This window comes from Rana temporaria, chromosome 3, assembly GCF_905171775.1.
Source record: "Rana temporaria chromosome 3, aRanTem1.1, whole genome shotgun sequence".
Taxonomy (NCBI): domain Eukaryota; kingdom Metazoa; phylum Chordata; class Amphibia; order Anura; family Ranidae; genus Rana; species Rana temporaria.
In genome coordinates, this window is record NC_053491.1 from 431,013,703 (window position 1) to 431,233,938 (window position 220,236).

The window sequence follows — 220,236 nt, forward strand, 5'->3', positions numbered from 1 at the left end:
ATACAGATGTAACGAGAACCATACTGTATCTGCATGTCTCTTTATCTCTCCCCCCGCTCCGTGTATTGTTCTCATTATATCTGCATGTCTCTTTTTTTCCCGCCCCCCCCCCCCGCTCTTTGTATGGTTCTCATTACATCTGTATGTCTCTTTCTCTCCGGCCCCCCCCCCCCCCCCCCGCTCTGTGTATGCTTCCTCGTCACTTCCGTCACAAATTGTGATGGGTTCACTGAATGGTAGTGTCGTGAATCCCCTGGAACGCAACGCATATGGCGTTGGAACGCATTGCGCATGCGCAGTTCGACGCCACGTGACTTAGGCTGCATTCTGCAATAGGGAGCAAACGGTGACACTACACCTGCATAGTGCCTGTAAAGAGCCTCTCCTCTCACTCCAACATGAAAGCCCTTGCCCATTGAAAGGACTCTGATGTGATTGGGGGACCTCTGATGTGAAGGGAGGACTCTGATGTGAGGGAGGACTCTGATGTGATGGGGGGACCTCTGATGTGATGGAGGACTCTGATGTGAAAGGAGGACTCTGATGTGATGGAGGACTCTGATGTGATGGAGGACTCTGATGTGATGGGGGGACCACTGATGTGAAGGGAGGACTCTGATGTGATGGGGGGACCACTGATGTGAAGGGAGGACTCTGATGTGATGGAGGACTCTGATGTGATGGGGGGACCACTGATGTGAAGGGAGGACTCTGATGTGATGGGGGGACCACTGATGTGAAGGGAGGACTCTGATGTGATGGAGGACTCTGATGTGATGTGGGGACCACTGATGTGAAGGGAGGACTCTGATGTGATGGAGGACTCTGATGTGATGGGGGGACCACTGATGTGAAGGGAGGACTCTGATGTGATGGAGGACTCTGATGTGATGGGGGGACCACTGATGTGAAGGGAGGACTCTGATGTGATGGGGGGACCACTGATGTGAAGGGAGGACTCTGATGTGATGGAGGACTCTGATGTGATGTGGGGACCACTGATGTGAAGTAAATTTCCTCAAGGTGGCTGTACTTGTATGCATCACCTCAGGCTCAGGTTTTCCTGACAACTTTTTTTTTTAGACTGCGGTGATTTGAGATTTTTCTTACTTTTAAAGGATGCCTCAAAGAAACAAAGGTTGATAAAACTGTACTAATGAATGCAGATCTGTATAAATGTGTGTCTTTTTTATCTGCTGGGAGTTCAGCTTTAATGATCTTAACACTGATTACAATGTGTCAGCTGTTTATATATCATTTTGCTTAGTATCATGCTACTGCTTGTAGGATTCATTTATGGATTTCCCCCTCCTCTTTTTCCTCTGGTAGCGTGCACGCCTCTCTTCCCTTCTCGCTCCTCTATCTCTTTGTATCCTGAGAGTGACCTCACTAATACACCCCCTAACTCAGCCACTTCCCCTACACTACACACAACTACTCGGCACTGTGCAGGGAGAAGAGTTCAGTCATTGCTGCTGGGAATCCTACAAAGGCTGAACGCTGGGAGATAGACAGTTCTAAAAGGAAACTAAGCAGAACAGAGACCCTGAACCTTCACAGAGGGGTACATAGAGAACCTGAATCTACAGAGGGGGGTACATAGAGACCCTGAACCTACACAGGGGGGTACATAGAGACCCTGAACCTACACAGGGGGGTACATAGAGACCCTGAACCTACACAGGGGGGTACATAGAGACCCTGAACCTACACAGGGGGGTACATAGAGACCCTGAACCTTCACAGGGAGGTACATAGAGAACCTCTGAACCTTCACAGGGGGGTACATAGAGACCCTGAACCTACACAGGGGGGTACCTAGAGACCCTGTACCTACACAGGGGGGTACATAGAGACCCTCTGAACCTTCACAGGGGGGTACATAGAGAACCTGAACCTTCACAGGGGGGTACATAGAGACCCTGAACCTTCACAGGGGGGTACGGACAATAGACCTGGTGACCGGAGGGACGGTTGCTGAAATGTGACAGATGAGGAAGGAAGATGGAGTAATAGACTGTAGGTACAGGAACATATGCACAGTCACTACGAAACCATATAGAGTAGAAGTAGTTTAAAGTTATTAACAGAAGTCTATAAATAACCGAGAAGAGTGGACGGTATCAAGTGAAAGCTCATTGAATACAGTGAGTCTCTACACCTCGGAGTGGACACAGAAGAGTGACCAACAATGGAATACTGGATAAGAATTGGACTTACTACGGCGATGATGATTGTGATATCAGGTAATATGTGTGTGTGATTGTACTGATGATATCTGTATTCATGTGATGACCCTCTGAAAAGGTCCATGTTCTGGTCTCGCAAGTGTGGCTTTCTATATTATACATCTCGTGGTTGGTCTCTGGTGGTGGTGGGACTGCCACCACCTTTATTTACCACTAAGTTTACTCTTAAAGGGGTTGTAAAGGTAAACAATTTCCTAAATTGCTTCCTTTACCTTAGTGTAGTCCTCCTTCACTTACCTCATCCTTCCATTTTGTTTTTATATGTCCTTATTTCTTCTGAGAAATCCTCACATCCTGTTCTTCTGTCTGTAACTACACACAGTAATACAAGGCTTTCTCCCTGGTGTGGAGAAAGCCTCTTGAGGGGGCGAGCAGGAGGGTCAGGACGCCCTCTACTTTGCTGATAGAGAAAGGTGCTGTGTGTTAGTGGGCGTCCTGACACTCCTGCTCGCCCCCTCAAGAAGCTTTCTCCACACCAGGGAGAAAGTGTCGCATTACTGTGTGTAGTTACAGACAGAAGAACAGGAAGTGAGGATTTCTCAGAAGAAATAAAGACATTTAAAAGCAAAATGGAAGGATGAGGTAAGTGAAGGAGGACTGCACCAAGGTAAAGGAAGCTATTTAGGGAAGAAAAATTACCTTTACAACCCTTTTAATACGTTTGCTGTCAATGTTACTGTTGCTGTTGGTATAAGTATTATTGGTAGCACTATTAAAGCCATTATTAATCCCACTGGTACTGATACAGCTAATACCACCAGAGAGATACTGCTATTGGCTGGATCACGTAGCATTCTAATCTCCATCAGGTACCCACAGACATTGTTCATTATCAACTATCAGGGGAACATTCTCATCTCCATCAGTTACCCACAGACATCGTTTACCATCAGCTATCAGGGGAACATTCCTTTCTCCATCAGTTACCCACAGACATCGTTTACCATCAGCTATCAGGGGAACATTCCTTTCTCCATCAGGTACCCACAGACATCGTTTACCATCAGCTATCAGGGGAACATTCTCATCTCCATCAGATACCTGGATACCTTATTGGCTATCAGGGGAACATTCCTTTCTCCATCAGGTACCCACAGACATTGTTTACCATCAGCTATCACGGTAACAGTCTCCTCTCCATCAGGTACCCACAGACATTGTTTACCATCAGCAATCAGGGGAACATTCCTTTCTCCATCAGGTACCCACAGACATTGTTCATCATAAACTATCAGGGGAACATTCTCATCTCCATCAGATACCTGCAGATCTTATTGGCTATCAGCTATCAGAAGAACAATCTCTTGTCCTTCAGGTACCCACAGACTTTGGTGGCTATCAGGGGAACATTCTCCTCTCCATCAGGTACCCACAGACGTTGGTGGCTATCAGGGGAACATTCCTTTCTCCATCAGGTACCCACAGACATTGTTTACCATCAGCTATCGGGGGAACATTCCTTCCTCCATCAGGTACCCGCAGACATTGTTTACCATCAGCAATCAGGGGAACATTCCTTTCTCCATCAGGTACCCACATACATTGTTTACCATCAGCTATCAGGGGAACATTCCTTTCTCCATCAGGTACCCACAGACATTGTTTACCATCAGCTATCAGGGGAACATTCCTTCCTCCATCAGGCACCCACAGACATTGTTTACCATCAGCTATCAGGGGAACATTCCTTTCTCCATCAGGTACCCACAGACATTGTTTACCATCAGCAATCAGGGGAACATTCCTTTCTCCATCAGGTACCCTGCAGACATTGTTCATCATAAACTATCAGGAGAACATTCTCATCTCCATCAGATACCTGCAGATCTTATTGGCTATCAGCTATCAGAGGAACAATCTCTCGTCCTTCAGGTACCCACAGACTTTGGTGGCTATCAGGGGAACATTCTCCTCTCCATCAGGTACCCACAGACATTGTTTACCATCAGCAATTGGGGGAACATTCTCCTCTCCATCAGGTACCCACAGACTTTGGTGGCTATCAGGGGAACATTCCTTTCTCCATCAGGTACCTGCAGACATTGTTTACCATCAGCAATCAGGGGAACATTCTCATCTCCATCAGGTACCCACAGACTTTGGTGGCTATCAGGGGAACATTCTCATCTCCATCAGATACCTGGATACCTTATTGGCTATCAGGGGAACAATCTCTTCTCCTTCAGGTACCCACAGACTTTGGTGGCTATCAGGGGAAAATCCCTTTCTCCATCAGATACTTGCAGACCTTATTGGCTATCAGGGGAACAATCTCTTCTCCATCAGATACCTGCAGACTTTGGTGGCTATCAGGGGAACATTCCTTTCTCCATCAGGTACCCACAGACATTGTTTACTATCAGCTTCTCAGGGGAACATTCCTTTCTCCATCAGGCACCCGCAGACGTGTTTGGCCATTACCTATCAGGGGAACATTTTCTTCCCTTTCTGGTCCCCTCAGACCTTACTGGCCATCAGCTGTCAAGGGAACATTCTCATCTCCATCAGATACCCGCAGACCTTACTGGCCAATAGCTATCAGGGGAACATTCTCATCTCCATCAGGCTCTCACAGACATTGTTCACTATCAGCTATTAGGCCACTTTTACACGGAGGCTCTTCTAAACTACCAGTAAAAACACTGAGCGCTTTTGAAGAGCTTTTCAGTCTCTTTTGAAGAGCTTTCCATTCATTTCAATGGAGAGGGGAGTTTTTCAAAGCCCTGCCAGCACACTGCCCCAGTGTGAAAGCATTGATTGAATTTAATGGAAATACATTTTCGTGCGCTTTTTAGGCACTGTTTTTAGCATGAAAGCACCTGAAAAGCGCCTCATTGTGAAAGTGGTCTAAGGGGAATATTCTCATCTCCATTAGATACCCACAGACCTTATTGGCCATCAGCAATTAGACCCCTTTTACACAAGGCACTTTTCAGGCGCTTTAACGCTAAAAAAAAGCACCTGAAAAGCTCACGAAAACATATTTCCATTAAAATCAATGAATGCTTTCACACTGGGGCAGTGCAATGCCAGGGCTGTGAAAAAATGCCCCTCTCCATTGAAATTAATGGAAAGCTCCTGAAAAGCTCTTCAAAAGCACTCAGTGTTTTACTGGTAGTTTAAAAGCATTCTCATCTCCATCAGATACCCACAGACATTGTTCACCATCAGTTTTCGGGGGGAAATTTTTAATCCCAATAAGGTACCCACAGACATTGTTGGCCATCAGCTATCAGGAGAACATTCATATGTCCATCAGGTACCCACAGACATTGTTGGCCATCGACTATCTGGGGAACATTCTCATCTCCATCAGGTACTCGCAGACATTATTGGCCATCAGCTATCAGGGGAACATTCGTATCTCCATCAGGTACCCGCAGACATTATTGGCCATTAGCTATCAGGGGAACATTCTCATCTCTATCGGGTACCCGCAGACATTATTGGCCATTAACTATCCGGGGAACAATCTCATCTCCATCAGGTACCCGCAGACATTATTGGCCATTAGCTATCAGGGGAACAATCTCATCTCTATCAGGTACCCATAGACATTACTGGCCATCAGCTATCAGGGGAATACTCTCATATCCTTTAGGTACCCGCAGACATTTTTGGGCATCAGCTATAAAAAGAACATTCCCATTACATCAGGTACTTGCAGACATTAGTGACTATCATCTATCAGGGGGAAAATCTGACAGATTATTTGGTCCAACCTTGACACTACTCTTCTGAAAGCCAAAAGACTAAACAAACACTTGGCTAAGAGAACTGTTCATTTTTTGACAATGAACCAGCAGATATGGGCATCAGGTTGGTCAGGTCATGCCTACCTGTCCAGCTGTCCTCCAGTGCCTATGAGGCTCTTCACTTAAATTACATTGTCCATGCCACTTGTGTCACAAGTGTGAATGAGGGATAATGTTTCACTTAAGCCAGCCCAAAATCTGACATGCTGGTTGTACCCAAGTCAATCAATAGATCGACTTTGGTACATTCAGCCTGCCCATAGACGTTCAAATTTCGTCCGGATTAGCAGGATCTGGCCGAGACCGTCTATGGGCAGGCTGAATGTACCCAGGTCAATCCATCGATTAATTTGGGTACAACCAGTGTGTCAGATTTTCGGCATGCAAGTATTGCCAGCAGCAATCCAGCCAATTGCCAGCAGAAAATGTCACCATCTATGGCCTGCCTAATACAGCTACTACTTCTCTCCCTTCTACTCCTGTCACTTTTATGTTTTATCAGTGCTGCTAACAATTTGTTGATTGTAAATAAACTCCTGGGTACACATTGTAAAGGATATCCAGCAAATCAACATGAACATAAACCGGTATTTGAAGGAGCATAAGTAATCCAAGGCTTTATTGGCCAGCATTTTATTGGAACGCAGCCCACATATGGCTTGTGGTATCCAAGTACCGATACTATTGCTACTGGTAAATTGAATACAAATGATTACAGCTGCCACCCAGGCTGTATTTCTTAGAGACTAGGTGCAGGTACTCCCTATTGCTATTAATGTTATCTATTTATAGTATGTCGGTATATTAAGAAGCATTTACAGACCAGAGAATGAGGACATAGGTCAGGGTGTTTGCTGGGCCATGGCCAGTTAAACAAATCCCAAGTCTGTCATATTGATATAATTCAGTTTTAAAATATGTACTGCAGGCTGATTTCCTACATTTCTGATTTAAATGATTTATATCAAGTTATTTTAAACTTAATCTGTTAAGTGACTCAACCCCTCGTCGCTATAAACAAGGAAATCTCCTGATGCTTGTGTCTTTATTTAGCCTCTGCAACGCTGGCATGTCTGAGTGTGGTGAGATTGGTTTCAAAGGCATGCTTTGTGGCTGCGTGGCATCGATGATGTGTAGACTCGGGTTTCTGGTACCGAGTGCTGGCAGTATTTATGTATATCCCAGATTCATACAGCCCCAATACATAGCTCCCAACTCTCCCGGATTTCGAGGGACTGTCCATGATTTGGAGCAATGTCCCTCTGTCCCTCTTTCCTCCTCATTTGTCCCTCATTGTGATCTGATCTATATAGATGTACTAGCTGAATACCCGGCGTTGCCCGGTCTTCCTATCTTAACCTTTTGGGGAGGAAAATCATAGTAATATAAATATACCCATGTTTTATATAAGGGTGTAGGTAAGGGTTAATGTAACTGTCATATATTTTTATTTGGCATATAAGTAATATGTGTACCAGGTATTATTAAAATATCTCCAGGCATACAGAAGTTATGTGGGAACATACATTTCCCATTGATTTGCATGGGACTTTAAACAAAAACCCTGACCCTCACAAATGGGGGTAGTTAAGGGATAAATTAACTATCCTATAGTTTAAGTGAACATATAAGTAACATGTGACCAAGTGTTATGGAAATATCTACAGCCGTTTGGAAGTTATGAAGTAACATGTATTTCCCATAGAGTTGAATGGGACTTTAAAGAAAAACCCCGACCATGGCAAATGGGGGTGGGTAAGGGTTAAACCACCTATCCTATGTTTGTTGCTGACATATAAGTAACATGTGTGCCAAGTTTCATGTTAATATCTTTAGCCGTTTGGACGTGATGCTGGAACATACACACACACGTTGAGTTTTATATATATAGATATAAAATGCACTTTTTATCTATCAAAAAGCGCTAAACCTTTCATCTGATTTCTAAATTGCTGCATTTGTAAATTCCAAAAGCCAATATAAAGGAATAGTAGTGGTAAAAAAAGCGTTTTTGGGTTTAAACAATTTAGTTTTTTTGGACAATTCTCCTTTAACCACTTCTTGAGCCCTGGAAGAATTTACCCCCTTCCTGACCAAAGCACTTTTTGCGATTCGGCACTGTGTCGCTTTAACTGATAATTGCGCGGTCGTTCGATGTGGCTCCCAAACAAAATTAATGTCCCTTTTTCCCACAAATATAGCTTTCTTTTGGTGGTATTTGATCACCTCTGTGGTTTTTATTTTTTGCGCTATAAACAAACAAACAGTTTTGAAATAAAAGCAATATTTTTTACTTTTGTTATAATAAATATCCTCAAAGAATATATAAAAAAATTATTTATTTCTCAGTTTAGGCCGATACGTCTTCTTCTACATATTTTTGGTAAAAAAAAATTGCAATAAGCAGATATTGATTGGTTTGCGCAAAAGATAGCATCTACAAAATAGTTGGGTATAGTTTTATGGCATTTTTATTAATATTTTTTTTACTAGTAATGGCGGGGATCTGTGCTTTCTGCTGTGATTGCGACATTATGGCGGACACATCGTACATTTTTTACACTATTTTGGGACCATTTTCATTTATACAGCGATCAGTGCTATAAAAATGCACTGTATACTGTGTAAATGACATTGGCAGGGAAGGGATTAACCACTAGGGGGTGAGGATGGGGTTAAGTGTGTCCTAGGGAGTGATTCTAACTGTTTTCGTTTTCCTATGGGAATGGAGCCTACATATGGCCGGGATTCCGGGCCAAAGCTCTCATGGCAGTTTTCCTGCCAGGAAAACCGGCCGTGTGTAGGGGGAAAAAGCTGCCGAGAAGGTTCTCTGCTTTCCCCTCGGTTTTCCCGGCTGACTTTTTACTGCCGGGAAAACCAATCGTGTGTACGGGGCATCAGGCTCTAATCACGTGCTTAAAAAAAAAAAAACATTGAAATCCATGCGTCCGGCGCCCTGCATGTCAATTAGGGGCCGGCGCATGGATTAGGGGGACGTGCCCCTGCACCCTTATTGGAGCATCCACCACTGGTAAGGACAGATGATTCATGTAGCATTTACTTCCTGGAATCCATCTGCCCTTAGCTCAGGCATGCATGCATAAGAGTGTGCTTAGCTGAGAATGTCCCTCTTCCCCTCCTGCAGATGAAAAAAAATTCCATGATGACTTCTGGGATGTGTGAGTCTGTGAGATCATTTTGGCCTAGGCCAGAAATAAACAAAGTAACTGAAGAAATACAAGTGAATATAATATACCTTCTTTCCTATATACTAATGCCAGCAGCTTAAGGATGAAAAAAATGTTACTGTCAATTGAGAGAATTTAGTTGTGCTTTAATATGGTGAGTCATCAGCTAACCATTTAATTCAACTCTTGGGTTGTGGGAGAAAACCAAAAGGAACTGGAGATTGTCCAACAAATCACAGGGAGAATTTTTCATACAGATAAAGTAGCTTTGCTGCTTATGGCATCCAATCAGTAATTTCCACCCGTATATCTGAGCTATAAACTCATAGGTGGGATCAGATGCTGGGGGTAACTGCAAATAAAGCTCCTGCCATTATGGTAGTTTAGAACCATCTAACTAATTTTATGTAGGTGATTCCTAACCACCTAACTGCAATGTGTACCCAGAGGATTATATCCGATGTTCTCCGGGGGTTACTCTGCTTGGTAAAATTATTTTTATTGTGCTGATAATTCTCTCCAGCCAAAACCACACTCCCCATTCCCAATACCTCTATTCCCTACCCTTCTGTTACCCCCCCCCCCCCCCCCCCCCCATATCGAGACTCTTTTGATTTTTTTGTCCTTACTAAACTGGTTTCACTATGGCACCTGATGTCACTTCCCCCTGTGACGAAACACATTAATATTATTATTATTATTATACAGGATTTATATAACGCCAACAGTTTGCGCAGCGCTTTACAACATGAGGGCAGATAGTAAAGTTATAATACAATTCAATACGGGAGGAAACAGAGGGCCATGGGCGTCCGCTCCATAGGGCAAGTGGGGTCATTTGACCGCCCCCCCCCCTGAAATTGCCAGGGAGAGCCAGAAGCAGGGCCGAACTGGCCCTGGGGACGATTTAAGCGGTGACTGCAGTGCTCCCCTTCCCAGTGGCAGTTCGTCCATAGAGGGCGCTGGAGCGCCGCCCCCTCTGGCTCTCACCGCCACTGAGTGAAATAACATAGATTCATGCATTGCACGAATCTATGTTATTTTCGCCGCTGACGCTGTTATTCAGATGGTCGGCGCTCAATGTCCGGCCATCTGAATAACGCCAGCTGGTTGGCTGTACGGAAATGTCTATCAAAGCCAACAGCTCTGATAGGCTTTCCCAATACAGCCCTCGGGTCCCGGAAGCTTATTCTCGGAGCGCACAGACTGTACGCCCCTTGAATAAGATGACAGGCGTCTCAGCCAATCAGGTTGGCCGGTTCTGGCTACCGGTAACCTGATTGGCTGAGACGCCTGTCAGTCATCGAGTGCGGGAGAAGACATCGTGGGACGTGGATGCCTAAAACCAGTAAAGGTAAGTGCCGGGCGGGGGGGGGGAAGCAATTTACAGGGCACAGTGGGGACAATTGGCACAGCGGCGACCATTAAAGGGCACAGTGGCTGTGTTTAATGGCATGGCACAGTGGTGACAATGTATGGCACAGTGGTGACAATGGATGGCACAGTGGTGACAATGGATGGCACAGTGGCTGCGTTTAATGGCATGGCACAGTGGTGACAATGGATGGCACAGTGGTGACAATGGATGGCACAGTGGCTGCGTTTAATGGCATGGCACAGTGGTGACAATGTATGGCACAGTGGCTGCGTTTAATGGCATGGCACAGTGGTGACAATGTATGGCACAGTGGTGACAATGGATGGCACAGTGGCTGCATTTAATGGCATGGCACAGTGGTGACAATGTATGGCACAGTGGCTGCGTTTAATGGCATGGCACAGTGGTGACAATGGATGGCACAGTGACTGCGTTTAATGGCATGGCACAGTGGTGACAATGTATGGCACAGTGGCTGCGTTTAATGGCATGGCACAGTGGTGACAATGGATGGCACAGTGACTGCGTTTAATGGCATGGCACAGTGGTGCAAATTGATGGCACAGTGACTGCATTTGATGGCATGGCACAGTGACTGCGTTTAATGGCATGGCACAGTGGTGCGAATTGATGGCACAGTGACTGCATTTGATGGCATGGTACAGTGACTGCGTTTAATGGCATGGCACAGTGGTGCGAATTGATGGCACAGTGGCTGCATTTGATGGCATGGCACAGTGGTGCAAATTGATGGCACAGTGGCTGCATTTGATGGCATGGCACAGTGGTGCAAATTGATGGCACAGTGGCTGCGTTTGATGGCATGTAACAGTGGCTGCGTTTGATGGCATGTAACAGTGGCTGCGTTTGGGCACAGTGAGACTGCAATTTTTTTTTCTTTGCGCCCCCCCAAAAATGTTGAGCACCAGCCGCCACTGGCCCTTCCCTCTAATTAAGAGTGCCTGTCCCTCTTCTGGAATCAAATCCATTTGTCCCTCATTCCGAAAGGTTCCTCTTTTAGACCCGAAATAAATATACTGTCAATATAGTGTAGTGTTTCAGTCAAGGGAAAGGGGTGCTGTATAATGTAAAGGGGTCCAGTGATGCAGGGTGCTGTGTAATGTGAAGGGGTCCAGTGATGCAGGGTGCTGTGTAATGTAAAGGGGTCCAGTGATGCAGGGTGCTGTGTAATGTAAAGGGGTCCAGTGATGCAGGGTGCTGTGTAATGTAAAGGGGGCCAGAGCTGTGGGGTGCTGTGTAATGTAAAGGGGTCCAGAGGTGCAGTTGTGGAGAGGGGGTACACAGTAGTGACAAAGAGATATTGAAAGATGCAAGGGACACGGGGTGTTTTTACATTTTAACGTGGGGGGGGGGGCGCTTTTAACCCCCGTTAGCGGTGGAAGTAAGGGTAAAATGTGACTGTGTATCGCCGCTGCTGAAGCGCCCCCCTCTGAAAAAATTTCAGCAGATGCCCATGCAGAGGGCCCTAATCTAGGAACGTAATACACTGGCATCATCAAGCCCTGCGTTGGGCAGTAGGACTTTATGGTGGCATTTTCTATTTTCTGAGCTTTTATGTGCCTTTAAAGAAATCTTTTTGAGCTTTCCTAATGCAAAGTGGAGAGGAGCTGTTGTGCCGTATTGTGAGCAAAGAAATGGTTGGTGATCTCACTAATCCTATATGGGCATGGCTTGACCTTCTGAATTCTGAAGTCCAACAATCTGGCAAATCTTTGTTGCTTTTGGTGGTGAAAAGGGTGTCACAGAGGAGTCTCACTTTTGGAGCTGTGACAAGGTTCTATGCCCTGGAGGAGTTTGCACTTTATTGGACTTTATTTTTGGATGTTTTTCCATTAAAAGTGTGATGAAGTTTAGCTTTTTGGTGTAAGCGCTGCTTGTATTTCTGTGGTTGCACAATACAATATTACTGTCATTACCCTCATGCAATCTATTCTAATATAACGTTCATATGACTGTATTGTCTACTTGCTCTTTTTACAATTGCTTAATTGTGCAACCTCTGTACTTTCTGAACATTTTCAGTAAAAACAAATGAACAAGAACTGTACTTATCTCTTTGATCATAGGAGTGCACTTACTTTTGCTCTCCTGTGATCCAGAGTCAGCTAATAGCAGGCCAGTGGCAGCTGGTGCTCAAAATTTTTGGGGGTGCAAACTGAAAAAAACATCAAGCCCATCAAACGCAGCCACTGTACCCATAAATTGCTGCCACTGTGTCATCAAACGTAGCTACTGTACCCATCAATTGCTGCCAGTGTGCCCATCAATTGCCGCCACTGTACCCATAAATTGCCGCCACTGTGCCATCAAACGTAGCTACTGTACCCATCAACTGCTGCCAGTGTGCCCATCAATTGCCGCCGCTGTGCCCATCAAACGCACCCTTTGTACCCATAAATTGCTGCTACTGTGTCATCAAACGTAGCTACTGTACCCATCAATTGCTGCCAGTGTGCCCATCAATTGCCGCCACTGTACCCATAAATTGCCGCCACTGTGCCATCAAACGTAGCCACTGTACCCATCAACTGCTGCCAGTGTGCCCATCAATTGCCGCCGCTGTGCCCATCAACTGCCGCCACTGTGCCCATCAATTGCTGTCCGTGTACCCCATTATTTGATGCCAGCGTGCCTCATCAATTGCTGCCAGTGTGCCCCATCAATTGCCGCCACTGTACCCATAAATTGATGCCACTGTGCCATCAAACGTAGCTACTGTACCCATCAACTGCTGCCAGTCTGCCCATCAATTGCTGCCGCTGTGCCCATCAATTGCTGTCAGTGTGCCCCATTATTTGATGCCAGCGTGCCTCATCAATTGCTGCCAGTGTGCCCCATCAATTTCTGCTACTGTGCCCCATCAATTTCTGCCAGTGTGCCCCGATGGGGCACTTACCTGTCTCGGCGCTGTACTCCATGCTTCGAGTCCTCATGTCTTCTCCCGTCCTCTTCCTGTCCTCTGCTATGAGCGCCTGATGCTTTAGCCAGTCAGGTGACAAGGTAACCAGACCCGAGCACCTGATTGGCTGAAAGAGGGGTCAGTGTTAGGGAAGCGATTTATTCGTTTTCCTAACACAACACTGTGTAAACAGCGAACGCACAGCATTGCGTCCGCTGTTTACCAATTTGGAAGCCTACAGCTCTAATCAGGATGCCTATTAGAGCCGACGGCTCTAATCAGGCGCTTCCAAAAAAAACACTTGCAATGCATGAATCCATCTATTGGTGATTGACAGATGCAGGAGAAAGGGGGCGGCGCTCCTGCACCCTTTATGGACGCTGTAACAGGCTATTGCCGGCTATTAGCTGACATCACAGAGCCACTCCAGGATCTGGAAGGATCCTGACAAGGATCCTGACAACCCTCCCCAGCTCAATGCTCACTGACAGTGTCTGCTATCTGCTCGAATGCAGACTGAGGTCTGAGCGATCAGTTCTTGGTCTTAGAGAGGACATGGGACAGCTGCAGCATCACACCAATGCTGCAGCATGGAGGCGAGAATGTGTGCTTTTTTTTTAAATCCCACACCTTTGCTTTAAGTTTCATTAAGTTGAGAAACAATTGTTTAATATAGACATAGTAATGTAGACACTAATAGTTTTTCATGGATAGGAAATATTGTATTATTGGTCAGTTTATTGGTGTTGACCTAGCTAGGAGACTGTTGATTGGCTCATTAACACCACTGTGTACTGTATCGTGTAAGTCAAAAACCCAGTCATATGATGATATCCCAGCAAAGTCCTGGCTTGTGTCTCAATTGCTGCTGGCGCCACTGGACCAAAAGTGTAAAATCAGCAAAATTACGAAAGCTTGATGAGACACAAACTGTAGCTTCCGGATGCACTGTATTATAAATATTTAAAGGACTAAATATTTTATCCATGATGTTTCATAACTTGGCAGAAGTGTGTAACAAAGTTGCAGTTTGTGCCTCCTTTACTTATATTGGTTTTTATCATTACTGTATGACCCTAAGGGCCTTTTAACACTGGAGGTTGAAAAACAGGCGGCTGAGTCCACCGGCTGCCCAGCAGAATATGTAAGTAAACATGAGCGCTTAGAGGTTTCTTTTTGGGCACCGAAAATAATAGGATATGTCCAGGAATGTACTGTATGTAGTAATAGATCTTTCTTGGACCAGAAAATGGAAAGTATTTTTTGTTTGTATTTCTTTAAACTAAAGTGACACTAAACTGATATCTTAACTCTCCAAAAATAATCCATCCAAATCCACTACTTAATGACCCAAAGTCTATTTCCATGTAATTGTTTCTTATGCTTCGTACACACGGCCGGACTTTGCGAGGAAAAAAAGTCTGACTGGCTTTTTTTCTCGGAAAGTCTGGCCGTGTGTAGCCTCCATCTTACTTTTTTTGTCGGAAGTCCGACGACCTTAGATAGAGAACCAGTTCTTTCTTTCCGTCGGACTTCCAAAGGACTCAAGGCGGACATTTGCATGGTCAAAAGTCTGACCGTGTGTACGAGGCATTACTGTGTTTTTCAAGCTCCTTGTAATGTCTGTGAGCCCCTCTCCTTTTCCCATCCCTCACTTTAATATGTTTGGAATGAGCAGCGCACGTGACTTGTGGTCATGTGCACTGCTCTATGCACCCTACAAATCCCATATGCCTCGTACACTCGTACGGGATTTCCGGCGGGAAAAGTTCCCAAGGGGAAAGCCAAGAACCTGCTCGGTTCAGTCTTTCCCCTACACACGGACAGTTTTCCCGACAGGAAAACTGCGATGGAGCTTTGGCCGGGAATCCCGGCAGTGTGTAAGCTCCAGTTTTAGAGAACTGGTTGTCTTTTTTTGTCCGGCGGTTTTTGGGCAGTTTTCCCGTCTGAAAAACTGCGAGGAGCATACACACGCCTGGGATTCCCGACCAAAAGCTCTCCTCACAGTTTTCCCGTCGGGAAAACTGATCGTGTGTATGAGGCAACAGTTCATAATCCATCTTGGGAGAGAGGATGGCTACATTCCTACACAGAGTGGGACCGTGGAAAACCACATAGCCACCCTCTAACAGGAAGTCATAGCAGCAGAAAAAGAAATTCGGAGATTTGGAAAGGCTGAAAGAAATAGAAGATACTTTTTTGTGTTATGCTACGTACACACGATCGGAAATTCCCACAACAAAACCATGGATTTTTGGATGGAATGTTGGCTCAAACTTGTGGTGCATACACACGGACACAATAATGTTGTCGGAAATTCCGAACGTCAAGGACGCGGTCACGTACAACACTACGACGAGCCGAGAAAAATGATTCTGAGCATGCGTCAAATTGATTCCGAGCATGTGTAGGATTTTTGTGCGTCGGAATTGCATACAGACGTTCGGAATTTCCAACAAGAACTTTTTGTTGTCGGAAAATTTGAGAACCAGCTCTCAAATTTTTGTTGTTGGAAATTCCGACAGCAAATGTCCGATGGAGTCTACACACGGTCGGAATTTCCGACAAAAAGCTCACATCGAACATTTGTTGTCGGAAATTCAGACCGTGTGTATGCGGCATTAGGCATTGTTCACATGGGCCATATGCATTCCTGCCCTGTGTGAGGGCCATTCTTGTATACCCGAATTGCGTTCCATGCATCCCCATGCAGACAGTCCTATAACAGTGAATTGTGATGTGAAATCCATGCCGTAGCATTGCCCCAAACACTCATTGGCGCTAGAACAGCCTTTCTCAATCAGGTTTTCTTTATCACTGTTCCATGGAATCCTAGGGTTCCTCCAGAGGTTGCTACCGTGTTTCCCCGAAAATAAGACACCGTCTTATATTTATTTTTCCTCCAGAAATCACACTATGGCTTATTTTCGGGGGACGTCTTATTTTTTTTACCGGCAAGTATGGTACAACAGTATGGAGCCGACCTTACCGTATTTATGGGGCTGCCGACACCTCTCCGGTCACTTAGAGATACCGTGGAGCAGATAAGAAGGGCTGCACGACTTCTTTACAGCTCCTGAGCTCCGCACCAGTACAGTACGCCTATCACGTCTTGTTTTCCCGCCCGCCCGCGCCGCTACGCATACGACACGCCATCGCTACGTCTTATTTTTGGGGATTCGACACGCCATCACTACGTCTTATTTTCGGGGGGATGTCTTATATTTCGATCTTGCGTCGAAATCCCGCTACGGCTTATTTTCGGAGTACGTCTTATTTTCGGGGAAACACGGTAGTGGTTCTTTGGCCAATGACCAATTTCTGGAACCACATTTCTGAACCAGGGTTCCATGGTATTTCAGGGCTCCTTCAGAAGTTTCTTGGGGTTATTTGGTCAGTGAGCAAATTCTAGAACAGCCTTTCTCAATTAGGGTTCCTCCAAAGGTTGCTAGGATTTCTTTGCTCAGTGAGCAATTTCTGCCTCTCAGACATGACACCAATGACCCTTTCAGCTATCTTTAAGGGGGTATTCCTCCTACTGACGACCATTAATGTAAGGAGCATTCTTCCCACTGACTACCGTAATATTGTATCATGAGCTGTAGATAGAGTAATTATTGACAGGGGTTCCCCGAGACCTGAACATTACTTACTGGTTCCTCTAGGTTAGAAAAGATTGAGAAAGATCACTCTAGAACAGTGTTTCTCAACCTTTTTTTTAGTTAAGGCACCCTTTAAAATTTTTCACAGTGCTGAGGCACCCCATTCTACGATGTAAAAAAACAAAACTGAGGCCTCGTACACACAACCGTTTTCCTCGACAGAATCCATCAAGAAACTTGGTGGCAGAGCTTTTTTGCCGAGGAAAACGGTCGTGTGCATGTTTTTCATCAAGAAAACTGTCGAGGAACTCAATGAGAAAAAAAGAGAACAAGTTCTCTTTTTCCTCGTCGGGAGTCTCAGTTTCCTCGTCGTGTTCCTCGTCGGGCTGGTTTTCGACGAGAAACACGTTGGTGTGTATTAGGGTTGTCCCGATACCACTTTTTTAGGACTGAGTACAAGTACCGATACTTTTTTTCAAGTAGTCGCCGATACCGAATACCGATACTTTTTTTTAAATGTCATGTGACCGTTTTCAAACCACAATACAGACCAAGGATATTTTCTTTAGAATTATGAAGAACTGGTACATCATGGTGTGGGGCTGTTTTTTAGCATACTGTACTGGAAAACTACATATCATTGAAGGAGTGATCACTGCCAGTGCCACCTATCAGTGCAGCTCATCGGTGCCAGTGCCCAAAAGTGCAGCTAGCCAGTGCCACCTATCAGTGCAGATCAGTGCCCATTAGTGCATCAGTGCAGCTTATTAGTGCATCTCATCAGTGCCACCCAATCAATGCCAGTGCCACCTATCAGTGCCATCCATTTATGAGTGCCATTCAATCAATGCCAGTGCCACCTATCAGTGCCATCCATTTATGAGTGCCATTCAATCAATGCCAGTGCCACCTATCAGTGCCATCCAATGGCACTGATAGGTGGCACTGGCATTGATTGGATGGCACTGATAGGTGGCACTGGCATTGATTGGATGGCACTCATAAATGTGGCACTGATGAGATGCACTAATAAGCTGCCTCCCTGCACTGATATAGCACCCCCCCCCCCACCAAAAAAAAAAAGTTAACCACTTCAGGTTCGTTGCAGCCAGTACTGTACCCACACTTCTTCTGCACAATTAAACATTATCTCATCTGTATGACAGTGACTTCCCCTGCGCTCATGGCTTACTTGCTTTTTACTGTACTTTTCCTGTCGATTAAGTTTGAATTAAGTTTGGGCCTATATTATGATGGGGGCCTGGAGCTGCAGCTCCATCAGCCCCACAGTTAATCCGGCCCTGCCTCTATGCACCGCTCGATGTCACACAAAAAAAAAAAAAAAAAAAAAGTATTCTATTTTGGTATCGGGAGTATTTGCACGAGTACGAGTACTAGCGCAAATACTCGGTATCGGTCCCGATACCGATACTGGTATCGGGACAACCCTAGTGTGTATGCTTAGGAACCGGCACATGCTCAGAAGGGTGACGCCAGTGGAATCAAACTTCCCCTTTATAGTGCCGTCGTACGTGTTTTACGTCACCGCGTTTGAGAATGACGAGATTTTGTCTTGACAGTGTGTATGCAAAAAAAGCTTGTCAAGTTTCTCGACCAGCCTAACAAGGAACTCGTCGAGGAAAACGATGTTTCATTTACGACGAGTTCCTTCGGGAAGGGGCAAACAAGGATGTTATGTAGGCACCCGAAGTCCTCCTTATCAACCAATGACATCATTGGGGCCCTTTCACACGGGCTGTCCGATCAGGTCCGCCTGTCAGTTTTTCAGGCGGACCTGATTGGACTCTCTATTCACCCCTATGGAGCAGGGGATGTCAGCGGTGACAGGTCCATTGACAACCGCCGCTATCTAATCCTGCCTGCAAAATCCAGACGCATGTGGTCCTATTTTTCATCTGTCTGGCGGATCTGCTCAGATATGATCAGATAAAAATATACAGAAGTGATCCCCCGCTGGGCAAGCGGATTCTGTCCAATGGAGGTGCCCATGTGAAAGGGGCCTTAGGGCACCAGCAGCTGGAAGGTTGTAATGGTGCACAATGAAAACCTGTAGCTTTGTATAACTAAAAGGCAGGTTTGATCCACCTGCTGACTTGTATACAATTTTTGGGCAATTTATAGTTATTTTGCCAATGCACCCATCAAGGCACCCTGGTTGAAAAAGGCTGCTCTAGAATAATAAAACCTCTCCAAAAATGCACAGAAAGCTGAAACAACAATTATAATTGTAGCAAGGTCCCCGGTCTCCTTCAGTCTAATGAGAACCTCCAGGGCCAGAGCTGACATCCTTCTTTATATGGTGGGTTGTGAGGCATAGTGGGTACAAAGCAGTTCATTGGGCGCCAGACACTTCTTGAATGCAAAAGAGATTTTATTTCTCTTAACAGAACTTTGGAAGAGAGAGTTAGGGGCCAGGGTACCCTTAGGTAGTTGCAAGATTAATTGGCAGACTCCGAGACTTCAACAGGAGAACAGCCATGCAGGGAAAGGCATCCAGCAAGACACTACATCTGCATGTGTAGGAATGCTGTCTCCTATGGCAACAGTCCTTAGTTTCCAACACAAAGTGTAATGCCACGTACACACGATTGGTTCATCCGATGAAAAGGGACCGATGGATTTTTTCATCAGATATCTGATGAAGCTGACTTTCATCAGTCTTGCCTACACACCATCAGTTAAAAATCCGATCGTGTCCAACACGGTGAAGTAAAACACAATGACGTGCAGAGAACAAATAAGTTCAATTCTTCGGAGCATGCGTTGACTTGATTCTGAGCATGTATGGATTTTTGACCGATGGATTTCTCCACGATCGTTTTTTTCTATCGGTTTTTTAACCATCAGATAATTTTAAAACAGGTTCTATTTTTTTTCACCCAAGGGAAAAAAACGATGGGGCCCACACACGATCGGTTCGTCCGATGAAAACGGTCCATCGGACTGTTTTCATCAGACGAACCAATCGTGTGTACAGGGCATAACAGTTCCTTCACTTCCACTACAATCACTTCTTGTAGTTCTTCACCCCACTGAGCTCCCGGTCTCTCACTAGACTAGATGATTCACTGCCACTGAATCCCTTGAGCTCCTCCAATCTTCACGGTAGTATCTTCCTCAAGCGTCACCCGCCGCCACTCTGCTGGGTCCCTAGATTGGCACTCAAGGTATTAATAAAGCTTTACCCTACTGGCCCGCACGGTCCCTGGATTAAAAACACAAGGCTGCTCTGCAAGCGTCACCTCCACTGGCTGGGTGCCACCCACTGAAGTTTCCAGATTCTTCCATGTCCCCGGTTGGTGAGAATACTGCTCCGGTACTTACTTTAGTTACTCACTGTGGTCCCTGGTAATAAGGTGGATGGTCCCTTAGTGGCGACAACTTCCCCTCTACCTCCGACCATGACAGGTTCTCCGGCCAGCAGAACCTTCACTTCTGGTTGGACTGCAAGCCGCAATCCCAACTCTGCGCTGCTCTATCTTGCTTCTGGATAGGCCCTCAGACAGCCTAGCAGCCAGATGTGCCCGGAATAGGCCCAAACTCCGGCCTAGCAGCCCGGACAATACAACACACGTCCACCCAGACAGCCGTCCAGGTGGCACAGAACAGTGATCACCTGACTCCAAATATATAGGTTCTCCCAGCAGGCCAAGGGATTTAAAAAAACTCTGCCCATTGGCTGGGATACCCCATATACCCATAATCTGACCTTGCATTGCCCTTCTCATATCTAATGCCACCAGATACCCGGCTACCTAGCGGCAAAAGAGAGAAGTGCAGCAATTAAAGACTTAGAGTGAAATCAATTGATCCTCAACAATTAGCCAACCTGGCAGTTAAATTTAGGAGCAACCCTGCCTAAACACCAGGGTGCTACATAATAAACAGACTGTCCATAGCAGCCTTCTGCATAGTTAAGTTCCTTAAATATTATTTGGTTTTAATATAGTATTGATGGCACTGTTGAAGTAACACCTGTAGCACTGTGATTACTGTCTTATTGAAAAAAAACGATTAGATTTGTTTGTTTTGGGCTCCCTTACAGCTACCAATAAATTTGTAGTGCATTTGTGGGAGGGTGCAGCATGGTGCGGCGACAGTAACTCACAGACAGTTTAGCAATAGAAATACCTTGTATTGTAGTCAAAGTTTAACCACTTAAGGACCCCCTACCGACGATATACGTCGGCAGAATGGCACGGCTGGGCACATCCACGTACATGTACGTGGCTCTTTAAGCCCAGCCGTGGGGTCGCGCACGCCGCGGGCGCGTGCATGCGACCCGGTCCGAAGCTCCGTGACTGTGGCCGCAGGACTCGTGGACCCGATCGCCGTGGAGTCCCGCAAACGGTCCCCGGAGCTGAAGAACGGGGAAAGCTGTGTGTAAACACAGCTTCCCTGTTCTTCACTGTGGCGCTGTCATCGATCGTGTGTTCCCTTTTATAGGGAATCACAATCGATGACGTCACAGTGACCCAGGGACCCATAGAAGAACTATGTTCATTTTGACTTCCTCTCGCCTTACATTGCTGCTGAGGTTGAGCGCCACCAGCAGTGGAGAAAATAGACTGCACCTGCCTACATATTGACCTCCTTGACTGAATACCAATTATTGGAGTGTTTTTGATAGACTTGCATATTAAAAAGTTTTGGGTAACGCTAAAGAAATCGTATTGAGATTATACAAGCATAATATACCGTGTATGGCAAGTTTAGGAGGGCATTTCACTTACTTTGGAGAGATCTCGTCTCACTTCTTGCTGTGTTTTTAGGGGCACAGATGGGAAAAAACTCACAGGGTTCTAAAGCATTCTTTACTTTATTCAAAGTTTTGGCTTTAGATAAACTTTAAAGAGAATATTTGGCTTTGCACATTCAGGACAACGTATCAGGTTCTCTTGACAGGCCACCCCCTACCTACTGATACTAACCTTTTGCTCCTTTGTCTGTTAAAGCCATGGGTATTATTCTTGTGTAAGCTCTATGTGAGAGATTGCACAGGGCAAATTACTTACTCCACTCCCCTACTGTACTTGACGGACCTGGCGACTGGATGCTCAGACCTCAGCATTGCATACTAAAAGTAAAGCTGGCAGGGGCGGACTGACAACTCATGGGGCCCCCGGGCAATAGAAGATTATGGGGCCCCCGGGCTTACAGATGGCCACCAGGCCAGGAGGCAGTGCAGAGGTGGGGCAGCTAAAATCTCAGGATGTTCACATCAAAAGCATGTCGATTTTGGACATATCAGGGACGGATGTAAAAAAAACACAGATTTTCACATACTGTCCCTGGTTTTAATGAGCCTGGCAACCCTGATGGGGCCCTTGGGCAGTGCCTGAGTCCCTCAATGGTCAGTCCGCCCCTGAAAGCTGGCCATAGCTGGATCAAAATTCGTCCGCTTTAGCAGGGACTGACCGGATCCCGATTAATCTTTGGCCATTCTCGAACATGACTGCTGGTAAATTTTTGTTCGATCAGAGCATGCAGACAACCGGGTCCAGCACTAATCAGTGTGTTCTGACAGCAGAGGAGCCCCACTGTCAGAATACTTTAGCACAGTGGAGAGGATTCCTCCATCCACCTTGATTGTTTATTTTCGATCAGCCCATCTATGGCCAGTTTAAAGAGGAAGTAAACCCTCTCTTAAAAAAAAAACCTGCAAGACAGTGGCATACTGAGCTAGTATGCATACCTGAGAACGTCGCCGCCATGATACCCGCAAAGACTTCTGGGTATCGCTGCTCCGGCGCTGTGACTGGCCGGAACAGCGGTGACGTCACTCCCGCCCTGTCACGTCAGTGACGGCATGATCCCTTTCACTATCGGCACGCTCAGTGCACCTGCGCCGTTGTCTCCTTAACCAAATATCTCCTTAACCATGTAGGTTTGGGAGATATTTCTTGCACCTACAGGTAAGACTCAATCTAGGCGTACCTGTAGGTCAAAGTGGTCTGTTAAGCCGCGTACACACGATCGGTTTGTCCGCTGAAAACTGACCGATGGACTGTTTTCATTGGACAAACCGATCGTGTGTGGGCCCCATTGGTTTATCTCCATCGGTGTAAAAAAAAACGATAGAAAAATCCAATTGTCTGTATGGAACTCCATCGGTCGAAAATCCATGCATGCTCAGAATCAAGTCGACGCATGCTTGGAAGCATTGAACGTCTTTTTTTCGGGTCGTCGTAGTGTTGTTTGTCACCACGTTTTGGCACAATCAGATTTTTGACTGATAGTGTTTAGGCAAGACTGATGAAAGTCAGCTTCATCGGATATTCGACGAAAAAATCCATCGAATTAGATTTCATCAGATATCCGATCGTGTGTACACGGCTTAAGGGTTTACAACCACTTTAAGGAGGTTAGATGTTCACCATACTCCGAATTTTCTGTTTTTTTCTGACCGTTTTAGCAGCAACAGTTTTGCTGAAGGGATAAGTGGATTGGGGAGGGGGGGTTGTGACCTGTAAAGAGACTCTGGGCCAAATCCTCAAAAGGGATACGCAGGCGGAACTGCTGTTCAGCCTGCGTATCCCTGTGCCTATCTTTGGAACTGATCCTCAGAATCAGTTTTCCAAAGATAGGCAGAAGATCCGACATCTGTAAGACACTTACACTGTCGGATCTTAGGATGCAGTACCGCATCCGCCGCTGGGGGCATTTCGAGTCGAAATGCCGCTTTGCGTATGCCGCGTTTTTTTTGAAATTTCAAATTTTATTTTTCGCCGCATAACTTTTTTTTTTCCCGACGCAACTTTATTGTCCCGTCGCAATCCACAAAGCCCGACGTAACGTAATTTTGCGCGCTGCCCGTCGGGAAAAATGACGTCACACGCATGCGCAGAACGTCCGGCGCGGGAGCGCGCCTCATTTAAATTGTCATCGCCCCCTGGATGAGAAGACCGCCTTGCGACGGAGGCACTTAAGTTACACAGCCGAAAATTTCTAGGTAAGTGCTTTGTGGATCGGGCACTTAGGTAGAAATTTTCCGCCAGTGTAACTTAACTGCTAAAAGTTAAGTTAGGCAGGTTTTTTGAGGATTTGCCCCTCTGTTATTTTCTCTGATTGGGTAAAGTGGCAGATTTCCTTATATACTGGGATCATTAATGGATTGATATGGTGACTACCTATGTCATCTGACTCTCAAAACCCCCCATCCATAGGCGTGCGCACAGGGTGTGCCGGATGTGCCTAGGCACACCCTAATCACCCCATTGGCATTAGCATTATTGCTCTGTGTGCCAGTGGGAAGGTGGGAGAGATCTCCCACTTAGCGACTCTGTCTTAAGGGGAAGTGTGTAAGCATTTCTCTCTCTCTGAATCTGCAGGCAAGGAGATCATGTACCAGCGGGTCAGAGTGCCGCAAGGAAGACTGTGTGTGTGCATACATACATGTGTTTGAGCTTTGGTGTGCACACCCTAATGCAATAGGCTGCGCACACCTATGCCCCCATGCATCATCCCGGTAATTCCAATAGCAGGGTGCACGCACACATACAGAAGATCTTTAGGTGGATTCAGAAAGACTTAGGCCGGCGTATCAGTAGATACGCCGGCCTAGGTCTGAATCTGCGCCGACGCAAATTTAAGCGTATTCTGGTAACCAGATACGCTTAAATTAGGCTAAGATACGAGAGGTGTAAGTGTCTTACACCGTCGTATCTTAAAATGTAATTTTTAGGCTGGTGGTGCTTCCATTGCGTTCGGCGTAGAATATGTAAATCACTAGATACGCCGATTCACGAACGTACGCCCGGCCGACGCAGTACACATACGCCGTTTACGTAAGGCATTTTCAGGCGTATAGTTATTCCATCAAATAGCTGGACTAGTAATGTTAAGTATGGCCGTCGTTCCCGCGTCGAAATTTGAAAATCGTCGTTTGCGTAAGTCGTCCGTGAATAGGGCTGGACGTAATTTACGTCCGCGTCGAAACCAATACGTCCGTGCAGCGTACTTAGCCGCAATGCACACTGGGATATGTACACGGACGGCGAATGCGCCGTTCTTAAAAAACTTCAATCACGTCAGGTCACACTTCATATACATAAAACACGCCCCCCACATCCTCATTTGAATTAGGCGCGCTTACGCCGGTCCCATTTACGCTACGCCGCCGTAACTTAGCAGGCAAGTACTTTGTGAATACAGTACTTGCCTTGCTAACTTACGGCGGCGTAGTGTAAATACAATACACTACGCCGCCGCAAAGATGCGGCGGGCTTTCTGAATCTAGCTGCTTGTCTCTGTCCATATAGGTCAGGCACAGCACAGCTTTTCACAATAAAGAAAGTTCCAACTGTGAACAATGTAATTTCCCCAAATAGTTTAGAAATACAGAGTTAGGTCAGTACAGCTTCATTTTAGAGAAGTATCATTCAATGTCTGTACTAGTCTGACACTGATATGACCTTTGATTGGAAAATATATTATCTCAATATCTTTCTGAATAAAGCAGAAGTAGCTGATATTATTATTTTTTTCATGGAAAGTTTGTTTTAAGTCACGTAGTCAGACACATATAATGATTACGTCCCATATTATCATAATGGCATGCTAATTAGGTTTATAACATTTTGAGAATTTTCAATTTTTTATCAGCAAGAGAACAGTTTTGGCAATATTACTTACATAATGGGTATAACATGAAGAGGAAGGGCGAGTTGGCCAATGTATGGTATCTTTTGTTTTGAGGAAGGAGACTTTATTACGTCATCTGTGTTCAGTTTGCAAAATTACGTACTTTCAGTTTGAATAATCTGTAGGACTGGGAAGTGAAAAAATCATCTCCTAATTTATAACTTTGAGATTATATAACCAACTCAAATCAGCTACCGTAATTTAATAATTAAAGCACTGATACGTTTTGGGTAAGTTCAAACCATTAAGCCTCGTACACACGACCAGTTTTCCCGTCGGGAAAACTGCCATGACAGCATTTGGCTGGGAAAACTGTCCGTGAGTATGCGCCATCGCAGTTTTCCCGACAGGAAAACCGCCGCGAATTGCAGTGGGAAAAATTAGAACATATTTTCTTTTTTCCCGCCGGGATTCCTGGCAGTTTTTAACCCGGAAGTTTTCCTATGGGGAAAGCCTGCGGGGGAGCATACACACTGCCGGGTTTCCCGGCCAAAGCTCTCATGGCACTTTTGGCTTAATGGTTTAAACTTGCCCAAAACGTCCGTGTGTCGGGGGAAAAAGCTGCAGAGCCGCTTCTCAGGTTTCCCCTCGGGTTTCCCGATCGTGTATATGAGGCATTAGGCTCCATTCACACCTTAGTGCTCTGCAGTCACAGCTCATTTTTTTTTAGCTTTTTTTTTTTTTGGAGCATTTTTGGAGCGGCACCATTCCTTTTAATGAGCCTCCCACCACTCCAAAAACACTCCAAAGAAGCTCATGTACTTTGAGCTTGCCATTTTTTCCATGATTGTAGAGTGATTTGTCACTTGACAATTGCGGCAAAATCGCCCCACGCTTGGGGTACCATTTAGAAGTAATGGCATTGCAAATGCGTTTTGTGTGTGGCCATGATTCCGGAATCAAGGACAGAATCAAAGCAATTCTGTCCACGATCCGGGTCGTTCAGGTTTAATCTGAGCCTAATGCCGCGTACACATGATCGGACATTCCGACATCAAAACCATGGATTTTTTGTCCGACAGAATGTTGGCTTTAAACTTGTCTTGCATACACACGGTCACACAAATCTTGTCGGAAATTCCGAACGTCAAGATCGCGGTCACGTACAACTCTACGATGAAGTTCAATGACTCTGAGCATGTGTCAAATCGATTACAAAAATGCCCAGGATTTTTGTGCGTCAGAATTGCCTAGGGACGATCGGAATTTCCGACAAGAACTTTTGTTGTTTTGTAAGCTAAGAAAATATTCCAATACAAAGTTCCCTTGCAAAGCTATTTGCCTTTAGTAAGTTGACCCCTTGAGTCAAGCTGGAACACCACCTAAAAGTGAAGGAACTTTGCCTATCAGGTCATTTAGTCATGACAGAAAGGTTGAGAAGACTGCTGTATACTGTACATCTTCATAACTCTTCATGTCTTACCCCTCATGACAGATTCTCTTTAATTTATTCTGACACTCAGGAGGAGCTAATTTATAAGAATTTATTTTAGGTTTAGTAGTTTTGAAATGTAATGATGACAACTGTAACGTTCTAAGTGAAGCATCACCTCAACATGAAATATTATACTGTGAAAATAAAAAACAAAAGAAAAATCATGGTGGGACTTTATATGAGGCGGCGACCTGGTAAGGTCTAGTGCCTCCATCCCTATCTAGTTAAGAGGGATGGGACGGGTAGTGGGAATAAATTAATAAAATTAATAACTTTAAATGAATACAAATTCAACAATTTTTTTTACCTGAAACACACAATTTGATTATTTCCACTTAAAATTTAATTTAATTTTTTTTTGTTAAAAACTGAGAAAAATCCTCCAGTTATACAACACATGTTAGAATATTTGAAAACTTTCAAATGTATTTAATTGGTTATTTTTTGTAATAAAAAGCAAGGAACTTACATTATTTATTTCAATTTTTTAAGATCCAATGGTAAAATTGGCAAAATTTAATAATCAGATTGAAACATTAATGAGTACTATAACATTCGGCATCATCCATGGCGCTCTATGATCATGGCTTCCTTCTACTTCTCTACCACAGCATTTGGAATAGAAGTGGTGTCAATGTAGTTACAAGTCTCGGGTTCACGGAAGCAACACCATAGTAGAGCTAGATGCCATGTGATTTAGAAATTCTGATGTTTTGTCTTTGCTAGCCATAGAGAAACCGGTTTTCTACTGGGGAATTTACCCAAAGCCAATACTTCAGTTATGGTTTCATATTGGTGCTTTCGATCTCTAGTATCTAAGACTCAAGGGCCCCATCAGCATGCTCTCTTTGCTAGAATTACCAGTTCTGTAGGGGGTACTATTACTGGTTTCTTTAAGCTTCCTCCATGGTTCTCCTCCTATTGATCTCCTGCCTGCCTGTCAATATTAGAAAATTGGCACATACTGAAAGTAGAGTGACCACATTTCCATACTTACTTTCAGGGACACCTTCATTCCTAAAAATCAGCTTGTGCTGTAACGAATCACAGCACAGTGATTGGACACAAGAGGCGGGATTTATGATTTCTCCAATCACAAGCAGGGGGTGGGGACTGTGCTCCTCCAGGCATTCCCGGCCAGGACAAGTACTGTCAGTGAGTAAAGCGGTGATGTGGCAGCCTTTTTTGGGGGTATTCGTTTGGCTTGGGGGGATGGCTGTGTCAGTTTCATTCCGGGACACTGTATTGTCCTGGAATGAAGGTGCCCGTGGCAGACCTGCAAAATGCGGGACTGTCCCGGGCAATCCGGGACACGTGGTCACCCTAACTGAAAGAGATAATCATTTGATCAGTAGCAACAGCAGCAACAGTAGGAGATGGGTGGGGGACATTAGCTTAGAGATTCCAAATACAGATCAGACACTAGTCTGGTCTGGTAAAGACCTTGAGCTACACAAGTTAATTGAGGAATGGAAACAACATTAATAGTGGCTGAGACAGAAATAGTTGACTATTCTTATTATGGGATCATCAAAAGAAAAAAACTACAAAGCATGGAGCAACATGTGGTCCCCTCCAGGGAAATTTAATATAAAACAGATAGTTTCTCTAGAACTTACATTCAAAATCTGTTCTGTAAACTTAACCCGAAAAGTAGGAACAAACTCAATAGCCAGCTAAAAACTACTAAACCTAAAATAAAGTCTTATAAATTAGCTCCTCCTGAGTGTCAGAATAAATTAAAGAGGGGGTTCACCCTAAATTTTTTTTTTTTTTTATCTAGCATTAAATCAAGCATAGTAGCGCGAGCTACAGTATGCCTTTATTTTATTTTTTGGCCCCGTACTCAGTTTAATCCCGTAGTGAAGTTTCAGGCTTCACTCGGGGAATGGGCGTTCCTATGCATAGGGAAGATGATTGACGGCCGGCTATGGCGCGTCACGCTTCTCTGGAAATAGCCGAAATAGGACTTGGCTCTTCACGGCGCCTGCGCCTAGTCTGTGCGCAGGCGCCGTATAGCGCCGTGAAGAGCCGAGACCTACTCCGGCTATTTCCGGAGAAGCGTGACGCGCCATAGCCGGCCGTCAATCATCTTCCCTCTCCATAGGAACGCCCATTCCCGCGGGGAATCTGAAACTTCACTATGGCATTAAACAGTGAGTACGGTGCCAAAAAAATAAATAAAGGTATACTGTAGCTCGCGCTACTATGCTTGATTTAATGGTAGATTGTTGTTATTAAGGGTGAACCACCGCTTTAAAGAGAATCTGCCATGGGGGGTAAGACATGAAGAGTTATGAAGATGTATACAGCAGTCTTCTTAACCTTTCTGTCATGACCAAATGGCCTGATAGGCAAAGTTCCTTCACTTTTAGGTGGTGTTCCAGCTTGACTGAAGGGGTCAACTTACTAAAGGCAAATAGCTTTGCAAGGGAACTTTGTAATGGAATATTTTCTTAGCTTAGTGAATGTGGTGAAAATTCACTTTGCAAAGAATACCCAATATGCAAGAAAAATGCTAAAACATTTATTTTTTCTTGCACCTGGTTGGATGATAAAAATCAGCAGAGTTTCACATCATTCACTAAGCTAAGTGAAAATTCCATAGGACTTTTTCTGATGGACTTAGATTAAGAGCAGGTTCTCTATTTTTCCTGGCACGTGTCAGGCGTGGGGCCAACAGAGGTGACACAATCACGCAAGCCAGCTGTCACAGAGCACAAGAAGAGAAATGGATGCTTTTATTACAGTGGATTATGATCATGCTGGTTTTGTACATTTCACTTTGTGAATATTTATTTACTACACTATGAGAGTTTTTTCTATACATCTTTGATTTTTGTGGATGTCTTCCAAACGAGGTGTACGGTAGAGTTACTTTGCAGATTTGTCAGCTGCAATGCGAATCTCCCATTCCACCACATTCCAAAGGTGCTCTATTGGATGAGATCTGGTGACTGTGGAGGCCATTGGAGTGCAGTGACCTCATGCATATCTTGGTTGTAACGAGTGCTTATTTGAGTTACTGTTGCCTTTCTATCATCTTAAACCAGTCTGCCCATTCTCCTCTGACCTCTGACATCAACAAGGCATTTTTGTCCACACGACTGTCGCTCACTGGATATTTTGTCTTTTTTGGACCATTTCCTGTAAAGCCTAGAGATGGTTGTGCGTGAAAATCCCAGTAGATCAGCAGTTTTTGAAATACTCAGACCAGCCCATCTGGCACCAACAAGTCACTTAACCTACCTAGCGGTATTCCCGAGTCTGGCTCGGGGTGGAATTTCAGCACCAATAGCGGTAACCCCGAGCCAGACTCAGTATCGCATCGCAGGATACAGGCAGGGAGTTACTTACCTTGTCCCTGGATCCTGCGATGTCTCCCCGCTGTGTGATCGAGCTGTGTCTCCTCGCTCGATTCACAGTGCCCGTGTGCCACCAAGTTCCGTTCCCTGCGACGTTACGACGCACGGGGCGGAATTCGGCGCCAAATTCACAAAACGTTAAAACACAATACACATACATCTTGCAGATTACAGTACTTTATAAAATAATTACCCCCCTTTGTCCCTAGTGGTCTGTCCAGTGTCCTGCATGTAGTTTTATATTATAAAAACTGTTCTTTCTGCTTGGAAACTGGAGATTGTCCATAGCAACCAAAAAGTGTCCCTTTATGTCAAAAATGGTTTTAGAGCAGCTAGAAAACAGCGATAATAAATTAGAATCACTTGCAGAATTGAGTGATAGCGATTTGTGGGGAAATTCGTCATCAAACACTAAATCTAATAACAGCGACAATTCTGCAACTGAGCAAATTTCAGTGTTTTTGATTTGATTACATTATTGAATAATTTGTATTATTATTATTATATTATTATTTGTTATAATTATTTATAGTTATTTATTATATTATAATTTATGATTTTGTGTTTCAAACGTTATCATACCCGGGATATCTACTAGACTCTTGTTTGGACAAAATTAAGTGAGTTATTCCTAAGAATTATAGGCCTACAATGTAAAACGCCAAATTTCCATGCAAAATAATTGTACCGCTTTCAGCACCTAAAATCTGAATGAATCATACTGCCAGGGAGGTTAAATCCCCTTTCTTCGCCATTCTAATTCTCGCTTTGAACTTCAGCAAGTCGTCTTCACCATATCTAGATGCCTAAATTCATTGAGTTGTTGCCATGTGATTGTCCGATTAGCAATTTGTGTTACCAACCAATTGAACAGGTGTACCTAATAAAGTGGCCGGTGAGTGTATACACTCCTTGTGGTTGACTGTTTATATACATTTTTAGGGTCATTTTTGATATCGGATGAACTTTTTCACATTAAATGTTTTGGTGGCGATTTGATTTACACCTTTTATAGGATTTGATGTTTGCACTCATTAATGTGTAGCACCCTCTACTGTAGGTAGGTGCTAGAATAGGATTTTTGGTAGGAAAACTGTCAGTGAAGGTAAATTTAGGCATGCCTATGCTTCAGGCTAGGCCTGCTTGTTTTGATCTGGGGCAGGGAGTGGTTGGCGTAGCAGTGGGCGTGACCACTCGTGACCACTGGGCGCCTCCCCTGCTTCCAGGGAGAATGATCTGGAAGAGGGGCAAGGCACAAGACTGGAGTGACAGGGAGCTCATGTGAGGAGCCCTGACCAATCCCCACTTGGTATTGCCAGGGCAGGCCTCCCATATAAGCTCAGGTCCCAGCCCACTGGGGAGGAGTTGATGACCAGGAGACATGAGGAATGGAGTATTAGGCAGCAGCAGGAGACCTTCACATCTGGGGGGGTGCTGATTTTTTCATTTTTAGCAATACAGCACTGCACTGCTTTAACTGACAATAATAGTTATTTCCACAAATAGAGCATTATTTTTGTGGTATTTGATCACATCTGTGTTTTATTGTTTTCACTATAAAGAAAGAAAAAAAAAAAGAAAGTTACCGCTCCAGGTGGATTGTGTTAGGATGATCAGTATGGTCTCAGGAAATCAAGGGTGCTGGCAATGCACAAGGCAACAAATGGAAAAAGAAAATATGGACAGCCGCACTCCAAAAACCCTTGATGGTTGTCTTTATTTAAAAAAGGAAAAACGCACTACAAGTCACAGCACACTACACGGGAGTAAAACCTCTGACGCGTTTCGCACTATAAATTAGTGCTTAATCCTAGCTTAGAAGAAAGCAAGACCGACAATTTTGAAAAAAAAAAAACATTTACTTTCTGCTCTAAAACACATGCAATAAAAAAAAAACTTGGAAGTGCAGTCGCTGTAAATCTGAGGGGAAGATCTGAAATGAGGGGAAGCGCTGCTGATTTTATCATCCAATCATGTGCAAGCTAAAATGCTGTTTTTTATTTTCCTTGCATGTCCCCCTCAGATCTACAGCGACTGCACTTCCAAGTGCACTTGTAGTTGTAGCTTGCACTTGTAGTGCAAAGTGGATCTGCCTTTTGGAAATGACCCCCAATATGTATTCTGCTACATATTTTTGGTAAAAAAAATCCAATAATATTGATTGGTTTGCGCAAAAGTTATAGGGTCTACAAACTATGGCATATATCAGTGGTGGCGAACCTTGGCACCCCAGATGTTTTGGAACTACATTTCCCATGATGCTCAACTACACTGCAGAGTGCATGAGCATCATGGGAAATGTAATTCCAAAACATCTGGAGTGCCAAGGTTTGCCATCACTGGCATATATACTGAAATTTTTATTAATTTACTTATTTTCCCGCAATCAGCGACTTATATCGGGACTGCAATATTGTGGCGGACATTCGGACACTGAAGCCCTGTACACGCGATCGGTCCATCCGATGAGAACGGTCTGAAGGACCGTTTTCATCGGTTAACCGATGAAACTGACTGATGGGCAGTCGTGCCTACACACCATCGGTTGAAAAACCGATCATGTCAGAACGCGGTGACGTAAAACACAATGTCGTGCTGAAAAAAAATGAAGTTCAATGCTTCCAAGCATGCTTTGACTTGATTCTGAGCATGCGTGGATTTTTAACCGATGCTTGTGCCTACTAACGATCAGTTTTTAACCTACTAAAAATATGAACTGTCACTGTACTAATGACACTGGCTGGGAAGGGATTAAACATCTAGGGCGATAAAGGGTTAAATGTGTGCCTAAACCGTGTACTATGTGTGATGCTTTTACTAGGGGAAGTAATTTATTCCCTGCTTTGCGGGGGAAAGAAAATCCATTACTTCCCCACTGTTTACATAGGCAAATCCCTGTCCTGTGTGTTCCCGACGATCGGCGGGTGTCGGCGGTCATCTATTGGCGGGCACGCTCTGATGGGCATCTGTTATGTATAATCACAGCAAAGCCGGGCACGCACACACCCTACCTGGAAGTGCCAGATCACGTACATAGTACGTGATCTGGCGCAGGAGAGACACCTTGCCGCTGTTATATGAAAGTTTCCAGTAGAGGACAGGAAGGCCCCACACTGCCAGGAATTTTGAAATAAATTGTGGTCTTCATTGGCCTAGAATGAGGCATATCATTCTATTTTATCATCTGTAATATATGTTTGGTCCAAAATATTGCTATGTTAAAGGGGAGCTTGACAGTGTTTGTAGTGCTATGCTTTTGCAATAAAGTAAAAGACCCGTATGCAGATCTACTAAGTTTTTTTTAAAATAGTTTAAACATGATAAGATATGAAATTGAAGTTGGACAATTAAATCTTTCATTTTAAAAGCCCAAAACTGAAAGCTTTTACACACTGAGATGCATTAACTAATGTCAGGTAAGAAGCATTGTGCCAAGCATTAATGTACGCTGCGTTAAGGCAGCCAAAATGTATTTTTAATGAGTTGCCAAACTCACTTCAACACCGTCAAAAATGATAAAATCCTTTTTCCAACACATCACACTGCATGTGAGTGCACTGGGGTTCCACTTTAATAATTGGGCTGCATATGGAACTACTTTTAGTGGAAATGTGGAAATTGTATAAAAAAATGATTTTGATGAATTGTTGGACTAATTATATATTCGGTCCTTACTAATTTAATCTTTCTTTTTTTTTTTATATATTCCAAAAGCTTTATCTTCCGCTGGTAAGTGACTTTTATAGACAACACATACAAACATTTCCACAGTCAAGGGTATATACAATGTATATGGCTGTTCATTTATGTTGTGCAGTTTATTACATGTAAAATGTTCAGTTTCTATTAATTGAAACATTGGCTGAGAAAGTATGGAGGCTACCAATGCTCCAATGTTTCTTGGCTGCTATGCTGAGCTGATAGCTACAGCATTTTCTCTTGGCACAAAGCAGAAGGAGCTTTGACTTCACTCTGATGTTCTAGATCTGCAGGATTGTTCCTGTTTGTGTCTTAGGCCGGGTTCACACTATACTACACAACAGTAGTACGACTTTCATCCTACTTTGCTCTACGACATCGATCCTACATTGGTCCTACATCCATCCGACTTTCATGAACAGGATACTACTTTGATCCGACTTTGTGATAGTCTGACTTGTTCTTTGACCAATCAAAACAATCACAGAGTGAGATAAATTCCTTTTACTGCTGCGCTAATCACCATGTTGGATGTCAAAAGTTGGAAGGTAAGGACAAGGGTCCTACTTTGATCTGACTTCAATGATATTCAATAGGCTGAAGTAGGATCAAAGTCGGACCAAAGTAGTACAGGGAGCATTTTCAAAGTCGGACCGACTTGTGTCGGACTAGTTAAGACAGGTCTCATAAGGAAACATTGATTTTCAACTTTCATATGCCTCTTCCACGTTTTTCCTACAATATTAACTATAGAGATTTTAAGAATAGCCACTAGAGGGCAATCCCAGTAGAAATGTGAATTGTGATCAACAAAAACAATGCCATGTATCAAAACTGGATGAGGTTTTTGTTTCTCAATATATAATATAGTAAGATCTGTGAAACAACTGCCACTACAGTGTTAGTGCAATAGGCAATCAACAGAGAGCACTATGTATAAAAATTGTATTGCGCACAAAAAAAAACAATTATCAAAATGCATATTTTAAATCAATTAGTGGGATCACAGATTTTAATGAGAATTTAAAATCTCAGCTAGGGATCGACCAATATCGTTTTTTCGATATGATACCGATATTTCGGCCACCTCTCCTGCCGATAGCCGATATTTTTTGCCAATATTTTGTACATTAAAAAAAAAAAAAGTTTTTTTATCACTGTTATTGCTGTCACAAGGAATGTAAACATCCTTTGTGACAGTAATAGACATGTGAGAGGTACTTTTTATGGAAAGATCTGGGGTCTATAAGACTGCGCTTCAAAGTATTCAAAGTGTAAAACTGGCGCCTATAAGATGCCAGTAATCCGGGAAGTGATGTCATGACATTGCTTTCGGATTACTAGATCCGGGACCCGAACGAAGCACCGGCTTTGTTCAGGTCTTCGGGGAGCCGGCGGACATTGCTCGGGTCTCCTAGTGGGATGGGAGAGCCTGGGCGAGTGGCGGAAGGCGGTGGGAGGGGGGAACATTCCCTTCCGCTGCTTGTAATAACAGCCGAGTAGCTGCTGAGCCGCATCAGTTGTAAATACAATAAAGCTGACCATCCGCTCTAAAGAACCCCGGTAAATCCCTTGAAGCAATATTGGTCAGTTTTTTTACACTAAAAAGTGAATATCGTCCGCTGATAATCGGTCGATCCCTAATCTCAGCCCATTCACATGTAAATGTAAATGTAGATGTAGATAAAACAATAAAGAGAGCAATATCCTCAGGAGATCCAGAGCCTGTGCAGAGAGCTAGTTGCAGTTTAGATATTAACATTGGCGAACTATCATGTGTAAAGCCCGCACTGGCACACTGAAGCTCAATGAGTGACAGGAGAACAGAACAAATGCAGTCAGAAGAGGATAAGCCTGGAGGCATACAAGAAGGAAAGGGGGTCGAGCCAGCAACGCATTTCAAAGCAGTCAAGCCCCTTTCTCAAGCTTTATTGTACGACGTAGTTCCATCTGCTGATGACTGCATCACTAGAGCACCCCTGCCAGCCAAATCCAAGTCCTGGCCTTAGAAAAGAACAAAACCTTAATCTTTGCCAATTCAAGGGACCCAAATCTAATTTTTAATTCCAACTGGTTATTCCTGGCATTTCAATACAAATACAAGTGAAATTTTGAACATTTACAAACACTTTCCACTTGCATGCCAGTTTTTCCTCTCACAGCACCTTGATTTTTTAAATGGATTCATAATTAGATTACCTGATTTTAAATAATTGTCTCGAGTTCTGTTTTAAAGTAAACCTGTCATAAGTGAAATTTCTGCTCTTCCCCTGAAAAGCTGCCTGGATGTCATGCTTTCCGGTGTTAGTGAGATTTAAGTCATTGATGTAGAACAAGTATAGAATGTAGCGTGATTTAGTAACATTACTTTCTTCTCTACTTACTTCTCTATCTAGAAACAGCTACTATAAAACCAAACCGTAAGTACTTTGTAATCTAAATGATTTACTACACTTGAACAAAATTTTCCTACATGTGAATGTAGCAAAGTCCCATGAGGCCTAATGGTAACCTCCAGAGTTAGGGACAGCTGACATCCTTCTGTGTAGAGTGGGTTACAAGGCATGGTGGGTGTAATGCAAGATGAAATGGTGGGCGCCAGACACTTTTTGAATGCAAAGAGATTTATTGTCTCTTGAACAGAACTGTGGGAGAGAGGGTTAGGGCCAGGACACCCTTAAGTAGATGCAATGATAATTAGCAGACTTTGAGACTTCTAAAGGAAGACAGCTATATATGTGAGGGCTTCCAGCCGGACACCAATTCTGTATAGGTAGGACCGTTGTCTCCTATGGCAACATTCTTATAGTAGTTACTAACAGTAGTATATTCAACTATTGGCAACACAAACCTGTTTACTCCACAATCACTCACTGTGGATCTTCACACAACGAACTCCCAGTCTAGACTTCGGATCCAATAGCCACTGGATCCCTTGAACTCTTCCACTTTAGCACTCAGTATCTTCCTCAAGCGTCACCCCCGCTTCCCTGCTGGGTCCCTGGCTTGGCACTTACAGATACTTAAGGGTCAGACCTGCTGACCCGCTAGGTCTCTGGCTTGGCACCCTGGCTTAGTGCAAAGCTCAACCAGCTGTCCTCACCCTAGATGATATATGGCATTTGGCAGGGCTTAAAACAGAAGTCAAGAACTATATCCCTTGTAGCAAAGTGAAATCAGTTTTTAAGAGGTGCACAGAAAATGGTTTTCATGCCAATGAAGGTAAATGCAGTCAATTTATGGAGTTTGTTGTTAGAGTAAGGTGACCACATGTTCAAAATAAAATCCAGGGACACCCCAAAGGCCATGAGTCGGGAGTAATTGTGGCAAGCATAGTGTGCGGTACCAGAAGGGTTTGATCACATTTTGCCAAAGAGTGGGATGGGCTTAAATGGGTTTTGTTAAATAAAACTTTCTACTCTGCTCTAGCGTGCTGGAGTCTAGTGTGCCTAATTCACAGAGTACTGGGGTCATATGTGTGTAATGCACAGAAAGCAGGGGTAGGGTGCAGAGTGCAGTGATCTGGAGTAAATAATGCACTGTAGGGCCAAAACAGGCTTTTGCCAGAATAGTTAAAATGTTAATGCAACTTCATTGGCAGTGAAGAGATGAGATGTGCATCATGGTGTCTGCTCTTTGACAAAAGTGAACAGAATGATTTTCCAGGGACACACCCATGTTTCATGGGCTGGGGTAGAGGAGATCGTAGCATGCCAGTGCCACGCCAGATGGTAGGTGTGGTCCAATTGTGCTAACAGTGGGAAGGGTTTAAAGGAGTATGGTTGACTAAAGCCCGAGCCTACTCTTCTCTGTGTCCATTGCATAACTGGAGTGCTGGGGTCTGGTAGGTGGATTGGTCAGGTATGAGTAGGTACATGGACAGGTTAGGTATGAGGGGGTAAGTAGAAAGGAGGGATTGGGGTACAAAGGAGCAATGGAGAGAGATTGAGCTATAGTAGAAAGATAGAGGGAGGACTGGGGGTTGTAATACAGGGACAGAGGGAGGACTGAGGTGCAATAGAGAGGCTTGATAGGCGGGGAAGATCTGTACAATCAAGGAAGCTCCTAATGAAACAGAGAAGGGTTACTTAGTTCACTGACATCAGAACAGTCATGTTTCCCCTGCCTGACTGTCAAATGCCGTCCTGTCTAGGTAATGTTCCTGCTCCTCAAGATAAAAAAATATATAATTGGGTGAACTCCCGCTTTAATACTTTTTTTTTTCAACGTACAGTAAAACCTTGGATTGAGAGTAACTTTGTTTGAGAGCGTTTTGCAAGACAAGAAATATATTTTCATAAATTATGACTAGAAATACAAGTAGCATCATGTCACAACTGAGTATAAAAGAGAAGAGAGGCGCCTCTAAGTGTGGCAATATGGTTACATTTAATGGAGGTGCAACATTTAGCAATTCAAATTCTCCCAATTCATCATCCTCTGCACCGCCATCAATGTCCTCCCTTCCACGCTGCACTCCACAAGCTCTTAAAGCCTCGCTTTCAGATCGCTCTAGTGCAGGGTAGTCTTCCCGGTCACGATTGCAGATGGACATCGGCAGGGCTTTTTTTCAGGGGGAACTTGGTGGAACTCAGTTCCACCACCTCTGACTCAGACCTTTGTAGGGGTGGGCCTGCTCTGCACAATCACTTGTAAACACAGAAGTCCAGTTTATGTGTTTACAAGTGACAGCTCTGTGTGTAACCCCCCTGAACTCTGCACTCTGTACATAATGCAATCCTGGTATTTAATGCCCCTTTAAGACCCTCCTACAGTTTGTAAAATTTGACTGACCACACCCACTATTTGATGTGATTTGGAGGGTGTGTGTGGGTGGAAGGTTTTTTGGGGGGGTCGTGGTTGAGTTCCAGCACCTATTGTTTGAGAAAAAAAGCCCTGGACATCGGTGAGAGCCAGCGGTACGGAGGACGGTCTATGTGGACAGCTTTACCACGGATTCCGTCATACTTAGATGTGCCTTTTAATCATCAACCATGTGAGTTTCTAAATGTTGGACCTTCATTAACCACTTAAGACCCGGACCTTTAGGCAGCTAAAGGACCCGGACAGTTTTTGCGATTCGGCACTGCATCGCTTCAACTGAAAATTGCGCGGTCGTGCGACGTGGCTCCCAAACAAAATTAGCGTCCTTTTTTTCCCACAAATAGAGCTTTCTTTTGGTGGTATTTGATAACCTCTGCGGTTTTTATTTTTTGCGCTATAAACAAAAATAGAGCGACAATTTTGAAAAAATTAAATATTTTTTACTTTTTGCTATAATAAATATCCCCCAAAAATATGTGTTTCTAATTGTAGGGGGGTGTGGCTGTAGGTGTGACGTCATCGATTGTGTTTCTCTATAAAAGGGATCACACGATCGATCAATCACAACGCTACAGTGAAGAACTGGGAAACTGTGTTTACATACAGCTCTCCCCGTTCTTTAGCTCCGGGGACCGATCGCGGGACTCCAGCGGCGATCGGGGTCCGCGAGTCCCGCGGTCGCGGTCACGGAGCTTCGGACCGGGTCGCGGGAGCGTGCCGGCGGCGCGCGACCCCGCGGCTGGGCTTAAAGAGCCACGTACATGTACGTGGATGTGCCCAGCCGTGCCATTCTGCCGATGTATATTGGTGTGAATGGGTCCTTAAGTGGTTAAATGTAACCATATTATTACACTTAGAGGCGCCTCTCTTCTCTTTTATACTCTGTAGCTCCTGTTGGATTTTGCTTCTAATCCCCTTTTGGAGGCTGCCATTTGTGGATGGACATTTTATGGTTACACAACCTTTGCTATAATCTTTTTATATAGACTATAAACTGAAAGACCTATGAATAAATGGTTGTGGAAAGAATCATCTGGGTTTCCATTATTTCTTATGGGGAAATTCACTTTGATATACAAGTGCTTTGGATTACAAGCATGTTTCTGGAACAGTGGTTACACTGGCCTGCAGAGAGATTGTGATAGCAGCCCTGTGAGTAGCAGCCCTGTAAGGGGGTTTCTGCTCACCAAACCTTCCACTCACATCAGAGTTCCCAGAATTCCCCCTTAAATTTGGGTTCCCAAAGCCCCCCTTACATCAGAGTTCAAAGACCACCCCTTACATCTTACCTTAGTGTACTCACTCACTTGGAGGCAGGACAGAGAAGGGAGGGAGGGTGGAGACTTCAGTCACAGACATTGGATGGTGAGCTTGCACACCCGAGGATGAAGGTTCGGGCATTGAAGCCTTTTATCCATGATGTTTCTGCCGGTTGCTAAGCTTCAAACTTCCAGCCCACACATAGCTTTTCCTGAGGCATAGAACGCTGGGGATTAGAGTGTGGGTGGGCAGACAGAGGGGTAGGGGTGGGAGGAGGAGTAGCAGACCAAGCACTTTCTCCTCTCCTGTCCGTGTATGGGGGTTGAGCCAGTGTGCATACCTATGTTTGTGATACTTGGTAACTTGGGGAGTCACCGTCCATTCTGAATATTGTGTCCGGGTCTCAGGTGGCCTGAAACCTGGACACACAATTCAAAACCAGAACTGTCCGGGTGAATCCCGGATGGGTGGCAACCCTACCTGTGAGTATTATGCGTTTGTGAAGTGCTGGCTATGCTAGGGTTTTTTTTTATGTGATATAGTAATCTTAATTCTTCTCTCTTAAACAGTTACCTTTAACAAACACGGTAAGTACTTTCTAATCTAACTGATTTCCTACATTTGAACAAAGAAACAGGCATGCAGGCTCAACAGTGATGCCCAAAATACCCATAGACATTACCTGCACTTCCCTGACTTTGGTGCTAAGCTCCATCCACTGTCCTCACCTTGCCAAGTGTGGTGTCCTTATTAGTCAATAGGACACATTGATAATACTGGATGGCATTTGGCAGGGCTTAAAGTGTTAAATATAAACTGCTAAATACCTTTTCTCATCAGCAGTATATAGCAGGCTTGTGACTTCTATCAGTTCCTAGTAAGCCTTGTAGGTGGGTTTTCATGCTCCTCTGATCCTCTGTCTGGACAGTGTTGATTGGCCCTGTGCTGATCACATGCACCCTCCCAAGAAAAAAACTCTCTAGCAATGCACGCCAAACTGAGTATGTGGAGCCTGGTTCTGTAAAAATCAGGTTAGACAGTGGAAGAAGGGGAGGATCAAAGGACACAAAAAAAAAAAAAAATCTCAAAATGCATATTTTAAACCAAAACCATAAATATTATGGCACGGAAGAAGTCATATTTGACAAAACGGGTGGAGCTACGTGGTGATGTCATTGTATCACCGGAAATGGCGATGCAATGGCTCTGTTTGGCGGACAAATGAGTTCCTTTTTTGCGTAATAGCTCCATCATATGTGTACGGGCATTTGTATTATAATAAAAGCTTTAATAAGGATTTCACACTATGTGGAGTGTTTGCTTTGTCGTTCTTTTCTGAGAGTCGGGTGGATGTCAATCGGAAGAGGACGTTTGGATGCGAGCCAACAGTAATGGCGGGGGCTGGGTGAATTTCCATTTCACACTCTCGCCATGACTTCTCTTTAGTTAGAGAGTCATGTAATGCTGGTACGCCTGAATCCCTACCTTTGGAAGTGGCGGTTTAGTTACACGGATCACTGGAAGCAGTGCTGGTGGGGGAACACACTATTTATCTGGAATTTGAGTTCACATTGTGGACTTCTCTTTTCACGTGCACTTAATACTTCATAAATTGGATGTTTAATTTTATATATTTATATTCTCTTGTACTCATATGTAATAACTACGGTAGCTATCTAATGGTATTTATGGTTTTGGTTTAACACAAGAATTTTGATGATTGGTTTTTAATTAGAGCAACACAATTTTTATATGCTTGATTTATGATAAACATCTCATAGTGTGGTTGTAGCTTTTTCACTTTTTGAACACACGCACATTTTTTTTTTTTTTTTTTTTATAACAAAGAACACTGGGCCAGATTCACAGAAGAGATACGACAGCGTATCTCCTGATAAGCCGTCGTATCTCTGTGATCCGCCCGTCCTAACTATGCGGCTGATTCATAGAATCAGTTACGCATAGATAGCCCTAAGATCCGACAGGTGTAATTGACTTACACCATTGGATCTTATGATGCAACTCTAGGCCGGCCGCTAGGTGGCGATTCCATTGCGGTCGGCGTAGAATATGCAAATGACTAGTTACGGCGATCCACGAAGATCCGCGCGTTCGACGCAATCTCGTACGTCGTCGCTAGTCAGTTTTTTCCGTCGCAAAGTTACACCTGCTTTAACATGGCTTATCTTTAGAACGGCCATGTTAAAGTATGGCCGTCGTTCCCGTGTCAAATTTCAATTTTTTTTTTTTTTTGCGTAAGACATCCGGGAATACGAAACGCCGTAACGCACGTCGCAGTTCAAAAAAACGTTGGGGCGCCGTAATTACGCGCAAAGCACGTCGGGAAATTTTAACACGGAGCATGCGCAGAACTTTCGGCGTGGGAACGCGCCTAATTTAAATGGTGCCCACCCCATTTACAGGTAAGAGCATTGTGAATCAGGCACTTACGCTGTAAACCTGCGGCGGTGTAACGTAAATCAGATACGTTACGCCGCGGGGGAGCAACGTAAATGTACCTGAATCTGGCCCACTATACTTTATAATTAGTCCATATATTGAACCTTGATAAAGAACAGGGAAAACATCCAATATATGAAGGTGGTTTAAAAATCATCAAATATCCTATGAATCACCAACTGCAGCTCATTGATTAAAATCTTGCGAAGAATCCAGCTGATACAGAAGATAAGAGCAGATACAGGGTGCAAGAGGGTGTTAGTGGTATCAGAAACTTTAATGAGAATTTAAAATCTCAGCTAGGGATCGACCAATATCTTTTTTCGATATGATACCGATATTTCGGCCACCTCTCCTGCTGATAGCCGATATTTTTTGCCAATATTTTGTACATTAAAAAAAAAGTTTTTGATCACTGTTATTGCTGTCACAAGGAATGTAAACATCCTTTGTGACAGTAATAGACATGTGAGAGGTACTCTTTATGGAGAGATCTGGGGTCTATAAGACTGCACTTTAAAGTATTCAAAACGTCAAGATCAGCGTTTTTGAAAACTTGTGTTTTAAAACTGTAAATGTAGATGTAGATAAAACAATGAAGAAAGCAATAGCCTCGTGAGATCCAGAGCCTGTGCAGAGAGCTAGTTGCAGTTTAGATATTAACATCGGCGAAAGGGGGTCGAGCCAGCAACGCGTTTCAAAGCAGTCAAGCCCCTTTCTCAAGCCTTATTGTACGACGTGGTTCCATCTGCTGATGACTGCATCACTAGAGCACCCCTGCCAGCCAAATCCAAGCCTTGGCCTTAGTAAAGAACAAAACCTTATTTTTTGCCAATTCAAGGGACCCAAATCTAATTTTGTATTCCAACTGGTTACTCCTGGCATTTCAATACAAATACAAGTGACATTTTGAACATTTAGAAACACTTTCCACTTGCATCCCAGTTGTTCCTTTCACATTACCTTGATTTTTTTAATTAATTAATAATTAGATTACCTGATTTTAAATAATTGTCTGGAGTTCTGTTTTAAAGTAAACCTGTCATAAGGGAAATTTCTGCTCTTTCCCTGAAAAGCTGCCTGGATGTCATGCTTTCTGGTGTTAGTGAGATTTAAGTCATTGATGAAGAACAAGTATAGAATGTAGCGTGATTTATTAACATTACTTTCTTCTATCTAGAAACAGCTACTATAAAACCAGACCGTAAGTACTTTGTAATCTAAATGATTTACTACACTTAAATTTTTTTTTCCTCGATTGGAAAGTCGCAAAGTGCCATGAGGCCTAATGGTAACCTCCAGAGTTAGGGACAGCTGACATCCTTCTGTGTAGAGTGGGTTACAAGGCATGGTGGGTGTAATGCAAGATGAAATGGTGGGCGCCAGACACTTTTTGAATGCAAAGAGATTTATTGTCTCTTGAACAGAACTGTGGGAGAGAGGGTTAGGGCCAGGACACCCTTAAAGCGGATGTGCCACTAAAACAATATATTAAAAGCTAGCAGCTACAAATACTGCAGCTGCTGACTTTTAATATAAGGACACTTACCTGTCCTGGAGTCCAGCGGTGATCGCAGCAGAGGATGAGCCGATCGCTCGTCACCCTGCTGCTCCCCCCTCCATCCACGGTGAGGGAACCAGGAAGTGAAGCGCTGCGGCTTCACTGCCCGGTTCCCTACGGCGCATGCGCGAGTCGCGCTGCGCCCGCCGATTGGCTCACACGCTGTGTGCTGGGAGCCGAGTGTTCCCAGCACACAACGGGCGACAGACGGGATGTGACGGAATGCCCGTCTTTCGCCCGTAGCGTGTGGCCGGAAGTGGGTGCAAATACCTGTCTTTAGACAGGTGTCTGCACCCCCCTCCCCCCTGAAAGGTGTCAAATGTGACACCGGAGGGGGGGAGGGTTCCGATCAGCGGGACTCCACTTTAGGGTGGAGGACCGCTTTAAGTAGATGCAATGATAATTAGCAGACTCTGAGACTTCTATAGGAAGATAGCTATACATGTGAGGGCCTCCAGCCGGACACCACTTCTGTATAGGTAGGACCGTTGTCTCCTATGGCAACATTCTTGTAGTAGTTACTAACGGTAGTATATTTAACTATTGGCAACACAAACAGTTCTGTTTACTCCACAATCACTCACTGTGGATCTTCACTCAATGAACTCCCAGTCTAGACTTCGAATCCAATGGCCACTGGATCCATTGAACTCTTCCAATTTAGCACTCAGTATCTTCCTCAAGCGTCACCCCCGCTTCCCTGCTGGTTTCCTGGCTTGGCACTTACAGATACTCAAAGGTCACACCTGCTGACCCGCTAGGTCCCTGGCTTGGCACCCTGGCTTAGTGCAAAGCTTAACCAGCTGTCCTCACCCTAGATGATATATGGCATTTGGCCAGAAGTCAAGAACTATATCCCTTGTAGCAAAGTGAAATCAGTTTTTAAGAGGTGCACAGAAAATGGTTTTCATGCCAATGAAGGTAAATGCAGACAATTTATGGAGTTTGTTGTTAGAGTAAGGTGACCACATGTTCAAAATAAAATCCAGGGACACCCCAAAGGTCATGAGTCGGGAGTAATTGTGGCAAGCATAGTGTGCAGTACCAGAAGGGTTTGATCAAATTTTGCCAAAGAGTGGGATGGGCTTAAAGGGGTTTTGTTAAATAAAACTTTCTACTCTGCTCTAGCGTGCTGGAGTCTAGTGTGCCTAATTCACAGAGTACTGGGGTCATATGTGTGTAATGCACAGAAAGCAGGGGTAGGGTGCAGAGTGCAGTGATCTGGAGTAAATAATGCACTGTAGGGCCAAAACAGGCTTTTGCCAGAATAGTTAAGATTTTAATGCAACTTCATTGGCAGTGAAGAGATGAGATGTGCATCATGGTGTCTGCTCTTTGACAAAAGTGAACAGAATGATTTTCCAGGGACACACCCATGTTTCATGGGCTGGGGTAGAGGAGATCGTAGCATGCCAGTGCCACGCCAGATGGTAGGTGTGGTCCAATTGTGCTAACAGTGGGAAGGGTTTAAAGGAGTATGGTTGACTAAAGCCCGAGCCTACTCTTCTCTGTGTCCATTGCATAACTAGAGTGCTGGGGTCTGGTAGGTGGATTGGTCAGGTATGAGTAGCTACATGGACAGGTTAGGTATGAGGGGGTAAGTAGAAAGGAGGGATTGGGGTACACAGGAGCAATGGAGGGAGATTGAGCTATAGTAGACAGATAGAGGGAGGACTGGGGGTTGTAATACAGGGACAGAGGGAGGACTGAGGTGCAATAGAGAGGCTTGATAGGCGGGGAAGATCTGTACAATCAAGGAAGCTCCTAACGAAACAGAGAAGGGTTACTTAGTTCACTGACATCAGAACAGTCATGTTTCCCCTGCCTGACTGTCAAATGCCGTCCTGTCTAGGTAATGTTCCTGCTCCTCAGTCCTCCCTCCATTCTTCCCTCCTGGCAGAGAGGTCACTAGGGTTGCAAACACTCAGAATGGAGTTATTACTATTAAAAATCAGAACGCCACTTTAGTTATAATTTAAAGCATTTTTCAAATGTGACTTTTGCCTTTCACATACTGCTTACACGTTTTTATTATAAAATGACTTTTAGAGATTTGTAGAGTAGGCACTAGGGCATGGGTGCTCAACCTGTGGCTCTCCAGCTGCAATTCCCATGAGGCATTGCAAGCCGCTGACAGGTACAAGCATGTCTCCCAAAGGCTGAGGCATTATGGGAATTGTAGTTTTGCAACAGCTGGAGAGCCACAGGTTGAGCACCCATGCACTAGGGGAAGCCAAATTGTAATAATCTTAAAAAATGTATTGCAGCTTGATAAGATTTTTGTTTCTGAAAATGTTCTCCCCGTGTTAATGGTTTACCTTATAATTTATTTTTATTTTTTCTGAAGAATTGTCTCTTTGCAAACTGTCTGACTACAGAATAATAAATAGGAATTGGTCTAGGGGAGGATTTTTAAAAAACATTCTTTGGCTCCCCCAATAGACATGGCTGCCATTGGCAAATTGCCTGGCTGGCTAGCTAGTTTGCCAACTCTGCATCAGTACACATAGGACCAAGGACTAGAAAACGAGGGAGAACTGTCACCCGATTCTGCTTCGGTCCTAGGCGTTCTTACCCAGAAGGAGTAGACTGTAAACACATAAAAATGTCCCAGCAATGCAAATGACAACATTAGTATGAGGACAATCTCAAAAGTAACCCTTTAATTGAAATCCACACTTAAAATTAATTATTAGGATTCCAGACAGTGTTACTTAAAGCGGAGGTTTTTTTTAACATTAGATTGAGGCTCGTTTTGTCTAGGGGAATCGGGTGTTTTTTTTACAATCGAAGCCGTACTTACCGTTTTAGAGATTCATCTTCTCTGCCGCTTCCGGGTATGGGCTGCGGGACTGGGCGTTCCTATTAAATTGACAGGCTTACAACGGTTGCATACATCGCGTCACGATTTTCCGAAAGTAGCCGAACGTCGGTGCGCAGGCGCCGTATAGAGCGGCACCGACGTTCGGCTTCTTTCGTCTACTCGTGATGCGATGTATGCGACCGTTGGAAGCCTGTCAATCAAATAGGAACGCCCAGTCCCGAAGACCATACCCAGAAGCGGCAGAGAAGATCGCTCTAAAAAACGGTAAGTACTGCTTTGTTTTTAAAAAAGACTAGCCGATTCCCCTAGACAAAATGAGCATCAATCTAATGTTAAAAAAAAAAATCAGGTGAACTCCAGCTTTAATACTTTATTTTTTTTCAACGTACAGCAAAACCTTGGATTGAGAGTAACTTGGTTTGAGAGCATTTTGCAAGACAAGCAAAACATTTTCATTAATTTTGACTTGATATACAATCGATGTCTTGATATATAAGTAGCATTATGTCACAACTGAGTATAAAAGAGAAGAGAGGCGCCTCTAAATGTGGCAATATGGTTACATTTAATGGAGATACAACATTTAGCAACTCACATCCTCCCACCATCAACGTCATCCCTTCCACGCTGCGCTCCACAAGCTCTTCAAGTTTTGCTTTCAGATCGCTCTACTGCAGGGTAGTCTTCCCGGTCACGATTGCAGATGGACAGCGGTGAGAGTCGACAGTACGGAGGGCGGTCTATGTGGACAGCTTTACCCCGGATGCCTGCATACTTAGATGTGCCTCTTTTAATCATCAACCATGTGAGTTGCTAAATGTTGGACCTTCATTAAATGTAACCATGTTGCTACACTTAGAGGCACCTCTTTTCTCTTTTACACTCTGTAGCTCCTGCTGGATTTTGCTTCTAATCCCCTTGTGGAGGCTTCCATTTGTAAATGGACACTATGGTTACACAACCTCATATAATCTTTTTATAGGGACAATAAACGGAAGGATTTATGAATAAATGGTTGTGGAACGAATCATTTGAGTTTCCATTTTTTCTTATGGGGAAATTTGCTTTGATATACAAGTGCTTTGGATTACAAGCGTGTTTCTGGAACAAATTATGCTCACAATCCAAGGTTTCACTTACATCTTTCTTGCCATGGAGAAAACACACACCCTGATCTCCCTTATGTTACAAACCCCTCTAAGCTGTCCATATACCTATAGATTTCCTTTAGCCAGGCTGCAAACTGAATGAAAGAAATCCAACAGATTTTTTCATCCACACTAACAACATGGATGGAGGAATCCCAGCTGCTGGGCTATTGTATTCTGATAGCCAGAGCCACCAGCTGTCAGAATACCTGAACAGTGCCTGCATCTGATTGAATGTAGTCACTGTTCAGCTGACAACTTTTCCTCAGGCTCCTAAGGTCGATGCAATAACCAACTTTTGTCAAATGAGATGGTGATGGCCGGGTCATACACTGCATGCTCACATTTCAGCTGAACCAGCAGGCTAAAATTCATACAGTGTATGACCACAACTTTAGTCTGATAGCTGATTTGCAGTTGATCTAGAAAGATAAAAAATACTGCCCAGTGGTTTTCAAACTTCCAAGTGACTTCCAAGTGACTGCAACCAGCTCCAGTGTTTTCTCCAGGCTATAAGCAGGCCCTTGGCATCCTCACATACAAGGCAGGGCTAGTACTCCTACATTGTACATAGGAGAGGCAATACTGCAACCGCGGCCGGGAGTGCCTTAGAGAGGATGATGCAGAGGGCTGATTGTCTGTATGGAGGGAGCCTGCTGGGAGCAGGAATAAGATAAGTATGCACTCAGTGGTTGTGATACTTGGTTACTTGGGGAGCCACAGTCCATTCTGAATATTGTGTCCGGGTCTCAGGTGGCCTGAAACCTGGACACACAATTCAAAACTCGAACTGTCCGGGTGAATCTCGGATGGGTGGCAACCCTACCTGTGAGTATTAAGCTTTTGTGGAGTGCTGACTATGCTAGGAGTTTTTTTTTTATGTGATATAGTAATCTTAACTTCTTCTCTCTTGAACAGAGAACATTACAGGCAAAAACAGTAAGTACTTTCTAATCTGTATTTTTAAATTTGAACAAAGTTTTCCTATATTTGAACAAAGTAACAGGCATGCAGGCTCAACAGTGATGCCCAACATACCCATAGACATTACCTGCCCTTCCCTGACTTTGGTGCTAAGCTCCACCCACTGTCCTCACCTTGTCAAGTGTGGTGTCCTTATTAGTCAATAGGGCACACTGATAAGACTGGGTGGCATTTGGCAGGGCTTAAAGTGTTACTAAACCCAGGACCCGGCATTCACTATATCTAAGGTCTCTCACAGTACACAGAACATGCAATTATTTTAGTAAATATAAACTGCTAAATACCTTTTCTCATCAGCAGTATATAGCAATCTTGTGACTTCTATCAGTCCCTAGTAAACCTTGTAGGTGGGTTTTCATGCTTCTCTGATCCTCTGTCTGGACAGTGCTGATTGGCCCTGTGCACTCTACCAAGACAAAAAAACTCTCTAGCAATACACACCAAACTGAGCATGTGCAGCCTGTAAATATCAGGTAATTATTTTTTGAGACAGTGGAAGAAGAGGAGGATCAGAAAGACAGGATCAAACAGCCTTTATACACAATGCAAAGGATTAACCCTTTAGGTTCCACAGTGAGTATAACAAGCATGCTTTACTGCATATACAGACTGATTTTACTGTTGTGGGCTTATTAACACTTTAAAACAAAAGTGAAGATCTAGGGGCCAGATTCACGTAGACTAGCGGCGGCGTAACGTATCGTAGATACGTTACACCGCCGCAAGTTTTCATCGCAAGTGCCTGATTCACAAAGCACTTGTGATGAAAACTACGCCGGCGGCGTCCGGCGTAAACCCGCGTAATTTAAATGGGCGTGTGCCATTTAAATTAGGCGCGCTCCCGCGCTGGACCTACTGCGCATGCTCCGTTTCGGAATTCCCGCCGTGCTTTGCTCGCAGTGACGTCATTTTTTCGAACGGCGACGCGCGTAGCGTAATTCCGTATTGTCCATAGCAACCAAAAGTGTCCCTTTATGTCAAAAATGGTTTTAGAGCAGTTAGAAAACAGCGATAATAAATTATAATCACTTGCAGAATTGTGCGATAGCGATTTGTGGGGAAATTCGTCATAAAAAAATAAAAGTAATGACAGCGACAATTCTGCAACTGAGCAAATTTCAGTGATTTTGAGTTGATTACATTATTGAATAATTTTTATTATAATTATATTATTATTTGTTATAATTATTTATAATTATTTATTATATTATAATTTATCATTTTGTTTTTAAAAAAAAATCATACCCGGGATGCCTACTAGACTCTTGTTTGGTCAGATTTAAATTAGTTATTCCTAAGAATTACAGGCCTACAGTATAAAACGCCAAATTTCCTTGCAAAATAATTGTAACGCTTTTGGTACGTAATTCCAGACAGAATCATACCGCCAGGGAGGTTAAAGTAGAACTATAGGCAACACTTTTTTTTCCATTTTGGATAGAGTAAGGGAGAGTTGTGGTCCCTGTCAGTTTATTTTTTACCATCCCTGTCCCATTGCATAGATTTCCCTTCACTTCCTGCCCCCATAGCCAAACAGGAAGTGAGAGGAAATCTATGCAAATTAAGGGAATCCCATGCCCCCCCTCCAGGCCCTCAGAACTAGTGTCCCTACTCGAAAAATTCTTAAAGTCTTAAATAGGAAGGGGTGGGTCAAATTTAAATTAGGGGGTGCATGAGTTTAGTCAGGCCTAGGGCAGCACAAAACCTAAAAACACCACTGATGTTCCCTTCGTTGTCCCCTCCAATGTCCTCTCCGATGTTTCCTCCAATGTCCTCTCTGATGTTCCTTCCACTGTCCTCTCCAATGTCCCCTCCGATGTCCTCTCCAATGTCCCTTCCATTGTCCCCTCCAATGTCCTCTCTGATGTTCCCTTTGTTGTCCCCTCCACTGTCCCCTCCAATGTCCTCTCTAATGTCCCTTCCATTGTCCCCTCCAATGTCCTCTCCAATGTCCTCTCTGATCTTCCCTTCAATGTCCTCTCTGATTTTCCCCCCAATGTCCTCTCCAATGTCCCCTCCGATGTCCTTTCCAATGTCCTCTCTGATGTTCCCTTAGTTGTCCCCTCCGTTGTCCTCTCCAATGTCCCCTCCGATGTCCTCTCCAATGTCCTCTCTGATGTTCCCTTAGTTGTCCTCTCCAATGTCCCCTCCGATTTCCTCTCCAATGTCCCTTCCATTGTCCCCTCTGATGTTCCCTTCAATGTTCCCTTCAATGTCCTCTTTGATGTTCCCTTCAATGTTCCCTTCAATGTCCTCTTTGATGTCCCCTACAATGTCCCCTCCAATGTTCTCTCCAATGTCCTCTCCGATGCCCCCTCCAATGTCCTCTCCGATGCCCCCTCCAATGTCCTCTCCGATGCCCCCTCCAATGTCCTCTCCGATGCCCCCTCCAATGTCCCCTCCGATGCTCCCTCCAATGTCCTCTTCAATGTCCTCTCCGATGCCCCCTCCATTGTCCTCTCCAATGCCCCCTCCAATGTCCTCTCCGATGTCCCCTCCAATGTCCTCTCCGATGTCCCCTCCAATGTGGCCCGTCAGTTTATTTTTTACCATCCCTGTCCCATTGCATAGATTTCCCTTCACTTCCTGCCCCCATAGCCAAACAGGAAGTGAGAGGAAATCTATGCAAATTAAGGGAATCCAATGCCCCACCTCCAGGCCCTCAGAACTAGTGTCCCCACTCAAAAATTCTTAAAAGTCTTAAATAGTAAGGGGTGGGTCAAATTTAAATTAGGGGGTGCATGAGTTTAGTCAGGCCTAGGGCAGCACAAAACCTAAATACACCACTGCTTCCATCATCCAATCATGTGCAAGAAAAAATGTAATTACATTTTTTCTTGCATGTGATTGGGTATTTTTTGCAAATTAAAGCTTTAACTCATTCACTAAGCTCTGGAACAACTGAGCTTTTCAAAATGCATAGTCTATTTGCCTTTAGTAAATCAACCCCATAGTGTATTTTCAATGAATACCTATTTTGAGCTATCATTGCTATGTTTATATTTCTACATCCTTGCTCTTACGTATTTGTATTGTAATAAATGTATATATATATATGGGATGCTACAGGCAAGGAAGGATGAGCCATTTATACTCTATACCAGGGAGTCTCCCCGAAATCTCGGTGGAATACAGTCTGATGAGGAGTGGCAATAAGCTGACATTTTCATGTGTAGAGACTCTATCCTGTTACACTTATGGAGAAAAAAAAAAAAACATGTAAAATATGCCGGAGATGCTGATGGGAGAGAATGGGATACATGCACACATAGTGGGATTGCCCCTTCCCCACCACATCTGGATATTCTGGACCAATATATTCTCCATATACATTGATATTTATGGAGACTTTAGCTACCTCCCTGGTATTGCTGTATTTAAAAAAAAATAAAAAAAATACTCCACTATTTTATTTGCACAGCCAGACAACTTCCTATTTTTGGAAGTCCACTTCAATACCCCCTTCACCGATGTAGACAAGAACAATTAATTGTCCAATGGAATGTTTGGATCCACTTTTCCAGAAATCCAACTCTAGTCTACCACTCCCCCTCTGACCTACTGTATACACATATGTCTCAGTTTTTTTCACAGTTTTTGGATTTATTACATTGTTTGAATGTTTCTTGGGCCATTCACAACCTTACCTACTCCTTTTCCCTGCCATCCTTCTTACCCTACTTATAATTTCCTCAATAGACAGTGTAATTTTGTGAGCTGTATATACAGCATATGTATAGTTATAGTGTGTATAGTGTATATATAGAATATAGACATAGTTTATATCCCCCCTCTATGATTATACAGTGGAACCTCGGATTGCGAGTAACGCGGTTAACGAGCGTTTCGCAATACGAGCACTGTATTTTGAAAAATCCTAACTCGGTTTGCGAGTGTTGTCTCGCAAAACGACCAGGATTCAGGCCAAATCGGTGTGCAGTACCACGTTTGGCCTGAGGTGGGGGCGCCAGAGCCGAACGGCGCCAATCGTAGCCGGAACCATTCGGAAATGCTCGGAAAGACTCAGAAATACTCAGTTCCCGAGGTTTGCCAAGGTCAGCCGAGCTGTCCTCTGGCCTTTCCGGCTGTTTCCGGGGCTCTTCAGTGCCCCCACCTCTGGTCACATGCGAAGAAGAAGAGTAACCGCTCGGATAAAACCACAGAACCTTCTCACTGGATCCAAACCATGGGTGCCGGCAATGCAATGATATGCAAAATAGAAGAGAAAAACTAGGACAGCCGCACTCCAAAAACGTTCCTTTTAATAAAACTGGTCACAAAAATTACATACCACAGCAAAAAATAGAACAGAAGCTGACACGTTTCACACTGGGGTTCAGTGCTTAATCATAGCTTGATTAAGCACTGAACTACAGTGTGAAACGCGTCCGCTTCTGTTCTATTTTTTGCTGTGGCATGTAGTTTTTGTGGCCAGTTTTATTAAAAGGAACGTTTTTGGAGTGCGGCTGTCCTAGTTTTTCTCTTCTATTTTGCTCTGGCCATATGCGGTATTGCATGCCATTGAAGTCAATGCGGAACAAATTATTTTAGTTTCCATTGACTTCAATGAGGAAACTCGCTTTGATATTACTTTGGAATACGAGCATTCTCCTGGAACAGATTATGCGCGTAATCCGAGGTTCCACTGTATCTCCCAATTAGTGTCTTGTTTTGTTGGAGACTGTTAACAATTTTATTGTTGGCTAGGACAGGACAACTCATCTCATATCCTTCTCAATTAGACACTGTTCCTACATATCTTTATTGTATGAATATAATGTGTATATATATATATATATATATATATATATATACTGTAATTATTGGCGTATAACACTCACTTTTTTACCCTGAAAATAGAGGATAAACTGTGCCTGTGTGTTATACGCAGGGGGCTGTGGAAAGTTTTTTTCCTGAAACTTCCCTTTTAAAGTTAGGGTGTGTGTTATACGCCTGTGCATGTTATACGCCGATAAATACCCAACACAATGATTCTGCCTGATTGACAACTGTTGAGAATATTAGCAATACAGTTTGTACATTGTTCCCAATGGTTCAATTCATATTGACAGCAATTGTTTAGCACTTCAGGAGAGAAATCAAAGCATGAGTATGTACAAGGCAGGCCCCATGTGCATACACAATTACAAACTAACTTAGAAACACGGCTTTTAACACATTAATACAGGTTGATATGATATTACAGTAACATATTGATAAAATTGTATTTAGTACATAAGCTGATTAATAAGTTTGAAGCAATTTTTACATACCGTATATACTCGAGTATAAGCCGACGCGAATATAAGCCGAGGCACCTAATTTTACCACAAAAGACTGGGAAAACGTATTGACTCGAGTATAAGCCTAGGGTGTCCATCTGCATGCCTCACTGTGCCTCACTTTGCCTCACTATGTCCATGTGTCACTGTGTCCATGCCTCACCGTGCCCATGCCTCACTGCATCCATGCCTCACTGCGTCCATGCCTCACTGTGCCCATGCCTCACTGTGCCCATGCCTCACTGTGCCCATGCCTCACTGTGTCCATGACTAGACTGACGTTTAACATGGGAGTCTATGGAAGGGGTGCCCGGCTTTGAAAAATCGGTGCTCCTCAGCCGTAGGTCCCCCAGACAACAAACACACTTGCACACTTGTAGAGGAGAGATTAAGCTACATGTGTGCCAAGTTCCGAGTCCAGGGGACCTACGACCGGCCGGTACCGGGTCCCCAAATCACCAGAGAAATGACTGTTTTACTTGGGAGTCTATGGAAGGGGTGCCCAGCTTTGAAAAATCAGTGCTCCCCGGCCGTAGGTCCCCCAGACAACAAACTTTGCAAACTTGTAGAGGAAGAGTGAGGCTACAAGTGTGCCAAGTTTAGGGTCCAGGGGACCCACGACTGGCCAGTACCGGGTCCCCAAATTCCGGGAGATCAGGCGCAAAAAGGTGACTCGAGTAAAAGCCGAGGGGGCATTTTCAGCACAAAAAAAGTGCTCAAAAGCTTGGCTTATACTCGAGTATATATGGTAGTTACATTGGTCCAACTCGAACCAATGTAAGTATGTGTAACGGAACCCCAAATGGGACAGGGGTTAAATCCGTTCACGATATTCCATTCCACCCAAGACAGCTTATCGACACTACAACCAACAGGACCTGATCCATCCCATTTCCCAGAATAAGACGAGACACAGCTCTGTGCTTTCTGGTTTCAAAATGAAGACAACTTTAATGGTTAGCTTTCAGTCTTATATACAGTTTAAGCATGAAAGGAACAATCAAACTCTCCACCCACACCCTGGGGGGGCTTCAATACACCTTCAGATGGCTAATTGCTAAACATTCTAGACATGTCGGCGCTGGCCTATAATTATCATGATCTAATCACTCCATCTGAGCAGTCACATTCCTTCATTAACAGAATTCAAACCAAACACCATCACACAATGATTTCTTCTCAATCCACATCTTTAGACAGACGTTCTGTCTCTGCATACAGCTTGACAGAAAGGTATTCACACCTCTGAGCATCAATAGGCTTTAAGCAGTGTTATCAAACAATGAAAGGTCTTCCAGAAGCCTGACTCAATTAACAACTCGCTAGCCAGGGCTAATCAAAGAAATGAGTCACTATTGACTGGTTGGGTCACAATTAACCAACAACTTGCAATATCTCAAGATCCTGCAATATGAACTATCAGTGATGTCCCCTGTCCTGTAATTGAGGATATAATTTCTCAGTCACCCTATGGCCCTATCGGACATAAGGTGACCCTAGACATAAGACTCCTTGGTGACGCCGGTACAGGAGTACTCCTCATCCTTACAAAGTCTCTGTTTGTCCCGGGTCATTCCGTTACAGTATGTATATTTAATACCTGTGGAATTCCTCTAGAACATGGGTCTTCAAACTACGGCCCTCCAGTTGTTCAGGAACTGCAATTCCCATCATGCCTAGTCATGTCTGTGAATGTCAGTGTGTTACAATGCCTCATGGGATGTGTAGTTCTACAACAGCTGGAGGGCCGTAGTTTGAGGATCCCTGCTCTAGAAGCTGGAAATATCTTTAATAGCCACTGTTACTCCAGTGTTTTCTGCTAGCTTCTGGGCCCAATGTTGAGCGGTTGCACTGGTGCATACTGAACACAGGAGGTTCCTTGCTTGACACAGGCACCATAATTGTACGAGGTGAAGATTGTGACATCACCGCTTCATCTTTTTATCTTGTCCAATCAGAGAGCACTTTGCGATCAATGAGAAAATGCAAAGGGTTCCTTGAATGGTGCCCATGTCAAGTAAGGAACCTCCTGTGTTCGCAATGCATCTGGGCAGCCACTCGGCACACAGGATCGGGAAGCTATCGGAGATCACTGTAGTTGTGGTGCCTATTACAGTGATTTCCAGCTTTCACAGGGATCCCACAGTTATGGCACTTACATTGATCCAGCTTGGACCAATATAAGTAACTATGTAAACATTTTCATACCTGGAATTCTTCTTTAAAGTGTATGTAAACCCCATCAATGAATGTCTTATATTTTCTCCGTCTTGGTCTGTTAAACATATTATTGAAAGTGTTTTGTAAAATCTGTTCTCTAAGTGCAAAACATACTGTTGATGCTACCAGAAATCCAGTGAGATTCTAACTTACTGTACTGAGCCAACACCACGGAACCATGGAACACCTTCCCACCTATGTTAAAGAAATGAAGATAGGGGGAAATTTTCTGTAGTCCAAATTAGGAATGACTAGCCAAGTGTGACAACAATTCTCCATCATAAATATGGTACAGTAAGTGACATCAAAAAGCATGTCACTAGTCCAGTGGCAAAGAGAAATGGCTTTGTTGGACTGGTTATACAGTGGGGAGGATGCCCGTTGGAGCAATAAATGGAGTTAGCATTGCTGCTTATTTCTTACGCCTAGACAAAATGAGAAATAAACCTTCGCAATGCAGGTGGGGGGGGGGGGGGGGGTTGGTAATGCCTTGTGAATTTTTAGAGATGACTATAGTTCAGCTTTAAAGTTTCCCTAAAGTTCACTAAAATAATTATATATTCCATTTAATGGCAGCATTTGCCTCCAGTGTCGCTGCTTGTCCACCACAAATGGATCTGTTTAGAACACAAACTTTATGACGCTTTTCGTATTGTATCAAAGCGTTTTAAAATATTTCTGATGGAAGGAAGGATGAACTGTCATATAACCTTGACTAAATTTAAAGATGAACATTTTGATGATTAGATAAGGGACTGGAGATACTGCTCGGTGTCAGTCTTCTTTTTTTTTTTTTTTTTTTTTTTTTTTTTTTTAATGTTTAATTTCTCTTTATTGTTTTCCGTTTTCTTTTTATACAAAAAAAGTGTATTAAATTACAAGTAGATGATACACATTATCAATACACCATATACATGAATAAAGCAATCGTATAATTTATAAATCAGCTAGATTCATATGTTCCCTCCCTCCCCCCTCCCCTCCCCCCCCTTCCACCCCCCCATTAACATTATAGGATTTTAAAGGAGAAGAAAAAAAGAAAAAAAATGAAAAAGAAAGGAAAAGGAGAGGAAAACCTAGTAGGAGGTATCCTCGTCCGGGCTGTCGAGTGATCCAAACACAGGAGAGTAGATTAAGAGGAGGTCAGGAGAAAGAAAGCCCGAGGGGTATTGCCAGTAAGCAAGCCAAAAGTATTGGAGAGTGGGGAGACCTTGCTTTTCCTCAACAACAGTCCACAGCTATAAAGAAGTTTTGGCACCCAATGGGGAAAAAGGATTTTCCAACCCCCTGTACCGATTATCTATCCAAGGGGAATCCCATTTCTCTTAGCCACGGCCCCCACACTCTTCTAAATCTACCATAGTTTCCCTGCTTAATAAAGGCCACCCTTTCACACCATATCAGAGCGTTGATTGTTTCAACCCAGTTTTCAACAGATGGCGGGGCATGCGCTTGCCATCTCTGAGCTATCAGCTTCCGAGCTTGGAATAAACACCTAAGTACACTTTCCATAGCTCCTGGAGGAATTCTATGGTCTTCCATACCTCCTAACAAGCAGGTTATAGCCTCCGGCTCTAAGGAAGTTTTAAAAATTTTGTTAATCCTGTTTATCACTTCTGTCCAGTATCTAAAAAGCTTCGGGCATCTCCAGAACATATGAATAAGATCCCCAGATGTCTTGCACCTGGGGCATTCATCACTCTGGTTCCAACCTAGAAAAAACATTTTTTTAGGGGTATGGTAAACCCGGTGCAATAGAAATAAATGGGACAATCTCTGTGCTGGAGCGATTGACACCAATGTCCCTCTATATAAAATATCGTTCCATTGCTCCGAGGTTAGCAACCCAATATCTTTTTCCCATCTTTCTCGGCTCTTAGACGCCCCACTTTGGCTTATAGATTTAGTGCCGAGTTGGTCATATAGTACCGAGATTTGGCCTTTCGTGATATTCGTTTGAATTGTCTTAAGAAGCGCAGGAATATGTGTCCTAATCATTGGGTAAGCCTTAAACTGGGTCTGGAGGGCATGTCTGATCTGTAAATAACTAAAAAAAGTTTTGTTTGGTACATCATATTCTTCTCTCAGTTTCGAAAACGTTTTAATAAGGTTGCCCTCATACATATGTAGAAGCCGTGTTATTCCTTGACTCTCCCAAATTCTGGGAATTTCTAAATCTTTAAGTTCCATTAAGTTCTTATTGTGCGAAAGGGGAGCAAACTCAGTTATCCCAATATAGCCCAACAAAGCTTTCGTAGTCCGCCACACTTTGTTAATTAGCCTTATAGTCGGGCATTGGTAGACAAATGAGTTTGCCTCCAGGGCTTCTATTAGAATTTTATGTGGGGCCCTTAATAGCATTAACCTAAAGCAGTTATTACCAAAATTTAGGTTGCCACAGCCCGCTAATTGCTGTAACTGAGCCGCCAGGAAATATGATCTTGGATGTGGAACCGCCATCCCCCCTTCCTTCACCGGGAGCTGCATCGTCTGCAATCTGATTCTGGACTGGCCTCCCTTCCACATTAACTCCCTAAATAATGTTTCAAATCGTTTAAACCATATTTGGTTTAACCAGATTGGAGAGTTGTGTAGCACATATAGTATCTGGGGGAGCCAGATCATTTTTATCAGGTTGCATCTCCCAGCTACAGAGAGGGGGAGCCGGTTCCAAATGTCTTTTTTTAATTTCAGTTTTAACAATAGTGGAGCTATATTGTTACTGGTGTACTCCTTAGCCTCGCTAGTAATCCAAACCCCTAAATACTTCAGTTTTGATGTAATTCTCAGCTGGGGTATCTCGGCAGTTGTCTGTTCCCCTATTGGATCTATTGGAAGTAGAGCCGATTTATCCCAGTTGACAATTAGTCCCGAAAACCTTCCAAATTCCTTTACCATACGGACCACTGGAGCCAGCGATCTATCCACATCTCCTAAGAAAAACAAGACATCGTCCGCATAGAGCGATATCCTGTCTTCCTCCGCGCCCCTTCTAAACCCCAGTATATCTTTGTTTAGTCTAGCTTTAATAGCAAGAGGTTCCATTGCCAATGCAAACAAGAGTGGGGAGAGGGGACAACCCTGTCTCGTTCCTCTTTCAAGTTTGAATATATCTGAGGCTTCACCGTTTATTTTTATTTTTGCTCTTGGTTCGTTATATAAGAGTTTAACCCACTTGGTAAATATTGGACCAAATCCAAAACTTTCCAATACCTTCCATAGGTATGGCCATTCGATGCTGTCAAACGCTTTGGCAGCATCCAAAGCCAACAAAGCTCTAGGCCTATCGATGTCAGTGGGAATCTGGATATTTAGGAAAGCTCTTCTGATGTTTATGCTAGTTGACCTGTTCGGGATGAACCCTGATTGGTCAGAATGGATAAGGCTCTCAATGCACCCTTTTAAACGGTTTGCCAGTACCTTGGCAAGGATTTTTGCATCTGTACAGAGCAATGAAATTGGGCGATAAGAGGAAGGGTCTAATTTATCTTTTCCCTCCTTATGGATTACCACAACCGTTGCCTCCATCATAGAGGACGGTAGCTGTCCCTCCAGAAACGCGCTTTCCAATGTCTGAAGCAGTTCTGGTAGCAAAATTGCACCATACCGCTTATAGATCTCTATTGGGAGACCGTCAGGGCCAGGCGATTTATGGTTAGACATCCCCTCCATCACCAGCCGGAGTTCCTCCAATGTAACAGGGGACTCCAATTTCTCCCTATCGTCGTCTGACAGAGTTGGAACCGGAGTTCCACAAAAAAAGGACTCCATACCTTCACTTCCTCCCTTGGATTTGTAAAGAGATTTATAAAAATCATAGAATACATGTCCTATCTCCCTACTCTCAGTACGAATATCTCCTGCAGGGGCCCTGATTGCTACAATATTAGAAGAGGAAGAGTTGGCCTGTATCAGCATGGACAACACTCGTCCAACTTTCTCCCCTTCCCCAAATTGGGTTTGTCTCTGGAATATTTGATGATTCTGTGCTTTCCTCATAGTCGCCATTCTATAAACCTCTTGCTTGTCCAGCCACTCTTTTTGGGTGTTTAGAGACGGGGCATCGATATATCGTTGTTCGGCCACCATCGCTTCACTCCTTAGATCCTCCTCCCATGCCCTGGACTCTCTGCGCACTCTAGCCACACTCTGAATCAACAAGCCCCTTAAGTAGGCCTTCAGCGAGTCCCAGACCACTCCAGACTTTGCCGAGCCTGAGTTTATTTGCACGTATTCCTTCAGGCTATTGAGAAGTACCTGTGGTTCGCCCAGCAACTCAAGCCAGCATGGGTTAATTTTCCATTCTCTTGGAGAAGTTCTCACGTTTGTCCTAATAACTAACTCCAAAGGTGAGTGGTCCGAGACCCCCCTTGGCCCATACTCTACCTTCTCAACCAAATCCATTACCAACTCATTGCCCAAGGCCAAATCGATTCTCGACAGGGTAGAATAGGATCTAGAAAAACAAGAGTACTGTCGGATATCAGGATGGCGAGTGCGCCAGATGTCCAATAGTCCTGTCTCGTCTAGGAATTGGGTCAATCGGCTCACTTGTTCTAGCTTTGGTTCGTGTGTCAGAGGGAATCTATCATAGGCTCTATCTAGAACTTCGTTATAGTCGCCTACCGCAATCAGGGGGATATCGTTTTTATCAAGCATAAATTCGACCAGCCTCTGAAGGATGTCAAATTTAAAGGGGGGGGGGATATAAATGTTGGCTAGTACAAATGGCCTGTTCCCGATAGAGCAGGCCAAAAATATGTACCGACCTTGATCGTCGATCCAGCTTTTCTCACAGGTAAATGGCACATCCTTTCCCACCATTATGCTCACCCCCCTCGAATAAGAGGAGTGAACTGAATGATAGCGAAATGGAAATTTCCGTGAGCCCAACTGGGCCATTGTATCTTTAGTAAGATGTGTCTCCTGTAGGCAAAGTATCCCCGGCCCCCTCCCGTCCATTGACGCTAGTACCAAGGCTTTCTTAATGGGGTCCCCCAGTCCACGTACGTTCCATGATCTAACCCTCAATGCCATAGACTGTAGAGAAGCGAGCAATTATAGAGAGTAGCAAAAGTAGCAAAAGTAGAGATAGTAGATAGAGAGCCACCCCTTCTGGTCTCCCCCTCCCCTCTCTCTCTCCCGCCCTCCCCCCCCCCCTCCAGACAGCCATGCAGGCTACAACTCCTCCTTTTTCCTGTATTAATTAAGATAACTCCCTTTCTCAAAACACCCTCCCAGCTTCCTCCCCCCCAGCCCCCCCTCCCTCTCCCCCAAACCCCCCTCCCTCTCCCCTCCCCCCCCTGCCCACCTGGGCTCCCCCGTGGGGCTACACCTGTGGCCTCTCCTCTCCCATCTTCCCACAACCATACTCTCATTCTTACACTCATACGTCTCTTGCCCTCTATTGAGGTGCAAAGATCTCCACCCTCCCCCCCATCAATTAAATCAAAATCAGATTATGGCTAAGTGTAGCACCTCAAATCAAGTAGAACTTTTAAGAATGCAGAAAAACAAACCTAAATAGAACTTAAATAGAATATAAAAGTGTCAATTGATACATAGTGCCCCCCCCCCCCCCAAGCCAAAAAAAAAAAAGGGAGGGAAAAACCCCCCTTCGTTGATAAATACTAAGTGCAGTTCATCTTATAATGCAAGTTTTCTTGTGCTGATTTTCCTTGTGAAAACAACCTAAGACAAAAAGTGAAGGACAGGTAAGTCCAAATACATGTGCGTCTAATAAGTAAAAAGTAATTAAAATCAATGTAAACTACCCCCCTCAAAAAAAAAAAAAAAAAAAAAAAGGGGGGGGAAGAAGAAGAGGGGCAAAAAAAAGACCCCATATTAAGTAATAAGTGCAATTCATCGTGTAGTGAAATTTATCTGATGCTAAATTTTCTTGTGAAAATGATCTAAAATAGGAAAAAAAAAGAAAAAAAAAAAAAAAAAAAAAATTGATCTAAAAAAAAAAAAAAAAAAAAAAAAAAAAAAAAAAAAAAAAAAAAAAAAAGGGTATCTATATGGACTTTCTGTGCACCTAACAAGTGAAAAATTATTAAAGTCAATATAGAGTCTCCCCTCCCGAAGGGAAGGAAGGACGGCTCTCCCCCCAAAAAAAAAAAAAAAAAAAAAGGGGGGGGGGGAGAGAGGAGGATAAACAGCTATGTAAGTGACTATAGATCCTTGGAGTTTGCTTCCAGCCACTTTATCCCCTCTGCCGGGGAATTAAAGAAAAAGGTCCTGCCCAGGGCTGTAACCCGTAGGCGGGCTGGGTACTGTAAGGCATATACCACCTTGTGCTGTTGTAAGGTGCGCTTTATTGGTATAAATTCGGCCCTGCGCTTTTGTAGGTCAGGAGAAAAATCGGGGTAAAATGAAATTCTAGCTCCCTTATACATGATATCTCCCATTCCCCTAGCTCTTTGGAGGAGAGTGACTTTATCACCATAGTAAAAAAACTTGAAAAGTAATGGTCTAGGCCGCTCTCCTTCCTGCGGGGGTTTAAAGGGCACACGGTGCGCCCTCTCAATAGAGAAAAAAGACGAGAAAGTAGCAGGGCCAAAAATCTCCTTAAGCCAGCCGTCCATGAAGGCTACAGTATTGGGCCCCTCGCTCCGTTCTGGTAAACCGATCACCCGGACATTATTCCTTCGGAGCCTATTCTCAATTTCATCCATTTTTGCTGCTTGTTGTTTCGTTTTCTCCTGTAGGCCTCTGAGTTCATTTTCAAATGGATATAAAGTATCTTCAACTGTACTCACTCGTTCTTCAAGGGTAGTAACCCTTTCAACAGTTTTACGCATGTCTTGATGTATTGAGACAAGCTCTTCTCTCAGAGTTTTTAGCTGGTTATCAAAGCCCACCATAAACTCTTTACAGTCATTGACTGCCCGCAGCACGTCTTTCAATGTTGGCTCTTCTGCTAGCCCCGGGGCGGGTGGGGTAGTAGTGTCCAATACTCCTTGTCCAGCTAGTGCAGACACAGTCGCATGAACCCCCCCCCCCCAGACCCTTTAATAGTATTCATAGTGTTCGGGCCTTTGATTGCATTTGAATTTATGGGGTTGGACGGTTTAGAGACTGCTGCCCCCAGACTTTTCCTAGCCCCTGATGGTGCTGCAGAGCTCTTGGACTGTGTTGCTGGGGGTGATGGTGATGGGCCTCTTTTAGTAGGTGATTGAGGTATAGCCTGAGAAGGATGAAAAAAGCGCTCCAGCTTAGCTGCTGCAGCCTGGCTACCCTTATCCTTTCCCTTAGCGGACCGTGTGGTCGGGGCACCCTCTATATGTTGCTGATCCTCAGCCCCACGTTTACTAGTCATAGTGAACATATTGGGGAAGAGGAAAGAGGAGAAAATATAAAATGGAGTGACCCCCTAACAAAAAAAAAGGGGGGGGGGTGACAAGACTTCTAGGAGCCCCTATTGGCCAGCAGTTGTAGTCCTTAATAAACACAGTCTGTTATTACCACAGGGATTAAAAGCCGATCTGTCAATCCCCCTCTTTAAAGCTAATTTAAGCAACACACTGTGAAAATATGCAATTTTGTTATGTGCGTTTTTTTTTTTTTTCTGCCCTGTACCACCCAAAAAGGAGGGGGGGGGGACGGTCTCCAAACTTGCAATCCTCCTTAGCTTTGGCTATTCAGGCTTTTTGAAGGGGAAAAAATCCACATCCCCCTTCTTGCAGAAAACAGAGAGTTAATGGGAGGGATGCACCCAAAATCAGCAAAACTTCTAGTACATGAAACACCAGTAGACCCAGGGAGCCACAAGGAAGCCTCAAGTTCTTATCCCTGCATGCCGCAACAGCAACTGTTGTCTTACCAGTACCCCCGCATGTGGTGTGACAGTCCTCTGTAGGCTCCGGTGGCGGCTCTGGCGTCGACAGCCGTTCTCCTCCGTTCTCCTCCGGTTCAGCTCCCCGGCTTCTGGTCTGTACAGTGAGGAGACTCGCTCGTTCTACAGGGGCCCGTAGTCTCGCGAGATCTCGGAAGTCAGGTGGTGTCGGGCAGCTCTGCCTACCTGACACTCCTCCGTGTAGTGTAGTGAACCGGCTCCGTCCAGGCAAGAACACGCAGCCAGGGAACACAGCTGCAAACACACTCCGGCTACTCCAGGCTCCAGCTGGGCATCAGAAGCTAAGGTGAGAGATGGCCTTAAAGCTGCGGCTTTCAGGGATAGGGATCCGTTTTTAACGATAGGGCATCGGCATGGTTTTCACAGAGGGGAGGGGGAGAGTGGAAGTCCATATACGCTCACATCTCTACTCTCACTCTCACTCTAGCTCTCACTCCCTCCTGCATCCGTCGGTGTCATCTCTAGTTTAGTTTTGGTTTGGCTTCAAGCCTACAACTTATCTCTGTCTAGCATGTATGGAAAGGAAATGTTGTTAAGAACTAGATCAAGTCCATAGATTGATGAGCTTGCCCCACGAGTTTCCTGTTGCCTAAGATATTTCTGCTTAAAAAAGATCTGAGCTTATGATTTTAGAATATCATTAAAATAAGTCGTTACAGTTGAATGTACTCATTACAAGTCACTTTATAAGAAGGTGCTATGGACAGTGTTCACAAATATATCCACTAAAATTTCCACACCTATATGTATGCTGCCATGGCAAAAAAATGGCGCCATAATGCCAGACATTAATTGTCTATAGAAGCGGTCTTCAAACTATGGCCCTCCAGTTGTTCAGGAACTACAATTCCCATCATGCCTAGTCATGTCTGTAAATGTCAGAGTTTTACAATGCCTCATGGGATGTGTAGTTCCACAACAACTGGAGGGCTGTAGTTTGGTGATCCCTGCACTATAGGATTGTTAGTCAGAGAGTTAAAGGGTTTGTAAAGGAATTTATTTTTTTATCTTAAAGCGGTGGTTCACCCTCCTTCACATCATTAGACCATTACATTCGGCATCGTAGCGCGAGCTACGGTATGCCGGTCTTAAATTTTTAATCCCCGTACTCACTGTGCTATCGATGATTGAAGAATCCGACTCCCGCGGGGAATGGGCGTGCCTATGGAGAGGGAGGATGATTGACGGCCGGCTCTGGCACGTCACGCTCCCCGAAGACAGCCGGAGTAGGTCTCGGCTATTCACGGCGCCTGCGCACAGGCTATGCGCAGGCGCCGTGAATAGCCAAGCCTATTTCGGCTATTTCCGGAGAAGCGTGACGTGCCAGGGCCGGCCGTCAATCACCTTCTCTCACCATAGGAACGCCCATTCCCCGGATTCTTCAATCATCGATAGCACAGTGAGTACGGGGATAAAAAATGTAAGACCGGCATACCGTAGCTCACGCTACGATGCCGAATGTAATGGTCTAATAAAAAAAAACATTTTTTTTTTTTTTTAACAGGGTGAACCCCCGCTTTAATAGCTTCCTTTACCTTAATGCAGTGCTGTTTTTATGTCCTCATTGTCCGTTTTTGCTCTCAAGTTGCTGTAATTCTTCTCTGATCTCCACACTTCCTGGTTGTCTGTTTCCTGATAACCACAGGACTGGGAGCTTTCTCTCTGTGGTCACTTATCAAGGAGGTGTGATTACTGTGTGTCTAAAACCCCTCAGCACCAATCAATTTTGTTTTCCAAACCATCACTGCCCTGTATTGGCTCTGTTGCTCTGTACAGCAGAGAAACAGCAAACAACATGCAAAAACGACACTTGAAACTCGGAGGTACATTATATGATTCATTTTTATCTATTTTTAATTGTTTTTAAAAGGAATCCGTTAACTATTATGTCTCTATACCCTGTAAACGGTCATTTCAGCAAAAAAAAAAAAAATGTATTTACAACTCCTTCAAGCCTCGTACATGAAGCTGACTTTCATCAGTCTTGCCCTCACACTATCAGTCAAAAATCAGACCGTGCCAAAACGCGGTGACGTAAAACACTACCACATGCTTGAGAAAAATTAAGTTCAATGCTTCCGAGCATGCGTCGACTTGATTCTGAGCATGCATGGATTTTTGACCGATGGACTTCCACACAGACGATCGTTTTTTAGTATTTAAAACATGTTCTATTTTTTTTCACTGATGGGAAAACAAACCGATGGGGCCCACACACGATTAGTTTGTCCAATGAAAACAGTCCATCGGTCTGTTTTCATCGGACAAACTGATCGTGTGTACAGGGCTTTAGAGGTGTGTGTGCAAACAATATTGCTCCTCTTTATGCCACCTATAAGTTCAGTTCTGCTAAATTATTTTCAATTTATTTTTCACTTTTTTATAAATAAAATTTATAAAAAAAAAAAAAAAAAAATCCCATTCAACTACTTACCTTTTAGGAAATGCTGCTTCCATTAGAAAGAAAAGAAGTGGCAGTGAAACTTGTGTGTGAATATCAATATCATGTGCAAAACCTCTCTAGTTAGCATGTTCTATGTTGTGTTAATAATACAGTAGACATAAAACATCAGTTTTGAAAATAATACTCTGCCCCAAAATGGCACGGTTTTAGATTAAGACCAACCTTAAGATTAAGTTGAACCTAATTCATTTGGTCACAGGCCAGAATATCTTTAAGAAGCCTGAGAGCACCCCATTTTAAAAATGTGACGATGATATCCCTGAAACAAGGAAAAGATTACTTTCCTATATCATCCTAACAGCCAAAATAGCCATTGCCCTGTGTTGGAACCAACCGATAGTCAAACCTGACTCACATAAAATGGAATTGGAGGAGTTAACTTGCACCCTCCATATTAATCATACTAATGACACGGTCGGAGTTTCCCACAACAAATGTTCAATGTGAGCTTTTGTGTGTAGGCTCCATCGGACATTTGCTGTCGGAATTTCCGACAACAAAAATTTGAGAACTTGTTCTCAAATTTTCCGACGACAAAATCCGTTCTCATAAATTCTGATCGTGTGTGGACAATTCCGACGCACAAAATTCCACGCATGCTCTGCATGAGACGGAAGCGATCGGTCTGGTAAAACTAGCGCTCGTAATGAAGATACCTCATTCGTCACGCTGTTACAGACTGAAAGGCATGGAGCTGAAAAGCGCAAATCGTCTCTCACCAAACTTCTACTAACATGACTGGTATTGAACTTCCCTTTAATAGTGCCGTCGTACATCTTGTACGTCACCGCATTCTTGGCGCTCAGAATTTCCGACAACATTTGTGTGACTGTGTGTAAGCAAGACAAGTTTGAGCCAACATTCATCGGAAAAAAATCCACGGTTTTGTTGTCGGAATTTCCGATCGTCTGTATGCGGCATAAGTATGATAAAACTTGGCAGCCTTGGATACACTATCTCTCAGTGGATGACTAGGGGGGGCTAAGATACCTCAGTGCTCTTCCTACGTTTTCTTCTTTCTTTCTGTCTTTTTCCTTTTTTTACAATATGCTCAGGTTTGGAGCTGATTACTTTTTGGCTTACTACCTTTTGTAATGGTTCACTGCACAAGGTTGTTGACCATTACATTATGTACTGTATCAAACAAGTACTTTGTTAACCAGCCTGCCTGATGAGTATTACACCACAACTAGCATCAGGTTACTCTTCAGCTGCACTATGGGTATCATCTTGTCACTAACTGTATTCGAAAGCTTTCTTTTTCTGAGATCTATATATGGTCACTTACTTTATGGATATACTGTTCAAAAATGTTTGCATTACTACCTGAAAACATTTGCATATTATGGTTGGGGAGATCTTGAGTTATATTATGAATGTATAACATCTATTTGTGAAAAAATAATAAAAATATTGAAATCTAAAAGAAAAAATAAATACATAATCTAACAGGAAATGTATAGTGGGTTTATACATAATTCTTTATTATGGTCACAGTTAAAAATAATAATATATGTTTATATAAATATATGGTCCAGTGGAAGAGGCACTCAAGGGCCTTGTGTTGAAGCAGCATAAGCAGATCTATGTGTTAGAAACAAGCAACGTATTGTAAAAAAAAGTATATCTTAAATCAATAAAATCTCAAATCAATAAATCTTCAACACAAGACCCACTAGTTCTTCTGGGCCATTTGTATCTACTTGTCTTGAGTATCCTTGGGCAGTATTTGTCCCCAAGGCACTTGACACTTTGTGGCAAAATGCCTCTTGTTTACATGGTTCAATAACTCAAGTGATTCAGAGTAGTAATTCCTCTTTTTTTTTTTTTTTAACGGTTCAACCCAATGCTCTGTGAATCCCATAAAAAAAACTTTAGACTAAGCATGTATCTAATCAAGCTCCAGGATTGAGATAAGTACCAACCAGGGATGGACTGATGGACTGCAAAAATAAAAATCCCACACTCTGAACATTCTCTATCCACTTAAGGACCGCCTCCTGCATATATACATCAGCAGAATGGCACGGCTGGGCAGATGTATGTACAGGTACGTCATGTACATGTACCCAGCCGTGGGCCGCGGACCCGATCGCCGCTGGGGTCCCGCGAACGGTCCCCGGAGCTGAAGAACGGGGAGAGCTTTGTGTAAACACGGCTTCCCCGTGCTTCACTGTGGCGGCTGCATCGATCGTGTCATCCCCTTTATAGGGAGACACAATCGATGACGTCACTTCTACAGCCACACCCCCTACAATTGTAAACACACACTAGGTGAAACATAACTCCTTCAGCGCCCCCTGTGGTTAACTCCCAAACTGCAACTGTCATTTCCGCAATAAACAATGCATTTTAAATGCATTTTTTGCTGTGAAAATAACAATGGTCCCAAAAATGTGTCAAAATTGTCCGAAGTGTCCGCCATAATGTCGCAGTCACGAAAAAAAACGCTGATCGCTGCAATTCGTAGTAAAAATTTTTTTTTATAAAAATGCAATAAAACTATCCCCTATTTTGTAAACGCTATAAATTTTGCGCAAACCAACCGATAAACGCTTATTGCGATTTTTTTTTACCAAAAATATGTCGAAGAATACGTATCGGCCTAAACTGAGGTAATTTTTTTTGTTATATATATTTTTTGGGGATATTTATTGTAGCAAAAAGTAAAAAATATTGCATTTTTTTCAAAATTGTCGCTCTATTTTTGTTTATAGCGCAAAAAATAAAAACCGCAGAGGAGATCAAATACCACCAAAAGAAAGCTTTATTTGTGGGGAAAAAAAAGGACGCCAATTTTGTTTGGGAGACACGTCGCACGACCGCGCAATTGTCAGTTAAAGCGACGCAGTGCCGAATCGCAAAAAGGGGCCTGGTCCTTTACCTGCATTTTGGTCCGGGCTTAAGTGGCTATAGTAGGAAAGATTTTGAAAAGTCTAAAATTGAGCCCAGGTCCGTCTTAGGATGGAAAAAAGTGGAAAGATCTTTTTTTTTCTGGATAGGGTTGAAAAATGTCAGTGCTATGGTTCAACTTGAAATCAAGGCTGTAAATGTACTTCCTATGTTGCCAAAAATGGGTGATGTAAACAAGATACAGTACTTTAACCTCCTCCCTAACCCCCCCATAGTCAAATGACGTCCACAGATGGGATCTTCCATCCTGGGTGGACGTCATATGACGTCCTAGGATTGCCCGTGATTACAGCAGGACCGTGGATCTGTGTGTGTAAACATCCAGATCCACGTTGTGTCAGAGGTGAGGAGACCGATGTGTGTTCCCAGAACAGAGAAACACAGATCGGTCTCCTCCCCTTGTGAGTCCCCTCCCCCTACACTTAGAATCACTCCATAGGGAACATATTAACCCCTTGATCGCCCCCTAGTGTTAACCCCTTCCCTGCCAGTCACATTTACTGGCAGGTAAATGTGCAGTTTTATAGCACTAATCACTGTATAAATGTGAATGGTCCCAAAAATGTGTCAAAAGTGTCTGATATGTCCGTCGCAATGTTACGGTCACAATAAAAATTACTAGTAAAAAAAAAAAAATACAATAAATCTATCCCCTATTTTGTAGACGCTATCATTTTTGCGCAAACCAATCAATATACGCTTATTGCGCTTTTTTTACCAAAAATATGTGGAAGAATACCTATAGGCCTAAACCGAGGGGGGAAAAAAAAACGTTTTTTTTTTTAAAATTGTGATATTTATTAAATCAAAAAGTAAAAAATATTGTTGTTTTTTTCAAAATTCTCGCTCTTCTTTTGTTTATAGCGCAAAAAATTAAAAACGTAAAGGTGATCAAATACCACAAAAGCTCTATTTGTGGGGGGAAAAAAAGAACGTGAATTTTGTTTGGGAGCCACGTTGCACGACCGTGCAAGTGTCATTCAAAGTGCGACAGCGCTGAAAACTAAAAATTGGTCTGTGCAGGAAGGGGGTGAAAATGCCCTGTATTGAAGTGGTTAATCTATAAAATCATTTGGTGAAGTATAAAAGTGTTCAAGGAACAAATGTCCTTCTGTTGGAGGGCCTGGGATTGATACTGAAAAGTCAATAAAAAACACAATGGGCCAGATCTATGTACCCTGGCGCATATTTACGTCGGGCGTAGCGTATCGAAGATACACTACGCCACCGTAACCTTTTTTTTTTGTATCCACAAAGAATGCGCACCGTAAGGGCGCGCAATTCAAATCGATGTGATGGGTGCGTGCTTTATGTAAATACGTTGTGGCCCGACGTAAATTACGTTTTTTTTTAACGGCGCATGCGCCGTCCGTGGAGGTATCCCAGTGCGCATGCTCAAAATTAAACCAGAACAAGCCAATGCTTACGCCGGTGACGTCATTCTACGCAAATTCCTATTCGTGAACGACTTACTCAAACGACGTAAAAAAATTCAAAATTCAACACGGGAACGGAGGCCATACTTAACATTGAGTACGCCTCATATAGCAGGGGTAACTATACGCCGGAAAAAGCCGAACGCAAACGACGAAAAAAAATGCGCCGGACGTACGTTCGTGGATCGCCGTATCTAGCTAATTTGCATACTCGACGCGGAATTTGACGGAAACGCCACCTAGCGGCCGGCGGAAAAATGCACCTACGATCCGACGGCGTACTAAGACGTACGCCAGTCGGATCGAGCCCAGATGCAGTCGTATCTTGTTTTGTAGATACAAAACAAAGATACGACACAGGAACTTTGAAATTACGCGGCGTATCAATAGATATGCCGGCGTAATTCTTCTGTGGATCTGGCCCAATGTTTCCATAAAAGGGGAAACCACTTTTGAAGCAAATAAACTTATTTTGTATTTATAATACAGAGATGGGTCCATACTGATCAGCACTGAGACCCAGCGCTGTCTTTTCGCATGGACACGCTGGGCAGTTGCCCGGGGGGCCCCACTTGCCATCATTCAGCCGCCTCCCGCACTAATATAGCCCCCCGGCGGCGGCACGTCAACTATGGCTATGCATAATTATAATTTATTCAAACCACATTGAGCACTATATTTGATTGGCTGCTTGCTTCTGCATGGGCCTGGGCCGGGCACATGATGACATAGGCTACTTTCACACTGAAGCGTTGCGCCGTCGGCGGTAAAGCGCCACTATTTTTAGCTGAGATTTACTGTCGTTTTTGCGCGCTAATCAGCCACTAGCGGGGGGGGGGGGATTTGCATTTTTATTCTCGTGCGTGATTGTGTAGACAGGGCCCCAGTGCACTGTATTCCCCAGGGGCCTATAATGCTCTTAAGGTGCCACTGCTGAGACCTATACAAATCTAGCATGTAGGTAAAGAAAAAAAAATAACAGACAGAATATTGTTCAAATGTGGCCAGCAAATATACCCTGCACATATCTACAGTATGTATGTCCTCAATTTTACAATAGATGTCCTCTTTTTTATATCTGTGAAGGTTATTTCCTCACTTTTATTTCTGACAACACTATTACATAGAATGCATGTTTAATATTTATTCATCTAGAATAGATGTTCATTTGTCTTGAACCATGTATAGGAAAAACAAAGGTAGAGCCGGATACCATAACACTACAGTATGGCATCTCCTTTCCTGTTTTGCTGGGGATCATTAGTGCACATATTGTATGACGCTTCCCTGTACAGAATGGAGGGATTTCATAGGAAAAGGCTATTTAAAGTCTGGGACAGCAGCCAGATATGGCAGATTCAAAGTAATGTCTGAACATGTTATGGTACAGTATTCAAATAGTTAAAGCTGAACTCCAGACAGATATTAAAAGAAAAAATGTCAATAAAATGTGAATAATGTTCATTAAAAAAACTTTATTCAATGTATTTTTAAAGTGGAGGTTCCATCAAAAAAACTATTTTGCTTTAAACTGTAGCTTACGACTAAAAAAGAAAGAAAAAAAAGTTGTTTTTTTTTTTACTCATCTGGAAATGCCTGTTGCTATGCGGTCCCACGAAATCTGCCTTTGAAACCACCTAGGATTCTGACATCATCTCCCTCTAATGCTCCTGGGAAATGTGTGTCATTATTTCCCAGGATGCAGTGCGCTGTCCAATTATCACTCCCCATCCAAGACTTCCAGGAAGTAAGTGCCTGTAGGCTTCACAATGCCCACAAGCAAAATGACAACGGTGTAGATATAGTTTTATTAATATCTATGCGGATCGGCGGCGGATTGTAAAATAGTAAGTGACCAGATTTATATTATAAAAACGCAGGATGAAAGGACGTACATTTAAAAAATGCTAATTGTGGTTGGAACTCCGCTTTAAATGGAGCTAATATACATACCTGATGTTATTTTGATAATAGTCTCTTGTAATCCTCTGTTCAGAAACATTTAGATTGGGAGAGGAAGGGCAGCAATGGCGAGGATATTGTTGACAAAGAATAGAATGACATAAAGAAATGGGGTGACCTCCTCAGTTTGCTGGTTCCAGTCATGGGCTGGGTGCAGAGAGACAACAAAGTGTTTCACTTAAAGGGGTTATATGGGGGGCGTGTCCAAGATGGCGATGGGAGCAGACGTGTAACTGCTGAGCTCTCGGTCCGGAATTTCATCCTGCTTTGATCCTGGTGTGAAACCATCACTACCTGCCTTGCTACCTCCAGCTTTACCTGACGGAGCCCCCGGGGTATGCGGGGGACTAGACCTGGAGGCCGGGGGAGACGGAACAAGCCTGCTGCCCATAACCCGCCAAAACTCTGGCCTACTGCTTCTCCTTCAGCCGACCGCATGGAAGCCCAGAAGGAGCCACCGCCGGATGGCGCGATCCTCGCTGGTTCCCTGGCTTTCGACGCTCTAATGCTGGCCATCGCGAACTGTCAGTCCACACTTACCGTGAAGATTGATCATGTCCAGATTGAGACGGCCCTCATCCGACGGGATATGGACGTGTTCCGCGAGCGGGTGACGGAGGTGGAGCACAGGGTTTCCGGTATGGAGGACATGCAGAGGAATCCCCGGGCTGACTTGGTGTCTCTGAAATCCAGGGTGAAGGTGCTGGAGGCCAGGGCGGAAGACGCCGAAAACCGGAACCGCCGCAACAATTTGCGGGTCCTAGGCCTACCGGAGGGTGCGGAGGGACCAGACCCCGTCACCTTCATGGAGCGGCTGCTCCCCTCTCTACTCCCCACTGCCTGCTTCTCCCCGCACTTCTCTATTGAGCGAGCTCACTGCATTCCGGCGACCAGAGGCCCGCAAGGGGCCCCCCCGTGCACCTTCATCTTCAAGCTCCTTCACTATCGGGACAGGGACACGGTTCTCCGCGCGGCCCGTCTCCAGGGTGAGCTGAAGTTCGAGAACACCAGGCTCCTCATCTTTCCGGACTACTCTGTGGAGACGCAGCGCCAATGCAAGTCCTTTGATCATGCCCGTGCTCTCCTCCGGGAGAAGGGGATAAGGTACAGCATGCTGTTCCCCGCTAAATTGAGGGTGCAAGATGGCGAGCGCGTCCAGTTCTTCACTTCCCCCCGTGATGTCGTGGCCTGGGCAGAGACGCTGCCGCGCTGACTGCTTTTGGAACTACTATTTACGCTCCTTTCTGTGAGTATACTACAGGGGGACCCCTAATGTTTCTTTGGAGGGGGGTTGGACGTGCTGTGGACAGGTTGGGGCCATGTTTTGAGACTTGGCGGGATGGGAGGGTGGATGGCGCGATGCCTTGGCTTGTGTGTCACTCCCTTCCCCACCGAACTGCACTCCTGTTTCTCTTCTCTGCCCTGTCCCTGGCGGCTGCCGTAAATGCCACTGAGATGTCGGGGAACGTGCTGCTGCCCCCCCCGACCCCACCCCCCCTCTCCCCTGCGTGTGCCTGTGATGGCTACTCTGTTTGTGGTCCTGTGGAACGACCCTAATTCCGGCACACTTCTTTTCTGTTTTTGCGGTGTGTTCCCTCCAGGTGACTGTTCCCGTTCCTCCACCCTGTTGCTGGACTGCGCTTACCACTTAGATACTCTGGATGTGTCCCTCTGAAGTTTGTACCCCCGGGGCTCCGGGTGCTCCACACACTCTTATTTGTACCGGATACCTCAAGGAAGTTTTGTTTTTTGCTTTATTCTTTTTTGACCCTTTTGATCCAAAGGGGCGGACTGCCTTTTGTTCACTGCCCTCGGATCTGGCCTGAGGGCTGGTTGTTTCTGGGATGAAAACTCTCCTCTGTGTTCTGGGTGGGGTGGGGGGGGGGGTTGGGTGTGTTGGGCTGCTCTGTTGGCTCCCGTGTTTTTGTTTTCGCTCTATGTTACATGACAGTAATTTTTTCATCACATATAGCTGTACTGGCATGGAGTCATGGTCCTCCTCCCGGCCCTGCAATGGCTGTTGGGGATGCCCCATGTCTCCTGACCTGTGTTGATTCTCATAATATTTCTTTCACCAATTTGCATGGCTACTCTTGACGTCCTCTCCTGGAACACACGGGGGCTGAACTCCCCGATTAAACGCTCCAAAGGCCCCATACTCACGAGCAAACATGTCTGCTGAAACTGGCCCGCAGGCCAGTTTCAGCAGACATGTTTGCTCGTGTGTGGGCGCGAGCGGGCTGAATTCCAGCAAACATTTGCCCGCCGGGCCTTTTCCCAGCGGACAAATATTCCTGGACTTGTTTTAAAACAGCCCGCTGGAATTCAGCCCGCTCGGACATGTACGGTCGTCAGTACAGACCTACCGTACATGTCCAGGCGCCCGCCGTCCCTCGCATGCGTCGAATGACTTCGACGCATGCGTGGAAGCATTTTAAAGGCGGGCCGCCCACGTCGCCGCGTCATTGTCGCGGCGACACCGCGTCATCGACGCGGCGACACCGCGGACACGCCCCGCGTATTGTTTACGCGCGGACTTCTGTACGATGGTGTGTACAACCATCGTACAGAAGCCCTCTGGCAGACATGTATGGTGGAAACGGTCCGACGGACCGCTTTCACCATACATGTTTGTCCGTGTGTACCCGGCCTTAGTGTTTCAATTCATCAAGAAATACCATCCCCACGTGTGTGTGTGTTGCAGGAGACGCATTTGATAGGCAGTAGGTCCCTCAGCCTTTAAGAAGCCGTGGGTGGGACATCACTACCATTCCACCTACTCCAGCTACGCCAGGGGCGTTAGTATCCTTGTCCTCAAGTCGCTCCCCTTTAAGCTCCTTGATTTAGTTCTTGACCCGGATGGCAGGTATGTGATAGTATATGCGTTGATCCATAGCTTACCGTGGGTGTTGGTGGGCCTGTACCTGCCACCGTCTGCCTCCCTTGAAGTCTTGAACCTACTCGCAACTAAACTGGCCCAATTTCCATCTGACAATGTTGTACTACTGGGTGATTTTAACCTTGTCCCGGACTCTGCTATGGACCGGTGTGCCGGGCCTGGCACGACTCGGCAGGGCTTGGTGGCCTGGGCGGACACGTATGGCTTCACTGATGTATGGAGGTGGAGACATCCAAATGCTAAGGCCTTTACTTGCCACTCCGCTACTCACAAATCCTTCTCTCGTATAGACCTGGCCTATGTGGGGGCCCCGGTCCTGCCCAGAGTCTGGGATGTTCTCATTCTCCCTAGGGGTATTTCGGACCATGCACCGCTGCTTTTATCCTTGACAGTATCGGCTGACCCGACCGACAGACTCTGGAGACTTTCTAGATTCTGGACCACTGACGCGGGGGTGAAACCCCGGTTCCACGAATCCCTCAGGCAATACTGGTCTGACAACCCGGGCACGGCGGCGGAGACCTCTGTGTGGGACGCCTTTAAGGCCTCCTCCAGGGGACAGTATAAGTCGATTATAGCTGCGGTGCGACGGGAACGCAGGGAAGAACTTGCCAGGGCCGAGGGGGACGCGAGCAGACAGGAGGCCCTTTTTATTTGGACTCGGGACCCTCACCACTATGACCAGTTACAGTTGTTGACACGCCAGACTCCCTGACGGAGAAGAAACTACTCCACCAGTCGCAGCGTATCTTTGAGCAGGGGGAGAGGACGGGTAGACTCCTCGCCTGGCTGTCTAAGGAACAGTCGGGGGTCACCACCATTGCCCAAATTCTGGGCCATGATGGGTTCCCCCATTCTGCCTCGGGGGAGATTAACCAATGCTTCGTCACTTACTATCGGAGGCTGTATAGCTCCAGGGTGGATTATGAACAATCTGACTTGGTTGACTACCTGGAGACGGTGGATGTTCCTGTCCTCACCCCCTCTTCGGCGAAAATATTAGATGCCCCAATCAAGTTAGAGGAGATCCAGCGGGCACTGAAGATGATGCAGGGGGGAAAGACGCCGGGACCGGATGGGCTCCCGGTGGAATTCTATAAGACTTATGCTGAAGACCTTGCCCCCCGACTGTTGTCCCTTTTGTCCCGGGTGTCGGAGTCTGGGGCTCTTCCAGACTCGATGAGTGAGGCAGTGATAGTGGTCATCCCCAAGCCCGGTAAGGACCCTGCCCTCTGTTCCTCTTATCGACCCCATCTCGCTTCTCAATGTCGACGTTAAGATTTTCGCGAAGGTACTGGCCAACCGATTAAACACTGTCATTACGGCCCTGGTCCACCCGGACCAGACGGGCTTTATGCCTGGTCGAGGTACAGCTATCAATCTGCGTCGCTTACACACGCATTTGGCGGTTGCGGGGCCGGGTGCTCCGGGCGCGGTGGCCTCACTCGATGCTGAGAAGGCCTTTGATTCGGTCGAGTGGGGCTACCTCTGGACGGTTCTCTCCCGTTTTGGCCTTGGCTCCCATTTCCTATCCTGGATACGCATGCTCTATGCACATCCCAGGGCCCGCATCCGCATGAACGGCACCCTGTCGGACTCCTTCTCCCTAGGGAGGGGGACTAGGCAGGGTTGCCCGCTGTCCCCGGTGTTGTTCGCCCTGGCGCTCGAGCCTCTGGCTGCCCACTTGCGGGGAGACTCCGGGGTTAGGGGTATCCGGGTGGGCCCCTTGGAGGAAAAATTGTCCTTATATGCGGACGACTCCCTACTGTACCTGACAGACGCCTCCTCTTCCCTGCGAAATGCCCTTGCCCACTTTGATAACTTTAGTCAATTTCTGGGGATTCGAATCAATTGGGACAAGTCGATACTATTCCCACTTAATCCGTCGGTGCCCCGGGTGGACTCACATACGCCCCTTTGCTGGGTCGAGGAATTTACCTACATGGGGGTCCGTGTGGGCTTGGAACCGGGAAGTTATCTTACCAGGAATGTGCTCCCAGTGTTGGAGCAACTGACTAAGAAATGTGCGACGTGGCGAAGTCTCCCTCTTACACCGGTCGGGCGTGGTAATCTTATTAAAATGATATACCTACCCAAACTGCTGTATTTTTTCAGACAGACCCCAGTCCCTATCCCCCGGTCATTTTTCCGACAACTAGACGGTATAGTTACGACCTTTATCTGGGCTGGGCGTCCACCCCGGGTGGCGCGGCATACCCTTTATCTCCCGTTATCGATCGGGGGGCAGGCGCTCCCGAACGTTCTGATTTATTATTGGGTGGCGGCACTGGTCACGGTGCGATTGTGGTTTTCTCAACCCAAACAAAACCCGGCTGTCGCGTTGGAGGCTGCGGTGCTGGGCTCGTACGCGGCACTCTCCAACCTAGTCTTTAGGGGCCCCAGAGCGCACCCATCCGTCACTGGCCCCATGAGGACTGTCCTACAGGTATGGCGCTCCTCCAGGGTCAAGAACATTAAACCCGGGTCTGTCTCCCCCACACACCCTTATGGGCCAATCCTCTTCTTCCCCACCTATGCAGCCTCCCTGATCCTGCGTTATGGGCAAGAAGAGGTATCCTTACTCTCCGGCATGTGATGCCGAATGGCAAGATGGTGACATTCCAGGAACTTACCGCCTTCACCTCTCCTTCCAATTTTGATACTGGCAGCTCAGACATGCCCTTGACTCGCAGTTTTCGTGCCCGGTGACCCTCGAGTTCGACTCCATTGAGCGCCTCCTGATCTCGGGTGTGATGGGGAGCCCTCTGTCCTCCCTTTACCTCCGACTTACAGGGACTCGGGACATGGACACGGCCGGGGCTCTGAGCAAGTGGAGTGCGGACATCCCTGACCTTGACGAAGAGGTGTGGGAGGATTGTATCTCCTCCTATATCCCCTCTATGATAGCTTCCCGAGACCGTTTCATCCAACTGAAGTTTTTGCATAGAGCATACTACACACCGCAGAGGTTGGCTGGTATATTTTCCTCTAGGAGCCCGATCTGTACCTGTTGTCTAATTGACACCGGGACATTTTTCCACATGGTATGGTCCTATCCTAAACTGCGCACATTTTGGAGGGAGGTGGCTGACACCCTGTCCGATCTCTTTGGAGTGGACCAGGCTATGGATCCTCGCATGTTCCTGCTTAGCTATCTGGGTGAGATTGAGGGCGATAGATATGTCAAGCTTTGTATTACTTTTGCTTTGTTTTAGGGAGAGGGAGATCCTTCTTCGTTGGAGGGGCCCGGAGCTTCCCACGGGATCCTCATGGCGAGCGGCGATTGGGAAGGTTCTGCCACTGTACAGGATTACGTACGAAAGCAGGAACTGTCCAACGAAGTTCCAACTGGGTCGATGCCTCTGGCTAGGTGCCCTCCCCCCCCCCTGGTGGTGGGTCCCCCCCTATATGCTGGTGTATCCCACTCTTCCCTTGGTCCCCCCCTCCTTTTGGGTGGCTCTCCTCCTGTTCGGACCCCCCCCCTTGGGGATGGGGGTACATAGGATTATGGAGCGACAACTGGGATGACCTGATAACCTGATCTCCCCTGCTTGATCCTATTGCTTTATCGGTTTAGGCTCTGCTCATCTCTCTGTTATTTTTTGGCCCCTTATTACCGTAGTTACCTTGATTTTCCTAATCAATTTGTAAATGCAATCTGTGATTTAATGTATACACTTTGCTTTTCAACTATCATTGCTTCCTGTTACTTGTCAATATTTAAATAAAAAGAAAAACTTTTACTGTCAAAAAAGGGGGGGTTGTAAAGGTTCCTTTACCTCAATGCAGTCCTCCTTCACTTACCTCATCCTTCCATTTTGCTTTTAAATGTCCTTATTTCTTCTGAGAAATCCTCACTTCCTGTTCTTCTGTCTGTAACTACACACAGTAATGCAAGGCTTTCTCCCTGGTGTGGAGTGTCGTGCTCGCCCCCTCCCTTGGACTACTGGAGAGTCAGGACGCCCACTAACACACAGCTCCTTTCTCTATCTGCAACGTAGAGAGCGCCCTGACTCTCCTGTAGTCCAAGGGAGGGGGTGAGCATGACACTCCACACCAGGGAGAAAGCCTCGCATTACCGAGTTAAAAAATTATCCATTAGATGATCCCTCCCCAACACACTCACCCCAATTGATATACAGTAAAACCTTGGATTACGAGCATAATTCGTTCCAGAAGCATGCTTGTAGTCCAAAGCACTTGTATATCAAAGCAAATTTCCCCATAAGAAATAATGGAAACTCAAATGATTCGTTCCACAATCATTTATTCATAGGTCCTTTAGTTTAGTCCGATATAAAAAGATTATCGCAGTGTGATTGGTTGTATAACCATAAAATGTCCATCCACAAATGGAAGCCTCCACAAGGGGATTAGATCAAAATTAACCACTTAACGACCGCCTAACGCCAATATACTTTGGCAAAGCGGCACGGCTGGGCACAAGCACGTACAAGTACATCCCCTTTTAGAGACCAGCCATGGGCCGCGCGCGACCCGGTCGTGACTTCCATGACTGCGCCTGTGGGACCTGATCGTCGCCAGTGTCCTACGATTGGGTCACAGAGCTGAAGAACGGGGAGAGGTAAGTGTAAACAAACCTTTCCCCGTTAATCCTAGTGAGAGTGTCACTGATCGTCTGTTCCCTGTCATAGGGAACGACGATCAGTGACGTCACACGCCAAGCCACGCCCCCACACAGTAAGAATCATTCCCTTAATGACAATGGTCCCAAAATGGTGTCAAAAGTGTGCGATGTGTCCGCCATAATGTCGCAGTCACGATAAAAATCACTAATCACCGCCTTTACTAGTAAAAAAAAAAAATATTAATAAAAATGCCATAAAACAGTCCCCTATTTTGTAGACGCTATAACTTTTGCGCAAACCAATCAATAAATGCTTATTGCGATTTTTATTACCAAAAATATGTAGAAGAACTAAACTGAGGAAAATAAATGTTTTTCTATATATTTTTGGGGGGATATTTATTATAGCAAAAAGTAAAAAATATAGTTTTTTTTTCGAAATTGTCGCTCTATTTTTGTTTATAGCGCAAAAAATTAAAACCACAGAGGTGATCAAATACCACCAAAAGAAAGCTCTATTTGTGGGGAAAAAAATACGTCAATTTTGTTTTGGAGCCACGTCACACGACCGCGCAATTATCAGTTAAAGCGACGCAGTGCCGAAATGCAAAAAGGGCCTGGTCCTTTAGCAACAAAATCCGGGGCTTAAGTGGTTAAGTAGGAGCTACAGAGTATAAAAGAGAAGAGAGGCGCCTTTAAGTGTAGCAACATGTTGCTAAATGTTGTACCTTCAATAACCTGCCTAGCGGTATTCCCGAGTCTGGCTCGGGGTAAATTTTACATACCAAAAGCGGTGACCCCGAGCCAGACTCGGGATCGCTTTGCAGGATACAGGGAGAGTTACTTACCTTGTCCCTGGATTCTGCGATGTGTCCCCGCTGTGTGTGCGAGCTGTCTCTTCACTCGATTTACACACTGGTGACTGCCGAGTGCCGCCGAGCTCTGTTCCCGAGCAGCGCGATGCATTGGGGTGGAGTTCGGTGCCACAAATCAACAGATATTTTCTGTACTTGCTGAAAATGTTCTTAACCTAAAATTATTGCAGCCAGCAAATATAAATAGTAGTAAGTTGCAATATATAAATTTCCTTTAACTGGTTCCCGATGCACGTGGCCGGCGGGCGTGATCGCCGCCGACACACGCGTGATCGCATGCACGAGCGGGAGCACAGGGGTTTGTGTGTCTGAGGAGAGAAGGACAAAGTAGAAAACACGATCTGTCATCTCCTATAGTAAGTCCCCATCCCCCCACAGTTAGAACACACAATGGGGAACACAGTTAACCCCTTGATCGCCCCCTAGTGTTAACCCCTTCCCTGCCAGTGACATTTACATAGTAATCAGTACATATTTATAGCACTGATCGCTCTGTAAATGTTAATGGTCCCAAAAAATTTACAAAAGTGTCCAACCTGTCCGCTGCAACGTCACAATACCGCAAAAAAATCGCAGATCACCGCCATTACTAGTAAAAAAAATCTAAAATAAAGAAAAACGCTATATAAATGCCATAAATCTTTCCCATAGTTTGTAGACACTATGACTCGGATTCACAAAGCACTTGCGCCGACGTATCTCGAGATACGCCGCGTAAGTGCAAATATGCGCCGTTGTATCTGTGCGCCGTGCCCACAAAACTAGATACGCCTGAAAATAGGCTTCATCCGACCGACGTAACTTGCCTACGCCGGCGTAGCGTGGGCGCATATTTACGCTGGACGTATTTGGCGCTCCCATTGATTTTCTATTCACATATGCAAATGAGGGAGATACGCCAATTCACGAACGTACATGCGCCCGGCGCAGGCTACGCGATGTGTGTGCAAGTTGTACGTCCGGCCTAAAGTTATTCCCCATATATGAGGCGCAACCCATGCAAAGGTATGGACGAGGGAACTCAAGCCGTCGTATTTTACGTCGTTTACGTTGTACGTGAATATGACTAGGCGTAGGTTACATTCACGCCGTAGGCAGTGATCCGTCGTATCTTAGGCATTCGTTCCGACGTGATTCTGAGCATACGCACTGGGATGCGTCCACGGGACGCTGCATGCGCCGTTCGTTATTCGTATCTATCTGGCGCTCGGCCCATCATTTGCATGGGGTCGCGCCTCATTAGCATGGCTCATGCCCACTTCCACCTACGCCGGATTACGCCGAGGAAACCCAGCACAGTTTGGGAGGCAAGTGCTTTGTGAATTCTGTGCTTGCCTCTCTGCGCTGCGTCAGCGTAGCGTATATTAGATACGTTACGGCGGCATAAATATGCGCCGATGTATGTGAATCCGGGCCAATAACTTTTGCACAAACCAGCCCATATACATTTATTGTGATTTTTTTTTTTAACCAAAAATATGTAAAAGAATACATATCGGCCTAAACTGAGGAAAACTTTTTTTTTTTTGGGGGGGATATTTACTATAGCAATAAGAAAATTTCGTTTTTTTCAAAATTGTCGCTCTTTTTTTGTTTATAGCGCAAAAAATAAAAGCCGCAGAGTATCAGTATTTATTGAAAAAATAAAAGGAAAACAGAAACATAAAAGGGGAAGGGGGAAGAGCATATAAGACAAAGGTCAGATACATCCAACAGGTTATCATTACATAAAGATCCGGCCACGCAGGGCCGTCAAACAGTGGAGTTATATATCAAACAATGCACATTGTGTAAGCAGGTATGAACCGCCAGTGTCAGACGTAAACTCAGCCATGAGGGCCGGTCCAGCAGCCAACACCCTAAGGTCGTCCGCGGCCGGCTCGGCCCCCCCGGCAACATGGTGGCCACATGGGCCACAACCAGAGATGGTGTGGGAGCGAACACCCAAGGTGTGATATCTCGGAGGGGGAAGAGCTGAACTTTCCGCTAGACCACCCGAGCCTGGGTATGAGCCAGGAGGGAGATCTGCGCGAGAGCCCTGCCAACCCAGGCGAGCCATAGGGCTCAAGACCGAACCAGAAGCCCACGTCCGGGGCGGAGGGGGGGTACTGAGACCTCCAACTAACCACCCACCACCCCCAGGTGAGCTCCGGGTCAGGGCCAGGGATCGGCAAAGGCCCCCAGGCGGGCTATGGGGTAAACCAAGGTCTAACAATTTGCTCCAACTAGCCCAACACCACACTCAACATTCTTAAGGAGTAACATCTCCATCACCGGTCACAAGCCGTAACAATAAAAGGGAGTAGACTTTGGGAGGGGAGAGGATGAGAGGGAGATAAGGGTCTGGGAAAGAGAAGGAGCACAGGTAAGACATGTAGGGAGAAAGGGGAGGAGAGGGAAAAGAGGGGGGGTAGAAAAGAAAGAGTAGAGAAAGGAACAGTGCGTACCTTGTTAGTGAGAAAAAATAAGACTTGTCCGCTTCCACACCGGGCGCTCCACCCCAACAACAAACATCAGTGCCGGACGGCCATCTCCTTAACCAAGTGCTGGTGGATCCAGCTGCTCCCCATCGAGAGCTTGCAGCCTGCGAGTCTTAAGGGAGGGCTCCGCCAATTCCAGCAAAGCCACGTCTAGACTAGAGGGGACAAAAACAGGGTCCGAGACATAGTCTGTCCACGGTGCCCACACGGTCATATGTCGGTCATGGCGGTCGCGACAGGTCGCCACCCATCTCTCAGCCTCTCCGATGTCACTTACCGCCCGTATCCATTCCTCGCGACCAGGTACTCTAGACTGCTTCCAGTACACCGGAAGCAGCCTCCTGGCTGCATTGAGTAAGTGTGGAATTACACTCTTCTTATAGTGACTGAGAGGAATTGTTGGGACATGGAGAAGAAAGTGCACCGGAGAGAAGGGTATGTCAACCCCGGTGATCGTCAGTATCTGATCTTTAACGTCCGCCCAGAAGGGCTCAATCAGGGGGCAGCTCCACCATATGTGGATGAGTGTGCCCCTGTGCCCGCACCCACGCCAACACAGCCCGGATTCAGTTGGGTAAATACACGCCAAGTCCGCCGGCACACGGTACCAGCGAGACAATAGTTTAAAATTTGTCTCTTGTGTTTTAGAGTCCACAGAGGAAGAATGAGTGAGGCGGTATAGATGGGTCAGTTGTGCGTCCGTAAGGACCTGATCCAAATCTCTCTCCCATTTCCGTATGTAGGCGGGCACGGGCAGAGGGGCAGCAGAGCCCAGCAAACGGTAGAGTTCAGACACCAGGTGTGGGGTAGGTTCATCATTAATGAACAGACTTTCAAACGGGGTGACAGAAGAGGGATCCCTTATCCTGTGGCCCTGTTTTTCAAAAAAGTGGTGTAGTTGCCTATACCGCCAGAAATTCATCCGTGGCCCCTGTCTCCCCGTCGGAAGGGTCTCGTAATCCAGGAGTTTACCATCCTTCATGAGCTTCCCGCAGCTGGCGTTCCCGTCCTCTACCCATGGCCCAAAAAAGGCCATTTGCTCCCCCGGAGGGAACCAAAGGAAGCCACCTAATGGGGCCAGCGGCGACACAGGGGGAGACAATTTAAGCGTAACGTTCAGTCTATCCCAGAGCGCGAGCACATGGGTCGTCAATGGAGAGGTTGTCTCTGATAGACCCCTGTGTTCCCGCTGTAACCACGGTGCGCAAGGCATTTCTCCAGAGATACCCAGAGCTTCGATTGAGAGTGGAAACGCCAGTTCAGTATCCTTTGGAGAGCAACTGCCCTATAATATCGTCTAATGTAAGGAAGTCCCAGCCCGCCCTCTGTCTTAGAGCGCTTTAACGTCTTGAGAGCTATTCGGGGCTTACGCGCGCTCCAGATAAATTCAGTCAGCATGCTAGAGAGGCGATCAAAGAACAGTCTAGGCAATCTAATCGGGAGCATCTGGAAATAGAAAAGGATACGCGGTAGAATGTTCATCTTCACCACGTTCACCCGGCCAAACCAGGTGAAGGCAGTGCGAGTCCACTTAGTAAGATCATCCTTAATCGCAGCGAGCAAAGGGGGGAAGTTTGTCTTGTACAAGGCTTCATACCTATCCGTGAGTCGTACTCCTAGGTAGCGTAAGGATGTGTTGGCCCATGAGAAAGGAAAGGCAGCTTTGAGTCTGTTTGTTAGGTCTGGGGTCAAGTTAATAGGGAGGATCTCCGATTTGTCAAAATTTATTTTGAAATTGGATAGGGTGCCAAAGTGGTTAAGTTCCTTCAGCAGGACCGGCAACGAGAGCAGTGGGTTCGCGAGATGAAAAAGAACATCGTCAGCGTAAGCTGAGAGTTTATGTTCCGCATTCCCAACCTGCAAGCCCCTAATATCACCATTAGCCCGAACTGTACGGAGCAGGGGCTCCAGTACCAGAGCAAAGAGGAGGGGTGAGAGTGGGCACCCCTGCCTCGTGCCTTCCTGATGGGGAAGCGGGAGGAAAGGGTACCATTCACCTTCACCTGTGCACATGGATCAGAGTACAGAGCCAAGATGGACGCCAACATATGGGGGCCCAAGCCCAAATGTTTAAGTACCTCCTGCAGGTACGACCAGTCCACCCGGTCGAATGCCTTTTCGGCATCAGTGGAAATGATGAGGTAGGGCTGGGGGTCTGCACAGGAGCGGGCCCAGTGAATGAGCTGAACCGCCCGTATGGAGTTGTCCCGCGCCTCCCTGCCCGGGATGAAGCCTGTCTGATCAAGGTGCACAAGTCCAGGCAACAGATGTTTGAGCCTATTGGCCAATATTTTCGCTAGGATCTTCACGTCTAAGTTAAGGAGCGTGATAGGGCGGTAACTCTGTGGGGCGGCGGGATCCTTGCCCTCCTTCGGGATCACAGTAATATGGGCTAGTAAAGCTTCCGGTGGAATTGTCGTACCCCCCGCTATAGAATTAAAGTAGCGCAATAGTGGGTTTTCTAAGTGGGAGAGAAAGGTCGCAAAGTATGCCTTGGTAAACCCGTCCGGGCCCGGGCTCTTCCCAGCGGGTAGAGACCCAATCGTCGATCTAAGTTCAATCAGGGTGATTGGTTGTTCTAAAGCTGAGGACTGGTCGTCCGTGAGCGAGGGGAATCCCGACGAGGTCAGATTGTCTCGAATCGCCTGACATTTCGCAGCCCGCGCCGAAGAGGAGAGATCAGAGTTCAAATCATACAAAGCGGCATAGTACGCCCGAAAGCCCGCTGCGATTTTAGAGGACAGCACCGTCGGAACCCCCGAAGGGGAATTTAATTTATGAACATGCATCTGCGCCGTCCGTGTCCGGAGCGCCCGTGCTAGCATGTGACCGCACTTGTTCCCATGTTCGTAGAACCTATGGGACATGTGGCGGAAACGCTTGTGTGTCTGCCTGTCCAGAAGCCGCAGGAACAACTCCCGCAGTTCCGTCAGGGTACGCAGTGCCTCTGGGCCCCCCGTCGTTTTATGGTCGAGTTCAGCTTTCTGGAGGGCGGTGTACACCCTGTGAAAGTCCGCCATGCGTTCTCGCTTCAGCCGGGAGCCTTGAGAAATCAATGCCCCCCTGATCACGGCCTTATGGGCCTCCCATAACGTGCCCTCACTCACGTCAGCCGTGGAGTTCTCGGAAAAATAGTGGGACAAGGTGTCTGAGATTTCTCCCACCACCCCCGCGTCGTCTAGTAGGTTGTCATTCAGTCGCCATGTCCAGGATCGACGTGAACCTGAGGGTAAGGCAAAGACCGCCGACACCGGCGCATGGTCCGAGATGGTGATCTGTCCTATGGAGGCAGATCTCAAAAGCTCCAGGGTGTTTCCGGTCCACGTACAGGTGATCTATGCGGGTGTAGACGTCATGTACCTTAGAGTAATAGCTAAAGTCGCGGTCAGACGGGTGTAGTGTTCGCCAGCTATCCGTCAGGAGGAGGGATTGGAGGGACTTACGGAAGTGTTTGAGGAACGCGTAGAAATGTGTGGGCCTAGCATGAGAAGTGTCAAGTAAGGGGTCAGGGCTGACATTGAAGTCCCCCCCCAGGATCAGGAAGCCCTCCCTAAACTCGCCCAGACGTTCCAACATAGTGTCGAGGAACCCCAGCTGATTAACATTAGGGGCATAGATAGATGCGAACGTGTAGGTGTGTCCAGCCAGGGAGCCCTTCAGAAATACGTAGCGGCCTAGGGGGTCTATTCGGGTGTCAGTGGGCTGAAAGGGGCATGACCTGTGTATAGCTATTGCGGTACCCCTGGATTTAGGGGTTGGAGATGTACTAATAAACCACTGGCTAAAGAGGTGTTTAGGGAGCCTGGGTAGCGACTGTGGCGTAAAGTGGGTCTCTTGCAAGAAGACCACCTGCGTTTTGAGCCTTTTCAACTCCCACCAGAGCTTGCTGCGCTTGTGGGGGGAGCATAAGCCTCTAACATTGTAGGAGCTTACCTGTAGGGTGGCCATAGGTGTGTCCGGAGAGGATAGAGTCGCTGATAGATACGGGGCGCACGGTGTGGAAGGCGGAGCAGCAAGACGCACCTAGGAGAGAGAGGAGTAGGAGGAAGGCGAGGGGAGGAGAGAAGAAAAAGGGAAAAAAGGACAGGTGGAAGAGTGGGAAGAGGGGAGACAAAATGACAAGCATCAATAGTCAGTAAATGCATAGTAAACACGGCAAAAAAAATAAAAGGAGAGGGGGGGAAAGGCCGAGACCAAACAGTCTAGCCAAGTCACTATGGACCCTGTCCGGGACCTCGATCCTTTACGGAGGGGGGGCCCGGACCCTAGTCCAAGATCCCAAAGGGGATCAGTACCCAAAAAACAAAAAAGGGTAGCCTACTGGGGGAACGTGGCCAACACAACAAGAGGGAAAGGAGGGGGCGTCCGCCACCGACCACCGCATCAGGCGTAGAGCGGTATGTGGGAGAGGAAAGGGAGCTAAGTGTCAAAGGTGGCAGTCCCAAGGGGTATAGGCAACAGGGAGCCCAAACAGTTGGGAATGGGCACATCGGTATTAGGAATCATCAAGCATCTCCGGCCGGAGATGGAGTAAAGGAGAATCAGTCTCCGACTGGAACAGGTCCTTGCGAGGACTCGGAAAGGCGTTGTCTCCGTCTGCGGTTCCTGCGTTTAGCCGTTTGCCAGGGGCCCGAAGGCGGGAGGGCGAGGGTAGGGACCTCCGACGACGTCCGCCAGTCCGGGAAGTCCACCGGGTCCAGGTCAAGAGACGAAAGGAAGTGTGGCAAATCATCCTTCGTGCGTAGAGTCACAGTTCTGCCATCTTTGGTAGCCTGAAGATAGAAGGGGAAACCCCAGCGGTATGTCAGGCCTGCGTCTTGTAAGGCCGCCAAAAGGGGTCGCAGCAGCCTTCTCTGCATAAGGGTGCGCCTTGAGATGTCCTGGTAAAATGTCAGACGAGCACCATCAAAATCGTAATGGGTTTTACCCCTCATCTTCTGCATTATACGGTCCTTGAGTGTGTATTTATGGAGTTTGCAGATGACATCTCGCGGGTTTTTCACGTCTTGCGACGGTGGTTTAAGTGCTCTGTGTGCGCGGTCAATCTCCACCGCAGCCGTAGCAGGCAGGCCTAAAATGTCTTTAAATATGTCTTCCAATGTAGGAGTTATATCCCTTGCTCCGGTCGCTTCAGGCAAGCCCCTTATCCTGATATTCGCCCTTCGGCTGCGGTTCTCCATGTCATCTAAATGACACAGCAAGGCCTCAATTTGATGGCTCTGAGCTGAACATTTCTCCTGTAGCTGCGAGATGACTGGGAGCACATCCTCTAGCTTCTGCTCCAGGGCTTCTACCCTATTGCCCAGATGGGTAGTGTCCGTCTTTAATTGGGCCACATCCTCTTTCAGGGCCCTCTCAACCCGGTCTGCAAAGCGCTCTAGGTCTGCTTTGGTGGGGAGGGCCCAAATATGGCGCCTGATGTCTGCGTCTTCCAGGGGGTCAGGCTCTTCAGAGAGGCCCAGGAGAGAGGAGGGCGAGTGCGGGGAGATCGGGGCTGTCGGGTCACTCACCAGCGACGGAGAAGGCCTGGGGGAGCTCGGTTGCAGCTGGGATCGGGTCGTCGGAGCCTGCGAGGCTGGAGCAGCGCTCTGTGATCTCCCGGCCGGCGCCATCTTGGATGCCTCGCGGCCGCCTCTGGTCGGCTCCACGAGGAAGGAATCGAGCTGCCCCTGTCTCGAGCGGTCTCCCCGAGGGGTCTGCGGGGGTGCCCGGATCTTCTGCGACATGTCAGGGGACAGACGGTAAGCAATCCTCCCTTGTAGCTCAGGTTAGGTGCGGCGGTGAATCGGAGCGGCAGACACACGCGTCCTCACTCCTCCATAGCCAGGACACGCCCCCGCAATTGTCAGTTAAAGTGACGCAGTGCTGTATCGCAATAATGGCCAGGTCATTGGGCAGCCAAATCTTCCGGGGGTTAAAGTGGGCCTATACCCCTACACCCCCAAACACAAAAATGCCCTGCTGCATGCTGATATGGAAACACTACCAAGTCCTATGTTTAGTAAAAGATGTATTTTCTACTAGTGGTATAGCCCGGGACTCAGGGATGCACCCTGGGAAGGCTGCATCACCTCCTGTTCCTTCCAGGGAGATCTCCGGAGAAAAATGTAAGATCTCTCAAGATTCCACAAAATCTACTTTAAATGTATTCATAAAGCTATTATTATCCAGAATCACAGACTATGACATCCCATGGTTTCTATTATATAATTTCCAGATTAGTTACAATCAACCAAAAAGTCTGTTAGGTTCCCATTAGCCCATGTATTTCATATGCCTATTTTCTTGTCTACCTTGTAATATATTATAAGATCAATAATCTTTTTTTTTTTTTTTTTTTTTTTACAGAGGAAGGCTCTGCAACAACTGCATTAAATTCAAATCTTACATGTCGCAAACCTGTAACAGGTAAGTGAACTGTGCAGGGATGTTTAACCCCTTCACGCCTAAGGGTAAAACAAATCGTAATGCCTAAGCACAATTTTGCAACTTTATGTGTTAGTAGAACCTTACATATCATTAACTACTTTGTGCATCCAGGAGGATTATATATTGTTTTTTTTCAGGACAAATTGGGCTTTCATGGTGGTTGTAAATGGTAATGGATATGGACCAGATTTTTTCTTATTATCAAAGGAACACTGTCCCAAAATAGTAAAAAAAATATATATATATATATATTTTTTTTAATTTAGCTGCATATTTTTTGTAACTGCCATAACCTATTACCAAAGAACAACCCAAAATAAATTCTCCTGCTCCCAATGATCGCAGTGATACCACATATGTGTGTGTTCTTTGTTGTTTGTACCCGTAGTACAGCCCAGATACATTAGTGTGCCTTTTGCTTTTTTTTTTTTTACCTACCCAAAACCTACTGACACAAAATGACACTAATACTAATTTAATATTTTTTTTTAATCCTGCCCAAAATATACTGATCATGACCTTTGACCCTGACTTTTGCCCCTGGCCTTGACCTTTGACCCAAACAATAACCCTGGCACAGACCCAGATCAAACATAGATCTAGGTATTTTTTCTTTATTTTTTATTTTATTTTTTATTGTTATTATTACATTTTTCATACACACCTTATTTATTTTTGCAAGGAGAAAAAAAAAGATACAATATATCTTTCTTCTCCATTCACAGAGAGAGAAACACAGGGGCGGGCTTCACAGTGACCAATCACTGTGATAACCAATCATAGGCTACCTCAGCGATCATCTGAGCCAAAACCAGGATTTCCGGGTCCCGTAGGTTAGTTAGCTCTTGATGAGACCCTGGTCTCTGTGCTGGGAGTGCTCTGTCCCAGCACAAAGACAGATATGTAGATACTGTATGCAGCCCCACAGAAAATAAGCCAGTCCAGCGAGACTGCATATCTGTATACTGTTGGCATCAAGGGGTTAAATTAAGGAGTCCAAAATGTAAGAATAGCCATAGAACATATTGTAAGTGATCTGCAGGACCAATAGATTGATGTATTTTGCTAACTTTTGTTTTTTACTATGCATTTACATTTTTGGGCTGAAGTTTACTTTGTACTTTTATATATTCAAGATTGCCAACATGAAAACTTTAAGGCTGCAGTCACACCTTATGTGCATTTTTTTTTGGTGCATTTTTATGCCTGACTTGCACGTTTTTATACAGCGTTTTTTTTTAGCCAATAGAGAAAACTATCATCTACTGCATTATTTGTTGCTAGGTATTGTAGCTTTTTTAGCTTTTCCATTAGCTTTTTTTTTTATTTTTTTTTTATTATTAATATTAATTTATTATAATTTTTTCATTGGTGTAAGGGTTTAGAGTTATAGTTAGGAGTAGGGGTTAGAGTTATTTATTTTTTTGTTAGGGTTAGGGCAGGGTTTGACAAATTTGCTTGGAATCTAGGAGCCAGATAAAGTTAGGAGCCAGAAAACGCGCCCCGTCCCGACGAGCTTACACGCAGAAGCGAACACATACGTGAGTAGCGCCCGCATATGTAAACTGTGTTCAAACCACACATGTGAGGTATCGCTGCGATTGGTAGAGTGAGAACAATAATTCTAGCCCTAGACCTCCTCTGTAACTCAAAACATGCAACCTGTAGATTTTTTTAAACGTCGCCTATGAAGATTTTAAAGGGTATAAGTTTGTCGGCATTCCACGAGCGGACGCAATTTTGAAGCGTGACATGTTGGGTATGAATTTACTCGGCGTAACATTATCTTTCATAATATTAAAAAAAAATGGGGATAACTTTACTGTTGTCCTATTTTTTAATTAAAAAAAGTGTAATTTTTTCCCAAAAAAAAGTGCGCTTGTAAGACCGCTGCGCAAATACGGCATGACAGAAAGTAATGCAACGATCGCCATTTTATTCTCTAGGATGTTAGGATAAAAAATATATATAATGTTTGGGGGTTCTAATTAGAGGGAAGAAGATGGCAGTGAAAATAGTGAAAAATTACATTAGAATTGCTGTTTAACTTGTAATGCTTAACTTGTAATACCAACGGCCACCACCAGATAGCGCCAGCTTACACATCTGGTGGTAATAACTTGTAATACCAACGGCTCACCACCAGATGACGCCAGCTCACAAAAATAAATAAATAAATAATAATAATAGTAGTACAATAAATATTACTACTACTAATAATAATAATAATTGTAAAATAAATACTACTACTAATAATAATAATTGTAAAATAAATACTACTACTACTACTACTACTACTAATTGTAAAATAAATACTACTAATCCTACTAATAATAATAATAATAATAATAATAATAATAATTGTAAAATAAATACCACTACTACTACTACTACTACTACTACTACTACTACTACTGCTACTACTACTACTACTACTACTACTAATAATAATAATAATTGTAAAATAAATACCACTACTACTACTACTACTACTACTACTACTGCTACTACTACTACTACTACTACTACTACTACTAATAATAATAATAATAATATTAATATTAATAATAATAATAATAATAATAATAATAATAATAATTATTTTAAAATAAATACTAATAATAATAATAATAATAATAATAATAATAGTAAAATAAATACTACTACCAATAATAATAACAATAATAATACTAGTAATAATAATAATAATAATAACAATAACAACAACAACAACAACAACAACAACAACAACAACAACAACAACAATAATAATAATAATAATAATAATAATAATAATAATGTTAGGAGTTGGGATTAAGATTAGGGGTTAGGGTTATTTTTTTTTTTTGTTAGGGTAAGGGTGTTAATACTACTACTACTACTACTACTACTACTACTACTACTACTACTAATAATAATAATAATAATAATAATAATAATAATAATAATAAATTCATAATTGTAAAATAAATACAATAAATCATCATAAATAAATTCAATAAATGTATTCTAAGTAACAATAAATACGTAATTAACCCCTAACCATAACCCTTAAAAAATAAATAATAAATTACTAAACACCCTAACCCAAAATAAATAAATTATTACTATTAGTAATCTATTTTTTTTTGTTCAGGTTTGGGGGTTTATTTATTATTATTATTTATTCAGTATGACAGTAACCGGCGCTAGAGGAATCATGTGGCTGCAGTAGAGAGCAGAGCCAATGCTTCTTGTATCTCTCCTGTCACAGGCAGAGTACATTTGGTATCACTCTGTCTGGGACAGGAGGCGACGCTATACAGAAAACATCAGCTCTGCTTCCTCTAGAGCCAGCTCCATTTTTCACACTGATATGCTCGGGAATGGCGGGTCAGGACAGGAACTCACGATCTGTGTTTGCCGACCTGCCATCCCAGAGCAGGAGGTGACGGGCCACATGTGGCCCACGGGCCAGTGTTTTGGAACCCCTGCGTTAAGGTAAAAAAATGGAATTGTAAAAATGTAAAAAAAAAAAAAAAATCTTCCAATTATTTTCAATCACCAAATGTGTTCTTGTTTTAAATAAGATTGAATTAAAGTTTTAATGTTTCGTGGAAGCCTTTGTTCCAACGCAATTTTATATGGATAGTTTGGATAGGCCTGTTGAAATAATTTTCTGACTTGCAATGCTGAATTTCTTTACTATGTATCGCATGGGACAGAAATTGTGTCTGATTTGAATGTTAAATGATTACATCAATGATAATGTACACATAAAGTATGATGTGATAAATAGGTTATCTCTGTGTATCTTTCTGTCTTTCTGTAGATGGAACAGAGTGTCCTGGTAATAAGAAGTGCCCAGTAAATGACGAATGTGATGACTCTTCACAATGTCCCTGTATGGATGGATACAGATCTTATAATGATACAGTAGGCAATATCAGTATAATCACTTGTGAAGGTGAGTAAATCTGCACTTGGTGACCAACGTTATGGTGACACAGTGAAAGTTATCACATACATTCAAAAATATGGAAGAAATGGGAATCCCGCCTATTCTAAATATGTAGTACTCACCGAATAATTATCAGGGGGTGTAGTCAATAATATACTATACCAACAAACAGAAAAATAAAAAACACAAAAAGATTTCTACACACCTTAAAGAGTTAAACTACAACGAGAATTTACAGTGGAACCTTGGATTACGAGCATAATCCGTTCCAGGAGAATGCTTTTAATCCAAAGCACTTGAATATCAAAGCAAGATTCCCCATAGAAGTCAATGGAAACAAAGATAATTCATTCCACATTGACTTCTATTGTATGCAGTACCGCATGTGGCCAGAGGTTGGGGCGCCAACTCAAAAATACTCGGAGATCACTTGGATGCACTCGGAAATGCTCAGAAACGCTTGGGAATGGAGTATTTGCGAGTGCATCCAAATGACTCCGAGTGTCACCGGCGCCCCCGCACCTCTGGCCAAATGCGGTACTGCACAAAGCAGAGGCTTGAATCCTGCTCCTTTTGTGAGACAACACTCGCAAAGCGAGTCAGGATTTAAAAAAATAATAGCTTGTATTGCGAAACACTTGTTAACCGCATTACTCGCAATCTGAGGTATTACTTTATTATCATTCTGTCACCCTGATGACATCACTGCAATACCAGAGACTGTAGGAGTGAATGTATGTGATAACAGCAAACAGAAAAATAAAAGTCCCCTTTGGGAAGGGTAAGACCTTTAAGGAATTCCCATTTTATATAGGGAATCCTCCTTTGGTCTATATGGGGGGGATCTAGGGCATTGTGCTAATAACCCTTTTGTACATGCAAGGAAAAAAAATGAATTTTTGCTTGCCGCTATTGGATGATGGAAGTCAAGAGAACTTTTGCTCATTTACTAAGCTCTGAAGCAACAGCCTATTTGCGTTTAGGAAATCAACCCCATTTTGTTTTATGGATATCATTTTGAGCAGGAGATGGAAGCTGTATGTAACAAGATGCTACACCTGAACAGACAACTTTTAAAAATGATTTATTTCCATGCCAAGGTTACAGGGCCCTCTGATAACTCCTGTATTGAATTGTAATGTAATTGTACTGTTTGCCCCAACATTGCAAAGCACTGCGCAAACCCTTGGCGATATACACATCCTGTATGAATAATAATAATAAGTCAACGTATACTACACACATTGGGCTAGATTCAGGTAGGGGGACGTAAGTTTGTGCGGGCGTATGTTATTTACGCTACGCCGCCGCAATTTAGAGAGGCAAGTGCAGTATTCACAAAGCACTTGCTCCGTAAGTTGCGGCGGCGTAGCGTAAATCTGCCGGCGTAAGCGCGCCAAATTCAAATTGTCAAGAGGTGGGCGTGTTTTGTGTAAATAAAACATGACCCCACGTAAATGACGTTTCTCATGAACGGCGCATGCGCCGTCCGTGAACGTATCCCAGTGCGCATGCTCCTAATAATGTCGCAAATAGTCAATGCTTTCGACGTGAACGTAATTTACGCAAACCCCTTTTCGCGAACGACTTACGCAAACGACGCAAAATTCGACGCTGGCCCGACGTCCATACTTAACATTGGCTATGCCTCATATAGCAGGAGCAGCGTTACGCTGAAAAAAGCCTTACGCAAACGACGTAAAAAAATCCGCCGGGCGCACGTACGTTTCTGAATCGGCGTATCAAGCTCATTTGCATATTCTACGCTGAAATCAACAGAAGCGCCACCTAGCGGCCAGCGTAAATATGCACCCTAAGATACGACGGCGCAAGAGACTTACGCCAGTCGGATCTTAGCCTAATTTCGGCGTTTCTTGCTTTCTGAATACAGAAAGAAGATACGCCGGCGTAGCTTTGAATTTACGCGGCGTATCAATAGATACCCCGACGTAAATTCTTGCTGAATCTAGCCCAATCTCTTTAACATAAAAAGTACAACATAGCTTATGAGCAGGCATGAGTAATGGCGCATCATATAAAAAAAAGTGTACAATTTTACAATGGTAGTAAATATTAATTAAATAATCAGAAGGGGTATGGATGGAAAACCTGATGAAAGAAGGTCTCAGAGGGATAGGGGGTTAGAAGGAGATGTGATACCAAGGATACCAAGGATTTGGCCTAGAGCTGAGGATTTGTGACTTGAGGCTGAACTATTAGGCCGTGTTCACACCTATGCGAATTGAGTGCGGCTTAAACCGCATCCAATTCGCATAACATTATAAAATACATTGGATTTTAATGAGGCTGATTCTGCATTTCAGGGTAGGGGCGCTTGCTCCCATCCGGCTGTGCTGTGATTTGTCACACCACATGCCGATTACCAGGTCCCGGCCAATGATTGTCCGGGAACTTCCCCGAACACAGCTCTGTGAATGTAAGCAACACAAAGCTGTGTTCAGTAACAGGGGGTCTCTTTGCTTGTTCATTCCCTGCTGAGCAGCACATATCACACACATAAACACTTGTATGGAGCACATTTAACCCTTTGATCTCCCTAGATGTTAACCCCTTCCTGCCCAGTGTCATTAGTACAGTTACAGTGCATATTATTAAAGGGATTGTAAAGGTAATTTTTGTTTCCCTAAATAGCTTCCTTTACCTTAGTGCAGTCCTCCTTCGCTTACCTCATCCTTCCATTTTGCTTTTAAATGTCCTTATTTCTTCTGAGAAATCCTCACTTCCTGTTCTTCTGTCTGTAACTCCACACAGTAATGCAAGGCTTTCTCCCTGGTGTGGAGAAAGCCTCTTGAGGGGGAGGGGGCGAGTAGGAGTGTCGGGACACTCTCTACGTTGCAGATAGAGAAAGGAGCTGTGTGTTAGTGGGCGTCCTAAAACTCCTGCTCGCCATCTCCCCCCTCAAGAGGCTTTCTCCACACCAGGAAGAAAGCCTTGCATTACTGTGTGGAGTTACAGACAGAAGAACAGGAAGTGAGGATTTCTCAGAAGAAATAAGAACATTTAAAAGCAAAATGGAAGGATGAGGTAAGTGAAGGAGGACTGCGCTAAGGTAAAGGAAGCTATTTAGGGGAATTTTTTTTACCTTTACAACCCCTTTAACACTGATCACTGTATTAATGTCACTGGTGATGTCAGTGGCAGTTATTTAGTTCCCCCCAGCGTCAATTAGTGTCACATTGTCTGCCTCACTATATCGCAGTCCCGTTATAAATCGCTGATCTCTGCCATTACTAGTATATATAAAAAAAAAAATGATAAAAATCCAGTATATATAACATAGTTTGTCGACACTATGGCGTTGATCTACTAAAGAGCAAAGGACTGTGCACTCTGCAAGAGCAGTTGCTCCAGAGTTTAGTAAATGAGCAGAAACTCTGCTGACTTCCATCATCCAATCACATGCAAGCAAAAATTATGTTTTTTTTTTTTCTTTTCTTGCATGTGATTGGATATTCTTGCAAAGTGAAGCTTAACCTCATTTACTACGCTTTGGAGCAATTGTACTTGCAGAGGGCAACTTTGCAAAGTGCACAGTCTATTTGCCTTTAGTAAATCAACCCCTATAACTTTCACACAAACTAATCAATATACACTTTTTTTTTTTAACCAAAGGCATGTAGCAGAATACATTTGATATTTTTTTATTTCACTATGGGATATGTTTTATAGCAGAATACAAATTAAAAAAAATATAGTTTTTTTTTTCTAAATTGTCAATCTTTTTACATAATAAAAAAAATAATCTGGTCATGAAAAAGATAAAACCTTCCGGAGCTGAAGTGGTTATTGTACGCCATAACGCAAGTTAACGTAATTTCTCAAGGATGGAATGTTTCTCTTTGCATGATATTTTTGGGTGCACTTATACTGTATATGTCTTTCAGATGGTCTTTTTCTATTACTTTACCCAACTTTTTTCCTTGAGGTTTAATTCCTTTACATTATTTTCCATCTTAATTTCTGTTATTTTTTCCATCAAATGTGTATTGTTATTACCAAATACTGTGTTTGCGTTTTAAAAATAATGTGAAAAGTTTCTCATGGGAACATATATTATTCCCTTACATAGGGGTTTCTATTCCAAATATACAATAAAAATATTATATATATATTTAGCATAAAGTTAGCCATGTATAATATGGCTAGAATTGTACAGAAAAATAGACTTTAGTGGACTTGTGTAAGATCTAATTTATTCAGAAACATTGGATTACATTTTTTTAAGCCTGAGGTCACACCGGGTACAATTTAAAGTAGTACGATTTAAAGCCCGACTTTAACCTCCCTGGCGGTATGATTATGTCTGGAATTTTGTAACAAAAGTGGTACAATTATTTTGCATGGAAATCTGGCGTTTTATGTTGTAGGCCTGTAAGTCTTAGGAATAACTCACTTAAATCTGTCCAAACAAGAGTCTAGTAGACATCCCGGGTATGATAAAGTTTGAAACACAAAATCATAAATTATAATGTAGCGCCCCCTTACTTTCAGTATGGGCACTACGCTAAAGTTAGTGGGGAATGGGAGAGTTATTTTGCTCCCATTCGCAATTTGCTAAATTTGAACTTCTGTCGTTCCAGAAATGTCCACTGGGTCAGTCTGTGCTCCAGGGATTCGGTGCCATCCCTGGCCAGCAGTTGGCGCAAGAGGGGTTCTGGCAGAGCAAGTTTTCCCCAGCAGCCAATCAGAGGAGTTTTCCCTCGTGGGACATGCTGGGGGAGAGTATATCTGTGACAGATGTCATGTGCTAAAAAATCTTTGCGGGGTCCCGGGTTCCAGGTGCGGCATCCACCTTTAGGGTGCACACATCCATGGACCCCACCGGCGTGGCCCACCTGGCCAAATTTGCAGGCTACACAGAACCTCATCCGGAGGTGAAAGGGGACTCCAGTGACTCACTGGGTCCCCAGTTCTGTTGAGAGGATCCCAGGCTGGGTGCCGTTCGGTTGGGGGGTCGGCTTGAAGAGAACCCGGAGGCAGGTTGTCCAACAGGGTTTGAACGAACCAATCGGGGATCTGGTGACTGGAATGCTGACAGGTACGCTTTGCTGTCATCCGGTGACCTATGCTAAAACCTACTGGGAGGATTCGCTCCATTCATCCATTTAACTCACTTAAAATAATAGGCCTGTGGCAGAGGCCCTAGAGCCAGGTCTGTGAGAGAGATCTGTTCCTCCCAGCAATCTAAAGTGACATCTCGGCTGCCAGGCTTATGATAGAAGTCTGTCCGGGGGCACTTCACCCACTCTGGCTAGAGTGGCGACGAACCACAATTTGATACTACTGAGAGCAGGATTGCTCGGTTCATATCCAGGCCTAACACTGCAAGGTTCTCCCTTTTTCTTCATCAACCTTTTCTTTCCCATTTGATGTTGATGTTGGCCATGTTGGCCTGGAAATAAAGCATTGGAAAACCTTTTATTCACTGTCTGGACCTTCGCTCACTACTCTGTTCTCCAACTGCACCCCTAGACCGCATCAAGGTAACTTAATACGCCGATCCCAACAACAAACCAGCGGCTCCTTCAGGGGTAGCGCTACAATAATATAATAAATAACTATAAATACCGTATTTATCGGCGTATACCGCGCACTTTTTTGCCCTGAAAATCAGGGCAAAATCGCGGGTGCACGATATACGCCGATACCCGCTCCCCGAGCTGTGTTTGAACCACTGCGCCGACATATACCGAGCGCAGTACACTCGTGTATAGTCGGGCAGGCTCGGCTCCTCTCGCGGTCACGTCCTGTACGTCCTTTACGCGAGAGGAGCCGAGCCTGCCCGACTATACACGAGTGTACTGCGCTCGGTATATGTCGGTGCAGTGGTTTAAACACAGCGCGGGAAGCGGGGATCGAGCGGGGAGGACACCACGATGGCCGCCGATGGACGACGGGCAGGACGCGATGGACGACGGGCAATAAAAATGATTCAATAATGTAATCAAAAACACTGAAATTTGCTGAGTTGCAGAATTGTCGCTGTCATTACTTTTATCTTTTTATGACGAATTCCCCCACAAATCGCTATCGCTCAATTCTGCAAGTGATTATAATTTATTATCGCTGTTTTCTAGCTGCTCTAAAATCACTTTGACATAAAGGGACACTTTTGGTTGCTATGGACAATCTACAGTTTGCAGGCAGAAAGAACAGTTTTTATTTTATAAGTACATGTAGGGTACTGGGCAGACCACTAGGGGCAAGGGGGGGTGTATTTTGTACATACAGTACTGTAATCTGTAAGATTACAGTATACTGTATGTATTGTATTTATTTACTTTTTTTTAATTTGGCGCCGTTCTCCGCCCCTGTGCGTCGTAACGTCGCAGGGAACGGAGATCGGCGGCACACGGGGACACTGTGTGAATCGAGCAAGGACGCCGCTCGCTCACACAGTGGGGATGCATTGCAGGATCCAGGGACAAGGTAAGTAACTTGTGCCTGTGGATGCTGTGAGGCGGCCCCAAGTGTGGCTCGTGGATACCGCTTTTGGTATTGAAATCTTACCCCGAGTCAGACTCGGGAATACCGCCAAGGAGGTTAACCACTACTTCCGTACTACTTCTGTGACATTTGTAACATTTGATCTGACTTCAGTGCTACTTTATGAGATGGGCTGTCCATGTCACAGGGGGAAACAGTGATGTTCTATTCAAAAATTTAACTAGCAAAGGGTTAATCTTTCACTTCTTTCAGGCTCAAGTAGTGCTGATAAGGACATAGGCACTGCACATTTTACATCATAGGCATTGGCTCGCGCTGCTGTCAATCACATCCAATGACGTGGCGCGCTGGGTGGCGGGGCCGAGTGATACAGTGAACGGCTATGGCGTGCTCGCTTGAAGGTGTTGAGTCCTTGTGAGGGGAAGCTGAGAGAGCCGCCGAGGGACCCCAGAAGACCAGGTTCGGGGACACTCTGTGCAAAACGAGCTGCACAGTGGAGGTAAGTATAACATGTTTGTTATTTAAAAAAAAAAATCTTTAGTGATCCTTTAAAGTAAGCTTTGTACATTGTGTGACCAGGTTAAGACTGAGGGTGTCAGGATTGCGTTGCAGGGCAACAACAAACAACAATAAGTATAAATTAGGGCTGAAGGCCTGCTGTTCACCCTTATTACAGTGATAGACCCACATCAAAAACTGTGGTACAGGAGCCCTGATGTGGTCATGTGATGTCACAGCAAGCAGGGAGCTGCCAGCCAATCACAGCAGTCAGGAACTGTTTACACTGACAGATAAATTATGTGTCTCACTTTGCTTTTTTTTTAGATATACACGAGTGTATTGATCACACACATACTTGTGGTATTCACACAAATTGTAACAACTCAGAGGGAGGATATTTCTGTGTGTGTAACAAAGGCTTCCGCAGAGGAAATGAAACAAAGTTCTGTCCAACCAACGGCAGGGAGAATGGATGTGCAGGTGAGTGAACAGGGGCAACTGAAAATATATTTCATATTCTAGGTTCTTCCACCTTTTGCAGCAGACACATCTCTAGAACTGTTAAGAGGAGACTGTGTGAATCAGGCCTTCATGGTAGAATATCTGCTAGGAAACCACTGCTAAAGAAAGGCAACAAGCAGAAGAGACTTGTTTGGGCTAAAGAACACAAGGAATGGACATTAGACCAATGGAAATCTGTGCTTTGGTCTGATGAGTCCAAACTTGAGATCTTTGGTTCCAACCCCTGTGTCTTTGTGCGACGCAGAAAAGGTGAACGGATGGACTCTACATGCCTGGTTCCCACCGTGAAGCATGGAGGAGGAGGTGTGGGGGTGCTTTGCTGGTGACACTGTTGGGGATTTATACTGAACCAGCATGGCTACCACAGCATCTTGCAGCGGCATGCTATTCCATCCGGTTTGCGTTTAGTTGGACCATCTTTTATTTTTCAACAGGACAATGACCTCAAACACACCTCCAGGCTGTGTAATGGCTATTTGACCAAGGAGAGTGATGGGGTGCTGCGCCAGGTGACTACCTCTTGAAGCTCATCAAGAGAATGCCAAGAGTGTGCCAAGCAGTAATCAAAGCAAAAGGTGGCAACTTTGAAGAACCTAGAATATGAAATATATTTTCAGTTGTTTCACACTTTTTTGTTATGTATAATTCCACATGTGCTCATTCATCGTTTTGATGCCTTCAGTGTGAATCTACAATTTTCATAGTCATGAAAATAAAGAAAACTCTTTGAATGAGAAGGTGTGTCCAAACTTTTGGTCTGTACTGTAGATGTATATAAAATGCACTTTTTCTCTATCAAAAAGTGTTTTCCAGCGCTAAACCTAAATTGCTGCAATTGTAAATTCCAAATGCCAATATAAAGGAATAGTAGTGGTAAAAAAAGCACTTGTGGGTTTAACCAATCTTGTTTCTTTGTACAAGTTTCCTTTAACCTCCCTGGCGGTATGATTGTTTCAGAAAAAAGGTGCTGAAAGCGGTACCATTATTTGCATAAAAATTTGGCGTTTTATACTGTAGACCTGTAATTTTTAGGAATAACTCACTTAAATCTGAACAAACAAGAGTCTAGTAGACATCCCGGGTATGAAATTATTTTAAAAACAAAATTATAAATATAATGAATAATTATAAATAATTATAACAAATAATAATATAATTATAATAAAAATTATTCAATAATGTAATCAACTCAAAATCACTGAAATTTGCTCAGTTGCAGAATTGTCGCTGTCATTACTTTTATTTGTTTATGACGAATTTTCCCCACAAATCGCTATCGCACAATTCTGCAAGTGATTATAATTTATTATCGCTGTTTTCTAGCTGCTCTAAAACAATTTTTGACATAAAGGGACACTTTTTTGGTTGCTATGGACAATCTACAGTTTGCAGGCAGAAAGAACAGCTTTTATTATATAAAAGTACATGTAGGACACAGGGCAGACCACTAGGGTATTTTTTACATACAGTACTGTAATCTATAAGATTACAGTATACTGTATGTATTGTGTTTGTTTACCTTTTTGAATTTGGCGCCGATCTCCGCCCCCGTGCGTCGTAACGTCGCAGGGAACGGAGATCGGCGGCACACAGAGGCACTGTGTGAATCGAGCGAGCACCCGCTTGCTCACACATCGCGGTGGCATCGCTGGATCCAGGGACAAGGTAAGTAAACCATGCCTGTGGATTCTGCGAGGCAAGCCCGGGTCTGACTCGGGATTACCGATCGCAGCACGAAAATTTAACCCCGAGTCAGACTCGGGAATACCGCCAGGGGGGTTAAGAGGGCGTAGCAGGGGGTGTGTCCTATGCCTGCATACTTTTGCTGATAGGTGTCCCTCATTCCCATCTCAAAAAGTTGGGAGGTATAGGTAAGCCTATAATAAGACCTACCTATAGGTCATAGGTGTGTTCAGCCCATTTTATTAGGGTGTGCAACCCAAAGCTCAAACACATGCCCCAATCTCTGCAGCCTCAGATGCACTGCACAGGGAATGAATATGAGGAGCTCTGTGCTGAGCAGCTTTCGGTTCATTCACAAATTGAAGCATAGTAACCACAGTTTAATATGCTTCAGTTATGAATGAACACAGAGAGGGAGTGTGTTCACTATGTTCATTTAGAAAAGGAAGGGGCCAGTAAATGACATATTGACTAGCCCATGAATGCTCAACATGTGGCCCTCGAGCTGTTGCAGAACTACAAGTCCCATCGTGCCTCTGCCTTTGGGAGTCATGCTTGTAACTGAACGCAGTTTGCAATGCCTCATTGGAACTGTAGTTCTGCAACAGCTGGAGGACCACAGGTTGAGCACCCATGGGCTAGCCCTTCCCCTGCTCTCCATCCTAAAACTTCCCCCGTAAGGGCCCTTTCACACGGGGCGGATCAGTAATGACCCGCCCCGTCAACCTCCGCTTGCTCAGTGGGGATCGCTCCGTTGTGTCTTTTCTCTGCTCTCCCCTATGGGGGGATCGGATGAACATGGACCGTCTGTCCGTGTTCATCCGATCCGCAGACGAAAGGAAAAATAGGATTTTCCTTTGTCTGCAGAATCGGAGGAATGCGGAGGCGGGCCAGATCGGGTGTCAGCGAATGTTCATCCGCTGACACCCGCGATCTCATAGGGACCAATGTATGTCCCTTTTTCATCCGTACACGGTTCGCCCATGTGAAAGGGCGCTTACAGCCAGGGGAAGAGGAGAAGAAAAAAAACAGTAGAACTGCGGGGGGGGGGGGGGGGGCAGTATGAAACACAGCGGAAAGTCTGGGCAGTAGGGGAAATTGGCACTGCACAAAGTGATTATGGTGTGCCCAGGCACACCTGGCACACCCCCTGTGCATGCCTTTGCTATAGCTTCAGTAAACATCTTCTGAACGTGCTGTTTAGGAGATATTTAGTGCGCCAATGATGTCATTGGCACATGCGCTGTGAAGAAACGGCCCTCCGTGCCGTGACTGGCAGCTCCTGCACGCATGCGCGGAAGTGACGTCACGCATCTCTAGCCAGTCACAGAGCCGGAGTCCGTGGCTCTGGAAGGAAGAGGGGTAAACATGGATGCGACCTGTAAGTGTCACACAATGTGCTAGTGTGCAATGCATACTAGCACATTATGCTTTTACCTTGCAGGGAACAAAAAAGGAAATAAACCCATTAGGGTTTACATCCTCTTTAAAGCGGTATTAAACTCCACAAAAAAAAAGTTAAATTGTGCTCTCTGCACCACATGCTAGCACATTATGACAGACTTACCTGTCAAAGGAAGCCCTCCAGCTCTGTGTTGTCAGTGCTTGGGCATTTCCATCTTCTCCCAGTCTCCCTTCTGGGTTCGCTCTGTTCAGCTGCTTAAATGGCTGGGCCGCTATGACATCATGTGCATCATGCACACAGGAATCACTTCATCAGGGCACACAGTGGGTGTCATAAATGTACTCTGAGCTGCGCATGAGCAACTCAGTGTACATTCCCACTGACAAGCATGGGAAAGCGTTTATCACCGAAGCAACCCTTAGCCTCCTTTCACACTGAGGCGCTTTGCAGGCACCATAACGCAAAAAAAATTGTGCCTGCAAAGTGCCCTGAAAGAGTAGCTCAATTCACTCCCCGAGGGCTTTCACACTGGAGCGGTGCCCTGGCAAGACGCTTAAAAAAGTCCTGCTAGCAGCATCTTTGAGGCACATAGTATTTTTAATCTTGGTTAGAGTACTGGCGGTTCCGCGGCGCTGCCCATTGATTTCAATGGGCAGGAGCGCTTTAGGAGCAGTGTATACACCGCTCCTACAGCAGGAGCGGTGTATACACTGCTCCTAAAGCGCTCCTGCCCATTGAAATCAATGGGCAGCGCCGCGGAACCGCCAGTACTCTAACCAAGATTAAAAATACTATGTTTTTCCTTTACATACACTTTAAAGTGAGGTTAGAGCTGTGTTTTGCCCCCCAAATAAAACAGCAGTGTTGTCACTTGAAAAGATATAATAAAATATTTACCAAAATGTGATGGGTGTACTGTATGTAGCACACACCTCAACCCTGCAATCAGTACGCTGCGCACACCTTAACGCTACACTCTGTATGTAGCACACACCTCTACCCTGCGCTCAGTATGTTGCACACACCTCAACCATGCACTCTGTTTGTAGGGCACCCCTCAACCCTGCACTCAGTACATAGCGCATCACTCAACGCTACATTCAGTATGTAGGGCACACCTCAGCCCTGCACTCTGTATGTAGCTCACACCTCAACCCTGCACTTTGTATGTAGCGCACTCCTCAATACGCCATTCTATTGCACACTCCTCAACCCTGCACTCTTGATGTAGCAGACACCTCAACCCTCCATTCTGTAACGCACTCCTCAACCCTGCACTCTGTAGGTAGCGCACTCCTCAACCGTGCACTTTGTATGTAAAGCACTCCTCAACTCTGTATGTAGTGCTCTCTTCAACTCTACACCCTGTATGTAGCACACTGTTTAACCATGTTCTCTGTGTGTAGCGCACCCCTCAACTCTGCACTTTGTATGTAGTTTACTCTTCAACTCTGTACTCTGCATATTTTATATGTACAAGGAAGCTTTGTTTTGATTAACCACACCCCTTAAGCCCCTCCCATTGGTATGACTTTGGCCACACCTGCATTTTGCCGCAGCGCGCATAGCACACCACAGGTCACCCCTTGCCTTAACTGTACTTAATTTTGAAGTTCAAAAGTTGGGAGGTATGAGTGAGTGATGATTGTAGTTATCCCCTCATGTGTGTCTAACATTTCACTAAATCTAACTCTATATCTACAGACATTGATGAATGTAAAGAAGACCCCAACATCTGTGGCCCTAACAGTATATGTGAAAACATAGGTGGATCATACCAGTGTGACTGCATCCGTGGGTTCACAAACTCCTCCAATAATTGCACAGGTGAGTGTCATTTCTTTTATTCAGTCCCATATCAATCTATGTCTGTTGTTTTCTGTTAGGGCCCTTTCACACGGGGCAGATCAGTAATGATCCACCTCTGTGTGTCCGTCAGCTCAGCGGGGATCGCTCCGTATATCCCCGCTGAGTCGGCGGCTGACAGGGCTGTCCCGCACACTGTGCAGGGACCGCCCTGTCTTTTCTCCGCTCTCCCCAATGGGGGATCGGATGAACACGGACCGTGTGTCCGTGTTCATCCGATCCGATCCGGAGAAGGAAGAAAAATTACGGTTCCCTTTCCGTCCGCAAAAACGGATCTTTGCGGAAGCGGGTGATTACGGGTGTCAGCGGATGCTTATTCGCTGACACCCGCAATCACATTAGGACCAATGTATGTCCCTTTTTCATCCGCAAACGGATGGATGAAAAAGCGGACATGCGGTCCGCACGTGTGAAAGGGGCCTTAGGCTTTTGATCTGTCTTCTGAAAAAAGTCTCGTTCTCCTTAGTGTTAGCATTTACTCCAAACACAATACTGTACAATAAGGTTACCGGGTTTTCAAAATAAAAGCTGGAGGCACCGTACTGACCACACCCACTTTTAATGGGATTGAGACCAGAGTGAAACAGGGGGCATGGCTAGTAGTGGCACACCATGCAAAATGGTGGGTGTGGCCAAGCTGTGCTAACAGTGGGAGAAGAATATCATGAAGTTAAAAAAATTAAGTCTACTCTGCTCTGGTCTTTAATGCAGTCCAGGGGTCAGGAGTAAGTAACACACAGAATGTGTGGACCTCCGCTTTAAGGTCTTTTTTTATCAATGTTTGTACCCAAGATGCAAATACATTTTGCCGAAGAGTCACCTTTTTTTTACATGTGAAAAATGGGTAGATGTTTGAATGAAAACATTGAAAAATAGCCCCCCTAAGTGTATTTAATATGAAGATAATGCAATTAACTTTCATGTGCTTATGTGGATTTTGGCCCTAACATTGTTTGTCAGAACATATAACAGAAAATCAGAGATAGCAGTGACTATTGCTTTCTAATTCCATATGCTAAGCTACTAAAGTGCTGCTGTGGTGCTCTAAAACAGATTTGTAGTTCTTCTAAAGTGCAAATAGCTATATTAAATCTGAAATACAGGCAGATATGAAATGCACAAATTATCACAGTCCTGCTTTTATTAATCAATCAACAATTGTTCTGTTTTTCTTTTCAAATCCAAGCAGCGTAAATACCTGAATGCTCCTTAGTATTACACTTCTGCCATCCCCGGTAGAGCCGCACCCAGACTGGGAGAGGGTGCGATAAATCTAAGAACCAATCAGGTGTGCATGGCTTTGCAAAAGGCCTCAACCCCTCTGACATCCCAGGTTGTACCCCTTTAGTCAATGTGGGTCTTGCGGTTTTGCAGAAATTGAAGGTAACTCTGGAGATCAGGCTCGAGACCATATAGGGGATAACAGGGTATATTTCGTAAGAAACATATGCATAAAATATAGCAGTACAGTACATGATAAACTCATACAATGCACTAGAAAATAACCATACTTTGACTCAAATAGTGGCTAAATTGCCTGGGTGTACCTATTTTTAGGTAAGCTAAGCCTAGGTCCCTGTTTGCAAACTGAAGCAATATGCAATGACTAAACCAAATTTATGTATAGTCGTTAATGTTTATATTTGCTTGCTTGCTTGCTGGCTACGTTGGGGCCCTGGTGTCATTGGTGCGCTTGATAAGAGTCAATCACCCCACTCACAGAGTAGTAGCGGTGGTAGAAGTTGTCAATTATATACTGTAAGTTATGGTGCAGGGGAGTTGACTGGGCAGTTGTGTAGCCAGGCTGAAGGACCATGGAGGATTCAGGCAGATTAAAAGGGCCATTGGGCAGCTTAACTGGCTGAAGGGGATGAGTGTGACTTGTTTAAAGTATGCCTCATGCAACAAAATAACACTGAAGTGGGTCAATGACTCTCTCACCAGTTCATTGGGTAAAGCTGACATATGGTGGCAACGGAGAGAGTACGCTTATCTCACTGCGACAGCTTGATAAAGAAAAGGATTGGGCCGCTGCAATGACAGTGGTGTGTTGTGTTACTGGTGGCAACTTGATGAAGATAGCAAACAGGCTGGTGCAGTGTAAAGGGTACTCTGGGTGGCTCAAAGAGTGGATGGTGGGTCTCAATGGATGCAGTGCCTACCCTTATAGCCATCACTGTGCAACAGGGCAGATGCGGTACAGGTCTCCCTTGGGTACCCTATGACTGTGGCTGTACAGCAACAGACACAGCGTAGAATGTATGTTACATAGCCTAGAGGGTGGGGGGGGGTCACCCTGGATTCGGTGTAGGCCTCCCTTGAATCTTCTGAGGCAGCCCTTGAGCCGCTGAGCTCTTATAGTGTCTCGGATGCACTGTATCTCTCAAGTAACATAGTGGGTGGGCAATGGGCTAGCCTATGACCAGCGGGGAATGCAGAAGTACTACCTTTCTAGTGGATATCGGACAGGAGCGGCCGAACACCTGAATGGCAAAGCAGGGTACAGTCCGTCCCTGGCGACTGAGCGTGACTGGACCTTCTGCTTATGGCTGTGCCCGACGCCCCCCCCCCCTGAAAAGACCCCTCTGTTTTCTTTGTATTATTCCTCCCCTTAGATGCTTTATTTGGATCTTTTAGCTCCAGCCTCGGTCAGTACAGACTATTGAAAAATCCAGTCAGAAACTACTGTACACAGCACTCTTTGTGCTCCATAGCAGTTCAGGGAGGTCAGCATGCTCATCATTCCCATCTTATGACAGGAAAGGGAACTGCTTAATTTAACTTTCACATTACAGTAAATAAATGTCCTAAAAACTTTATTAATAGAAGACCTGGTTACAGAACTAACTGATGAGCAGCGAGAGGGCCTTCTCAGATGGCTGCTTCTCCTACCCTCTCCAGTCACATGCTGGGAAAAGGGAGAGGACATCTTTGTGCTCCTTAACTACAAAGAAAGAATATGGTGTAATCCTCCAGGTTGTGTTGTGTGACGGGGCTGTGTAAAGTTCAGACTGGATAGAAATACAGCTTTTTTTTTCTTTCCTCTGGATCAACTGTGGTTAAAGGACTGTATATGGAGAGCTTAAATTGATTATATTTTCTATGTATTTAGTTACTATGTAAATACTTTGGCAGTTTAAAATACTACTGTAAAGCTACCCCCGTAGAAACGGCTTGTGGGTTAGGTGAAGCGTTGTGCTGTGGGCAGTGAAGACACAAAGTTTAGGTTGGCAATAGCAATTGTGACAAACTCAACTGGGACAGAGGCTTTTGTAGGGCACTGCAGGCTAGCCTCTTTCCTACACTATGGGCCCTGGGTTTTAAGGGAGCACTACACTTTGGGAGGTGTGTACCTGGGGGACCCTTGGAGTAATGTTACTTTGGATTCAAATCCATGTCTCCCCAAACCACACAGACTGGGAACTGGAGGACTCATATACATATGTGGAGCCTCTAGGCCTAAGGCTGGGTTCACACTACTACACTACTTTCATCCTACTTTGCTCTGCTACATTGGTCCTACATTTATCCTACATTGGTCCTACATCCATCCTACTTTCATGAACAGGATACTACTTTGGTCCGACTTCAATGATATTCAATGGGCCTGAAGTAGGATCAATGTAGGACCAAAAGTAGTACAGGGAGCATTTTCAAAGTCGGACCGACTTGTGTAGGACGCTACAAGACGCTCTCATAGGGAAACATTGAACACAGAGCAAAGTAGGATTAAAGTAGTGTAGTAGTGTGAACCCAGCCGTAGCGTCCTACACAAGTCGGTCCGACTTTGAAAATGCTCCCTGTACTACTTTTGGTCCTACATTGATCCTACTTCAGGCCCATTGAATATCATTGAAGTCGGACCAAAGTAGTATCCTGTTCATGAAAGTAGGATGGATGTAGGACCAATGTAGGATAAATGTAGGACCGATGTAGCAGAGCAAAGTAGGATGAAAGTAGTGTAGTAGTGTGAACCCAGCCTCAACCAGCAATGACTGCTTCACACTGAGCTCAGAGCAGATGTTAATCCCATTGTTAATTGTGATAATTAGTGGGAATGCTCTCCAAGCATTCCCAGTATTGTTAGTTTTTTTATTATTATTCTTTTTAATTTTATTCCGTACGTTCCTTGTCTCTGCGTAACGTTTGCATACTTTCAGCTATTAAAACCATTCAACTTTTAAAATGTTCAGCTCTTTCAGCTATTGATGGAACGTCTTCAACTTTTCTTCTACTATTTATACTTTTTAAAATATTAAGGCTTTTAACACTTTTTTTTAACATTGAAGTGAATGAGAGCATGCTTCAAATCCTTAAAATCTTCTTCTGCTCCCAAAACGTTCAGCTCCTTCATACCTTCACCTACAGTCGCCAAACAAACTTTAAAATGTTCACAAAATATTCAGCTATCCAGTTATATCTTTTCAGTTTGATATCTTTTACAGTTTTTGTGAAAAAGCTGTTTAAGTTTAGTAATCATTTTTCACGAAATAATATTGATTAAACAGAGTGTCTATGGGGTTGCTTAGAGTGGATGATGTCACAGCTAGAGCACAGAGCCTTAAAAAAATTATCTTAGTTCCTTCTCTATAAATTGCTTTCACTCCCACAAAATCTACTTGTCATACACAATTTACTCTTATCGTCCATGGACGGACACAGCTCCTTAAATCTTGACAAGTGGGTTATGTTCCCTGTTCACAGGAGAGGACTAGGCAGAAACATGTTAGATAATTAAATACATGTTACATTAACAGAGTTGAACAGCCCCGCCCAGGAGGCCGTCCCTCCAGACATAACCCTCCTTACTGCAGCATGCAGCCTCAGTTTCGTTCTGCCTAGCAAGGAGAAGGACATATGGCTCCCTTTGGGCCCAGCGCCCTGAGGAGAAATTTTATTTTATTTTTATTTTACTTTTTCTTGAAGAATCTTCTTTCAACTGTCGGGTGAGAGACAGGCTGGATAATATAGATCCTTGTAGTCTACTCAGTCCGACCAGCAAGCGTGGGCACACCTTTGCAAAGAGGCTTGGTCTGCTACGCCATACCCCTTGACTCCTGGGGTGGCCGGTGAGCTTTGCTCCGAGGTCCACATATGACTGGGCTGTGGTGTTGTCTCACTCACAGTGGACTGAGTTCTTTTGAAAGGAGTGTCTGTACACTCGGGCGGCAAGAGATTCTTGCCAAGAATCTCGTCAGGAAAAAACTGTAGTATAGTGTAGTATTGTGGCCCGTGTGTACAGGGCTTGAGGCAATGTGCTCAGTTTTGTGATACGCCTTTTACTTTTGGCTGGTTGAGCTTCCAAATGACAAGAGTTCTACACTTTCTTCCATTGACTGTCCTGTATAAAATTCTTCACATTTCCCAGCGAAACACACAGCAAACTTATTTTTTAAATAGCTGACATGCCCACATTTTTTATTTTATCAACATAAATTGTATACCAATATGTTCACAAAGGTTGTGTGTCTTTAACAGTGAAGTTGCTGTTTCAATAGCATGTACTGTTGTGGTTTTATTAAGGCTTGTTTGAAGGCTTCTCTCGCACTGTCTCTCATTAGGTGTGTGGATTAATGATCAAAAAGCTTTTAAAAAAACCTTTAAATATTCCACATCTTTCATACATTAGTGGTGTTAAACTTTTTTAATGAAATTCATGTTTATTTTAAAACCATTCCTAACTTTCCAACTATTCTCACTTCTTCAACTTTTTCTTATGGATTTAAGCTATTCATCCAATTCAGCTATTCAGCATTCCCACGCATGTTCTGCAGGAAATGCATTCTCTAGTTAAGTCACCTATTGTTTCTGTCAGTCTGCCCATCTTGAAAAGGGGATTAATATTGTGACCACTGTACCTTGTTATTGAACCATTGTGGGATGTTTATGCTTATGATAATGTGTAACGTACTTTGGATCCAGGGTGGTGAGGCTTGGTGCCGAATAGTCCACACCTAAAAGAGAAGGTTTTACTAGAAGAGGCAAAGGTAGTCCCTGCATGGTCCTTACTCCTCTGGAACATTTCCGTGTCTCTAAGCATTGTTGAATGCCTTACCTGCACTCTGATGTGGCTGGGTTCTAGTCAACCAGGGCAAGAAAAAAGGGGACTGCTCTTTTAACTGTAGGACATGCACAAAGACAGATAACCAGCATAAAGTATACAGGAACATTCAACGTTTCCTTACCTTTTTACCCCACTCCCCTAAGCAGATGTAGCCCACCTTCCCCTCCCAAATCTCTATACTTACCTAGTTTTCTCTTCCAATGCCTGCAGTATTACAGTATGTACATTTCTCATTTCTTGGCCTGATGTCTGCATATGCGCAGTTTGGCCGGAATATCTGATGAAAAGCTCCCATCTGACTTTTTCCATCCGAAATTTCGACAGTGTGTAGGAGGGACACACCCTTGCCCTCTCCACCTATCCACCACCGCTACCTCACTCCCAGTAACGGTATGGAGTCCTGCCGCACACCTAGCATGGACTTCATGCATGCACTTCACTTAATTCTTTACCGTCTGTACCTGTGTACTGGATAAGCACCTCAGCATTGCTGAGACAGATCACTACATTGCTAGGAGCCAGACCACTGCGGAAGGAGTGCTGACATGATGTCCCTCGCTGCAATTCCTATGGGATTCCCTTAATTTGCAGGGATTTCCTCTCGCTTCCCATTTTGGTTATGGGACAGGATGTGAAGGGAACACAGATGGCAAAAAAATGACAGTTGTTATGACCCTCCTTTGCTATAACCGAAATAAAAAAAAATGCCTATATTTCTACTTTTAGTTACATTTGTGGCTGCCTCAGCATACCTGCTCAAGGAAGAATCCAACTTTGGCAGAGTTCATAGTGGTAGTATCCAGAATTGGCATCTTCAGGGCAGATTGCAAGTCTCAGCAGTTCCTTCAGGCTTTAGCAGGGTCCTGGAGGCAGATGTGCCTTAATTGTCATCCTGGACATGGTATTTGTAGCAGACCAACAGGGCAGATTTCGGCAATGGTACCAACAGTAACCGTAGACTTTCCATAACCCTTTTTGCGTTCTCTGGCTAGTGGCTACTGCTCTCTCGTGTCTGGACCCCTGTCCCTTTTATAATGCACAAAACCAGTGGGTCAGACCCAGGAAAGCCAACAAAGGAGGTTGAATATGTAAAATATGAGCACTATGAAGTCTAAGGGAGATACAGTTTAGGGAAGACTTAAGAAACACTAACACTGCCTAAACATTTTTTTGCTGCCTCGGTAAGCCGAAACTGCCAGTTGAGCTTATATGTTGGACAGAGCGGGAAGGTGTATGCCCCTCCATAGCATCATTTTTTCATGCGGGTGTAATTTAGATCTATTCAGCTATTTCATCTTCAGCTGATTAATTAGAAACAGACAAATCTAACTACTGCTTCCCTTTAACATGTTAACCAGTAACAATAATCTGTGTGACTAAACCATATCATGTTTGCTTGCACTAAATTAGTTCTGTAATTTTGCATTAAGATAAAGATGAATTAACAATTAGAATTCCACTCCTACCTGAATTACTTAAACTCAAATAAGGGAAGAAGTCAGCTGTATGGGCTAGTTTACACTTGCTCTAAAACATGGCTTTGGACATGCTTTGTTAAAGCTTTCTGAACGCCAGTCAAAGCTCCTGTCACTAAAAAGAATGGTTAGCTTACAGTCCTGTTTTCACCTACTTTTGCTTGGTGCTTCGTTGAGGCTTCGGTGGGGCTTTGGTGAGGCTTTGGTGGGGCTTTGATGAGGCTTTGGTGGTGGTCCGATGTAGCTTCGGTGAGGCTTCGGTGGGACTTCGGTGGGGCTTCAGTGGGGCGTCAGGCGAGCTTTGCCATAGACTTCTATGGAGGCTTTGAAGATGCTTTGAAGCACCACTGATGCTACATAGGGTATCATTTTTAAAGCAAAGTAAATCAAAGGAAAGCAAAAGCAGGTGTAAACAGAACAGTAAGCTAACCATTTTATTTAGTGACAGGAGCTTTGACTGGCGTTCAGCGAGCTTTAACAACGCGTGTCCGAAGCCTTGTTTTGAAGCAAGTATAAACTAGCCGTTCATGTGTGTTGAAGCCGAAGCAAGTGTAAATGAGCCCTATCCCAGTCTAGTCATCTCTCTCTTATCAATACATTTATACTTTTATTCAGTTTTGAAAAGATTGGAGAGGTGTTTGACTATTAGGTTTTTATTGCTGTATGTGTCCCCATTGGGGAAATTCACCCTCTTTTTTGTGCCTATGACAATTGTTATCGGAACTTTCTTCTGGTGACAACTGTCTGAGGCTGGATTCACACCTATGCATTTTAGTGCTTTTTGCATTTTGCAGATTTGCACTACAGTCCATTTAACGTGGTTTCTTATGGAACACGTTCTGTAGCGCAAATCTGCAAAAAGCACTAAAAATGCATAGGTGTGAATCCAGCTTAAAGGGGGATTTTCCTCACTTTGTATCAACAGATAGGAAGTAAAGGAAATTCTCTTGAATGGGACACACGGGCAATTTAAAATCATCATAGGAATTTTAACCTTTTCCTATTCTAGCCAAAGGTAGAAAAAGGTTTTGGATGTAGATTTGCTTAAATAATCCACCATCGTTCTAATCTGCATGCATGCATCAAGGCTGTCTGAGTGATTACTAATCCATCTGGCGTGGTTCCCTTTTTTCTCACTGGACAAGTGTACTGAACTCAAAATGAATGTAATTTTTTTTTTGTATATTATTGTCATCACTGATTTCATCCCTCTGTACTACAGTTTTAAAAAGATGTAGAGATAACTTCAAAATTTGTGGATTGAAGGGGATCTGTAACTCGACAAAAGGCTCTATCAATTGCAGTTGTCAAGAAGGATACAAAGCAGTATCAATGGGATTTGAGTACCCACAATGCAATGGTAAATACATGTTCATCTACCATTCTGAAATTTTTAGACTTTTTTTTAACATACAAATTAGATTGACAACACCCAGCTGATCCTTTCCTATTGTATAAACAGTTCCTGGTTTAATACAACTAGTTGTATGGACATGACCATGTTCAAGAGATCCAAAGAAAGAATTTGAAGGCAGGCGAGAGGGGTGGTTACTACCACAGACTAGTTAATTAGGCAAATTAGGTGGCCGCCTAAGACCTCACACTCACAGGGGTCTCACGGCCGCCTAATTTGCCTGTGATTAATCACCAGGATGGCGTGCCCCCACCTCCAGTGCTGCCCTGTGTTCTGTTCCCTACTGTCACCTTGCTGGGTCCCAGATGTTATATTGGCTGCATATGTCTGATGGCTGGGGTGGGTGCCCTAGAAGTGGTGCTGATCACCTGTGTGCTAGATCCATGCATCTTTCTGTGGCCATTTTTCTTGCTTGAATTCTTTTCCATTTTGGGGGTGCATATGGGGCCTCATGTCTAAATTCTGCCTAAGGCCTCACAAAGCCTAGAGCTGCCTTTGACCACAGAGCCTTGCAGATTGTTACTGTGACACTGTGGAAGCCCTTTATAGGATATTCTCTGAGCCACATCCCAGTTTTGCACGGAGTTGGCCATCCACAGGACGTTTATGCTGCTGTTGTTGATTTCATTTGACAATCTGTTTCCTAAGGGAATAGAACAACTTGCCTCATGTGTTCTCTTGTCCATTGTCGGAATAGTCCTTCAGCATCATCCTCAAATGCATCCAGCACAATCTCCCTTTGTGCATTTCCAAGAACGTATGTACATATCCAGGTCTGTATTCTCTTGACCCATTTTCTGAAATGCATATTGTAGACATAAAACTTGGTTTGAGACATTGTCCGCATTTCTTCCACTTATGTTTATCCTGCCATCAGTACACCAAATGTTGTGTAATGCATGTGATGGTTCTGGAGTCTTGAGTTTGGGCAAGGGCAGGGGTCTCCAAACTTTTCAAACAAAGGGCCAGTTTATTGTCCTTCAGACATGAGGAGGGCCAGATTGTGGCCAGCAGGGGATGAAAATGTCACAAGCCTGGCATGAGTGAGAATAAATATGGCCTTAGGGTTTGTGGTCAAAAGGAGTAGGAGTAATGTCCCTATTAGTAAGAGGAATAGTATTCTATCATTGGTATTGTGGAAGAAATAGTGCCCCATTGTTGGTGTCAGTGGGAGGAATAGTGCCCCAAGGGCCAGATAAAGGCTAGCAAAGGGCCAGATAAAGGCTAGCAAAGGGCCACATCTGGCCCTTGGGCCGCAGTTTGGAGACTCCTGGTCTAGGGTATACTACCTTGAATATGAGAGTTGTATTACAAAAACAGGCAAGGTTTTTATGATACAGGCAATTAGGCACAATTACAATCAGAAGTGTACATTGGACTCTGGGTTCCATCACTCCACTTTTCATAGCCTGTAACCTGGTACCAGAGGGTCTCAAAATCTTGCGTGATCCACCTACAGTTGCCAGAGAGGTTCATGTGACTATCAGCGCTGTGGATATGGTGCCTCGTGCGCCAACATTAGGCAACTGCAGGAGCCAATGTGCTTGCTACAGCAAATCAACAAACGTATCAGGACTGCCCCTTTAGGCTTCCCAGCTGAAAAGAAGACAATTAGGGAAAGAGGTTCTGCAAAAGGTCTTGTAATGTTAAACAATCTATGCAAATGCATACTTGCCAACCATTCCTTATAGATTCATCATGGGCCAAAACAGGCCTCGCCCTAGTCTGTTTCGACACAAAAGCATTTAATTTCCTCCACATTTTGGACTTGCCTTGGTTTTCAAAGTGAAGAAGTATCTTGGTAAACTGATTTTGATGATTGATGATTTTTGATTTTTGTAACTACTTGGTTCTTTTTAGCGCTGAATGTTTTTTTTTGTGTGTTTTTTTATTTTTAAGTTATTGAATCTTAGTAAAATGAGGACTGTTAGGAAAAATGTATATATACTTAGAACATAGATACCACTTCAGGCTGACTATTTTTCATACCAAAAACCATGAAACAAGATTGTTGCTGCTACACTGCTGGAATATTGCATGCTACACTATGTTGTATTGGGACTCCTGCCTTATTGAGTTGGCCCACACTTGGCAGCTATAACAGCTTCAACTCTCTCTCTGGGAAGGTTGTCCACAAGGTTTAGGAGAGTGTCTATGGGAATGTTTCACCATTCATCCAGAAGCACATTTGTGAGGTCAGGTACAGATGTTGGACGAGAAGGACGGGTCATGTGACCAGGTTCTTCATCTGGATTTTTTTTTCTTCTACTTTTCCAATCAGAAGCATAGAGCTTCAGTCATCTCGTAGGCACATTTGCAGTTTTTTTTTGTTCTTTGTAAAGCAGCAAATGACTGCTGTAAAGACGTTTTGCTGCTTTATAAATAACATCCTGAGTGAATTGTTTATATTCTTTTAGTAAATCAACCTTATTGCATTCAGATGCATAGCTGTATGGACTTCTTGTGAACTAGGGAGCAGTGGCGTACCAGCGGGGGAGTCGATCCGCCTCAGATGCCACACATTGGGGGGGGTATCAGCCCGGAGCCCCTGAAGTGAAGCGGTGACAGCGGGGCGCCAGGCACAGGCAGCAGCGGCAGTGCTGTGACAGTCAGGGCAGGGAGAGGTGAGCTGTGACAGGGTGTCTGTGTGCAGACACCCAGTGCTAGCCGCCTGATTCACTTTGCGCAGGTCACAGCCAGGGGAGAGAGACAGTGAACAGCGCTGAATAGAGGACAGGCAGCAACTCCTGGACTCCAGCAGTTCCCACCCTCTGTTCTGTGCTGCTGGGGTCCAGAGCTGGGGCGGGATGTGTAATGTGCAGGGGTCCAGAGCTGGGGGATGTGTAATGTGCAGGGGTCCAAGGCTGGGGGGAATGTGTAATACGCAGGGGTCCAGAGCTGGGGGGGATGTGTAATGTGCAGGGGTCCAGAGCTGGGGGGATGTGTAATGTGCAATGGTCCAGAGCTGGGGGGGAATGTGTAATACGCAGGGGTCCAGAGCTGGAGGGATGTGCAGGGGTCCAGAGCTGGGGGGATGTGCAGGGGTCCAAAGCTGGGGGGATGTGTAATGTGCAGGGGTCCAGAGCTAGGGGGATGTGTAATGTCCTGGGGTCCAGAGCTGGGGGGATGTGTAATGTGCAGGGGTCCAGAGCTGGGGGGGACATGTAATGTGCAGGGGTCCAGAGCTGGGGGGGAATGTGTAATATGCAGAGGTCCAGAGCTGGGGGGCTGTGTGTGGGGGGGCTGTGTAGTGTAAAGGGGTCCAGAGCTGCAGGGGGCTGTGTAATGTACAGGGGTCCAGAGATGCTGTTGTGGAGAGGGGGTACACAGTAGTGACAAACAGATATTGGGGGGTGCAGAGGTATGCAGGGATCACAGTGGGGTGTTTTTACATTTTAAAGTTGGGGGGTGCCAGATATAGGTTCCGCCCCGGTTGCCAAATGCTCTAAGTACGCCCCTGCTAGGGAGAAATCAGCATGTCCGTGTGTGATATTAAGCCCTCATTTTTTTAGCACTTTGAGCAGCTGATTAAATCACCTACTGAATAAGCAGCGTATTTATCTTTTAATCCTTGACTATTTTCAAGTTTGAGCTGGTGCCATGATCACTGCCCAGGGATGGACTGGCCATCTGGACTACCGGGAGATTCCCGGTAGTCCAGGGCCGATGGTTCAATGGGCCGGTCGGAGGTCCGCGGTGACCTACCCGTCAATCGTCGACAGCTGGCGCCTGATGGGTAGATCGAGATTTAGCAAGCATGCAGAGTAGCGATTGGACTGCACGCTGCTCCCCGACGGCCCCTCCTCTCTTCTCGTCCATCCCCATTTGCTTGTGACATCATCTGGGATGGACGAGAAGAGAGGAGGGGCCGCCGGGGAGCCGAGTGAGTGCCGTGAAAGGAGAGAGAACATATTACACACGCTTCCTGCGCTACTCTGCATGCTGGCTAGTATACCTCTTTCCTAAAAAGACTGGATGTTCGGGGGTATCAACACTGAGTGCAGAAGTAAGCAGCACTGAAAGCTGCAAACTACGGGTGATGGGGTAAAAAAAAAATGTAACTAACAGTTTACTAAGGAAATTGGTAATTTTTCCAATTTATAATACTAATATTATGATTCTGATACAAGACATTGAAAACTTTTTTAAAGTAGTATTAATTTATTTATTTATTAAAATGCTTATTGGGAGCGCAGTCATTACCAGAAGGCCTCGATGCGCTCATAGAACCAACATATACAAGTACAAAACACATCTCTCATTACTGTAAGATAACAATATAAAACCACATAATAACATTTAAAAGAACTAAAAAATACTACTATCTTACTCTAATTAGGGCCATACACTTGAAGAAATAAAAAAGTTTTTAAAAACTTCCTGAATTTTAATAAATCCTTCTCACGTCTTATGTATCGAGGTAGAGAGTTCCAGAATATTGAACCCTGCGCATCCAGCGTCCTCCCTCCACATTTAGTTCTTCTAAATTTAGGGACAGTCAGATTTGCCTGATCAGCAGATCTCAGTGATCTGTTGGGAACGTAACAGGTAAATTTTTCTTGTAGATACCCTGGGCCTATCTTATGGATAGATTTGTGGATGATACAACCCACTTTGAACAAAACCCTTTCAGCAACCGGTAGCCAATGCAGGGCTTTCAGAGAAGGTGTAATATGGTCCATACGACCCTCACCCGTTAATAACCTAGCTGCAGCGTTTTGGATCAGTTGAAGCTTATGCAGAAGGGTTTTTGAACACCCCATGTATAGCGCGTTACAATAGTCCAGCCGACTACCAATGAAAGCATTGATCACGTGGACTTTGTCCACCTCGTCAATTAAATGCAATGTAGAACGCAGGAGTTTCAGTTGGTAGTAACATGCGCTTACCACCTGATTTACCTGTGCCTTCAATGACAATTTGGAATCCACAATGATTCCCAAGTCCCGAACCTGGGCAGCCACAGTGGGGTGTTTTTACATTTTAAAGTTGGGGGGTGCCAGATATAGGTTCCGCCCCGGTTGCCAAATGCTCTAAGTACGCCCCTGCTAGGGAGAAATCAGCATGTCCGTGTGTGATATTAAGCCCTCATTTTTTTAGCACTTTGAGCAGCTGATTAAATCACCTACTGAATAAGCAGCGTATTTATCTTTTAATCCTTGACTATTTTCAAGTTTGAGCTGGTGCCATGATCACTGCCCAGGGATGGACTGGCCATCTGGACTACCGGGAGATTCCCGGTAGTCCAGGGCCGATGGTTCAATGGGCCGGTCGGAGGTCCGCGGTGACCTACCCGTCAATCGTCGACAGCTGGCGCCTGATGGGTAGATCGAGATTTAGCAAGCATGCAGAGTAGCGATTGGACTGCACGCTGCTCCCCGACGGCCCCTCCTCTCTTCTCGTCCATCCCCATTTGCTTGTGACATCATCTGGGATGGACGAGAAGAGAGGAGGGGCCGCCGGGGAGCCGAGTGAGTGCCGTGAAAGGAGAGAGAACATATTACACACGCTTCCTGCGCTACTCTGCATGCTGGCTAGTATACCTCTTTCCTAAAAAGACTGGATGTTCGGGGGTATCAACACTGAGTGCAGAAGTAAGCAGCACTGAAAGCTGCAAACTACGGGTGATGGGGTAAAAAAAAAATGTAACTAACAGTTTACTAAGGAAATTGGTAATTTTTCCAATTTATAATACTAATATTATGATTCTGATACAAGACATTGAAAACTTTTTTAAAGTAGTATTAATTTATTTATTTATTAAAATGCTTATTGGGAGCGCAGTCATTACCAGAAGGCCTCGATGCGCTCATAGAACCAACATATACAAGTACAAAACACATCTCTCATTACTGTAAGATAACAATATAAAACCACATAATAACATTTAAAAGAACTAAAAAATACTACTATCTTACTCTAATTAGGGCCATACACTTGAAGAAATAAAAAAGTTTTTAAAAACTTCCTGAATTTTAATAAATCCTTCTCACGTCTTATGTATCGAGGTAGAGAGTTCCAGAATATTGAACCCTGCGCATCCAGCGTCCTCCCTCCACATTTAGTTCTTCTAAATTTAGGGACAGTCAGATTTGCCTGATCAGCAGATCTCAGTGATCTGTTGGGAACGTAACAGGTAAATTTTTCTTGTAGATACCCTGGGCCTATCTTATGGATAGATTTGTGGATGATACAACCCACTTTGAACAAAACCCTTTCAGCAACCGGTAGCCAATGCAGGGCTTTCAGAGAAGGTGTAATATGGTCCATACGACCCTCACCCGTTAATAACCTAGCTGCAGCGTTTTGGATCAGTTGAAGCTTATGCAGAAGGGTTTTTGAACACCCCATGTATAGCGCGTTACAATAGTCCAGCCGACTACCAATGAAAGCATTGATCACGTGGACTTTGTCCACCTCGTCAATTAAATGCAATGTAGAACGCAGGAGTTTCAGTTGGTAGTAACATGCGCTTACCACCTGATTTACCTGTGCCTTCAATGACAATTTGGAATCCACAATGATTCCCAAGTCCCGAACCTGGGCAGCCGGGGTCGGGGATGGCATAAACGAAACCGACCAAGAAGAAAAATCAGTCAAACTGGTTTTGCTCTGATTACTAATAATAATACATTCTGTTTTTGAGCCATTAAGTTTTAAATAATTGGCTCCCATCCAGGACTGTATTTCCTCCAGGCAGGATGCCAAATCTACCTGGACTTCCTCATTTTTAGGCAGCTTAAAATAAATCTGCGTATCGTCTGCATAAACGTGAAAGCTAAGATTATGGCGCCGAAAAATATATAGTAGCGGCCTTATGTAGATATTAAATAATATCGGCGATAGCGCCGAACCCTGAGGAACCCCGCAGGACAAGGGGCTATTGGATGAATAATACGTCCCTAGTCTTACCCTCTGAGTTCTATTCTGCAGGAATGAGGCCATCCATGTCAATGCCATGTCCTCAAGCCCGGCCACAGACACCAGCCTTTCCAGAAGTCTGGCATGATCTACAGTGTCAAATGCAGCCGACAAATCCAGCAGTATTAACGCTGAAGCCTCATCGCTGTCCATGGCCCATAGGCAGTCATCTTTAACTTTAATCAGGGTAGTCTCTGTGCCTCTACCAGGACGGAATCCAGACTGATATTCATCAAAAATATTATTGGACTCCAAGTGCGGCTGAAGTTGCCACACAACAGCTCTCTCCATTATTTTAGCTAAAAAAGCAGGGTCGAAATTGGTCGGTTATTACTTAGATCGGACCGTAACACGTTAGCCTTTTTCAACAAGGGGATTATAACCGCCTGCTTCAAAATACTTGGCACTGTTCCAATAGCAAAAGACATGTTAATAATGTCTGCTATAAACGGTGCCAAGGTAACAGCCGAGTCCTTCACCAGCTGCGCAATGCAGGGGTCAAGCGCTGACGACGAAGCTCTAAGCGACTTGAGAATAGTCAGTATCTCTGCACTAGTTACCACCGAAAAACAGGTAAAACGTACTCCTTTGTATACAGGAGAACTTTCTGTATAACAAGAGTCAGGTATATTATTTCTTATGGCTATTATTTTTTCCTTAAAATACTCTGCTAACTTCTCACTTAATTCTGGAGAGAGTTCTTCCTTAGTATCTAAACAAATTGGATTTGCAATTAATCTCCCTGGCGGTATGATTATGTTTGATTTTTGAATGTCAAAGGGGTACAATTGTTTTGCATGGAAATTTGGCATTTTATATTGTAGGCCTGTATTTCTTAGGAATAACTAAATCATAAATTATAAATCATAAATTATAATATAATAAATAAATATAAATAATTATAAAAAAATATATATAATAATAATAAATTGCATTCAATAATGTAATCAAATCAAAAACAATTACATTTGCTCAGTCGCAGAATCGTCACTGTCGTCACTTTCAGTGTCTGATGACGAATTTCCCACGAATCGATATCGCTCAATTCTGCAAGAGATTCTAATTCACTATCGCTATTTTCTAGCTGGTCCAAAACCGCTTTTGACGTAGAGGGACACTTTTTGGTTGCCATGGACATTCTCAAGTCTCTAGGCAGAAAGAACAGTATATATAATATAAAAGTGCCGGCAGGGCACTATACAAAGCAATACAAAAAATTCTCCTGCGCTCTGGTGTTTTTGTTATGGGGTAATGCAGTCCAATCGTGAGATAGGATCAATAGCATCAATATTTTATTAATGTATTAATGTATTTTATTATATTTATTATATTACATTTGTATCTATTTCAGGCAATACTTGGTGTTCCTTCTCGTAGGCCCCATGCACTGTGTGCATATATACCCAGAACCACACTCGGGAATACCCCGCTAGGGAGGTTAAAGGCTTGTTTTTTGTTTGTTTTAAAATAACAAACATGTCATGCTTACCTACTCTGTGTTTTGCACAGAGCAGCCCTGATCCTCCCTTTTTGGGTCTCCCAAAGCCACGTGCTATGGGAGCACTCGTAAGTGCTCACTCCCTAGCTTTGCTCTCTGTGTCCATAAGACACAGAGCGGAAATCTGCCCCGCCCCCCCCTCACTGGCTCTGATTGACAGCAGTGGGAGCCAATGGCTCCTGCTGCTGTATTTGAGCCTATGAGGAGCAAGAGACCCATAAGAACCCTAGCTCTTGTGCACATTGCTGGATTGACATCAGGCTCAGGAATGTATTTAGGGGGGGAAGCTGCGGGAGAAGCTGCATGCAGAAGTTTTTTACCTTACTGCATTGAATGCAGTAAAGTAAAATAAAAAAAACTTTCTGCCTTTAGAACCACTTCACTGCACTAAAAAAAAAGTAATTAAACAACATTAAATAAATATTAAACTTGTAGTGCACTTCCGCTACTCATCCCAGAGTTTAAAAAAAACACAGTCACATTTTCTTCAGCACTGGAGGTCATCTACTCACTCGGTTGCCTCCTGCAAATCCACCATGCTCTTCCTAGTGGGGGAGATGCAGACTCACACCACTATAAGCAGCTGGACACTTTCCCATCAACTTCATCCTGGCTCTCTCCAGTGAGTTTCTCCGGACCCATCTTGATCGTCTTGGATATGCAAATAGGTCTCCCAGCTAAGCTTAGCAGGGACCTCAATGTCTTCCTGAAGCCTTGCTCTAGAATTCCGTACCAAGGGCAGAGCCCCCTCAAAGGGGTCCCCTCCTGCAGGTCAGGACCCAGGAACACTGCTCCTTGCTGCTCAGGTCTCAGACTATTTATGAGCTCTCTCTCCACCTTCCCGGAACACCTCCCCAGGGATTGGCTAGAGTTCCATAAATGTTTAGGCTGCTTGTAATGTCCTTCCTTGATCTATACCTCTAGAATCCTAAAAAAGATGGAGGAGGTAACAGAACAGCAGACGGTGAAACACTGAACAGCCCTAACTAATCAATCCCGGCTCCACTGATTACAGGGGGGGGCTGAACTAAGTTCAGCTAGCAGCCTGCTCTACACTAGGAGAGTGTTACAAACTTTTACAATTTTCATCTATGTTGTTCCTTTACTTTTTTTGTAGTGCCGCATAAAAAAGGGGGAAAAAATTGTCAATAAGTTTTGAATGCTTTTTTACATTTCTTCGTCACTCCAGATGCTAGTCCATAGGTGTGCGCAGCCTATTGCATTAGGGTGTGCACACTTAAGCTCAAACACACATGCATGTATATGTGTCTACATATATATGACCCCGGCACATTGATCTCCCTGCCCTGAAAGTGAAAGAGAAGAACATAGTGGCCCAGATTCAGGTACATTTGCGCGATATTTGCGGGGGAGAAGGGCAACGATTTTGCCCTGCGCCCCCGCAAATATTTTGCGCTGCCCTCGATTCACGGAGCAGTAGCTCCGTAAATTGCGAGGGCGCGCCGGCAAAATTGCCCAGCGTAAGCGCGCGCAATGTAAATGATCCTGCCGGGGGCGGGAATCATTTAAATTAGGCGCGCTCCCGCGCCGAGCGTACAGCGCATGCTCCGTCGGGAAACTTTCCCGACGTGCATTGCGGCAAATGACGTCGCAAGGACGTCATTTGCTTCAAAGTGAACGTGAATGGCGTCCAGCGCCATTCACGAATCACTTACGCAAACGACGTGAAATTCAAATTTCACGTCGCGGGAGCGGCGGCTATACTTTAGCATTGGCTGCCCCTACTATTAGAAGGGGCAGCCTTGCGCTAAAGTTGCCGTACGGAAACTCCGTACCTGGCTTGCGCAGGGCCCGCGCAAGTTTGTGAATCAGTGGTAGTATGCAATTTGCATACTACACGCTGATCACAATGGCAGCGCCCCCTAGCAGCCCACGCAAGAATGCAGCCTAAAATCTTCTTGAATCTGGGCCAAACACTTCTCTTATGGCAGAGCCGGTAAGAGGGAGATCTTCCCCATGTTCCTGCTGCTATACAGAGCGATAACACTAATGCGCATGGGGTGATTAAGGTGTGCCTGGGCACACCCGGCACACCCTGTGCACACACCTATGTGCTAGTCCCACAAGGAACACATCCTGCTACGTCCATCCACTGTTCCACAAAGCCCAGTTTGTACTCTGTGAGTAACAACCATGTTCCAAAGTGAAAGTATAAACTTCAGCTATAGTCCCGTTGGCCACATCTCTCTGATGCATTTCATCTGGATTTGGCTTAACCATAGAGCCCAATCCAGATGAAATGCATCAGTGGGACATATATAACTAAAGCTTGTACTTTCACTTTGGAACATGGTTGATACCATAGCTCCCAACTGTCCCTGATTTCGAGGGACTGTCCCTGATTTGGAGCAAAGTCCCTCTGTCCCTCATTCCTCCTCATGTGTCCCTCATTGTGATCTGATCTATATAGTTGTATATAAAATGCACTTTTTATCTATCAAAAAGTGTTTCCCGATGCTAAACCTTTCATCCAAATTCTAAATTGCTGCATTTGTAAATTCCAAAAGCCAATATAAAGAAATAGCAAAAGTAAAAAAAAACACTTGTGGGTTTAACCACTTAAGCCCCGGACCATATTGCTGCCCAAAGACCCAAGGGGTTTTTACAGTTCAGGACTGCGTCGCTTTAACAGACAATTGCGCGGTCGTGCGACGTGGCTCCCAAACAAAATTGGCGTCCTTTTTTCCCCACAAATAGAGCTTTATTTTGGTGGTATTTGATCACCTCGGCGGTTTTTATTTTTTGCGCTATAAACAAAAATAGAGCGACAATTTTGAAAAAAATGCAATATTTTTTACTTTTTGCTGTAATAAATATCCCCCAAAAACATATATAATTTTTTTTTTCCTCAGTTTAGGCCGATACGTATTCTTCTACCTATTTTTGGTAAAAAAAATCGCAATAATCGTTTATCGGTTGGTTTGCGCAAAATTTATAGCGTTTACAAAATAGGGGATAGTTTTTTTGCATTTTTATTTTTTTTATTTTTTTTACTACTAATGGCGGCGATCAGCGATTTTTTTCGTGACTGCGACATTATGGCGGACACTTCGGACAATTTTGACACATTTTTGGGACCATTGTCATTTTCACAGCAAAAAATGCATTTAAATTGCATTCTTTATTGTGAAAATGACAGTTGCAGTTTGGGAGTTAAACACAGGGGGCGCTGTAACATTTAGGGATCACTTAGTGTGTGTTTACTAGTGTAGGGGGTTGTGGCTGTAGGAATGACATCATCGATCGGGTCTTCCCTATAAAGGGAATCACCCGATCGATGCGCCGCCACAGTGAAGCACGGGGAAGCCGTGTTTACACACGGCTCTCCCCGTTCTTCAGCTCCGGGGAGCGATCGCGACGGAGCGGCTAAAAACAAATAGCCGCGCCGTCGTCCCGGATCGCTCCCCGAGGGGACCCGACCGCCGCAAGTCGCGGGGGGGGTCCCGATCGGACCCCCCACCCACGTCTAGGCAGGGACGTACAGGTACGCCAATGTGCCTGTACGTGCCATTCTGCCGACGTATATGTACATGCGGCGGTCGGGAAGGGGTTAAACAATCTTGTTATGTTGTACAATTCTCCTTTAAGGGGGTGTGTCCTATGCCTGCATACTATTGCTGATAGGTGTCCCTCATTCCCATCTCAAAAAGTTGGGAGGTATGATTGATACTCACAGAGCGCTACCCAAGGCTTTATATTATAGTTATGTTGAAAGATTGCATTTCTCATTGAAGCTTTTGAGCATTGCTCCAAACAGAAGTGCTAGAGAGCAAGTCTTGGCTGGAATTGGTAACAATGCCAACTAGAAGAGAAACAGGGCGTGCAATTTACAATGGTTTAGCTCTAGTATAAGCTCCATTTGTTTTGCTTATTTGATTTGTAAAGAAAAGATTGTGATTTTTTTTGTTTTGTTTTTTATCACCAGTGAGATGCAAACAAGAAGATGAAATCAAGCCAGCATGTGATAGTACTAAGGTAGTTTTTTTTCTTAGAATATTTGTGAAAAGTCAATTGAGCAAAGCTTTCATTTATGTTCATATACTGCCAATGAAGATAAAAAATAAAGAAATATCTTGGACAGCCGCACTCCGAAAAAATCTCTTTGTTGCCTTTATTGGTAAAACAGGATAAAAACACTGCAAGCCACAGCAAAAATAGGACACACAGCTGACCTAACTCGGAATCTGCGCCGTCCTAAGTTTAAGTGTATTCTTAAACTGAGATACACTTAAACCTAGCTAAGATACGACAGCCTGCGCCGTCGTATCTTAGGGTGCAATATTTAGGCTGGCCGCTAGGTGTCGCTTCCGTTGAGTTCGGCGTAGAATATGTAAATGACTAGATATGCCTATTCACGAACGTACGTGCGCCCGTCGCAGTAAAGATACGCCGTTTACGTAAGGTGTTTTCAGGCGTAAAGTTATTCCATCAAATAGCTGGACTAGTCAATGTTAAGTATGGCCGTCGTTCCCGCGGCGAAATTTGAAAATGTTACGTCTTTTGCGTAAGTCGTCCGTGAATAGGGCTGGACGTAATTTACGTTCACGTCAAAACCAATACGTCCTTGCGGCGTACTTTGGCGCAATGTACACTGGGATATGTACACGGACGGCGCATGCGCGGTTCATAAAAAATGTCAATCACGTCAGGTCACCCCCCATTAACATAAAACACGCCCCCTCATCCTAATTTGAATTAGGCACGCTTACGCCGGCCCTATTTACGCTACGCCGCCGTAAGTTAGGAGGCAAGTACTTTGTGAATACAGTACTTGCCTCTCTGACTCCTCTGAGAGGAGTTTAATTACCAAGCAGACCCACCTGGAGCAGTAACTCCCCTTCCCTGCCAATAAAGATACCAAGACATCTAAGTAAGACAGCAATAAAAACCAAAAAGGGGTTCTAGCCTACCTTTATTCTGATATATATACTGTGTGTGTATATATATATATATATATATATATATATGTGTTACTGTTGAAGATTCTCTCTTATCATGTCTGTTTTAGCCATTGTCCCCCAGACAGTAAGCCTTGGTTTACATGTATAGGTACTGCTTATAATGCAGCTTATCCATAACCCCCCCCCCCCCCCCCCCCCCCCCCCCCCCAGCATGTCTGCTAAAGAGCAGCTAATTTCTTGCCATTTTGGGAAATCACATGATTTTGCACGCGTTCTCAACATGCAGAGATGTGAATGGAACACTGGTTAGCAGTAAAAACCCAGAAGGGGTTCTAACCCTTACCCACTCTGTCCTAAACTAATAACAAAAAGTTTTGACAGGATGTGCACTTTAAAGCCAGACTCCAGCTAAAACAATTTTTTTTTATTTTTTACAGCTTAAAAACGCCTCTCTGTTATTCTATGGCCTCATGCACACACAGGTTTTTAGGAGCTAGCTGTAAGTGGCACAGGCGTTTTTGAGCTGCAAAAAAACCCACGCCCAGCGCACTCTGAGGACCGGTGTTAGAGCTGTAAAAACGTCTGACACTGTTAAAAGCTGCTTAACGCTGGATACAGCTGCATTAAGCCTTGTTAAAGTGGAGTTCCACCCATAAATATAACATTACATCAGTAGTTTTAGATGCCTTCAAAGTGTTGTTGCTAGGCAGAATAGTTAATCTTCCCTCTTCCTGCACCTAGGTGCTTAAGCTTCACCGCACAGACTCCTGGGAATGTAGTGGGTGTAACTTTACAGGAGACTGTGCACTTCCCAGTCTCGAAGAATCATGTGACTTGGACAGTACAGGTGCTGAAACCTGATCTGAAAACTATTACATTGCTTGTGCAGCACTGAGCATGTGCGAGATCTGCAAGGCTGAAATCCAGGAAGTCATACAGTCTGGCTTCATGATGCCCACACCTAAGATGGCCCCAGTCAATTTCAATTTTATAAAGTGTCTAAATGCTGTAACAACCTAACAAAACGGACCTTAGTTTACAGACTAACTTTACTAGAATACATTAAGCTTGTGTATTACAGGGGTATTTATATTTAAAAAGTGTAATTGTGGCAGGAACTCCGCTTTAATCATTTATTTATTTTTTTCTATGTCAAAATCAATGGTTCCCTATGAGAGCCCATTGATCTGAATAGAAGTCGTGGTGTGGCTTGTGCGCTGAGGATCTTGAAGGGGAAACCTTCCCAAAATGGAAGAAAAAACTGGCGTGGCCCTCCCCCCCCCAAGAACATACCAGAGGATTTGTGGGGAACCCCCAAAAATCCATGCCAGACCCTTATCCGAGCCTGCAGGCCAGGAAAGGGTATGGCCTCGTACACACGACCGTTTTCCTCGATAGAATCCATCAAGAAACTTGGTGGGAGAGCTTTTTTGCCAAGGAAAACGGTCGTGTGTACGTTTTTCATCAAGGAAACTCTTTTTCCTCCACGGGAGTCTCAATTTCCTTGTCGTGTTCCTCATCGGGCTGGTTTTCGACGAGAAACGCGAGCGTGTGTATGCTAAGAAACCCGCGCATGCTCAGAATAAAGTATGAGACGGGAGCGCACCTTCGGTAAAAGTAGCGTTTGTAATGGAGATAACACATTTGTCACGCTGTAACAGACTGAAAAGTGCAAATTGTCTCTTACCAAACTTTTACTTAACACGCAGTAACATGAGATTAGCAAAAGCAGCCCCAAGGGTTGTGCCAGTGGAATCGAACTTCCCCTGCTGCTGTATGTGTTGTAGGTCACCGCGTTTGAGAACGAGGAGATTTTGTCTTGACAGTGTGTACGCAAAGCAAGCTTGTTGAGTTCCTCGACAAGCCTAACAAGGAACTCGTCAAGGAAAACGATGTGTCTTTTCCGACGAGTTCCTCGGTCGTGTGTACGAGGCCTAAGACGAGCGAGCACTCCCCCCATCCTGGACCATACCAGGCCACATGCCCTCAACATGGAGGGGTGGGTGCTTTGGGGCAGGGGGCTCTTCCCGAAAACCCTGGCCGGTGGTACACACTTTACTTTTTGATAAAGTAATTTATTAGAGCATCTCCGACGTCTCTTCTTCCTCCAGTGATGTCTTCATCCTCTGGTTCTTCTCCCTCCACTGATGTCTTTTTCCCCATCATGCCCTGGGCAGTAACGTCACAAGGGGCCTCCAGATTACCTCACCGGGTGGCCCCACCCCATGGCTATATAAGTAATGGCACACGGTGGACCCAGCATTACAGCAGGAGAGAGCATCGGGAGAACATCGGATGAAGAACAGAGGGAAAATACAGTGGAGAGAGGAGAACCGGCGATGGGAGAAGACAGTGGAGAGAAAAGAACTGGCCGCGGAAGAAGACATCAGCGGAGGGAGAAGAACCAGAGCATAAAGACTTTACTGGAGGGAGAAGAGATGCTGGAGCTGCTCCTTTAATAAACCTGTGTTTTGATTTTTTACATCTTTGTGGGTGAATGGGTAGGGATGCAATGTACCCTATACTCATTTACATAGGGTGTGGGACCAGGATCTAGGGGGCCCCATGTCAAAGGGGGCTTCCAGATTCCGATAAGCCCCCCCCTCCGCAGACCCTGACAACCACCGGCCAGCAACATGAGGGCATGTGGCCTGGTATTTGCCAGGGCGTGCTCGCTCGTCCTCCCCCTTAACTGGCCTGAAAAAGGTCTGATATTTTGAGGGGAATTCCACACCAATTTTATATGATATGGGTTAAGCCTCGTACACACGATCGGATATCTGATGGAATCTAATCCGATGGATTTTTTTGTCGGATATCTGATGAATCTGATGAATATCGTGTCCAAACGCGGTGACGTACAACACTACGACGAGCCGAAAAAAATGAGGTTCAATGCTTCCGAGCATACGTCGACTTGATTCTGAGAATGCGTGGATTTTTAATTGATGGAATTCCATATAGAGGATCGGATTTTTCTATCGGTTTCTCCATAGGAAAATGTAAAACATGTTCTATTTTTTTTCACCGATGGAAAACAAACCGATGGGACCCACACACGATCGGTTTGTCCGATGAAAAAAGTCCATCTGTCTGTTTTCATCGGACAAACCGATCGTGTGTACAGGGCTTCACTAGTGCGCAAACCTCAGCGGGTGTACAAATCATAAGCAAATACAAGCAGCAGCCACAACAAAAGAAGTGTTCACACACTAAATACAGTTATTGAAAAAGGGGTGAAGTGATGCTCACTCAAATTAATATAAAACCAATAATCAGGTTGATTTGATTTGATTTGATTATTTGTTAAGCGTCAAATACAGTTCATGATCTGCGCCTAAGCGTATATAAAGGGCTAGATTCATAAAGCCCGCCGTAAGTTTGTGCGGGCGTAGCGTATCTGAGATACGCTACGCCGCCGTAACTTAGTGAGGCTGGGGCTGGATTCACAAAGAACCTGCGCCCTAAGTTATGGCAGCGAACCGTACATCTGCCAGCGTAAGCGCGCCAAATTCAAATTCTGAAGAGGTGGGCGTGTTTTCTGTAAATAAAACATGACCCCACGTAAATGACGTTTCTCACGAACGTGCTAATCACGTCGCAAAAAGTCAATGCTTTCGACGTGGACGTAATTTACGCAAAGCCCTGTTCGCGAACGACTTACGCAAACGACGTAAAATTTTCAAAATTCGGCGCGGGAACGACGTCCATACTTAACATTGGCTATGCCTCATATAGCAGGAGTAGCGTTACGCCGGAAAAAGCCTTATGCAAACGACGTAAAAAAATCCGCCTGGCGCACGTACGTTTCTGAATCGGCGTATCCAGCTCATTTGCATATTCTACGCTAAAATCGACGGCAGCGCCACCTGGCGGCAAGCGTAAATATTCAACTAAGATACGGCGGTGTAAGAGACTTACGCCAGTCGGATCTTAGCCTAATTTTGGCATATCTTGCTTTCTGAATACAGAAAGAAGATACGCCGGCGCAGCTTTGAATTTACGCGGCGTATCGATAGATACGCCGGCGTAAATTCTTGCTGAATCTAGCCCATAGTATATAAATACTCCCTAGATGCCTGCAAACAAATGCTAATAAAGTGCAATAATACTTCTATCCTTTCTGTGCAAATACACAAATGCAAATATAGTGCAAAATTCAAGCAAAATGATGTGCAAACAATAAAGTGCAAAAAATATATATAAAATATATGATAAATGTGTGCAAAAAATGTTCAGTGTAAAACAGTCTTGTGTGCAAACCAAGCAGTTTTCCAAAAACGTGGCAAAAAAAGTTTCTGTGCTGATAAATAATTAAAAACAGTCCAAATGATGTGAAATAAAAATCCAAGTGCAAAAATGCAAAAATGCAAAAATCCACTTTGAGATAAAATACTCTCCAAATGCTAAGAAAAAGTGCAAGTGTTTCAAACCAAAAAAAATAATAATCTCCAAATGCCAAGAAAAAGTGCAAAGTGATTCAATCTTGTGAGGGTGCCCTTGTTTCCCCCAGCCTCTCACCTCACCTGGTTAAAAAATAAGCCTTTCTGATAACCTCCAGTAACTGAGTGATCGCTTTTCCTATTCGATCAACCACGATCAGATTTCCTGTTCCTGTTTAGAATTCCCTTGCAGCAATTGTGCATGCACTCGTTTGAACCCAAAAAAAAAAACAAGCCAAGCGCAGAGCTGCTGAATTTGAAAAGCATCTAAACAGGAAACCTGATCGTGATCACCACGTTTAAGAATCATGACTTATCCCTGGCTTGCCGAGTTCAGATTGGAATTGCCATTTTTCAGGTTCAGATGGTTTCTATGTATGATTTGGTCCTGTTGATGAAGGAAGTAAATAATAATTTCTCTTTGTGCAGCCTCGGTGTACCCTAGATAGATTTGCTGATATGTGGAAGCCATTGTGCAATGATAGAAACCCGGAAAATTTTGACGTGGACAAGGTAAACATCAACTCAAAATAATTTTAGGTTAGAATTTAAAGAGAATCAGTAACACTGCTGAATGTTTTATATTTGTTCCCTTATTTACCTCTAATTACTTTAGGATAACTGTCAGGGGTCAGAGTTCATCTGACTGTCAGTGCCCATTCAATTGCCCGATTCATACACTATCCTAACTCCTAAAGCTGGATATGTACCAATAAAATTTAGTTAAAATAATTTTATTATCAAAACATTTGTTTGATTTTCTAATAGCTAAAGCTGAAAGCAAATTAAATTTGAACTACTTTCAAACAATATTCTTCAAGTACCTGATGGCATTATCAAATGTACAGACGTTATTTTTTTGTACGAATGTTCGTGCAAAAATCTTCCAGTGTATGGCCAGCATAAGAGTGCATAATATTATCAAATAATATAATCATATATGTCATTTTTTATTATTATGCATCATTTATTTTCTTGAAAGTGTATATACATTTTTTGTTCATGAATGCATTTATGTTTTTTTGCACCACAGCACTTTAATATTGTACTAGGAATATTCTTTATTTTGATTGAATACCAACTTGGGGGGGAGTATTGCAGGGAGGTAGCAGTTTCACAAATCTTAGTATACCATGTATTCAGATATTTATTTCAAACGCGGCTGGGGGCTGTTCACTTGAGGGAGGTGTATTTTAGATCTTAGCACTGCCTGGCATCCCATTGGTGACAGTGACATACTTACCACAATTTTGTATATATTTAGTTTTCAAATACCTTAAGTACTATTGAATGTGGGAGGTGTCTTGTTGTCTTGGATGTACTTTCATACTCCTGCCACAGGGCACCAAATTGCAGTGTCACTTATCAGCATGGGGTGTTTTATACACCATTGTATTATTTGGAATCACATTATAGCTTTTTGGCAGCGCCACACCCACCACTATTTTATTTTGCACTTTTTTGGTACAAAAGTTTGGGCCATCCTACGTCCTCCTTCTTCTCCAGGTTATTGCGGCCAGGTGGCATCTCTGCCAAGCGCAGCTTATTCAAATCAATAGGGCCATGCCATAACCATGAACAAATACTTGGATCATGATTGGGGTTTTTTTTCTATTCAAAATCCCCTCTCTATTGGCGGAATTATAATAAGCAACAGGTGAGGTGCAGGGAGAACAGATCTATAGAATAAAGAAAAAGGAATCAGGTAAATTCTTGTAGCTAGATTCACATAGAGTTAGGTCGGCGTATCAGTAGATACGCCAACCTAACTCGGAATCTGCGCCGACCTAAGTTTAAATGTATTCTCAAACAGAGATACACTTAAACCTATCTAAGATACGACGGCTTGCGCCGTCCTATCTTAGGGTGCAATATTTAGGCTGGCCGCTAGGTGGCGCTTCCATTGCGGTCGGCGTAGAATATGTAAATCACTAGATACGCCTATTCACGAACATACGCCCGGCCAACGCAGTACAGATACGCCGTTTACGTAACGCTTTATCAGGCCTAAAGTTATTCCATCAAATAGTTGGAATAGTAATGTTAAAGTATGGCCGCCGTTCCCGCTTCGAAATTCGAAAATTTTACATTGTTTGCGTAAGTCGTCCGTGAATAGGGATTTGCGTCATTTACGTCCACGTTGCCGCAATGCACACTGTCAAATGTAGGTGGACGGCGCATGCGCTTGCGCCCGCCACATTTACGCTACGCCGCCGTAAGTTAGGAGGCAAGTACTTTGAAAATACAGTACTTGCCTCTCTGACTTAAGGCGGCGTAGCGTAAATACGATACGCTACGCCGCCTTAAAGTTGCGCGGGGCTACCTGAATCTAGCTATTGTGCACTGCAAGTCCACAGGTACAGCTTTCTCTTCAGCAAAGAGAACGGTGAGCAGTAGAGCAGTGATATCACCAAATATCACTCCAAATCTTTAGTGCCTTAGATGTCACACTGCAAATATACAGCTATGTGGCTTAAGGCAAGGGAAGTGTTTTGCTGTTATTTCAGGAGAATTGAGGACAAAAGATAAATCTTTTAGGGCACTCCTTAGGCATAATTAACATTGCCAAACGTTCCCTGTGAGAACCGAATCCATTTATGAGATCTTTTTCATTTTATAGTGGACATTTCAGTCCAAGAAAAGACACCGTATTGCAACTCAAGTGAGGCTTTTAACGATAAAAGTTTTTATTTTTATTAAACTATTGCTATCAGGGCTGATTTTACAATTAGGCACAGCAGGTATGTGCCTATAGGTAGCAGAGGCAAAATGACAGTTTTTAAGCTTCACAGTTTTACATTATTAGTACAAATAGTCATCACATATAAAGTTATTTTTGAATTATTATAATATTTAAAGGGAGGGAAGGATGACAAAATGTGTATTATAACCAGTGGCGGCCCGCCCATAAGGGTAACCCATGTGCCTGTCCCCTAATCTACATGCAGGGTGCCAGACACATGGATTTCAATGTTTTTTTTTTGAGCATGTGATTAACCACTTGCCGCCCGCCAATGACAGATTGACGTCGGCAAAGTGGTTTCAATATCCTGAGTGGACGTCATATGATGTCCTCAGGATATTGAGCCGCTGCACGCCCCCGGGGGCGCGCATCGCGACGATCGTTGTTGCAGGGTGTCAGTCTGACACCCCGCAACACCGATCTAGGTAAAGAGTCTCTCACGGAGACTCTTTACCACGTGATCAGCCGTGTCCAATCATGGCTGATTACGATGTAAACAGGAAAAGCCGATAATCGGCTTTTTCTCACTCGCATCTGTCAGACTCGAGTAGAGGAGAGCCGATCAGCTGCTCCTCTGACAGGGGGGGGTTGTGCTGATCGATTATCAGCACAGCCCCCCCGAGGATGCCCACTGGACCACTGTAAAACACTGTAAAACACTGTAACACTGGACCACTGTAAAACAAAGGTATGCCACCCTAGACCACCAGGGATGACACAAATAATGGATGCCAATCAGTGCCTACAATGGGCATCACTGGCAGGCATTGTTTGGCACTGATTGGCATCCATTAGTACAACACATACGTTAGTGCCACCTATCTATGCCCATCCGTGCCACCTATCAGTGCCCATCCATGCCGCCTATCAGTGCCCATCCATGCCGCCTATCCATGCCACCTATCCGTGCCGCCTATCCGTGCCCATCCATGCCGCCTATCCGCGCCGCCTATCCGTGCCCATCTGTGCCCCCTATCCGTGCCCATCCGTGCCTCCTATCAGTGCCGCATATTGGTGCCCATCATCAGTGCCCATCAATGCCACCACATCAGTGCCACCTCATCGGTGCCCATCAGTGCCGCCTTATCAGTGCCCGTTGGTGCAGTATCAACATACTTTATTTACAATGTTTTATAACAGAAACAAAAAAAAAATTGTTTTCACAATTTTCGGTAAGTTTTTTATTTTTTTTGCAGAAAATAAAAATCCCAGAGGTGATCAAATACCACCAAAAGAAAGCTCTATTTGTGGGTACAAAATGATAAAAATTTAGTTTGGGTACAGTGTAGCACAACCGCGCAATTGTCATTCAAAGTGCAACAGCACTGAAATCTAAAAATTGGTCTGGGCGGGAAGGTGTATAAGTGCCCTGTATGGAAGTGGTTAAAGCCTGGGGCTCGAATTGGCTTAAAAATAGGGTGGGCTCAGGATGCAGAGCACTGTGCCCTGAGCCCACCCAGTTGTATGACGAAAGCGAATTAATATTCACTACTGCCTTCCTGATTCTCCTCCTGGCCAATCAGGAAGCAGGTCTTAAGACCCAATTGGCCGAGAGGAGAAGTGAACGCATTGGCCGCAGAGGAGAAGACAAGGGGTGAAGCCGTGGTGACGGCGAGCAGGAGGAGACGCTGGGTGAAGCCACCGAGGAGGAAGCGCTGCCCGCGACCTAGATGGGGTAAGTGTGGGGCTGGTGGGCGGACGAGTGAGCGACTGGAGGGGGGGGTGTTGGTCTTGACTGATCGACTGACCCAACCAGAGGGGTTACCTTTGGTTTGTCCCCCCCCCCCCTTAAAAAATGGAGCACCAGCCACCACTGATTATAACTCATCGTACACAAAGAGGTGTCAAAAGTTATGTGCCTACAGGATCCAGAGATGGAAAACTGGTAGTTACATTAGCTTCATTGTATTGTTATACATTGGTGTCACATACAGCAGTAAAAGCTAAGGGCCAGATTCACAAAAGAGATACGACGGCGTATCTCCTGATACGCCGTTGTATCTCTGAGATCCGTCCGTCGTAACTATGCGCCTGATTCATAGAATCAGTTACGCATAGATCTCACAAAGATCCGACAGGTGTAATTGACTTACACCGTCGGATCTTAGGATGCAATTCTAGGCCGGCCGCTAGGTGGCGATTCCATTGCGGTCGGCGTAGAATATGCAAATGACTAGTTACGCCGATTCACGAACGTCTGCTTTGCCCGTCGCTGTAAATTTACGTTGTTTCCGTAGAGAAACGCGGCGTAAAACTAAGGATGCCCTCTAGGTGGTGTAGCCAATGTTAAGTATTAGCCATCGTTCCCGCGTCGAAATTTGAAATTTCACATCGTTTGCGTAAGTCGTCCGTGAATGGCGCTGGACGCCATTTACGTTAACGTCGAAACCAATGACATCCTTGCGACGTCATCTAGCGCAATGCACGTCGGGTAATTTTAAGGACGGAGCATGCGCAGTACGTTCGGCGCGGGAACGCTCCTAATTTAAATGGTCCCCACCCCATTTGAATTAGGCGGGCTTGCGCCAGGCAGATTTACACTACGCCGCCGCAAGTTTACAGGCAAGTGCTTTGTGAATCAAGCACTTACGATGAAAACTTGCGGCGGTGTAACGTAAATGGGATATGTTACGCCGACTAACAAGAACGTATAAAACAACGTTTTAAGTGGGGTCTTCTTCTCATCATGTTTTCCTCTTTCTGAAAGCTCTTGGATGGCCTCGATGATATGATCTCCAAGTTCTTCAATCAAAATAAAGGGAAGAAAGAAAGACTACAGCTGGTTGGGAAATTTCTGAATACAGTGGAAGGCATAGTACAGAACTTGGCGCACATTTTTAGCAGACGCATGCCCCTGTCAAACAAGAAGAATTTTATTAGTGAGTCTTCTCTTCTGGTGTATGTGTGTGTAGGTGGATTGGTACATATCCTCATGACTTCATGGCAATGAGAAGATATTTTGAACAAAGACACTGGTGCCAACCCGGGGGGGTATCACTATACTGTACAAAGACTTGTACGCTTGTACGCTTACCCTGACTTGTTCATTCCCCGACTTAGTTGGGGTAGGCGGTACACTTTGGTGGGGGTGGGTCAGCCGCGCCCTGTGACCTTTGACCTCTGGGAACCCGCCTTCTAACCTTTGACCTCTGGGGGAGGTCCCTGTTCCAATTCCTGAGTCCTAGCCATATTCTTCAATGGGAAACCCTAACCCTAGGCCCTAACCCTAGCTGACCTTTGACCTATGAACTTTAACCCTAAGTGCATCTCCACTTAGTGATTCTCCCCACCCTAAAAGTATGTGGTGAAAAAGGCCCTACATTATTTAAGCAGTAATATATTTTAATAGGAATGTATGTTGTATAGAGACTATTTTCTGTTGCATGGAGTAATATTTGCCTAAAGCCCAAGTCCAGGCCCATCCCCTGCAATCAACCTTTAACACTACAACTTTTTCCAGTGGGTGACGTGATAATGGGTCCCCCTTCTCCCAGTCATGGGCAGTCCTGGATGGTGGGGTATTTATGTGATGACATCAAAATAAGAATTCTAGCTGCATCATTATCCTCTAAATGAAGGGTGAAAGGTGAAGCTCCACTTGGGGGGGGGGGGGGGGTAGGGGCCATCACACCCTGCATTCACAAGGTCATCTCACGCTTCTGAGTTGTTTAACCTGCCTGGCGGTATTCCCGAGTCTGACTCGGGGTTAGATTTTCATGCTGCGAGCGGTAACCCCGAGTCAGACTCGGGCTTGCCTCGCTGGATGCACAGGGAGTGTTTACTTACCTTGTCCCTGGATCCAGCGATGCCACCGCGCTGTGTGAGCGAGCGGGACCTCGCTCGATTCACACAGCGTCCTCCTGTGCCGCCGATCTCCGTTCCCTGCGACGTTACGACGCACGGGGACGGAGAACGGCGCCAAATTCAAAAAAGTAAACAAACACAATACATACAGTATACTGTAATCTTATAGATTACAGAAGTGTATGTAAAAAAAAACACCCCCCCCTTGTCCCTAGTGGTCTGCCCAGTGCCCTACATGTTCTTTTATATAATAAAAACGTTTCTTTTCTCCCTGCAAACTGTAGATTGCCCATAGCAACCAAAAGTGTCCCTTTATGTCAAAAATGGTTTTAGATCAGCTAAAAAACAGCGATAATAAATTATAATCACTTGCAGAATTGTGCGATAGCGATTTGTGGGGAAATTCGTCATAAAAAAAATAAAAATAATGACAGCAACAATTCTGCAACTGAGCAAATATCAGTGATTTTGATTTGATTACATTATTGAATAATTTTTATTATAATTATATTATTATTTGTTATAATTATTTATAATTATTTATTATATTATAATTTATAATTTTGTTTTTAAAAAAATGTCATACCCGGGATGCCTATTAGAATCTTGTTTGGTCAGATTTAAGTGAGTTATTTCTAAAAATTACAGACCTACAATATAAAACGCCAAATTTCCTTGCAAATAATGGTACCGCTTTCAGCATGTTTTTTCTGAAAGAATCATACCGCCAGGGAGGTTAATGCTGGGTTTCATTACTGGAACACTGAGGACATCTTGTGGTGACAAAGTAGCATTGCAGGGGACAGGTCTGAATTTAAGTGGTATTATACCTAAAACTAAAAAAAAATTATATATTGCAGCTTACCAATCATTGGATGTGGTGGATGCATTAATTTTCTTATTTTTTTAACCTTTTTTCCCTTTGTTTTCACTTAGTGATCTGGCCAGTAACACACCTCTTGTATTAGCGTGCCTCCACTCTGAATGAAGGAGCATCAGAGACCCCTTTTGGACAGCAGCATTGCCAGTCTGGTGGGAGGGGAGTGTTAGCATACCTCCCAACTTTTTGAGATGGGAACGAGGGACACCTATTAGCAAAAGTATGTAGCCATAGGACACACCCCCTGCCACGCCCTCCATAAAGGAGAATTATACAAAAAATTATTAGTTAAACCCACAAGTGCTTTTTTTAGCACTACTATTCCTTTATATTGGCTCTTAAAATTTTAAAACATTGGCTCTTAAAACACAGACAGCAATAAAAACCCGTTTCCTACAAAAGTAAGTTACAACCTCTTCTGGTCTGTGTCCCCATGTGGAATGTCGCTCCTTCCTCCCATCCAGGTGTCAGGCGCTCCTTCCTCCCGTCCAGGTGTCAGGCGCTCCTTCCTCCCGTCCAGGTGGCAGGCGTTCCTTCCTCCCATCCAGGTGTCAGGCGCTCCTTCCTCCCGTCCAGGTGTCAGGCGCTCCTTCCTCCCATCCAGGTGTCAGGCGCTCCTTCCTCCCATCCAGGTGTCAGGCGCTCCTTCCTCCCATCCAGGTGTCAGGCGCTCCTTCCTCCCATCCAGGTGTCAGGCGCTCCTTCCTCCCGTCCAGGTGTCAGGCGCTCCTTCCTCCCGTCCAGGTGTCAGGCGCTCCTTCCTCCCATCCAGGTGTCAGGCGCTCCTTCCTCCCATCCAGGTGTCAGGCGCTCCTTCCTCCCATCCAGGTGTCAGGCGCTCCTTCCTCCCGTCCAGGTGTCAGGCGCTCCTTCTTCCCATCCAGGTGTCAGGCGCTCCTTCCTCCCATCCAGGTGTCAGGCGCTCCTTCCTCCCATCCAGGTGTCAGGCGCTCCTTCCTCCCATCCAGGTGTCAGGCGCTCTTTCCTCCCATCCAGGTGTCAGGCGCTCCTTTCTCCCGTCCAGCATATCTCCCAACTGTCCCTGATTTAGAGGGACTATCCCTGATTTGGAACAATCTTTAACAATTTTTAAATGGCTACATTTGTAAATTTCAACAGTCAATATTAAAGAATAGTAAGGTAAAAAAAAAGCACTTGTGGTTTTACCAAATCATTTTTTTTTGTATAATTCTACTTTAAGGAGGCATGACAGGGGGGGGGGGGGGTGTCCTAGGCTATGCCTACATACTTTTGTTACCAAGTGTCCCTCATTCCCATCTCAAAAAGTTGGGAGGTATGTGTCCAGGTGTCAGGCGCTCCTTTCTCCCGTCCAGGTGTCAAGCATAACAGGAAGTCAAGCAAAATCTCCTCTATTGGGATACAGGCAGCACTCAGAATCTCATTGAAGAAACATCTCCATAAATATAAATATAGATATTGTTTCAAACTTGATAGAATTCTAATTTTTCCAAACTGTATCCAAAACTTAAAAAAGGGGAGTTTTGGCTGGAGTTAGGCATTAGGGCCCGGATTCTCAGAGGACTTACGGTGGCGCAGCGCCATGTACGCCGTCGTAAGTCCTAATCCGTGCTGTCGTATCTATGCGCCTGATTCATAGAATCAGTTACGCATAGATATCCATTAGATCCGACAGGCGTAAGTCTCTTACACCGTCGGATCGTAACTGCATATTTTTTTTGACCGCTAGGTGGCGCTCCCGTCGAATTCCGCGTCGAGTATGCAAATTAGCTAGATACGCAAATTCCCGAACGTACGCGCGGCCGACGCAGTAAAGTTACAACGTTTACGTTAGGCTTTTTCCGGCGTATAGTTGCCCCTGCTATATGAGGCATAAGTGCGGCGTACCAATGTTAAGTATGGCCATCGTTCCCGCGTCGAAATTTGAAAAAGTTACGTCGTTTGCGTAAGTCGTCCGTGAAAGGGGGTGGACGTCATTTACGTTCACGTCGAAACCAATGACGTCCTTGCGGCGTACTTTGGAGCAATGCACACTGGGAAATTCCACGGACGGCGCATGCGCAGTTCCGCAAAAACGTCAATCACGTCGGGTCACAGTAGTTTAACATAAAACACGCCCCCCTGATCCAAATTTGAATTAGACGGGCTTACGCCGGCCGATTTACGCTACGCCGCCGCAACTTACGGAGCAAGTGCTTTGAGAATACAGCACTTGCCTGTGTAAGTTGCGGAGGCGTAACGTAAATCAGATACGTTACGCCTGCCCAAAATTGTGCTGAGGTACGAGAATCCGGGCCTGTGTGTTTAAGCTTCTGTGTTTACAATACATCATGGTTCCATTGCCAGTCCTCATTGTGTTCTGTGTTTTTTGCAGGTGCTGTAACGACTAACAGGACATCTACAGACAAGAAGATCTCACTGAGTAACAGAAATAGCTCCATAAGCATAGACAGAATTACGGCGTTGGGAGATGCCTGTAAGTACTCCACCTTGTATTGATGGGTGCTCAAAGTGAATGCCTCGGAAGGTGCCATGCCAGAACCAGATGCAAAGATGCTAAGTCACCAGCAGTCTAAATGTTTGCAGCACTATCACCACAGGGGCTGCTGGTAACTGGTAGCCCTATTCCTGCACAGTCAGGCAACACGCATTTTCCACTTGTCTCGAGACACAAGAATTCGGTCTTTGAGCTTGTTTTTGTTGTTTTTTTTATTAGAGATAACAACTTGGATAGGGTAGAGGGGTCATGAGATTCCCAATATGACTGAAAACAATGAAAGGGGACAGCTTCCTTCTTCTGTACAAAGTGGGGATCCTGGACTGTTCTCTTTCCTGGTCACCCTCAGTAGCAAAAGTCCTTTGAGGACTAGTAGCTCTTTAGTCCCCTTTAGAAAAATAGCACAACAGGTTGCAAACTGCATACAGGAGCATTACCATCTCCACTGCCTGCGGGTACTTTCAGCCCACCTGGCTGCTCCAAAGCTCTCCCAGGACAAGGGATGAAGGGTTAGGCACAACGCTGTCCTCAGAAAGCTTGCTACATATGGCAGCCTTTCCCCTTGTGAATTCCTGGGCGTGCTGATGTAGTCGCACTGTCGACTTTGCTTCCTGTTGCTTTTCCTGCTCAAACCGTTCTTCCTAAACTAGGCCCAGCCTTGAGGAGAAAACCTGCTCCCCTTCTCCCCCCCAGACCCAGGTGTTCCCTCCTAGGCCACCGACAGCCTCCTCAGCACTCTATCCACTGGATATCCCCGCAGGCCAGGCTCTGTCATATTTAAAGGGGTCGTAATGGTTCATTTTTATTTTCTAAATAGGTTCCTTTAAGCTAGTGCATTGTTGGTTCACTTACCTTTTCCTTCCATTTCCCTTCTAAATGTTTATTTTTCTTTGTCTGAATTTCTCACTTCCTGTTTCTCCTCAGTAAGCTTGCCCCCATCATCCATTGTGTTCACAGCGTCTCCCCGCAGGGATGTAGTCCCAAGGGATTGGAGAGCACGCTGACTAACCCCCAGCCAGAACGGCTCGGATGATGGGGGCAAGCTTGCTGAGGAGGAACAGGAAGTGAGAAATTCAGACAAAGAAAAAAACATTTAGAAGGGAAATTGAAGGAAAAGGTAAGTGAACCAACAATGTACTAGTTTAACCACTTGCTTACTGGGCACGTATACCCCCCTCCTGCCCAGGTGAAATTTCAGCTTCCGGCACTGCGTTGCTTTAACTGACGATTGCGCGGTCGTGCGATGTGGCTCCCAAACAAAATTGACGTCCTTTTTTCCCCACAAGTAGAGCTTTCTTTTGGTGGTATTTGATTGCCTGTGCGGTTTTAATTTTTTGCGCTATAAACAAAAAAGAGCGACAATTTTGAAAAAAAATATAATATTTTTTACTTGTTGCTATAATAAATATGCCAATTTAAAAAAAAAAAACTTTTTTTTTCTCAGTTTAGGCCGATACGTATTCTTCTACATATTTTTGGTAAAAAAAATAAAAAAATCGCAATAAGCGCAAAAGTTATAGCGCCTACAAAATAGGGGACAGAATTATTATTATTTTTTTTTTTTTTTTTTACTAGAAATGGCGGCGATCTGCGATTTTTATTGGGACTGCGACGTTATGGCGGACACATCGGACACATTTTTGGCGCCATTCACATTTATACTGCGATCGGTGCTATAAATATGCACTAATTACTGTATAAATGTGACTGGCATTGAAGGGGTTAACACTAGGGGGTGAGGAAGGGGTTAAATATGTTCCCTATATAGTGTTCTAACTGTAGGTGGGGGGGTGACTGGGGGGGTGACCGATCTGTGTCTCTATGTACAAGGGACACAGATCGGTCTCCTCTCCAGAGACAGAACGCTGTCTCTGTGTGAGCCGGCAATGAGAGATGATCTCATATGTTTACATATGAGATCATCTCTCATTGGCCTCACAGATCGCATCGCAAACGGCCACTCTGATTGGCCGTTCGCGGCGATCTGTAATTGGCTGTGTCCAAGGGACACGGCCAACACTGAGTTTCCCCGATGCGCGCTCTGGAGCGCGCGCGGGGAACGCCCAAAGGGGCGGACGTCAATTGACGTCTAGTTGGATTTTTAGATCCGCGCTGTAGCCGTCATTCGGCTATAGCGCGGGTCCCAGGAGGTTAAAGGAACCTATTTAGAAAATAAAAAATGAACATTTACAATCCATTTAAGGGTCGATCCATCCACCCTGCCAGGACATTCTGCCTAGGGATTGGTCAGACGCCCTTAAGCATGCAGATCAGGTCTTCCTGGCCTCTGCCCACTAATTTCTAGAAGCTTCTCCAAGCTTCCAGATTCAGGGGGAGGTACTAGAGACCTGCCTCTGTAGAGCCATTCAGCCTGACTTGTAGTAACCTGACCCAGTTTCTGACTCGCATATTTTACCATGAGTCATAACATTAATTTGCCTGCACTAGTAGCACTCTAGAGGGTTCTACGTGTGTTTTTCCATGTTTACTGTGAAGACAAAACCAACACTATGGGGTTGATTTACTAAAACTGGAGAGTGCAAAATCTGGTGCAGCTCCGCATAGAAGTTGATTGGTTTCTAAACTTCAGCTTGTTAAAATAAGCTTTGACAAAAAAAGAAAAAAACCTGGAAGCTGATTGGTTTCTGATTTTACCCTCACCAGTTTTAGTAAATCAATCCCTATGTCATCTTGAGAAAGTGAGCCTTTGAGGCCCCCAAAGCATTGGCTTATTATGCCTTACGTGACAGCGTCGTCACAACAAACATGTAAAATAAATGTATTTGGACCACTGGTGACATAGCATCTTTGCACCTAGTGCGCATATGACTAAATCATATTTATCAATGGATTTGTAACAGGTTTTGTGTGAATTTTCCACCTCTGCATACCTGACTGTGACAATTTTGAGACAGATCTACCATTTACAGGACTACAGAACACTTCCCCCTCTCCTCTTCTCCATAACATAGGAGTAAGGTGTTCCGTGTTTCCGTACACTTTAATAAAATGATCAGTTAAAGTGTTACTAAACCCACAACAGTAAAATCAGTCTGTATATGCAGTAACGCATGCTTGTTATACTCACTGTGGAACCTAAGGGGTTGATGCTCTGCATTGTGTAAAAAGGCTGTTAGATCCTGTCTTCTCTGATCCTCCCCTTCTTCGACTGTCTCCAATATACAATATATTGTCAAAAGTATTGTGACACCTGCCTTTACACACACACACACACGTGAACTTTAATGGCATTCCAGTGTTAAGCTGGCCATACACCATACAATTTTCTTGTTCAATTTTCTTTAGAGTTACCTTCAACTATGTAGAGCAAGGGACTGCTTGATTGCATACACATTGAAAGGGTTTAGGTTTGACCTCATATTATATGGTTTTGTTAAATCTAAAGGAAAGTTGTACAAAAAAATTGTATAATGCATGGCCAGCCTTAGTCCGTAGGGTTCAATATTGAGTTGGCCCACCCTTTGCAGCTATAACAGCTTCAACTCTCTGGGAAGGCTGTCCACAAGTTTTTAGGAGTGTTGGAACAGGAAGTAGCCATCCCCAAACCATTCCCACAAAGTTGGGGGGCATAAAATTGTCCAAAATGTCTTGATATGCTGACGCCTTAACAAATGACCTCACAAATGCGCTTCTGGAAGAATAGTAAAACATTCCCATAGACACACTCCTAAACCTTGTGGACGGTCTTCCCAGAAGAGTTGAAGCTGTTATAGCTGCAAAGGGTGAGCCAACTCAATATTGAATAACAACAAAACCTGGGGAATGCCCAGGGAAAAACCAAGCCTACTTACCGACCAGCTCGCAGAACAACCAATTAACCTGTCTAACAGTATGCATTAAAAACAGGGGTTATTGAACCCTACAGACTAAGCCCCCATTCACATCTAGGCGTTTTTACGCCTGTAGCGCTACGCCGCTGCTGCCAGAGGGCTGGAAACACATTTCCCTCTATGGAGATGGTTCACATCTCCACGCCGGACGCCTGATGCCTGCCGCCTGAAAAAAGGTCCCGGACCTTTTTTTCAGGCGTCTTTCGGCGTTCGGCTAGGAGACAGACAGACACTGATAGACGTCACAAGATTGCTATATAAAAGGTATTTAGCAGTTTATATTTACTAAAATAATTGCATTTCCATGTCCTGTGTACTTTGGGAGACCAGATCTAGTGAATGCCGGGTCCTGGGTTTAGTAACACTTTAAGATACATTTTACATGGTGCAGAAGTAGGAGGAGATTTAAGAATTAAGGTGCATATGAAATCCTTCGATATATATTTCCCCACACTGACTATCATCCTAGAACTTTCTTTTATCCCCGCAGACACGTCAGTGCTTGGATGTCTGGAATATGGGAACATTAACAAACTCCTGGAAGGTGCCGAACTTCAGAATAATTCACAGAACCATACGGTGAAACTCGTCTCATCTGTAGTTAGTGTGTTCCTCGGGATTGCCAATACATCTAAACTCAGTGAGCCAATTCAGTTGCAACTTAACTTTACTGATGAGGTAAGGATTACAAAAGAAAAGTGGGTTTTAGCTCTGTGGCTAATATATGGAGCATAAAGGGGGTCATGTAATAGACTGGACAAGGGCTGATAGGGGCACTGTCACCTTGCACATGATGCAGGGCAAAGGGACAGTGGCCCAGATTCAAGAAGCAATTGCGCCTGTGTAACCAATTGCTTACTTGCTCCGGCGTAGCGAATGCTCCTGATTCAGGAACATCGCTACGCCGACTGCAGCCTAAAATCTGCGTGGCATAAGGCTCTTATGCCACGCAGATTTTAGGCTGCATTCTAGCGATGACCGCTAGGGGGCACTCCCATTGTGATCTGTGTATAGTATGCAAATTGCATACTAACACCGATTCACAACGTTGCGCGAGCCCTGCGTACGCAAATTACGTAGTTTGCGTACGTCGGGTTTCGCGTAACGTTACACATCCTAATAGCAGGCGCAGCCAATGCTATAGGATACCCACATTCCCGCGTCGCGACGTTCGAATTTTACGTTGTTTGCGCAAGTGAATCGTGAATGGCGCTGGACGCCATTCACGTTCACTTTGGAGCAAATGACGTCCTTGCGACGTCATTTGCCGCAATGCACGTCGGGAAAGTTTCCCGACGGAGCATGCGCTGTACGCTCGGCGCGGGAGCGCGCCTAATTTAAATGATTCCCGCCCCCGGCGGGATCATTTACATTGCGCGCGCTTACGCCGGGCAATTTTGCCGGCGCGCCCTCGCAATTTACGGAGCTACTGCTCCGTGAATCGAGGGCAGCGCAAAATATTTGCGTGGGCAAAATCGTTGCCCTGTGCCTGCGCAAATAAAGCGCAAATCTACTTGAATCTGGGCCAGTGTTTCTGGAAAGGCCTCATCAACCCCTTGTACTCTTCTTACCAGCACTCCTCCACTGCTCCTTCCTCCTGCAAAGCCAGAATTAGAATGAACTGTGCCACCAACACCGGAAGAGATGTCACGCCCCTGCTCAGGTAACAGTGTTACGGTTTGCCCAATTGGCTTCTAGACCTGAGCAGGGAAGAAGGTCACATGCTCCTCCATTCGTGGAGCTGCCGCCTAGTCCCCAAAGAGAAAGCCAAGCCCCTCCGCCGCTGCCATCTAGTTGATTATAGCCCTTCCCCCTTGTCCGGGCACTTTGATAGACAGATCACCCGTCCCAGGATTTTTTTTTTTTTTCATATAAAAAACAAAACAAAACAAAAGGATGACTAGGCGACAGCTGCCAAAACAGCCCCATTTACCACCAAAGCAGCCCTGACCTATTGAGGTATGGCTGCCACGAGACCTCGGAAGGTGTGCTGTCACCAAGCTTTCAGTAGGAGAGCCTTTAAGTATTGTGAGTTGTGAGGTGGGGCCTCCATGAATCAGACTTGTTTTCCAGCACATTCCACAGGTGTTTGATTGGATTGAGATCTGGAGAATTTGGGGGCTAAGCCAACACCTCAAACTTGTTGTGTTCCTCAAACAATTCTTGAACCATGTTTTGCAGTGTGGCAGGGTGTATTATCTTGCTAAAAGAGGCCACTGCCATCAGGGAATACTGTTTTCATGAAGGAGTGTACTTGGTTACCAACAATGTTTAGGGTGGTATTTGCCAATTAACATCCAGATGAATGAATGAATGAAAAACTTATAAAGCGCGGCGCATGCGAACTGAATCGCTTCAGATGAATGGCAGGACCCAAGGTTTCCCAGCAGAACATTGCCCAAAGCATCACACGGCATCCTGGTGCCAGGGCATGCACACACAGGGCCATCCACAGGATGTAAAAGAAAACGCGATTCATCAGACCAGGCCACCTTCTTCCATTGTGTTTGGTTAAAAAATTTAGAGCCACACAGGAAGTTGGTGCTTCCTTTTGCAAACCCCCCAGTGTGTATTTAATGCATTTTCAGATGTCTTTAAGTTGGCCACATGACATGATTGGTCCTCTTCCTTTTCCTCTCTTCTCTGGTAGAGGGCTGTGTTTTATGGCACAGAAAGTGTTTTTTTTGTGATCACATCAGGGCCACATTCTGCACTAATACACTGTGAGTGCAGAATGCCATGAAGACACCCTTTAGGGAGCATGTCCATGACGCCCTGCACTCACAGTATGTCCTCAGTCTCCCGGGTTGAATGACATTGGGTGTCATGCAACGTGGAATACTGAGGGCATCTTCTGGTAGAGACAAGGTACTGCGGATGACAGTGCCAAAGACGAGATCATTACTGTTGTCAGAGCTGCTTTATTGATTTTCACAAGTGATGGGGGACCCTTTTTCAAAGGTAAGCTTTAGGGATGAAGCCTGTAAACATTGTTTACAAGCTTTGCTCGCATAGGTACCTGTGCCTGCTCTACTATGACACAGACAGGACACAGAAATTTACCATCATAGGCTTATGTTGTATTCCATTCCATAACACACAAAAATGTATCCTTAACAAAGATTTCTCTGCCCTTAGGAGGTGACACCAAACAAGACGCACTGTGCCTTCTGGTCTGCAATGGATGCTGCCTGGAGCACCGAAGGATGTGAGACACTGGAGAGAGACGACTATGGAGTTCTCTGCAGCTGCACTCATTTAACCAGCTTTGCTGTCCTAATGGCTCTGGATAACCTAGATATCACAGAGGTAAATTGCTCTACACTGCGCGCCGTGCTAGGTTTTGTTTGAACTACATGCAAGGCATGCTGGGACCTCTAGCTCTTCAGAGACGATTCACATATTTTTGTAGGCCTAGAATGTCATGGTTGTATAAACACAGGTTGGTCTTAGGGTGACCACATTTCCAAACTACCATTCAGAGACAACCCTCTTCCCAAAAATCAGCTTGTGCTGTAACCAATCACAGCACAGTGATTGGACACAAGAGGTGGGATTTATAATTTATCCAATCACAAGCAGGGGGTGGGGACTGTGCTTCTCCAGGCATTCCCGGCCAGGACAAGTACTGTCAGTGAGGAAGGCGGTGATATGGCAGCCCTTTTTTGGGGGCATTAATTTGGCTTGGGGGGTGGCTGTGTAATTTTCATTCCGGGACACTGTATTGTCCTGAAATGAAGGTGCCCGGGCAGACCTGCAAAATGCGGGACTGTCCCGGGCAATCCGGGACAACTGGTCACCCTAGTTGGTCTACATTTTGACTTACCCCTTCGGTTATTGAATATAGTTATCATACTTCCCAACTTTTTGAGATGGGAATGAGGGACACCTATCAGCAAAAGTATGCAGGCATAAGACACACCCCTTGCCACGCCTCCTTAAAGGAGAATTGAACAAAAAACAAGATTGGTTAAACCCACAAGTGCTTTTTTGCCTCTACTATTCCTTTATATTGGCTTGTGGGATTTACAAATGCAGCAATTTAGAGATCAGATGAAAGGTTTAGTCCATTGTTATGTATGTGTATTCTTGTGTGTACATGGCAGCTCTTTTGCATATGGTTTATCACCAGCTATAAATGTATTATGTATCTCTTGTACAGTGGAACCATGGATTGCGAGGAACGCGGTTAACGAGCGTTTCGCAATACGAGCACTGTATTTGAAAAAATCCTAACTCGGTTTGCGAGTGTTGCCTCGCAAAAACGAGCAGGATTTAGGCCAAAGTGGTGTGCAGTACCGCGTTTGGCCTGAGGTCGGAGGGGCCCCCCGGAGCCAAGCAGAGTCAAACGGAAAGGCTCAGAAAGACACGGAAATACTCAGTTTCCCAGCCTTTCCGAGGTTTACTGAGGTCAGGGGATGTGTCCTCGGGCCTTTCCGGACGTTTCCGAGGCTTTCCGGCGCCCCCCACCTCTGGCCACATGTAGTATTGCATGCCATTGCAAGTCAATGCGGAACAAATTATTTTCTTTCCATTGACTTCAATGGGGAAACTCGCTTTGATATGCGAGTACTTTGGATTACGAGCATTCTCCTGGAACAGATTATGCGAATAATCCGAGGTTCCACTGTATATGGAATGTTAAATGTACCTGTATTTGATCAATAAAATATATATTTGTACTTTATGGAAAATTTGTCTCTAGTGACATCCCTCAGTTAAAGTCCCACAAACAAAGAGGGATGGACATTATGGGCCATATTCTGAGTAAAGTTACGATGGAGTAACTCAGGATACTCCATCGTAACTCCCTTTTTTGGCCCGTGTATCTATGCGACTGATTCTCAGAATCAGTTTTGCATAGATACACTTAAGATCCGCCATCTGTAAGTCACTTACACTGGCGGATCTTAAATGCAATGACGCCGGCCGCCGCTAGATGGCATTTAAGTGAAGGAGTCATTTGCGTATGCAAATGATCCTTCTACGCCGATTCCCGAACGAGTTCGCGTCGCGTAACCATCGCTAACGTCGTTTGCGTAAGCGGAAACTTACCCCTGCTATATGAGGGGTAAGTTTCCGCAAGTCTCGCGTAGGCCATGTTACGGATGGCGTCGGGTCCCCGTCGTGTTTTTTCGTCGGATACGTCGTTTACGTAAGTCGTTCTTGAATACGACTTTACGTCAATGACGCACACGTCGGCGTCATTGACGTTTTCCGCCGAGAACTGGAGCATGCGCACTGGGCTTTTTGCAGCCCAGGGCATTCCCAGTTCTTTTGTATCGGGGGCGCGTTTCATTTGAATAGAAGCCGCCCCCTTGGAGATCCGCCAGGCTACGCCGGGACACTTACACTCCGCTGTCCCAACTTATGGAGCAAGTGGTTGGGGAATACAACACCTGCTCCAGTAAGTTGGGACAGCGGAGTGTAAGTGCCCTAAGCGAAGCAGGCGGATATTTACTCAGAATATGGCCCAGAGTATATACTGTATATGGAATGTTCCAATGTACCTATATATAATTAACAAAATATATAATTACAATAAATGCAATATTTGTCTGCAGTGACATCCCTCATTTAAAGTCCCACTATTTTTCTCCTGTCTTTATATGTAAACCAGGGATGGAGGTTTATCATTGGTCAGGTTACACCCCTCTTTTGTTCACCTTTTTTTTGTTCACCCTTAGAGTTGGACGCTGAGTCTCATGACAACAATTGGGCTTTCAATCTCAATCGTCTGCCTTTCTGCTGCCATCATAACATTTTGCTTGTGTCGATTTTTGCGCGGAACACGGAACACTATCCACATACACTTATGTGTTTCCCTTTTGATTGGCCACTCCATCTTTCTAATCGGCGTCGAAGCTACTACCAACAAGGTAAGTTTCTTTACCACTTATGGGTTTATTTAGAATGACCCCGAGCTTAAACAATTCCAGACACCTTTTTGGTGTCCTCAGTCTCTTTCGACCTCTCCACCTCAGCAATGTAACCAGCCTCTGTTAGTGATTTTGGCTTTCAGTACTTCCCTAGAGTTCCAGATTCCCTGTATAACTATATAAAGTATGCCCCTGCCCTGACCATGTTACATTTTATTAGGACTAACTCTCCCTGTGAACCTAACTAGACATGTAAATTAATATTCAGACAATTTTTTCGTTATTCGGATATAGCCGAATACCCAAATTACATTATAAACAAATAGCCAGATTCAGAGAGAGTTACGCCGGCGTATCAGTAGATACGCCAACGTAACTCTGAATCTGCGCCGTCGTAAATTTCAGCGTATTCTGGAAACCAGATACACTTAAATTAGGCTAAGATACGAGCCGGGTAAGTCTCCTACGCCGTCGTATCTTAGGGCGCAATATTTACGCTGGCCGCTAGGTGGCGCTTCCGTTGAGTTTGGCGTAGAATATGCAAATGCCTAGATACGCCGATTCACGAACGTACGTACGCCGTCGCAGTAAAGATACGCCGTTTACGTAAGGCGTTTTCCGGCGTAAAGTTATTCCAACAAATAGCTGGCCTAGTCAATGTTAAGTATGGCCGTCGTTCCCGCGTCAAAATTTGAAATTTTTACGTTGTTTGCATAAGTCGTCCGTGAATAGGGTTGGACGTAATTTACGTTTGCGTCGAAACCAACCGGCGTACTTTGGAGCAATGCACACTGGGATATGTACACGGACGGCGTATGCGCCGTTCGTAAAAAACGTCAATCACGTCGGGTCACCATCCATTTACATAAAACACGCCCCCCTCATCCTCATTTGAATTAGGCGCGCTTACGCCGGCCCCATTTACGCTACGCCGCGGTAACTTAGGAGGCAAGTGCTTTGTGAATACAGCACTTGCCTCACTTATTTACGGCGGCGTAGCGTAATTACGATACGCTACGCCGCTGTACCTGAATCTGGCTAAAAGTTTACCGAATGCTCCCAATAACGAAAGGAAATTCCACCAAATTTCTGAAATTCTAATTGAAATTTAAATTAATTTTTACATCGAATTCCATTCAAATTCAAACTGTAAACATATTTCTTAAAGCAGAGTTCCGCCGGAAAAAAATAAAATTAAAAGTTAGCAGCTACAAATACTGCTGCTGCTGACTTTTAATTAATGGACACTTACCTGTCTCGGGCGCCCGCCATGTCGGCACCTGAAGCCGATCTGTCCCTCGGCTCTCGGGTGCTGCTGCCGCCATGTTCGGTAAGGGAATTAGGAAAGCCTTGCGGCTTCACTTCCTGGTTCCCTACTGCGAATGCGCAAGTCGCGCTCTGCGTTCCCTGCTGTCTTCTGGGACCTGTGTGTCTCCCAGAAGACAGCAGGGGGGGACGGAGAAGGTGCCGGACGTGGCGTAGGTCGCCACAGCGACCTATGCACGGAAGTGGGAGAAAATACCTGGATTACAGAGATATCTGCTCCCTCCTCCCCCCTGAAAGGTGCCAAATGTGATACCGGAGGGGGGAGGGTTCCGAAAAGGAGAGGTTCCATTTTGGGTGGAACTCCGCTTTCAATCAAAGACTGTGTGTGTTACTAGAGTCCCATTTTCGAAATAATGCTGCTTTTGTTAAGCCAAAGGTGATTTAAAGAGTTATTGTAATAATTTGATGAAGGTTTTTCTTTTGTTTGTTCACTTTGCCACATTTGAGTCGGAAAAAAAAAAAAAACGATAAGTTTGAAGAAAATTCCGAACACGAATCCTGAATACAAATTAAACGAATCAACCGACTTTAACTAAACAAAATAACTAGATTAACTAATCTAATCGAAACTATTTTTTTTTTTTTTTGTCATGCAAATATCTAACCCTAAGGCCTCGTACACGCGACCAGACATGTCCGATGAAAACGGTCCGCGGACCAGTTTCAGCGGACATGTTCGGTCGTGTGTACAAGGCCTAACACTAATACTCACTGTAAACCTCACACTAAAGGGCCGTACACACAGGCTGAATATCAGGCAGCAACGCGTCTACAGCAGCCGGTCTGAAAGGAGCCGGCCGTTCGGACAGCTTCTGTCGAAGGGGCTTGACCGAAAAAGGTCTATTGATTGGCACTGATCAGCGCTCTTAGCCAACGGGAGTGTGCTGACTGGTATGCTCAGGTGGGCAGATCGATGTACTAACATTGGATCGTTAGTACAGCAGCTCCTCCTGAGCTCTTCAGTTTTTTTTTCCGTTTAGCCCGCTGAGTTGAGAAAAAAAATTATATTGTGTAATGGGCTTAACTCTCCCTGTAACCTACTTTTCCCTGCAAACCTTGCATTAAACTGCCCTGTAAACCCAACACTAATGTTCCCTGTAAACCAAACCGTAAACTTCCCTGTAACCCTAACACTAAAGCCCTGTACACACGATCGGATATCTGATGGAATCTAATCCGATGGATTTTTTCGTCGGATATACCCGATGAAGCTGACTTTCATCAGACTTGCCTACGCACCATCAATCAAAAATCCGACCGTGTCCAAACGCGGTGACATAAAACACTACGACGTGCTGAGAAAGTTCAATGCTACCGAGCATGCGTCGTCTTAATTCTGAGCATGCGTGGATTTTTGACCGATGGACTTCCACACAGACAATCGTTTTTTTCATCCATAGGAAAAATGTAAAACATGTTCTATTTTTTTTCACTGATGGAAAACAAACCAGTGGGGCCCACACACGATCGGTTTGTCCGATGAAAACGGTCCATAGGTCTGTTTTCATCGGACAAACCGATCGTGTGTACAGGGCTTAACCCTCTCTGTAACCTTGACGCTAATCAACCTTGTAACACTTACCCTAAACCTCCCTCTATGATTAAGCCCCTACTGGGCGAAACACGTTAGAGGGGATTCCCCCATGGGTAAGAGATCAAGCTGAAGCCATTTTCTACTAATAGGAGTTCATTATATGCCGAGGCAGTGTGCGGACAGGCGCCACTTTGTTGTAGTCCTCCCTGTAACTGTCATTCATCTATTTCAATGGGCTACCCTACATACAATAAATGTGCCAAAGTATCTCATGGGGCGTTGAGCTTCCCCCATCTTTGGGGTGCCAATAACAATAATCCTCACACTAATATTCCCTCTAACTCTTACTCCAGAACTCTCTGTAACCCTAACATTTATACTACCCTCCCTAATGTTTGCAGAGTCACCTCCCTTGCATCATCATTTATTCACGGGGTCCATATTTGGGCACCCCACAGGATCAGGCACATGTTAGGAGAAAGACCACATAGCAACTGAACCACAGGCTTGATCTTCAATTTGGAATATGATCTTGGAAGCAGGCAGTGGGTATTATAATTGCTGCCTATTTTGTATTGGCTGTAATTGCTTGATTTTGATCCCAGGTGGTGTGTGGTGTAGTGGCGGGGCTCCTGCATTTCTTCTACCTCTCTGCTTTCTGCTGGATGTCTCTGGAAGGGTTGGAACTCTACCTAATGCTGGTCACGGTGTTCAAGACCCAAGTGAAGACTAGATACCTGCTGGCCATGGGCTATGGAGTGCCGACTGCGATCGTCATAATTAGTGCTGCGGTGTTTCCTAAAGGATACGGGACTGAAAAACAGTAAGAATTGTATTTGCTATAATATGAATATTGAAAAGAATATTTGCAATGAGGATATGAAACATTAAGAAGTAAAAAGGCTCATTTATACCACTTGTCTACTAGAGTCGTTTTCCAGGTTTTGAACACACATTAAAGTGCACAATTTTAGACCTGAAGATTAGTTAATCCCCAAACCTATATTTTCTGAAAGCAGAGACCCTGCAGAATAAAATGGTGGTAGTTTTATTTTTTTATACCACACAATATTAGTGCATGTTTATCAAACAAACTTTTAGTACTGTCCTAGCTACCCAAGTATCAGTGTACTAATATCCTAAAATCCCAGTCAGTGTACTAACATCCTAACTTTCCGAGAGTCAGTGTACTAACGTCCTAACTTTCTGAGAGTCAGTGTACTAACATCCTAACTTTCCAATAGTCAATGTACTAACATCCTAACTTTCCAAGAGTCAGTGTACTAACATCCTAACTTTCCGAGGGTCAGTGTACTAACATCCTAACTTTCCGAGAGTCAGTGTACTAACGTCCTAACTTTCCAAGAGTCAGTGTACTAACAGCCTAACTTTCCAATAGTCAATGTACTAACAGCCTAACTTTCCAATAGTCAATGTACTAACATCCTAACTTTCCGAGAGTCAGTGTACTAACAGCCTAACTTTCCAAGAGTCAGTGTACTAACAGCCTAACTTTCCAAGAGTCAGTGTACTAACATCCTAACTTTCCGAGAGTCAGTGTACTAACATCCTAACTTTCCGAGAGTCAGTGTACTAACTTCCTAACTTTCCGAGAGTCAGTGTACTAACTTCCTAACTTTCCGAGAGTCAGTGTACTAACTTCCTAACTTTCCGAGAGTCAGTGTACTAACATCCTAACTTTCCGAGAGTCAGTGTACTAACATCCTAACTTTCCGAGAGTCAGTGTACTAACATCCTAACTTTCCGAGAGTCAGTGTACTAACATCCTAACTTTCCAAGAGTCAGTGTACTAACGTCCTAACTTTCTGAGAGTCGGTGTACTAACTTCCTAACTTTCCGAGAGTCAGTGTACTAACATCCTAACTTTCCAAGAGTCAGTGTACTAATGTCCTAACTTTCCGAGAGTCAGTGTACTAACTTCCTAACTTTCCAAGAGTCAGTGTACTATCATCCTAACTTTCCAAGAGTCAGTGTACTAACTTCCTAACTTTCCGAGAGTCAGTGTACTAACATCCTAACTTTCCAAGAGTCAGTGTACTAATGTCCTAACTTTCCGAGAGTCAGTGTACTAACTTCCTAACTTTCCAAGAGTCAGTGTACTAACATCCTATCTTTTGGAGAGTCAGTGTACTAACGTCCTAACTTTCCGAGAGTCAGTGTACTAACGTCCTAACTTTCCAAGAGTCAGTGTACTAACATCCTAACTTTCCAAGAGTCAGTGTACTAACTTCCTAACTTTCCGAGAGTCAGTGTACTAACTTCCTAACTTTCCGAGAGTCAGTGTACTAACTTCCTAACTTTCCGAGAGTCAGTGTACTAACATCCTAACTTTCCAAGAGTCAGTGTACTAATGTCCTAACTTTCCGAGAGTCAGTGTACTAACTTCCTAACTTTCCAAGAGTCAGTGTACTAACATCCTATCTTTTGGAGAGTCAGTGTACTAACGTCCTAACTTTCCAAGAGTCAGTGTACTAACATCCTATCTTTTGGAGAGTCAGTGTACTAACGTCCTAACTTTCCGAGAGTCAGTGTACTAACGTCCTAACTTTCCAAGAGTCAGTGTACTAACGTCCTAACTTTCCGAGAGTCAGTGTACTAACGTCCTAACTTTCCAAGAGTCAGTGTACTAACATCCTAACTTTCCAAGAGTCAGTGTACTAACTTCCTAACTTTCCGAGAATCAGTGTACTAACTTCCTAACTTTCCAAGAGTCAGTGTACTAATGTCCTAACTTTCCGAGAGTCAGTGTACTAACTTCCTAACTTTCCAAGAGTCAGTGTACTAACGTCCTAACTTTCCAAGAGTCAGTGTACTAACATCCTAACTTTCCGAGAGTCAGTGTACTAACTTCCTAACTTTCCGAGAGTCAGTGTACTAACTTCCTAACTTTCCAATAGTCAGTGTACTAACAACCTAACTTTCCAAGAGTCAGTGTACTAACGTCCTAACTTTCCGAGAGTCAGTGTACTAACGTCCTAACTTTCCGAGCGTCAGTGTACTAACGTCCTGTCCCAACCTGTCCACGAGTTCGTCGGCTCGAGGCATCAGGTATGCATCGAATTTGGACACACTGTTGAGTTTCTTGGCTTTTTTATATTTTATTTTTTAATTATTCTTTACTTTTTTTTACAATGTTATTACTATTATTTATTTATTTTGTTTTTTAGAAGCCTTGTTGGGGAGCTTTGCTGAAATACAGTTTAAACAGGACCCCTGATGTCTCACTTTTGAGACAGAGAAAAGGACTGAGGACACAGATTCCCAGTTCCTTTCTCTGCAGCCTCAGCTACACTGGACAGTGAATGAATGGAAAGTGCTAAGTAGCTTCCTATTCATTTACAAACTAAAGCATAATAAACAAAGTTTACTATGCTGCAGTTGTGAATGAACACAGTCAGTGATTGGTACCACACAGGGTGATTAGGGTATGCCCAGGCTGATTATGTTGGGGAGCCACAGTCAGGTCTGAATAATGTGTTCAGGTAAAAACCCGACAAGCAACAGTGCTTTGTAGCCTTACTTGATGTCCAGACCCAGAGACCTCGTCTTTCAGGCTTAGAAGATAGTATGGCTTGGCAGACATTGTTTTGGGCCGGCATGAGGGACGAAGCTTCAAAACTGAGAAGAGAACACATGATACATTAAGCCAACTAACATTGCCCCTTTTTTTCTTGTGTGCAGCTGCTGGTTGTGCACTAAACACAACTTTATCTGGAGCTTCATGGGACCTGTGTGTGTCATTATCCTGGTAAGTGTCAGGTATTCCTAATATCTCCTTCTCAGTCCCACCTAATGCAATTGACTGTTTGAATATGAGATACTGACCTTCATAAAAAAAAAAGGTTAGGTGGGGGGAGGGGGGAGAGCACACAAAGAAAATCTTTCAGGTAATGTAACATCAGGGCTGGATTGCAAGTACTGCTTATCCAGCTAATGACAAGACCTGTGCATGTAATCAAAGTACAATTAAAGGTCCGGTTCACTTCTAGCCCATATATATTGCTGTCAATGCAGCCCTGATGAAGGTGACGTTTTTGGCCCCCGAAATGCGTTGGTACTCTCTGGATTGTGCCCCTGACTGTTACTGGAATACATTTTTATCTGGAGATTTTAGCAGTGGTGTGGCACTTCAATTTACATTTTAGTTACATTAAACTACAGGCCAAGGAGACCGTGGCGATCCTTTGGGGTGTAGAAGCCGCCTGCCCGGGAACCAGATTATTTACATCAAGAAGAAAAAATGTAGTTGCGCTATAAAAATTAAATAACATGTGAAAAAATGACAAAATCCAATGAAGTGAATCAAAAATGAAAGACAATAAAAACGTATGAACCTACGCATCACAATAGTCATGTACCGTAAAATAAACATAAATTTAATAGAAAAATTGCACTTACAACATGGTTTCTTCATAAAAGCATGGGATAAAGAGGTAAAGCCGGCCGGCTCTCAGGAACACCCGTCCACACAGGACTGTAACGCCACAGGTCAATACGTCTCCTTTCCCGACATACGTTTCGTCATACAATGACGTCGTTTACATCAACATCAATATTTTAAGACATGAGATAACCTTACGGGTCCAGCACTATTTTTCCACTTTCCTCAAATATCAAATATCCTAGGCAGACAAGAACAGAGTTAGGAATTATTAGGAACAGAGTTAGGTCTCAATGTTGGTGTAACCAAGACATAGAAGAAGTCAAGGGCTAATGCCTGGTACACACTACTAGTCCTTTTTCATTCAACGTAGCGGGTTAAAAGGAAAAAAAAACCAGACAGCTCAGATCGGAGCCGATGTACTAACAATTTGATGTTAGGACAGTGATCTCTCCCGCTGAGCTGTTGTGTTGAGACATGGGGTCGGCTCCCCCACCAGGACACTCTGCAGTGCTCTCAGTAGTGGTGGTCCGTCCATTAGGAGCGCAGCCCCCCTCCCCTCTAATCCATGCGCTTAGGCTCTAATCAACATGCAGGGCGCCGGACACATGGGTTTCAATGTTTTTTTTTTAAGAACATGATTAGAGCCTAAGGCTCTAATTGGCTTCAAAGGAGGGTGAGCTCAGGGCGCAGAGCACTGTGCCCATAGTCCATCCAGTTGTGTGACATTAGCGAATTAATATTCAAGAATTTATTCGTGCTTCTCCTCCCAGCCAATCAGAAAGCGGGTCCTGAGATCCAATTGGCAAGGCAGTCTCAGGACCCACTTCCTGTTGGGCTGGGAGGAGAAGCAATGGCCCCGGCTCTTCCCTCGGCAAACTGCTGCTGCCGCCGATGTACATCATCCTCGGCGGAGGATACTGATCGCCTCTGTCCATCTCCCATGCAAGGGGCCCACTGATCACCACTTTCCCTCTCCCATGCGGGGGGGGGGGGGGGCAAGTTTGTTTGCCGCCCTCCCTAAATATTGAGCACCAGCACCAGCCACCACTGGCTCTCTGCCAGGGTAGTCTTAATAGCATCATGGGCCCCTGGGCAAAGTAATGCTCTGGGGCCCCTACAATGGAGACAGGTAAACAGACATCAAGTAGGTAGGAGGCAGACAAGCAGAGCTTCCCCTTTTGGGTGGAGTTCCGCATTAAAGTGGTGTAAACCCTTACAGACCACTTTATGCTGCAGGTAAGCCTATAATAAGGCTTACCTGTAGCTACCCAGGATATCTCCTAAACCTGAATGGTTTTGGAGATATCCCCTGTCCCCTGGATGTCATCGGCAGTGGCGTTGCTAGGGGGGTGCGGGGGGTGCGGGCCGCACCGGGTGACACCCACTAGAGGGGTGACACCATCCCGATTTAAAAAAAAAGCTGACATGACCAGAGGTGCAGGTGGCTGTGTAATGTAAAGGGGTCCAGTGATGCAGGGTGCTGTGTAATGTAAAGGGGTCCAGAGGTGCAGGTGGCTGTGTAATGTAAAGGGTCCAGAGGTGCAGGGTGCTGTGTAATGTAAAGGGGTGCAGAGGGCTGTGTAATGTAAAAGGGTCCAGAGGTGCAGGGGGCTATGAGATGTAAAGGGGGCCAGTGATGCAGGGTGCTGTGTAATGTAAAGGGGTGCAGTGATGCAGGGTGCTGTGTAATGTAAAGGGGTCCAGAGGTGCAGGTGGCTGTGTAATGTAAAAGGGTCCAGAGGTGCAGGGTGCTGTGTAATGTAAAGGGGTGCAGAGGGCTGTGTAGTGTAAAAGGGTCCAGAGGTGCAGGGGGCTATGTGATGTAAAGGGGTGCAGAGGTGCAGGCGGCTGTGTAATGTAAAAGGGGTGCAGTGATGCAGGGTGCTGTGTAATGTAAAGGGGTCCAGAGGTGCAGGGTGCTGTGTAATGTAAAGGGGTGCAGAGGGCTGTGTAGTGTAAAAGGGTCCAGAGGTGCAGGGGGCTATGCGATGTAAAGGGGTGCAGAGGTGCAGGCGGCTGTGTAATGTAAAAGGGGTGCAGTGATGCAGGGTGCTGTGTAATGTAAAGGGGTCCAGTGATGCAGGGTGCTGTGTAATGTAAAAGGGGTGCAGTGATGCAGGGGGCTGTGTAATGTAAAGGGGTCCAGAGGTGCAGGGTGCTGTGTAATGTAAAGGGGTGCAGGGGGCTATGTGATGTAAAGGGGTCCAGTGGTGCAGGGGGCTGTGTAATGTAAAGGGGTCCAGTGATGCAGGTGCTGTGTAATGTAAAAGGGGTGCAGTGATGCAGGGGGCTGTGTAATGTAAAGGGGTCCAGAGGTGCAGTTGTGGAGAGGGGTACACAGTAGTAACAAAAAGATATTGAAGGATGCAGAGGTATGCAGGGGGCACAGTGAGGTGTTTTTACATTTTAACGTGTGGGGGGGGGTGCCAGATATTGGATCCGCCCCGGCTGCCAAATGCTCTAGGTACGCCCCTGGCCTATAGGCTCCTGAGATGTGAATTCGGGTTCTGGAGAAAGAGAGGTGGGGGGAGGGGGACAAAGAAAAATGGAGAGAAAGAAGAAGGGAAAGAACGAACAAGAAAGATGGATAGGGAGAGAGAGAAAAGGGGAAGAAAGGAGAACAGAGAGCAAACAGTAGGGTAAAAAATATTTGAAAATTTTTATTGGGGGGGGGGGGGGGGGTGACACCATATTTTACCGCACCAGGTGACACCAACCCTAGTGACGCCACTGGTCATCGGCATATGCGCACTGGGGCAAACTGAAGCAATGGCTCGTATGCTTCAGGCTGTGTGGCGTTACCGCGGCTCCCGCGCACTCCCGTGCACATATGACCTCATCATGGCTCCAGCCAATCATAGCGCCGGAGCCACGATACACAGAAGTAACCCTCCGGGAGAGATGTCGGCCACCAGAGCGGTGTACGAGGTTGGCTGCAGGAGCTTCAATCTCAGGTAAGTAATTCATTATGAGCTAGTATGCTATTTTCGGGGCAGCGTGGGCTCAAGGACCAGCTGCTTTAGGGAAAGTGCAGGGGCCCCACATGCAGCTGGGGCCCCTGGGCAGTGCCCAGGTGTGCCCTCTCATTAAGACAGCCCTGCTCTCTGCCATTGGCTGCTTGTTTTCCAGCATGCTGGTCCGACAGAAGCCGGCCCGTTTCTGTGAGATCGGATGCCATACACATTGGGGTAGATTCAGAGAGCAATTACGCCGGTGTATCCATAGATACGCCGCGTAATTGCTAAGTTGCGCCGGCGTATCTACTTTCTGTATTCAGATACGCCGACTTTAGCCTAAGATACGACTGGCATAAGTCTCTTACGCCGTCATATCTTAGGGTGCATTCTGACGCTGGCCGCTTGGTGGCGCTTCCGTAGTTATCAGCGTACAGTATGCAAATTACATACTTGCGCCGATTCACAAACGTACGTGCGCCCGGCGGTAGTTTTTTACGTTGTTTGCGTACGTCGTTTTCGGCGTAAGGCTGCTCCTGCTATTAGGAGGGGCAGCCAATGTTAGTATGGACGTCGTTCCCGCGTCGCGATTTGAAAATTTTACGTCGTTTGCGTAAGTCGTCCGTGAATGGCGCTGGACGCCATTTACGTTCACGTCGAAACCAATGACGTCCTTGCGACGTCATTTACCGCAATGCACGTCGGAAAATTTTAGGGACGGCGCATGCGCAGTACGTTCGGTGCGGGAACGCGCCTAATTTAAATGATCCACGCCCCCTACGGGATCATTTGAATTACACGCGCTTACGCCGGCCCCTTTTACGCTACGCCGCCGCAACTTTACAGGCAAGTGCTTTGTGAATCAAGCACTTGTCCGTAAAACTTGCGGCGGCGTAAAGTAAATGTCATACATTACGCCGCCGCAGTTTTGCGCGCCCCTACCTGAATCCCCCCAATTGGCTTTTATTGAACCGGCCGATTTCGCCCGACATTCAGCTCATGTGTACTAGGCTTAACTCAGCCCAATCTGCACCAATAACTAAAATATCACTTTAGAATGAACTGCCTCTATAATTCCCCGAGAGCAAAAACAGAGCTTTACGTCGCCATCTGCTGTCCATTATTAATATCTTTCTCCCACCTTTCAGATTAATTGTGGAATTTTTGTAATGACTGTTTGGAAACTGGCCAAGAAAATGACAGCGATCAACCCAGAGCAAGGCAAATTAAAACACATAAGGTAAACTTCTGTTACTACATTTATTATGGACGATATCCAGTATTCCTTCCAGTAGCTCGGTTTATTTATTCCTCATATGATAAAAGTCTCTGCACCTGACTTTTACAGTTTATTTCACATTACTATATCTGTCTAGACCAGTGTTGCCAACCTACCAGATTGAAATTTACTGACACGACACAAAATTTACTGGCGCCGCCAAGTTTTTACTGCCATTTCCAAAAGTTACCAAATTGCAGTTGTAAGTGCAAATTTCAGTAAGGTAGATATTAAGGGCCAGATTCACATAGAGATACGACGGTGTATCTCCTGTATCTCAGAGTTGCGTCGGTCGTATCTATGCGACTGATTCATAGAATCAGGTTACGCATAGATATGCCTAAGATCCGACAGGTGTAACTGTGTTACACCGTCGGATCTTACCTGCAATTTTAAAATGGCCGCTGGGGGCGCTCTCGCTGATTTACGCAGAGAATATGTACATCAGCGAGATACGCCAATTCACGAACGTACGCGGGCCCGACGGAGTTACTTTACGCCGTTTACGTAAGGGTTTTCCCGGCGTATAGTTACCCCTGCTTCTATGAGGCGCAGCCAATGTTAAGTATGGCCGTCGTTCCCGCGACGAAATTTGAATTTTTTACGTCGTTTTCCTAAGTCGTTTGCGAATAGGGATTTGCGGAAATGACACTCACGTCGGCTTCATTGACGTTTTCCGACGTGAGTTGGAGCATGCGCACTGGGCTATTTTTACGGCCATCGCATGCGCAGTTCGATCGGCGCGGGGCGCATTTAATTTAAATACAAGCCGCCCCCTTTGAATTACGCGGCCTTACGCCGGGCCATTTACACTACGCCGCCGCAAATTACGGAGCAAGTGCTTTGAGATTACTGCACTTGCTCCAGTAAGTTGCGGCGGCGTAGTATAAATGGCTTACGCTACGCCGCCGCGGATTCTATGTGAATCGGGCACTAAAGGGTCACTAAAGGGATTTTTTTTTTTTTTGCTAAATGGCTTCCTTTACCTTACTGCAGTTCTGGTTTCATGTCCTCATTGCTCGTTTTTGCTCTGATGTTGCTGTAATTCTGCTCTGTTCTGGACACTTCCTGGTTGTCTGTTTCCTGATCACCACAGTACTGGGAGTTTCTAGTTTCATGTTCCAAACCATCACTGCTCTATGGCTCTGTATAGCACAGAGGCAGGATAACATGCAAAAATGAAACTAAAAAACTACAGGTACATTATATGATTGATTTGTATCTATTTTTAATTGTTTTTAAAAGGAATCGGTTAACTATTATGTCTCTATACCCTGTAAACAGTCATTTCAGCAAAAAATAAAAAAATTCCTTTACAACTCTTTTAAGCATATTTCTTATTTTATTTTCAATATAGTAATTGGCTCAGGGACTTGCTCCCGTCCCACAGACCCGCACACAAGGCTTTGGCCGTTCTGCTTGGCTCCCTTGCCCCATAACATCACACGACACGCTCAGGAACCGTCTCCGCCAGACCCGCCACCCCACCGGTACCACCCAAACACACTGTAGCAGGCACTTGGATGGTCCTGGCTGGCATTTACTGGCAGGAGAAAGTGACCATTTTTTACTGGCTGCCAGTAAAAATACTGATGGTTGGCAACACTGGTCTAGACTATAAAGTAGAACTATAGGAAAAACATATATATATATATTTTTTTTGGATAGAGCAAGGGAGGGTTATAGCCCCTTTCGCCGTATGTGTCCCATTGCGGAGATTTCCCTTCACTTCCTGTCCCATGGCCAAACAGGAAGCGAGAGGAAATCCCTGCAAATTAAGGAAATCTCTTGGGGATCCCCCGGTCACCAGAACTAGTGTCCTCATTGGAAGATTTCCCCTCTATTACTTTTCTGGGGACAACCCAAAATGTGGGATTTCTTTTTACTTTCAATGAGAATGTTAAAAAAGACAAATAGAGAGGGGGGAATCTCCACAACGGAGACAGCAATACAAACTGGCAGGTGTTCTAATCCCTTTCCATTCTATCCAAAACCAAGCAAATACGTTTTGCCTTTAGTTATACTTTAAGTATATGGTAGCTATCTGAATTCAATTTGTGCCTATTACTGTATATAGATCTTTTAGGTGCCCCCCAAATTTTTGTCTATTATGTAGATGACGTGCTGACAGATTAGACTCTAACTGTTGATTCTGAACTATTAGGAGTTTGACGGTGACCTCCGTTGCCCAGCTGTGCATTCTGGGGTGTTGTTGGGCGTTTGGATTCCTCATGTTCGGGAAGACAGCATTAGTTTTTGCATACGCATTCACCATCTGCAACGTTCTGCAAGGAGTACAGATCTTCGTCCTGCACTGCCTCATGAACAAAAAGGTTGGTAGAACATAACAGGTGTCATGATTGGCTGAAAAGTAGGGTTGGACTGCTGCATGGATGACATAGGCCCAGGGGGGGGCGGCGCATTATGGTGCTGATGGCCAATACTATATTGCCAAGTATAACGTTTTCAAACAGCAAACAAGAGAAACCCTCGGAAGTGCATACCTTGTGCAGTTAAACCTTTATTAATCAAAGATTTAAAATCGACAATGGTTCCACATATTTCATAAACTAGAAGTGCCTATTATGTCTACCCGACTGTGGCCGGGGCTGACTCGCCCGGGGTGTCTTTCACTTACAAGTGCCTCACGGTCCCACAATACTTATGGCTGCTCAGGATGTGACCTTTTAGGAGACACCACCTTGCAGTGTCCCATTCACCCAGTCCAGCTAGACTGCGCTACCTATCTCCCAGTGGCAGTGCGGGTCCCATGTGCATGCATAATTAACTTTTTATCATCCGTACCTTGTGGCTCGGTCCATAGGGTCTCCATCATGTGGGTCCGGTCCCAGTTGCTGGGGCACAAACTGCTCGGGAGGTAGGCTATAAACCGCTCCCCTCACTATGCATGAGACCCACCACCCCTGCCAATACCACTCTCCTGCTGTCTGATCCTCCTTCCCTTGTACTTACTGCCCTAGCAAGGGCGTGGGCATGGGCGTGTGTGCTACAGAGCTTTCATGACTTTTTACTTGCGTTATCAGCAGTCATGCATTTTTATTTGCTGCTAATATAATGTACATGCTCTAAAAAATACATAATAAAATGGAGATTAATGCAACACATGGAAGCACTAATGTGCATGTGTTGGCATGCATTAAAGGCAGGTGTGACTGAGCCCTTATTTAAAGATGGAAGCATACAGAATAGGGATTTTTCTCAACAAGATATCGGAATGACTTCTTTGTGTGTTTACCATTCATTTAATTTGGACCTGCTTAAAGTGGGGGTTCACCCGAATTTTTTTTTTTAACATTAGATTGAGGCTAATTACGGGAAGCAGAATCGGGTATTTTTTTTTAAAATCAATGCAGTACTTACCGTTTTAGAGATAGATGTTCTCCGCGCCTTCCGGGTATGGTCTTCGGGACTGGGCGTTCCTATTTGATTGACAGCCTTCCGACGGTCGCATACAGCGCGTCACGAGTTGCCGAACGTCGGTGCGGCTCTATACGGCGCCTGCGCACCGACGTTCGGCTACTTTCGGAAACTCGTGACGCGCTGTATGCAACGGTCGGAAGGCTGTCAATCAAATAGGAACGCCCAGTCCTGCAGCGGCAGGAGAACATCTATCTCTAAAACGGTAAATACTGCATTGATTTAAAAAAAAAAACACCCGATTCTGCCTCCCGTAATTAGCCTCAATCTAATGTTAAAAATTGATTTTTTGGGTGAACCTCCACTTTAAAGCAATCCGGTTGCCAAATGGAAGTAAAATAAGAAGACAAATTCTTACCTCTTCAAAAGGTGGTGTGTTAAAACTTTGCTCTTGAAGAGCTAGAGGACTGGCTGCTATCTGACTATGGTGTGTCAGTTATTGCATCCCCCCAATGGGTACTGTGGTTCCTCCCACCAGCTCTGTAAGTCACTACTATAAGCTGGAAAGACGTGGGATAGGCAGGAGAATGCATTGAGCGCGGTAGGGACCAGGAGAGTGATACCCTGAACACTGAAGTGTTGGTTCAGCTAAGATTTTGGCAGACAATTATTTTTGAATGCAAAGGCATTCTGCAGAAAGCAAGGTATTTACATTCTTCCTGTTTATTACAAAGTACGTGTATCGTGCCACCAATTTACGCAGCACTTTGCACATGTATATATAGTACAGTTACAATGAGGGGGGAAAAGTATTTGATCTCCTGCTGATTTTGTACGTTTGCCCACTGACAAAGAAATGATCAGTCTATAATTGTAATGAAAGATTTATTTTAACAGTGAGAGACAGAATAACAGCAAAAATAACCGGGAAAACACATTTAAACAAAAAAAATGTATAAATTGATTTGCATTTTAATGAGCAAAATAATATATGACCCCTTCGCTAAACATGACTTGATGGAGAAACCCTTGTTGGCAAACACAGAGGTCAGATGTTTCTTGTAGTTGGCCACCAGGTTTGCACATCTCAGGAGGGATTTTGTTCCACTCCTGTTTGCAGATTCTCTCCAAGTCATTACGGTTTTGAGGCCGACGTTTGGTAAATCTAACCTTCAGCTCCCTCCACCTATTTTCCATGGGATTCGGGTCTGGAGACTGGCTAGGGCACTCCAGGACCTTAATGCGCTTGTTCTTGAGCCACTCTTTTGTTGCCTTGGCCATGTGTTTTGGGTCATTGTCATGCTGGAATACCCATCCATGACCCATTTTCAATGCCCTGGCTGAGGGAAGGAGATTCTCACCCAAGATTTGATGGTAAATGGCTCTGTCCATCGTCCCTTTTATGCAGTGAAGTTGTCCTGTCCTCTTAGCAGAAAAACACCCCCAAAGCATAATGTTTCCACCTCCATGTTTGATGGAGATGATGGTGTTCCTGGGGTCATAGGCAGCATTCCTCCTCTTCCAAACATGACGAGTTGCGTTGATGCCAAAGAGCTCGATTTTGGTCTCATCTGACCACAACACTTTCACCCAGTTCTCCTCTGGATCATTCAGATGTTCATTAGCAACTTCAGACGGCCTGTACATGAGCTTTTTTGAGCAGGGGGACCTTGCGGGAGCTGCAGGATTTCAGTCTTTCACGGCGGTGTGTTACCAACTGTTTTCTTGGCGACTATGGTCCCAGCTGCTTTGAGATCATTGACAAGATTCTCCCGTGTAGTTCTGGGCTGATTCCTCACCGTTCTCATGATCATTGAAACTCCACGAGATCAAGCATGGAGCCCCAGATCAAGGGGGATTGACAGTTATTTTGTGTTTCTTCCATTTGCGAATAATCGCACGACTGTTGTCACCCTCTCACCAAGCTGTTTTAGCGTGTGGTCTTGCAGCCCATTCCAGCCTTGTGTAGGTCTACAATCTTGTCCCCGACATGGTCTTGGCCATGGTGGATAGATTGGAATATGATTAATTGCTTCTGTGGACAGAGGTCTTTTATACAGATATTAAACTGGGATCAGGAGCACTCCTTTTAAGAGGGTGCGCCTAATCTCAGCTTTTTACCTGTATAGACGACACCTGGGAGCCAGAAAATCTTGATGATTGATAGAGGATCAAATACTTATTTTATTCATTAAAATAAAAAATCAATGTATAACTTTAGAAAATAATTTTTTCTGGATATTTGTGTTGTTCTGTTTCTATCTGTTAAAATAAACCTAACATAAAAAATCAGCAGGGGACCAAATAAATTTTTTCCTCACTGTATATGAGTCCCTGCCCTCAGAGAGCTTACAAAGGGATTTCTTCTATCCACGTTGACATTCTTGATTGACCCACTTTAATAAAAAAAAAATTGATTGCTCCATGGTTAGCAAACATAGAATTAATCATTGACCAGTTTCGTTTTTCAAAAATGTTTTTGTTTTTTTTCCCCCCCCACAGGTTCGGGAAAAATACGTTGAAGCGATTTGCGCACTCGCTCATTTCAGGTCACCGCTCTACTCCGAATTCAGCAACAGCTCCAATGTAAATACACAGAGCAGGGTAAGAGGAAGCCTTTATATTCCTTTAGCCACATTTAAGGATAACTCCATTCATTATAGAAAATTCGATATAGAACAGGTTCTGTAGTTTGACTTATGAAGGTTACTTTCAGCACATACAGCGCTGCCATTTTTTGTGTTCAACAAATATTCAAGATATCCTACCATAATCTTCGGTCTTGGAGGGTTCTCATAAATCCAGGTCACGATATGTGTAAATGGAGCTAGTCACATTAAATCATAGTTGTTCTGTAAGGGGGTGTCCCAAGTCACATTTGCATCTGTATTCAGGTTGCAAAAGATGAAATTCGCCTTTAAAATGGGGCCGTTTTATCTTTAGCATCTTTCAAGACAGGAATCTCATTCGCCGGAAACCATCTGTGGTCAAGTAGTAAATGGGCAGATGAGCAGCATAAGATACCCGTTTTTTTATTTTTGTAAAATCCTTCTACTGGGTACTGCCAAGTCAAAACCTCAGGTGAGCCCAATATATCATTCATCACGTCCGGCAAACAAAGGTGCACTGGGAAGTTTTGTGGCTGCCAGAACCCAAACCCAGCGACTTTTAGAGAGGGGGACCCCCACAAGTGTTAACTTCAAGTTAATATGCACCATGTCTGCCACAAAGTCCACAGTGATCTTCTGTGACCGAGACAGCCCTGAACCCTGAGATTCCTCCTGGACAGACCCATCTAGAGAGAATTTCCAATACTCTGTAGCTTCTTCCTTTTGGGGATTGATCCTTCAACACCTCATCCGCCCACAAAATGGAGAGTGAGGGAAGAAGAGCACTCAACGCTTGTGTCTGAACTAGACAGAACCCCTGAGATATGATCTTGAAAACCAGTAGCACAGAGAATCATTGCCTTGACACAAATGAGGATTGTGCACGAGATGGTGGAAATACCAGATAAAGGCAGGGATTTAGAGCCAATCTAACATTTTGGGGAGCCATTAGAGGGGGTTCTCCCTACCTAAAAGAGGTATTATACAGCCCACCCCTTGCTGAGTACCAATAGGCCTGCAATACTGAGCTGCACACAGCTGAGAGGCATTTCATTCCAAGCCACACCACTTGTCGCAAGTTACCCCAAAATAGACAAGTGTCCCCAACACTAGCCGCTATCCATTGGCACCAAATCTGCTATAGACTGCCGCAGGGGCTGAGAACAGAACCACTGGCGCTGTATTTGCAGAAGTTTCAAACACCAATGCAGAGGTGTGCAATTTTGTCATCACATGCATAATGCCGGTCCACCCCCTTGTCGAACACCACTACAGTGGCGTAAGCTCTACACAGGCATCTCAGCCTATATTTTCCCAAAGCACACGGAAACATTGTAAAAGAAGGACTCCCATCAAGTGCTCACCAGTCTAGCAGCAGGGACAAAAGGTCCAATCATCACCCACAGAGGGCCTGGGGGGCGTTTGACTCCCTAGAAGGAGGGTCATTGCTCTAAACCAAACTTTTTAAACAAAGGGCCAGTTTACAGTCCTTCAGACTTTAAGGGGGACGGATGTTGGTGTTAGGAGGAATAGTGCCCCATCATAGAAAGAAAATAATCCTATCATTGGTGTCAGTAGGAAGAATGGTGCCCCATAGTTGGCATCAGTGGGAGGCATAGTGCCCCAAGGGCCAGATAAAGGGCTGCAGTTTGGAGACCACTGCTTTAGACCTGTGAAGCACCCTGCCACTGAGGGCATCTAGTACACAGAGCCCTGAAGATCACTGACCACAAGATTCAGCAGATTCTATAGCCTGTTCCTACTCTTTACATGCAGGGTCCACAAATTCACTTAGACCTGCAGACAACGCCCATTTCTGCCTTAGCAGGGGTATTCAGATTAGTAGGTAAAATGGGACTAAAGATGGCCATAGATGGATTGAAATTCAGCTAGTCCAGCAGAAACCAGACTCATTTTGATCCAGCCTACAGCCATTCCTGTTCAAGAGGAGTCAAATGATCATTTTCGTGCAAACTTTCGCTATATTTAAATTAGAGCTAGCAGCCAATCAGCTGCCGTTTTGGTCAGTTTATTCTGACATCAGGAGGAGTCCCCGCCATCAGAACACAACAGCACAGCAGGGAGGATTTCTTCTTCCACCTCCAATTAGGCCTAATCTTTATTACTAGTAGAAAAGGTGTACCCATTATGAGCACAGATGAAAATAAGAAGGTTTAAAAAAAAATCTTGTAAACCGGGGTGGGGGGGGGGAACGACACAGATCATTAACCACTTCCCGACGGCCGTACGACTTTGTACGGCCGCAGGGTGGCTCTACTTCTCTGGGAGGCCGTGTTTTTACGGGCGCTCCCGAGCGCGCAGCGGGGAACTGCTGTGCTGGCCGTGTCCCTTGGACACAGCCAGTCACAGATCGCCGTGAACGGCCAATCGGATGGGCCGTTTCCTATGCGATCTGTGCGGCCAATGAGAGACGATCTCATATGTTTACATATGAGATCATCTCTCATTCCCTGGCTCTCGCAGACAGCGGTGCTGTCAGGGGAGAGAGGAGACGGATCTGTGTCTCTTGTACATAGACACAGATCGGTCACCTCCCCCCCCAGTCACCCCCCCTCCCCCACAGTTAGAACACACCCAGGATACACATTTAACCCCTTCCTCACCCCCCCCCTAGTGTTAACCCCTTCCCTGCCAGTCACATTTATACAGTAATTAGTGCATATTTATAGCACTGATTGCAGTATAAATGTGAATGGCGCCAAAAATGTGTCAATAAAAAGTCCCAATAAAAATCACAGATCGCCGCCATTTCTAGTAAAAAAAAAAAATGTATACAGTAATTAGTGCATATTTATAGCACTGATTGCAGTATAAATGTGAATGGCGTCAAAAGTGTCCGATGTGTCCGCCATAACGTCGCAGTCCCAATAAAAATCGCAGATCGCCGCCATTTCTAGTAAAAAAAAAAAAAAAATAATAATAATAATTCTGTCCCTTATTTTGTAGGCGCTATAACTTTTGCGCAAACCAGTCGCTTATTGCGTTTTTTTTTTTTTTTTACTAAAAATATGTAGAATACATATCGGCCTAGACTGAGGATAAAAAAAAAAATTGAGCTATTTATTATAGCAACAAGTAAAAATATTTTTTTTTTTTTCAAAATTGTCGCTCTATTTTTGTTTATAGCGCAAAAAATAAAAACCGCAGAGGTGATCAAATACCACCAAAAGAAAGCTCTATTTGTGGGGAAAAAAGGACGTTAATTTTGTTTGGGAGCCACGTCGCACGACCGCGCAATTGTCAGTTAAAGCGACGCAGTGCCGAATCGCAAAAAGTCCTCTGGTCAGGAAGGGGTTTAAGTGCCCAGTAAGGAAGTGGTTAAGATTGGTATATATAATGGTTATTGTGGGAGCAGAAACTGCTGCTGTGGATAGTAAACAAGAATATACACTATTAGGTACACCTTGCTAAAACCAGGTTGGACCCCTTTTGCCTTCAGCACTGCCTTAATTTTGTAGAAAAGATTTAAAGGGTTTGAAACATTCCTCAGATTTTGGGCCATATTGACATGATAGCGTCACACAGTTGCTGCAGATTTGTCAGCTGCACATCAATGATGGGATTTTCCCATTCCACTACATCACAAAGGTGTTCTATTGGATGGGATCTGGTGACTGTGGAGGCCATTGGAGTGCAGTGACCTCATTATCCAGTGGAGAGATGATCTTTGCGACATGGTGCATTATCCTGCTGGAAGAAGCCATCAGAAGATGGGGACACTGTAGTCATAAAGGGATGGACATGGTCAGCTACTCAGGTAGGCCGTGGCATTTAAATGATGCTCAAATGATACCAAGGGGCTCAAAGTGTGCCAAGAAAATATCTCCCACATTACACCACCAGCCCGAACCGTTGATACAAGGCAGGATGGATCCATGCGTTCATGTTTATGCCAAATTCTGACCCTACCATCTGAAATCGAGACCAAGCAACTTTTTTAATCTTCTATTGACCTATTTCAGCGAGCCTCTGCGAATTGTAGCCCCAGTTTGAAGTTCTTTAGCCGACAGTAGTAGCACCCAGTGTGGTTTTCTGCTGCTGTAACCCATCTGCTTCAAGTTTCGATGTTGTGTGTTCAGAGATGGCATTTCCTGCATACCTTGGTTATTTGATTTACTGTTGCCTTTTCATCTTGAACCAGTCTGCCCATTCTCCTCCGACCTCAAGGCATTTTCCTCCACACAAATGCTGCTCACTGGATATTTTCTCTTTTTTGGACCATTCTCTGTAAACTCTAGAGATGGTTGGGTGTGAAAATCCCAGGAGATTAGCAGTTTTTGAAATCCTCAGACCAGCCCATCTGGCACCAACCATGCCACATTAAAAGTCTGTTAACTTCCCTTTCTTCCCCCATTCTGATGCTTGGTTAGATCTTCATCTAGTCTTCACCACATCTAGATGCCTAAATGCACCGAGTTGCTGCCAAATGATTGGCTGATAAATGTGTTATCAAGCAATTGAACAAGCGTACCTAAGTGAGCAGTGAGTGAATAATATCTGTATGCTACAACAGTAACTTTCACTAGAAACACCCGAGAGTGACAATTTGAATAGATGAGTTGACCACAAGGGGCAGAACTACAGTACAGGCGCAACATTCCCTGTCAAATCCTTTAGTACACAATACAGAGGGCTTTAAAAGTCAGTATGTAATTCACAGCATTTAAAGCGGGGGTTCACCCGTACATACCACTTTTTCCCCTTAGATGGATGCTCGTTTTGTCTAGGGGAATCGGCTAGTTTTAAAATATGAGCTGTACTTACCGTTTACGAGATGCATCTTCTCCGCCGCTTCCGGGTATGGGCTGCGGGACTGGGCGTTCCTATTTTGATTGACAGTCTTCCGAGAGGCTTCCGACGGTCGCATCCATCGCGTCACGATTTTCCGAAAGAAGCCGAACCTTGGTGCGCAGGCGCAGTATAGAGCCGCACCGACGTTCGGCTTCTTTCGGCTACTAGTGACACGATGGATGCGACCGTCGGAAGACTGTCAATCAAGAAGGAACGCCCAGTCCCGCAGCCCATACCCGGAAGCGACGGAGAAGATGCATCTCGAAAACGGTAAGTACAGCTCATATTTTAAAACAACTAGCCGATTCCCCTAGACAAAACGAGCATCCATCTAAGGGGAAAAAATTTTTATGGGTGAACTCCCGCTTTAACATGGATAGTTGTGCATACTGTAACCACCTCAATACCAGCATGTTACACCAGCTTCCTTTTTAAAGGCCATTTTTTTCAGTTTGTAGCTCTGATATTTTGACAACCACTTGCAACACTTTACTCAAATTTTATATATTTTGAGACAAAACTTTGTGGCATTTAATATTTTTTTATATTATATAACCAGACCTTTTCTAGCACTTTTACATGTAAAAAGTTACTTTAAACCCACAAATACTTTTTTGGAAAGCAGAGGCCCTAGAGAATAAATTGGTGTTTTTGTAATTTTTTATGTCACACGGTATTTGCAGTTTTTAAAAACACAATTTCTGGGAAAAAATACACTTTAATTTTAATGCAAACAAAAAAATACATAGCCCAATTTTTTTTTTAAATATAAAGGTTACGCCGAGAAGATATCAAACATGTCACGATTTAAAACTGCATACACCCGTGCAATGGCGACAAACAAATTCTACTATTCATAGGTGAGGTTTTAAAAGCATTTACAGGTTACATTAGATTTACAGAGGGAGGAGGTCTGGTGCTAGAATTACTGCCCATGATCTGACGTTTATGGCGATACCTCATGTGTGAAATGATCCCTGTCCTGCTGCTCCTTGTAATAGCAATTGAGCAGCTAGTTAGCCATTCCGATTGCCATTACAAAATAGCCGACTGTTGACGCAAATTGTACCGGGATGCTATCTGCAGCTGCAGGCACCATCCAGGCACAACCACTTGAAGTCAAATGACATAACAGGTATGTGACTTGGCAGCGAGTGGATTAAAAGGGGAGGGAAAACAAATAAAAAATGTTGAATAATGAATAGTTTCCTTTGCTTTTTAGAATAAGACACCTAATGTAATTGCATACACCAAAGTGAATTTTTTTGCCACAAATTTTTGGAAACAAGCTGGTTCTGAGGTGGTTAGCTGAAAAGTTACCTGCTGAAGCAAAGTGCAAGTTTTCTGTTTTTAGTGGTAAAAAGTTCCCTGGAGGATAAAATTTCACTGCCCTGAAATGTGCACAATGGCTAGATGTCATGGATAAACCCAAAAGCACACTCTAGTTTCCAATTCAATGACAGTTACTTGTGATCAGTGGAATTTTGACTCCGCTAGGCACACCCTCTCCTTCTTGCATTGCCTGGGCTTATGGTAGGTGGATTCCAGGATGTAAATGCTACATAAATCTGCCCTTAAGATAGCTATGGCCAGAAATGCTAGGGGGTGTTTTTCAAAGCGATTTCTCTACAAAATAAAGCATGGAGACATGGGTGGATGGGCGAGTTTGCTTTGAATATTAAATATGAATTTAATAGCATTTTTGGTGCTCCGATTTAGTTTAGTTCCACTTCAACTACAATGACCAATCAGGAGGTGATTAAATAGAAGCTGTTTATTTTGCATGTCTTCTTACATCCTATCTAATGTGTTTGTTACAGGCCAAGGCAAGCAAGGAGTCTGGCTTATGATGGATCCTGCACTCTTGTGGTTTAACTTCCCACACAAAGACTTACTTTGCACTTCCCTAAACCTGGAATGGTTAAAAAAAAAAAAAAAAAAAAACAGACGGATCTGTCAGCAGAATACTCCAGCAGGCTGCAATTTTCACTGCTGATCACCTCTGACCAAATGGAGAGCATCCCTCAATACTCCCAAGGAAGCAACCGATGGACTATTATGAACGAGAAGGACACAGGCTCTAAACAATAAAAAAGTTTAATTTCTTTCCCTTCTTTACACAAAACCAAACTCAATAAAAAACCCAGATATTGTAAAACCGAAACATTCCCCACATGGTGTGCAGTCGGACAAGAGCGGAAACTAAATCAGAGATGAGGACGTACTCCTAGCAGGACAGCAGGGGGCAGCGTTATCGACTCTGTTCAACTGTAAAGAAAGAAGAAAAGCCAATTAATATGTGACAATGTTCTTTATGTAAATATTCAAAGCAATGCTTCTGTCCAAGGTACAATTTTTTTTATATATAGGTTATAATTGCATTTGTATATTATGCCAATAAAATGAAAGACCACATATCGGTATATTCTGTGGGGGAATCTATCACAGCTTCACCACATGTCTTCTTGTCTTGAATACTCCTTGCATGGAGTTTGTATGTTCTCCCTGCGCTTGCATGATGGGTTTCCACACACCCCCCCCAAAGACATGCTGGTAGGTTAATTGGCTCCTGTCTAAACGTGCCCTGGTAAAAAGTAGGCATATGTATGTGAGTTATGGATCCTAGATTGTAAGTGGCTTGAGGGCAGGGACTGATGTGAATGTACAATATGTAAAGTATCAGTGCTAAATAAACGTGTAATAAAACATCTCCTCACTTTCAGTATACACAAGATACATTGGTTTTACTTACTGTAAGTTGATATGTCTATCTCATCGGGTAATTCACCCACGTTGACTTCAAATCTGTCTTGGACATCATTCAGGATTTTGGCATCTTCCTCGTCAGATACAAATGTTATGGCCAAACCTTTGGTGCCAAATCTGCCAGCACGAGCCACCTGCAAAAACACAAAAATGTTGTCAAGGCAACGAAACAGAATTTAAAAAAGTCACTTTAAGGCTAGGTTCACACTGCTACGAACTCAAAATCGTGCGATTTTACGGCAATTTCAGGGAATGGCAGTCTATAGAGCTGAATTCGCATCGCACAATGATCAAACTCGCACAGGACCTTTTCCCCCAGCTTAGAGTCACACCGCACTTATGTGAACGGCACTAATGGAAAACAATGTTATTTTAAGGACTTGTGAATTTGATGGCAACAGCTCAAATTCGCAGCAGTGTGAACCCAGCCTTAAATGTAGTTCTAACTGCAAAAACCCCCTCTATAGACGTGTTGCCAATCACACAGCATACCTACAACTTTATCCTTTGTAGGTAATTGGAGCTGGCTTTGGGCAAGCTGTAAGCCATTCTAAATGTGAAATGAAAATCTGTCTGCACTGACCAACAGGGACACGCAGAGTTTCATACAATGCAGAAGCACAACTTAAGACCCGTACACGAGACGAATTAATGAAAAGAAAAAAAAACCCCGGTCCAACATTCGGCTCGTGGGTCAGCCAGTCCAGCAGCAGCAGGCAATATGGCAGACTTCTGTCAGACGAGCTTGCTGGAAACCAGCAACAGACCCGCTCCCGATCAGCACTCAGTCAATGGCTGAGTGCACTAACTGGATTTTTCTGAGGGGGCCTGTCCCACTGACAAAACAGCTCAGCGAGGGAGATTGTTGTACCAACTTTTTAGTTAAAAAAATAAATAAAAATAAAATCACCGTACCAGGCTTTAGATATTTAATTTTTGCTGGGACAGTGTTCAAATATAGTGAATACGATAAGGAGATCTGCCAGCACAGTGAGGGCTATTATGGTAAAATATTTCCCCAACTCCCTATGCACAGCAGTAATACAAAAGCCCACATTCAAACTTTTCCCACATGGTGCATGTCTATAACCATTCATTTTGAAAAGAACCCTGTGGACATTTGCAAACACACCTGTACTCCTGACTATAGCAACACTTCATAAAGAGCCCATGCATTGCCTCGAGGTGTACACTGGGTGGGGACCAGGCATATTTTTTGACCTGCATGAAGGGCCCAATAAATAGGAGGTGGTTCCTTTAAAGCAAGCCTGCTGCACAAAACCAATCGCACACACACACACACACACACACACGTGTGAGGGTCTTAAAGGAAACTGGTTGCCGGCTTGTAGAAGGTGTAAAGCTCTAAAGACCAATCTTTTCCCTCCTTCCAAGGCCAAATATTAATAGATCACATGGGGGGGGGGGGGGGGGGTTTATACCTCACCTGCTGATGGCCGTTTTATATCACAAAAATTACAGGTGCCACTCAAGGCTCTGCTAGGTCCTCCCGCATGACAACACACCAGGAGTGCCAACACAGCCCATCCCAGCGCAAGACATTGCGCGACTTTTGGGACTTACTTTCCCTACTGGATGTTTTATATCAGTGACTATCCAAGTAGGATAGCAAGGATAATGACAGCTGAAAGACTTCCGTCATTGAACGACTTCTCCAGTCAATCTTTCTCACACCATACAAGTACAATAGATTATTTCTTGGTCCCAAAATTTTCAAAGGCACACCTCACAAATGACTTACCCGATGCAGGTAGGTGTCAGAGTCCTCTGGCATGTCATAGTTGAATACTATATTAACTCTTTCTATATCCATTCCTCGGCCAAAAAGATTAGTGGCAACAAGAATTCTTCTCTGGAAATCCTTAAATTGCTGATATCTCGAAAGCCTGGAAGAGAAGGGAATACAAATGATATTAAAACCACAAAATAGCCAATTTTTACTGTTCTCAATTCATCTGCTGATTGCACAGAGCCCTAGGAGGCACTCTGCATATGCTTAGTTTGGCATGTATTGCGTGAGTTATTTTTTTGGGAGAGTGCATGTGATCAGCAACGGGCCAATCAGCACTGTCCAGTCAGGGGTCATACAGCCTCATAGGACAATCAGAAAATAATGAAAACTCAAAGCCTTAACCAGTGCTCTGCCAGACACCGATAGAAGGACTGCTCTAACTTCCAATGAGAAAAGGCATTTAGCAGTTTATACAGTGGAACCTCGGAGTACAAGCATAATCCAATCCAGGGGAATGCTTGTAATCCAAAGCACTCGCATAACAAAGCTTGTAAACCAAGGTTCCACTGTATTTACTAAAATAATTGAATTTTCTTGTTCTGTGGGGGACCAGATATAGTGAATGCAGGGTCCTGGGTTTAGCAACATTTTAACCTGCCAAAATGTCACATTTACCCCTTTAGAACTATCAGAGTTACTGCAAATTTCATAAAAAGGTCAGTGCCTTCCACAGATATGACCTGTACTGACCTCTCCAGCCCTATAGATGTAAACAGATTAGGAGAAGCAACTGCAAATGGCAGCCAGACCAGCAGTCATTGAGTTGAAAGTTAAACTCATCACCCAACCCTGAGCATATAAGCAGGTTACTTATGGAAGCCATTTTTCTTTGACCTGAATGTCGCCATTTTAAAGCCACCCACACCGTACTCAGCAGCTGTGGCTGTACATGCAAACCTCCCAGAAACCCAAAAATGCCTCACCTCTCCTCTTGTTGCATTCCCCTGTGGATTGCGATAGCTGGGAAATTTTGTTCCACCAAGAGCTGTGCCAGTGCTACACACCTCTGCACGGACTTTACAAAGATGACCACCTGGAGGAGAAAACAAGATGTCAGGCATGATACACAAAGACACGTAAAAACATTTATTGTACATCTTTCCTATGAGAAATATGGGTGCCGACATTGCTTATTTCCTTCTAAAAATACTTGATCATGCAAACCGACTTCAAATTTTTCTGGTGAGTAAAAAAAGTATGCAGATGAGGAAGTGAGAGACAGAGGTCCTTGTCTGTAGTGGGGTCAGCAATTCAAACTACTCAAGGTAATGGCTCCATCCCATGACAGAGAAAAGTAGTATTTGCAATAAATGAAAAGGGCAGCACTGGCAGGCCCTCCAGGATTTCCATACAGTACAAAAATGGCAGCATCCTCCGATTGCCTTCCTGGGGCGGATAGGGCTTTCTTACTGATCCATGCTACAGGAGCCCAGCTTGGGTAAGCTCTGGTGTTTTAGCTCACCCTGAGGTGGTCATCATTACCCTCATGCAACAGTGTGCAGGCCTGGCAATTGGCCCGCTCAAACCATGGCACGTCACATGGAGTTCACCTGCTCCTCCATACCCAGAGGCCTGCTCAACTAAAACAGAAGCGTGGATGGGCAAGTGTACATTTCTGGGACAGGGGGCTGTATGGAGACACCAATATTGCCCTGAATATACGAAATGACAGCATCTCTTTAGAGGACCCCTATTACTAACCTGATTGAACTCCAACACATCCAACAGGTCAAACAGTTTCCGGTTCTTCTCACTGTCCTTTAGTTTGACATAATACTGCTGCAAACCGTGAAGTGTCAGCTTGGTCTCATCATCCACAAACACTTCCATGGGCTGAGGAAGAAATACAAGGAGTTATAGAGGTTGCCATGCAAAACATAAGTAGAAGATGCTACAGGTAGATCACAACGCTGGGTACTCACATCCTGCATGAACTTCCTGCAGACTGGGCGGATCTCCTTGCTGAGGGTGGCACTGAACATCATGCACTGTTTCTCATGAGGGGTAAGACGGAAAATCTCCTGCACATCTCTGCGCATGTCTGCCAGAAAAGCAAAAAACTGTCATATTAATTGAATGTTCAATTTAGTGCATTTACAGCAAGACTATCAACCACATGAATATGATCACTTGATTAGTAAAAAGTTACTCTTAAAGTGATAGTAAGGCTAGATTTTTTTTTTTTTTTTTTTAAATAAATAAAACAGGTTATATTAGCCTGTGTGAAATGATTTTCCATCAAGGAGCCCCAAACCTTCACTTCTGGGGTCCCTCATCTGCACTCCAGCTCACCCCCTTTAGAGCCCCATAGGAGCACTTGTGCATGCTCAATCCTGAGCCAGTCTGTTGGCGCCTATTCAGACACACCCACACCCCGCCCAGCCCTGCCACACCCCTCTGCTCAGGTTGACAGAATTTACCAGGGGCCAATGGCTCCCACTGCTCTTAGCAAAGTCTGAGAATAAGGAGATGTGCACAGCACGGGACTCAAAATTATTAGACTGCTACTATTTACCTTAATGCATTCAAATTAAAAACTTTTGGCCTTTACAACCACTAATGTAGTCTGTAATACATGACAGGTTCAAGGCAAAGAGATGACAAGTCATCCCAGTGTAACAGGAACACCATGCGCAACAGTGGTGCTAAAGCCAACGTGACGACATGTCACCTCCCACTGCATGTAAAAGCAGTCCAGCAGCTAGTTACACAGCTAGTAAGGTTGAAGACAAATAGTCCATCCAGATCAACCTGTGTGTGAGTGTTCATGTAGATCATTTCCCATATCCTTGTTCTGACTTTACTTAAATTTTCCCGATCTGTGTTTGTTCCAAGTCAGTGACTCAAAACTATTTAAAAGTAATTTCAGCAGCAGAAGGGGTGGGCACTGTCGCAAGTTGACAGGTAGGGAGGAGGAAGAGCAGACATGAGACCGCATGTGACGGAGGCACATAAAGTGACCACGGTGTCAGGGCTCAGCAGCCACGATCAACCGTGGTCAGTTTACAGAGGGGATGGTAGAAACTGGCAGGATCTGACAGGTATTTTAAGGGGCTATAAAGGTGCCAAAATTACACAGCACAAGCACTGTGCTGTATAAGATGCTTTTAAAAAGGGGCAGGGTCCATTTTTTTTTTTAGGGTAACAAACGCTTTAAGCCACAATACCAAACAGGCATTTTCACAAGGTTATAATAATGAGTCTCCATTTCTCCCCACCTCTATACACTACGTACCTAACTGCTCCAGCATCTTATCACACTCATCCAGGACAAAGTGTTTGACATGCTTCAAGTTCAGAGTCTTCTGTCTGACCAACGCCAGGGTACGGCCAGGAGTGCCCACCACGATGTGAGGACAGCTTTTCTGGATAGTCTCCTCATCTCTCTTAATTGAAAGGCCACCAAAGAAAACAGAAACCTGTTTGTAGAGAAGATTCAGTTAAACTCCATAAACAATTCACAGTACATGAGCACAAGATGTGTGAAAGTCACCCCTACACATCAAAATAACAGTTCTTACCTTTATATTAGGCATGTACTTTGAGAATCTCTCATATTCTTTGCTGATCTGGAAAGCGAGTTCACGCGTGTGGCACATTACAAGAACTGATACTTGGCCATCCACTGCCTCAATCTGTTGAAGTGTGGCCAGGACAAAGACCGCAGTTTTCCCCATACCGGATTTGGCCTGACACAAGATGTCCATGCCGAGGATGGCTTGAGGTATACATTCATGTTGCACTGAAGGAGGAAAAAAAAAAAAAAAAAAAAAAAAAATCACAATTTGTCCACATGAAGACACACGAGATATCAGGAGAATCAAGAGAAAAAAAAATTCTGCAGTGGAAATTGTCATTTTTCTCCAATGCATTATGAAAGGTGGTCTGCTCAACTCTCAAAAAAAAGACCAACAACCCTCTTAAAACAAACGTGGGGTGTAGATCGCTAATAAAGCTTTATGGGAAGGAACCGACCAGCGTCCACACACATAGCTGGATTCACGTAGATGTGCCTAACTTTAGGCGGGCATAGCGCATCTCATATACGCTACGCCGCCATAAGTTAGAGAGGCAAGTGCTGTATTCACAAAGCACTTGCGTCCTAAGTTACGGCAGCGTAGTGTAAATGTGTCGGCGTTAAGCGCGACCAAATTCAAATTGTGAAGAGGTGGGCATGTTTTATGTAAATAAAGCATGATCCCACGTAAATGACGTTTTTAACGAACGGCGCATGCGCCAACCGTGGACATAACCCAGTGCGCATGCTCCAAATTACGCCGCAAAGACTCATTGCTTTCGACGTGTACGTAAATTACGGCCAGCCCCATTCACGGACGACTTACGCAAACGACGTAAACATTTTTAAATTCGACGCGGTTCCGACGTCCATACTTAACATTGGCTGCGCCATCTTTTTGGTGGATTATCTTTACGCCTGAAAACGCCTTACGTAAACGGCGCATCTTTACTGCGACGGGCAAGCGTACGTTCGTGAATAGGCGTATCTCGCTGATTTACGCATTCTGAGCGTAAATCAGCATACACGCCCCTAGCGGCCAGCGTAAACAGACAGCTAGGAAACGACGGTGCCGGCGGTCGTATCTTAGTTACATTTAAGCGTATAACAATTTGAGAATACACTTAAATATACAACGGCGCAGATTCAGAGTTACGACAGCGTATCTACTGATACGCCGTCGTATCTCTACGTGAATCTGGCTAACAGTCTGCTACACCAAGAACTTTGGTGCTCTATGAAACCTTTGAAGTTTAAAGGCCAAGTTCACCTTTAGTAAAATAAAAAGCACACGATTTTGCAGGTCCAAAAACATGCATTATTTATTTCAACACAGGATCCTGCAAAGCTTTGCATCCACACTCAGTGGTTTGTGGGTACATCAGGCTCCTGAAGACACCGCTACAATTCTCTGCCCATATCTCAGTATGGCCGGACTATTACTGAAGTGTCAATGGACTGCAGACGGGACCTGTGAATGAATGACACAGCTGTCAGGGTGGAGACTCACAGCTGCGTTGATAAATGTGACATTGGTTGCGAGAAGAAACAGCTGCAGCTGTTACAGGGGAAGGGGGCTGGCGGTTACCAACATATTACAGCCCAAATATGGGTGCAATATATAACATTATGGTAAAAATCATTTATTCTGCTTTCCCCTTTAAAGCAGAACTCGAGGAAAAAATGTTTTCCCCATGCAGTGGGACTGACTGCACTGCTTGGATTAACTGCTTGTTTTAAATGCACTCAAATTGGCCACGTTTTTTAACCGCTTTCCTCACCCCTAAACAAAAAAAATAAGCACTTTACCAATAGTGTGGGCACAGCCCCACTGATTGGAAAACGAAACTTTCCCTGGAATTCTTCTTTAAAGACATAAACCCAAAGCTTTTGTTGGCCATACCTCTATGGATCACAGGAGTGCAGTTCATTCACCCCGTTCTTAGCCGTTAGCAGGCTAAAGCCCACTGAAGTCACTCTGCCGGTCCAGACTCAAGAAAAGCGGATCCTGATGCTGTGGTTGGGATCTACTTGGATACCTGGATCAGGCTTGGTCACTAAGTGATCTGCTGAGAGCAGAGCCACCTTCTACAGGCAGGGGATCAATGCTGCATCTACCTAGGCAAGTATAATTTCTTTTTAACTCAAACTATTTTAAATAAAAGCTGTTTTTATAGCACTATGCAATGCATTTATATCATTGGGGGTAGAAGGGTCTGGTAGGGTACTGTACATAACTTCCTAAAAAGTTCACAGCACTCTGGTCTCAGTACCCCTACAACAGCCCTCAGTAAGTTGGATTTTAGGAGTTGAGCAAATATCAGTCTGCCCTGAAAGGTGAAATCTACCTGAACGAGTATAGTTCTAAGCAGGTGCATTTGTATGCAGACCACCTGCAATGTGATGCCGAGCCTGCGAGTACTGAACCCATATGCATGTTAGGGCAGGGCTCGACAAATCCTGGTCGCCGTGGCGACTAGAAATTGCCTCCTGGCGACTTGGCTTGGAAAAAATTTGTGAAGTCCCCAACTCATCCTTGTGTGAGCTGGCGCCATCTGGTGGTGGCCGTTGGTATTACAAGTTAAGCATTCCAAGTTAAAAAGCAATTCTAATGTCATGTTTCACTATTTTCACTGCCATATTCTTCCCTCTAATTAGAACCCCCAAACGGGATATATATTTTTTATCCCAACACCCTAGAGAATAAAATGGCGATCGTTGCAATACTTTGTCACGCCGTATTTGCGCAGCGGTCTTACAAGCGCACTTTTTTGGGGGGGAAATACTTTTTTTAATAAAAAAATAAGATCACAGTAAAGTTACCCCATTTTATTCTCTAGGGTAGGAACTTAACTATGACTAAGCACTAGTTCTAGTGCGAAACGCATCAGGGTCAGGTTTTATTTTGCTGTGACTTGTAGTGCTGCCCTTTTTATAAAAGGCTACAATTTGTTCAGAGTGCGGCTGTCCAGAGACCATCTTTGTTCCTGCTTTGCCAAGTGCATTGCCTGCAACGGAGGATATTCATCTTGGTTCCCACCTGGAGCGGCTATTCCCTTTTCCCCTTATTCTCTAGGGTGTTAGAATAAAAAAATATATATATAATTTTTGGGGGGTTCTAATAAGAGGGAAGGAGATGGCAGTGAAAAATGACTGCCGTTTTACTTGTAATGCCAACGGCCACCACCAGATGGCGCCAGGTCACAGAAGGAAGCTTGGGACTTCACGAGGCCGCAAAGCCACGGCCTCAATTACTGCACGGCGGGGGCGCACAGAGGCACAGGATCCTGTGCCTCCATGCGCCCCCACCTCACGATCGCGGCGGCAATTGAGGCCGCGGCTTTGCGGCCTTGTAGGCCGCGGCCTCAATTATCGGCGGGCGCCAGGTCACAATTGCGACCTGGCGCCCGGATTTTGTCAAGCCCTCCGTTAACCCCCTAGTGGTTTGCTAGTCCTACTATATTCTACAGCAGAGATATGCAATTAGCGGACCTCCAGCTGTTGCAGAACTACAATTCCCATGAGGCATAGCAAGACTGACAGCCACAAGCTTGACACCCAGAGGCAGAGGCATGATGGGACTTGTAGTTTTGTAACAGCTGGAGGTCCGCTAATTGCATATCCCTGTTCTACAGTGTATAAGAAAAAAATAAAGGGAGGGTTTGTTGGCAGAGAGCAACGAGAATGAAATGCCCCCATTTTAACCGAAAATTATGGAATTTTTGAGGAACAGGGCACCATGAAAAGTAGTAATGTGTAACAGCAGCCCACAGGTACACTTTAGGACATTGTTTCTCAACTCCAGTCCTCAAGGCGCCCCAACGGATCAGAGCAAACAGCTGTAATTACCAAGGTAGCAAAACTGATCAAATCACCTGTGCAAGATAACGGGAAGCCTGAAAACATGACCTGTTGGGGCGCATTTGAGGACTGAATTTGAGAAACATTGCTTTAGGAAACATGGAGGTTACCACTGCTGATCTCTCAACTGATTTCAATAGCCAACTTTAATTCCTGCACACTGTCCTGCATTGGTGACAAATATTGAGGGTGTACAGTCATCAGCACCACAACAGAGCAACCTGTAGCTTTAGGAGAGGTGGCAAGTGGCATTCTTCCCCCAAGACCAGTTTCCTTGGATTCAGCAGCTACACCTACCTTCAGAGGGATGTTCAAAGCCACAGTCCACAATGGCTCGGAGCAGTTCGGGTTTTAACAAGAAGTCTCTGAAACCGGAACTGTGGATAGACACGTAGGATCCTTTCACCTCTTTTCTGGCGGTGGGTGCCGGCGTCTCACTTTGCTGTGGCTCGTCCTCTTCTTCATAATCCAACAGTTCATTTTCAACATCCTGTTCAGTCATTATGTCTGCGGGACAATAGAACACAAAACTTAGCACAGTATAAAACCCGACAGGGACATGCAACACCATGAAAAACACACAGTCCTCTTTCTGCAAGTTTACCATTGACACTCATCAAATATCATGGACCAAGATAAAGGCAGTGCCATTTGTACACCTTTCTCGGGTGCTTACTGGGAAAGTGGGAATCCCGATGTTGAAATAAGAACTTCTCAGGAGGGAAATACACAGGATGGTCTTAAGACAATCCCTAGCTGTCATGCTTATCCTCTGGCTTCACTTAATTCCAAGGGCCGACCTGGAACAAGTGAGCAGATCAGGAGTTTACTTGCGGCATGCTTTAGGCAAGTGATCCAAAGTACCGAAGCCAGGAAACAGCTTGGCATCCGCGATGTTCACAAGGACTGCCATGTGTTCATCACATAATGTGCCCTTCAACCCTGGTTCACATTGGTGTGATTTGGCACGCGGTTTGATATGTCAATTGCACCGCTGCACCGATTTCCAAAATTGGTGTCTGTACCACTTTGGGCGATTTCGGGGGTGCAAATGCAATTGCCATCAGTGCAGAAAAACGCACAGATATCTCTGAAATCCTCCCACTGGGCATGAACCTGGGCTTGACTAAAAACCCAATATACACACAGGGGCTGATTTACTAAACTGGAGGGTGCAAAACCTGGCGCAGCTGTGCACAAAAAAAAAAAAAAAAAAAAAAAATCAGCTTCCAGGTTTTCTGTCCAAGCTTAAGCCCTGGTTCACACTGGGCTGCGGGAGTGAAACCGTGCGAGTGTTTCACTGCCACCAGCAGTCCCGATTTCGGCCACGATTTAAGAGACATATGTGCAGGTTTCTGCACAGATGTCAATGTAAATCGCGGCCCGAAATCGCAGAAAGTAGTACAGGAACTACTTTTTGAAATCTGTGCAGCGCCGCAGATGAGGCGTCGCACCGATTAGGACAGCGTCATTGCTGCCGATTTGAGATGAGATTTCACATGTGAAATCGCATCTCAAATTGTAGCAAATCGTACCCAGTGTGAACCTGGGCTAAATGAAGAAGCTGAAATTAGAAGCCGATTGGCAGCCATGCACACTCAAAGTTTTAGTAATGCCTGGTACACCCCCCGAGAATAATCAGACGAATGATCATTTTTTTTGCACGTTGGTCTCCATATCAAAAATGAAGAGGTTACTAAAGTTATGAAAATTCTCACACGACAATAAAAATTTGGAAGTGATGTGATGCATTTATATTGTGTTTTCAGACGACAACTTTTCTGATTAAATGAAAATCATACAATCTGGTATTGTATGAGAAAAAATTGTGCTTGTCCCCATCGGATATTTCATATGCATCTTTATCGGCTCTGGAAGGCGGTGTAGCAACGATCAGATTAACGTACGATCGACTAGAAAGCGTAGTGCTCACACCATTTTCTGATTGGGTGTATGGGAATTTAATCAACCCGAGTTTGAAGGCATAGGTCAACTGTTCTACCCTATCTACAGATCAGTCATCTGCGATATTTCATTCACAGTCAGCAAGCAAAGCCGGACAATACTATTCTCCGGTTCAATGTTACCAACCCCCAGCTGACTTCTCAGGTGATGACTGTCCAGTGTCAGGTACAGGGACTCAATAAATGAGCTGCCAATCCTTGGGAATATAGAACATCACATAACTGTACATGGATTTCTGCTTTAAGATGAACCACTTAATCAGACCCCATGTTGGCTCACAGCTTGGAACTAATGCTGGCCACACACACACACAGCATATAAAAAGTCCTAATGTAACAATACTTTACTACTGAAGACTCCATCATCAAACCCCCACACCAGTCATTTACCGTGGGGGGGGGGGGGGGGCGGGGGGAATGGAAGGTCACAGTGCAAACCAAGACACCTTCTCAATCAGGGTGTGAAGAGCCAACATGTGCCCAGGCTCTCCCATCCATCAAAGTCACCGACCAGCACCTGTCCCCAGAGGTGTCATATAGAGACCCCTGGGGGCTGTTCAGACTAACACCCACCCCCCATCATAATAATTAACACAAGACTTGTACCTCCCTCCTGGGACTAGATGTATGCAGAAAAACAAAACCGCCTGCTGATTTCCATACATAATTTCATACAAATTGAAACTTTAAAGTTTTGGACCTCATATTATATGGTTTTGGTGAACCTGAAGACAACAATCTGCAGAAAATCCAATAGTGTGTAGGGGGTCCAAATCTCCGGCATCCAAAAACAGCGCTGACAGAATTCTGACCTTCTATTGGATGAACAGCACACAGCTGGGAAAATCAAGGCTGCACAACTGATCCTCCCCTGGGGTGTGTCTGCAGAACTCTTAAAAATGGAACTTTAGAATTAAATGTGGATGACAGGCGGGATTGTTAATGCTTCGTCTCTTCTGCATTAAAATGGTTGTAAAGGCATTCTATGCATAAAGATAAAACGCCTTCTGTGTGTAGCAGCCTGCCTAATACTTACCTGAGGTCCCACTATGTCAACGAGAGTCAGCCGCCCGAGATTCAGCAACGGCTCCTGCTGGTGTCGAAGTCAGCTAGCCAATCAGGAGAGAGAGGTGGCGGGGTCAGGGCTCCATGTCTGATTGGACACAGCTGTGACTCGGCTCCGGTGCCCCCATAGCAAGCCGCTTGCTGTGGGGTCACCAAGACCCCTTTCACACTGAGGCGCCTTGCAGGAGCTATAATAGCGCCTGCAAAGCACCGCTCCTCACACTCCAGTGGGAAGGCCCCAAGGGCTTTCACACTGGTGCCGTGCACTAGCAGGACACTAAAAAAGCCCTGCTAGCAGCATCTTTGGAGCGTTGCGTCCATGAAATGAATGGGCACCCAATACTTACCCAAGGTCTCTATGTCAACAAGCATCAGCCGTGGCAGTATAAAACAGATTATAGCGCAGACATGTAAAAATGACATAGAAGCACCATCTTAGACGTATAGCATTTTTAGGGTGTGCCCCCCATGTATGTTTTTGTAGCCGTGGCAGTACAACACTATACTAATTCAGCAAAGTCAAATGTGACTACTCCCATGCATGCGTGACGTCATCCTCACCCAGCCAATGGCAGTGGCCGTTGATCAATACCCATAGGGGATAGATAAACAGAGCAGCCAGTATCCAATTAGAAACAAAATGGAAGTGAATATACAGTTTTAGTGAAAGCAGCAGCCAATACTTTTCGGGGGAACAGACTCCCCTTCTTCAGGGCTGCTGCTTTAGGTTAATGGTGAGATGTGCTTTATCCCAAATTGGTCTGTCTGTGACACTGGAAAATAATAGTTGCTGGTTCATTTGTTGGTGGCTGCCTCCGCCAAACGAACCAGCGACTACCCAGATTTCGGTGTCACGCTCCATTCAGTACAATGGAAGCATTCATCTCAAGTCGCGCCGACTTAGAAAAAGGTTCCGGCAGTACTTGGGGGCAACTTCTAATAAAGAAGTTCTTTGCAAGTTGCGCTGTGTGGGGCGGCTTTAAAATCTGCAGACCTCCAAATCGAGCCTTAGTCTAGGCCAGTGTTTCTCAATTCCAGTCCTCAGGCCCCCCCCAACAGGTCAGGTTTTCAGGATTTCCCTCAGATGAAAAGGCTGTGGTGATCACTAAGGCAGTGAAACTGATCAAATCACCTGTGCAAAATAATGGAAATCCTGAAAACCTGACCTGTTGGGGGGGCCTGAGGACTGGAATTGAGAAACACTGGTCTAGGCCAGTGATGGCAAACCTTGTCACCTCAAATGTTTTGGAACTACATTTCCCATGATGGTCTTGCACTCTGCAGTGTAGTGGAGCATCATGGGAAATGTAGTTCCAAAACACCTGTGGTGCCAAGGTTCGCCATCACTGCTCTAGGGTCACACTTATGCGGGGATGCCTATAAATCGCACACTTTCCTGCACAACAAAAAAACATGCTGCTCTTTAACACAAGGGGGGCACCATTATTTTGAATGACCCCCCCCCCCCACTAGGGTTGCACCAATACTGATATCGGTACCAATACAGAGTATTAATGCGCCAATACCTGCGATTTGTGTCCATACAAAATGACCGGGCTCAACTCTCACTGCAAGGAATTGCGTGTGATTTGAACAGGAATGTGGTGCGATTTCTGGCTGAAATGCATGGTTTTCCCGCACTGCTCCTGTGTGACCCCGGGGCTCGTCACACAGGAGCGGTGCAGGAAACCATGCAATTAAGACAGGAAGGAGTTACAGCAACTGTTTTTGTTCCTTGCGGGATAAAGATTTTACATAAAAAAAAAAAAAAAAACACGGATTGTAAGCACTCCTGTCCGTGGTAAATGGTTCATCTCCTCCCTGTAACTGATAAGTTTCTAGAAGAGCTTGTTCTGTTGAAAAACACTCACTGTCCAGGTCCATGGATGAAAATAGAAACCTAATAAACAGCATCACATCTAAAGCTGGATACACACTAAAGTGACTAAACAATTCTCTGTAAATTTGTTCCCTCAGATTTACCAAAACCAAATATGAGGTCAAACCTTAAAGCGGGGGTTCACCCATGGAGAACACATTTTCCCCTTAGATCGATGCTCGTTGTGTCTAGGGGAATCGGCTAGTTGTTTTAAAATATGTGCAGTACTTGCCCGTTTACGAGACGCATCCTCTCCGTCGCTTCCGGGTATGGGCTGCGGGAATGGGCGTTCCTTCTTGATTGACAGTCTTCCGAGAGGCTTCCGACGGTCGCATCCAACGCGTCACGATTTTCCGAAAGAAGCCGAACGTCGGTGCGCAGGCGCAGTATAGAGCCGCACCGACGTTCGGCTTCTTTCGGCTACGAGTGACGCGATGGATGCGACCGTCGGAAGCCTCTCGGAAGACTGTCAATCAAGAAGGAACGCCCAGTCCCGAAGACCCATACCCGGAAGCGACGGAGAAGATGCATCTCGAAAACGGGTAAATACGGATCATATTTTAATACAAATAGCCGATTCCCCTAGACCGAACGAGCAGGAAGCTAAGGGGAAAAATTTAATAAATGGGTGAATTCCCGCTTTAAAGCCCCATTCACACCTCCGCGACAAAACGCAGACGCTCGTGCCGCTGGAGGGGAGAATTCCCATTGCTGTCTAGGAGATGGTTCCAATCTCATAGACGCCGTACGCCTGAAAAAAAGTCCCGGACCCTTTTTTTCAGGTGGTATTGGCGCTCGGCCATAGACCGCAATGGGAAGGATTTGTAAAAAAAGTTACACTATTCGCGGCAAAATACGCCGCGTACGTGGCGTTATTTGTCGCAGAGGTGTGAATGCAGCCTTAGAGTCTCACCTGGAATGCAGACTTTAAAATTGGTAAGCTATAAAAGATGTTTGCTTCTGGGTTTAATATCACTTTAATGTGACCACACACACACACACACACACACACACACACTACACAATCACATTGTAGAATCTCCTTTAAACGTTAAGCTATGTGATATGAGGCAAAATCTAAACACCGGAGTCCCTCTGTATCCAATCAGAAGCCCTTGCTCTACAATACATAGATAGGAGATTGTACAGTGTATGGTCAGCCTAAAGAGGAGCACACAATCTGATCGTACAATCTCTTCAGATCTGCCCCCAGCTAAGTAGTATGTGAGTCTGCCTGATAGGAGACACATGGAAGGGATGCATGGATGTAAAATGCAACCTTATGGGAAATGTGAAGGAGATTGTACAGAGTGTGCCCATTTCCGGGGGTATGAGGACCAATCAGATTATATTTTCACCATGACCACACTCTGTACAGACATCATACTCCTGGAGATTGCCACAATCTGATTGTACAGATTGTGGGCATCTCCAGGATTGATGATCATGCACAGAGTGTGGCCATACATACAATCAGGCTGGCACAGAGTGTGGCCATACAATCAGGCTGGCACAGTGTCCCTGTAAATTTTTTTAAAACGTTGGCAACTATGTGGCACAGAGTGTGGCCATGCAATCAGGCTGGCACAGAGTGTGGCCATACAATCAGGCTGGCACAGAGTGCGGCCATGCAATCAGGCTGGCACAGAGTGTGGCCATACAATCAGGCTGGCACAGAGTGCGGCCATGCAATCAGGCTGGCACAGAGTGTGGCCATGCTGGTCATACAATTCCCATATATAATACAGTGTACGGTGACATATAATGGAGGATTCGGATCGGTAGAGCGGCCCATTGCTGTGTGCGGCCCCCATTCCTCCTCGGTGGGAAGGCCGCCATTCAGGCCTCCATTATCAGTGCTCATACATTCTCATCCCCGCCCCCATACATAGCAGGCCGGGAGTACAGAACCGCGTCTCCCGCCTCTCCCCGGCACACAGCGAGCCCGTTATCCCCGCCCGCTTCTCCCTCCACCCGCAGTACCCCGCCGTCACCGCTTACCTCTGCTCTCACCCGGTTACACCTCCACGTGTACAGCGACCTTATTCCACTACTCAGGCCCCCGACTAGACCAGGCCACAATACGCTCCTCCCGCCTTCGCTGGTTGGCCGAGCCCCTTGTGACGCAAAAACGCCCTCGTTCGCCGATAGGACACGCACGACAAAACAGGGAGTGGCCGTCGGAGGAATAAGGAAGACGTGCGGGCTTTGTTAGATAGCTTCGGCGCCTGATTGGTGACGGACAGAGGCGGGATTACCCGGACAACCAATGTAAACAAAGAGCGGTGGGAAATGCATTGAACAGTGGGGAAATCAGCGGCCAATGATATGTCTGCGGAAGGGGAAGGAAGGGCGTTGCTTTCCAGGGACAGGGTTCACTTTGAAAGATCAGATTTGGCGCCAACAAAATGGCGTCGGGCGTGCTGACGTAGGGCGAGAGCGCGATGGCCTTTTGTGGGTGCCGCCATTTTGTATGTGGGCAGCGGCGTTTTCTACAAAGTGGTTCAATAAAGTTTCTTTATGTACATATAGCAGGACCTGGCGGGTGGTTCGTGCGATGCATTAGAAGGGCTGCTGAGAGACAGTCATGATTGCCCTTAGGCAAACACCTGAATATTCTCTCTGTTAGCTGTAGTGTGCAGGGAACTTTCACCCCCTTCCTGCCCAGGCCAATTTTCAGCGCTGTCTGTCGCACTTTGAATGACAATTGCGTGGTCGTGCAACGCTGTACCCATATGATTTTTTTATTGTTTTGTTCACACAAATAGAGCTTTCTGGGATTTTATTTTTTTTGCTAAACAAACAAAAAAAGAACTAAAAATTTAAAAACACATATTTTTTTTAGTTTCTGTTAGAAATTTCTGCAAATAAGTAATTTTTCTCCTTCACTGATGGGCGCTGATGAGGCTGCATCAATTGCCGCTGAATCTGATAGACAGCGCTGATGTGGCAGCACTGATGGATGCTGATAGACAGCACTGATGGGCTCTGATGAGGCTGCACTGATAGGCAGCACTGATAGACTAAGATGACCAGATTTTTAAAATGAAATCCGGGGACATATTTTTTCTTTACTAGTAATGGCAACAATCAGCGACTCTCTGCCCGTCACCTCCGCCCGCCTCACAGCCTCTCAAGTCTTATTATTCGGGCCCCGGATACTACTGGGTGGGAAGCGGAGGAAGATCACTCCGCCAGGGAAGGCAAGGAGATAGGCAGGTGGCTGGCACAGATAATGGGGGGGGGGGGGGACAACCCCCTATGCTAGTAGGCACAGCGGAGCGGGGGGGGGGGGTAATTCTAATTTTTTTATTTTAATTCTGCACTGACTTTCTTTGAAATTGCCCCTGCCCCCTATTAAATCCAATCTGGGGACAAAACCAGGGACAGACTTGGTCCGGGGACAGTGTCCTCAATCAGGGGACTGTCCCCTGAAACTGGGGATGTCTGGTCACCCTATGATAGACAGCACTGATGTGCGCTGATGAGGCTGCACTGATGGGCGCTGATAGACAGTGCTGATGAGGCAGCACTGATGGACACTGATAGGCTGCACTGATGGGCGCTGATGAATCTGCACTGATGGGCGCTGATAGACAGCACTGACGGGCGCTGATGAGACTGTACTGATGGGCTCTGATGAGGCGACACTGATATGCTGCACTGATGGGTGCTGTTAGACAGCACTGATCGGTGCTGATAGACATCGCTGATGAGGCAGTACTGATGGACACTGATAGGCTGCACTGATGGGCGCTGATAGACAGCACTGATGGGCGCTGCTGAGGTAGCACTGATGGGCACTGATAGACAGCACTGATGGGCACTGATGTACACTGATAGGCTGCACTCATGGGCGCTGATAGACAGCACTGATGGATGCTGATAGACAGCACTGATGGATGCTGATAGACAGCACTGATGGATGCTGATAGACAGCACTGATGGATGCTGATAGACAGCACTGATGGATGCTGATAGACAGCACTGATGGGCGCTGATAGGCAGCACTGCTGACTTTTGCATGAGAGAAAAAAACATCATCCCAACCTGCCATTTCATCGGGAGGAACAGCAACACTAGAGGAACATTTCTTTCTTTATTATTTCTTTATTAACCACGTAAGGACCCCTTCACGCTGATATACGTCAGCAGAATGGCACGGCTGGGCACATCAACGTATAGGTACGTTGACCTTTAAGCCCAGCCGTGGGGTCGTGGGCGCGCGCCCGCGACCCGTTTCGAAGCTCCGTGACCGCGGGACTCGCGGACCCGATCGCCGCTGGAGTCCTGCGATCGGTCCCCAGAGCTAAAGAACGGGGAGAGCCGTGTGTAAACACGGCTTCCCCGTTCTTCACTGTGGCTCCGTCATCGATCGTGTGATCCCTTTTATAGGGAGACACAATCGATGACGTCACACCTACAACCACACCCCCCTACAGTTGTAAACACACTTCAGGTCACACATAACCCCATCAGCGCCCCCTGCGGTTAACTCCCAAACTGCAACTGTCATTTCCACAGTAAACAATGCATTTTAAATGCATTTTTTGCTGTGAAAATGACAATGGTCCCAAAAATGTGTCAAAATTGTCCGAAGTGTCCGCCATAATGTCGCAGTCACAAAAAAAAAATCGCTGATCGCCGCCATTAGTAGTAAAAAAAAATAAATAATAAAAATGCAATAAAACTAACCCCTATTTTGTAAACGCTATAAATTTTGCGCAAACCCACCGATAAACGCTTATTGTGATTTTTTTTACCAAAAATAGGTAGAAGAATACGTATTGATCTAAACTGAGGAAAAAAAAATGTTTTTATATATTTTTGGGGGATATTTATTATAGCAAAAAGTAAAACATATTGCATTTTTTTCAAAATTGTCACTCTATTTTTGTTTATAGCGCAAAAAAATAATCAAATACCACCAAAAGAAAGCTCTATTTGTGGGAAAAAAAGGCCGCCAATTTTGTTTGGGGGCAACGTCGCACAACCGCGCATTTGTCAGTTAAAGTGACGCAGTGCCGAATCGCAAAAAGGTAAGCAAGGTCCTTTAGCTGCATTTTAGTCCGGGGCTTAAGTGGTTAATAGGCGCATTTAAAAGGATAGTTCACCTTTACAAATAACCTGCCAATGCAGATAAGGGCTCAGCATTTGAGAGCGCACTCCTGTGGAGGTGAATAGTGACGGCTAGGCCTCACTTAGCAACGTCCTGGGAGTATTCCAGTCAGGCATCATGAAGTATGTAAATGGCCTACACCTATAGTAAGGGTAGTATTCATCTTTTTAGTCAGAGCTGCACAGTTTGTTTTTATCCACAGACACCCCTTATCTGCATAGGTAGGTTTGTGGTAAAGGTGAACTATCTCTTTAAGCTTTAAAGTTGGTGAGTAAGGGAACACAGGAGGGGCGCACGGCACTTTATCAACTGCACACAGAAGAATTGGAGAACCTTTTGCACTTTGTTTCCAGGACTTGATATATTCACGTTTGGATTATATGAAATATCACATTTGTATATGTTTATAAATATTTATAAGGATGGTTGGTATATGAATTGCATGTTTTGTATGGACAGCACTGGGATTTGTACATATATAGCCAAAGGGAATTGTCAACGTCATGCAGGCAGTAACATGGACATTCGGAAGAAGGACCCAAAGCAGGAAGTAAACAAAGAGGACAAGGACTTGGCGTTGGAGAAGCTCACTGAAGTGACTCTTTGTTTAGAAAGTCTGAGGAACTGATTTAATGTATCCAGCGTGGTTTGGAGGTACACAAGGTTAAAGGATTAGTTCACTTTTACCAAAAAACTGCCTATGCAGATAAGGGGAGTCTGTAGATAAAGACACACTGTGCAGCTTTTGCCCTTGCTATAGGTGTAGCCCATTTACATACCTGTTTCTCCCCATCCTGCCTTGTTGCTAGGACGTTGCTAAGAGGCTCCCAGCTCTTACTGCTCACCTCCTTTATCACAGGAGTGAGATCACAAACACTGGGCTCAGAGCTACTGCATCAGGGGAGAGAAAGAGCATGTGAGGGGGTTTGACTCTGCGAAAGAGCTCTCTACTGTGACGGTGGAGAACAGTAATAGCTTGGCGTGTCTACCTATTGGGGAGAGTTCCCCTCACTTCCTATCCCGATGGACACATTTTAGCATTTATTGGTTTAGAAGAACCTACTTGATGATTTTTTATGCTTTCAGTGCAGTTTTAACACTCTTTAAAGGGTTAAGTCAGAGTAAACACCACATGGGAAAACAGAAGGCGTGTACCATGTGTACACAAATGTCCAGGAAACAACAGGCCCCATAGTTATGGTAAATACGCTACTGGGAGTTTCCTCAGAACCTTTTTTTTTCAAAGGTTTATGGAAACTCTGAGCCTGATTAGAGATGTACAGCCTGTAGATAATATCAGGCGTATACAGTATATAGTAAGAAAAGTGCAATGTCATATACATTATATACTGTATATAAAATACTTGTTGCTTCTCAGAAATGTGAATAGATCATACATCAAAAACCTAATATGTTTCCTTTTATTTAAAGCTCAAATCTTGCCCAAACGTTTTGCTGGTCCTTTTCTCCAGCATGCAGCTTCATATGCTACCCAGTTCCACAGAGCCAAACAGCTCTTGAGTGCCACCTTAAAGGCCTAGGTTTCAGGGCCGACCCTAGGCAGGGTGCACAGGGTGCTTTGCACCCAGGCGCCTGCAAAGGTGGGGGCGCCAAAGTGGCAGAGTTCTCCCCTCCCTCCTTCTCTCTTTGTTTGTGTCCTTCCAGAACTAGTGTTCTGAGCATAGGTGTGTGTCCATCCAGAACTGATGTGTCTCTGACCGTCTCCTGTATCATGTCTGCAGTCTCTGACCATCTCCTGCATCATGTCTGTAGTATGTCTGGGGGTCTCTCTAACAGAAGCCCTCTCTGTGTCCATCAGAGAGACCCCCCTCCAGGTCCCAATAAAGTACTCTGCTTCTCTTCCTGTATTTTGTTTATTGTTAAAGCGGGGGTTCACCCCAAAAAAATTTTTTAACATTACATCCAGCCGAGTATTCAGAATGACAATCGGCTGTTTTTTTTTATTTCATCCCTGTACATACCGTATTTTCACTGCCGCTTCCGGGTATGTCTTCTGCGGGACTGGGCATTCCTAATTGACTGACAGGCTTCCGACCGTCGCATACTGCGCGTCACGCGTCGACACGTTCCAGCTGAAGAGCTCAGCCTCCAGGACTGGACCAGCCTCGGGATGATGTCACCCGGGTGCGGGCCACCCCCGCCCCCCCCAGCGACGCCACTGATATCTTTTTAAATTTTGTTAAAAGTGCACTGTATCATTGTTTTTTTATTTTGTTCATCCAACTCTATGCATCTCAGCTCACCTCAGTGCCACAATCTGGTGTGAACAGGACATATATAAAACAACAGGTGAAGAGCAGGTACTGGCTGGCAGCAGGCAGATGAAGAGCAGGTACTGGGTGGCAGCAGGCAGATGAAGAGCAGGTACTGGGTGGCAGCAGGCAGATGAAGAGCAGGTACTGGGTGGCAGCAGGAAGGTGAAAAGCAGGTAGTGGCTGGCTGGTAGTAGGAAGGAGACAAACAGGTGCTGGTGAGTAGGCGATGAGCAGGTACCGGCTGGTAGCAGGTAAGGGCCTGGAGAGGCGTGCAGGTAGCAGCAGGTAGAGGAACAGCGTGGTCAAACATGCCATGTTGGAGGCTGGTAATCAGATCAGATAAAAGTACATAGACATGAGCGAGGTCAGGATGCAGGTCTGAGTTTGTATCAGATCAACTGTACAGTGGCAACAGGAGCAGGCAAAAGCAGAGGCCACGAAGCAAGCCAAAGTCAGTGCAGGTAGAGTTTAACAGGAGGGTCAGGACAAGCCGGGTCGGTAACTGGTATCAGATACAGGTAATGGGTCACAGATCACATGGCAGATGCTATAGATGAGATGGCACTGAACCTGAGCACTGGCTCAGTTTAAATAGCCTCCCTGGCGCCAACATTAGTGGCAGAAATGCAGGTACGAGCATGCGATTTCGCACGTGCATGAGCCTGTATACCTTCTCTAAGAGGATGTGTAAGACTGTATGTTGGCCTACGACTGCACACAGAAATTTGCCTCGAGGTTCCGTCCTGCCTGATGGCATGCTCTTTTCTGACACCTTGTGCTGAACTGTGTTGATCTATACATATCAATGGATGTGAAGGGTACAAGTTCTAACGTTTTTTGCAAGTGAAGCATTTAGATGATAAGATTTTCTGTTTCAATCTTTTTATTAAGATTTCAAATACTGTAGTAATAGAACATTGTGGGTAGACAAAGTCAAGTACAAAAATAGAACTGTCAGCATAGGCAGTGTATGGACAGTGACAACCATAACATATACTGTAGGAACAATGAAGAGGGCCAACCGCGAACCCATAAAAAGTCCAAAAGCAGCTATGAGAAACGACATCAATGTGGGTAACCGTGAAAAGTCCCATGTAGCAGAACATATACAGCTCCTCTATTTATAGAAAAGGCTAGACCAAAAAATGAGCCTTATTTCAGGACAACATCATAGCTCCCAACTGTCCCTGATTTCCAGGGACTGTCCCTGATTTGGAGCAATGTCCCTCTGTCCCTCATTCTCCTCATTAGTCCCTCATTTTGGTCTGATCCATAGAGTTGTATATAAAATGCACTTTTTATCTATCAAAAGGTGTTTTCCAGCCCTAAACCTTTCATCTGATTTCTAAATTGCTCCATTTGTAAATTCCAAAAGCCAATATAAAGGAATAGTAGTGGTAAAAAAGCACTTGTGGGTTTAACCAATCTTGTTTTTTTGCACAATTCTCCTTTAAGGGGGCGTGGCAAAGGGTGTGTCCTATGCCTGCATACTTTTGCTGATAGGTGTCCCTCATTCCCATCTCAAAAAGTTGGGAGGTATGCAACATTGTAGTCCTAGATCAGGGGTCTCCAAACTGCGGCCCGAGGGCCAGATGTGGCCCTTTGCTAGCCTTTATCCGGCACTTGGGTCACAATTCCTCCCACTGACATAAGGCACTATTCCTCCCATTGACACCAACAATGGGGCACTATATTATCCACTGATACCAATGATGGGATACTATTCCTCCTACTAATAGGGGGAATACTCTCCTCTTCCTATTGACCACCAACCCTGAGGCCATATTTGTTCTCACTGATGCCGGGCCTGTGACATTTTCTTCCCTTGCTGGCCCCAATCCAGCTCTTCTAAAGTCTGAAGGGCAATAAAGTGGCCCTTTGTTTGAAAGGTTTGGAGACCCCTGTCCTAGATGATAATATTTTAGATATTTCCAGTTTACCCCACCTCTATGTAGTGCTGGAAGAATCATTTGGGTAGAGTTTTAGATGGCAGGTCTGTATTACTCAACAAATCTTGTGTCATCAGTGGGTTCAAGGTATTACCTAATGATCACCATTTTATGAGATGCCATATGGTGATGATCACACAACATATAGTAGAGGCCCATAAACCAGAACAACCATTTTTTATCTAAATCCATATTTGAACTTGTTAGGTAGTGTGTAACTCCACCTAGGTCAGCAATATGTTGTAACAACAAAGGGGCATATTCTTAAATATCTGAGGCGGCGGAACGTATGTCCTTTACGTTACGCCGCCGCAAGTTTAAGTGGCAAGTGCCTGATTCCCAAACCACTTACCTGTAAACTTGCGGCGGCGTCGCGTAAAGTCTACCCGCGCAAGCCCTCCTAATTCAAATGATCCTGGTAGGGGGCGTGGATCATTTAAATTAGGCGCGCTCCCGCGCCGATCGCAATGCGCATGCTCCGTCGGGTAAATTACCCGACGTGCATTGCGCTAAATGACGTCTCACGGACGTCATTTGTTTTGACTGTAACGTAAATGGCGTCCAGCGCCATTCACGGACGACTTACGCAAACGACGTTAAATTTTCAAATTTTGACGCGGGATCGACGGCCATTGTGCTGCCCCAATAGGGGCATAGAATATGAGATGCATAGCCTCAGTTAATATTAGCATTGTTATATAGATTAGAGTCTATATAGTGTGGTTTGCCTACTATTTTCTCATAGCTAAATCTATGTGTTATCCTATGCTGCCATCTAGTGGCCTTTGTTGCAATGCACATGTTTATGTGATTCTTTGAGTTACCACATATTTTCACTGTATGTATGCCCCTCCCTGCTTCCTGTGTGGAGTACTTCCTGTGTCATCTCTTCAGCCAGCAAGCCACATGTAGAAGGACACTCATGTACTCTGCCCAAGGTAGGAAAGGCATCATCTTTTGACCGCACAATACTATCACCATTCATCTGCTGTTCCTGTTATCTGCTGTAACCTCTGAAGTTTAAAGAATAAACACCTCTTTTGAATGAATCGGTATTGACGAGTTCAGCTGTCTGACAAGGATTGTCCGCAGTGAGTATATCTGCTTATACAGGCCAGGCATAGAGGTCTCAGCAAGGGATATATCGCTATCACAACAATCGGAGTCAGAACAGTCAAAAGATGCATAGAATTCTTACAGCATGCTGGGTATATGTGTGTGCCTAATCTGCAATCAAGCTCAGTGCCAGCCGCCATCTTGTGAAAGCACATGGTCGCACAAGCTTAATGCGCTTCATGTGAATGTTGGAAGCTGTTTCTCTAATTGAACTGTGTTACCCCACCTGTCTAAGCTGCTGTTCGTCTTCTTAAAGAGACAGTACCATTTTTTACAAAACCGTGAGAAATGTCTAGACAAGGCTCTGAACACTCTTTTACGGCTGAACCAACGCAGATTCATCATGCCTCTGAACCCGCAGACGTACAGGGAGCAGACTCTGCAGATATTGCTGAACAGAGTGTAAGACCCAAGCGTACAATAAAACCAATACAGAAACTCAGAGAAAACTATGAATACACTAGAGATAAGTTCTCCAGCAAGCTATCGGACTTCTGGGACAGAACTTCACACTGCATGTCAGTTTTGCCACACTTTAATGATCAACCGGCTGAACTAGGAGATTCTATAATTCGCCTGTCTGCTGCGTATGAACATTACCAACGGCTGTCTGCAAAATACACTGCTTTCTTGCAAGACTGTAATATAGAGGACTCTTCAGCAGAACTGACCAAGACTGATGCACTGAACCAACAAAGGGATCTCTTAGTGAAAAATGCTCAGTGTAAGGCAGAACTCCGCATTGCTCAACTGCAAGAGACCAGATCTCACAGATCAACATCAACCAAGCACACTGCACGTTCTTCTAGATCCTCTCGCTCCAGAAGTTCAACATTAAGCGACAAGCTAATAGAGGCCCGCGCTGATGCTGAATCCAAAAAAGCGCAAAGCTCCCTTGCTAAGAAAGAAGCAGAGATGAAGGCCCAAAGCAAAGCTCTTGAAGCAGAGATGGAAGCCCAAAGCAAAGCTCTTGAAGCCCAAAGCAAAGCTCGCCAAGCAGAGATGGAAGCCCAGAGCAAAACTCGCCAAGCAGAAATGGAATCCCAAATAAAGATTCTGCAAATAGAGAAAGAGGAAGCAGGTGCGCTAGCAAGGCTGAAAGTCCTTGAACAAGCAATGGGTCAAAGTACTAATTCAGACTGTCTTATCCCAGCAGAACTGGAAGATCCAATTGATCGCACCAGTGATTATGTGCTAAAGCATAATGTTTACAAAGATACAGAGTCATCTCCTGTACCTCCTACTAACAACACTGTTCTGACTCTCAACTCAGGGACCTCCCAGCTCAAAATGCCTGAGTCTCCTCAAGTCCACAACGCCAGAGCATCTACGCAGCAAACCATATCAACTCCTGCCATCAACAAGGTGACTTCCAGCGACAAGCCGCAGCTCCAGCCACAGCCAGCAGAAGCCTTAAAGACTACACCAAAGTTAAGCGCTCATGCAACATCATTTCATCCTGGTAAACCTCACCTTTCTTCACCAGAGAACTTTCACACCCAAGGGGTTCCACAGATTACTTTGGCACCAAAGAGTGAGAGATCAGACTTGAATGACTTAGCCAGCTATATGGCACGCCGTGAGCTCATTATCACCAGCCTCTCAAGGTTTGATGACTGTCCAGAGAGCTACAGGGCCTGGAGATCAACCTTCAAGGCTGCTATTGCTAATTTCAACCTTAATAGCAAGGACGAACTTGATTTGCTCATAAGGTGGCTGGGGCCAGAATCTGCAAATCGTGTTAAAAGACTGAGGACAGTACATGTTGACCACCCAGATGCAGGTCTTGTTGCCACATGGGCAAGACTTGAGCAAGCCTATGGTAGCTCAGAAGCCATAGAAAGCGCTCTATTCAAGAGACTGCAAAACTTCCCAAAAATAGGGAACAAAGACTATCGCAAGCTCCAAGATCTAAGTGACCTCCTCATGGAGTTAGAGTTGGCAAAGACAGACCCACGTCTACCTGGTCTAAGCTTCCTGGACACTGCTCATGGTGTCAATCCAGTGGTGTCTAAACTGCCATACGGCCTGCAGGAGAGATGGGCGCAGCAGGGCTCAAGGTACAAAAGAGACTATAACGTATCCTTTCCTCCATTCTCATATTTTTGCAGGTTCATCAGTGAACAAGCCTGGATGAGAAATGATCCCAGCTTCAGCTTCAGTGAACCCAACTTGCCTGCTTCATCACCATCTCCAAGGTATGACAACACAGCAGCTAAACACAGAGACTTTCATAGAGCAGTATCTGTTAAAAGGACAGACATCTCACCACCCGTATCCTCTCATGCATACCAGAGTGATTCGGGTGATAAAGATCCTAATCGTCAGTGCCCTATTCACAAGAAGCCTCACCCTCTTAAGAAATGCCGAGAGCTGAGAGCAAAGACTTTACAAGAGCGCAGGGAGATTCTCCAGAAACTTGGAGTATGCTACAGGTGCTGTGCTTCTTATAGTCATTTTGCCAAGGACTGTAAAGTTGTCATCAAGTGCACAGAATGCAGCAGCGAAAGACATGTGACAGCTATGCATCCTACCCCACTTACAGACAGCCCACAGCAGCTACCTACCTCCACCCCTCTCTCAAATCATGGCGGGGAGCAACGAAGCCACGCTCTAGCCCAGGAGAATGTTTCTTCTTCATGCACAGAAGTCTGTGGAGAAGGTTTAGATCACAAGTGCTGTGCCAAGATATGCCTTGTTAAGGTATACCCAGAGGGTCAACCTGAAAAAGCTGCCAGGATGTATGCCATAATAGATGAACAGAGCAACAGATCCCTGGTCAAGCCTAAATTCTTTGAGATCTTTGGCATTGAGGGTCATGCCACACCGTATACTCTCAGAACCTGTTCTGGTCGCGTAGAGACTTTCGGCAGAAGGGTCGATGGGTTCATGGTGTCTCATATCGAAGGGAAAGAGGGCATACTCCTACCAACATTAGTCGAGTGTGACCAGATACCAGACGAAAGAGAAGAGATTCCTACTCCAGAGGTTGCATATCACCATCCTCACTTAAGGCACCTTGCTGATGAGATTCCCGCAATGGACATGAATGCTGAAATCTTAGTCTTGCTAGGAAGAGACATTCTTAGAGTACATAAGGTACGTGAGCAGTGTGATGGACCTGAGGATGCCCCTTATGCACAAAGACTTGATCTAGGCTGGGTAATAGTGGGCGATGTATGCTTGGATAGAATGTGTACATCATCTGAGATCCACTCCTTCAAAACTTACATGTTAGGAAATGGACGCGCATCCCACTTCAAAGAGTGCCCTCACCATTATGAAATAAAGGAGAAGCCTCTTGACATCATCCAAGTACCTGATGTCACTCCTATCCTTTGTGATGACAACCTAGGTACCACAGTGTTTTGTACCACAAGTGACGACAACAAAATAGCCTTGTCAGTTGAAGACAGAGAGTTCATCAAAATAATGGACAAAGAATTCTTCAAGGATGAGTCTAACAGCTGGGTTGCACCATTGCCTCTTCGTGCTGCAAAGGTCAAACTGCCAAACAATCGGGAACAGGCTTTATCCAGATTCAACTCACTTCAACGAACATTAAAGAACAGGCCTGAAATGAAGGACCATTTCATTACCTTTATGAAGAGGATCTTTGACAATGAGCATGCTGAGCCAGCTCCACCTCTTCAAATACACGATGAGTGCTGGTACCTACCCTTCTTCGGAGTGTACCATCCACGTAAGCCAAAACAAATTAGGGTAGTGTTCGACTCCAGTGCCAAACATCAGGGCGTATCCCTGAACGATATTCTTCTCACTGGTCCTAACCTTACCAACAACCTTGTAGGTGTACTCATGAGGTTCAGAAGAGAGCCAGTTGCCATAACTGCGGACATTGAACAAATGTTTCATTGCTTTATTGTACGAGAAGACCATAGGAACTTCCTAAGGTTTCTGTGGCACCGTGACAACAACATGAACAATGAGATGATTGAATACCGCATGAAGGTTCATGTTTTCGGAAATAGCCCCTCACCTGCCGTCGCAACATACGGTTTACGAAGGACTGCTCTTGACGGAGAACAGGAGTATGGTGCAGATGCTCGACATTTCGTCGAGAGAGATTTCTATGTGGACGATGGACTTAAATCTTTACCTACAGCGGAAGAAGCCATAGACCTGCTCCAAAGGACACAAGTTATGCTTTCTGAGGCTAACCTCAGACTACACAAGATTGCCTCAAACAGTGTTGCTGTTATGAAAGCCTTTCAACCTGGCGATCATGCCACAGGGTTTAAAGACTTAAATCTGGGGATGGACATGCCACCTGTGCAGAGAAGTCTGGGCCTACGGTGGGACTTATTAAAGGACAGCTTCGGCTTTCAAGTCAGCTCTGCAGACAAACCATTTACCAGGCGTGGAGTTCTGTCAGTGGTGAACAGCCTATACGATCCAATGGGATTTGTGGCTCCCATCACCATACAAGGTAAATCCATACTTAGACAGCTCTCAGAGACTATCAAAGATTGGGATGCCCCACTACCAATAGACAAACTTTCAAGGTGGGAGTCCTGGAAACAGTCGTTACATGCCTTAGATGGAATCCTTATACCACGCTGCTACACTCCGACTTCCCTTGCCACCAGTCGGAGGAAAGAGCTGCACATCTTCTCAGATGCATCTACTGAGGCCATAGCGGCTGTTGCCTACCTCAAGGTAAGGGATTCAGCTAATCTAACCCATGTAGGGTTTCTGTTTGGGAAGGCTAAGTTAGCACCCAAGCCTGAACACACAATTCCTAGGCTTGAACTTTGTGGGACTGTGCTAGCTGTAGAGATTGCAGATTTCATACTGCGTGAGCTAGACATTCAGATAGATGACATCAAATTCTACACAGACAGCAAGGTTGTTCTGGGCTACATATACAACCAGACTAAACGTTTCTATGTCTATGTCAGCAACCGTGTAGAAAGAATAAGAAAATCATCTAAACCTGAACAATGGCATTATGTTCCATCTGAAATTAATCCTGCAGATCATGGCACCAGGCCAGTGTCTGCGAGTGCCTTCGTAAATTCTTCTTGGTTAACAGGTCCTGAATTCTTGTTGGCTGATCCAGAAGAAACTACGGCTGACGTCTTCAGTCTTCTAGAACCCGACAAAGATCCAGAGGTTCGTCCTGAAGTTAAAACCCTTGTCACCAGAACTGAACAAAGATGTGCCTTGGGCTGTCAACGCTTTGAACGTTTCTCCAAGTGGACAAGGCTGGTACGCACCACCGCAAGGTTAGTTCATATTGCACACTGCTTTCACACGAAGCTCACAGATGCTCACTGTCAAGGTTGGCACATGTGCCAAAAGCTTCTTTCTGCAAAAGACATTGCTGAAGCTGAACTGATCATAATACGCAGTGTACAACAGGATGTCTTTGGCTCAGAAATCAGACGTATCCGTGACAAGGGGGACATTCCAAAAAACAGTCCAATTGCTAACCTGAACCCATTCATTGACAATGATGGCACGTTAAGGGTTGGCGGACGCCTAAACAAGGCTAAGTTCAGTGAGCAAGAACAGAATCCTCTCATTATACCTGCTCGCCATCACATCACCACTTTGCTCATACGGCACTACCATGAAAGGGTGAAACACCAAGGTAGACACTTCACAGAGGGAGCCATAAGAGTTGCAGGCCTTTGGATTATAGGAGCAAAAAGACAGATTACAGCTACACTGCACAGCTGTGTTCAGTGCCGCAAACTAAGAGGGAAACATCAGCAACAGCAAATGTCAGATTTGCCAGCTGACAGGTTAAGTACTGACCCACCCTTTACTCACGTTGGTCTGGATGTCTTCGGACCATGGATGGTAACAGCCCGCAGAACACGAGGTGGCCAAGCCAATAGTAAGCGATGGGCAGTGCTGTTCACCTGCATGAGTGTACGTGCAGTACACATTGAAGTAATAGAATCTATGGATGCCTCAAGTTTCATCAATGCTCTAAGACGGTTCCTTGCCATCAGAGGACCAGTCAAGACACTAAGATCCGACTGTGGAACTAATTTCGTTGGAGCTTGTCGAGAGTTACAGCTCAACTCTAGGCCAATACAAGACCTTTTAGCTGAAAGAGGCTGCACATGGATTTTCAATCCTCCTCATTCTTCCCACATGGGTGGTTCATGGGAGAGAATGATAGGAATCACGCGAAAAATACTGGACTCAATGCTCATGGACTTGAATTCCACAAGACTTACCCACGAGATTCTAACCACCTTCCTGGCAGAAGCATCTGCCATAATTAATTCAAGACCACTTGTTCCAGTGTCTACAGATCCAGAGACCCCAACTATCCTTACTCCAGCCACTCTTCTTACCCAAAAGCTTGGGACTGTTCCCGTGCCACCTGGAGACTTTAAATCAGGAAATCTGTGCTACGATCAGTGGAAGCGAGTACAACACCTTGCCAACTGCTTCTGGAATCGTTGGAAGATGGAGTATCTTTCTACTCTGCAAGGACGCAGGAAATGGCAGCGCCCGAACCTTAACATCCAAGTTGGAGATCTCGTTCTGCTTAAGGATCAGCAAGCTGAAAGAGTCGAGTGGCCTATGGGTCTTATTGTAAAGAGCGTTCCTAGTGATGACGGTAAGGTACGTAAGGTGGAGGTGAAAGTTTCAAGACAAGGGACTGTAAAGACTTTCATCAGACCTATCACGGAACTCATTTTGCTCTTGCCGTTTGGAGACTGAACTTACTTGGGTATGCTGTTGGATCCTACCTGCGACTTCGAGAAGGAAGTATCTGGAACTTTAGTTGTCACAACTTGAAGCCTTATATTATAGTTGTTGTATTATATGCATGTTCTCCATTATGTCTTTCAGGTTTTCAAGACATCAAGCAAATTGCGCTGTTGTTTATTTGCATAACTACCGTTGTATTATGTAAATAGTGGCATTATCATGCCAGACGGGGAGTGTGCTGCCCCAATAGGGGCATAGAATATGAGATGCATAGCCTCAGTTAATATTAGCATTGTTATATAGATTAGAGTCTATATAGTGTGGTTTGCCTACTATTTTCTCATAGCTAAATCTATGTGTTATCCTATGCTGCCATCTAGTGGCCTTTGTTGCAATGCACATGTTTATGTGATTCTTTGAGTTACCACATATTTTCACTGTATGTATGCCCCTCCCTGCTTCCTGTGTGGAGTACTTCCTGTGTCATCTCTTCAGCCAGCAAGCCACATGTAGAAGGACACTCATGTACTCTGCCCAAGGTAGGAAAGGCATCATCTTTTGACCGCACAATACTATCACCATTCATCTGCTGTTCCTGTTATCTGCTGTAACCTCTGAAGTTTAAAGAATAAACACCTCTTTTGAATGAATCGGTATTGACGAGTTCAGCTGTCTGACAAGGATTGTCCGCAGTGAGTATATCTGCTTATACAGGCCAGGCATAGAGGTCTCAGCAAGGGATATATCGCTATCACAACAATCGGAGTCAGAACAGCCATACTTAACATTGAGTACGCCACCTAGGGGGCATCTTTATCTTTACGCCGCGTACGGAAACAACGTTGAAACACTACGGCGGGCAAGCGTACGTTAGAGAATCGGCGTGACTAGTCATTTGCATATTCTACGCTGACCGCCACCCGGTCAGCGTAAATATTGCAGCCTAAGATACAACGGCGCAGGCCGTCGTATCTTAGGCATGTTTAAGTGTATCTCAGTTTGAGAATACACTTAAACATAGGATCGGACTTATGTCTGCGTATCTGCTGATACGCAGACGTAAATTATTTGAGAATATGGCCCAAAGTCATTATCAATGCATTTGTCCGCCATGTGTATTCACCTTTACTAAACACAAAGAGTATTTGCGAGAGGGACGGATTTCTGTAGCACAGCAGTTGAAGTGTACAACTGGAATGCTAAACAGCAGAAAGGTGCCCAAGGGGGTTCATGTGCATATTCATTTTTAGGTCACACCCAATTTAAGGTGCCATTTCATAGCAAACACTTTAGAGACCTTTGGGTTTCCAATCTTCATAATAAAACCTCAATCCAAACAGTTTTTTTTCAGGTATAGGGCCAGATCCACAAAGAAATTACGCCGGCGTATCTATTGATACACCGCGCATGCGCCGTTAAAAAAAAACGTTGTTTACGTCGGGTCACGACTTATTTACATAAAACACGCCCCCATCACATCGATTTGAATTGCGCGCCCTTACGCCGCCAAAGATACACTATGCCGCCGTAACTTACGGCGCACATTCTTTGAGGATTAAAAAAAAAAATAAGTTACAGCGGCGTAGTGTATCTTAGATACACTACGCCCGGCGGAAATATGCAGCGCTGTACGTGGATCTGCCCCAAAGGGGGTTGTATTCTCATTTGGAATTTTATGTGATGGCAAGCTTTCTCTGAAACTCGGCTCCCTCAAAGATAACTAAACCCAATAACAAAAATGTAATATATTGCAGATTACAGTCCTTAGATGTGCTGATTGCATTTGTTTTCTTTTTTAAAGCTAGAAACATTTTCAGAAAATAAATGTTGCTCTTACCAGAAATTCAGCAACCCTGAAGACTATGGCCCGGATTCACGTAGAAGCGCGCATCTTTGTGCAGGCGTAATGTATCCTATTTACGTTACGCCTCCGCAACTTTGACAGGCAAGTGCAGTATTCTCAAACCAAAGTTGCGGCGGCATATCGTAAATAGGCCGGCGTAATCCCGCCTAATTCAAATGTGGAAGATGTGGGCGTGTGTTATGTAAATTTAATGTGACCCCACGTAAATGACGCTTTTTACGAACGGCGCATGCGCCGTCCGTGAAAGTATCCCAGTGCGCATGCTCCAAATTAACCCGCAAGAAGCCAATGCTTTCGACGTGAACGTAAATGACGCACAGCCCTATTCGTGAACGACTTACGCAAACGACGTAAAACGTGAAAAATTTGACGCTGTTCCGACGTCCATACTTAACATTGGTACGCCTCATCTACGCCTCATATAGCAGGGGTAACTTTACGCCGGGAAAAGCCTAACATAAACGGCGTATCTGTACTGCGTCGGCCAGGCGTACGTTCGTGAATTGGCGTATCTAGCTGATTTACATATTTCTAGGCGTAAATCAGCGTACACGCCCCTAGTGGCCAGTGTAAATATGCAACTTAGATACGACGGCGTAAGAGACTTACGCCGGTCGGATCTTATACAAATCTATGCGTAACTGATTCTAAGAATCAGGCGCATAGATACGACGCCTCAAACTCAGAGTTACGACGGTGTATCTGGAGATACGCTGGCCTAACTCGTACGAGAATCAGGGCCTATCTTTCTTCTGAAAGCTACCAATTGTGTAATGGAGATGAAGCGAGTAGTCCATAACAGGGGAGAAGCCTAGGGTGAGAACCGCGGTTCCTTCCATAGATCAGTGGAGGAGTGATGTAGCCACCCGGGGACAGGAAGTGTGTTATTTGCAGGATTACCGGCATTATGTAATGCAATCAAAGCTTGAAAATGAATGCAACTCCCAAACTAATCTGTAATTTATTACATTTTGTGGTTTTGGGATTAGATACACTAGGCCAGGGGTCTCCAAACTTTCTAAACAAAGGGCCAGTTTACTGTCCTCCAGACTTTAGGAGGGCCAGACTAAGGCCATTGGGAGTAGAAAATGTCCAGTGGGAGTAAACAATACCATATCTTTGGTGTCAGTGGGAGGACTCATGCCCCATTGTTGGTGTCAACAGTCAGTGGGAGGACTCGTGCCCTAGGGCCGCAGTTTGGAGACCCCTGCACTAGGCTATGAGCCTTCCTAGTTACTCTATCTAATAAGTGTGCTTCATACAGTATATTCCTAAGGAATATAATATTCTTGGAAAGTAGATAGAATGGTGCGTCCGCTATCCAGTAAATCTGAGTTTGAAAAGGTTTCCAGGAAGCCCACCGTTTAAAGTGGTTGTAAACCAACTTTTTTCACTTTTACCTACAGGTAAGCCTATAATAAGGCTTACCTGTAGGTATAAAGAATATCTCCTAAACCTGTACGGTTTAGGAGATATTCCCCTCGCAATGCGCCGCTGATTGCAGCGGCGCATGCGCAGGGGGGAATCCACGGCGAAAGGACCGGCAGCCGCCGGACCTTGCCGAATTTAAATCTCCCGCGCGCACGCGCGGGAGTGACGTCATCGCCGCTCCAGCCAATCACAGCGCTGGAGCGGCGATACCCGGAAGACACGTCGGAACAAGATGACATCTCGCTCGGCGTGGACCAGGTAAGTGTTCTTCACCTCGTTCCGAGGTAAGTATTTCATAATCAGCCAGTATGCTGTGCATACTAGCTGATTATGCCTTTTGCCTTGCAGGTTTAAAAAAAAATATGTTTATGCGGTTTACAACCGCTTTAAATGATGTATTTTCTAATCTGCAGATGGGGCCCCAGCACTGCATTCTTGCTTCATTCCCTAATCAGTGCATAGACACTGCTGTTTTATTTGGCTTTAATTCCGTCTTCGAAAAGTCTAATGCCAGCCAAATTTTTTTGTGTGGATTGCATCAGCATAAATGAAAATTTCTGTTGGGTTTTGGTATCTGTCTGTGACCCCACTGGTTACCAGTGAAGGAAAGCTTGAACAGCAGTAAAACATTGCTCTAACCCAGGGGTGCCCAACCTTTTGAAGGCTGAGGGCCACTTAAGCGACGTAGTAACCATTCGCGGGCCACAATGAGTGGAGTGGGCAGATGACAGGTCTGTGTCCAGTTTGCATATGCAAAGCAGACACAGCCCAATCTTGTTAGTGCAGGTAACCCACCGGTGCACTGCTCTGCACCTGTGGATCAGTTTGAAAGCAGCCCAGTAACCACTGCAGAACAGATATGCTGTGGGCCAGATTCAGAACGGAGATACGACGGTGTATCTCCGGATACGCCGTCTTATCTCTGAGTGCGGGCCGCCGTATCTATGCGACTGATTCAGAGAATCAGTTACGCATAGATTTGCCTAAGATCCGACCGGCGTAAGTGTCTTACACCGTCATATCTTAGGCTGTATATTTACGCTGGCCGCTAGGTGGCGCTTCCGTATAGTTACGAGATGAATATGCTAATTAGGTAGATACGCCGATTCAGAAACGTACGTCCGGCCGGCGCATTTTTTTACGTAGTTTACGTTAGGCTTTTTTCAGCGTAAAGTTACCCCTGCTATATGAGGCGTAGCTAATGTTAAGTATGGACGTCGTTCCCGCGTCGAGTTTTGAAAATTTTACGTCGTTTGCGTAAGTCGTTCGCGAATAGGGCTGTACATAAGTTACGTTCACGTCTAAAGCAATTACGACTTACATGCGCACTGGGATTTTTTCACGAACGGCGCATGCGCCGTCGTAAAAAAACGTCAAGTACGCGGGGTCACAGTTAATATACATAAAACACGCCCACATCATCCCCATTTGAATTAGGCGGGCTTACGCCGGACCAAATATGTTAAGGGCGCAAGTTGTTTCTGCATACGGAACTTGCGCCCTAAGTTACGGCAGCGTACCGTATCTGCGATACGTTACGCCCGCCCATAGATAGACCATTCTATCTGAATCCGGGCCTGTGATTTTAGTAATAAACTGACCTTTAATAACAGTATTCTATTCCTTCCCAGAGAAGGAGGTCGCGGGCCACATCAGAGGGCTCCGCAGGCCACATGGTTGGGCACCCCTGTCCTAAATGTTCTAACCATCCGCGATCTAAGTGCAGCTAAGGGCAGATGGTTACATAGACCAATCTCTGCCATCTGCAGCAGCAATGGAACTGGAGAACAAGGCCGGGTATACCAGACAGAAGTGTTTTTGCATATGACAAGATATGTTTGCATTCTGGTCATAATATGAAAAATCATTTTGGGATTAAAGTTCCGCTTTAATGAAATATTAAAAGTAAAACTATAGTGATTAATGATGACTGCAATAGTAAACGGCTGCCTGTGCTGTGTGAAAATAACATTTAGACGATATGCAGACTTCCTTGGCTGCCCCTTGTTAGTTGTGCCGGATAGTTTAAAAGGAAGGCTACTCTATGTACACACCCAGCGCTCTAAAATGAATTAATCTCAGATTTATTCTGGTTTGATTCACATTATCATAATATTTAGGAAGTCTACCTGCTCATAATGTATGATCTCTATTTTAGTGCCACATTTGTCTTTTATGTTTACTCTTCAGTGCCAGTTTGCTGATTTTGCTGTAGCACTACCCCCTCAGGAGCCGCTGGTTGTTTTGGGATCGGCGTATTAAGTTACCTCTTAACGTTGTCTAGGGTGATTGCAGTGTGTAGAGCAGTAAACGAATGTCCAATCAGGGAAAGAGATTTTACAAATGTTTTATTTCTCGGCCCAACGCGACCAACATCAACATGAAGTAAAGAGAAAAGGTTGATGAAGTGAGAGAGAACTTTGCAGTATCAGGCCTGGATAGGCCAGAGTGGGTGAAGTGCCTCCGGACAGACTCCTGCCACGAGCCTGGCAGCCGGAGCGCCACTTTATGGTTGCTGGGAGGAACAGGTCTCTGCCACAGGCCTAGTACTTGGATGAGCTAAATGGATTGAGCGAATCCTCCCAGTAGATTAGGTTAGGGTCACCGGGTGACAGTTGAAGTGTACCTGTCAATGTCCCGGTCACCGGATCCCCGATGGTTCGTTCAAGCCCTTCGGATAACCTGCCTCCGGGTTCTCCTTGAGCCGACCCCCCACCGCACAGCACACAGCTGGGGATCTCTTCAATAAAGCTGGGGACCCAGCAAGTCACTGGGCCCCCTCTCAACAACATGGAGCTCCGCGTAGTATGCGACCCCGGCCTGGTAGGTCATATCGCCGGGGTCTGTTGGATACGCACACCCTAAAGGTGGGTGCCGCACCTGGAACCTGGAACCCGCGAAGAACCAAAGAATATAGCGTCTGCCACAGATATACTCTCCCCCAGCATGCCCCGCGATATGGGGAAAGTTGCTCTGCCAGAACCCCTCTAGCGCCAACTGTCACCCAGGGGTGGGATCGGCACCCCTGGAGCGCAGACTGACCTACAGGACAGTTCAGGAATGACAGCAGCCCAAATTTAACAAATTAGGAATGGGAGCAAAATAACTCTCCCATTCTCCCACTAACTTTAGCGTAACGCCCATACTGAAAGTAAGGGGGCGCTGTACATACTTGCCAACATTCATCAGATGATAGCAGAGCAATGGGAAAACTGGTAGATGTTAGTTTCCATAATATTTTATCAAGGATATAAAAAAAAAACTGTAATGCCCTGTACACACGATCTGAGTTTCCGTCTGAATAAACTCCGGCGGGTTTTTCCCACGGAATTCCACTCAAGCTGTCTTGCATACACACGGATACACCAAATTCCGACTGTCAAAAACGCGTACAACACTACGACAAGCCTAGAAAAATTAGGTTCAATGCTTCCGAGCATGCATCGAATTGTTTCCGAGCATGCGTGTTTTTTTCTCCGTCTGAGTTCCATACAGACAAACGGAATTTCGGAAAAAAAGAGAACAGCGGAGTTCCATACAGAATTTTTTGTATAAACTTTAGAATTGTAACAGACCTGGGACACCTTTGGGCAGTCCAAAGAGAATAGTAATGTGGCGCATATAGTGCCCCCTCTCCCTCCTGCCAGGCCCTGTTCCGAGTCACATTCCTGTCTGAATAATGTGTCTGGGTTTCAGGCTGACTGAAACCCAGACACAGGATTTAAAACCCGGACAGTTAGCAACCCTAGATGTATTACATAATTTTGGCCTAGGCCAGAAACCAGAAATTAATTGAAGAAATGTAAAACAAAAAAGGTTAAAACAAGTTAATATGATATACCTTCCTATCTATTTACTTATGCTAGCAGGATAAGGGTTAAAGTGGAGGTTCTCCCGAAAAAAATAAATTTAAGATTAGATTCATGCTCATTTTGTCAAGGGGAATCGGGTAGTTTTTTTAAAAACAAACTAGTACTTACCGTTTTAGAGAGCGATCTTCTCCGTCGCTTCCGGGTATGGTCTTCGGGTCTGGGCGTTCCTTCTTGATTGACAGGCTTCCGACAGGCTTTCGACGGTCGCATCCATCGCGTCACGATTTTCCGAAAGTAGCCGAACGTCGGTGCGCAGGCGCCGTATAGAGCCGCACAGACGTTCGGCTTCTTTCGGCTACTCGTGAAGCCTGGTGGCAGGACGCTCTCTACGTGTTAGAGACTTCAAGGAGGTGTGAATTACTGGGCGTGCCACAATGCATACTGGGAAATGTAGTTCTTACATGAACGAGCGATGCAAACCAGGAAGTGAATGAGAGAACAGAAACTAGAACGCCGGAGGTGATATAAATGAAGGAATTTAATAGGTATTTACTCGTTTTTTAACAGAATCATTACACTATTCTGTCTGTCTACCTTGCAGACAATAATTTTAGGCAACATTTTTTTTTCCTTTACAACTCCTTTAAAGAAGGCCTGTAATGTGAAAGTTGTACCCAAAAGAGCAGAGGGCTAAGAATTAGTCACCTACAGGGAGGGATGGGGCAATGGTGGTTCCCTGCATTGATACAGTCAAGGAGTAAACATAGCCACCGGAGGACAGAACGTATGTTAGGTAAAGGATTACAGAGTCAAGATATAGAAAAATAAATAAATAGAAAAACGAATACTGCCACCAGGACTAAAGATCGATAGGCTGAATTATACAGATTTTTTTGAGGGGGTATAGATACACTTTAAGTACTTGGGTACAAACCTTTATATTCCCCCTTTATTACCAGACCATTTTTCCGTTTTCAGTGCTGTGATAGTTTGACTGACAATTACTTGGTCTTGTAAAGCTGTACCTAAATGAATTTTATATCACACGGGTAGATCTCTCTTGTGATGGTATTTACTAACTACAGGGTTTTTTTTTATCTTTTACTATGTCAAATACATTTGAGTTTGCCTACATTAACCTTTTATTTCTTTGTCTTGAAAAAAAATCCATAACCATTGGTGGTCAGTGGCACTTCATCCCTCCACTACCACCTTTAAAAAAAATCCCACAGACAATCCCACAACCCTCTAGAAACTTTGCATCGTCATCAGTGGTCAGTGCCGCAGCTCTTATATGCACAGGGATCCGAAATGCTGTAGTATCAAGCATATACAAATACATTAATCATACTGTTGTAGCACACCGCCTAGGGACTGCTGATGAATTTGGAACCCCCACTCCTGCACAGCCAGGCACACTGAATTTTCACAAGCACAAGAGTCTGAGAACAGTCCGTGACTTTGTTTTTTTTGTAATTTATTAAGGGTTAATAACTTGCGTAGGGATGGGATGCCCACTTGACTTTAGCAAAACTTTCAGCAAAAACTTCAGCGGTATTTTTCATCCGATTTTCTAAAAATGTGTACTAGCCATTCATTTCACCTGGTGATTCAGCCAGTAGCACTCTTCCTGTCTTAGGCCACACGACCGAGTTTCTCGGCAGAATTCAGCCAGAAACTCGATCGGAGCTGGATTCTACTGAGAAACTCGGTCGTGTGTACACTTTTCAGCAAGGAAGCCGACGAGGAACTCGTCGGGCCAAATAGAGAACATGTTGCGCCGTCGTATTTGTGCGCAAGACCCACAAACAGAGATGCGCCTAAAAATAGGCTTTACCATGCCGACGTAACTTGCTTACGCCGGTGTAAAGTGGGCGCACATTTAGGCTGGGCGCATAGTGCCGCTCCCATTGATTAGCTATTCAAACATACAAATGGGGGAAATACGGCGATTCACGAACCTGCGTGCGCCCGACGCAGGCTACAAGAGGTGCGCGTAACTTGTACGTCCGGCATAAAGTTATGCCCCATAAAGGAAGTGCAACCCAGCAGCAGACATGCAAAGGTCTGCACCAAGGAACACAAGCCGGCGCATTTTACGTTGGACGTGTGTCTGGCTGGGCGTAGGTTACGTTCATAGCGTACACAGTGATCCGGGTATCTTAGGCAGTTGTTCCGATGTGGTTGTGAGCAAGCGCAGGGGGATGCGTCCACGTTACGGCGCATGCACAGTTCGTTATAAGTACTTGTCTGGCACTCGGCCCATCATTTGCATGGGGTCAAGCCTCATTTGCATGGGTCACGCCCACTTCCACCTACGCTGGTGTAGTGTGACAGTCTGCTGCCTATCGTAGAATGCTGCGGAAGTCACGTGGCGACCAACTGTGTTCCAAACGCAAGTGCGATGCGTTCCAATGGATTTACGACAGTACACACCAGCGAACCCGGCATTCAGGGCGAAGTGGAATTAGAGGAAAGTGGCCAGTCGGCCTCACGTCCTCGCTTCGCTCGGACGGCTCGCTCCGCTCGGCCTCCTGGCTCTTTTTTTAACATCCTCCAATCCACGGGGATGTTAAGGAAAGAGCCTGGATGCCGACCGAGGTTTCACTGGTGTGTACTGTCGTGAATCCATTGGAACACATCGCACTTGCGTTTGGAACGCATCGCGCATGCGCAGTTGGCCGCCACGTGACTTCCGCAGCATTCTACGATAGGCAGCAGAATGTGACAATACACCGGCCTGCGCCTTTGATACCCACGCTATGCTGGCGCAGCGTTGGGAGCACTGGCTTTCTGAATTCCATGCTTGCCTCTTGGCGTAGCGTACATGGGTTACTCTACGGCGGCGTAATGTGCGCCCTGCTCTCTGTGAATCTGGGCCATTGTGTTTTCTTTTCAAAATTGTCGCTGTTCTTTTGTTTATAGCGCAAAAAATAAAAACCGCAGAGGTGATCAAATACCACCAAAAGAAAGCTCTATTTGTGGGGAATAAAGGATGCAAATTTTGTTTGGGTACATCGTTGTGCGACCGCGCAATTGTCAGTTACAGTGACACAGTGCCAAATTGTAAAAAGTGCTCTGGTCAGGAAGGGGGTAAAATCTTCCGGGGCTGAGGCGGTTAATTCCTCTCTGTAAATCGTCTCAAAACTGCCATCAGGGTTGTACTTGATCGGTATTAGTTGAGCTGATTGTAGACGTATTAGTGCGACAGAAACAATTGAGTTCTGTCCGTGATATTTTTTTTATTATATTTTTTTTTTAGTACTGCTGGGACCTTGAAGAAGGGGATATATCCTGAAAAATGATATAGTAGTTGATGAAAATTCTGTGCA

At 44.9% G+C, this 220,236-nt stretch overlaps 2 protein-coding genes across 6 annotated transcripts; one reads left to right on the forward strand and one right to left on the reverse strand.

Annotated features, from left to right (window-relative positions):
- The first annotated feature begins 1,561 nt into the window (after positions 1 to 1,561).
- Positions 1,562 to 177,717, forward strand: ADGRE5 (adhesion G protein-coupled receptor E5). Of its 5 annotated transcripts, XM_040346330.1 has the most exons (24): positions 1,562 to 2,246; positions 34,271 to 34,285; positions 36,652 to 36,675; positions 40,909 to 40,926; positions 43,980 to 44,003; positions 49,251 to 49,271; positions 90,642 to 90,701; positions 94,534 to 94,668; positions 101,956 to 102,111; positions 106,946 to 107,068; positions 115,869 to 116,006; positions 128,426 to 128,475; positions 134,273 to 134,356; positions 139,294 to 139,465; positions 143,624 to 143,725; positions 148,088 to 148,275; positions 150,736 to 150,906; positions 153,285 to 153,476; positions 156,942 to 157,159; positions 160,039 to 160,105; positions 164,844 to 164,935; positions 167,139 to 167,307; positions 170,855 to 170,956; positions 177,594 to 177,717. In XM_040346330.1, exons 1-24 carry the CDS (start codon positions 2,192 to 2,194, stop codon positions 177,621 to 177,623), a joined length of 2,406 nt encoding a protein of 801 aa, XP_040202264.1. In that variant the 5' UTR covers positions 1,562 to 2,191; the 3' UTR covers positions 177,624 to 177,717. The 5 variants fall into 5 exon arrangements, with proteins under 5 accessions (XP_040202264.1, XP_040202268.1, XP_040202265.1 ...); XM_040346334.1 differs by lacking the exon at positions 115,869 to 116,006; XM_040346331.1 differs by lacking the exon at positions 40,909 to 40,926.
- A 137-nt stretch (positions 177,718 to 177,854) lies between these two features.
- Positions 177,855 to 194,805, reverse strand: DDX39A (DExD-box helicase 39A). The gene is made up of 10 exons (XM_040346335.1): positions 194,640 to 194,805; positions 188,028 to 188,237; positions 183,874 to 184,094; positions 183,588 to 183,771; positions 182,275 to 182,393; positions 182,054 to 182,185; positions 181,276 to 181,385; positions 180,302 to 180,446; positions 178,526 to 178,673; positions 177,855 to 178,041 (listed from the first exon to the last, which is right to left on the reverse strand). The coding sequence occupies exons 2-10, from the start codon at positions 188,230 to 188,232 to the stop codon at positions 178,025 to 178,027; spliced, it is 1,281 nt and encodes a 426-aa protein (XP_040202269.1). The 5' UTR covers positions 188,233 to 188,237; positions 194,640 to 194,805; the 3' UTR covers positions 177,855 to 178,024.
- Between the last annotated feature and the right edge of the window lie 25,431 nt (positions 194,806 to 220,236).

What these genes read in the sequence shown, in the direction of transcription:
- ADGRE5 (XM_040346330.1), top strand. Translation starts at nt 2,192, where the DNA reads ATGGAATACTGGATAAGAATTGGACTTACTACGGCGATGATGATTGTG. An exon ending in AGCTACTATAAAACCAGACC is followed by an intron (nt 44,004 to 49,250) that starts GTAAGTACTTTG and finishes TCTCTTGAACAG; the next exon opens with AGAACATTACAGGCAAAAAC. An exon ending in TACGGCGTTGGGAGATGCCT is followed by an intron (nt 143,726 to 148,087) that starts GTAAGTACTCCA and finishes TTATCCCCGCAG; the next exon opens with ACACGTCAGTGCTTGGATGT.
- DDX39A (XM_040346335.1), bottom strand. Translation starts at nt 188,232, where the DNA reads ATGACTGAACAGGATGTTGAAAATGAACTGTTGGATTATGAAGAAGAG. An exon ending in CTTTGAACATCCCTCTGAAG is followed by an intron (nt 184,095 to 188,027) that starts GTAGGTGTAGCT and finishes TTCCTCCTTCAG; the next exon opens with TGCAACATGAATGTATACCT. An exon ending in GGAATGCAACAAGAGGAGAG is followed by an intron (nt 180,447 to 181,275) that starts GTGAGGCATTTT and finishes CTTCTCTTCCAG; the next exon opens with GCTTTCGAGATATCAGCAAT.